The sequence below is a fragment of the Aotus nancymaae genome, unplaced genomic scaffold, assembly GCF_030222135.1.
Source record: "Aotus nancymaae isolate 86718 unplaced genomic scaffold, 86718_ANA_hifiasm-v0.15.2.pri h1tg000006l, whole genome shotgun sequence".
Lineage (NCBI taxonomy): Eukaryota > Metazoa > Chordata > Mammalia > Primates > Aotidae > Aotus > Aotus nancymaae.
Genome location: NW_026988417.1, coordinates 92,187,876 through 92,476,233, shown reverse-complemented (window position 1 = coordinate 92,476,233; position 288,358 = coordinate 92,187,876). Strand labels below are relative to the sequence as shown.

General features: G+C 39.6%; 4 protein-coding genes across 10 annotated transcripts; 3 read left to right on the top strand and 1 right to left on the bottom strand.

The window, feature by feature from the left end:
• The first annotated feature begins 150,306 nt into the window (after positions 1 to 150,306).
• Positions 150,307 to 182,615, top strand: FRG1 (FSHD region gene 1). Of its 2 annotated transcripts, XM_064369525.1 has the most exons (11): positions 150,307 to 150,563; positions 152,698 to 152,765; positions 161,940 to 162,065; positions 162,839 to 162,896; positions 164,750 to 164,864; positions 169,216 to 169,320; positions 174,249 to 174,340; positions 175,296 to 175,406; positions 182,073 to 182,126; positions 182,259 to 182,342; positions 182,531 to 182,615. In XM_064369525.1, the coding sequence occupies exons 1-11, from the start codon at positions 150,502 to 150,504 to the stop codon at positions 182,592 to 182,594; spliced, it is 939 nt and encodes a 312-aa protein (XP_064225595.1). In that variant the 5' UTR covers positions 150,307 to 150,501; the 3' UTR covers positions 182,595 to 182,615. The 2 variants fall into 2 exon arrangements, with proteins under 2 accessions (XP_064225595.1, XP_012308231.1); XM_012452808.3 differs by lacking the exons at positions 182,073 to 182,126; positions 182,259 to 182,342; positions 182,531 to 182,615 and adding an exon at positions 176,577 to 176,686 and having other exon boundaries at positions 150,309 to 150,563.
• Positions 166,342 to 167,768, top strand: LOC105717544 (Bardet-Biedl syndrome 5 protein homolog). Its single transcript, XM_012452805.3, has one exon. It carries the CDS (start codon positions 166,414 to 166,416, stop codon positions 167,437 to 167,439), a length of 1,026 nt encoding a protein of 341 aa, XP_012308228.2. The 5' UTR covers positions 166,342 to 166,413; the 3' UTR covers positions 167,440 to 167,768.
• Positions 182,616 to 187,850: 5,235 nt separating the features above from the next.
• Positions 187,851 to 281,458, top strand: LOC105717539 (all-trans-retinol dehydrogenase [NAD(+)] ADH7). Of its 4 annotated transcripts, XR_010339824.1 has the most exons (10): positions 254,458 to 254,554; positions 260,446 to 260,547; positions 261,427 to 261,565; positions 261,878 to 261,965; positions 262,064 to 262,280; positions 264,395 to 264,655; positions 266,364 to 266,499; positions 269,847 to 269,985; positions 279,776 to 279,950; positions 281,215 to 281,458. XR_010339824.1 is itself a non-coding variant. In XM_064369491.1 (9 exons), the coding sequence occupies exons 1-9, from the start codon at positions 188,958 to 188,960 to the stop codon at positions 279,867 to 279,869; spliced, it is 1,254 nt and encodes a 417-aa protein (XP_064225561.1). In that variant the 5' UTR covers positions 187,851 to 188,957; the 3' UTR covers positions 279,870 to 280,094. The 4 variants fall into 4 exon arrangements, 3 of the variants coding, with proteins under 3 accessions (XP_064225561.1, XP_064225567.1, XP_012308224.1); XM_064369491.1 differs by lacking the exons at positions 254,458 to 254,554; positions 281,215 to 281,458 and adding an exon at positions 187,851 to 189,035 and having other exon boundaries at positions 279,776 to 280,094; XM_064369497.1 differs by lacking the exons at positions 254,458 to 254,554; positions 279,776 to 279,950; positions 281,215 to 281,458 and adding exons at positions 187,851 to 189,035; positions 272,280 to 273,193.
• Positions 226,399 to 242,638, bottom strand: LOC105717542 (high mobility group protein B3-like). Of its 3 annotated transcripts, none has more exons than XM_064364708.1 (2): positions 242,411 to 242,638; positions 226,399 to 227,832 (listed from the first exon to the last, which is right to left on the bottom strand). In XM_064364708.1, exon 2 carries the CDS (start codon positions 227,830 to 227,832, stop codon positions 227,314 to 227,316), a length of 519 nt encoding a protein of 172 aa, XP_064220778.1. In that variant the 5' UTR covers positions 242,411 to 242,638; the 3' UTR covers positions 226,399 to 227,313. The 3 variants fall into 3 exon arrangements, with proteins under 3 accessions (XP_064220778.1, XP_064220787.1, XP_064220774.1); XM_064364717.1 differs by having other exon boundaries at positions 226,399 to 227,780; XM_064364704.1 differs by lacking the exon at positions 242,411 to 242,638 and having other exon boundaries at positions 226,399 to 228,330.
• Positions 281,459 to 288,358: the final 6,900 nt, after the last annotated feature.

The window sequence follows — 288,358 nt, the reverse complement described above, 5'->3', positions numbered from 1 at the left end:
TTCCCACATAACACATTAACATAAATACTTTCACAACCTAAGAATTTTCCATTTATCTAGTCTCCTTAATAAACTTGAAAGAAAAGTTTTTATCAGTGGATTTCTTTTTAATTTCAAGATATATAAATTGATGTGCAGATGGATACAAAATAACAATTTATGCTTGTTATAAACCCATCTCTGCTCAGTCCTGGAAAGACAGGACGTCGCAGTGGAAAGCCAAGTGGGCTGCAGAAAGCGGACACAGTTCCTCAGCCTGGTCAGCTGCTCCTGAGATGGTGGGTGAGTCAGGACATGTGTCATTATTTGTCAAATGGGGCCAGGCATTGTCTAAGATGCCTCACAGAGTTACTATCCTTTGCTTTGAGTTTGCTGCCAAATAGTTCACGGGACTGTGTTTCTGTTCAGCCAAGGAGTAGAAAAGTAGCCTAAAGACCCACAACATGGGGCAGATACCCAGGGCAGGGGCCTGCTCTCCCTTGCTGATGCTCTTCACCATCCTCCCCTCCTTCCTTCCATGTGTCAGGATCAGTGAGGAGCTGGAGACATATTTCAGAAAATGTATTCGGGGTCTACTTCTCCTCTACTTCAAAAAACAAACAGCTCGATGTCTTTTGTCACGTCTGGTATTTGAAAATTTATGTTCTGATGTTGGGGCACTGTGTGCAGGAGCAGAACCCGGGCATCCAATGTTACGCTGCTACGCTGACCTACAGGTCGCTCACCTTGGACATGGGCTGTTAATTTGACATGGTGATTTATTGGCCAACGAGCACAGCTCCCATATCGCAGATCAGGGAGTAGAGTGTGCTGTAAATGGCACAGTGGCCTCGAACCCCTGAGACATCCTAGACATATGATGGACGGGCTGGCCTGGCCTGCCGTGGCTGTGGCAAAGACAAGGGGGGTGGGGGGCTGCATCTGCCCTGCACAACCTACCGTACCACCAGCGCCCAAAGCCTGTGCTGACAGTGCCTTGCTTTGCTCTAAATCTTAGTTGGTAAGCTAACCCCTATAGTATCAGGAGAGTTGCAGCCTGTGGGAAAAGGACAAGATGTGAATTCTGTTTCAGGAATTTGACCTTAAAAACAATTATGCTTAGTTGTGTAGCCCAAGAAAGGAGCGCATTGAAAACAAGTCAGGTGCCAGGGCTCATGTGGCCTCAGATGGTAATTGTTACCTCGCCGCTGTTTCAGGCAGCCAGTTCTCACATGTTCATCCATTAGTGGGAAGACCATCTCATCGTTTAGATGAAAGGTTGGGTGACAGCCCATAGTCAGCCAGGCATTTCCCCAAGGGCCGCGAGAGGGTGGTCTAGGGACACTGAGCCTCTGTGACCTGCCTGGGAGCCTCACATCCTTGATTTTTCAGAGTTGTCAATCCTGAAAAATCACCAGCTCTGCAAATCGCAACCCAAACAGGAAACCCTCTGCCCCAAAGTAGCACAATCATAATTCTTTATACATAGTTGCAAGTTATCTCCACATTGTTATTATTATTTAATTTTTTATAATGAAGCCTTGTTTTGACTTACAACTTCCAGAGATATCCTTTCAGATTAATATAATTCTAGCTTTATTACAGTTCAGAAGAACATGCTTTTTTAAAGCTAAAATAAAACAAGTTGTTTTAGGTGCTGACACCATGCTTAGGGCTGACAAGAATAATCGGGTTTTCATTTTGTCTTTCAACTTCATACATCCCTAGTCCATGCAAACACTTCAACCATTTACTAGAGATAAATGCACCACTATATGATGATGAGATTCTGCATGATTTCTATCTTATTCTTTGTGCTTTCTGTATTTTCCCAGTTTTTAAAAACATTAAGAAAACACGTTGTTAAGTAATAACCTTTTGAAAGAATGTGCATTTAAAAACAAAAATGTAAATGGGACATTTATAATTCCATGGAACCCTGTAAAAAAAAAAAACATGGTAGTGCCAACTGGCACCGTGCCTCTGTGTTGTCCATTAGAAGCACTTGCAAGGCACCCAGCGCCTTGCAAGTGCTCTGAGGCCCCTCGGGCAGCAGCCAGGTAAAAAAGTTTCATTCACTAATTACAGTAGGAAAAGCTGAATTACAGAACAAGTGATGATCTTCCCGAGATGTTCGTGTCATAACCTAGAACATTCCTGGGGAAAGCTGGGCCTGACTCCCATCATTCTGATCTCTCCACATGTTGCTCCAAGACCTTCTGCAGACCCTTGGAGAGCATGGAACTGTGGAAGTCTGAAACCACACTGGAAAAGCTTTAACGTCTCCACCCATTTTGCTTCTTTTTGCTTCTAAAAAAATTGAAGACTGATTTCAACATAATCATACAAGCAACTGAAGAAGGACTTTTAAAAAGCTTTGTTACAAAAAGAATTGTGATTTTTTTCCCCTCTGGACATCAAACATGAGTTTAACTTATATTTTCATTGAATTGACGATTGGCTTGACTTATTCCCAAATTGACTTTATTTGTCCTTTGGCATCACACAGATATAACCTTCATCTAAAAGTCATTAGAAACTAAAATATAAGATTATTGATTTAGCTGCACAGAAAACCAAAAACCTGACATCCTGCTGGAAAAGCTGCATGCAATTTTATAAGAAGAGCTAACATTTAAGGAGATGTAGTATATGCCAGGTGGTATTCTAAGCACCATACCTTTATTAACTTAATTCCTGTAACAACCCTAAGAAGAAGACTATATTATTATTATTCTAATTTTAAAGAGGGATAAACTGTGATGCTGAGCCATTGAATAAGAGCTAGTAAGTAAAGAAGCAAAGGATTGGTCAGAGATAATCTCAGCGTGGCTCCTCTTACCCACTGAGCTAGGACTGCATTCTCAACCTGCAAATGGTGGTGTGGTCAGGGCTATCGAGTGTAGTGCTCCAGACCATGGGCTTGGCTTCACACACTCAATTTTCATCCTCAGTCTGCCACTTACTAGCTGAGTATACATAGGCAAAGTCTTTATTAAGTAAATCTCTTTGCCTCAGTTTTCTTAATCTGGTCCCTAACTTACATGATTGTCATAAATTTTAAATTAGACAATGTTTACAAGTTGGTTAGCCAGTGTAATAAGGCTCCTGTACACGGTACTTCCTAGAATTATATCAACTTTTAACATCAGTTTTATTCACCACAATACTAGGATGCACTTAGAATGTTTGCAGTCAAACAGGAAATTTACAAGGAGGAAAGCAGACTGCCTTATTCAGAAAGGAAGAAGAGACAGAAGTCAAATTTAGCTGTGTTTAGAAAGTTTTGCAGATCTCAAGTGAGAAGCACTTTCATCCAATTATTCTTTTAGTTAAGATCATGGGAAATACCCATATTGGAATGCTTTAAACACTTTTATGCTGCTAAAATGCAGACACACAAACAATGCACTACTTGTAGTCCTTGCCTCGAGATCTGTGGACAAAATGAAGGAACAGAGCTGGCACAGAGCACGGTGTTGGCTCTGTTCATTTCCACACTGTGTTTGCAGCTGGGAGTGGAAAGGAGCAGGTAATTTCTTCCATGGGAACAGCCAGTGCACATTATTCTGGTGAAAGTACTTAAATACACAGAATAGAGACAGAATATGAAAAAGAGCAAATTGCTTTAGGGAAAATAATCCACTCCTAAGGGAAAAGGATACTCTAGCTTTGTTTTACACCCGTAGAACAGAGATTGATGTTGAGACTGGACATCTAGCACATAGCCCAGTACATAACAGGTAAGAAAGTCAATTAACATTTGCCAGATGATTGATAGAGGAACACCTAAAAACTTTCTACCCAACAATCAAAATCATCCTCCAGGAAAAGATCTATTTGCCTTGATTCACTCCTGAGCATATATATGTACCATCCAACTGCAGTCACAAAGAGAAAGTCTGTTTATAGAAAACTCTTGCCAATATTTTCACACCACTTGCTACATTAATACATCTTAAAAGCTTAAAATTTCACAGAGAAAAACAATTTTGCCTTTCAAGATTGCTATATTTTGCAAAATTTTCCCCAAAAATTCTTAAGACAGCTGAGTCTGCAGGGTTGAAAAGCCAGCAGAGATGATGCTTACAAAGTATACCACAACACTCTTGACCCATAATACTCCATCCTAAACTTGGTGGTTGTCATGGGCAATTTTGTGCTGACTGGGCTAGGCCATGAACCCAGATATCAGGCCAAACACCCAGTGTAAATATTTCGGCAAAGGTATTTGTTAGATGAGATTAACATTGAAATCAGTAGATACGTAGAACAGAGGCTTACCCTTTTCTACATATAATTTGAGTGGACTTCACCTAAATGGTTGAAGGCCTTAAGAGAAAGAAAGACCGAGGTCCCTGCGGAAAAGGGAATCCTGCCTCCAGACAGTCTCTGGGCTCCAGATGCAGAATCATCTCTCCTCTGGCTCTCCAGCCTCCCAGCCTCCCAGTCCCACAAGAGTGCAGGCCAACTCATTAAAATACATCTCTCCCTCTCATAGACATATCCTGCTTCTTTCTCTGGAGAACCCATGATCATAACGGCTTACACAACAACCTTTATTTCACTCACAATTTCTGGGTTGGCAATTTGAGCTGTCTCCATCGGGGTAGGTCTCATCTTCTGGGTCAGACTTAACTGATCTGGATTGATCTCATTCGTGCGTCTGCAACTGTCATTTTTTAGTCAGACATTTAAAAGATCTGCAAAAAAGGAAAATAATTTCCCTTTTCTCACTAATTTTTAGGGATTTGGAAAACATAATTATTTTTCATAAAATATGTTATATATGTTAAAATATATTGGTATTATTTTTAAATGAGTTGATAAACATTTTTTAAATTTCACATTTTGATATTTAATAAATTAAATATAGATAGATACGAACCATACAAATAAAAGCTCTTCAGAGTCCTCAATAATTTTAACTCTGAAAAGTTTGTGAATCACTGAACCAATACATGTCCCTGTCGTCTGAAAGCAGCTTGAGTCGGGTACAGCCTACATCTCAAGGGCATGAGGAAACCCGTGGCCATTCAGACCTCCTTTACAGTGATGAATGTCATCCATTACATGAAACATATTGAGGGTTTGCTATGTGCCAGAAAGGTGAGGTTGGCTGTGTACACAGGAGCCAGGTCATAGAAAGCTTTGCAAACTTTACTAGTTTACATAATAGGCAAGACAGTCAATTAACATTTGCTAGATGATTGGTGGAACGCCTAAAAACTTTCTACCCAACAACCAAAACCATCATGTACCATCGAACTGCAGTCACAAAGAGGAAGTCTGTTTATAGAAAACTATTGCAAATATTTTCAAACCACTTGTTACATTAATACATCTTAAAAGCTTAAAATTTTACAGACAAAATCACTATGGTTTCAGATTTACTTAGATGGAATGAAAATAACTGAAGTATTTTAACAAAGAGAATGATGTGGTTCAATTTATCTTTCAGAAAGGTGATTATGAGGCTGTGTCTATGATGGAAGGAAGTCAGTAAGGCTACAGCCAAGGAGGTCAGTTGGAGCTTTTAGCTGAAATCCAGATGAGAAGAGATTAAGGCCTCCTAAATTAAAGCAGGGACAGAAGGAGAAGAAAGAATATCTTTTGGGAGAGATAAATGAGATAGGTCTGCACTACTGGGTGACTAAATAGGTACATAAAACGAATGCATTTCCATTCTTCAAAGGCTATTTTCCCCAAAGTGCTGACATTGTCCAAAAGTCATAAAGAGGTATTTCTCAAAGGAAGATATACAAATCATCAATGAATGTACTAAAATGTGTTCAGAAATCACTAGAATCAGAAAATGAAAGAAGCACTAAACATAGAAAGGAAGAACCAGTACCAGCCACTCCAAAAACATATCAAATGGTAAGAGCATCAACACAATGAAGAAACTGTGTCAACTAATGGGCAAAACAGACAGCTAGCATCAAAATAGCAGGATCAAATTCACACATAACAAGATTAACCTTAAATGTAAATGGGCTAAATGCCCCAGTCAAAAGACAAAGCCTGGCAAATTGGATAAAAAGTCAAAACCCATTGGTGTGCTGTATCCAGGAAACTCAGTTCACATGCAAGGATACACACAGGCTCAAAATAAAGGGATGGAGGAAGGTTTACCAAGCAAATGGAGAGTCAAAAAAAAAAAAAGCAGGAGTTGCAATCCTAATTTCTGATAAAATAGACTTTAAACCAACAAAGATCACAAAAGACAAAGAAGGACATTACATAATGGTAAAAGGATCAATGCAACAAGAAGAGCTAATGATCCTAAATATATACACACCCAATACAGGAGCACCCAGATACATAAGGTAAGTTCTTAATGACCTGCAAAGAGACGTAGACTCCCACACAATAATAATGGGACACTTTAACACTCCACTGTCAATATTAGACAGAAAATTAGCAAGGATATCCAGGACTTGAACTCAGATCTGGATCAAGCAAACCTAATAGACATTTACAGAACTCTCCATCCCAAATCCACAGAATATACATTTTTCTCAGCACCACACCTACTCTAAAATTGACCACATAATTGGAAGTAAATCACTCCTTAGCAAATGCAAAAGAACGGAAATCATAACAAACAGTTTCTCAGACCACAGTGCAATCAAATTAGAACTCAGGATTAAGAAACTAACTCAGAACCACACAACTTCATGGAAACTGAACAGCTGGCTCTTGAATATAGACTGGATAAACAATGAAATGAAGCAGAAATAAAGATGTTCTTTGAAACAAACGACAAAGAAGACACAACTTGCCAGAATCTCTGGGACACATATAAAGCAGTGTCTAGAGAAAAATTTATAGCAATAAATGCCCACATGAGAAGCATGGAAAGATCTAAAATCGACACCCTATCATCAAAATTATAAGAGCTAGAGGAGCAAGATCAAAAACTCAAAAGCTAGCAGAAGACAAGAAATAACTAAGATCAGAGCAGAACTGAAGGAGATAGAGACAAAAAAAAAAACCTTCAAAAATTAATAAATCTAGGATCTGGATTTTTGAAAAGATCAACAAAATAGACCACTAGCCAGGCTAATAAAAAGGAAAAGAGAGAAGAATCAAATAGATGCAATAAAAACAATAAAGGGGATATCACCACTGATTCCACAGAAATACAAACCACCGCCAGAGATTACTACAAACAACTCTATGCATATAAACTAGTAAACCTGGAAGAAATGGATAAATTCCTAGACACCTGCATCCTCCCAAGGCTAAACCAGGAAGAAGTCAAAACCCCGAATAGACCAATAACAAGGGCTGAAGTGGAGGCAGCAATTAATAGCCTACCACCCAAAAAAAGCCCAGGTCCAGATGAGTTTACAGCCGAATTCTACCAGACATACAAAGAAGAGCTGGTACCATTCCTCTGAAACTATTCCAAACAATCCAAAAAGAGGGAATCCTTCCCAAATCATTTCATGAGACCAACATCATCCTAATACCAAAACCCAGCAGAGACTCAACAAGAAAAGAAAACTTCAGGCCAATATCTATGATGAACATAGACGCAAAAATCTTCAATAAAATTCTGGCAAACTGATTGCAACAGCACATCAAAAAGCTTATCCATCATGATCAAGTAGACTTCATCCCGGGGATGCAAGGCTGGTTCAACATATGAAAGTCTGTAAACATAATTCACCACATAAACAGAACCATTTTCAAAAACCATATGATTATCTCAATAGATGCAGAGAAGGCCTTCGTCAAAATTCAACAGCCTTTTAGGCTAAAAATTCTCAATAAACTAGGCATCAATGGAACATATCTCAAAATAATAAAAGCTATTTATGACAAACCCACAGCAAATATCATACTGAATGGACAAAAACTAGAAACATTCCCTTTGAAATCTGGCACTAAACAAGGATGCCCTCTCTCACCACTCCTATTCAATATAGTACTGGAGTTCTAGCCAGAGCAATCAGGCAAGAAAAAGAAATAAAGGGTATTCGACTAGGAAAGGAGGAAGTCAAATTGTCTCTATTTGCCGATGACATGATTTTGTATTTAGAAGACCCCATCGTCTCAGCCCAAAATCTCCTGAAACTGATAAGCAAATTCAGCAGTCTCAGGACACAAAATCAATATGCAAAAATCACAGGCATTCCTATATACCAATAACAGACTTAAAGAGAGACAAATCAAGAACAAACGACCATTCACAATTGCTACAAAGAGAATAAAATACCTAGGAATACAACTAACAAAGGATGTAAAGGACCTCTTCAAGGAGAACTATAAATCACTGCTCAACGAAATAAGAGAGGATACAAACAGATGGAAAAACATCCCATGCTCATGGTTAGGAAGGATCAATATTGTGAAAATGGCCATACTGCCCAAAGTAATTTATAGATTCAACACTATCCCCATCAATCTACCTATGACCCTCTTCACAGAACTGGAAAAAAACACCTTAAATTTCATATGGAATCAAAAGAGAGCCTGCATAGCCAAGTCAATTCTAAGCAAAAAGAACAAAGCTGGAGGCATCACACTACCTGACTTCAAACTATAGTACAAGGCTACAGTAATCAAAACAGCATGGTACTGGTACCAAACCAGAGATATAGACCAATGGAACAGAACAGAGTACTCAGAGGCAACGCCACATGTCTACAACCATCTGATCTTTGACAAACCTGACAAAAACAAGCAATGGGGAAAGGATTCCCTGTTTAATAAATGGTGTTGGGAAAACTGGCTAGCCATGTGCAGAAAGCAGAAATTGGACCCCTTCCTGACATCTTACACTAAAATTAACTCCAGATGGATTAAAGACTTAAACATAAGACCTAACACCATAAAAACCCTAGAAGAAAACCTAGGCAAAACCATTCAGGACATAGGCATAGGCAAAGATTTCATGACTAAAACACCAAAAGCATTGGCAACAAAAGCCAAAATAGACAAATGGGATCTAATTAAACTCCAGAGTTTCTGCACGGCAAAAGAAACAATCATTAGAGTGAATCGGCAACCAACAGAATGGGAAAAAGTTTTTGCAATCTACCCATCTGACAAAGGGCTAATATCCAGAATCTACAAAGAACTAAAACAGATTTACAACAAAAAAACAAATCCATTCAAAAGTGGGTGAAGGATATGAACGGACACTTCTCAAAAGAAGACATGTATGAGGCCAACAAACGTATGGAAAAAATGCTCATCATCACTGGTAATTAGAGAAATACAAATCAAAACCACATTGATACCATCTTACGCCAGTTAGAATGGCGATCATTAAAAAATCTGGAGACAACAGATGCTGGTGAGGATGTGGAGAAATAGGAACACTTCTACACTGTTGGTGGGAGTGTAAATTAGTTTAACCATTGTGGAAGACAGTGTGGCGATTCCTCAAGGACCTAGAAATAGAAATTCCATTTGACCCAGCAATCCCATTACTGGGTATATATCCAAAGGATTATAAATTGTTCTATTATAAAGACACATACACACATATGTTCATTGTGGCACTGTTTACAATAGCAAAGACCTGGAACCAACTCAAATACCCATTGATGATAGACTGGACAAGGAAAATGTGGCACATATACACCATGGAATATTAGGCAGCCATCAAAAACGATGTTTGTGTCCTTTGTAGGGATGTGGATGAACCTGGAAACCATCATTCTCAGCAAACTGACACAAGAACAGAAAATCAAACACTGCATGTTATCACTCATAGGCGGGTGTTGAACAATGAGAACACATGGACACAGGGAGGGGGGCATCACACACTGGGGTCTGTTGGGAGGGACAGTGGCAGGTAGGGAGGTTGGAGAGGGATAACATGGGAGAAATGCCAGATATAGTTTATGGCGGGGGATGGAGGCTGCAAAGCACATTGCCATGTATGTACGTATGCCATAATCCTGCATGTTCTTCACGTGTACCCCAGAACCTAAAGTGCAATAAAATATATTAAATAAATAAATAAATAAATAAATAATGCAAATTTAAGCAATAAAATTAAATATCTTTAACCAAATTGCAGATTTTTTTCTTTAGCAATGTGTTTCCAAGGACAAGAAAAGAGCCGTGAAAACATATATAATAGAAAACTGTATCATTCCAACCTTTCTGAAAAGTACTGTAGAAGATGTTTCCTTAAGGGAATACTGTTCGTATCATTTATCACTTTCTAACGTACTATCTAATTGGCTTCTTTACATTTACTGTAAGTCTTCACCTACTAGAACATAAATACTGCAAGAACAAAGATGGTGTCCGAAGCACCTAGAAGAGAGCATGCCACATTGTAAGTGCTTCCTAACCCTTTCTTAAGTAAGTAAAAGATGTCCACCAGGATTTATGTACCAAAGTGCTCACTATGGCATTGCTTACAATGGCTGAACTGGATAAATCTAAACGTTCCCCAACGGGAAACTGGTTAACAAAATAATGATGCCACCGCTGTGTGATGCAAAGTCACATAACCATTGTGGTTATGTGAACCAAAGTAAGTCATTCAGAATATTTAAGGCTATGAGAAAACATTCACAGTTTATTAATTGGATAGGGACAAATTACAATGTGTATGTAGAGTAACATATTAACTGTATTCAGAACTAGTAATAACACCAAAATGTTAACCATGATCACCCCCGGGCTGCTGTGCTTAGAGTCACTTTTATTTTCTTCTCTATGCTTTCCATATTTTCTACAACCAGGTAAATAAAATTTTGAACCATCCCCGTATGCCACAAACCTCTCTGAGTATATTTTATTACACGGCATAGTGTGATAATGATGTTTACAATAATAACATACCCTTATTTTAAAAATATTACATTGAATTCAATATCCTCAATGTATGAAGAAGGAAAATCTGTGTGGTGGAAACATGGGTTCGATTAGTCTCTATTTTTTTGTGTTCTTATTTTTAAATTCAGGAGGTGGGCAATGAACTTTTTAATGCTTTCCATCCTAGCAAGTTAAAATTTTAAAATGTCAAAGTTCTCTAAAGGTAACCTTCAATTACTTGTAAAAGTCATTTTTATGAAATACCTAGGTCCCCAATATTGCTGGTTAAATAAAACATTATTACACATATTACAGAGGACAAAGTATTTATTTGACCTTTGGCAGTTTCAACACTGCAATTTAATACTGTATTTCACATACCATTCGAGCTGGTCATATAGTAAAAAAATCACAGAATTTTGAAAAACTCTATCCTGCATTAGTACCCATTCATTATGTCAATTAGCATCAATTCATTATATGCAACACCTAAAAGTTTTATAAATATTTTAATAGTCTTACAACAGGGTTCCAAAATAAGGTATAAGAGAAAGAGAGGCTGGGGAGTTTGCATGGCTGGCTCAGGCTTGCATAAGGGAGTATGTCCACACTGACACATCCAGTGGAAAAACCGCAGTGCCAAAACCACAGGGCAGGCTCGACACAGTCTGACTGCACGCTGAACTACGTGTTTCCTCGTCAATATGCTCTGCTGACTTGATTTTTTGTTAACTTCATGAGAAGCGACAACATTTACTCCTACCACCTAGAGGAAGATAAACCATTTCTACCCTTTGATCTTTTACTTGTCAAGAAGGAAAGTGAAACTCAGGGCTTCCGTCTTGCCTTCAGCATGGCTCTCGCCACACACATGCACCTGTGTGAGATGCCTTGAGCTGCAGAGCACAAGACATGCTCAGAATTTATGCTCAGAATTCAGCCAGAAGCTGATATTATAAATGGCACCAAACTCCAGTCGTTTGATATAGTTGTTAAATTCAGATTTTGACCATCTGGTTCTTTTATTTCACCAGTCTGTGTGTGCTTAAGATATTATTCTACTATTAAATTGAAGGAATACCAGGCTCACAATAAATAATCCAAATAAATTTTGCCACAATGTGCATATTTGGCTCTGTCTGCTGAGCACAGTTCTCTGGCTCTCCTGATGTGTCACCCAGCCATGTTGTTTGAATGTACTTTCTCCCGTTTTCCCAGGCAGCATGTTGTTCACTATCTCAATGTGCATACCTTATTCTTTCCATAAGATAGTTACAGAGAACTAGTCCTAACTCCTATTTCTGCATGTATGATGACCTAGATAGGCAGACGGAAAATAAGGGAAAATATTGAATACCATGCACTGGTGATCTGGCAAGAAAGTAAGAAATATTAAGAATTATGAATCTAAATCAAGCCAGAAGCCTGGACAGGTCAGCAGAGCACTAAAAGCTATTTGTCATCATTGGGCATGTGGGAACAAAAGGAATTTCAGCAACAACTTTTGTGGTCTGATGGGTCGGGGGCATGGAGATACAAAGACAAAAGCTCAGGCCAGCCCAGTAGCCCACCCAGCTCTTCAATGAGTGGGAAGCCTGAGGTCAGAGAAAGATTAATCATTGTTTTCTTTCTTTTTTTAAAAAAACGTTTAGAGGCAAGGTCACCCTGTCACCCAGGCTGGAGTGCAGTGGTGCGATCACATCTCACTGCAGCCTCAAACTCCTGGGTTCAAACGATCCTCCTGCCTCAGCTCCTGAGTAGCTGGGACTACAGGCACATACCATGCCTGCCTATTTTTATTATTTTAGATAAGGGGTCTCAAACTCCTGGCCTCAAGCAATTCTTTAGCCTCAGCCCCCTGAATAGCTGGCATTATAGGCATGAGCCACCAGGCCCAGCCATCCAAAAAAGAAAAAAAAAGTACCCACATTTGCTATTTAGAAAATTCCAGAAGCCAGATGAAATGAGATATCTGAGCTCAGCTCCCAGGAAGCTAGGGCAGAGGATTGGCCAGTCAGAGCTCTGGGCAGCTCTAGGCTCTTGAGAAGTGATGCCAAGCTCTGAAGGAAGTAGCGACTGTAAAGTCCATGCAGCAGTGGAGTTTACGCTCAGCAGGGTCAGGGCGGCACTGCCACATGGTCAGCCCTGCTGACGATGCCATCTCAGCTGCCTAGTTTCACTTACTTTCTACACGTTCTTTGAGTATGGCCCTCCAGACATGAGATTTATTCCTCTAAATACACGGGTTTTTTTTTCTTTTTTTTTTTTTTTTGAGATGGAGTTTCACTCTTGTTACCCAGGCTGGAGTGCAATGGTGCGATCTCGGCTCACTGCAACCTCCGCCTCCTGGGTTCAGGCAATTCTCCTGCCTCAGCCTCCTAAGTAGCTGGGATTACAGGCACGCACCACCATGCCCAGCTAATTTTTTGTATTTTTAGTAGAGACGGGGTTTCACCATGTTGACCAGGATGGTCTCGATCTCTTGACCTCGTGATCCACCCACCTCGGTCTCCCAAAGTGCTGGGATTACAGGCGTGAGCCACCGCGCCCGACTTCTAAATACACTTCTAATAAATATTGCTTCTTCTGAATTTCCTACTTAAATTAGCCAGAGTTTATTTCTGCTGTTTGCAACTGAGCACCTCGCTGATACAATCTTTCCCTAAACTCAGAAATCTTCCATAACCAAGCCAAAGAATTCTACTGGGGGAGACATCACCCAAGTAAGCTTAAATCTAAATAAAAGATGAAAATCTAGAAGGAAGTTTTCTCACAGTTACACTTGTTATGCACCAGGGACCCATCCAGGGTCCTGACCTTTCTTATAACTCGTGATCTCGAAAGCCTTGTGCGCCTCCACCTCTTGTCACGTATCTTCTTAAACCCTCATCCACATGACTGCGACTCACGACCACTGCAATAACATGTCTTAAACTTTCATGGTCCAGCATACCCCAAGTAATTCACACCAGGAAGAATTATCATGCTCATATTCCAAATCATATAGCTACACTTAGTATAGCAGATTGACAGTTGACAATTAAGAATGCATCCTAGGAGTTCACAATTAACTTTGTGAAACTAGTAATGATTTTCACTTTTTGTCATAGTAGTGTCCTCATTATTTTTTAAGATAAATACACATTAAGCACCTACAATGACTTCAGCACATGCTAGGTACTCTAACTGGCCTAAAGAAGTGGTCCTTGCATCAGGTGGTCCTGTAGTAGAACGAAGGTCTCAATTTGAGGTCTAATTTATCCAGTCAATATGTGTGAATTCAGACAAATCTCTTAATGCTATAAGCCTCAGCTTCCTCATCTGTAAATTGGGGGTGATACTCATCTTCCCTGTCTGGCTAAGGGTTGTTGTAACGATCAAATGATTGTTGCCAGTAAAATTATAAAATGTTCTTTTAGGTATTCAGAAGCAAGAAACTTAAGATTACTCTTGAATAATTAGATTGTGAAATCAAGACAAACAATCAGAACCAAACTAGGTAATGTCTCCTTAAGAAAACAGAATGAATTGAATTCAGATCAGCAAAAATGAACAATAATCTTATTAATCACATTAAAAGACCGAATAATTGGATGTGCCAATAGTAAAATGGATTGTCAAAAAGTAAAAATAAAAAAGTCAGAAATGCAAACATTGCGAAGAACACCAGAGAACTTTAGCTGAAGGGCTTCAATAGAATGGTTATCTTAGTAATGCCATCTGCGTTACAGAGATAAAAACTAAGTAACATTTTTAGCTCTATCTTTGCAAAGCAATAACCTAGGAATTTTTAGACTTTTAAAGAAGTTCTGTCTACAGTGCGATGATCAACTGAGAATTTTTGCCAGTGTGAGCATTGTGGTTCACATTGGAAAATCTGTAATTTAAAATTAGTCTTGTAAGCTCAGCTTCTTTGAGCACAATACTGAGAATGATTTGTTAACAAAATCAGATTTCTGAGCCTACCAGACTGAGAGGAAGACGTAGGAAAGGGAGCCAATACTCTGAGTCTGAAATTTCAGGGTCAACTAATTCATTATGGGACAATTCTTTTCTTTTGAAATGCACCTAAGCTTTACATGTATATATTTTTTGAGACAGGGTCTCACTCTGTCACCCAGGCTGGAGAGAAGTGGGGTGGGGCCATCCCAGTTCACTGCAGCCTTGACTTCCCAGGCTCAAGTGATCATCCCATCTCAGCCTCCTAAGTAGCTGGGACAATATCTGAGCTTGACATTTAAGAGTAGTTAATATTTGGATAAAAGGAGAACATGATAAGGGCAAAGTTATGTCATTGGTAAGCAAATGGAGATAAGAATCAGCTCAATGTGTACAAGATTCAAAGAACAGACAGGTTTGGCTTTTGTAAAGGAGTCAAAATGATAGAACTAGAAAGGCAGGAATGAGACCAAGTTCTGGAGGACCTTAAATAGCAAAAGAAGGTGCCTGAGGTTAATTCAGTAGGTAACAAGAGTCACTGAAAAGATTTAAGCAAAGAATGTCATAATGTAATGGATCTGAGTTACTAATCTGCCACTGATGCGCAGGAAATGAGAATAACTCAAAGACAAAAGGCTAGTGAAGACGATACTGGAAAAAATCCAGCTGCAAACTCACTGAGGATTTGACTGGGTGTGTTTGTGACTTCTGACCAGTGCCCCATTCTTCCTATGGGAAGAAGGCATTCCTTTATGTGGACACAACTTCTCACTCTCCCACTGCACCTGCAACTCCTCCCTGGCTTCTGCTCATAGGTCAACGATTAGACTCATGATCTTCTCCAATGGCATCAAAGTCCTTCAGTGAGAATTTTCAATCGATTCCTGCCTAAAAGTGAAGCCAGTCACATTCTAGTCACACTTGAATGGTGCAGCTTAATCGTATGGAGAACTTATTCCAATACTATTGCAAATGCAATAAAGTCGCCCACTTCAGGAGCTGTTGCTGCTTCACTGGCTGCTTCGTTCTGCACATCATCCTGCAATTTCCTCCTCCAACCCTCATCCCAATCCAAGGAATCCCAGTTATTTCCAGTTCTCAACTGGAAGGTCACGACTTGCAACTGTTTATCCATGCTCATTTGAGACATTTGTGTTCAAAACATTGTTTTTCTCTTTTTTCCTTTCTCTCTCCTTCCTTCCTTCTTTCCCTCCCTCCCATCTTTCTTTTCTCCCTTTTTTCCTTCCTTCCTTCCTTCTTTCTTCCTTCCTTCCTCTTTCCTTCCTTCCTTGACAGAGTCTCACTTTGCAGCCATCTCAGCTCACTACAACCTACACCCACAGGTTCAAGCAATTCTCCTGCCTCAGCCTCCCAAGCAACTGGGACTACAGGCGCCTGCCACCATGCCCAGCTAATTTTTGTATTTTTAGTAGAAATGGGTTTCACTGTGTTGTCCAGCTTGGCCTCAAATTCCTGACCTCATGATCCGCCCGCCTCAGCCTCTCAAAGTGCTGAGATTACAAGCATGAGCTACTGTGCCCAATCTGTTTTTCTATTTTAATTAAGTCTGACATGAATTAATATTTTATTCTAAAATCTCATCAGTGGCAAAGCAGTCTAATTACTATACCAAAGGAAAGTGTTGAATTCGAATAAGCTTGTTATTAATGCCCTCAAATTCCTTCCTTTTAATTTTCGTTTCTTATTTATTCCCTGCTGCACCTGCAGTCACAGCCATCTTCCTTAACATTTGCTTTATGTAATTTAAGCTACTGTGGAGGCAGAGGCCAGAAGATCGCTTGACCCCAGGAGTTTGAGGCTACAGTGAGCTATCATTGCACCACTGCATTCCTGCCTGGGTGACAGAGCAAGACCCTGTCTCTAAAACAATGATAAATAAATAAATAAGTAGGTATGTAGGTAGGTAGGTAGGTAGGTAGATAAAGGTGAGGAAGTTGTTTCAGCAAAGGTTTTCTCTCCAACCACATTTGGAGAAGTATGTGCATAGAGGTATTCCCAGGACTTCAATATTCTCAATGCCAGCATTTTTCACAAGCAATTCTTGAGTGCATGACAAACTACAATGAGGAAGAAGTCTGTTCACCACCTAATTCTGTGGCTCCCAAATACTTGGATCTCAGGACCCTATTAGGCTCAAAAAGTATTCTGGACTTCAAAAAGTTTTGTTAATTTGATTTATATATAACTTACTAATATTTATCACAGAGGAAATACAAACTAACAATTTAAAAACATTTAGTAATTTATTTTAAATAATAATAATAAAACTATTACATATAAATTACATAACATTTTTATTTAAAATCTGTTTTCTAAAACAGAAAATGTGGAAAGAGAAACCTATTTTCACATTTTTCAAATGTTTTTAGATCTTGCTTGATATAAGACCCCTCATTCCCCTGTCTGCTTCTCTGCTCAGTCTGTAGAGGTGTCAGGCACCGTATAATCAGAAAAGAGTAAAAACAACAAATGAAGTTTAAACACTATTGTGAAAATAATAGTTTTGACTTCTTGAATCCACTGAATAGCCCTTGGAAATTCTCCAGATCACATTTTGAGAACAGTTAACCTACAGTATGTGTAGACAACACAATCCCAAATTCTAAAGTAGATATGATGTTCTCATTTATGTCTGTTCCTTTCTTTGGCTCTTCAAATGCCTGGCACCCAAGGTCTTCATTCTCCCTTCTGGTTGCACAAAACTCTTTCCTCACTGTGACACCATTGTGGGACTGAACTGTGTGGTGTCACTTGTTCTCAGTGTGCTAATTTCTTTAAGTTAAAATATATCCATTTTCTGATGGTCCCCTGAGAATCCAAATAAGTAACATGCCAGTTTAATGAACTTCGCTATTAATTGGTGATAGTCATTTAATGGCTCATCCATTCTTCATACAACATTGTATTTAAACAAATCAATGTCTTCACCCAGACAAATGACTGATATGTAACTGCACCCAGTGAGAAGGCTTTCATGTCACTTCTTCAGATGGCGTCATTTCTTCTCTCTTTGCCTAGCACTGACCCTATGCAGAAGCATGCCATGAATATTGTCATGTATAATACGTATGTAAGACATTTGAATAAACGCTTAGATTATTTTAGATTTCTTAGTAAATCCACTTTTGATCATGAAAAGTAGACAAAACCTAGACAAAAAAACAAAAGATACCAGCAGAAAAACAAAACAACAATACTACAAACTCGGATGCAGGAAGAAACGTCACAGTACTGACATTCAAGGGGTAACAACAATATCGCATCAGTTCCTTAAAACCTTAACATAGGCTTAATTTTTTTTTTTTTTGAGACAAAGTTTCGCTTTGCTGTCCAGGCTGGGGTGCAGTCACCCAATCTTGGCTCACTGCAACCTCCACCTCCCTTGTTCAAGCAATTCTTGTGCCTCAGCCTCCTGAGTAGCTGTGATTACAGGCACCCGCCCGACACCCAGCTGATTTTTTGTGTTTTAGTAGAGACGGGGTTTCACCATCTTCCCTAGGCTGGTCTCAAACTCCCAAGCTCAGTCAATCAGCCTGTCTTGGCTCCCCAAAGTGCTAGGATGATAGACGTGAGCCACTGTGCCTGGCCAACTTTTTTTTAATAATCAAAAATTAATAGTTTTTTTTTGGCTGGGCACAGTGGCTCACTCCTGTAATCCCAGCACTTTGGGAGGCCAAGGCAGGCAGATCGCTTGAGCTCCAGAGTTCAAACCAGCCTGGACAATGTAGTGAGACCCCATCTCAAAAAATAAAAGTAATAGCATTTAAAAATTATTTACACTATAGGAGCCCTTAAAACTGTAAGCAGAGTCTGGGTATTGGTTGTGAGAACATACAGTTTTAGCATCTTGTACATCCAAAAAGAGCAGAGCAGAAAATGGATCTGGGTTGACTTCACTGAGTCGCCTGAAACTCACAAAAAGACAACATGGAGCTACTGAGTCATGGTGTTAATGAGCATCACTTCATGTAGTGTCTCTAGACAAGGAGGCCAGATTCTCATGGTGCAGGATGGGTAATTACTGCCTCCAGCTGTCTTGTGTTTCCAGAGAAAGCAATGGTTAAGAATTGCCACAAACTGCACCTCACAGATTGGAGTAGCTAAGAAAGAAAATCTCAGAAGATTTTACATCACTTTTTGTTTTGAAAGACACAAACCAACCTACTTATAAAATATTTTTATTATATGGGAAGCAAAATATTTTTTTTCTAAAGCACCAAATGTATAGCATCCACTCAAGGGTAACAAAAGTTCTCCCAAGCTCTTCAGCCTCACACTGGGGGCTGCTCTCCGGTAACTCGATCCATCTATAACTCCAGGCTCTTTCCATGGGTTGTCCTCTAATTCCATAAAATCCAATCATACAGCCAGAGGAAAACTCAGAACAGGCACACAAATTTTTGCACTTTGGTTACTGAAAGGGATTTTGCCTTGTTAATCTTGAAGGATTGGCAGAACAATTTTATCACATTTTCTGAAAAAAAACCTATACAGATTTCAGGTCGCATTCTGGATTTAATTGAAGTAACCTTTTGTACAATCTAGCTTTAATGAAGTGCAATGAAGTTAAACTCCATGGGGGCCATTAATCTGAAACACTCCATTTAAAAACTACAAGAGGAGTTTTTAATAAACAGTGTGAACTAATGCCCATGTGGAAATGTAATTGAGAGGGAACTGGCGTCTGGGCCAGATTGTTATTAAACCCTTATCACAGGTAAAGCTGAAACCCCAATGGCGAGCCGTCCTGTGATTTATCGTGCCCTTCTCATCCTAACTTTAAAGGAAAGGCTACGTTTAATAATGAAAAAATCCTGTGACTAAGCTATAAAATAACTGAGCAATTACTTAGAATAATTTATACAGTGCAATACATTGACCTTGCTTGAAGCATAAAATCTACCAAATAACTTTGGCCATAAAACTGTGAACTACTAAAAGTACTAAAGGTTTTAACCATTTTTATTGGGTGGTGCCTGAGGGGACCATAAATACGCATTATACTCTAATCACAGGGCTTAAGAAAATTCATAATTTTTTATCTTAAAATGGCTTTTTGAGAAAAGTTTTCTCAATCTGGCCAATTGCAAATCACGAAGTCTAATGCTGTTACTTTAAAAGGATTACATGTAATGTCTGCAATATTCTTTCCCCATGTGTGAATTCTGCCTCACTCTCTCTTTTGACTCCCAGCCATGGCTGACGAAGGAAAAATGGCAATAACTTTTCTGTATTACCTATTTAAATATTTACTCTTTTGAAAAAAGAAGACACTGAGCTCTGTTGCAACAGAAAGGATTGACGCTATCTCGCAGCCCACTGAGGCAAGGATGCTTCTATTTCTAGATAAGTAAACGGCATTTCTCCCCTCAGCAGTGCACGATCAATGTTTCCACTTTCCATGGTGGCTTTCAACAACAAAGTTCAGCTTTTACTCCAAACTGCCATCAGAGCAGGACATAACCAAGCACAGCATATCTCTCTCATTACCTTCTATTTTTCAATCACTGCAGCTGAGCAAACACTTTTTCTCTGAATGCTTTGAATCATGAAATTATTCCCACAAATTGTCTTTCAATTGACTTCAATTCCATGAAATCTAGTCAATTTCTGCAAGATTGGAATATCAGTATGTGGACACCCTGTGAAAACAAATTTTCAAGGCAGCAACTTTTGACACAAAACTATTTATTCCTAAGGTTTATGTTGCTTTGCCCTTGATAAAGTGAGCCAGTTCAGCTCCCAAAGGAGAACAAAGCCACAAGATGTTGTCCCTGGGTCAGCTAAGCAAAGATACTTGAGGGAAACCTCATACACAGAAAGACTGCCTGGATATTCCACCTTTATGGCTCTTTGAGCTACAGGCATCAGAGAGTTACCGCATGGGAGCAAAAAGGGGTTTATGTTATGATGCAGTAAGCCGTGATTAAACGTGTTAAATATATCATTTGAAGGGGCATTAAAAGACTGGAGCACAGAAAGGGGCATAGGAGATGATCTGGGAGTTCCAGTTCAGAAAATGAGTCCCAGGGAGCTCAGGGAGGCGTGGCCTCCATTCCGGTTATCTGAATAGGGACTGGCTGGAGTTGCATGTGGCCACAGAAACGGAGGCTGCTGTGCTGCAGAAAAGAAAAGACAGCACCATTGCTCAGAACACGGACCTGCTGTTGGGTCTCCAGAAGGTGGAATGAGCTTCAGAGGAACAACACAACCAAGAGTAAACGCCTGAGTTTTCATCAGCCCACAGACCAAGAGATCTCCAGCTGAAGCCCACTTCATCTAGGAGAAAGCAGCTTTCTAAGTGAGGGAGGACGTAGCTGTCTTCTTTTAGGACTGGGGAATTGCCTTGGGAAAGAAACTAAAATTTCAACATTTAACTTCACACACCCTCACAAAACTCCACCAACACATCATAAAAGTGATTTTTTTTAATGTCCTAGACCTGTAACGATATGGAGAAAGATAAAAGAAACCGTATCTGGAAAGCAGAAAGACAGATGGCAACTGACTTGCTGAACCAAAGAAAGATTACTCCTCACTCAACCAGCAGTAAGAAAAGCCAATGACCAACTGGATTTGAGCCACAAGATCCCCAGAGGTTCAGCAGGGAACCACAAGGCTCTGGAAGTAGGGTGAAGGTAAAGGAGTGTTTGGTAGCCACTGTAAAAACAGATAGACTTCCACATCCACACTCTAGTAAGAAAATGGAAGGTCAGTCTTTTGAGAAGATGAAATGCAAATTTTTAATTTGTGATCAGAGATGGCCATATTGCAAAGGAAGATGAAGTGAAACTTTGCATCCTGGATGCTGAGGCCCCTGTTCCGATCCCAGCAATCTTCTTCCCCTTAGTTCCTAGATCATTACTAGACCTTCACCCTCTGAAGATTATAAGGCTTTTCTCTCACTACTCTACTCCACTCAAGAGAGGAGACAAAAGTTACTAACATCAAGGAGTCTCCAGTACAATGGCTCTACAAGATCATCCTACATTAGAGCCAATACCGCAGCCCACAAATGTGCTCAGGGCTTCCAATCAGCTTCTTCATCTTCTACTTTTGAATACGACCAGAGAGATGCAAGGAAATCTAACCATCTGAACAAAATAATCACTGACCTGAAAGAAAGAAAAAATAAACACAAAAGCATGCTAAACACATTTTAGAGGATACTATAGAAAAACTATTCAGAGAGAAGACAGTGTTACCCTCAAAAAAATTATTACTATGCTCAGAAAAGAAAGAGAAAATAGTCAATCATAAAACAAGGACAAGATGTTATTAAAAATGAACATTCAGAAGACTAAAGCAAGCTCTTGTAAATTTAAACTGTGACAGCAAAATGTTGCCTCCCACAAGAAACTATGGAAGGTTAGATAATAAAACAGAATAAACCTCACAGGACAAAGGACAAAGTGTCTAAAAGATACATAATAAAGAAGAAAAGGTCATCAGTGCAGGATGATCATTGTCTAGTAGGAGTTCCAAAAACGGCAAAAAGAGAAAATCCCTGCAAGACCAGTGTGGGTTGATTGCTACCTTCAAACATATTTTCTGTCTGTGGATTGCAGTAACTGCTTCCTTCACATGACCCCAAACCTAGGTATGGAAAAACACTTTTGCTGTTACTGGTGGCAAGGTTCTTCAGCCTCCCACATCTTTGTAAACTGTCCCTTTATTAAATGCCGCCTGAAGTTTCTAACTAGAGCTTGCCCTCTGAGTCCTGACGGCTAGAACCTCCATGCATTCTGTACCAGCAAGCTCCTGGAGGAGGTGCATCCCCCAAACGAGGAAGTATTCAACATCAGAGGAAGACTCAAGCAAGGAAACAGGAAGAAACCAAGCAAGACAGGAATCCCTACAATGATGACAGAGGGAGAGCCTGGGAACAAGCAGCTGAGCATGGGGTAAGAAAGCAAGGACCCTGCATCGAATCAGGCCCAAAGGTTCTGGAAAAGGTTTACTCAAGAAGATAGAAGTCTCAGAACATCTCATGTATGGGAACTTTTAGAAAGGAGATTTGGACAACTAGTAGGCAGTTTGGGGTTAAATTATTAAACAAAACATACAGAAACATAAACAAATGAAAAAACAGCTATTAATCCAGAAAAGACAAAAAGTCATATAGGAAAAGAAAAACAGTCATAATTTGCCACAGGCTCAGCACTGAGTGGCAGTTATAGAAATCACAATAAATGAAAACAATGAATATTGATCTAACCAAATGTGTCAGCAATGGGGAATATGCTTGTGGCAGAGGGAAGGAAAGAAAAGAAAGTCCCAGCTTCCATAAATAATGCCCGAAACTGAAAATTTGAAAAGTAGCAATAAAAGCATGCTATTTTAAAATATAGAGGCAAATACCGAAAAAAGGCAGTAAAGTTTACATCTATTATATTTCCTCTGGAAAAGAGGTAATAGGAGGAGCGGGATAGGAGATTATTATTTTGCACAAGACCACAGACCCTACAGAATTATTTAATTCTTCACATTATACACATGCAACTTTGGTTTTTTTTTAATAGAAGAATTAAACTAAAGGGGGATCAGAAGAAAAGGGGTAAGGAAGAGAAGGAAGGGAGAAAAGGAGGAAGAAGATAGAGAGGGAGACTTAGTTGAAAAAAAAATCAAATTGGTGCAAATAAAAATGGAGGGCGCAGAGAGCAGAAATGTAGAGCCGTCCCCAACCCAGATTCCAGAGCCTGCCTGGTGGCTCCAGGGCCCTCTCTCCTGCGGGCTGGCCACACGCACCAAAACCTGCTGATGAGCTGAGTGTGCCCATAGCCACGGTTTCCAGCAATCTGTCCTGCCCTCAGCCATGTCTGGTCCCAGCAACTCCCCACCCCGCCTCACCCCACTGTGTCTGACTCCAGTCCTTGGGCACTAAATCCTCCCTGTCACCTGAAGACACTCATCTGTTCTCCAACAAGGAGCACACGGTACCTGGAAATCTGTGGAAATTCTCTCTGAATTTCATAGCACAGTTGTCCACCTTCAACCTTTCCTCCTATAGGACCAGTGGTTGATTTTTCAACACTTATGAGTGTGCCTATTTTATGCAAGTTACTTCCACTGAGCTTAGATTTTGTATATTCAGATATAAACGTTTAAAAGTGAAAATAAATAAATAAAAATAAATTCTAAAACAATATATGCTAATTGCTTAGCTTGTACAGTTGAATTACTGAACTTAACCACTGATACACACTGTGGAGAAAGAATCGTCCTCTCAGCGTTGAGGATAAGCTTATCCAAGCCAGCAAAAACCCACACAGCTGTGCCCACCTTGTTCTGTCATATGAGATCCCCAGAGCTGGAGTTACCTTTTACATTTTATCCAGTATTTTCATCCTCAGCTGATGTGCAATCATCGGTATCAGTTAGTTTAACCCTTCTGGCAGAATCTCTTTTCTGCCTCTCAACATCTAAGTTGACATTGAATCAAATGTCTTATTAAAATATGAAGTCAAAAACATAGGTCCAAAGGAAATAATTCCTGATTTGCCACACTGAGTTCATTCATGCGCCTAACACAGATCCTGCATTGGACAGGATGCTAGCTGTGGTATCTGCTGAACGACTGGACCTTACTCTTCACACTGTTAAACCGACTGATTACATTATATCCAGGTCCCATCACATAGTAACAGGGCGTACCAATACTGTTACTGACAGTCAGATCTCCCTCCTGTAGTCGACCTGAGAAAAATACACTAAGTGGTGATGCAGGAAAATCCCTAAACACACCTTACATGGACTAAGAGTCCTCATAGGCTGAACTGACGAATGAGGAAGGCTAGGAAAGTACTAGCAATTGGGGAATCCAATGAGACTATGCAACTAAGAATTGTGCTCTACCTGCCTTGGAAAATCAGAAGAAAATCACCTCTTCCTTTTGCTTTCTGTAGACTTGAAATAATCATCTGCGAAACTGTAATGCCAAGGTTATGCTGTAAAAAGCAGAAATTACCACCTACCCAGCAGAAAGGAGTGTGATACAGAAGACTGGGTGCCGACGACACTGAAAGGAGGACTCTGAGCAACCCTCAGAGTCACCCAGAGGGATGGCCCAGGCAGGAAGGCAGGAAGGCTCTACACCCTACCCAAGCTGGTGGCCGGATGATGGAACAGGGCTACAGAAAGACCCTCCATCCCCACCTCTGAGCCTGCACGCAGGGGAAATACCTCCTTCTCATTTCTGACTTCCAGTCCTTATGTAAGAGAATCTAATTGGTGAGGCCAGTTTGCATCTAGAATCTCAGGCAGAAGAGCATCTTGGAAACGTAGTTTTGGGCTCGCAGCCTCTCTAGTCCAGGAAGATGCAACTGAAGAAGGAAGCAGGTGCTCACCCTTCATCTACCCCAGATTAGGTAATTGATCCAATGCACCTGATTTACCACACGGGCTTAAAAGCATGGCTTTCCCAACGGCCTCTACCTGTAGTCATATTCCAGGAAGACTTCCTCGCCTATGTCAACTGAGATGAGGGACTACGCCCACAGCTGTAGGTGCAATAAATACAATAGCTAAAAGGAATCTGTGTTTACTTTTACACTGTTATGTGTCCACTTTAAAGTTTAAGAAGCTGAGGAACAGAGGTAAAATAGCATGCCCAAGGTTACAGTTCGCAAGTGGTTACAGAAACCTGGTTCCATAATTTCGGATCCAACTCTCTAAACTACATAAATGGAAACCATATAAAACTTTGCAGTCCAGACTCTCTAGCCTGAGAGATGTAGGAGGCAGGCCTACATCTGATTTCGATGATCTGATGGCTCACTAAGCCCAGCATCTTCATGTCCTGCCTGGGGGAACCTCGATGGAAAGGCAGTAGGTTTGCTGCCACGGTCCTCTCTCATTGTTCCCGTAAAGCATCAGACTGCAGAAGACGAATTGCTAAAAGAGTGAAACTGGAAGATCAGCTCCTGAGGAGCCTGTTTCACAAGACACACGGTCATCCCCATGACCATGAGTAATCCACCATAAATAAAGACATGGACACTCCCACAAGGACTTGAGTTGTGCCTTTTTCTATGCCTGGCCCTTGCCAAGGTCCCATCTCAGAAATAGAGGGGTGGAGAAAGATGTGAGCTGCCCATAGTTACAGGGCAGCAGGAGCTCCTGTTCCCACAGAGAAAGGAGCCCCCAGAGCCTGACTCCAAGCTGCACCAGCCTCAATCCCTACCCATTGTTCAGCAACGACTGTGCCCCTTAGACTTCCATCCAGAAATCGTGCCTATCCAGACTCATCCTGACTAGACCTGCCTGTGCCAGACCCCACCCTGACACCCGTGTGTTTATTTCAATCTGTGCTCAAAGTGTTGCCCTCCCAAACCTGCTACCCCGCCCCTCAAGAACAGGATATGAGTACATACTACAGAATTTCTCTCGCCTCTCAATTTTCAGTGTTCAATTCTTGCAGCTTCCATAACTGCAAAGATGGGCGTGCAGACCCTTTAGTGAGCAAAGAAATAAAGTTCCCAAGAAGAATTTGGTCTTAAAGTGTTTGAGTTAGTTTTACTCAAAAAATGTAATGTTAAAATTTCAGGAAAAAACTTTAAGACTTTTCAAAGGCTCATTGGACATCAAACAGTCCTTATATAACTGGCTACAGTATAAATTAATCAAAATCACATATCTTTAATGTCTCTTAAAATACAGTATTTCATATTTTTCGAGGGTCCATTGAACCTTCAGAGTAAAGCTGGAAAAGGAGAACTAAGAAAGGAAAAATGAAGGGGATATAGATTTGGGGAAGAGTGAAGAGGGAATTCTATGGGGAGAGCATAACACAGGGAGAACAGAACTGAAATGGAAGAAGAGAGCGAGTGTGGTGGCAGGAGACAGTGGGAAAGGAACGAGCAACAAAAGACACTGGCTCACCACCAGTCCCCAACACACACACACTCGCATACACACGCACACACTCGCACACTCACACGTGCACACTCACACACACATGCACACACTCGCACAGACACACTCGCTCACCACTAGTCCCCAACACATGCACATGCACACATACTCGCTCACACCAGTCCCCAACACACACACACATACCACCAGTCCCCAACACACACATGCTCGCACACATACTCGCTCACCACCAAACACATACACACGCACACTTGCACACACGTGTGCACTCACACACATACACACTCGCTCACCACCAGTCCCCAACACACACATGCACTCATGCACACACTCATACACACACACGCACACACACTCAAACACTCGCACGCATGCACACACACACTCGCGTGCAATCTCTTTGCCTCTTTCCAAGCTTATGTTTTCCAGCCAGTGAGTACTCACTGGTTAAGTTGATATGGTGGAAAAGACTGTATTCTATAATCTAGAGAAGCCACAGCCTAGCACCTGTTCTGTGAATGACAGTGGCATATGACTTTCAGCAAATGGCTTACAATTTCTTCACCTAATTCCTATGTAATCCAGAGGGTAGGTTTCCAGGCATGAGAGTACTGGGATTTTGTGAACAAAGAGAAGAAAACACCGAGGCAGAACACGAGAACCAAAGTATAAGAAGTGAAGATCAAAGTTCATCGCACTCATTCAAATTCCTGGCCTTGGGAGCCCTCCAGAGGAGTCTAAGGGACTCCACTACCAGCGTAGTGGTTGACATTTCTGTTTCCATTAGGAACAGTGGGCTGGTGCCCAGGCAGATCACTCTGAGGAGAGTACCCAGTGCTCTCCTCCAAAAGAAGCCTCCCAAACATCGGGGGATGCGGGAGGCTGAGGAGATCCTGGGTGTCTTCCTTTCCCCTAAGTCTTCTGAATTGCTTTCACCAATACCCAGCAGCCTCTTCTGCTGGCCTTCTGTCCAGGTCCTAACGATTGCTAGCAATCCCCTGCTATGATAGTGAAATCAGAAAAATAAAAAGTGTCTGAGACAGGTGTCAATCAGTTTAGAGGCTTATTTTGCCAAGGTTGAGGACATGACTGGGAAAAAGAGACAAGAGTCACAATTGGATCTGTGGTCAGCACTTTTTTCCAAGACGATTTTGAGGGCTTCAGTATTTAAAGGGAAAATGTACGCAGGAGGCAAAGGAGGAAAAAAAGAGAGAGGGAAAGTCTAGTCACATTTTTAGAGGCTTTGATTAGCAGTCACTGAGCCCACACACAGCATGTGAAAAGGAGGAGGTAGAGGAACAATCAATTATGTATTCACCTCCTGCTGAGTAAATCTGCACTTTGCCTAAGATAAAATAAACACGGAGTAGAGGAAGAAGCCAAATATGCATTCATCTCAGGGTGGACGGAAGGACTATTTTTAGTCTCCTCTTGTCCCATACCGTGAATATAAACTGTTAATTTACTTTGTCAAGGTGAGGGAGGCCGCCTGGGGAGACATGTGGCCTTCTTTCTGTAGGCATCTGTTTAGGAACAAAAGGAAAGACAGATGTTTTTGCGTGACTCAGGTTCCAAGTTCAACTTTTCCCTTTGGCATAGTGAGTTTAGGGTTCTGAGATTTTATTTTACTTTCACAATAGAGGTCATCACAGGTGATAATCGGTGATGCTGCTTCTGATGAGGGTGACACAATGATGGCGATTACAACCCAAAACTGTAATAACTAGGAGAGATAAGGTGATAGAAAAGAGAAGGGAGAAGAGAAGAAGGAAGAAGGAGGAGCAGGGAAAGAAGACAGTACGCTCCACTTTGTTTCTTCTTTCACAAATGTTTGTGGCGTGCCTGCCTCCCACTCAACTTCTTTACCGTGGGATCAAGGCCAGCATGACTCCCTCTCCCTCGGGGAGTTTACAAAGTGGGAAAGATTCCAACACATCCTGATGTAAGCACAGGTTACACAGATATCCTCGGCCAGGGAGGGTGGTCAGGGACCTCTTCACAATTGCATGCTACAACTACGAACCGATCAGAGGGTAATGAGGTTGTGGAGTCAAGATTACCATGAACATATTATCATAAGAAACAAGGCAAGAAATGTTGGTGGCATGGGATAGGGGAGAAAAGGTGAGGCGACGTCGCCGCAGGGATGGAATTTCACGGCTAAAGAGGTGTGGGGGCACAGTGGAGGAGGAAGTCAACAACAAACTCTATGTCTGTGGCTTGGCCTGCTTGGCGGATGTTGATTCCATTTATTAAGTTTTAGGGCACACAAGAAGTGGTACAGGCTTAGGATTAGTTCAACTTTAGACATGAGTTTTAAAAACATATATGTCAACTAATTGTAAATAACAAATGGAGAAATGAATATATAAAGCTGCTGTCGTGAATGGAAAAGAGATTCTGTGAAGGAAACAGGGTCTCTACGCAGCTCGCTGATCATCATGGTGGCTCCAGTCTTTGCAATGGCCCACATTGTCTCTTCCGATTCTTTTCCAACCTTGGGTGGTACGTATCATTATCCTCATTTTTAAGAGGAGAAAAGACCTCAGCAAGCTTAAGTGATGTGCCTAAATTCTCAAAGCTTGCCCAGACCACAGCTCAAAGGCAGCTCTGTCAGCGCCTAAAGCGTAGGTTCTAGCCACCACACCATGCTGCCTTCGGTAAAGCATTAACTCATCTCTCCCCAGAGTAATTGTCCTGAAGAGGTGAAGACAATGATGATGAAATCTGTAACTCTCCTTCAAGAAAATCAGGTGTAGTGGAAGGAGAGAGACATATAAGCAGCTACTAAATTGTGATGTGCTAAAAATGAAATCGAGTCACTATAAATAAGACACAAAATCTTCAACACTACAGAGGAGTGGAGTCAAGAAGCAGAGAGAATACTGACGAGGATGGAAAGCTGAGCTAGGAGGGACGATTTCAATTGAACTTTAAGAATGAATAGGCCTCACATGTCACTTGGATAATAATTATTTTCTCACATTTACAAATGAGGTGAAAAGGCTACACCAAAAATCCTTGCCGACCAACACACGTCTTTCCTTAAAGTCCCTTATTACTGGTTTCAAGGGCGGCCCCATGGGAAGCTTATTTCGGGACTTAACCTACGGTCACTGCTGCTTTGCTCATTTTGGGCAATACCACGTGTGTGGTCCCAAGTCAGCTGATGCGGGGAAGTCACACTGCCTGAGGCTTCCTGTGCACAATCTTCCCTCAGTGAGGGTGCTCTTACCCAAACCTAGTCAGCCCATTTTTACGTCTAAAGACATTTCCCCCAAACATTCAACATCATCCTGTTGGAATAACCATCTCCTGCTTCAAACGGACGTTCCCCCATATTCCACACAGGTCTATTCATTACTTGGTAATGATTGTCATTTATTACCCCCTTGTTGAAAGAGAACCATCTCTATGAAACTATGTTAACCAACAAATTATGTATATCCATCATTTTAGGTTAAAAAGTAGCTGATTTAGAAGCATTTGTCAAATTCTATTGCCTTACAGTTTTGTTCACAGTTTCCCCCACCCCCTGCACCTCACACTGTGCGTCACAGCCAAGGTCCTTCCCTCAAGCACCGACTTCGTGCTGCACTCCTCCTCATCACAGCCAAGGTCCTTCCCTGAAGCACCTCCTTCGTGCTGCACTCCTCCTCATCACAGCCAGGGTCCTTCCCTGAAACACAGCCTTTGTGCTGCACTCCTCCTCAAGCGGGTCGCTGCTGCCGCCACATCTCGCCCACACTCCTCCTCAAATACCTTGATGGTAACACCCACCAGCTGCCTCAAACTCACTTCTGCTACTCTCCACACAAATTCCCTACTCCAGGCAGCAGGATTTCTTATCAAGCCCTATCTCCTCTCCACTCTGCACCTGTAGGAAAGTGCCAGGCTCATTTCCAGCTCTTGGCCTCTGCTCCTTTACTCAGCCAGTATTATATAACTTGCTGCTGTTTGCCAGGCCAGGTGAAGCATGTTCACATACACAGACAGGCTCCCTACTTCTCAATAGCTTATACCTCTAACAGGCAAGATAGGGTGTCCAGGTAAATATTTTTCAGAGTACGACACGTGCTCTAACAGGTACAGGACCCTCCATCTCAGTGTCCAAGGTGACAGCTGTCACCTGAGTGATAATCATCTTATACCTTCTTAAGACTTTCATGTGGGCCGGCATCATCTCCCCAGTTATACTGCACACTTTAAGAGCAAAGACCCTGTCTCCCAGTTTCTTTGTTTATCTCACTATACCTAGCATGCTGGGAAATTATTAGGCACGTGTATTTTATCTAAACTTGTAGTATAACACACGCATTTTATAAAGATTTGAGTTCCATTTTCTCACTCTCTTCTCTTTTGGAGACAGTATCTCACTCTGTTGCCCAGAATACAGAGCAGTCATGACTTCCAAGGGCTTCTTGATGTCCCAGAGCCACTGCATCGCTAAGTTGGGGCCACAGTGCACAGCAGGTTATTCTAAGCATTTCCAAGCTACAAATGTATATTTTGTCCTTGGTATTTTTTTCTCCCTTTACTTAAAAGAAAAATCTTTGTTGTGCTCTATAATGTGACTGCCCACTGGCAGCTTCAGGCTGGACCACAAACAGCAGGTGCTTGGAGAACGCACAAAAATTGGGTTCACCACACCCTGCTTTGATCAACCAATATTTTCATAACTTTTCCCAAAGAGATACAAGCATTGGTCCGAAACTACTTATGCCCACGGCGTTTTATTACCGTTTGCACATATAAAGAGTTCTGTGGCCCGTGTGAGGCAGCAACTTCTTTCATAAGTAACATACAGCAGTTCCATCCACCCAGATCCAGGAGTGACCTAGAACACAAAGAGAATTCACCAAAGGTTCCCACCAGGATTCTCCATTTTCCTTGCTGCCTTTGAGAACTCATTTCTCTTAAAAGAAAGAAAATTATTCGTGGTTTCACTTAAACCAAACATCCAGACAGCAACCAGGAGAAATCTAGAGAGAGAAGGGGTATTGCAGGGGTGGGGAGGGTACATAAACCTCCTTCCTTCTTATCAAATCCTAATACTCTGCTGCTCAAGAGAATATAGAATCTCAGAGGTACTTGATATGAAAATGACATAATTCATTTATTGACAGCCGGGTAAAATTGTATCCTAACACAATCACAGAGAGTTCTGTTGCTACTTGAACAAAATAAAGCAACACAAAAACATTTGGCCAGCGAGGTTCACAAGAGGCAAGTGACTACAGGCCAGTGAGTGACAGGCATACATTCTAGGCTTGCACCGTCACGGCAAGGGATCAGATCTTCAGAGAAGTTCTGACAAAGGATCTCACTGCCCCACAATACATTTCGTGCCTCTCCTCAGAGATGATTAATGTCTGCAATTACGTGTCAGCCACCCAAGAGCTTCAGAACACTATGCAACCGCAGCCTGCAAGAGCAAATAGGTCAGAAAAGAAAACTGGGGCGTTACTGTCCTCTGCTGGGCACACAGGCAAAGGATGATTCCTGCACTGTCTTTACAGGACCTGTGAAGAGTTCTCTGCATAGCTGCCTGCGGTTGGCGACACTTGACTCAATACCAGAGATCTTGAGTACGCAAGACCTGATCTGGGTCACGTATCCCTGCATGACTCTTGTGACTGCTTAGATAAATTACAACTAACCGAAGGATTAATCAAAGCAAGAAGTGTTATTAAAATATTTTAATTGTTTCTTTTAAGTAGTTGTTACATATTTAAGAAAAAACTTTTGTCAATGTGAAAAATGCCTGTTGACATTTATTCATAACAGTAAACAGTTACCACTGCCATATGTCAAAAGAGACACTTGGACACTGTGACACCTCCATGAACAGAAGAGCTGCTCCTTCTCACAGGTCAGCAGCATTACACAGCCAATGGAGGACTCTTACGCATGTCTGTTGTTTGAAGATTTCTTTTTTTTTGTTTCTGAAACCAATACTTTGTTTAATGGAGTTGGCCTAGTTTGAAAATCCCTTTGTATTCGGCGTCACGCGTATACAATGACAGCAGCCTAGACACACAGAACTCGGCCATGGGAAGGCCATCTAAGTTCAAAAACAAACAAAAATAATTCGTGTCTCCAGTTTCCAGTCACAGTAGCTTTATCATAAACACAAGCTGCTGATTCTCGGGAAGTCTGCTTCCACCCAAATCCAGCTCATTTGGAAGGGAGGAAAACAACATTTACTGAGAGACTCTCTGCCCCACGAGTTGGCCCATGTAGCCTCACAACTACACCATGGGGTGCACAGGATTACCTACAGTTTACAGGTGAGAACACTCTCAGAGCGCACATGCAGAAGCAGCGACTAGCAGTTACGCATGGCCCACTGTGTCCCAGGCTTGGAGACAATCTCACCTGAGCATCAGACTCTGTCTCGACAAGACTCTTCGAAGCTAGGTGGAAAAAGGTAGGTCAAGGCAAGAACGGGGCCTTATCCCTGATGCTGCACTGATATATCCACCATCTGGGACAATTCATAATGTTTCCATGCCTCAGCGGCTACATCTGTACAAGGGCAACACTATTAGTCTCACACTCGCCTCACTTTATCATCTTTCAAATAACTTGTTTTTACCAGTAGGTTCTTGGTACTGAGAAATATTTAGTCTTTTTAAAAGCAGTTGTGTGAGCCAGGTACAGTGGCTTACAGCACAATCACAGCACTTTGGGAGGCTGAGGTGCATGAATCACCTGAGGTCAGGAGTTCAAGACCAGCCTGGCCAACATGGTGAAACCTTGATTCTAGTAAAACTACAAAAGTTAGCCAGGAGTGGTGGCCTACCCCTGTAGTCCCAGCTACTCGGGAGGCTCAGGCAGGAAAACTGCTTGAACCCAGTAGGCGGAGGCTGCAGTGAACCAAGATTATGCCACTGCACTCCAGCCTGGATGACAGAGCAAAACTCTGTCGTCAAAAAAAAAAAAAAAAAACATAAAAAAAGGTGATTGTGTAGACCAGGGTGTCTAGAAGTCTACAAGGCTGGGTGCAAATTTAGACACTGCCACTCGCCAGCTCCACAACCTGTGAAACTTCAAGCCCCAGTTCCCTGAAATCAACCGGAAGACACAGGCCTCTCTAGTGTTGTTCTGTGAAGCAAGGTAGCCTGTCCACGGCCAATGCTCCACAAATGCTCATTCATTTCTGTCTCCCTAGTAACCTTCAAATGTGATGAGTTCTTTATGTAACTGGTGAATTTAAATCCATCTGGGGAAAGAAATTAGATAATTCTCAGGGTTTTTCCAGTCCTGTACTTTTAAAACTATTACTATGAAACTTTTTCTAAGTGCATAGGAAATAGTGGAAAGTAATAAAAGACCACTTCCATGATCCTGGCATGATTACAGAAGCCAGAAGTAGTTTCAGAGTTACGTAGTTCTGTTCTTCTACTTTAGAAATAAATTTTGACCCAGTGGACTCGCCCAAGAAAGAATCAAGACTAGAACATAGCCCAGTGGGCTCCAAAAGACATGAGAACGCTGCTTTAACTCACCCCTAGCCAGAATCTTCTAGAGCACACAGCTGCACCCGCTGAGCTATGTGGGGTTGGTAGGGTGGGCTTCACCTCAAATCCCAAAAGGCAGGATGGAAAGCCGGGAGCGTGCCTGATTAGAGAACTCCTGCAAACCAGCATCACGAGAGGGATTTTCTTTTTTAATCTGGGCAGAAATAAGCCTATAGTCTTAAACATGTTTTTTAAAATAGGCAGGATTTATCTTGTGTTCAGAATGTGAATACATTAGCAAAAGCTGCAGCTGAGCATATTAATACAAAACTAACTAAATAAAACCAGAAGATCTGAAGGAAAGGGAGGTACCTTAGCAGGATGGGGACCCAGAAGATGTTTAACCACAGACATGACCCACCCCTTGGCTTCCGTGCTCTGCGTCCCCACCTTTGGGGGGACATTCGACGCATTGCTCACCCAGTCATAGTGTAGGCCTTCTGCCTCATTTCATTCCTTCCTGAATTTATTATATAGTAAAGAGCCCTGTCTGAGACCTCGAAAGTGACGTGACCACCATTTAGTCCTTGCTGACATCCAGAATCCCCAGTATCCCGTCTCCTGGAATATATTACAAAGATATTTCATTATCAACTTAGTTTGTCTTTCAGAAACGAATACAAATAGCACATTTTTTGATCTAGTTAGACTGGGCTGGAGCTTGGATCTGTCTCCCAGGTTTAACAACAGGTGACCTGTCCTGTGTCATTTCTGTAGTGGCTTCCCAGCAGGTCTAGTTCACAGGTTTCCTAATTGCTTCTTTGTGGTGTGTTTGTTTGTTCTCTTGGGTGATTAGTGTAGCAGAATCCCTGCCTGAAGAATGATTTTAGATTTGCTAGCACTGATTTATTCACTTGCCAATGCCTCCACAGCAGCACCCGGCATTTGCATTCAAAACCAGAAGTTATTACCATTTAGTCTTTGGTGTCATTCATGCACATACACATAATTATGAATGAAGACAAACAGGCTTTAAAAAAGTCTGACAATATTTTGTAGCACTTGTGTTCATGTGCTTTCTGAACAAATATTAATATAATGCATGACTTTTTTGGAGTATTAACTTGTCAATAGAGCACTGTACAAATCCAGAATTGTAAATACTAACCAAACAAATGTTAAGAAGAAATGTTCGACCATAGAGAATTATATATAAATATGAATCTCAGCTTTCCTTCTATCTACCTATTGAATATCTATATTAGGCATATCTTCTCTTAAATTGTAAAACCAGAAGTCACTTCTACTGAAGTTCATAAACACTCAGGCAACCTTCCTGCATGACTTATAGCTTAATGCCATATGCATTAGTATATTTATCTGCATTAGACAAAGATTTGTTTTCAAGTCTCCATTAATCCCTAGAAGCAGAAAAATATAGATGTGCCAATCCAGGACTTTCATGCAAAGAGAATCGCAATGCCTTGTTAGTCTCAAAATCTATTCAAAAGACCACATGAGAGAAGAGGCCCCTTTAATAAAACAGTCAGCCCTTTGGATGCGCTCCCAGGGAAGATCTTTCAAGCATCACATTTCACAGCACAGCAAACTTGCTTAATCGGAATCCATTTACATCTGTATCTTCTCTTGGTAAAATAGAAAGGCTGAGAAATTGACTTTTGACTAGTCTCCAGTAGGAAGAAAGCTAGCTTTTTTCTTCGTTTATTTTTAAACCTACTAAACTTCAATGAGTAGTAGAAATATGGAAATAGTCTGGGAAATAAATTTTAAGAAGCAGAAATGATGAATCATTTTAACATGCTTACCTGAAGAGTATGAATTTTCTTTCGCTTAAAACTAGATTGGATGAGCCAGGCATGGTGGCTCACACCAGTAATCCCAGCACTTTGGGAGGTCAAGGCAGGCAGATCACCTGAGGTTGGGAGTTCGAGACCAGCCTGGCCAACATGGCAAAACCCCATGTCTATTAAAAATATAAAAATTACCTGAGCTTAGTGGCGCATGCCTGTAGCCCCAGCTACGAGGGAGGCTGTCAGGAGAATTGCTTGAGGCTGAGGCAGGAGAATTGCTTGAACCCAGGAGGCAGAGGTTGCAGTGAACTGAGATCGCGCCATTGCACTCTGGCCTGGGTGACAGAGCAAGACTTTGTTTCAAAAAAAAAAAAAAAACAACAACAAAAAACAGAATGGATGAGTCCTCTGCAGTGCCTGCAACTCAGGGGCAGCAAGGATGGGGAGTGATGCCTTGGGTCACATACCAAGGGCCCTGCTCTCTACCTCCCGGGGCGGAGAAAAAGCCCGAGGATGAGCTAATGCAGGAGAACCAGGTATTTCCCTGCAAACACAAGGTTCTTTGTCTGAAACAGCAGAAATTGCCATGTTGATTAACTGATAACTAGTTCAATTTTACATGATCTTATAATAAATTATAATTGGAGAGGGTTTTTTTTAAAGCTAGAATTGGACATCTGTAATTATCAGTCACTACTTTTTCCCAACCCTAGTTTTACTTCTCAGGCCCCTCATAAAATTTCTTGATCTATTACTCATGTAAAGCCATGTTTTCTTGTAAGAGCAAATTAACTCCCCATGATATTTGGGGAAAATATCACAAGAAAACATGGCTTTTCATGGTGTTCATGGCTTAAGACAATAAAGGTGTATTTCTCATGCAATTCAATGTAGGTCAGTGGGGGCTCGGCTCCACCTAGTCATTCAGGAACCCACGTGATGGACGCTGACCTCTCGGCAAGTGGCCCCATTGCCACGGCAGGGGAACAGCAGATGTAGAGAACTTCCAGCTCCTGCTCTATGCTTTACCCAGCACTAGCACAAATCTCTGCCAGTACAAATGGCGTGGCTCCTATCTGACTGGAACACAAGCTGCAACATGTGAGTGAGCACGTAGATATTCAGAAAGAATTAAATGTCTCTGAAAAACCTGGAAGCCTTTTTCTGAAGGTCAGAAGTCCTCACACTGTACTCAGAGTTTGTTTTGGTGCGCTTCAGTTTTAGAGAGAAGATGTGCCCTGAGAACTTCCTCCTCCTAACTACTTCCCGGCTTCAGAATTGAAAGCCATTCATCACATTTTCTTGCTTCTAAGGAAAAACAGAAAGAAATATTTGATTTCTAATTAAAGAGACATTGATGAGAATAGAAAGAGCTCTTGCTTTAGAATAAACAAAACAATCTGACCCTAGCTCTAACCTTTATTGGCCATGATACTAAACCTTTCTGGTTTTTTAGGTATTAGTGAAAAATCAGCTTGTTATGAAAAATTCCCCAACTAAATTATAATCTCCTCAAAAGCAGAATCGTCAGCCTAATGCACCTCAATACCTCCTGAAACACCCAGCATGCCCTACTTCATGAGTTGAGCGTATTTACAGCTGCATTACGAGTCCTTTCTTCTGCTGGGTATATCACCTATTCGTCCTCACTGGGGAGAAGAGACAGCATCTGTCTAGCACTGACTCATATAAAACTGCAAGTTGTAATCATAGTTTTCGACATTTGAGCTTTAGTAGTTCTGATTCTGTCACGTGGCTTCTGGATCAACCAAACTCTCGCCTAGATTAGAGGCTTTGATTAGCATGTTGGTCTGAAAGCTCTCTCACATTAACGCTCTCAAAGGATAACTTTGACTGGTGTATTTAATCTTCTGCTTCTTAAAAAGGAGATAAAAACGTTTCATTGTACTTCACATATTATCTCTAAAAACGTAAAGCAAGCTTTATTTTCTTATCTGATCACACCCAACTTTCTTCACTTGGCTTTGAGACATTATTTAATTTGTCCTTTCCCTATTTCTCTATCCCCATGCAGGCCAAAGCTTGCAAAGACCTGTATGAAGGGGTAACATGGTTTGGATTAAACATGCTTCTCCTCTCAAGGAAACAACTTTGAAAAGTTGTGAAGGTTTTGCAACACTGCCCACATTGCCCTAATATTTACTGTCATTTTTTTCCATCGAGAGGTGGGGTCTGTCCACCGCCCACAATCCTGATTCTGGAAAGGCTTGTGACTGCTTAGAACCATGGAGTAGGGCAGATGTGACCTGAGTGACTCCCAAGCTGGGTCATAAAAGAGGATTTGAGTTTTGCTTGTACCCCGGAACATTGATGCTTGGGGTAATAAGCCACCATAAAAGAAAGACAATTGCTCCAAAGGCACCAAGCTACGAGGAAACCAAATCACATGGAAAGGTCACATGTAGGCCCTCCTGGCAGCAAACCTAGTCTTTGCATGGTTCCAGCCCAGGCCTGGGAACAAGGGAGAAGATTCTATCCAACTACCAGGTCTTTCCAGCTAATGACCCAGATATCACGGAGTAGAGACAACCTGTCATCCCTGTGTCCCTTATTAATGCTAGACTAACAGAATCAATGAAGAAAATAAAATGATTGTTCTATACCTTGAAGTTTTAGGGATATTTATTACAAAGCAAAGTAACTGAGACAGAAATCCATGCCCGTAGGCCCTGTATTGATTTGCTGGGGCTACCGTGACAAAGTGCCACAGCTGGCGGCTTACACAACAGGAGTATTGTCTCACAGGGCTGAGGCCGGAAGTCAAAACTCGAGGTGTCAACAGTGTTGTTTCCTTCCAAGTGCTGTGAAGAAAACACTGGTTTCAGGCCTCTCTCCTCAGGCGCTCACAAGTGGCTGTCTCCTCCCTATGTGTGTACATCACCTTTCCTCTGTATCTGCCTGCATCTACATGTTTCCTTATTTCCCTGTCTCCAAATACAGTCATATTCTGAGCTACTGGGTGTTAGTGTAACTGAGTGACAGGAGCAGGTCTGTGTGGGGCAGGTGTGGGGGGGTCCGAAAGACACTCACCATTCCCCGATCGGATGTGTCTTCCCAGGTCCTTGGGCCTCACTCAAACAAGAATGGGAGGGGACCCTGGTGGCGTGGTGAGTTCATTCAAATAAATATCGGACCCAAAGAGCTTTGCTGAAAAGCAATTTATTAGGCAGGGAGAGAGAAAGAGAAAGAGAGAGAGCGAGCTCCCACACTGTCATGGGAGGGGATCCAGAGATGGAGTCCCTACAGCTAAGGGAGTAGGGGAATTTAACCCCAGAGTTGCTCCCGTCCCATTCAAATTTTTGTCCAGTGAGAGGAGCTTTTCCAAACTTCCTCTGGAGTGACTGATCTTTGACTCTGATGCTGGATTGGCTGTCTGGCTCATGACAGAGCCCTCCTTCCAGGGCTTTTGGCAGTCTTTTTAAACAAAGGAAGCTCACCTGGGCTGTCTACCTAGCCCACACACAGGAAAGTTAGACAAAGAACTCTAGGTTCCCGGATGGGGATGTGGATGGCGCTGGGAAGTTCTTGCCTTTGAAACCACACCCCTTGTGGACCTGGGAAGAGAAGTTAACATAGTCCTCATTAGGATTTTGAGATGTGAATTACCAGAGAGCACAATTTAACTCTAACAGGCCTTAAAGCAACTTGCATATGGTGTTGTGGTGCCTCTGGTACCGTGAAAGAAATTGCCTAAAATGCGTGATTGTGGGGCCAATCCCATCTTTTGAGTGTACACAGATACGTATATATATTTACGATACATGTGTATACATGTACGTGTGTGTATACCTTAAAGATTTTATGACCGTTCTTCACCTAAGAGTAGTGATGCAAAAGAGTCACCCTGGATCTAGGGCAGATGAGTTCCTGTTGGCCACTCTCCACAGATTTGGGAACAGGGAGTCAGAGCCAAGGAACCTGGATTCAAGGTTGATGAATGCCAAGCTAGCCTCTCTTACGTAGCCATTTCAGAGGGGTTTGCCCTGTTCCCTTGCAGTGGAGAGTGAAAGTCTGTAATGCTGAGACCACTTCAGGAGACGCTGTGAAAGTAAGATTTGGAAAACCGTCAGACTCACCGGGCAGAGTCAGTCCCAGAGTACTTAATCATAACGCTAAGTGTTTCCCTCAGGAAGAAAAAAGGGGACGAATGAAGAGATCCGTACAGGAAATCCATCAGTCAGCAGCAGCTGGAACAGCACTCTCCAGGCTGGTGGTCATGACAGAGAAGCCCTCTCCAATGTAGCCAAGTAGAGATCTGTTATCAATGCATTTGCAGGATTTTAGGGGCTATAAATTTCAAGAGGCACCTTCCGTAGGGCATGAGAGCAAAATGGGCCAAGAAACTGCATGGACTGGGGAGTGGGGTGACTGTAACAGGAACAACAAGACTTGTGAGAAAGGAACTTTGACTAGAACCTGAAGTGGATGACAAGGGAACGAAATTCTCCTGAGGACACCTGCCAAAGCTGGTCTAGTTTCCCCTCGTGGTTGTGGCGGCCTGACCTCCCCTCAGTCTTGTCTTGCCTAGACTCAATGCTGACCTTAGATAGAAGTATTGAAGAAGCCTTAGGCCAATATCCTTGGGTTGGGCAACATTGCCTCGTATTAGTCCAGCATGGATGTTATGCCTTAGGTTTCACAGTTGGGCTTACACGTCATTCCCAAGATTTGTTATTAAGTTTTCACATCAGTTGTGCTACCCAGATTCCAAGTCTGTAATTTGGAAACCTGTCTCTTTCCTCTAGCCTGAGGTCCTGTCTCTCAGAGCTTGGGTACCAACCCCTGACCACCCTGGGTGCCAAAACCCTGAGAAGTGCTGCAAGCCCCTGCCTGGACGTGTTTCTCAATGGCGTCCTTGCTGGCCTTCACTCCTCCTCCAAGTCACCCTCATTACTCTGGCCAACCACCTTTCACTCAGCCACCTCTCACGTAACTTGCTGTCTGTGCTCCTTGTCTTCCAGACACTGGGCTTTTCCTGTCAGCCCAGACCCTTCATGTGATTATATAACCTGTATCTGCCCCATCCTTGTAAGGGGATTTGTCTGTTTTAAAATGTTGGCTTTGTTTTTATTCAGATGTGATGAGGCCAGCAGATCAGAAGACAATACTACTGAGAAGATTATTTGTTACTCACAGGTCCCAGGAGAAGTTGGCTCCCCTTGCCAGAGGGCCACGTGAAAAAGCACTGAGGTCACTCAGGAGGCAGAGGGAGTGAGGGAAGACACAGGCAAGAGTCTTCATTACAGTTTCCACAGGAAGATACACGAGGTAGGATACGCAGGTTTAGGATTGGCTGGTTTGAATGATTTTGATGGGCGTTGGGGCTGTCCCTAGTTGTCAGGACCTGGCCCTATGTGAGAAGGCAGCAGAACAGCAGCCCTGAGTCTGACAGCTCCTAAAGGAGGGGGCTGGGGGCATGGCTCCGGATTGGTTGGTTTGCATTTGAAAGACACACTTGAAGGTGAGCCCTTTACTATCTCTAGGAATTGGCTGACTCTGGGACCAACAGCAAGACCCCCAATGTCAAAGTATCAGAAAGGCCTGGTTAATACAGCTCCCAAAAGTCTGAGCCACATCCTGCAATGGTGAACTAGGTATACCCCGTCCCATCCCAAGAAATTGTTCCTTCTGCTTTAATGTGAAATAAAGGCACCAGTGCACCTCCGTAAGGAAGGGCATCAGCCCCAGCAAGTCTATGTATGGATCCTGATGGGGTAGGTCTGATATTGGCCTAGAAGACATGGGTGAGAGTTTAGGCACCAGACTCATCAGAAGTGTCATTTGTTGCCTGTGTTTTGCTGTTCAAGTTATACTAATTCCTGCCACCTTCAGGAGCTGCTCTAGCTTAGGCTGGTCTCAATGTGCCACAAACCTATCATAATCATTGCTAAATCCAGGCACTTCACTTATATTATTTTCCTCCTCTAGAGTTCTTTCCTGTCTTCTCTCCCATCCAAAAGCTACCATTTTTTAAAATTGAGGTTTGAGAAGAAAAAACAAACACAAATTAAATTCTGATGGCTCATAGGCCTTCTATACGCTGAGAACTATACAAAGGTCCTCACATGTTATTTCCTTCAGTTTCCTTGGTAAGCCTGAAGGTCGAGTATCAAGCACGGCTTTACCCACTAGGACGCAGTGAGGCAAAGACATTCCGCTCAGATGCTGCACCAGGCAAGAGGCAAAGCTGGGAGCCAGAGTCTGCCAAGTCTGACAGCAAAATGCCTGCCCTTTGCATTCGGCAATGCAGACTCCAAGCCCCACCTGCTCCATGCAGCTGACCTCAGTAGTCACTCACTTCCTCCTTGGAAATCACTCACCTATTCTTAGCAGGTCGCATATTTCAGATTTTAATTGTAGATTTACTAGAAACTGTTTGCCATTAGGACCACAAGCTCTTGGGAAGTAGGAGTAATGTCCAACATTACTTCTGTTTCCCACAAAGTATCTTAGTGGTTCTTCCTAGATGTCTAAATGATTGGCTTTCACATCTGGGACAGCTCAGTTACAATCATCGCACAATTTTCCTTATATTAAATGGGCAAATTGAAGGCCATGTATTAAGAGATAAAAACAAACTAACAGTTCTGATTTCTGATCTGGGATGTTGAAATCTAGAAAGAGCATTGCTCTGGGATCAAAATTACAGCTGAGGAGGAGCAGAAACACTCACGAAGGTCATCAATCTGTGAGCCAAAGACATAGGTTGCAACTGAGGCTGGATCAGAACACCAGAGGATGTGTCCACGCACTGTTCCCCACCACACTAACAAGCTTGGAGTGCAAGCAGCAAGGTACAGTGGAACACTGTGGGAAGAGCTATAAGAGATGGGAGCTCTCCAGGGCATGGCACGAAGGGAAGGCTAAAGCTGAGAGTGGAGCAGACTTTGAGAAACACTTCTGGGAAATCTGTACCCACATCAAATACAGAGGATTGCCAGAGGAATTTGAAGACTGTGGAGCACGGAGGATACCTACAGCAACTACAAATCTCAAACCGCTCCTAGCTCCTCACTAGATGAACGCAAATGCCCACAGGCCTAGCAGAAGAGCACCCATTTCCACACATAAAAATTATCTAGGTCAGTCTCTACTGTCCTGAACAAGATGTCAACTTTCCAACAAAAAATTACAAGTATGTGAAAAGATAGCAAAATCAATGCACTGCCAAGACACAAGGAAATCTGCGGTCAGGCACGGTGGCTCACGCCTGTAATCCCAGCACTTTGGGAGGCTGAGGTGGGCAAATCACCTGAGGTCAGGAGTCCAAGACCAGCCTGGTCAACATGTTGTTGTATTTTCTACTAAAAATACAACAAAATTAGCCAGGTGTGGTGGTGCACACCTGTAATCCCAGGTACTCAGGAGGCTGAGGCAGGAGAATCACTTGAACCCAGGAGACAGAGGTTGCAATGAGCCGAAATGGCACCACTGCACTTCAGTCTGAGAGACAGGGCAAAACCCCATCACAAAAGGAAGGAAGGAAGGAAGGAAGGAGAGAAGGAAGGAAAGAGAAAATAAAGAGAGAGAGAGAGAGAAAGAAAGAAGGAAGGAAGAAGGAAGAAAGAAAAAGAAAGAAAGAAAGAAAGAAAGAAACTGCATGACCAGACTTAGGTGTGACACAGGTGTTAGAAGTATCTGATGATGAGTTTAAAATAATTATGATTAATAAGTTAAAGCCTTCAATAAAGAAGTGGACAATGTTTAAGATCAGACAGGTTATTTCAGCATAGAGATGGAAACCATAGCTCCAATCCCAGAAATAAAAGACAGTAATAGGGATGAAGAGAATGTTCTACAGCCCCATTGGAAGACTTAACATAACTCAGGAAAGAATTAGTGAACTTAAAGATGCAACAAGAAGAGCTAACTATCCAAAATATATGCAAATCTATAAACTTAATCCATCACATAAACAGAATCAAAGACAAAAGCCACATAATTATTTCAATAGATGCACAGAAGGCATTTGACAAAATTAGACATCCCTTTATGCCAAAAACACTCAATGAACTAGGTATTGATGGAATATATCTTGAAATAATAAAAGCTACTTATGACAAACCCACAGCCAATATCATACTGAATGGGCAAAAACTGGAAGCATTTCCTTTGAAATCTGGCACTAGACAAGGATGCCCTTTCTCACCACTCCTATTCAATATATTATTGGAAGTTCTAGCCAGAGCAAGAAAAAGAAATAAAGGGTATTCAATTAGGAAAAGAGGAAGTCAAATTATCTCTATTTGCAGACAACATGATTGTATATTTAGAAGACCCCAACATCTTAGCCCAAAATTTCCTTAAGATGATAAGCAACTTCAGCAAAGTCTCAGGCTAGAAAATCAATGTGCAAAAATCATAAGCATTCCTATATACCAATAACAGACAAACAGAGATCCAAATCATGAATTTCCATTCACAATTGCTACAAAGAGAATAAAATAACTAGGAATACAACTAACAAGGGATGTGAAGGAACTCTTCAAGGAGAACTACAAACCACTGCTCAACGAAATAAGAGAGGACACAAACAGACAGAAAAGCATTCCATGGTCATGGTTAGGAAGAATCAATATCGTGAAAATGGCCATACTGTCCAAAGTAATTTATAGATTCAATGCTATCCCCATTAAGCTACCATTGACATTCTTCACAGACCTGGAAAAAAAAAAAAACCTTAAACTTCATATGGAACACAAAAAGAGCCTGCATAACCAAGCAAAAACAGCAAAGCTGGAGGCATCACGCTACCTGACTTCAAACTATACTACAAGGCTACAGTAATCAAAACAGCATAGTACTGGTACCAAAACAGAGATATAGACCAATGGAACAGAACAGAGGCCTCGGAGGCAACGCCACACATCTACAACCATCTGATCTTTGACAATCCCAACAAAAAACAAGCAATGGGGAAAGGATTCCCTGTTTAATAAATGGCATTGGGAAAACTGGCTAGCCATATGCAGAAAGCAGAAACTGGAGCCCTTCCTGACATCTTACACTAAAATTAACTCCAGATGAATTAAAGATTTAAACATAAGACCTAACACCATAAAAACCCTAGAAGAAAACATAGGCAATACCATTCAGGACATAGGCATAGGCAAGGACTTCATGACTAAAACACCAAAAGCAATGGCAACAAAAGCCAAAATAGACAAATGGGATCTAATTAAACTTAAGAGTTTCTGCATAGCAAAAGAAACAATCATCAGAGTGAACTGGCAACTAACAGAATGGGAAAAAATTTTGCAAGCTACCCATCTGACAAAGGGTCAAAACCACATTGAGGTACCATCTCATGCCAGCTAAAATGGCGATCATTAAAAAATCTGGAGACAACAGATGCTGGAGAGGATGTGTAGAAACAGGAACACTTTTACACTGTTGGTGGGAGTGTAAACTAGTTCAACCATTTTGGAAGACAGTGTGGCGATTCTTCAAGGACCTAGAAATAGAAATACCATTTGACCCAGCAATCCCATTACTGGGTATATACACAAAGGATTATAAATTGTTCTGTTATAAAGACACATGCACATGTATGTCATTGCAACACTGTTTACAATAGCAAAGACTTGGAACCAACCCAAAGACTAGATAAAGAAAATGTGACACATATACACCATGGAATACTATGCAGCCATAAAAAAATAATGAGTTCATGTCCTTTGCAGGGACATGGATGAAGTTGGAAACCATCATTCTCAGCAAACTGACACAAGAACAGAAAAAAAAACACCGCATGTTCTCACTCATAAGTGGGTGTTGAACAATGAGGACACATGGACACAGGAAGGGGAACATCACACACTGGGGCCCGTTAGAGGGTGGGGGAGCTAGGGGAGGGATAGCAGGGGGTGGGAGGATGGAAGCAGCAAACCACCATGGCATGGGTGCACCTATGCAACAATCCTGCACGATGTGCACATGTACCCCAGAACTTACAGTATAATTTTAAAAATGCAAAACAACAACAACAACATCAACTCAGTGTTTTATTCCCTGTGAAATATCGAGGAGAAATAAAGACTTTCTCAGACAAATAAAAACGGAGAAAAATTACCAGCAACAGACCTACATATAAGAAATGTTAAAGGGAATTATCTGGGAAGAAGAAATATGATACCAGACAGCAACTTGGATTTATACAAAGCAATGAACAGTGTTAGAAACAGAATAAATATTGTAACCCTAGGACATTAATACCTGTCCCAACCTTCCCTACATTTGTCCTTTCCTTTTGGACACTAGATAGCCAGCTCCCCTGAGTGGAACTTAGGGGACAGGATCAGTCCTACAACCAAGCTGAGGAACCAAGAGCATGCATTAATAGTATTGAGGCCAACTGCATCATACGGTTTTAAATGCCTTGACAATAAACAGCACAAAGAATATTCAGAGTTGAAGTAATTCAAATCTGGACATGTTTCTGAGTGCATCAATTCTTGGAGCTACAGCTATTTCAAAAGGTATCCAGACTCGACCTAGAGACTTGGGCAACATTCCTTTGACTGAAACTAATGGAGTAAGAGAAAAATGGGAAAGACAATTCTATGGAAGGGACAATTTATTTGGGGAACCTTCAACACTCCATAAGAAATCACAATGGGAGCTGTTTTGCTTTGTTAGTTTGTACAGGTGGTAGCAAACCTAGGGGTTTTGTCTGTTCACTTGGACCATGGACCATTTGGACTATACCGATGTCTGGGAAACGCGATTGGACCACATGCCGTTACCAGTGTTCAGCAACATCCAGCTCTCCTCTTCTTTCTGGGCCAAGGAGAGACTCTGCTTCCCAGACGCTTGCAGTTAGGCAGAGCCACATAACAACTTCTGGCCAAGGAAATGGGAGCAGAAGCGATATGTGTCACTTTCAGGCCAAAGCCACAAAAAGCCTCTCCACAGCAGCTGAGCTTCTCGTTCTCTCTGTCCAAGGACCGAGGTCTGGTATGGAGTTGGTAGAGCAACAGGCTAAAGCTGTATGAATCACTGGATCATTGCATGGAGGACAACTGCCCTGGAGAGCTGCCTGGACCCACAGAGGATTCCTATGCATTTTTACACATTAAGCCACTGGAAAAAACAATCACAGGAACTAAACAATTTTCAAAAGTGTTCTTTTACCTAAAGCTCTTTTCACATCTTCAGAATATTTTCTTAGACATAACAGAAAAGAAAATTAGTAGGCAAGAATAAAAAGACGAAAAAAAACTTCAAGAGGGAAAATATTTTTTAAATTTTCATTCAGGTTTTTTTTTACTTTTAACATAGCAGCAAGCATAAGGCTATCTTTGGTTCTGATGCAACTGGCATGCTCGTGTTCATGAATATAGCTATGATACCAGAGCCAAACTGTATGCTCACTTGTTTTCCTATCTCAGAACAATGTGATACTGAACAGCGAAGTCCCTCAAGTGATGAAAATGTCTCCAATTCGCAATCAGTTGAAAATGCAGTGGGCCCACAGCCAGAAAGCATTCTTGTGCTGGATCTCTTTTTCAGCACCCTAAATTAACCAGCTGGAATTCCCTTTTAAGTGCCAACCTACTCAGTTTTTCAGAATGCAGAATTTTTCTTTTAATGGGCGATCTGTCCTCTCATCATAAAGATGAAACTGTGCATTCCAGACTTCTCTCAAAAGCAGACTTTTTTATACAGTAAACTCAGAGGAGGGTAAAGACAGATGCCAGAGCAGTTGTTTGAAACAGGGATGTGGCCGCTGTGCATAGGCCAGGGTGGAGCACTGGGTATCACTGAGTGAAACCCTCAGCACAATATCCAGGCCTGCCTCATGCAGAAAAGGTCAAGAGAAAAAAAGGCTATTGTAAAATATTTAAATGAATTAAATCTATTGATGAAGAAGAGCTCCATGATCCAGGAGCAGAAGAATTGATGCAATATTTCAAAACCGAAGCTGGGCATACTCTTGCAGTGTTTCTCAAATTCTTGTTTGGGAAACTATAACGCACTGCTCAAAGATTACCTAAACTCTGAAATATGCAAAATCAAAAAGCAAGACAGTGAGAGTTATAAAACTTTCACCTTATAAGGATTAACTGATGCAAGAGAGAGGTTGTCCATTGATTTATTCAAAAAACATTTCTTGCACATCTGTTAGATGCCAGGTCATGCACTCACCTACCTCATTTATGCAATGCATAATATCTTGAGATACCAATACTTGTCCTCCCTGAATTTTTTCTTCTCCCCAGTGTAGCGGAGTGGGGCATGGGTTATGGAGTCAGGCTGCTGTGGTGTGTTACACCGCTATACCCTCCCAGCTATTTCACCTGAACGTTACTTAATCTCTTCCTGCTTGAATTTCTTCATCTATAAAATGAGAATCATGTCAGTGAGGATTAAACACTTAAGACATATAAAGCATTTAGAAAAGTGTCTGTAAGATCACAGAGGCTCAGTTTTACTCATTATGATTTGCCATTATTATTCTCTTTTTACCCCTGATTCAAACTGATAGCTCTTCCTTGTCTCAGGGGAAGTGTATGACAGAGAAGAAGGTGGACATGTTTAGAAAAGTCACTCTGAGGTACGGGGAGCACACACACCAGTGGAAGGCTCTGAGAACGTAGCTTGCCAGTAGATCTGAATCCTCCCAGAAGCCACTTCCTGCCACAGCCCTGTCCTTGACCGGACAGCAACTCTTGCTAAATACCTCATAGGCCCTGGGTTTCCTCAACCTGCTCTCAGGGGTCTTCCCTCAACGGCACAGCTTGTCATTCATGCTTCCCCAGGCAACCAGAACCACAGCCACGTCCTGCTCTTCCTTGGATCAGGCCCCCTAGGCCACCAGGTGCTTGACTCAGCCCTAGACAGCCTCAGCTAGTTCTGGTGCAGAGCAGGTCTTTGACCTGTTCCATTAAGTCCACAGCTTTGCATAAAGTCATTCTCTGTGATCCTACCCTCATTTCCCTTCCCCTTAGAGGACATATCCTCACCTATCAGGAGTAAGCTAGAGCTGGCTTGCACTGGCTAGGAAAGTTGACCATGCCACCAATGAGTGAGTGGGGACAGAATGAGACGGCCCCTGGCACAGTGCCAGAGCCTGGGTGGGAAAGGAGGGCAACAAAGGGGGCCAGGAAGGAAAGCTGATGCTGGCGTCAGAGCCCAAGCAGGTAAGAAGGGCCCCCCACAGAACCATGTCAAAAGAGACTAAGCCACCTGAAAGAGGCTCCCATTGGAAAAAGCTAGAAAACAAAATCATCATCAAATAAATGATGATAACAGGATATAATTTACTGAATAAAACAGAAAACCACAAATCCTCACGATGTAAATAAATAATGAATCAATTGGAGTTTGCTTAGGAACATATTTTTATGGTCTTAACATACTTCCCACCAAGTATGTGCTAATTACAAAGGAAAACGAGTAACTTTAGTTTAGTAGACCAGTAGATATTACTTTAATCAAGTGATCCAACTACACATTATTAGTAATGGGACAAATCATAGTTGGGCACCTCCTTTTATGAGGCAGTGAGAAAAGAAAGCCAAGTATCACTTTTTCTTGGTATTTCCACCATTTTTAAGTGGTGTTTCTACCAGAGATGCGTATCTTGAATATACTTATGAGGAAACATCAAACAAATCCAAATTAATGGGCATCCCATAGGCATTGGCCTGTCATCTTCAAAGGTGTCAAGATAATGAAGGTAAAGGACAGAATGAGGAACTTTTCCAGAGAAAGGGAAACAAGAAAGCCACGGCACTCCCTTGACACGTGGGGATTACAATTTGAGATGAGATTCAGGTGGGGATGCAGGGCCCGACCACACCAGCATCTAAGCGCAACGGGGGATTCTGAACTTCATACTTTACCACAAAGAATAATATTGTTAGGACAATTAGCAAATTGAATTGCCTCTGCAAATTAAATAGTAGTCATATATCAATATTAATTATCTGACTTTGATGATTATACTGAGCGCATGTAGGAAGATTCTTGTTTATAGGAAATACAGCACAGAATATTCAGAGGTGATAGGGTATTAGATCAGTAATCTGTTCTCGAAAGGATGAGGAAAAATAATTCTTTGCATTGTGCTTATAACTTTTAGAATAAAAACTACAAAACTTGTGTTAATACATAAATGATTCTTAGTCACTGATAATCAGTCTTTTCTGAAGAACCAACTACACTGACTCTCTGTGTAAACTATTTTTACTAAGTATTAGAAATAAGACCTTTTGATTTTCTTTCTTTTTCTTTTGGTATATTTGATGCATGTTTTTAATTGCAAAAAAATTAAATATACTTTTATTTCATAATTTTTTTTAAACTTCTGAGTATGAGTATTGAATTTTTATGCTAGGAAAAATAATTGTGTTTGAGTTTGGCTTCAGTGCTTTTTTTTTTAATACTAGTAGTAGTAGCAAAAATTAATATCCTTAACAATCTGTTTTCCTAGATCCACATTTAGTTTCTGTATGTTTGCTTATGGATATAAGTAGTGTGGTCACTGTTGTCTCCTGGTATTTTGAAACCAAAATGGAATATATCAAAGCAGTCAACCACAAACACATACACCTGTGCCCTCAGAGGGGTCACATGGAGCTAAACGATGACCATACACCATGCAGGTACAAACCTGACTCCCAGCTCCTTTGTCCAGCTCATCATCTTCCTGGGAAGCAACACGACGACTTGGGTTTTCATTGCCCTATTTTCCTTGATTCTGAGATTACCTGTCTTCATATTTTAACATTTCTGAAATAAAGAGTAATATTTAAATATGTCCAAAGAAATGTGCCTATACATGTATGAGCATAGCTAAGTGTGTTGGAATAAACAACAAAATTTTCAGAGCTAGAGGAGGTGAATTCCTGAAGAACCATTACACAGGCTCAAAGCAACTACCTATCAACAGCGTCAAGCAGTTTACCTCTCAGAGGTCCATGAGTCAAACAAGGGAGGTGTGAAACAACAAGTGTAGACACAGGCTTTTTCAACGTGCATCAAAGGCATAGAAGCCAGTCACTGTCCTCGTGCTGAGGAGGCATGAGCAGGAACATGGGTTGTAAGATGCAGATGTCATTGCAACAACGCCATCATGGCAGCTACTGGAAAATGATTCAGAAAAAAAACCTTAGACTTAGGATGTGACAAAGGTTTAGACTCAAAATTCAGAACATAAGTTGGCATAACTAAGCATATGCTATGGTCAGCATTAAAATTTGTCCACATATAATGCATTTTTAATCCATAAAATCTGTATATCTTAAAGATGATGGTGTCATAGAATAAAAAAAAATACACTGATTCCACGGAGTTTTCACTGACAAAATGACTGCTAAAATGGCACATTGTTCTTCCTTTTCAAAAACCAACGATAACATGAACAAGGATTGCGAAACACGGGATTTGAATCTCTAATTTCTTAATGTCCTGAATTAGAGACTTAAATCATCTAAGAATTAGAGTAGCTGAAGAATTTTCTGAAGGCAATGAGCCTAGTATAACATGATACTGTGCAAACAACTTGATGTAATCATCAGATGGATTTATTCTTCAGTTTACAACTACTCTTTCACTTCCTAATTATTCTCTCCCATGTGTTCCAGTAAAAGACCTGCTGATAAGATTTGATAATGTTCTTAACATAGAGTCGGCCCTCAATAAATATTTGCTGAGGGCCAACTAAATAGCTGCTAAATAAATATTTGTTTATTCACACTGACTACATAAATAAACCAATTAATTGAGTTGAATTAGTTCAATCACACAGAAAAGAATGTTACTACCCCCTCTGCCCTACACAGCTTCTAATGTGGAAGATTTTCTGAGCCCCATTTTCATTCTATTTATGTGACCTGTAAGTGTCTTACTGTGGGACTGCTGAAGTTCTGTGAAAAAAAAAAAATACATCTCACAGATCATATTCAACTACAAAAGAAAATTGTCAGTTAGAGAATTTTATTCTTAAAATATCAAAAACACCTGTCTGTTTTGAAAGCTAACCTATAAACCTTTTCCTTTGTAGATTATATTTCATTATGCTGTTTTGATTAGAACTCTGTTTTACTACACTCTGGGGTGTCAGCATGAAGAGTGAGGCTGAAATAAAATTCTGATTCATGGACTAATGAAAATCTTGATACTTCTCTTCCAACATGACATTTATCTGCACTCTGGAGCTCTCAGTCAAAGAGCTAAAAGGTCATGTTGTGCTCAGGCATTCTATATTGTCTCTTTCTTCCACAGTCCACATGCCAACATGTGTAATTGTGCAGCAGATGGATATAAATAAATACAAATTAGATACAAATGGGGTCATCTTTGGTCTCTCCAACTTGAGTCCCATTTCAGCACACACTTCCCATTTGTCAGTCACTGGTTTCTCTGGTTTTAGATGTCCTCCTTGATCGGGGGGACAAGAAATCAAATCCAACACGAAAGGTTTTGGCCCTTATTTTCTCCTCCTGATGAAATACGCACAGATATTAAAAGAAATATTTTGGATGTGTGGACACAGTACAAAAATACAGACTTCTTTTTTTTAAAGGACTGTATCTGTTCAAAGTCCACAGGATTGTTTTAACCTAGTCCTTAGATTAGAGAAACCCTAAAACTCATATAGGGCTCTTAGATGTTTACGTCATAGTATCATGTAAAATCAGTAAGCATTAAGTCAGAAACTATGGGCTAGGTAAGGTATTATATTAAATTAAGTGGTAAAAAGAGCACAGAATGTACAATTCAAAGTTCTGTTCTTGAATTTTAAGCACTGTACATCAGTTAAAATTAATTAGATGTATGACTTTTTCAAGAAATTTGACCTCTTCAACTTAAAACTGAGAATATGTATTTATACATAATAATATCAAGAACAACATAATTACTATATTCACTTCACAGGATTATTTAGAAGTTCAAAGAAGATAATGTTTGTGCAATAATTTATGATCATGAAATACTATTATTATGGCAGCACTAAGTAATAAAGAAGAAGCCATTACATTTGTTGACCCTACGAAAACATTGTACCTTCCAATAATTCTAGGGACCTGGAAACTTGACATGAATCCAGTATCCATGCTGCAGGACCATATTGTAGGGAATGTATATGATCCAAGAAGACATTATCTTTAATAGCAAATTCTTCATGGTCAGAGGTAAAGGCACAGTTAGAAGCTAACATAGTCATTTGTAACACCATAATTAGATTGCTTGAAACTGACTTATGTCTTGTGCCAATATTTCCTAGATTCTTTTAAGATTGTCCCTAGTTGATTGCAAATTTGAGAATGTGGAATGAAGATAATATGTACCATACACAACTTATGGGAAATGTAAACCAACCATATGGTACATTTGCTGTGATGTCGGTCTGGATCATTTTCAAGGTCTCAAAGGTGTGTAAGCATACACAAGCCTATTCTACATAAATGAAAACTAACTTTAAAGAGTACCTGGTGAAGTAAGGAATGCCTAGACCTTGGGAGTGTTTAAACAGAAACTTAACGCTCCGTAAGATATGTTTACAGAAGGGATTTAATCTTTTGGTGGGAGATTGGGCAACCTTTGAGGATTTCAAAGTCAGTCTCTGCGACTCAGTGACTTTGCTTGTTTGATCAGTTTCTGTAACTAGACACTGAAACTAACAAAGTAAATAATGTATGTAAATTTAACTGAAAAAAATTTTCAAGATTCAAATGTCAAATTTTATACTATATAACTTCTCTGAGACCACTCCCATTGACATTTCTATAACCTGAATGCAGTATCTGCCTAAATCTTCTCCAAAAACAATAATTTTAATGCTTGATATCCAATGTTTAAAAAGATATAGCATGCAATTATTCTCATGCATTCTTAATTGAAATACAGTGGAGGGAAATTAAGAGCGTTGAAAAATGGTCATCCCTTTCTGGCTCAGTACCTCTGGTAATTCTCCTTCTAGGAACTAGAAATGATCAAAAACATGCACAAAGGTTTATATACAAAGATACTCAATTGGGAATTATTTATACTAGCTATTTTTTTTTTTTTGAGACAAAGTTTCGCTCTTGTTTCCCAGGCTGGAGTGCAATGGCGCGATCTTGGTTCACTACAACCTCCGCCTCCAGGGTTCAAGTGATTCTCCTGCCTCAGCCTCCCAAGTAGCTGAGATTACAGGCATGCGCCACCACACCTGGTTAACTTTGCATTTTTAGTAGAGAAGTGGTTTCACCATGTTGGTCAGGCTGGTCTCAAACTCCTTACCTCAGGTGATCTGCCCACCTCAGTCTCCCAAAGTGCTGGGATTACAGGCAAGAGCCATGACATTGAGGGGCTCTGTTTAATTTATATTCGCAATTTAAAGATTTATACTATATGACATGTAACAAGATACTTGCATTGTTTCCCATCATATTCTGTTCTTTGTACATAATCAAACATTCAATATTTCTCAAGGAAAGAATAAAGAAAGGGAAAGAGTAACAATTAAATACGTTCCTTATAAAATTGAGAATAGCTCCCTACTATGCTATTTATATGAAAACCTTAAATTTGACATCTATTATTTTAGCATCTGTCATATTTTTCCACAATATAACCCACAGAACAAGACAGAAACAAAAACTGTTGATTTTCCAAAGCCTTGTAAGTGAAGCAGTGACAGAAGTCTGTAGATATCACCCCAAACACACCTTGGCTCCAGGAAGCCACCACAGCAAATCCTGTGTTCGGTTTGGAGATGGAGCCTTTCTTTGCCATCCTGACTTGCTCAGTGTGACCTTGGGGACAGGGAAGAATGTGGCTGAGCTGCTGGCCCTGAGGGCCCTCGTCCACCTGGCGGCTGCGTTCCTCTCACAGCCTCCCTTGTCTCTGCGGACCTGCCGGACTGCTGCCTCTGCTGATTAGTTGCACAAGACCAACCGTGGTTCTGGAGAGACAGACTAGCAAATTACACAGATTTAGCACATGAATGTGGAAAACAAAACACTCAGGGCAGAGTTTGGTTTAGGCGGCCTTTTGGTAAACAAATACAGTTAAATCTGTTTCAGATGATCATCTACAGGGTTGGATGCCATGGGAAAGTCAATCCTTTCATTAAAAAATATGACTCAAAAGCTCATAAACGTTTTTGGAAAAGGAAGACTCAGCAAACTCATAAACTTTATTGAAAAAAATTAACAAATTAGTTTTTTTAATTTAATAATATAATGTACCTAAAGTTCCAAAATAGTTCTGAAGAAGTGCCTTGTATTGAGTCACACTCTTGGGGCTCAAGCTAAAAGCCATCAGCCAACCTCAATGAAAATCGAACGCTGGCTTGAGTGGTGGCTTGGGAGAAATACACACCAATGGTCAACATGTTCTGTCTCAGTATGACGTAACTGAGTGACCTGAATCTTTAAAAGGCAAGAAGCAACTTAGCATGTGGTTCATGTTTTTAGGGAGACGGGACGGTTGCTATCAGGGCTGATAACAGTTAATGGGCTGAAGATAACATGGAAAATAGGGAAAGCTGCCCTTCTCCTAAATGTTCCATTAAAAGTAAAAAGCCTCCGCTGTACGCAATTGGTTTCGAAATCTCCATGACTGGAAGTCAGAAATGTTAGAAGTTAATATACCGTTCAGGAACCAAGTGCACTTCCGATGTTCTGAGAGGATGTTTTCAAGGTGAATCCAGAGCCTATAAACAAAGAAAAAATGCTACATCAGCTGTATCAGAAATCTTATCCATATAAATTCTTCGTTGCTTAAACTGACAGACTGAAAGCGAAGCCACATGTTGCTTGCTTCACTGCCTGTTGTGGCAGCTTTTAAATCCCTGCCTTCCTAGGAAGTGACCTCATAAGAAAATCTTATAAGACTGTCATGTGGGGAAATCCCCATAACATTTGGGTTAATGCGTTTACATGGCAGGAGAGGTCACCAAGAACATCCAATAATCAGAAAGTCCTAAGGGGACATGATGTTAGCTGGTTTACGAAAGGATCTCTCTCGATGCACATCTGGGATGTTTTGTGGCATATTCTATAGCAGGCCATGTGGCTTAACAGTTAAAATACAGGGCTGAAAGTTATAAGGGTTTGGGGATCATATAGCAACCGAGCTATTGCCTGACACACTGACCCTACGCAAGTCATGACTTCGTGGCACTTCAGTCAGCTTAGCTGTAAAATTGGGCACAAAGGCCAGACTTTACTGAAACCAGATGTTGCACTCTAGCTCTGTTCGTCAGCTAATATTTTTTTTAAACTGTGGCTGTCAAGTCTAAGGGTGTGTGTGTGTGTGTGTGTGTGTGTGTGTGTACATATCTATATACAGCAATATACAGATATAGAAAGGCAATGGCAAACTGGAGTCCACTCTCCCAGTAACACTGGGAGGGATGAGCAAGTTCCGAGAATGCTGGCCCTGGACCATTCCACACCCTAGCCTCTCCCACCTGGCCAGGGTCATGTCTGTCACAGAAGCTGCAGCAGCTTGTGCACATTTGGAGCCTACTGTTTGGACTAAGTTAATTACAACTAGAATTGTTTTTATGTATCCCTAAGAAAGGCCCTTAATGGGTATAAGTCACAGAAGAGCCACAAATCCCAGCGTATAGACTCATACTGACCCTCCTTAGGTCACTACTTTTCTAAGTTGTGGTTCCCTACCATAGAAATAGTTGGCAGACCTCAGCTTCCTCCTCTTGAGTACAGTAGAAACTCTTTCAGCTGACTTTCTCTGAAGCCAACTCCCTCAGTTAACCAATCTCCCCACTTCCTCTGCAAAGCGTGCCAAATAACGCTGCTTCTGGATCCCAAGCACCCTAGGATACCTGCTCCCCTCTGCATTCAAGGCGCTGTTTGGGTGCCATGAGTCAGTTTACTGTACCATGTACCAAGCATCAGTTTACAAAGCCCATGTACACCAGTTGCTATTGTAATTGTCTTAAGTAACGAACTATTCCTGAAACTGGAGTAAAAACGCACAAAGAAATTCATTGTTTTCTATTCATCGAAAGAACTAAAGTGATTATTTTGAAATAGCTCAGTGGGGGTGAGTTCCTTTTAAAAATAGTTATAAAATTATGTAAAACTCCGTAAGGTTTCTGCCTTCAGGATGCTCTGCAAGTGTCTTTAAATTCTCGCTCCATTGGAAAGAAATGGATGACGCATTAGAGTTGTACTTTGTGGAAGGAAGACAATTAGGATTACAGTCAGCCAACCAACCATGGAAGAAATGGCCTTGGATCTATGTGAAAAGTTAGCAACAATGTATTGTATATTTGTAAGCGTCTAGAAGAGAGGACTTGAAATGTTCCCAACACATAGAAATGATAAATATTCAAGGAGGTGGACGCCCTAAATACACTGACTTGACCGTTGCACATTCTATGCATGTACCCCATAAATATGTACAAATATTATATATTAATTAAAAGGATTGGTAAACCAATATACGTGTACACTTTAAATTTCAAATAATAGATGTGTATAATAGGTATTTATATGCATGAATATGAATGCCTATATTTCTACATACACACACACACTAGCAAATACATTTTATCTGTCAAGTGACTGTTGATTAATCAACAAATAATCCTAATCTCATCAATTAAGATACCTTCTGCACTGTTTTATTATTTTCCTAATTAGTATTCTCCAGTTACTGGTGGGGAAGTGAGTCTGTGGTTTCTGACTTTCCTTCCATTCAAGTGTCTCCAACTGTCATTGGCCCGTGCATATTTCGCTTGGGCTGTGGACTGAGGTTTTCAGCCCTCACTGGAGCCAGACGGCAGAGAGATTGTTGGTAGGGCTCCGAGCCAGGCAGAAGGCAGCCCTGCTATGGGGCACAGCTTTGTTTAATACGGCAGCTCCCCTGTGCCCAAACTCATACTGCCCCAGGAAGTCGTGCCAAAGCCCAATCCTGCCAACATTCTTGATGCAGAGAAAGAAGCCACAGCCTAATCCAACTGCACCAAACACCCATAATCTCTCCATCCACTCAAAGCAAATCAAGGGCCAACTGTAACATTCAAAACTGGGTGGTCGACTCTCCTATTCCTGACAGCTGGAGCAACGTATTTTAATTGAAAATACAGTTGATTCCAAAATCCAAGAGCTACCTATCTGTACTCTCAACCAGAAATATAAATAAACAAAGGAATCATGCATTTTATTAATCTTTTTGAAAATGACTCTCGGCTGCTGGTGGGTAAGTACTCACATTTTGTCAGTAGTGGCAAAAAATGGCAATAGTTTTGTAGTAAAAAACTCAGCCTAAGATGTTAGGGAAAAATAAAAAAGACTGTCTCCCAGTTCTAGTAATCCTGTAGGAACTTCTAAGTCAGTGAGATAAGAAGAGTTAATAGTCACTCATCATAAAAGGACCCAAAAGGAAGAAATTCTATGAACCACAGCAAAAATAGATGCTTTTGTGGGGTGAAACTGTACTGTGCGTGGACTTTTGCCACTGCTTTGTGGAGAATTGTTGTGAAAATATAGAAGTAACTGCAGGGATTCTCTCACCAGACACTATTATGCCAGCTCCCAAGTGACATTAGTGTACAGCACAAAATTTGGAACTAAGGGGAAAAAACACTTATTTGAAAGAACATTGACATTTACAGGTAGTTACATTATATTTAGCAGCTTGTTGAGCCTTTGATCATCTATGAGCTGCTTAAAGCAGTTTGCTGCTATATGGGAAAATCTAGACCCAGAGAACCAAAGATATTGTAACATAAGCCACAATGACATTATCACTGAGAATGGCAGCAGCATACGGTGAGAGGAGTCTCATGCCTGAGAAACTCAAAGCTCCTTGGAAATGCCTTGCTTGTTTTTCTTTAGATATAGTCACTGACTCTTTCTAGCTTGTCTCAAGGTGAGACTTTGTCCCAGTATTTCTTGTGAAGCAAGATTGTTTTACCAGAACCTGAAACATTTTTCCATCCACATTGCCTCACAGTATGTGACAATAAAATGGATTTTGGTCATATTATTTACATGGAAGAATTGGGCTTGGCAAATTTGCTATGTTCTGTAAGAAACCAAGTATACCTTTTAAACTGCCTAAGTGTTTGATCTATTACAAATACGGTAGGACAAACTCTTTTGACCCATGGATAAACAAACAAAACTCTCCAAGACTGGAATTTAAAAGGACACTAAATTCTATGGTGGTTTCAGACCTCTGGGTATCAAGTCTCAGCAAAGTCAGGTCTCCTTTTCACTCTCTCCCAGGCTGAGATTCAAGAATGAACATATTGGCTGGGCGTGGTGGCTCACACTTGTAATCCCAGCACTTTGGGAGGCTGAGGCCAGTGGATCACCTGAGGTCAGGAGTTCAAGACCAGCACGGTCAACATGGTGAAACCCAGTCTCTACTAAAAACACATAAATTAGCTCAGTGTGGTGGCAGGCGCCTGTGATCCCAGCTACTTGGGAGGCTGAGGCACCAGAATCATTTGAGCCTGGGAGGCAGGAGAATCGCTTGAACCAAAAGGTGGAGGTTGCAGTGAACTGAGACCATGCTGTTACACTCCAGCCTGGGCAACAGGAGTGAAATTCCATCTTGAAAAAATTAAAAAGAATGAATATATTGAGGTGACATGTTCTACCATTATGGCAGGTTATTCAATACACCTTAGCAACTCATTTTATCCTAGGAACCAAGGGACTGAATTCTACATAGGTCAAATTTGTACAACTAGAAACTCCAGTGATCACGGGATAATACTGCATCCTTCTACTCAGCACAGCCTAGCTGTGTATAGTCAGAACACTTGATCACCTTCTCAGCCTTGGTTTTCTTCTCTCTAGCCAACGGACTTTAGACTGTCAGAGAGTCTCAACTTTAGACCGAATACAAATCACCTGCAGAGCTTCTTATACATACAGATGCAGTAGATCTAGGATGGAGACCAGATCTCCTATGTTTAACAAACCTTCCAGGCAGTTTGGACACCAATGGGGGTGTAAACCACACTGTTGAACCAGAGGGAGAGGGATGACGTTTGAAGTTTGAAGGAACATCTCAGTTCTAAAGCATCTAGCATAAGAGTCTGCCCCTAGCAAATTGAGAAACTAGACTTTGGGCTCAGGAAATATCTCCCTGTGTCTGAGTAATCCAAGTTAGGGTGGGAAATTTCCCCCCAAAGTTTTTGTTTTGTCAACAGCATCAATAGGAATAGGGTATTTATTCAGCAGCCCTGCTGCATGCCCAAATGCAGATTGCAAAGGTCACGTGGCTGTGTCATTTAAATTTGGGAAACAAGATATTTGGAGCCATTTACATTAGAGTCAGTTTTGTCGAAACAATTTATGGTACATCCCTCACTCTGCATGTTTTATAAAATCCTTTATATGGAAATGGAGATTATTGTGGACCAATGTACCACAGCACTGCCTACTACCAGTGACTGCATTTTGTGATATATTAAGTTATCCTGGTTGGAATTCTACTGTTGGTTGGTTGTCTAGTGCTATAATCAGTAACAAATCACATGTATATTATAGGATATCCAGACTGATGTGAGCTCAGAAGGCACCTGCATGAAGTTTTTCAAAAGAACAGTAATAAGTTTTACTAGATGTGACAAACCTTATAAAAGTTAAATAATGTCATGCTTTATAAGCATTTCATTTAATACAACTGAACACATGGAGGGCATTGAGGATAATATTTAACTTTTTCCATATGTGGATTTAATACCACATAGAAGTTCCAGTCCCAGATTGCTAATTTTCCACCATGTGGTAGCCATTTAGTTGTATTTTTTAAAACACTTACCAAATTACAGAGTAGAGTTTCAGAGGCAGCAGCCACGAGAAGGTTTAGGGTGCATGGTATCCCTTTGGCTAGCCCTGGGTCTCATGAAGAGGTAGTAAACCTTGACAGTATTTTTTATGACAGCAGTCACTGCTTTTCATAAGAACGAATGTGAGTTTGCAAAACCGCATGCTAATGTACTTCTAAAAATAGATTTGTTTAATGTGACTCCTTCCAAATCTGACCAATTTTAGCCACCTATTGTAATACAGGCCAGCATGAAAGATTCAGCTTTTTCAGACATGTCTATGAATAAGGCTTTAAAAAAGGTTTCACTTTGAAAAAGTGAGCTGGACCAGAATTTTAATTGCTCATTCTTGAAAGTGAGGCCTCAGATAAGTCATTTAGCCTCTTCTGTGTTTGTGTACATTTGTCTTTAATTGGGACAATAATATTTCCCTTCATTTTCATATCAAAGAAAATGATATGCTTAGGCAGTCAATTAGAGGAAGAACACCTCCCAATACCAGCTACAGTTTATCTTCTATGACCATACACAGGGAACTTAACTCTTCTGGACAAGAAAGGCCAAATGTCTCTCGATTTATTCATTTTCTGCCTTATTCTAAAATAGCTTTGAGTAGCTGAATCAGCCTCATGAAAAATTCTTAGAAAGAGACAAAAGCCTATTGGCTGGGTGTTTGGGTCAGCAGGTGAAGGCACAAATCACTCACGCCAGCACGACCATCTAATGTGATAAATGCACAAGAAGGTGCTGTGAAACTTTAAAGCTCCATCCAAATGTTAGTAATTATTATTAACCCAGTGAGACTGACCAGAAATCTGGAACCACTAGTCAGAGCCTACATCTGGATTCGATGGTCAGAAATAAGAACACCACGCTGTATATCTATTTGATGATTCATGTCTATCTGGCCCAAAATAAAAAAATACCCATTCAAAATCATCAACTCCTAGGGGAATATGTTTTATCTCCCTGAACCAATTACAGTTAATTCTCCCAAATTCAAATAGTTTGGGACCAAGTCTATTTCACACAAAACTGAATACTCCAGACAACTTACCTAGGAAAACTTAAAAATACATACATGGGAGGCTCCACGGAGCCTCGTAACACAGTGTGGGCAATGGGCATAACTGTTTGACTTTCAGGTTTGCAAAACTAGCAGGAACAGCCATAAGAGTTCCAGAGCAGGAGATTGTCCAGTGAGAGAGACTGCCTGCCAGGGTTCTGGAATGATCTCTGCCATCTCTTGGCCAGAATATGTAATGGAATCAAAAGTCACATACACTTCTACTCAGACAAAGAAAAAGTGGCATCTCATTTTCTATGACTAATTGACTCTCTCACCCAGCCTCCCCTGGGCGGGCTACTGGGGAGAGTTGGAGTGAAACCCTGTCAACTTTCCATTCAATGTTGTCTCATTCTCTTATACTTCCAAAGTCTCTTAGCACCTGGCTCTGTCTCTTGGGGTAAATATTCAGACTTTCAGGTATCCACAGCAGTGGCCCAGGCAACAGACATATGCAATGTAAGGAAGAGGCTTTGGGTCTGCAAGGGTCCTTTGAGTCTTCACTAATTTCTGCTATAGAGCCACGAGCTGGCCATGTTTCCTGGTGCCTGGTAGATTCTGCTAAGGTGTGCCTGGTGAGGCTGAGGGCCCTTTCGCCACCACCCGACCCAAGTCTCTTCCATGGCCATGTCTGTATCCTAAAGGGCTGTTTGTGTTGTGACCTTTGCAGCAGGGTCATACCCATGTACCACGGTGCCCCCTGCAAGAAGGACTTCAGCTCCTAACAGCTGGTGACCGTGCACCTCTGCTGCAAGCCTTCAGGGCCTCAGCTCCCAGCAGAGCTGGTGATCATGGACCCTTCCTGTGGCCTTCAGGGCCCCAGCATGATAACCAGTCTCCCTCTGCCCTGCCATAGCATGTTTGCTCTGTGATCACAGTACCATCCCACCAAAGTTCAAAACAGTGAACAGGAGAACAGTTCTCCTGCCTTGGGCTTCCCCCTCAGCCTCGACTCCTTTGTGAGATGTCAGCCTGGAATGGGAGCCACGATGCTCGTTCGCCCGTCTACCTGCGTCTCTTTCCCTTACCCTGCTGTGATGCCTGGCTGCGAGGTGCAGGCTCTCTGTCCTCTCTGCAGCAGGGAAGGCCTTCCCTAAGGTCAGACCCTGGTTCCCTCTATCCCATGGCTCACAATACAACTCTGTGATCCATGCCAATCAAAGATATGCTAATAAAGTAAAAGAAATTTAGAAAACTCATTTCTACCTCTCTAGCCCCTAGCTTTTTGACTTAAGCTAGACCCAAAAGCAGGGGCATGTCACACAGACCCAGGGGGCAGCTGAAAGGTGCTCCTATAGGCCTAACATGGGATAAGTTGAACACCAAAATAATTAAGGACAGTAACAAATTACAGACCATTTATAAAATATTATTAACAAGTCCAAGCCAATAATCAATAAATAAACAAATCAGGGTGGGGAAAAGAGGGATCTTGCTTATAGTGGAATGCTGAGTGTCCATTGGGAAATATGGAGAAACAACCTTCATTTTGCAGTCACCATGGTAAACTTCAGTTCAGGCACCAACAGATGCCAAATCTAGGGGGAAATTTTCATGTAATTTGCATGGTCTCCCAGAGACAGGTGACTGGAGTTAACATCAACGTTGAGGGACAGATGGACATCACATGCCCCTAGAGAAAAACACACTTCACTTCTGGCCTCGAATGAAAAACCCGAATCTAACCATGCAGAGCCATCAGACAAACACGAAATAAGACACTGTCTCTCTTTTTAAAAGGGACTGCTTTCTTCAAAAGGTCCTCGTCATAAAAGGCAAAACTAGGCTTCTGAAACGTTCCAGGAGGCTAGAAAAATGCATGACAATCTCTTCCTAGACTAAATCATGTACTTGAGGAAGAAGAAAGGCTAGGAAGGACATTATGGGGTCAATTGACATAAATGGAATGCTGACGGTAGTTGGATAGAATCACTGTAGCAACATTTAATGCTCTAAAGAGGATATCCTTATTCTTCACAAATACACACTGAAGTTTTAGGGCCATGATGAATGCAATTTACTCTAAAATGGTACAGGATAAAAATACCAAGAAAAAAATTAAAAGATGCATAAAACATACATACAAATAGGGCAAAAGTAAAAAGAGAGAGAGAGAGAAGAAAGCAAGTAAGACAGAAAAAGGAACATAATGCTAAAAGCAGATTAATCTGGGTAAAGGCTACTTTTCTGTAAATGTGAAACTATTTCCAAATCAAAGTTGTGGTTTTTTGTTTTTTTTTTAATTTCTCCCTCTCCCTTACATGTATTCTACGATTTGGTGATTTTATCACAACCTGTAATTTCTGAAAATATTAGACTGGTCTATGAAAAAATAAGATAAATTTTATGATGGTTTCAAATAATCTTTAACAAGAAAAAAATAAAGAGGAAATTAAATACTTGAAAAATAAACTACAGATTTACATATGAAAGCATGGGCACTGATTTGATCAGAATAAAAAACTAATTAAAACTATGAAGAATGCAAAATTTTGTCAGTTTAAAAATATAAAGAATTATTTTCTTTAGCTAAAATTATGCAGAGTGAGATTATAAAACATTTTCATATTATTTTTTTCAAAATCATGTGATTTTAATTCACAGATATTTCTATACTGTCAAAATAGGACAAAATTTATTTCTATAAGGAATAAGGTTGCCAGTATAAACACAATACACAATTTTTTTAGGCAGTGAGAATGCTGTTTTTTCTCTGAATTAGTCAGCAAGTTATAATGACCTCCTCTTTTCAATTCTATGAAGTTTTAGAATTTTGTTTTAGGATCTTACAACTTTTTTTCAGATTTCTGGCAAACCTTTTATTTTCTCTCTTCAGATGCCTGATATCTTTATGGATTTACTTATGAGTATGTATTTTCAAAAAAGAAGCTGAAGATGTTATTGAATTTAATATTTAAATAAAGAAAATATCTTACTATTCTACATCTTGTGTTCTAGCAGGGATAAACACTTTAAAGAAATGCAATGAAACTCTTACAACAGAATTTCAGTGTCCAAAAGGTAGGTGGTGATTATTTTGGGAAGAGGTTTCTCGCAACCTGAAATTACACTAGGTAAAGCCTACTCCCAATTTCTTAAGGGCTATCCTGTAGTTATTGCCTGTAAGACAGCTAACAAATAAACTGGCTTAAAACAAGAAAGCTAAGATAAAATATCATGTCAAAAAGCTAAAATATACTATTAAACACATAAAATGTAAAACTAACATGAAGCACACATTTGTAAGTAGCTTTGGACAAAGCTTGCATTTCTTTGCCACATGAACTAGAACATGAAAGCATGATAATTCCTGCTTAAACAAAGACTGAGGTTCCTTTAGATCTCTGTGACAAAAATCTCACAAGATATTTTCAGATAATAGCTAGCTTCACCCACCATCACTTCCACAACCAACATCATTTTCTGAGGAACTGAGGAGATGCCTCTATCTTAGCAACAACTTCTACCTTCCGACATCAGCCACTTGGATCTCCCTGGCACCATATCTCCCTAGGCGATCAACAGCACAGCGTACTCCCCATCATCCACTGGAAATGCAAAAATCTGTTTATTAAAAAAAATAGGAAGGCCCAAGCTCACTGTGAGCTGGTAAACTTTAGATACATAGAGTCCTTATCTGGTAGCACAACTTCTAACATGATTCACTTGAACAGAGAGCCATGCCCAGTCTACAAGAGCCTTCAGGGAATGAGAAACGGTTCTCTTTGGACAGATGCAATCCTGCAGCACGTCCTTCAATTCTGTGGGTTACTGAGTGCTTCTTCTGCTCCATGTGATAGCATCTGGGGCTGCCGTCATCTGGGGTTCAACTGGGCTGAAATAAGCGAAATGGTTCACTCCTGTGGTTGGCACTGGTGCTGGCCTTCAGCTGCGAGCTCATCCAGGGCATCTAAAGGAGCATTTCTGTTCTCTTCTCCGTGGCCTCTCCATGTGTCCTGGTCTTCTTACAATATGGAGACAGGTTCTCTGAGAATCTCGAGTGAGCATTCCAAGGAAATGAAGTGGCTGTCACTTAAGATCTGGGCTCAGGAGTTCCAAAATGCCGTTTCTGCCACATTCTATCCTAAAGCAGTCACAAGGCCAGTCTGGATTCTAGTGACAGGAAATCTGTTCTATCTTTTGACATGGAGGGCAGGAAGCACATGCAGAGAGAGTCGTGGAATGTCGTGGACCACTTCAGACCAGCTACCACACCGCACAGCTGACTTCGGCCAGCCCTGCCCAGGCCCAGCAGCCTTGCTGATACCCACTTCCTTGGACGTTGTTTTTTGTTTTGTTTTTGTCATTTTTGCTATGCTCACAATGAAATCAGGTTAAGTCCAAACTCTCCCAAATATCTGATCCTCAACCTCATTGTTCTGGCAATCTAAAAAGGAATCATGGTCTACTTACTCACTTTTAAATACACATTTGACAAATACTTCTTTCCTTAAAGCCCATCTTTAAATCAATCATCCTTCTGCATTTTAGCTGTCTGCATGCCAGTCTCATCTTTCCCCTATGGTCTTCTCATTTGCCAGTCATTATAAATTAGAATGTCAAAAATCCACATTTAGGTAGCACAGCGTCACACCTGTAATATCATTCGTGCCTTCAATGAAAGGGTTATGCTTCAAAGGCAGCCATCATTAGAAAGTGGTGGCATTTCACATGTGGTTAAAAGTTCTTTTTGCCAGTAAAAATAAAACACTCACTAGTAATACTCTAGAGCTGTTTTAACCTCTTAGAAAATACAAAAGGCAAGGTAGAAGAGGAGGAAAAGATGTTTCTAATCTTTGTTTAATGTATTCCCACGGCGAGTAAATTACTTTTCCTTAGATTTATAGGATTTTTCCTATAAATGCATGACACTGCCTTTGAGTAATTGCTACCTAATAAATAGATCTAACTTCCTCCATGTTTTATTAGTGAGAGACAAAACCTTCACCAAATAGACTCATTTCTAGTTGGTAGTCACCCTCAGGATGTCTCTGAGGACTTTGCTGGGTGCAAGGTCAGAACTGAATTAGCTTTGGCAGAGACGCTGCAGGTGGCCCTAATCTAGTCCACAGGATGCTCCAGGGAAAAATGAAACCCTCTTACAAAGCAACCTTCTCTTCCAGAAAGGGGGACTATCCCTCAGTGCGACCATGCCAGACACCCAGAGTGCTCGGATGCTCAGAGAATAATTGCATGTCAACTACCTTTTTAAGCACCGTCTGCCTATGACCGCCAGATATGACAAGCTGTAATATGTAAAAATTCTAGAGTTGCATAGGTACAATCCTGCATGTTCTTCACATGTACCCCAAAACCTAAAACACAATAAAAAATACATATACATATATATATAGATAGATAGATAGATAGATAGATAGATAGATAAAGGATTTATATTCTTGTAATGCCAAATCAGTTCATACTTAACATTCAGCCTTTAGCTGTGGAAACTTGGGTGAATGACAGTAATGGCTTCATTTCAAGTTATTTAAATGTTTAATGCTGTGTAATTTACTCAAATGTATGTAATACTTTATTTAACTAGATGAAAATAATACACTGTTAACATTGGTTTTAGCATTAATGAATGTGACCAATTAAAGTTAAAAACACTAAAACAAACAAACGAAATTCTATAGTTAAGAGGGTGATAGGTAGAAAAACAACTACAAAAAGAATAGTCTTATAGAGAGACTGAATGCTAAAAAGAGTTACATGGGGGAAAAAAGGCATGGTTGAAGTTAGAAGATATCGGTAAAAGTATAATTAACACAGTCCTATAATAATTTTTAATATCATAACTGAACTTTATATGTTGTCATGTTCCTTGTCTTCTGCAATCCTCATATGCTTCACTCTCTTTAAAATAAGTTTGAATTTTGGTATTAAATTCATTTTTAAAGCATTTTCACTTTTTTTCATGCTGTCCTGGGAAATTATGATTAGGACAGGAATTATGATTCCCATTTTACAATGAAGAAAGCTAAAACCAAAAGTCTTCTTAGATTCTGACTTCTAAAATTAGCTCTCTGAACATTTCCTTAAAGTACCAAGTTTAAGAAATTTTAGCCAGAAAATGAGTTTGCACAGATATTAAATTTGCTTTTTTACTGTTTTATTATATACTCAAAACAGAATGGAAAAAGACATCTTGAAACAAATTAAAATACAGTCAGGCCTCCCTATGCATGGGTTCCTCATCCTCGGATAGAAACTGACAGATACGGAGGGTCCACTGTGCTATTTTCCATCTGGCTCCAACCACCTGCAGATGCGGAGCCTGCGAAACAGAGGGCTGCTTGTATATTTGCCTTATGTGGACACTGGGAATTAGACCTTCTCCCATGTTGAAAGGAAATGATTCCATTTAAGAAGAAAACAGTGTCTTTTAAAGTAAATGTAACTATTGAAAAGTACAAGGTGTCATAGTTACCAGTAACATCGTTTTATGAGATAAAATGTCTTAACAGGCATCAAGAAATAATTCATTGTCTACCTCTCAGTGACTTCAACTATATTCAGTGACAAGATTAATCATTCATTTTATTTTATTTAAAATGCTGGTATTACAATTTGGATAATGTATTTTTAAAGGGGGATAATGTACTTTTAAGTTCTAAATTAATATTTGCAAAGAACTCAGAGCCCCCTCTGACGTGCAAGTTAAATTTATACAAGTGATCTGAAGGACAGTGTTCACTCAGCCAGGTGAGGGTAACCCTTGGGAAGGAAAGGGGTCCAAGATCATCGTATGATACAGGGCACCAAAACTGATTAATTTTGCTTGATTTTCAGGCAATCTGAACATACCAGCAGGCTCCAAACTGCTCTAAAATATGGTCTCACCGAAACAATTTGGTTTTGCTAGCAAGGTGGAAATGCATTCATCAGGTTTGTGTCACAGCAGCCACACAGTGTGAAAACAGAGCCAACACTTCTCCTGTTGACCAACATTATTTCACAGATTTAACTTTTGTGCTTTCAAGCCCAACTTCTATATCCTCTATATAGACATTTTACATTTTACTTGTCACTCCCCATTCTCTAAAAGCTGAGATGCATCTTTGTGAGAAGTTGTAAAATTATGAGAATAAGCTGGAAGAAATGCTTTGGATAAAGAGCTGGTAACATTTAAAGCAAATTGCTCTGGTATAAATTCAGTCCTGTACTAGCACCATCTCATAGATCACAGAGAAGACGGTTGGTGAAGTTGATGGGATATTGATTCCAGCAGGAAAATAAAGAGCTATGAAACAAAAGATGATTAACAAGAAATCGTTGAGTAAAGCAAAGTCTTAATAGACTGGGAGTTGTTAAATAAAAGAGCGGGTGAGAGGATTGGACTCTCAGATTGCTTACAACTGAATTCTTTTCATGGTATATTAAAATTCTCCTGTGTGTTATTACTCTCCTGTATATTATCAATCCATATTCACCCAATGAAAAACATCTGAAATTGCATGTGGGGAAAAGTAACCAAATCCAGGACACATCATCAATCAGAGAGAAGGCAACTCAGAAAGCAATGGCAATTGGGCCTTAAAAACCTATAAATACTGTCAGAAAAATGAAGATTTTTTTTCTATTTCTTTTATTTCATAATGCCCCACTAATGTTTCTCTACTATATCATGTGCACCTCTTTTTAAATAAATGCTGCTGCAATGCAGTTTACAGGTTGATATGTTGCTTAAAATGTGCAGTGCTCAGTGAACAGATATATTTCTAAAATATTCTTGTAGTAAATTTCCAGAGCCAAATTTTTTTTGCCCAAAATCACTCTACAAAGAAAACACACTCCTTATTCCTTCCACCCTACATGCACACATACACACACTACCACCGTCACCACATCACCACTGCCACTAGTACTGCCACCACCTTGATTCCCACTAAATATTATTACTCAAGAAGCTCCTTTGCCCAGGAAATCAGGCATTCTTGAAGACTTAATGGTTTTATTACACAAAGAAAGAGGCAGCTTTTCTGAAACAGAGTCAGAGCTATTAGGGAAGTAACTAGAGCTTACTGTGTCCAGTCAACCACTCAGAACCAGCAGTTAAAGGGACAGCCTTAGGAGTCCATGTGCCAGCTTTCCAGAGCAGAAATGCTGATTGCAACTGAAAATTTCGTGGTCCGCTGATGAAAGGATTTTTTTCCAGAAGACCTCAAAGGCCCTGCAGTACATTCAGATAAAAAGTAAACACATGGAAATATTAAAACAAGGTTTGTATTGACTCTTACCTTGGGAGAGCTTCAACTGAACTATTTACAAGACAAAATAATCATTGTGAGGCTTCTAATCATTACCATGCTACACAAAATATCAATGACTGAAAACAACATTTGACATGAGCAAGATTTTATGGAAAAACTAATTATAAAAGGCAAGTACATCCAAGTATTTATTTTTCCTAATGTTTCTCTTTTACCCATTTCATGGGAGTTTTCCCTTGAACTCTGTGGAAATGTCATGAAACACCAAATCCAAGTTTCGTTCTTTGGACATACACTTATCTAATTTAATTTAGGGTTACCAGACAAAGCAAATAAAAATATAGACTACCTCGTTAAATTTTAATTTCAAAAAACAATGAAAAAATTTCAGTGTAAGTATGTCCCATGAACTATTTGGTAAATACTTATAATTTTAAAATTATGTGTTGTTTACCTGAAATTCAATTTAACTGATGTCTTGGGTTTTACCTGGTAACCTTACTCTAATTATACTCACTGATGATTTACATTGTATTTTAGAACTTGCTCCATCATTAAATGAAACAAAACAGCTGTAAGGGATAGAAAAGTTGGAAAAATCACAATTTGTGAATGAGAAAGCGTACATGAAGGCCCTTTATAGCTTTAAATGTGTAAGACCAGTAATTCCCAATGGGCCATGGCAAGAAAGGGCGTGGGGAGGGAATTAGAATCCTTGAGGAATGTTTACCTGAGATTGAAAACTGTACAAATATTATGCAGTACTTTCCCATTTTTATTTTCATCTTGAGGGCAGTGGTTATAAGCACAAACTTTGGAGTAAGACTGACCTGCTGAACCATGGTTCTGCCACTTCCTAGCTGTTTGATCCTAGACCAGGCATTTAACCTCCCTAAGCCTCCTCTTTTTCAAATTTAAAAGGAAAGCAATGATACCCACATCATGTGGTAAGAGAAAGCATTAATAGAGGTAGTCCTCTTTTTTTTAATTGTACTTTAGGTTCTGGGGTACTTGTGCAGATCATGCAGGGTTGTTGCATAGGTGCATACATGACCAGGTGGTTTGCTGCCTCCATTCCCCCTTCACCTACATCCAGCATTTCTCCCCATGTTATCCCTCCCACCAACCCCCTGCTGTCCCTCCCCTAGTTCCTCCCAACTGCCCCCAGTGTGTGATGCTCCTCTCCCTGAGGCCACGTGTTCTCATTGTTCAACACCCGCCTATGAGTGAGAACATAAGATGTTTGGTTTACTGTTCTTGTGTTAGTTGTTAGTTTGCTAAGAATGATGGTTTCCAGATTCATCCATGTCCCTACAAAGGATATGAACTCATTGCTTTTTACGGCTGTGTAGTATTCCATGGTGTATATGTGCCACATTTTCCCTGTCCAGTCTATCATCGATAGGTATTTGGGTTGGTTCCAGGTCTTTGCTATTGTAAACAGTGTCACAATGAACATATCTGTGCATGTGTTTTTATAATAGAATGATTTATAAACCTTTGGATATATATCCAGTAATGGGATGCTGGGTCAAATGGAATTTCTATTTCTAGATCCTTGAGGAATTGCCACACTGTCTTCCACAATGATTGAACTAATTTACACTCCCACCAACAGTGTAAGAGTGTTCCTATTTCTCCACATCCTCTCTAGTATCTGCTGTCTCCAGATATTTTAATGATAGCCTTTCTAAGTGGCATGAGATGGTACCTCAATGTGGTTTTGATTCACATTTTTCTAATGACCAGTGATGATGAGCACTTTTTCATATGTTTGTTGGCCTCATATATGTCTTCTTTTGAGAAGTGTTTGTTCATATCCTTTGCCCACTTTTGAATGGGTTTGTTTGTTTTTTTCTGGTACATCTGTTTTAGTTCTTTGTAGATTCTGGATATTAGCCCTTTGTCAGATGGGTAGATTGCAAAAATTTTTTCCTATTCTGTTGGTTGCCAGTTCACTCTAATGATTATTTCTTTTGCTGTACAGAAGCTCTAAAGTTTAATTAGATCCTATTTGTCTATTTTGGCTTTTGTTGCCATTGTTTATGGTGTTTTAGTCATTAAGTCCTTGCCTATGCCTATGTCCTGGATGGTTTTGCCTAGGTTTTCTTCTAGGGCTTTTTATGGTGTTAGGTCTTATGTTTAAGTCTTTAATCTATCTGGAGTTAATTTTAGTGTAAGGTGTAAAGAAGGGGTCCAGTTTCTGCTTTCTGCACATGGCTAGCCAGTTTTCCCAACACCATTTATTAAACATGGAGTCCTTTCCCCATTGCTTGTTTTTGTCAGATTTGTCAAAGGTTGTATGGTTGTAGATGTGTGGTATTGCTTCCAAGGTCTCTGTTCTTTTCCATTGGTCTATGTCTCTGTTTTGGTACCAGTACCATGCTGTTTTGATTACTGTAGCCTTGTAGTATAGTTTGAAATATGGCGGCATGATGCCTCCAGCTTCATTCTTTTTGCTTAGGATTGTCTTGGCTATGCAGGCTCTCTTTTGATTCCATATGAAGTTTAAAGTGTTTTTTTTCCAGTTCTGTGAAGAAGGTCATTGGTAACTTGATGGGGATAGCATTGAATCTATGAATTACTTTGGGCAGTATGGCCATTTTCACGATATTGATTCTTCCTAACCATGAGCATGGAATGTTTTTCCATCTAGTTGTGTCCTCTCTTATTTTGTTGAGCAGTGGTTTGTAGTTCTCCTTGAAGAGGTCCTTTACATCCTTTCTTAGTTGTATTCCCAGGTATTTTATTCTTTTTATAGTAGTTGTGAATGGCAGTTCATTCTTGATTTGGCTCTCTTTAAGTCTGTTATTGGTATATAGGAATGCTTGTGATTTTTGCACATTGATTTTGTATCCTGAGACTTTGCTGAAGTTGCTTATCAGTTTCAGGAGATTTTGGGCTGAGACAATGGGGTCTTCTAAATATACAATCATGTTGTCTGCAAATAGAGACAATTTGACTTCCTCCCTCCTTTCCTAATTGAATACCTTTTATTCTTTTGCTTGCCTGACTTCTCTGGCTAGAACTTCCAATACCATATTGAATAGGTGTGGTGAGAGACGGCATCCTTGTCTAGTGTCTGATTTCAAATGGAATGCTTCCAGCTTTTGCCCATTCCGTATGATACTGGCTGTGGGTTTGTCATAAATAGCTTTTATTATTTTGAGATATGTTCCATGGATACCTAGTTTATTGAGAGTTTTTAGCATGAAGAGCTGTTGAATTTTGTTGAAGGCCTTCTCTGTATCTATTGAGATAATCATGTGGTTTTTGTGTTTGGTTCTGTTTATGTGATGGATTACGTTTATGGACTTACGTATGTTAAACCAGCCTTGCATTCCCAGGATGAAGCCTGCTTGACTATGATGAATAAGATTTTGATGTGCTGTTGTAGTCGGTTTGCCAGTATTTTATTGAAGATTTTTACATTGATGTTCATCATGGATATTGGCCTGAAGTTTTCATTTTTAGTTGAGTCTCTGCCAGGTTTTGGTATCAGGATGATGTTGGTCTCATAAAATGAGTTAGGGAGGATTCCCTCTTTTTGTATTGTTTGGAATCGTCTCAGAAGGAATGGAACCAACTCCTCTTTGTACGTCTGGTAGAATTGGCTGTGGACCTGTCTGGACCTGGACTTTTTTTCGTTGGTAGGCTATTGATTGCTGCTTCAACTTCGGCCCTTGTAATTGGTCCATTCGGGATTCCTTTAGACTCCCACACAATAATAGTGGGAGACTTTAACACTCCACTGTCAATATTAGACAGATCAATAAGACAGAAAATTAACAAGGATATCCAGGACTTGAATGCAGAGTTGAACCAAGAGGACCTAATAGACATCTACAGAATGCTCCATCCCAAATCCACAGAATATACATTCTTCTCAGCACTACATCATACTTACTCTAAAATTGACCACATAATTGGAAGCAAATCACTCCTCAGCAAATGCAGAACAACAGAAATCATAACAAACAGTCTATCAGACCACAGTGCAATTAAATTAGAACTGAGTATTAAGAAACTCACTCAAATCCACACAACTACTTGGAAACTGAACAACTTGCTTCTGAGCAATTTTGTTTGCTTCATAAACAATGAAATGAAGGCAGAAATAAAGATGTTCTTCGAAACCAATGAGAAAGAAGATACAACATACCAGAATCTCTGGGGCACATTTAAAGCAGCGTCTAGAGGAAAATTTACAGCAATAAATGCCCACATGAGAAACAAGGAAAGATCTAAAATTGATACCCTATCATCAAAATTGAAGGAGCTAGAGGAGCAAGATCAAAAAAAACTCAAAAGCAAGCAGAAGACAAGACATAACTAAGAGCAGAGCAGAACTGAAGGAGATGGAGACACAAAAAACCCTTCAAAGAATCAATAAATCCAGGAGCTGGTTTTTTGAAAAGATCAACAAAATAGACAGACTGCTAGCTAGACTAATAAAAAAGAAAAGAGAGAAGAATCAAATAGATGCAATAAAAAATGATAAAGGGGATATCACCACCGATTCCACAGAAATACAAACTACTATCAGAGATTACTACAAACAACTCTGCACACAAACCAGTAAATCTGGAAGAAACGGATAAATTCCTGGACACTGCAGCCTCCCAAGACTGAACCAGGAGGTAGTCCTCCTTTTAAAGCACCAGAACACAACTTTAGTGGCCTAAAGTAAGCCCACTCTAAGTGAATGTTGTTATCCTTGTCATATTGTGCAAATTGTTTTCACCATACCCACCTGTTAACAACAGATAAAGTTCCCTGGGAATAATTGTCACAAAAAACTTTCTACCCTACTTTATCTAGGAACTGAGTCAGCTGGGGTTCAAGTGAGAAGGGTAAGCAGCCACTGTAACTTGCAGAATATCTGGATCTACAGGAGCATGTATTCTGAAAAAAGTTAGGACTCCAGGGAAAGTCAAGCTCCATTCACAGCCATTTCTCTCCTCATCTGCCCTGTGTTGACTCTCTTTAGAATCTCTCTGGATGGAATTCCTTCCCAACTCCAATGGACAGAAGCAGTGAATCCATCCAGTTTATAAGTTGAACGCTCCTTCAATGATTCCACTCTGGGGTGTGCTCGGCGAGATCAGAACAAGTGCTTCAGCGTGACACACCTACACGTTCTTGCAGCCTGGTTCTGCTCTTAGAAGTCAACAATCCTCACACCCAATCTACCTGTTTTTTTTTTTCCTCCACATAATAGAACATCAGAATCAGCCAAACCCCCCTCTCCACTGAGGTGAAGGAGCTGCTGCAACTGACGACAGGGTCATCAATTGCTCTGAGGGTCCGTTCAGTCAGTGTGGGCAAGCCTAATCATTTACCCTGCAGGCTCACATTGCATTTTCAGGAGTATTACCTTATTAGAAGAAACAGGACAGCTGCTTCCCTGAAAGAAATGCTGGGAAAGCCCAATTTGTAAAATGTGCTTCATTTCAAAGGCTGTATCTTACAGGCAACATGGATTTTGCAGGACCAACTTATTAATGAAATTTCAAACCCTCCCAAAATCTGGAGTTTCTCTTAAAGATTTTTACCTTTCTAACATACTTGAGGAAGTGAAAAATTACTCGTAATGTTTTTTGCTACCTACAGAGCCAGCAGATGCCAGCACTGTTAAAATTACTGTAGGTGGTGGGCACTTTGCCCCCCTGCCCTAACACCACATGAATATTTTCCACCTGCTCACTTTAAACTTTTAAGAGACACCTAGAATTATATCAGTGAATAACAAGTAGGTAAGTGCACAGCCTCTTGAGGTTTCTTACAGATAGAGAAAATGTTTTTCTAGGACTTAGTAGTGAAAATCCTTTTGCAAAAATTTTGACAATGAGAAAACTCTGACATAGGAACACAATGAGAGCAAAAGAAATCTGACCTGACTGATTCCATCTTGCCTGTAACTTCCAAGCTGCCCTTGTTCATCCCTGAGTCTAAGCCAAGCTAACTATGGGAGGAATTTAGTTAATAGCTTAACTTTGAAACAAAGATGATAACAGCCCTTCCCTGAAACAACTCCCTTATTGCCTGGGGACCAGACAACCTTTGGAAAACTAACAAATTAGCCACAAGATTAGAAATTATGGCTCAGGAATCATGCAGCCAGAGGCACAAAATCACTAACCTCTCCAATTGTTCCTATGGATAACATTACTATTGTAAACCTAAGGTTGGTATTCAAGGTATTTTTCAGATCCTGGAACTTGATGGACCAGCTGGCACCATGTAGAATGGTAAACTGGCTCATCTGGTATTGTGGCTTCCACCCAGGAACCAACTCTCACAAGAGAGCAGCTTCAACTCCCTGTGATTTCATCTCCAACCCAACCAACCAGCATTCCCCATTCCCTAGTCCCCACCCCACCAAACCAGCTTTAAAAAATCCTAGCCTCTGAATTTTCAGGGAAGTTGATTTGAGTCATAATAAAGCTCCAGTCTCCCTTTCAGCTGGCTCTACATGTACTAAACTCTTTCTCAGTTGCAATCCCCCCGTCTTGATAAATGGGCTCTATCTTGGCAGCAGGCAAAAAGAACCCCTTGGGTTATGACAGTAGTCTGTTTATTTCAAAGGCACTCTCATTTCCAAACTCATTAGCAGAGAAAACCCACACAGGGACAGATGCATGCCCTTTGTGTTCATGGTATTTCTAAGATGTTCTTTCAGAAACCATCCTATCCCCTGGTGTTTATGCAGAGGAGATGACTAGATGGTAGAATATTACACCTGCACCTAAGTGGTACCTGTCCTTCCGTCCTCCACATTCTCCTCCAAAGTGCTCCCTTCCTAGTCCTCTCTGAGCCAATATTCAATGGGGAAACAGGGAGAAGTAAGGATGATAGCAATTCCAGTCCTGTGAAATCTGTCCTCCTGCCCTCTGTCAACATATCCAGCAGCACTACTCATAATGTCTAGGGGACTAATCTATCACCCCTTCAAGTGCACACATTAGGAAGTGGATAATAATACATGTAACCCTTAAAAATTATCAATAATTTTGATTAGCTTCAAAATGTAAGGTCAAAAATGCTCAGATCAGATGGATCAGCCAGGCCTACTTCTAGGCAATGGTGCAGGGCTTTAAACAACATGATCAAGATCCTTGCTCACGAGGAGCAGGGACTCCACGCATACAACGTCTGAATTTTAGATTTTCAAGGTGTGGAAATACGTTAAACTACACACAGGTATTTTTTGGTTTGGTGCAACTGAGATTTTAAAATACCTATTATTTGCTTATTACTTCTTTATATTTAGTGTATCATGCCTTTTAGACCAATGCTGAAATTTAAAAGAACATTTTTGACCACAGATGGGCAGTGACCCATCTTAAGTAGGATTGAATATCCCTGAATTTAGCTATTCCTGAAAATAGGCAGAGGCGGCTGAAGCAAGGTCACATTTTAAAAACAGTGATGAGCAACAGTCCTTAACCTTTGTGATCAGAAATGCAGGTCTTGTGTGGAAAAATAAAAAGGAAAATAAAAGGTAAAATCTCCAGGAAGAAGGCAAACACCTAGAACATCTAAGATTTCCTTGTTAAAATACAGTCTTGGGAATGCTGTGATGTACTTTACTTTGTGGATGGCACAGACATCTAATATATCTAACTGCGATCACATAGCTACTGGTTCTCTGAGTTCTACATTGGGTGATATTAAAGAGACAAAAAAATACTCTTCCAAGGAGGTCATTGTCTACAAAGTAGATACCTGATGTCCTCCTCAAAAATCAATTCTCCTTCAGAGTAAATTTGTCCACCCAACCCTCTAATTACATAGTTTGCTCTCCCAGCAACTAGCCCCCATTCTGAAGCTATTTAGGGACCCACCAAGGGTCATTAGCTTAAACTCAGGTACAGTTATAAGTGGCTTATTATGAATAGCAAAAGATGGTCCTCTCACCCTATCTCTCAAGAAATTACAAGGGTTGTGAAAACTCTGTGCAGAGAACCTGGGACAAAGGTCAAATATATATTTCTTAAGATGTTGCAATATCACACCACTTTAGCACTACAGCTAACTGAAAGCAAGAAGTCTTCATCTCAGTCTAGCGGTAATGAACACACCACGTCATGTTACTGAAAATCAGTGAGCGGGGCACCATATTTAGTCTACAGTGGGAAACAAGAAACCTGGGACCTAAAAGATTGGCTTTGTATTTATCACATCTTAACAACATCCAATCACAGATTCAGTATGCTGGGCACCGTGGATGGCGTAACACCAATCAAAACTCGAGTACTCGAGGACCCTGCTCTATTCTCTGTGGATCCACAATTGTGGTAAGGAGAAGTACAACAAATTGTAACTCTTTTTTTCTTTTGAGACAGAGTCTCATTCTTGTCACCTAGGCTGGAGCGCAGTGGTGTGACCTTGGCTCACTGCAATCTCTGCCTCCCGGGTTCAAGTGATTCTCTCACCTCAGCCTCCCAGTGGCTGGGATTATAGGTACCCACCACCATGCCCAGCTAATTTTTGTATTTTTGGTAGAAATGGGGTTTCATCATGTTGGCTGGGCTGGTCTCCAACTCCCAGCCTCAAGTGATCCGCCCACCTTGGCCTTCCAAAGTGCTGGGATTACAGGTGTGAACCACCACACCTGGCACAAATTTTAACTTCTTGATAGATCCAATGAGTCAGAAAAAGAATTGTTGAATACTGAACCCAGCTTAAACCCTAGCAGGGTGGGCAGCAGTGAAATTCTCATTTATTCATATTCATTGCTCACATACTATGACGTGCCTACTCTGTGTCACTCAATAGGGGGTGTGTTCTAAAGGTGGGAAGAAAGTCTCCCTGGGCAGCCTGGAAACGGCTGGCTTATAAAGCCTATGCCCAGCCCCAGCTGCAGGAAGGTGTCTCACCGCGTTTTTCAACATTTGGGCTGCATCAGCCCCCTCCAGCCACACACCCACCAGCACTCATGTGTGCAGTCACCTGCAAATCAGAAAAATGTGGTTCTCACTCAGTCCCTGAAACCAATTTAAAGCTGTATGGCTTGTCTCCAGCATTAACCATAATCCAACTGCTAAATCGGCAGGTGGGATGTACTTTGTCGTGTTTTCCCTTGTCCTCCAGCCTGAGCACCTCCTACCCCACCTCAATCCTCCCAAGCTGACCACAGGGGGCCCTGCCAGATGCAGCTATGCCCCCACCTCTTAATATATATATATGTGTATAAATATATATTTTGAGACAGGATCTCACTCTGTCGCTCATACTGACCTTTAAATTTTTTAAACCTCTTTCCCTCGCTCATTTCCCTTCTCCCCTCCATTGCATCTGAAACCCGTCCAAGGTAATAGCTAGATAATCTTAGATGAGATTAAGGAATTACATTTGAATTCTTCAGGTCATGTATTTGCATTTGTTAAATACATTCTCAGCAAGCAAAGCTTATGCAGTTTGCTTTAGGTGGTGCCTGTTCTAAGCACATACAAGCCATGAGAAGTTCAGAAAACAAATGGGACAGAGGCCGCATGGTCAGCCATTAGGAGCACCAGCTCCAGAAGCAGGTGATTTGGGTTGGAATCTGCCTCACCGCTTACTAGTTTTGCAATTTCACCTTTCTGTGCTGTCTCTCAGCTGTGATTGAGAGCCGTAACACCCAACTCAGAGGATTGTTACAAATATTAAATGAACTGATACAGGTAAGAAGCTTAAAACAGTTCCTGCTAAGAACATAATAAATGTCACTTGTTATGTTACTATCAGCAAGACTGACTACATAATTTGTGAGGCCCCAAATAAAATGAAAATGCAAGGCCCCTTGTTCAAAAATCATTAAGAATTTCAAGATAATGGCCACAAACCATTAAATCAGGTGCAGGGCCTTGCTCGGCACAGAGCTCTTGTGAATGCACTGTCACTCAACACCAATCCTGTCTCTCAGGGTTAGTACAAAAACACATTATCGCCCTAAGATCCAGAGACTCTTCTGTGTAATCACTGAGAAAAAGTCCTGGAAACCCATCTTTTGTTTGCCACTGGGAGAGTGGGGACGGGTAGGAGAAAATAGGTAGTACTTCTAAAAATACCAACAAAATTGGCTGGGTGTGGTGGCTCATGCCTGTAATCCCAGTACTTTGGGAGGCCAAGGTGGGTGGATCACTTGAGGTTAGGAGTTCAAGACCAGTCTGGCAAACATGGCGAAACCTTGTCTCTACTAAAAATACAAAAATTAGCCAGGCATGGTGGCAGGCACCTGTAATCCCAGATATTCAGGAGGCTGAGGCAGGAGAATCGCTTGAACATCAGGGGTGGAGCTTGCAGTGAGCCGAGGTCGCACCACTTCAATCTAGCCTGAGCGACACAGCAAGACTCTGTCTCTAAATAAATAAATGAATAAAATAAAATATAATAACTCCCACCCCCCAAAAAAATCCCAAAGTAGGTTTTGCAAGTGATAATCACTTGCACAGCTTTTTGATGGAAAATCAGGAACAAAAATCACTTTACATATTTCACTAAAGCTGTTCCTCAATGACAAAATCTTACAATAAATCCATGTTGGTCATTCACCATAAACTCCTGCAAACAAAAGCTTTTGCTATATAAAAAGAATCTTGGAACAACAAAGTATATTTTCAATAAGTTTGGATTGGATTCCTTCTGAGATTTAAAAAAAAAAAAAAAGATGGTTCTTTACATTTATTTAGTTTTAAACGCATATCTTTTACTGTTTAATTTTGTGGTTTAAATTGCCTGTCAAACCATAAGAAAATAGAGCCTGAGTCCAGAGCTAAATAAAACAGTTTTACTTTCACATGCAATTATAGTTTTTTAATCCTTTTTACCAGTTCATTTTTAACCTATTTTTATTTTATCACGTGCAATCAATTTACTCTACAAATGTGATCAAATGCCTTCCATTTATTTTAAAGATCTAAATTCCGATGAAATAAGACTATGTGATCAATACCAATAGCACCCTGTATTCAGTCCCAGATCCTTGGTTATAAATCATGATAGGACAGGGTCTACTAGCTGATGAATCACTGGAACCAGTTCACATTGTTTAGTACCAGGTCACAAAATCTTCGTAAGTCATACTAATTTTTTCTTTTTTCTTCACTTTACATCTTAGCAAAAACACATTCGTTCAAACTCATAATTTCCAGCAGCATTCATTTCAATCATAATTTCCTGGCCAATCTATTCATTTGGGTCCTTTTTTGGAGTTGATATTTGAATACACTGCTCTAAAACCAGTAATTTTTTTAGAGCTGTTCTCACCTGCTACATAACCCCTGAGAAAAGGTGAATATATCTTTATACATTCTAAGTTCCAAATCTCTTCCTGTTCCATGAGCTTAAAACCATATCAGGTAATTTCAGATCACCTGAACTATGGCTCTGCGCTGTGTCCCTCAGCTCTCTCCTATTTTGCTTGACAAGAATAGCATTATATTGACTTTCAGGTTTCAAAAATAAAAGAGACAAACTTCAAATTGTTTTAATATACCTCTTATAATTCTCAAAAACTACATTTTTAAAAACCTGCCTCTGGAATCAAATTATTTAAAAGCCTAATTTTTACACTTTTAGTAAAACTAGTACAGAAATTTAGTGTTCTATGGTCTTTAAAAATCCTCTTAGCAAGCTATTTTTATGAATAGGCTATCTTAACTAATGATTCTTGGGCTATTTGGTGACATCCACCCTACCTCCCATTTAATTTTTAGGCACTGTTGTCTCATACAATAAGATAAATAATAACCAGGAGATGATTTTTAAGTCTACCCAAGTGCACTGCAATCCTTTGGTTTCTGTACATAGCTATGAATGATGGTGACCCTGAGACAGAGCCCTGGGGTTCACTAGGATAACTGACACCTGCCCTATATTCATACATACCCTTCCCTACCCCAGTTTCATGCAGTGCTATCACAATGGCATGAGAGGGTTTACATCCTTAATTCCAGAAAACAACTAATAGCAAAGTGAATGGGGGTCCACAGCCATGCAGGGAAAAGCACAGAACTTGGAGAAGTCATGGCAAACGAGTAACTCAAGGACGGTGGCCACAAATCTCGCTTCAAATCCGTGAGAGGCACGCTTAAGGGGAAGAGACAATTTTCTGATGAGAGTTATTGCATGCATGTCCCCCAGCACCCTGTGGACTCTCTAAGAACTGGGGCCTTCTTTTCCTCATTCTTTATGCCTGACGCAGTGCTAGACACATGGCTGCAGCCTGTAACTTAGGGTGATTTGATTTGATGAATGATCATGTCTAGAGTGGGAGACACTGGGAGCAGTGCCTCATGAAATAAGACCCTGAAGAAGAAGGTTTTGTCAGCAGAGAAGGATATGGAAGACAGGCCTTAGTGGGAATAATAACAGGAGACTGCTGATATCTGAGGGATTGATGGGAGTGACCAGAAAAAAGGAGTAAATAGGCAGAGCAATGAGAAAGGCACGAAGGGCAGATTTCTCCTGCTTTGTAATTTTCACAGGGTCTTCCCTTGAGGAAGACCATCCTTGGCAGGCCCTAAGCATGTAAGTTAGAAAGAGCTCTGATTGCTTACATTTAGCAACAAAATGGTGGCGCATTAAAAGTTGAGACAGTTCCACCATGGGGGTGTTTAATCATCACATACGGAAAGTGCTAGAATAGTTTATGGTGGGGAATCCACTTTTTAGTTCATAATTGACCTTGATCTCCGAACATCTAGTTCCAATCAACAATCCATGAAGCTTCAGCAGACACTATGTCAGAGGCTGCTACGAGAAGAGACCCAGCAAGAAGGCTTTGGTTAAGCTGTTGACAAGACAAAATGGCAAACTTGTATTTTTAGGATGCATTGAATGAAATCACCCTCCCGAGAAATATTTGATAAAATATGCCATCTTTTATGCTGCGCAAAAGAAGTCAGACACAAATGAATGTGTGTCATATGATTCCATTTATAGGAAGTTTGAAAGCCAGCAAAACTTATCTATAGTGACAGAAAGCAACTGGTGATTTCCTGGGGCTAAAAAAATTGCTGAGGAAGACTGACAGACAAGGGGCAAGAAACTTCTAGGGTTACACAAATGTTCTACATGTTGGGTACACCGACAAATACATTGTCAAAACATGCTGAACTTGATCTTTAAAATGAAGGCATTTTATTGTATATAAATTATATACCCCTTCAGTTGATTAAAAAGAAGCTGTCTTAAATTTAGATGTTGAAACCCTTCAGAAAGTCCTAAAAATTCTCTACAATTAGTACCGAACACTAGGATACACATGGGCAACCAATCCCACACAGCTCAGTGCAGGACAAACAGAAAGGTCACCCTAAAACATAAGATCTAGAAGACAAAGAAAGAGAACTCAAATAAGATACCTCAGAGTCCTCACTTTTCCAGTTCTGGCTTTGATTTTCATGATTTACAAAGTAAGGAAGACTCAGAGTTAATAACATAGCCATAATGCAAAATATATTTAGTTTCTTGATTATTAATGTTTTACCTTAACTATAATGTACAATACATTTAGTTTGTTGAGTATTAATGTTTAAGTTTCCTGTATAAAGTATGCATATATAGTTCTTGTTCTACATAGGTTCATTCATTCTATCTACTGGTCCTTTCATTGCCTTTTAAAATCTGGTTACGGAATTTATATGATGACTGTCTAGGCCAGATGAACTGAACTGACAAGGGAGGTGATGACTCTGGCAGCTAAGCTAGGTACATCTCACCCTTCACAAACTGGTGTTTCAAAAGGTCTTGCTCCTGTTGCGGGGTGAGTTACTTCATGTCTAGGACAAGCCCAAAGTATCCTAAACAAAATAGCACTAACAGGGCCTGCCTGTCTCTAGGCAGCAAAATGTTTTTGTTTGTTGGTGTTTCCCTTTCTGCTTGTAAATGTGTCAGTTTTGTCTAATCTACAGACCATTCATTACTGAACATGAGGCACAAGGCATCTTTCAGATGTAGCAGAGTTCAGTGCAAAAGCACTGAGCTGACTGATAATTTGGAGCCTTGGGTTTCAATACTGGTTCATCATTAACTAGAGCTGTTGCTTCAGGCAAGTCAAGGAGTCTCTTTAGACCTAATCTATACTAGAAGAAAAAGGATAAATTAAATATAAGAAAAGATCCCTTTAACTATAAAAGTTTGTAATTCTATATGTCAGAACCACCAGAAAATCTTAGACATCACCTGGAACTTTAAAGTTCAGACTTCCCTATGAAGGGATTCAGGACTCTTTAGGACACAAATAACTCTAACAATGGACCTCATATGCCTGGATGCTGAATTGACCCAGGTTGCTGCAAATGACCAAGCTTCTTTCTTTTTTAAGGCTGAATAGTATTTCACTGTGTGTGTACAGACCATGTTTTCTTTATCCAGTCATCTGCTGATGGTCATTTAAGTTGATATCATAACTTGGCTATTGTGAATAATGCTGCAATAAACATGGGAGTGCAGACATATCTTTGACACAGACATGTGTTTTGTGTAAACACACAGAAGTGGGATTGCTAAGTCATATGGTAGTACTATTTTTAGGTTTTTGAGGAACCTCCATACAGTTTTCCATAAAAATTATCTCCTTCTTTTTTAAATAACCATGTTGAGAGGTGTGAGGTGCTGTCTTATAGAGGTTTCAATTTGCATTTCCCTAATGATTAGTGATTTTTTTTCATTTTTCATATATTTGTAGGCTATTTGTATATCTTCTTCTGAAAAATGTTTATTCAGGTCCTATGCTCATTTTTAAAATTTGTCTTATTTGTTTTCTTTCTACAGAGTTGTTTGAGTTCCTTACATATTTTGGATTTTAGCGTCTTATCAGATGCATGGCTTGCAAATATTTTCTCCTAATTTGTAGGCTGTTTCTGTTGTTTCCTTCGTTGTACAGAAGTTTTTGTACTTCATGGAAGCCCCTTTGTCTTTTTGCTTTTGTTGCCTGTCGTTTTGGAGTAAAATTGAAAACATAATTGCCCAAACCAATATCATGTAGCTTTTCCCCCTATATTTTATTTTAGTAGTTTTACAGTTTCACATCTTACAATTAAGTCTTTAACCCATTTTGAGTTAATTTTTTTCACATGATATGAGAAAAGGGTCCAGTTTAATTCTTCTCTATATATCCAACTTTCCCAAAAATATTTATTAAAAATATTAGCTATTTTATATTGTGTATTCTTGGCACATTTATAGGTTACAATCCTTTGTATTTACTTAGTTTTATAATTGATCCTTTGCAGAACCTGGAGAGGTGCTTGTGGTTTAGACTTGGCTGATTGCCTATTTAGAGTACAATCCAGTATGTTCTTCTGAACTCCATTTCTGCTGCAAATTGTTAACTGAATCCAGAGGTTTATTTGACAAGACTATGCCTGGTTGGGTATTCTCCCATCAGGAATCACATACTATCTGGCTGACTCTCTCTCTCTCTTTTATGTTGGCAGTCTATAATGCTCAATGCCTAGATCAGGGGTCAGCAAATTCCAGCCACTGGCCAAATTTTGACAGCCATCTGTTCTATCTTGTCTATGAATGCAGCCAGATTCATTTATTTAATAATTATCTATGGCTTCCTTATTGAAAATCAATTGATCATATGTGTGTTGGTTCATTTCTTGGTTCTATACTGATCCATTCATTGATGTGCCTATTTTACTTTTTTTTTTAAATGTGTCTATTTTTATGGCAGTACTAACCTGCTGTAGTAGTATAGTTTGTAGTATAGTTTGAAATGAGGTAGTGTGATGCCTACAGCTTTGTTCTTTGTGCTCATGATTGCCATGGCTATTCAAGGTTTTTTGCAATTCCATGTGAATTTTATTTTTTTTTTTAATTTCTGTGAAAATGACATTGAAATTTTGACAGGGATTGTATTGAATCTGCATATTGCTTTGGGTAGTATGTACATTTAAGCAATATTAATTCTTCCAATTCACAAACATGGGACATCTCTTTACCTCTCTTCATTCAGCCACTCTGTCTATTTATTGGAGCATTTAATACATTTACATTCAAGGTAATTATGAATGTTAACTATGTATTAAAATAGTTAAGGACTTACTATTTCCATTTTGGAATTGGTTTCTGATTGTTTTATAGGTACTTTGTTTCCATCTTCCTTTCTTGCTGTCTTTTGTGGTTTGATGATTTTCTTTAGTGGTATACTTTGAATTCTTTCTATTTTTGTTTTGTGTGTCTACTGTAGATTTCTGCTTTGTGATTAGTATGAAGCTTACATAGAACATCTTACAACTTACACTTATAACAGTCTATTATTCTATGAACTTATAAGTTCATACAGCTGTTATACTATAACAAAGTCAAAGTCACACAACCCTGCACTTTTATCCCCCAGATATTTTATGTTTTTGATGTAAGAATTTACATTATTTTGTAATAGCTATCTCTTGAAAATTTATTTTATAGTTATTATTAATAGTTTTGTCTTTTAGCCCCCATACTAGGAATAAAATTGCTTTACAAATGATCATTATAGTCCTAGAGAATTCCAAATATGACTCTTTATTATGCCATTGAGTTTTGTGCATTTGTAAGTTTTATGTTAATAATTATTGGCCTTTTATTTCAACTCAAGAAATTCCCTTTAGCAATTCCTGTAAGGCAGGCCCAGTGATGATGATCTCCTTTGGCTTTGGTTTGTCTGGGAAAGTTTTTATTTTTCTCTCATTTCAGAAAGACAGATTTTCTGGTTAAAATATTCTTGGTTGGCTATTTTTATTTCTCCTGCAACATTTGAATCTAACATCACATTTTCTCCTGGCTTTCAAGGTTTCCACTGAGAAATCTGGGGAGAGTCTATTAAGACCATTCTGTGTGCTATGTTGCTTATTATCTCTTGCCGCTCTCAGAATTTTTTCTTTGTCTTTGTTTGTGATAGTTTAATTATTCTGTGTCATGGTAAACTCCTCTATGGGTTGAATCTGACTGGAGACCTCTGTGCTTCCTATACGTGGATACTGGCATACCTCCCCATATGAGGAAAATTCTCAGCCATTATTTCTTTAAATATGCTGACTCTTTTTTGTCTTTCTTTTTTTTTTTTTTTTTTTTAAAGAGAAAGAGAGGAAAATAGGAAGGAGGAAAAAGGAAGAGAAAGAGAGAGACAGAATGGGGAGGAGGGAGAAGGAAAAGAAAGAGGGAGAGAGAATGGGAGTATTGATTTCTTGCCCAGGCTAGAATGCAATTTAGTAATGGGTATTGAAAACCTCTTTTATACTGATAATTATACTTAATGATGTAGTCAGGAAGGAATAAGGGAAGAAGATAACAAACAAACAGCCAACCAATATTGAATTTAAACCTATGAAATGCTATGCGATTACTGAGGAGTGATTTACTTCCAATTATATAGTCACCTTTGGAATAGGTGTGAGGTGGTAATGTATGTTTTGTGTATTTGAAGTGGAGAGTTCTATAAATGTTTATTAAGTTTACTTGTTCCGGGTCTGAGTTCAAGTTCTGAATATCCTTGTTAATTTTCTATCTCGTTGATCTATAGAATCGTTAACTCTTCTTGTTGCATTGATCCTTTTGCCATTATGTAATGTCATTCCTCGCCTCTTTTGATCTTTGTTGCTTTAAAGTCTACTTTATCAGAGGCGAGAATTGCATCTCCTGCTTTTTGTTTATTGGTTTATTTTTACTCTCTGTTTGATTGGTAAATCTTCCTCCTTCTCTCTGAGTCTTTGTGTATTGTTGCATGTAAGATGGGCCCGGATGTAGCATACCGATGGGTTTTGGCTTTTTATCCAATTAAAATATATATAAGTTTAATACCGGCGTTTGATGCTAGCTGGCTGTTTTGCCCATTAGTTGATGTAAATTTTTTATTCTGTTAAAGTTCTTTGCTTTTTGATATATTTTTGGAAAGGCTGATATTGGTTGTTCCTTTATATGTATAGTGCTTCTTTCAGAAGCTCTTGTAAAGCAGGCCTGGTGGTGGTGAACTCTCTAAGTACTTGTTTGTTCGCAAAAGATTTAATTTTTCCTTCACTCATAAAGCTTAGTTTGGCTGGATAGGAAATTCTGGGTTGAAAGTTCTTTTCTTTAAGGATGTTAAATATTGGTCCCCACTCTTTTCTGGCTTGTAGGGTTTCTGCTGAGAGATCTGCTGTAAGTCTGATAGGTTTCCCTTTATGGGTAACCTGACCTTTCTCTCTGGCTGCCCTTAGTATTTTCTCCTTCATTTCAACCCTAATAAATCTGGCAATTATGTGCCTTGGGGTTGGTCTTCTTGAAGAATATCTTTGTGGTGTTCTCTGTATTACCTGGAGTTGAATATTACCCTGCCTTGCCAGGTTGGGAAAATTTTCCTGAATGATATCCTGAAGAGTATTTTCCAACTTGGATTCATTCTCTTCATCACATTCAGGTACACCTATCAAACGTAAATTAGGTCTTTTCACATAGTCCCATATTTCCTGGAGACTTTGCTCATTCCTTTTCATCCTTTTTTCTGCATTCTTGTCTTCTCGTTTCATTTCACTGAGCTGGTCCTCGACTTCTGATAGCCTTCCTTCTGCTTGATCAATTCGACTGTTTAAACTTGTGCATGCTTCGCGAAGTTCTCGTGTTGTGTTTTTCAGCTCCATCAATTCACTTATATTCTTCTCTAAATTGTCCATTCTCGTTAACATTTCGTCAAACCTTTTTTCAAGGTTCTTAGTTTCTTTGCATTGGGTTAGAACAAGTTCTTTTAATTCACAGAAGTTTCTTATCACCCACGTTTTGAAACCTGCTTCTGTTATTGGAACACACTCGTTCTCCATTAAGCCTTGTTCCGTTACTGATGAGGAATTGCAATCCCCTGTAGAGGGAGAGGCATTCTGATTTTGAGTATTCTCTACCTTTTTACGCTGGTTTCTTCCCTTCATTATATATTTGTCTGTCTGTCGTCTTTATAATTACCAACTTTCTAACTGGGTCTCTGACGTCCAACTTGTTGATTCCCTGTGCCGAAATCTGAGCAATCCACTGAGCCGGCCAAAACAGCGGTGTTAAGATTGATGGTGCTTTTCTGCCCGGGAATCTCCGGACTCTGCACCAAGAACTGGTGTGCTAAGGCACCAGCAAAACCGCCACGCCGGCCACAAGAGTCGCCCTGGCGACCCGTGGAGCTCTTCCACTGGGAATCTCCTGGTCCGTGAGCAACTAATATTCGTCTGAAAGTGTGGCGTCCTCTCGTTCTTTGCGCTTTCACTGGGAGGTACGTGCCCGAGCTGCTAATCATCAGCCATCTTGGATCTCTCTCCTTTGACTTTTATTCTGTCTTTCTTTTTTTTCTGGAATTTCTATGTGTATATTCAGTCTCTTGATGGTGGCCCATGTTTCTGCAAGCTTTCTTCATTTTTAAATTTATTTTTTTAAATTTTTTGCTACTCTGATTGGATAATATCACATCTGTCTTCAAGCTCATTGATTCTTCTTTTAGCTTGATCAAGCCTGCTGTGGGAGCTTTCAATTGTATCTTTTCAGTTCTGTCATTGTATTCTTCAACTCTTGAATTTCTATTTTTTTTATTATACTTTAAGTTCTGGGGTACATGTGCAGAACATGCAGGTATACACATGCCATGGTGGTTTGCTGCATCCATCGCCCCGTCATTTACATTAGGTATTTTGCCTAATGCTATGTCTCCCCTAGCCCCCCAACCCCCAGCAGGCCCCAGTGTGTGATGTTCCCCTCCCTGTGTCCATGTGTTTTTATTGTTCAACACCCACTTATGAGTGAGAACATGCAGTGTTTTGTTTTTAAGAATTATTTCTATTTCATCGAAGCTCCCATTTTGTTCATATATTGTTTTCCAAATTTCATTTAATTTTCTATCCCCATATTACTGTAGTTCATGATCTTCCTTAAGAGGATTTTTCTAAACTCTTTGTATGTCATTTTATAAACTGTCCTTTCCTTGGGGTCCCTTGTTAAATCTATTTTAGTTCAGTTTTGGAGGTGTCATGATTTCCTGAGTCTTTGTTATCCTTCTATCCCTACATTAGTGTCTGCATATTTGAGGTGATAGCCACCTTTTCCATTTTTTGCAGGTATTCTTTGGCAGAAATAATCTTCACAGTTTAGTGTAGCCTGTGGTTCTGAATGGGTCAGCTCCTAACAACCCTGAATATGCAGAGTTTATTTTTATTTTTATTTATTTATTTATTTTGAGACAGAGTCCTTGCTCTGTCACCCAGGGTGGAGTGCAGTGGCATGATCACAGCCCACTGCAGCCTGGACCTCCCAGTCTCAAGCAATCCTCCTGCCTTAGCCTCCCAAGTAGCTGGGACCACAGACATGCAGGACCTGGCTACTTTGTTTTTCTCTCTCTCTCTCTTTTTTTTTTCTGTAGAGAGCAGGTCTCACTGTGTTTCTCAGGCTGGTCTCCAACTCCTAGGCTCAAGCGATCCTCCCACTTCCCTTTCCCAAAATGCTGGGATTACAGACATGAGCCACTGTCCCTGGCCCTTTGCAGATGTTTTAATCAGGTTATTTTTTTCTATTGAGTTGTAGGAGTTTGTTACATATTTTGGATATTAACACCAAACTATCATATAGATTGCAAATTTTCTCTCCCATTCTGTAGGTTGTCTCTTCTCTTTGTTGATTTTTTAATTTGCTGTGTAGAAGCTTTTTCATTTGATGTAGCTCAATTTGTTTATTTTTTCTTTCATTGCATGTGATTTTAGTATCATAGCAAATAAACCATTGCCTAGACCAATGTCATAAAGCTATTTCTCTTGTGTTTTCTTTAACAATTTACATTTCCAGGTTGTACATTTAAATCCTTAATTCTCAGAATGCTAGGGAAGCTTCATGTCTGCCTCTGGTTCTCTTTTTCCTCTGCAGAAACTGTGGTTTCTGGGGAATTCTACCTGTGAGGTGCTGTGCTGACTTAGAGGAGGAGAAGGAGGGACACTGTCATCATGGGATTGTTTTTCTTATCCTTTAATGTAGTGTTTATTCCATTCTGGAACACAGAGCTGACTCTGGCTCATTCCCACATGTTGGGGTTTTCACCAAGGTATTCTTGTCTGTGGATGGTTGCTAGCTGAACTTTCTGTGTGTGGCAGGGGGCAGAGAATGGTAGTGAAGCCTGGGCCACTTCACGTTGACTGCCATCTTGCTGATGTCACTCCAAATCACAATTATCAATTTTGCTGAATGCAAGTTACAACTGTAAAAACATTTCCAGAATTTTGAAAGCATGTAACATTATTAGACCATATGTCTCTAACAGATTTAAGGACCATCTACAGTATTCCATAAGGAACAGATCAAAATGTCACTTCAGCAAAGTGGCATTTCCATGTGTGGTCGTCTACGCATTTTCTTACTTTCTTCAACACTGCTGCAAAGTTTACCTACTGAATGAGGTTAGCTACAATGGGTTCTTTCTCAATGGAGTGGCAAATGTAGTAGCTGTTTCTTACGTTGCATTCTCTCACAACTCTTTGGGCCCTAGGGCCATACTTATTTGTGACATGTTTGGATTTACAGAACTGTACTCTTCGTAATTCAACTGTCTCAGGGCACAAGTACAGAGAAAGCAGTCAGGAAATATACATAGTCTAAAAGATGAATTCGCATTCTGCTCTGAGGGTCGGTAAGCTGGCCTTCTGCCAATCCAAGGCAGGTACAGAATTTCGTGATGAGGCCTAAAGAACCACATACTAGAAGAAATTTTGTACATTCTTACCTATAAGATCCCAAATGACCCCTAAATATTGCCTGTAATTAACACAAAATGACAAGTTTATGCTAATTTTTTAAAGAAAGCACACGTTTTAGAATACGTTTAGTGAATATTTCTGCTCTCTTAGTATAAACAGAGTACTGAGTTTAAACACTGAACTAACCCAGTCATTAAGTATCTAAGTAGTACCTGCTATAAGTAACTGGTGAAATAATACTGATTGTGCTAACATATGACATTTCAAATGTATTTCAAGATGTGACTCTGCTTGAATGAAGGGTGACTGCTCTTTTAATACTGTGGCATTTATTATTAACCTGTCAGAACAGCTGCTTAAGTAAGAATGATTGAAGCACATGTCTAACACTCTGGTCTTAATATAAAAACAACTTGAAAATGAGCATTTCTCTTTTTGTATCCATCCTTCTAATTACAAGTCTAAAAATGTGTTTTCCTGTCTTCAAAAATATTTATTACATACCCACCTCTGTGCTGGTAGCTGGGAAACAGAGAAGAGCAAAACAGGCACATCACTACCTAATGGCACTATAGTCTGGCAGAGAAGCCAGACATTTAAAAATCATCTTACAAACCACATGCACATTCTAGTCATACTCTGTGATAAATGCAATGAAGGCAAAGAAAGTGCAGAAACAAAAATTAGTAAGGGCATAATTTAGAGACTGATGGAGGAAACTATTATGAAAGAGATCTTCAGGGAAGTGGTATCTTAACTGCGCGCGAAGGATAAGTAGTAGTTATTCAAGGAAAACTCAGGTGAGTGTCTTAGGCAGAGGGATCAGCATATACAATATCCCTAAATCAGGCAAGAGCTTGCTTGTTCAAGAAATTGAAAAAAAGCCAGTGCAAGCAATGACAGCCACATGAAGCTAAAAGTAAAGAGTGGAAAGATTAAAAAGACATCGCAGGCATGCTAATGATCTTTTACTTTATACTAATTATAAAGGGAAGTGTGTTTGTTCTGCAAGGTCAATCAGCTTGCTTCCAGGCCTCCTTAGCAAAACACTTGTGTTTCAGTTTTCTCTGGTCTTCTGTACTAGTTTTTTTCACTAGTACATTCATTTACCAGTGAGCAACCATAACATAACTATCACAAACTGGGTGGCGTAAAACAATAGGAATTTATTCTGTCTCAGTTCTGAAGGTGAGAAGTCTGGAAGCAAGATGATAGCATGGTCGATTTCTACTTGGGGACTCAGAGAGAGGCGCCATTTCATGCCTTCCTCCCAGCTTCTGGTGGTTGCCATCAATCCCCAGCATCCCTTGGCTTGTGGCATTGTCAACCCAATCTCTGCCTTCATGGTCACATGGCTTTTCCTGATGTGTCTCTGTCTCTGTGTACACATTTCCCTCTTACGGAACACCACCGTGGGCTAGGGCTCACCCTGAGCCAGTATGAGCTCATGTTACCTTGATTATATCTGCAAAGATCCTATTTCCAAACAACGTCATATTCAAGGTTCCAGGGGTCAGGATTTAAACATATCTTTTTGAGAGATTCAACTTAATCAATAACAGAAAGCAGTTGAAGGATTTTTATCAGGAGAGTGATGCTGAGGCATGAAAGTAGGGCCTGGAAGCAAGGAACTTCAGTCTAGTTTGTGCTGAATCAAGGGAAAATACCAGGGTCTCGGGGCAAGGGATCTGAGGCCCATTTGTGCTCATTTCTCAAAGCCAGATCACAAGGAAAACGCCTGGGTCCGGGGCAGGAAACTGAAGGCCAATTACCACAGACTTCCTAAAGCTAAGCCAAAAGGAAAACCCCATCTCCCCACACCCAGTAGCAAAGGACTGAAGGCTACTCTCCCTACAGCACATCTCCTGCGGAAAGGGAGGGTGCCTTGACTGGCCTCGGGCCATGGACCATCCCTTCATCTGCATAGGACACCAATTCACCTCAGCCTTTAATAGCCAGGAACCAAGTCCTTCATCCAGATAATGATAGGAGCCTCAAAAGGAGTTCTTAGGCTGGGCGCGGTGGCTCACGCCTGTAATCCAAGCACTTTGGAGGCCCAGGCGGGCGGATCACCTGAGATCGGGAGTTCAAGACCAGCCTGACCAACGTGGTGAAACCCCGTCTTAAAAAAAAAAAAAAAGTAGTTCTTAAAACCCAGAAAACTTTGTGAGCGGGTGCTCTCGAGCCGCTTGCGTCCACTCCCACCCCGTAGAGTGCTTTCTTGCTTTAGTAAATTCCTGCTTCGTCATTTTGTTCTTGTGTTTCATTCCTTTGTTGCTTTGTGGATTTTGTCCAATTCTTTGTTCAACACACCAAAGAATCTGGACAACTTATACTCAAGGCCCTCCCCCTAGTAGCAGTATGATCCTGTTTTCACTTAACATCACTTTGGCTACTTGGTGGAAAATGGATTGGAAAGAGGCTAAAGAAGAAGCGTGAAATGGTTTGAGATGCTATTTTGGATTCCATTTTGACAGACATGTTCTGAAAAATGTTCATCATATACAGTATATAGAAATACTAAATAAATATTTCTAAATTTTGAAAATATTTAACTAGGCTAGAAATAATGATGTAATTAACTTTAAAGGGCATAAAAATGTTCACAGGCCAAAAAATAAAAAGAAGACTTAAATTCAGAATGATGAGCTATCACTGCGGCTATGATTAGACACCAGCCTCTGGACCTGAAGGCTTGCATTTCATATGCTGCAGAGGACAGGAGGCAAGGCATGATCTCAGCCCAAAGAGGAAGTTAAAACAAGATCTATAAATAAAGCCAGGGCGAACAAAATTGATGTAAATATTTATATATTTTATACATTATATATAGAGATATAAAAATATCTCTCTATATATGTATACCCATCCATCGGTTTAAAAATGACAAAAAGTGACCACGAAAATGTTATTTTTAGTTTGGACTTAGAGTGACAAAAATAGATGTTTTTCATGACAATATCCATACAGTTGACACACTCAGGAGTTGGGTTTTAAATCATACTACCTAGGAATTCCAAAAAAGTTCAAACCAAGAAACTATGTTACATAGCCTTGAGTCAGTTATATTTTGGAATGCTCAAAACACAAAAACACAAATTATCTGCAGAAGGGTGTACCTTCAACAAAAACCTTGACAGATTCTTGCACATAAAGCCCAGACATTCAAATGTGAGCTTAATCCAAAATGTATTTTTCAAAAAGCAAAATACAAGACTTAGTAGAAACAACCAACAGCAGAAATAAACCACCAAAAACTTTCAAGTATAAAAATCTTGGATGCAAACTATAAAATAAGTATTATTAAATTATTCAAAAAAAGAAATTGAAATTATGACCTAGAAACAAAATGCTATACCAAAAAAACAAAACAAAATCAGGCTAATTTGAAAAAAGACCAAAAAAGGCCGGGCGCGGTGGCTCACGCCTGTAATCCCAACACTTTGGGAGGCCGAGGTGGGTGGATCATGAAGTCAAGAGATCGAGACCATCCCGGTCAACATGGTGAAACCCCGTCTCTACTAAAAATACAAAAAATTAGCTGGGCATAGTGGCGTGTGCCTGTAATCCCAGCTACTCAGGAGGCTGAGGGAGGAGAATTGCCTGAACCCAGGAGGCGGAGGTTGCGGTGAGCCGAGATCGCGCCATTGCACTCCAGCCTGGGTAACAAGAGCGAAACTCCGTCTCAAAAAAAAAAAAAAAAAAAAAAAAGAACAAAAAGAACCTCTCGAATGGAAAATGTAATCACTCAAATTAAAAATTCAGTAAGTCAGATAAACCACAGATTAATACAGCTAAGAAAATAATGATTTATAGGTAAATTACTAATATGAAGCTCAGAGACATAATGGAGATAATGAAATGCAAAATATGAAAGAAGGTTAAGATGCATAAAGAGCAGTCCTCGAAGACTCAATAGGTCCTGAAGAGTGGCCCACACGGTGAGGACTGACAGGGCGTAATGGCTCCCACCTGTAATTCCAGCACTTTGGGAGGCCAAGGTGGGTGGATTCCTTGAGCCCAGGAGTTCAAGACCAGCCTGGGCAACATAGCAAAACCCCATCTCTATAAAATTAAAGAGTTTAAAAAAACAGAAAGTGAAGATAGAGAAACAAGAGAAGCCAAGCATTTCTCTGCAGATTCGATGAGAATAAACCCGTATCTAGGCACAAACTTCAACTTCAAGCCACCAAAAATTTTTTTAAAAAGACCTTAAAAACAAAAAGTTTACCTTCAATGAAATAACAGTTATATGAAAAACAACTTTTTGCAACAATAACAATGGATACAGAAAAAAGCATTAGCCTAAAATTCTGACAGAAGATAGTGTCCATCTCAAGTTGTTTGCTCAGCAAACTATTATGTCATAATTAGAGCAAAATAAATGCATTTTAGGCAAACAGAATCTATGTTTAGTCAGGCTCTTGCTAAAGGAATTGCTATAGGAAATACTTCAAATAGGAGTAAAATGATTTCATAAAAAGGTCTGGGATGGAAAAAAAGGAAAACTAAACTAAGAAACTGGTATCAACAAAATAATAAAACACCCCTGAGAAAAAAACAAAATAGAATCTAAATAATGCACAAAAACACAATGTAAGATGGGAGGCAATTGATGAGAATTAGGATATAGCATTGCTAGGGAGGAGAAAGATTTATTTTGGATTTTGTTAAGATTAAGAGCAACCATAGAACGATTAGAAAAAGGGTTTATGGTTTCCAAACCAGTAGAGAGAGTAAAAATAATTTTAAAATCAAAATTCAGTCAAAAAAGGGAAAGAAAGAAGGAAGGAAGGAAAGAGAAGGAAGGAAAGAGGGAGAGAAGGAGGAGAGAAAGAAAGAGGGAAAGAGAAAGAGAAAAGGAAAGGACAACATAGTAAAAGGAGGAAAAAAGTTAAAGCACGAAACTAGATGGTGACAATAAATCCAACTACAAGAGAATTCATACAAAATATGTGGATCAAAGTCATCAATTTTAAGACAAAATTTTAGACCTAGTATTTAATTCAGTAGTAAATTATTTATAAGTGATATATTTGAAACATACAAGCTCTCTCTCTCCTCCAAAGAAACTAGATTAGATGATAAAAGGCATGAAAGAGAATGAACCTTTGTTTATAACCCTACTATAATGTATACTCTCATTATTTAAATTATGTCTCAGAGTTAGATTTTATTATTTCCATATTACAGACAGGGGAATTGGGGTGCAGTGCTTAAAGGCTATACCCAGAGTCACACTTTGCAGTAATTTCCAGAGCAAAGATCAGCAAAGACTTGGCTCTTGCTAACATCAACACACTGCCATGTGACACAAAGCAGCTTTCAGACCTGGAAGGTGGTACTGAGAAAGTCTTCTGAAAATCACGTAACAGCTAAAAATAAAAGAGCACTAATCTCTGTTGTTTGTCCCATTAAGTGGTTCTTGATGAATGTTTTTATTTCTTTTGGGCAGTGAACATACAGACCACTGAATTCAGAAATCTATATATTGTAAACTACTTCGTTCATTCTCTACTAAATTCACCTGGTCTGTACAATTTGAAAGGTGGCACATTTTATTCTTTTTGTCTTTCAATTGTTTTTATTCAAAATGTTTTACGTAACGAGTTCAATGTTTTAGTAAGAATGGGCTAGCCATGCAGGCATCTACCTGCTCACAGTGGGAGAGTGAATATAAATATCGTCCAGGGAATTGAGAAGAAAGCAGCTGACATGTTTCTGCAAAGAACCCATCTCATTTTTTCCATCTCTCTGTCTCCCTAAGACATGCAGATTAGGCCTAAAGTCCTCGCAGGTTAGCTGTGCTTCTCTCAAAGTCAAGCCAGAACTTAAAGTATTTTTTTAAAAAATAAGGTTAAAAAAATAAATAAATAAAGTCAAGCCTACGATGGAGAGGTAGAAACCAAAGGCAAGAGGAGGGAACTGGAACAGAGCTGGAGGCAGTGCGTGTCTAAGTCCACACCATGAAAAGCTTATTTAAATTTTTCAATAGCTGACACCTTGCATTTTAAATAAGGCTTAAGTTTTTAGGTACAAATTGTTAATGTAATACATTTTAATCTGTTTAGGATTGGCATAGTTTGATCTCGTATATATAGAACTTTAGTCTTTGCCTGTCTCTAGCTAGCTAACTAGCTGCTCCTCACCCTCTCTGCAGGTGCATGTGCATGCACGTGTCTGAGTAAACACTCGGAGAGAAAAATAAGATGTTTGACATGTTCACCTAATTTCATAATGAGAATTTCTAAGTAGTAGTTTAAATAGTATTTGTTTTTACTTTCACTTTTCTGTGTTGCTTGAATTTGTTTAAAGGAGAATGCACCTTACTAAATTTTTTAAAAAATAATTCATGCTTACTGTAGAACATTTAGAAAATATTAAAAAGTATAAAAGAGCAAAATAGGTATCACTGTTAATTCTATCACTGTTAACATTTTAGTGTGTTTTCAATCAACTTGAATGTTCAGTTTGGACTCCTACTTTTTTTACATAATGTATTTTTTCTGTGTCATTAATTATTCTGAGGCAAAAAGAATGGGACTACATTCCAGGAGTCCAGAGAGGAAGAAATGATGGTGATCTGGGCTCTGGCTGTGGGAAGAGAAATGAAAGTAAATGACGAACCTGAAAAATATTTAGAAATCAGATTGACAGAACAAAGTGATGGACTTGATGTGTATTTCGAAATAACTCTCAACTTACGTGTTTTATTTTCACAAATGTAAAGGTCTCATAAATTATGAGTAAATCATGCACAAAATTGTCATAAATCATGGACAAAGAACGCAAGTGTAACAATGTCTTCATTGGAGATGAATGCAAATTTCTTACAAAGTCAGAGTTTTAAATTGTGAATTCATGTGCCAGCATATTTATTTAAAGAGCATAAAGAATAATGTTATGGATATTGTATTTTCTGATTATGCTCAGCATTATGAATGTGCATAGTCTATTCTAAAGATCAGATAGAAATGACAGGATCTGAAATGATACAAGAGAAACAGTCTTGGCTCTTAACCAGAGACTTTACGGCATATTTCTGTCTTCACTACATAACAGTGAAGTCTATTAAAAACCTAAAACTGAAGCAAATTCACCTTTTTATATTCCTTCAATAATTGTGTTTTGAAGGTCTTTGCAACATACCTGAAATATGTTATATTTTCAAAGCTCTCTGACTGATTTTGTGAAGCACATGTGTTTTGTGCTTCACAAAAGCACATTTGGATACTATTAAACAGAAAAGATAAAATATTGCATAGGTCTGAAGAATTAATTTTAAAATGTTTCTTTAAGATAAACAGTCTATCAACTACATCTTAAATGTCATTGCTTAGGATGACCAACTAAGCAGATTTACAGACAGCTGCATGGCTAAAAAGGAATTATTTTGATCTCCTTATCATAAACTATTATGTCCAAAGACAGCAGCAGCATCTCCATCGAACCTGCAGTGAGAAATCTGCCCTGTTACCAGTGGAATCTCTACTGGCAACAAGAAAGAGAATATACTTAACATTATGCATAATTCCTCAAAGAATTTTCTCATTTTGAGATTGGCTCAAAAATGATCTGCTAAATAAAATTCTAGCAATCACAAGTAAGAAAGAAGGAACTGTCAGCACTCCATCCTTCAGTCTGTACTTCAGAGCTGCTGTACAAGTCACAAGCTGTTCTTATCAGAAGTCTGCTTTCTTAGACACATTCCAACCTATTGTCACATGCTTTGAGATTTTTGTGAGGAAATGAGCACTCTAAAATATAATCATTGGTTGCTATTTTATGACTTACCAGGTCTATGGCATTCAAAATTAAATCATGTAGGCATGCATGCTGTGTGTCTGAAAAAGGCTTCCATACCTGGCCAAGACTGAACCCAGCCAGCCATGTGGCCCTGGGAATGGCCCCTCTGCCGACTGGCATTTGTCTGCAGGATTGATGCAGCCACCCGAAGACCTTCTGAATTCTCAAGGCTCCTTGAAGAATTGCAGGAGAACTCTGCTTCTTTGATTACTGAAGCTAGAAGATGCAGCAAGCTCTTCCCAGGACAAAGAGCTGGAATAGAAAGGCAACCATGACACTCACTGGCAACATTGCCTCCCCACACAAAGGTCATTGGAGGTCAAGCTCTAGTAAACCCCATCCACTAAACCTATTTCATGGAGGATTCATTCATTCATTCCATAAGTATTTACAGAGAGTCTACTGTATGCCAAGCAGTATTCCCCGCATCAGGACAGAACAGCCAACAAAAGAGGAAAAACACCTTCACTCATGGAGCCTACATTTCATGTTTTGAAAGCCTTCTTGGGCCAAAAGAACCCAGAAAGAAGGGCTGCATCCCTTCTCCTGCAGCACCAAAGAAGATACTGCTGCACTCTATAACAGACAGATCTAGGAAAATTAGAGCTCTTGGTTACTAATAATAACTAGTAACAAAAACTTACAGCAACTGAGATGTCCTGTTCCTTCTACAAAGCTGAATTTCTTTAGTCTTAGTCAACATAAAACTGTATTTTTCTTACAAAAGCAAAGGGGAAATCAGAGAATGAATAATCTGAACCCTTGGAGTGAAGTGTAAGCCATCTGATAAGTGTAAGCTTATGCTTCACTGTTCCGTTTCTTAAAAGGAGTTACCTTGTGCTCATTACCTTAGAGAACAGAAAGACAGAAAAAGAAAACTGTGTCACAGATGCTGGGAAAGCACTCGTATTAGTAACAGAAAACCATAGTAACATGAGGAGTCACTCTCAGAAAGATTTTAAATCCTCTCTCACTCTCCAGCACATGGGAGGCCTAGGGATCTTTAGAACAAATGGGGAGAAGGATGGATAATATCTTAGCACCACAACTCTCCCAGGAACACAAGATAGAAGTCTGATGCAGGGGCCCTATCTTTCAGCAGTTTCTACTCATTTGTAAGAAAACAATGCTTGCTTTCTTATTTAAAGAACAAATCCTGTATCCACAATTATTCTTGACATCTGATGAGGGATGGGGGCTACAGATGCAAATTTGAAAGAATAAACATTTTATTTTACAAACTTGATTTGAATATAAGCCCTAAATTTATGTTGACTATATCCAAGAATAAGATTATGCAACCAAAACATAGCAAAGGGAGGGGGGAGTTTTGAGTTTTTTTCCCTCATTACGAAGCCTACTAGGAGACTAATAATGGGGAAAGCTTTCTCATGGAGCTGGATTCTGCAAAACCTAGTGATAAGGAAACAAGAAAATAAGAACTGCAGTTTATTTCAATTCTCTTCTTTTTTGTTATTTTCTCTTTCTTAACCTGTAATATATATTATTTCGCTTGCTCTGAAAGTGAGCACACTAAAAGTGAGCCTTACTTTTGTGACAACTGTAGCCCAGATATTTCTGTTAGAAAATTTTTTTATATGTATGCAGTTCTGTATCTATATAATATTCATTTTTATAGTCTGTAGATCTGAATGGGTGATTAAATTAATTTTATAGATGGCTCACTTGAAATAGCAAAGAGACCACTCCTTAATATATAAGCACAAAAATTAAAATCACTTTGCAATCTTGATCAACTATATCAAATCACAAACAAAGCTGATTAAGAAGCAACACGAGGCCGGGCGCAGTGGCTCAAGCCTGTAATCCCAGCACTTTGGGAGGCCGAGGCGGGTGGATCACGAGGTCAAGAGATCGAGACCATCCTGGTCAACATGGTGAAACCCCGTCTCTACTAATACAAAAAATTAGCTGGGCATGGTGGCGTGTGCCTGTAATTCCAGCTACTCAGGAGGCTGAGGCAGGAAAATTGCCTGAACCCAGGAGGCGGAGTTTGCGGTGAGCCGAGATCACACCATTGCACTCCAGCCTGGGTAACAAAAGCGAAACTCCGTCTCAAAAAAAAAAAAGAAGAAGCAACACAAACATTCTGTAACTTGATCACAACCCATAATGAGTGTTGCCCAGAGGAAAGCCTTTTAGCAATTCACAAGGCACTGTGTGTCTAAGACTGAATTCCTACTTACCCAGAGTGTACAGATTCATTTTCAGGAACAACATATAAAATGCTGGGAAATGCCCAGATTTTTTACTGTGCTGCAGAACTGCAATTGAGCTATGAGGAAGACAGCCTCAGAGGAGAAACAAAAGAAGGGCTCAAGAAGACCTGAACTCTGCTGTGAAGAAGGAAATTGTCCCAGAAAGTCCAGGGCAAGAGCTCTCCCAAATTCTTTATCAGCTCATCCAAAGAACTCATTGGATGCTTTCTGCTGGTGTCATTAACAGCTGCAAGACACTTCATTCTAGGGCCACAGTTCAGGATGCAGTGTTCACAAATTTTTTAATCAAATGAATCAAGAGTAGAGAGTCTGTCCATGAATAATAAAACATAAAGAGGAAATAAATCACACAGAATGGAATTCTCTCATTGGGTTGAGAATATATATACCTAATACTTCTTTTTTTATTCCTCTGTAGGGAAGAAAGATTTTTTTTTCCTCACCCATCACCAGGATTATGGCTGATGCCCCTGTAACAAAGTACAGATTAACAAGAGAAAAGCATACACATTTATTTAAAGTTTTCTGTGGCAGAGGAGTCTTCATAAGAAAATGGCCCAAAGAAACAGAAAACTTGTATATCGTAGGCTTAGTTAGGTTTGATGAACAGTGGTCGCCATGGAGTGGTAGAACTGGACAGAGTGGGTAGGCTGTCATGGAGATAAACTGGGGGAACTCAGCAAGGCCTGTGTCTTCAGAGATAAGGATGCTTCTTTCTTAAACCTCTCAAATGAGGGCTTATGACCTGCTCCCGGGAACAGGGGGTGGGCAGAGAGTGACCTTCTTGCTCCTGCTTTTTCTCAAATGCTGCATGGGTTATCTCAGCTGATGCCCTTCTCGGGAGACAAAGCCATCTTTGAGTATTTTAGGATTCTAAAATCAACTCCATTCTTTGGATTTACCAAAAGCAGCAGCCTAAAGTTGATGATATCAATGTACAAAATGGAATAATTCCTTTACATGACACCTCTGGTTTCAATAGTAATTGCCTTGCCCTTCTCCCACATTCACTACCTTCTTGGTGACCAAAGATCTGAAAGGTACTTTCTGGCCCAGGCGTAATGTTCCCCTTTCTGGGTGGCTTTGAGGCTAGCGGTCTGAGTAGAGACAGCCCCACATCTGAGTTTAGTCCAGCCTCAAGGCCTGAGCCAACACCCTCTTCAACTTTCATTTTAGCAATTATAGATAACAATAACCAAGGGACTAAATATTTTGCTTTTTTCTTCTTAGTTTGCATTTCTTTATGCCTCCAGCGAAACAATTCCTGGGGAGCTGGATCCATCTCTAAACTCTGCTAAAAACATTTACCTTTAGTAACTGATCTCAACATAGCTGCAGCTTCATACTATGGGCGACCACGTGGCCACCTGGGAACTGAAGATTCTTTATCCCCCCACCCTTTAATCCTTTCTCTTTTCAAACCATTGGCTTCCATGAGTCAGGGCTGTTCAAGCAAATCCCACTTCACTGACAACAATTATTTAGGGAATAGTTTTCTCAAACCTTGTTTATTTGTTTTCCCTCTGCTCTCACACCACAAAAATCGTCGGGACAGAAGAAGACTTCTACGACCAAATGTATGGGGGTACTTTCCCCATGCATCAAGCAGCAAACACAAGTCAGGTGTCCTCTAATTCAGTTCTGACACTGTCCACCCAGAGATAGTGTCAGGTCCCATAGGTTAGGGGCTCAGTCCCAAGATTTTCCTCACCTTTCCAGACGCTAGTTGCAAGTCGGGGCCTCCGGAACTTCTGATCAGCTTCAAATTGAGTTCCCATGATGCCCTCACTGAATCTGATTAATTTGCTGGTGCAGCTCACAGAACTCAGAGAAGCACATTTACCAGCTTATTATAAAATATGCTACAAAAGATACAGATGAAGAGACACGTAAGCCAAGGGATGGAGGAAGTGGTATGGTGCTTCTTTGCCTCTCTAGATGCCACCTCCTCTAGAAACCGCCATGTGTTCAGCTATCCGGAAGCTTTGGTACCATTTTCCAAATGGCACGGGCTCACTTTGTGTCTGTGTTACATTTTGGTAATTCTAGTATTATTTCAAAATCTATTATTATATTTGTTACAGTGCTCTGTGATCAGTGACCCTTGATATTACTGCTGTAACTATTTTGGGGCACCCTGAGCTGCATCCATGTAAGACAGCAAACTTAATTGATACACATTGTTTGGACTCTGACTGCTTCGCCAACTGGCTGTTTCTCCAGCTGTCTTCCTCTCCTTGGGCCTCCCTACTTTCTGAGACTCAACAATATGAAAATTAGGCCAATTAATAATCCTACAATGGCCTGTAACTGTTCATGTAAAAGCAAGAGTCTCATGCATTTCTCACTTAAAATCGAATGCTAGAAACGATTAAACTTCATGAGGAAGTCATGTCAAAAGATGAGGTGGTTTTGGTGTTTTGGTCATGAAGTCATCATTCTCAGCAAACTGACACAAGAACACAAAATCAAATACCGCATGTTCTCACTCATAGGCGGGTGTTGAACAATGAGAACACATGGACACAGGGAGGGGAGCACTATACACTGGGGTCTGTTGGGGGGAAATAGGGGAGGGACGGCGGGGGGTGGGGAGTTGGGGAGAGATAGCATGGGGAGAAATGCCAGATATAGGTGAAGGGGAGGAAGGCAGCAAATCACACTGCCACGTAGGCACCTATGCAACAATCTTGCATGTTCTTCACATGTACCCCAAAACCTAAAATGCAATAAAAATAAATAAATAAATAAATAAAAGATGAGGTGGGCCAAAAGCTAGGCCTCTTGGACAAAACAGATAGCCAAATATTGTGAATGCAAAGGCAAAGTTCTCGAAGGACGTTAATCCAGTGGACACACAGTGGTAAGAAAATGAAATTGCATTATTGCTGGTATGGAGAGTTTAATGATCTGGATAAAGGGCCCAACCAGCATAACATTCCATTAAGCCAAACTCTAATTCAGGGGAAGGCCCTGAACTCTCTTCAATTCTATAAGGGCTGAGAGAAGTGTGGAAGCTGCAGAGGAAAAGTTTGAAGCTAGCAGAGGTTGGTTCATAAGGTTTAAGGAAGGAAGATCTCTTCATAACATAATAGTGCAAGGTGAAGCAGGAAGTGTGACGGCAGCAAGTTATCCAGAAGTTCTAGCTCAGATCATTGACGAAGGTAGCTACCCTAAACAATAGATTTTCAGTGTTGATGAAATAGCCTTCTACTGGAAATGTATGTTTTCTAGGACTTTCATGGTTAGAGAGAAAAAGGCAATTCCTGGCTTCAAAGCTTCAAAGGACAGGCTGAGTCTTGTTAGGGTTAACGTATCTGGTGACTTTAAGTTGAAGCTGATGCGCACCTACCATTCTGAAAATTCTAGGGCCCTTAAAACATATGCTGAATCTACTCTGCCTGTGCTCTATAAATGGAACAACAAACCCTGAATGACAGCATGTCTATTTATACTACGGCTTACTCAATTTTTTTTTTTTGAGATGGAGTCCCACTCTGTCACCCAGGCTGGACTGCAGTGGTACAATCTCGACTCACTGCAACCTCTGCCTCCCAGGTTCAAGCGATTCTCCTGCCTTAGCCTCCTGAGTAGCTGGGATTATGGGCATGTGCCACCACGTCCAGCTGATTTTTGTATTTTTTTTAGTAGAGATGGGGTTTCATCATGTTGGTCAGGCTGGTCTCGAACTCTGGACCTCAGGTGAACCACTCGCCTCTGCCTCCCAAAGTGCTGGGATTACAGGTGGGAGCCACCGCATCCAGCTGGTTTACTCAATATTTTAAGCTCACTGTTGATATCTACTGCTCAGAGAACAAAATTTTTTTCAAAATATTACTAATCCTTGACAATGTACCTGGTCACCTAAGAGCTCTGATGGAGATATACAAGGAAATAACTTTGTTTTCATGCCTGCTAATACAAGATCGCTCTGAAGCTCAGGGATGAAGGAGTAATTTCCATTTTCAAGTATTCTTATTTAAGAAATACATTGCATGGGGTTTTCACTGTCATAGTTAATGATCCCTCTGATGTATTTGAGCAAAGTAAACTGAAAACCTTATGAAAGGGACTCACCATTCTAGATGCCATTGAGAACATTCATGATTCACAGGAGGAGGTCAAAAATATCAACATTAACAGGAGTTTGGAAGAAGTTGATTAAAATTATCATGGATAGCTTTAAGGAGTTCAAGACTTCAGTGGGAGAAATAACTGCAAATATGGTAGAAAGAGCAAGAGAAGGAGAATTTGAAGTGGAGCCTAAAGATGTGACTGAATTGCTGCAATCTAATGATAAAACTTGAAGAAATGAGGACTTGCTTTTTATGGATGAGCAAAAAATGTGTTATTTTTTTTTAGATGAACTCTCCTCCTGGTGAAGATACTATAAACATTGTTGGAATGACAACAAAGGATTTAGAATATTCAATAAACTTAGTTGATATAGAAGCAGCAGGGTTTGAGAGAATTGACCCTAATTTTGAAAGAAGTTCTACTGTGGGTAAATTTCTGTCAGTGTTACATGCCACAGAGAAATTTTTCATGAAAGGAAGGGTCAATAGATGTGGCAAACTTCACTGTTGTCTTATTTTAAGAAATTGCTGGTACGGCACAGTGGCTTACGGCTGTAATCCCAGCACTTTGGGAGGCTGAAGTGGGTGGATCACCTGAGGTCAGGAGTTTGAGACTAACCTGGCCAACATGGTGAAACCCTGACTCTACTGAAAACACAAAATTAGCCAGGTGTGGTGCTGGGTGCCTATAATTCCAGCTATTTGGGAGGCTGAGGCAAAAGAATCACTTGAACCCAGGAGGCGGAGGTTGCAGTGGGCCGATACCCTGTCACTGCACTCCAGCCTGGGCAACAGAGTGAGACTCCATCTCAAGAAAAAAAAAAAGAAAAGAAATTGTCACAGACACTCCAACTATCAGTACCCACCACCCTGATCTGTCAGTAGCAATCAACATAGAGGCAGGACCCCCCACCCAATCAACAAAAAGATTACAACTCACTGAAGGCTCAGATGATCAGTAGCATTTTTATTGATAAATTATTTTAAACTAAGGGATGTACATTGGTATTTTTAGACATAATGCAATTGTACTCTTAATAGACTACAATATAGTGTAAACATGACTTCCATCATGTTTTTTGCAAAACCAAAAAATTTGTGTGACTCACTTTATTGCAATGTTTGCTTTATTTGAGTAGTCTGGAACTGAACTTGCAATATTTCCAAGGTATGCCCGCAAACGGGACAGAGATACAGTGAGTCATTAATGGTCAAGAAACCAAGAAATCTGGTGATAGTAAACTAGCCTTAAGATTGAGGAACTTTCAAGAAGAATTTGGGCCCATTATTGTCATCATTCACGCATGTAATACTAACCTGCATGCTACTTATGCCAAGAACTATTTTAAGAGACAGAGATGCAGCAATGAACAAAACAGTCTCTCTGCTCTCATGGAGCTTGCATAGGGGAGAGTGGGAGCAGCCAGTGAAGAAATTTGAAAGTGTGCATACAAGATAGGTCAGATGGTAAGAAGTGCTTTAAAGAGGAATGAAGTAGAATAAGAGAATACAGAGTAAGAAGGTGCCATTTTAAGTGAAATGGTCAGAAAAGATTCTTATGACAGGGTAATAATTAAGCAAAGGCCTGGATAAGAGAGGAAGTAAGCCACACTGATACCTGATGAAAAAGCATTTCAGGCAAAGGAGAGCACACATGCAAAGGCCCTGAGGCAGAAGCACATCTGGTTGGTGTCTTTGAAGACTGCCAAGAATAGAGGGGAGACTGATTGGACTAGAGATCCGAGAAGGGTCGGGGACAAGATGGTTTAAGACCTTGCTAGCCATGGAAGGCTTTAAGCAGATGAAAAACATTATTTGCCTTATGCTTTAAAAGACTTACTCTGGATCCCCTCAGGTCAGGAGTTCGAGACCAGCCTGGTCAACATGGTGAAACCCTGACTCTACTAAAAATACAAAAATTAGCCGGGCTTGGTGGTGCATGCCTGTAGTATCAGCTACTGAGGAGGCTGAGGTAGGAGAATCATTTGAACTCAGGAGGCAGAGGTTGCAGTGAGCCCAGATGGCACCACTGCACTCCAGTCTGGTGACAGAGTGAGACTCTATCTCAAAAAAAAAGACACTCTGGTTGCTCAGTGAAAGCAAAGAGCAGGGAGCACAAGACAGTAAGTGGGAGAGGAGTCAGGAGGCTGTTTCCATAATCCATGAAGACAATGACATAAAGTGAAGCTGGGTGCACACAGTGGGTGTGGCAAGGGGAGCTCGGGTGCTGAATACAGTTCAACAGTATATGCTGATAGGAGGTGTAAGAAGCAAAGAGGGGTCAGGGCAAGTTTTCTGGCCTAACAGCTGGTATGCTGGAGGTGCTATTTACTAAGATGGAGAGGACTGAGCAGGGTAGGGCCCAGGGCTTGAAGGTGGAGGATCAAGAATTCCCTTATATGATAGTTGAGTTGTCTGTTAATCTTCCAAGTGGTTATAATTAGCAGATAATTAAATATGAGTCTAAATTTTAGAGGAGAGGTAGGAGCTGGATACGCATTCATGAACCGTGCATGTATACGTAGAATTTAATGCCATCCAGCTTCATGAGAAAACATAGTCATGAATGCACCTAAGAAAAGGGCTGAGGACTTTTAACCATGTTAAAAGATAAATGTTCCTTTTACATTTTGAATTTATAGCAATGATGGCACAGTAGACAACTGCTGAACTCTACTCAGTTCATAATAAAATAGTAAAACAAAATTTCTGTTTCATCGAATCACAGAATGGCATTTAAAATTCAGAATACTTGCAGTGATGCCAAATATCTTAATAAAGATGAAAGCCTAAGTTCAGATTGGTGGCCTAGACTCTGCCTTCCTTGATCGTCTATTTAAAAATAACAATAATGATAATAGTAAGAAGAAAATATGTAAGAATCACTAGATATGTTGCAATACACTCAAAGATAGATTCATTTATTTTCTACTATACCATTGTAAATATCAATCTATAAAATAGTTTTATTAGAAAGGCACAGTCACTCTAAAGCCAAAGCAGCTTATAAATATGGGGCAAGGGACCTGATGTGGGTAGGCTGAAAAATAATTGAGAGAACAAGTAGATATGAGGCTAACAAATAACCCTGTCAACCAGTTAGGCAGATAAGCCAGAGGCAGCACAAGTGACAGGTCGAGACAGGTAGACAGACAAATGCCAGGAGTGAGATGTAAGAGGTCCAAAGTGCAATGAAACACTCAAGCACCAGTCAATCCGTGGAAACTCACAGCAGGAAGGGCAGCTGAAAGGAGGAGCATCCAGGCAGAGGGAAAGGAGTAGATGTGTGAGCAGGAGGCAGGAGGGCGCTCTTTGATATGTTTGGAGAGTGAGGTGCTTTTTTGAGGCTGAGAAAATAACTGGAATACAGAACCTGGAGGACCGTGTAGACCGTGTTAAACAGCAAGCACTTGATGCTGCACGTGCTGGAAACCAGGGCAGTGCTTCTAAGCAAGGCAGCAACACAATCATATCACATCTTAGGAAGGGCAGGAAGATCACAAGGGATCTCTCACAGTAAGAGATAAGAATCTAAACGACAAGGTGGCCATGAACATGCAAAGAAAGAAGACTAAAGACACTTTTAGAAGGCAGGCTCCACAGGACCTGAGTGAAGGGGTGTGGGAGACTCACAGCTTTCTACAGTGAAATCAAGGATATCAGAGACTATCAGAATAAAAGAAACAGTCCTAGGGCTGGGGGAAGGAGGATGAATGGGGTTCCATTTTGGACAGGAGAAGGAGAAAATTCAGGTAATTCATTTTGATTGATCAAGCAAAAAAATCTGAAGCTGAATATTACAGAAGTGACAACAATGTTTTATGAGGTCGAGTTAAAGAAACAGGCCCAAGAAAACACAGTATGTCCTGTTTCTTTTCTGATTAAATAAATAATAAGGATATTTTTTGTTAAGGTTTTTGATAACCTGTTGTTTAATCAGAAGGAGACAAGATAAATTTGAACTTAAAAGTACAAGAAAATCAGTTGTCAAAAATATAAGAAAATCAGTATAAGAAAAGGTGAGTCTGTATTTCTTATGATCTTATATCATCCTTCAAATAATGGGCTATGAGAAAAATGAGATCCTACTTATTTATCTAACCTTTTCCTTGATAGATTAAAAACTATATCAAAATCTTACTATATTGCAAAGACACTAATACACTCAACTGAGAATCCACAGTATATAAACATATAAATCAAGGGAATTTAAAAAACAATCGTTGTGTTCAAAAGGGAAAGATTATTCCAAATTTTTCTACATGTTTTAGAATAGTTTCACAGTTTAAAACACTGTAATTTATAAAATCATTATCCAATATTTAATAAAGTATATCTATAACAATGACAACATTGGAATTTAACAGTTTACAAAGGACTTTTGACACATCACATTTAAATGAAGGCTGCAACTAGTTTAGTACATTCCTGCATATTACAAAACAGTAGTTTTTGAATATTGCATTTGTTCATGTAAGTCAGAAAGTTTAAACTATTTCCTATCCCTGCTATAGGTTCAAGGCTAAGAATTGTTATTCATTATGATTTGGTCTTTAAATAAATCATGATGGTAGACCACACCCCATGAGAGCCTTGAGGTGCCATAAAGCTCCAGCGCCAGAAGCAACGGGTTGTAATTTAGTTCAGTCACACATTTGTCATGAGAACTCTGGCAAGCTTCAGTTCTAAAGTAAGCTTGAAAACACAAAGAAATTCTGTGAAAAATACTACACACACACACACACACACACACACACACACACACACAATCACTCCTCTCTTTTTACCCTGGCATAGAAGATGTAAGTGTACCAACAAGTGACCTCCAAAGAGCAAATGAAACAGAAATTTCATACCAGTGCCTCAGTAGGAGTTGTAACTTTAACAAAGTGCCTCTCATATCTGCCTCATAAACCCGTACTCACTTTTCACAACTCACTCAAACAGCACCCACTCAGTGACACCCCTCCTGTTCTGCCCACCACATATGCTTGCTGACTGACGGTATCCTCTCACCCAGAATACACGGCACTTTCTACAGGGGGCTCTATGCTTTGATACTAAATGAGGACCTGTGGGCAGAGGGTTTTCAATTCATGTTTGTGGCTCACATTACAATTGTTCTGCATCAGATACCCAGCAGGTGGTAATAAACACTGGTTTAATACTAAAACCTTGGAATGCTACATAATTATTCTAAAGGATAGTCATTTTTAAAAATATTTTGGAAGCTTTTTTGAAACTGACTTTTTAGATTATTAAACTATCTCAGTGATACGTCTTTGGTCTTCTAGGTTAGAACTTGTTTTATTTTAGAAACTGTCAAAAGTTATACAAAACCAAGCATGTATCTCTGTGCATTTTGTTTTCTCTCCCCTGTTAATGCTAAGGAAGGGTTTCTTCTCTTTCCTAGGCCAAATGTTCCACAAATGAATGTGTTAATGAATGAGCAAATTAGAAAATGACATGAATGGGAGATCGAACTGCATAAAAGTGTATTTAAAAAATAAGAAGCGACGGTTGCTAACATGTCATAACCAGACTCCATCCTGATCTCAGCAACCCACAACTTTGACAATGAAGATGAAAGAGGATCAAATCCCTAAATACCACAGGTGCACTAAGACCTTCCCACATGCCCAAAGAAGACAGCCTTGCAGAGGGGAAATGATAATGAAGAGGCCTGGTCAGAGATTCAGGAGGAAGTTTAATTGCCTGTTAATTTGACTGGGATGGAAGGGATTAAACAAGGTTTGAAAGGAAACAGGAATTGTTAAACTCCTGACTAGGCAATAACTGCCATCCTCTTCTTATATCGGCCCCTACCTTGGGCCCCGAATAACTCAGCACTAACAGTGCCTTGAGCAGAGGCTCCAGCGACTGCCTAAAAGTGACCTTCGAGAGCAGCACTTCCCACTCTGCTGCCCTGCCTCGCTTTCCTCCTAGGCCTTATCAGAGGGATGACAGATGCCATTCCCTGGTTCCATAACACTCAAGTCTACCCCCTCATATTCTAGCAAGAATCCAGGTTCCCTGTGTGTCTAACCTCTCAGGAGTCAGACTTCAGAAGTACACCTTGGTGGAAATTCAGAGGCAGGGAGGAAAGAAGGAAGGAAAGAAGACCCTGACCTGGATTCATACACATTACAATTCATCCACATAACAATCCTGTAAGGGATGTACCATTGTACTCAGAAAACTGACACTCAAGGAGATTGAGTAACTTGTCTAAGACCTCACAGGTACTGAGTGCAGAGCCTGGATTCCAAAACCTGTGAGACTGAAATCCATGTTAGTTCTTCTATACGTGAGCCCAAAACGCAGCTGTAAACCAGTAAGACTAACTTCCTCTTGCAGCTTATCACTAGCTCTGAATAGAAGAATTCTCAAAATGCTTTATAAGCAATAACAGCCTCATGGGAATAAGTTGACAAGTTCCCAGCATTACTGCTTTAGATGCACTTGAACTTTTTTCCAAATATAGAGTCAAGAAGAAGAAAAAAGGATCTAAAGGGGAAGGGGGGAATAAAACAGGACTGAGCCTTTTGCTTGTTGACCAGAACAGATAATGTTGGGATTTTTCTTACTTTCTTCCAGACAAATCCAATAAAGATGTCTGTTTCTGTTACCTAAAATCAACTTGAAAAGTTTGCTCCCTCCCACTTTAAGTGGCTTTGCATAGAGCCCACAATTGAACATTGGTTCCTATGGCAAAGATCCATATCGATGTTTTTATAGTATTATTCCAAGCAAGTTTGATTTCATCCTTGGCAACTGTAGGCAGAATGTCAGCAATGCTCTCCATTTAGCTATTAGAGAGAAAACACTGTGAAGCTCTAAAGGCCTTGATTATTGGGCCAATGAAACATTTATGCCCTGATCGGATGGAGCAAAGCTTTGGCAGGGATAGCGAGCCACTTTCCAAGTATACCAGTGAAGCTCTCGTCTGCTGTTTCAGATAAATGACTTTCATTTTACTGTTGGCTTGTGCTTGATAAGGTTACTAGATTGATTCAAGTTGTTTTCAATGCCTTGAAGGCAAAGAATGTTGTAGCATCCAGCGTCCTCATAACGCACTATTACTTGTCTAAGGAAGGTTCTTGTCATAATACCCTAGACATCAACAGAAAATATTCTATTTCTTATCATATATTAATTTTGCTCTGGAATACGTAAATATAACTACCAGAATGCCAATGAGGATATTAAGTCGATGTTTATTTGTGTGTTCTAATCTGTAGATGAATAGCAAGGTCTCTTTTAATTCATGATTCCAAGTCTCAGGCCGCAGTAGTACAAGTATCAAAACATCTATTCTCAGTTCAGAGTTAAGATTTCTAATAAGAATTCTATTTTCTCCATAATCATAAAATAGCATTAAGAACAGTCAATATCTTAAAATACAGATCATTGAAAAGTAGATATTTCTGCCCTTAACATAAACAAACTGTAAAATCTGGAGTTAAAATTATTCCTTGTATCAGCCTCCTGCTTTTACCCAGAGTTAACGGAAAAGTTTATAGCCGTGCCTGAAGCTTTGAGGCTTCGATGGGTGTAGAAACAGATATCTAAACCTATCATTTCACACCAGTCAGAATACCAGTCATAGAAATCCCACATGGAAAAACCATTCCTGAAGGTATCTGGCCTTAGGGATTATAAAATTAAACATTCTTATCATTGTACCTAAACCAAAGTATGCTTCCTATAAAAGAAGGTTTCTTTCAAGAGTTAAGGCCTCCTCCCACCATGCCCCTTCACACACACACACACACACACACACACACACACAGAGACAGAGAGAGAGAGACATACACAATTGAGACCTTTTCTCCCTTAGACTGATTTTTTTTAACTGCTTGTTTCAGCCACCTTGTTAATGGTGGAGTTAGAGGGAAGGATAGATGTAACACCCATTTCACATATATGTTGCAACATCAAAGATACTGGTTTTTATTAAAAACACCAGGTCTAAATTCCTTCTAAAATATATTTTAAAAAAGCAGTATACTTGGCACCTTGGAAATGCTGAAATGTTATCATGAATGCTGGTATATTTGTTATGACCCAATTGAATATTATCTTCAACATAAACGATAATTTACTGGTATGATCACTCTTCCTATCTTACCTGTATATACTCAAAGTGAGTGATTTCTCATGTTTAGCAAATTGTTCTCTTGGTAATTTGTTCTTTAGGTTTTGTGTACAAATCTTGCATGTTCTTCACATGTACCCCAAAACCTAAAATGCAATAAAAAAAAAGTACAAAATAGTTATCACAGTAAACTTTCTAGTAGTTGTTATTTTGAAGCTATATATTTTGGAATAAACTTGGGATTTTATGCCATTTCAGGCTTGAGCAAGATAGCAAATGTATAAATTGAGCTTTCTAATCATAATCTCAATATATGAATTCTTGCTAATTAAATTACTCGGCATCAGCAAAAACAATTTTCACATATGTGTTTAGGAGGTAACTAAGTGACTGTATATGAAAATAATTACACTTTCCCCTCCTTTCTTCAGTGACTAGAAAACTTCCATACTTTTAAAATAATAATAATAAGATAATAATTTTAGAGAGCAACAGCCCTTAACTCTTTGCTGGTGCCTCTCATACTGCCTTTCTTCACTCCATTCTTAGCTCTGCTAGTTTCTTCTTGTATATAATGATAAAAAGGGAATGTGGATGGTTTAGCACTTTTGGGTAGGTCCCCTTTCCAAATTTCCCTTCCCAAAAAGCTAACCAAATAAACAAATGAAAAACAGTGCAACGAAACACAAATAGGATTCCAACCGTTTGGCAAGTACACCTGAGATTAAGTAGTTTTAGGCAGTCAGTAACAAGATACTGCTTTGCCGTCACAGTAGAAAGGCAACAAACTCTTCAAAGAAATCAAGAAGGTTGCAATCTTGACAAAGTTTCTCATTACCTTCCTCCTCTTATCTCTTTTTCCCCCACATTATCTATTGCAAAACATACAGCAGAAAGGATGGCTTGAAGGCAATTGATGTTTGTAAATAAATCCACAATAGGATCCAAGCTGAAGAGGAGAACATGTCAGGCTAGTAGGGCAATTCTCACTATGTGCATACACTGGTAAAGTCTAGTCAATGTTAAATTAAAAACAAATGTCAATGCGTTTTTTCATGTTGAATTTTTTCAAAGCTAAAGTGTGTTCCTTGCTGTGCTGACCACAAGCTAGTTTTAATAGTTTCACAAGCCTGGCAAAAATAGAAAAGAGGGAAAAAAAAGTCTGTAGTGACACTGAACCACACAATGTAAGCATTGAGCATGTGCAAATTTTTAAAACAAGGAAGAACATCATCCCTCTCTATAAAGTAGTTAAACTTATTTTTAAGAAATAAAACGTAAAAAATCAGAAAAGCAAATATTTGGCACCTACATAGCCAGTACCTGGCACTAGGCAGAGTAGAAGAGTTAGAGAAATAATGAAGACGGTGGCTCACGCCTGTAATCCCAGCACTTTGGGAGGCCGAGGCGGGTGGATCACGAGGTCAAGAGATTGAGACCATCCTGGTCAACATGGTGAAACCCCGTCTCTACTAATACAATAAATTAGCTGGGCATGGTGGCGCGTGCCTGTAATCCTAGCTACTCAGGAGGCTGAGGCAGGAGAATTGCCTGAACCCAGGAGGCGGAAGTTGTGGTGAGCCGAGATCGCGCCATTGCACTCCAGCCTGGGTAACAAGAGCAAAACTCCGTCTCAAAAAAAAAAAAAAAAAAAAAACAGAGAGAAATAATGAAGAGAAGAACAAAGTGGTCACTTTGCTTCAGGAGTTTATAATCTATAGTTAGAAACCAATATAAAAATTTTGAGTATTCTTTCAAAGAAACAGCAAAAGCAGGCCCGGTGTGGTGGCTTGCACCTGTTATAATAACATTTTCGGAGGCCAAGGTGGGACTACTGCTTTAGCTCATGAGTTTGATACCAGCCTGAGAAATTTAGTAAAACCTCATCTCTATAAAAAAATTAATTTAAAAAAAGGCAGAGCAAAAGCAAATGTGAAAGAAAACATTAGAAATCAGAGCTTGGGAAAAGAGTTCAATGTGAGCAAAGCAGCTCTGCCCTGGGGGCCCTCTGGAGCATCCCGGCTTCCTGGAGAGGCCCGGCCACATGGCCCTTTCCCATCCCTGAGAACCGTCTACCTCATGCCAGGATTTTACCCCAAACTTCTCAACCTAATTTATTCAGCCAAAACATACTTATTTTCTGAATCCTTACCAAGACTGTGGCACTGTTCTACATAATGAAAATATGACGGTGATACAAAACAAAAATATTTACCCTCATGCAAATTACATTCCAGTGAGAAAAGACAGATCATTTACAAAATAAATATGTAAAATATATAATATGCCAGAAGGCAATAAGTGACACAGAGAAAAAGTAAGTGTGGGAGAGGATAGCTGTGAAGATGAATAGAGTGCTCAAGGAGTGGGTAGGAGGCAGAAGAATGGCCTTTCTGCATGTCCATATCTCTATATGGCAAAAGGGACTTGCCAATGTGATGAAGTTAAGGATCGTGAGATGAGGAGATTATTCTGGATTAGCCAGGTGAGCCCAATGTCATCACAGGAGTACTTAAAAGCAAAAGAGGGAGGCAGGAGATTCAGAGGCAAGAGGTGTTGACAGCTGGGGTCAGAATGATGCAGTTGCTGACTGGAAGGGGCCACAAGTCAAGTGATGTAGGCATCCTCTCAAAGCTGGAGAAGGTAAGAAAGTGGTCTCTCTGCCCTAGAGAGAGTATGTGTCTTTTAGGCTATAAATGTGTCCTAATTTATTCCAGCAGTCCTAAGAAGCTAATATAGAAGGTCTCACTGAGAAGATGACATTTGAACAAAGATTCCAAGGCTGCAAGGGCACCAGCTATGATGGGGGACAGCACTCTAGGAAGAAAAGGCAGGCAAATAGCAGGGTGCATGCCTAGCCCAGGAGCATGAAGTAGAGAACACTGGGAGTCAGAAGGCTACAAGAAGACAGGTCAGAGAGAGGGACTGGGGTGGGTCAACTCACACTCAGCCTCATTGGCTATTGTAAGGACTTTGGCTTATTCTGAGTGAAACACAGAGTACAGGAGAGTCTATGAATATTTGTAGAAATTCTGAATGTTTACAAGAAGAATAAAAGTGGTATGCTAGTAAACCTATTGGTTGGGTTGGCGGGAGAAGCCCAGATTTGTAGCATTTGCTTATTTCCATTGTGTAAATATTTCTACCGATGGTTTGACAAACACTTCACAAAATTCCTGGGTACTTAACTATCAGCTCCAGCAGAGCACTGCGTGTATGACACCCCATTTGCCAATTCCACACTAGATTCTATTGGGGACAAATGGTTTCAGAGTCAACTAGTGGCAAAAGTAAGAAAGTCCTCAGTAAAAATCAGTGTTTACATCTGACAGATGTGAGATTCTGGAACTTACTTCTCTTTACCTGCTCTGCCTGGTGATTAAACTGTGATTTTAAAAGAAACATTTTTAACTCCTGACCAGAATGCTGCCACCAAATAAAACACATACTTTTTTTTAAATTGTACGTTAGGTTCTGGGGTACATGTGCAGATCAGGCAGGATTGTTGCATAGGTACATACATGGCAAGGTGGTTTGCTGCCTCCATCCCCCCATCTCCTATATCTGGCATTTCTCCCCATGTTATCCCTCCCCAACCTCCCCAACCCCTGCCGTCTCTCCCTTAGCCACCCCCAACTGACTCCATTTTGTGACGCTCCCCTCCCTGTGCTCATGTGTTCTCATTGTTCAACATGCACCTATGAGTGAGAACATGTTGTATTTGGTTTTCTGTTCTTGTGTCAGTTTGCTGAGAATGATGGTTTCCAGATTCATCCCTGTCCCTACAAAGAACATGAACTCATCATTTTTTATGGCTGCATAGTATTCCACAGTGTATATGTGCCACATTTTCTTTATTCAGTCTATCATTGATGGGCATTTGGGTTGGTTCCAGGTCTTTGCTATTGTGAACAATGCCGCAATGAACATATGTGTGCATGTGTCTTTATAACAGAACGATTTATAATCCTTTTGGTATATACTCAGTAACAGGATTGCTGGGTCAAATGGAATTTCTATTTCTAGATCCTTGAGCAATGGCCACACTGTCTTCCACAATGGTTGAACGAATTTACACTCCCACCAACAGTGTAAAAGTGTTCCTTTTTCTCCACATCCTCTCCAGCATCTGTTGTCTCCTGACCTTTTAATGATCACCATTCTAACTGGTGTGGGATGGTACTCAATGTGGTTTTTACTGTTCTCAACAGAAACATCATCAGAGAAGACCAGCTTCATGAAAGGAGATATGTGATAGAAGTTGGAGTTGTTGGAATAAAAAAAAAGTCAAATTTTACTTTGGATTAATCAGAGGGAAGAAAGCAGACAGATATGAAAGGAGAAGGCAGGATTAGCCAAATTAAAGAAAGAGGCTGAACTCAGGAGGCAGTGGGAGAATAGGATAATAGTTTAAAGAGAGCTGAGAGGCTATTTAGTCCCAGTGAGGATCATAATCCCAAAACACCCAATCCCAAACACCATAACCCTGAATGTTGAAATCCTGAAAGATCAAAATTCCTAAAGTCTAAATTTTTTTTTAATAGAGACAGGGTGAATTAGTTCATTCTCATGATCCTAATGAAGACATACATGGCTCTGAGTAATTTATAAAAGAAAGAGCTTTAATTGACTCACAGTTCAGCATGGCTAAGGAGGATTCAGAAAACTTACAATTGTGGTGAATGTGAAGAAGCAAGGTACCTTCTTCACAAGGCAGCAGGAAGTGCTGAGCAAAGGGGGAAAAGCCCCTTACAAAACTATCATATCTTGCTCACTACCATGAGAACAGCATGGGAGTAACCACCTGCATGATTCAATTACCTCCCACTGGGTTCCTCCCAGCACATGTGGGGATTATATCAACTACAATTCAAGGTGATATTTGGGTGGGGACACAGTCAAACCATATCATTCTGCTTCTGGCCCCTCCTATATTTCATGTCCTTACATTTTTAAACATGATCATGCCTTTTTAACAGTCATCCAAAATCTGAGCTAATTCCAGCATTAACCCAAATGTCCAAGTCCAAAGTCTTATCTTAGACATGGCAAGGCCCTTCCATCTATGAGCCTGTAAAATCAAAAGCAAGTTAGTTGCTTCCTAGATACAGTGGGGGTACAGACATTGGATAAATCCAACTGTTCCAAATGGGAGAAACTGGCCAAAATGAAGGGACTGTAGGCCCCATGCAAGTCCAAAATTCAATGAGTCAGTCAAATCTTGAAGGTTTGAAATGGTCTCCTTTGACTTCTTGTCTCACATCCAGGTCATGCTGATGCAAAAGGTGTGGCCTTGGGCTGCTCCACCCCTGTGGCTTTGCAGGGTACATCCCCCCTCCTGGCTGCTTTCACAGGCTGGTGCTTGAGTGTCTGTGGCTTCCAGGTATATGGTGCAAGCTATCAGTGGATCTACCATTCTGGACTCTGGAGGATGGTGGCCCTCTAGTCTCAGCTCCACTAGGCAGTGCCCCAGTAAGGACTCTGTGTGGGGGCTCTGACCCCACATTTCCCTCTGCACTGCCCTAGCAGAGGTTCCCCATGAGGCCTCTGTCCCTGCCTCAAATTTCTGCCTGAAACCCAGGCATTTCCATATATCCTCTGAAATCCAGGCGTAGAGTCCCAAACTTCAATTCTTGACTTCTGTTCACTCACAGGCCCAACACCTGGTGTAACCTGCCAAGGCTTGGGGCTTGCACCCTTTGAAGCCATGGCCTGAGCTGTACATTGGCCCTTTTAGCCACAACTGGGACACAGGGCACCAAGTCCTGAGACTGCACAGAGCAGCAAGGTCCTGCACCCAGATCATGAAACCATTTTTTCTTCCTAGGCCTCCTGGCCTGTGACAGGCTGCTGTGAAGGTCTCTGACATGCCCTGAAGATATTTTCCCATTGTCTTGGTGATTAACATTCAGTTCCTCATTACTTATGCAAATTTCCACAGCTGGCTTGAATTTCTCTCCAGAAAACGGATTTTTCTTTTCTATCTCATCATCAAACTGAAATTTTTTTTTAACTTTTATGCTCTGCTTCCTCTTGAACACTCACTTTACTACTTAGGAATTTCTTCCACCAAACACCCTAAACCATCTCTCTCAAGTTCAAAGTTCCACCAAATTCTAGGGCAGGGGCAAAATACCATCAGTCTCTTTGCATAGCAAGAGTCACCTTTACCCCAGTTCCCAAAAAGTTCCTCATCTCCATCTGAGACCACCTCAGCCTGGACTTCACTGTTCATGTCACTATCAGCATTTTCATCAAAACCAATTCAGCAAGTCTCTAGGAAGTTCCAAACTTTCCCACATTTTTTGGTCTTCTTCTGAATCCTCCAAACTGTTCAACCTCTGCTTGTTACCTAGTTCCAAAGTCACTTCCACATTTTTGGGTATCCTTATAGCAACGCCCCACTACCTCAGTACCAACGTACTGTATTAGTCCATTCTCACACTGCTAATAAAGACATAGCTGAGCTTGGGTGATTTGTAAAGGAAAGAGGTTTAATTGGCTCACAGTTCATCATGGCTGGGAAGGCCTCAGAAAACTTACAATCATGGCATAATGCAAAGGGGAAGCAAGTCACCTTCTTCACAAGGTAGCAGGAAGGAGAAGTGCCAAGCAAAGAAGGAAAAGCTCCTCATAAAACCCTCAGTTCTTGTGAGAACTCAGTCACTATCATGAGAACAGCATGGGGTAACCAGCCCTATGATTCAATTACCTCCCACTGGGTGCCCATCATGACATGTGAGGATTATGGGAACTACAATTCAAGATGAGATTTGGGTGGGGACACAGTCAAACCACATCACGGGGTCTCACTCTTGCCCAGGCTGGTTTCAAACTCCTGGGCTTAAGTGATCCTTCTGCCTTGGCCTCTCAAAGTGATGGGATTACAGGCATGAGCCATGGTGCCCAGCCCTAAAATCTAAATTCTTAACATCTAAAATCCAGAAAATCACAATCACAGGATAGTTGTACCACATTAGTTGCATCGTGTTAGATGTAACAGTTACTTTGTTTATTCTTTATTTATAAATTAAGTACAAGGAGGTTCATAAGGGTGCCAAATCTAAAAGAGTAGATTTGTGGACCTACTTTCAGGTGTCAACTTGACTGGATTAAGGAATCCGTGGAAATCTGGGAAAGCATTGTTTTGGGTATGTCTGTGAGGGTTTTCTCAGAAGAGATCAGTGTGTGGGTCTGAGCAGACTAGGTGGGGAAGATCTGCCATCAATGTTTTGAATGTCTTGAATATCACAGAAGTGAAAAATGAAAGAAAAATGCACAAAATCTTGTCTGCCAAATTATGTAATTGTGTACAACTTCTGCCCCTCTATACGTATCATCATGCTTGCTTTCACAAAATGCCTTTGGTCAGAAAATAAAAGGAGTTCAACAAGTTCAGTGGCCTTCTGAACCACTGGCACAGAGTTTCCTCCAGTGCTACAAGACATACTAAATCATGAACAATTCTTGATTAGAGATTTGACTGTCAAAAAAGATAAACATATTTATTTACCCCTAAGTCTAACATAACAAAACTGATGCATGCTTCACTTTGGCTGATGAACGGCACTTTCAAAACTGTCCCCAGTGAGTTTTTTTTTAATCAACTTTATACAATTTATGCCCCTATTGAATTACAAAATTCTACAATTTAATCTTCCTATTTATGATTTAATAACTGGAAAAAGTGAAGTACTTTATAAATGCTTATTTGAAGATGTGGTGGGCTTTGCAGAAGAAAATAGATTTTCATTGGATCTCCAAATTATAATGGCAAGTTTTTAATTAGGTGTGATCAAGGCTTCTAAAAGTGAATTGCAAGGTGTTACCAGCATGGTTTGTATTTTCCATTCGGTCCAATTCATTTGCCGGAAAATTTAGGCGAGTGGATTGGCCAAGCCATATAGCAATAATGAAACTTTTAGTTTAAAAATGTGTCATTTGTCTGTATAGGCATTCATTCCACCTGATAAAATTCTAGGACTTTTAATAAATTAAAACCAAAACTGCCTGAAGAAGCCAGCAAAATTATGGACTGGTTTGAAAATAATAAAGTTCGAGATAGAATAAGAAGTCATTTAGGCAACGGTGTTGCTGTTCAATCAACAGTATTCTTTCTGCCAAATGTGTGGCCTGTATATGAAGGTCTGCAAAATGGATTTCTACATACTCAAAACAATAGAGAACCATGGCATAGAGGATTGAAAAATATAAGAGAAAATGCTCATGTCAGTGTATAGGAAATTATAGAAGAATTTCAAAAATAGCAGTGCTACATAGGAAATGAATGTGAATATATTTTTATGACAGTGAAGTCCTAGAAACAAAAAGGCAAGTCTTGCATTCATTGTGATGCAAGACTTCAAAATACAGTTAATGATCATGAAAGTCAGCCAGCTATTATGAACAATTCAAATGCCTATAATCTATCCCTGTAATATACTTTTTATATGTCAATTTTCTTTTTAATTGTTTTTTCCATTTTTTCCCACTATTTTAAATTGTCAGCATTATTTTTTACAACTCACTATGCTATATGTTTCATCTTAGTATCATTTCCAGTACTGGAGGTATAAATTGTATATAGACTTTTAGAGAGTTCTAATTTGTTTTATGCATTTTTTTTTTTTGCAACTCTGACTCCACGAGAGTGCATTAGCGCAACAATGAGTTTGTGTGTAAGCACTGTATGTGTACATAAAAACATTAAAGCTTCCTTAATAAATGAGGAAATATCCTTTTGCATATTTGCATTTGGGAAAGAAAAAATTTCTCAAGATCTCAGCTCTTTGACTGCATATTAGGTGTTAACCCATCCCAGCTTTTGATGAATCTGGTCAAAAGACTTAGTCTGTCTGTCACAGTATTTCAGCTGACCTGTTATAAAGCTGAGTGCACCCAGATACCAACCACACATTCATATATTTTTTGACCCATTTCTTTACGAATACAACTCATCTGCTCATTACTGTTATACCCATAAGACCCTCATTAGTATACGTGAGTGTTTATGCTTGCAAATATATGTACGTTATTATTGCCTATTGATTGTGTAAAGTGGCCTAGGAACTGTTCTGTTGTGTTTTATAGGTTTCTCAAATATGTCCCATCTTAAAAATATAAATAAATGCTTTTTAAAGAATGTTTTAATATTTTATTCCAGAATTTTATTTTCAGAACTATTTTTTTGAGAATTGTAATTTTCAGAATTTTAGACTGTAGCGATTTACATCTTTGGGGACAACATTTGGGATTATGATGTTCAGGATTGTGTCTTTCTGGACTGTGGCCCCAACCCGCGTGGTCCAACACTCTATTTTACATGAGGGGAAAGCAAAGCACATACACAGATGCAATGGTCTTAAACAGATTTCATGTACAGATTATATCCCAGGAAAACATGATTAAGATGATACACAGCTACTTCTTCTCCCCCTCAGTGAAAAAGATCCACATTCCTTTTCTTGTGTGGAACTAAACACAATTTCTGAATCAATGTAAGTGAATACAAATCAGCTTGTTCACTTAACTCATGCTCCTTTATTAAAGGGGATAGAAGGGAGGTGTTTCAAAGAGATGATGGCCCGGGACCCAGGACCTGGGGAAGCTGCAGTGGTGAAGGGGAGAAACAGGGGAGCGGGGGCTGGAAAGAGTTGGGAGTCATCAACTCCCCTCCCTGCTCCTGTCCTCTGTTGTTTGGAGCCCAGAGGTCTTCTCTAGGGCCTCAGAGAAGCTTCCAAGTCTGTTCATTTCTCTCTCCCCATCCCTGCTTGTAGCACAAATAAAGAAATTACTGACACCTGAGTTCCTGACTAGGTGGCAGGATTCTAGGGACCCTTCACCTCATCAGAATTTCATGTAGGTAGTGGGAGTCCCATGAGTTAGTTAGCAAAATAGTCCTAGAGACTATTTGGTTATATAAATAATCAGAACAGTTTTACATCTTGCTTTTCTCATAATGCCCAGCTGAGGGAGGTGGGAGCAGAGGAATGGAGTGAGAAGAGACAGAACCAGAACTGGCTTTCATGTGTGGGGCTTTCCAGAGCAATCAGGCCTAAGTAAGTACAACCAAGAGGGATCTTGAAGCAGCTCTCGCAAGAACCAATCGCGTCACCTGTCTGACTGAGAAGCCTAAGCGATGTGTTTGTGTTTGTTTGTTTTGTTGTTTTTGGTAGAGCATTCAGTATCATTAACTACAGTCATACTGCTGTGAAATCATCACCTCTATCCATTTCCAGAGCTTCCTATCACCCCAGACAGGAACTCTGTGCCCATTAAACACTAACCCTCCATTTCTACCTCTGCCAGCCCTGAAAACCTCTATTCTACTTTCTCTATTAATTTGCCTGTTCCAGGTTCTTCATATAGATGGAATCATGTAGTCTGTGTCTTGACATTTCACTTAATGTTTTTAAGCTTTATCTATGTGGTAGCAATTATGAGAATTCCCTCCCTTTTCAAAGCTCACTAATATCCAATTTATGTCTATAGCACATTTTGTTTATCAATCTATTCATCAATAGACTTTTAGGTGTTAGGGTCACAGCAAGGCAAGCCCATAGACCACCTCCTTCTTCTCTCTGATAAGCTGAGCTCACAGCTAAAACACCCTCATGCCTTGCAAACAGGGCACCTAGTTTCCAGGATGTGGTCACACCTGGCTCTTGAACCCAGGATGGTGACCCAATTAAGCAGGATGTTAGCACTTAAGAACCAAGAGGCAGTTTTTCTTAGAATAGCACCCACCTACCTACGAATCCCCTATATAATCCCTACAGTCTGTAAGCCAGGCTGCTGCCTTCACTGCCTATGGTGAGGCAGCCAGCCTGGAAGGTTGAAATAAACTTGCTAAACCTGACCCTGGGTCTGCCTTGCCCAAGCTTTCAATCAACCTTACATTAGGTTGTTTACACCTTGTCATTGCTGTAAATGATGCTGCTGTGATACTGCAATGAACACAGGTGTAGTAGCCAGGCATGGTGGTGTGTGCCTGTAGTTCCTGCTACCCAGGTGTCTGAGGCAGGAAGATTGCTTGAGCCCAGGAGTTCTGAGCTGCAGTGTGCTATGCTGATCAGATGTCTGCATAAAATTCGACATTAGTACGGTGACCTCCCAAATAGGAGACCAGCAGACTGCCTAAGGAGGGGCCTGGCTTGGAAACAAAGCAGGGCACAACACCCAGTTTGACCAGCATGGGGATCATCTCTGTGAACACGCCTGCACTTGGCCTGGGAAACAGTGAGACCCCATCTCTTTAAAAAAAAAAAAAAAAAAAAGGGAGAGAACACAGGTGCACAAGTGTCTACTTGAGTAACTGCTTTCCATTCTTTTAACGATAGATGGGGTAGAGATAAGTACATATACAGAGATAGAGATTTACAGATATGAGTGGGATTACTGAATCATATGGTAATTCTATGTCTAAATTTTTGAGGAACCATATATTTTCCACAGCTGATGTACTATTTTTCATTCCCACCCTCAATGCACAAGAATCACAATTTTTCCACATCCTTGTCAGCACTTGTTATTTTCTGGGTGTTTTTATTTTGTTTTGAGACCGCGTCTCCCTCTGTCTCCCAGGCTTGAGTGCAGCCGTGATCTCTGGTCTCTGCCTCCCAATCAGCTGGGATTACACACATGTGCCACCACGCCTGACTAATTCTTTTTTGTATTTTTAATAGAGACGAGGTTTCAACATGTTGGCCAGGCTGGTCTCAAACTCCCAACCTCAGGTGAGCCACCTGCCTCGGCCTCCCAAAGTGCTGCGATCACAGGGGTGAGCCATGGCACCCAGCCCCTGTTTTTGTTTTTTCTTTTTTGATAGTAGCCACCCTAATGGGTGTGCAGTGTGTGTGTTTTCTTAATGTCATGTTGGTGATTCTAATGTGTAACTAGCAAAGAAAAGCATGGATTCCGGGTCTCAATTTTTCATCTAGGTAAACCAGAGCAAATAAAACCTACTGAAGAGTTGTCCTGATGATTGAATGAGTGCCCCATAGAAGGCAATTCACAAATGTTGGTCCCTCTCTCATTCCCTTGGAATTCTACTAAATTTCCGGCCTAAACATACAGAGAAACTCTCTGAAATCTGAAACTATGCAGATTTGACACAAAGGTTGATTTTAACTTCTGTTTTGCTTTTACCATATAGCTTGCAGCAGATGTCACATGTGTCCTCCGTAACATCTAAATAGCATGACACCTGCACCCAGATTTTCTCTCAAATTAACTACTCATCAGTTCTATTATTACACAAACAAGGAGTAGCTGTAATACTCAAGGCATGAGTGGGATTGTACTTTAAAATTACATCTTTGCCAACACTTTCAGTTTGCTTGCTGAATAAATACAAGTTTTCCAGTTAAATTAATAGAATATTTTATACTCACAAAATCCTGAAATACTTGGCAGTACAGACAACAAAATATCTTACAAGTAAAGAATACAATAAATGAATAACACTTTAGAAAATGCATTGAGATAAGTTTAAGCAGTGTTTACTTTTAATTACTCTGCTTTCTTTCATCTCACAGTAATAAGCTGTGCTGTGGTTTAGTTTATCAGCTGAATACTCACTATGCAGTCCTTTTTAAAGTGCTGGAGTTCCACAGTAATGTGATTATTTAGCTTCAACAGAATACACAGAAGACAGAAGATCCCAGTAACCACAAAGCAATCCATCCACTATGCAGTATCTAAAGTGTTTGCAAAAAAAAAAAACCACACACACACAGAGAGAGAGAGAGAGAGAGAGAGAACAACTGACTCGTAGCAAAGCTATTAGGTTAGTGCAAAAGTAAATGTGGTTTCACCACTGAAAGTAATTGAAAGAATAGGTGTTCTAGCTGGACGTTCCACAATGCATGCCACAACTATGTATCAAACCCAAACCAACTGATGATCACTGCTGTGCATTATTCCCATGGTGTCATAATGTGGCAAATTAAAACTAAGCACCTATAACAAGGGAGTTTTCAGAGAGAATGCAGAAATGTTAGTTAAAGTCAACAAAACTGGCAATTTTCAGTTTGCTCAAATCAAACTATTCACATACTTTGTATGCTTCTCTACAAAATTCAGAATTTGTGATAGGATCAGGCTTAGGTAAAACTAAAGTGAGCAGCTTCTGATCAATAGACACTCACTGCTTGGGTTTCCCTGCTTTTCCCTTCTGTACCACAGATGCTGTGAGTGAATCCATCACATGACCTAATACGATTTGGCCAGTTGGAAAGGTCTCTTTAAAGAACCAACACTCAGGCTGGGATCTAGAGCAAAACACTTTAAACTTGAATGTGCATATGAATCACCTGAGGACCTTGTCAACATGCAGATTCTGATTCACTGGATCTGGGGTCATGCCTGAGTTCTGGCAAGCCCCCAGGGATGCTTATGTGACTGCCTTGGACACTACTTACATTAGCAAGAATATAAGCAGATGCTAGCCAACAAGGCAGGAGTGAATGCATCATGGCCCAGGCAGCCCTGAGATGAGGGCTGATCCCAGGCCAGCTCAGGGATCTGATGGAAGAGTAACTAGGCTGAGGCCTATGAGTGCTGCCATCAGAGGTCAGGCTGAGGAGGTGGACAAGACCTAGGTCAATGTGTTAAGTTCCTACCAAATGCAAGGCTAGGCTCTGCATAAACAGAAATAAATAAGGCAAACCTAGGCCTTACATCTTTAGAGCTTGCAGTCTAGTGGAATTAGCTCTTGGGCAGAAAATCATTAAAGATTTTTAAACAAAGGAGAGACATGACCTAATTGAAATTTTTGGAGAACATCTCTGTGTGAACCACAGAGAAGGTATTGGAGAAGCACAAAGTTGGAAAGAGGAGTATATGTTTGCAGAGGACTGGATTATTTTAGCACATATTTTGAAGGTGAAATAACAGGACTTGGTTGCAAGTTCTGATGCTAGGGGGGTGGCAGGAAGAAGAAAGCATCAAGGATGATGATGCTTTCTGGCAGAAGCAAGTGAGTAAATGGAGATAAGTTTTATGAAGAATGGTAAGGCTGGAAAAGAAATTCAAAAAAAGGAAATGATTGAGGAAGAGGTATAGATTCGGGGGCAGAACTCAAGAGTTCTGAGTTCTGATTTTAGGAATGCCTGTGAAAATCCCAGTGGAAATTTCACGATGGCAGGTACACATAACATTTTGGAGCTTGGAAGGAGAGGTCTATAGGAGCCATATGCATATAAATGGAATCTAAAGCCGTAGGAATTAATAAAACCTTGTCTAGAGTCTGTGTAGGTGGGGTGTCCAATCTTTCGGCTTCCCTGGACTTCATTGGAAGAAGAATTGTCTTGGACCACACATAAAATATACTAACACTTACAATAGCTGATGAGCTAAAAAAAAAAATTGCAAAAAAAGTCTTATAATGCATGAAGAAAGTTTACTGATTTGTGTTGGACTGCATTCAAAGCTGTCCTGGGCCACATGTGACCCATGGGCCATGGGTTGGACAAGCTTAGTACAGAGTAAGAACAGAAGAGGACCCAGGATTGAGGAATTTCAAAATTTAAAGTTTGGGTAAAGAGGGAGGAGCTGATAAGAAACCAGTTCAAGCTGGAGGAAGAGGTCTGAGGTCAACTCTACTGAATGTTCCTGAGACCCCACTGGACTTATATATCACTTAATAAGTACAATATATGATACTTGGGTGATGGATACCCTAAAAGCTTTGAACTGACCACTATGCATGGAACAAAACTGCACTTGTTTCCCATAAACTTTATATAAACAAAGGTAAATAAATGGAAGGAAGAGAGAAAAAACAGAGAAGGAAGGAAGGGAAGGAGGGAGGGAGGGCAAAAGAAAGAAAGAAAGAAAAAGAAAGACAGGAAGGAAGGAAGGGAGGAAGGAAGGAAGGGAGGGAAAGGAAGAGTATTGGTGACTTTCATGAATCACCAATTCTGGGGTGCTGAATTGTGTCCCCTCCAGATTCATATGTTGATGTGCAGACCCCCTATGACCTCAGAAGGGTGGGGCCTATATTTAGAGATAAGGCCTTCGAAGAGGTAGGGTAAAATGAAGTCATACAGGTAGAACCTGATCCAATATGACAGACGTCCATATAAAAAGAGATTGAGACACGGGCAACACAGCCTGAGGACACAGCAGGAAGGAAGCCATCTGCAAGCCAGCAGTTCTCAGAAGAAAGCAAACCTGCTGATATTCCACCTTGGACTTCCAGCCTTCAATGCTGTAAGAAGATAACCCACTCAATCTGTGACACCTTGTGATGGAAGCCCTAGCACTCTTACATGGTGACCTTAGCACAAGCAGTTTAATAGGCTTCATGAAAGTGAAAGCCAAACTGACCTGAATAAAGACTGAAAGGAAAATGAGCAAGAGGATCCAGTAAGTGAGGAAAATCCTTGAGGAAAATTTGTCCAAGAAAGGAGGAAACTGTTTGGTAGCTGGAAAGACATATAGAATCAAAGGTAAGGTTTCTCCAAGATAGAAAATTTTTTAAATAAAAAATTTATATTTAAATGCTGACAGAAAGAATCAAGAAGGAGAGAGACTGAAGATGCTGATGACAAATGGAAAAGCAATAAACAGAATCCCTGAAAAGTCAGCAAAAGAAGGGACATTACTAGAGGAATGTCCTTTTACCATAAGAGGAATACTTCCTGCACTGCCCCAGGATTTAAAAAGCTTATAAATGACAGGTAACATTCTACCTAATTATAGAGCTTTATACTCTACACTAAATTTTGTTGTACATGATACAGTCACTCTGTGAATTAAGTGAGACACACAAGGTTATCCACATTTTACATAAAAAGAAAGGAAACGCAGAAAAGAAGTGATTTGCTTGAAGTCACACAGAAATGGCTGGTAGAACTGTGCACTGTGTAGATGGTAGGGCTCCTGACTTATTATTTCACACCAGAAATGTAGACAGAATTAGTTGTAATGACAGTTATTATATTTTTTAAATTTTCAAATAAGAATATTCTTAGATTTTCATTCATTAACAAAGCACAAAGCACAGGATTAGTGTCTCAAGATGTTTTATTACATGATCACTAGACACCAAAAGAGGTTTCCATTTTTCTGTTTATTTGAAAGAGTTAAACAACCCTAAGTCACACAGTTCGAGGAAACCCAAAGAAGGGAAGATTCATTTGAAGGGATGAAATTAGCATGATGAAGTTTACAGTACAAGAAATTTCATTTCAAGACTCTGAGGCTTGGCAGGGAAGAAGGGAGAAAGGCAGATGACACCAAATCAGAAGCCTGGTTGGAGAGCAGATGAGAAGCATCAGTCAGAAAGCTCTTCAAATTCAAACAGACCGTTGAAACCATCCTAGGACTGGACTCCAATTGGGAAAGACTCCGAAGGAAATGATCTCCTACTCCCACAAGATGGCTAACATGATTTAGGTAAAAAGCTTTTAGTTTTATGGCTGGGGAGATAGCAATAAAGAAAATGAACTTCCTGCCAGTGATTCTTTTTCAAGCCTTGCCAATTCCCATGTCTGGGGAAACTATAAAGAATGTCCAGCCTCATGTCAAAAGAATTGCCGCAAATCTCCAGCTCGCCTGCGTTCAAGCATCCAAACATCCCTGAGCCTGTTCCCAGGCCAGCCTGGACCTGAAAATGCCAGGAGAGTCTTTTCTGTTCTGCTGCTGCAGCTACACTATTTGTTAGCATAACCAGGGCCACCAGCAATAGGTGCTAGAGAAATATACAGAGAGAAAATAAACAGCTGATGAAAAGCAGAATCTTTTCCTTTTGGCAGCAATACCAATAACGTGAAGCATGTCCCTTTTGGAGCGTTCCAACCCACTTCAAAAGCGAGCTTTCTGGTGTGGATCAAGAAAGCTAGGCAAATTGCCCCTGAGTGCATAGCCACTGGCCAAAATATTGATGAGTGTAGGCAGCTCAGGACCCATCCTCCGTCCCCATGCTGTCTTTCTCAGAGCTCTGTTTAATTCCATCAGGCACAGGCAGCATTTGGAGAAAGCTGCGTTGATTTTTGTGAAAGCTGCGTTGATTTTTGTGATTTTCAGCCAGCACAGAGGTGGCCAGTTCCCAAGCCCCCCAGCACCGTCCTGCTCCTGCCCTGCCCCTTCATGGCCTGCCTATGCTCACTGGACCCAGACTTGTCTTTTACCCCTGTCAAAACCTCACAGTCCTGTGTGTCTGTTTCCCTTTGAACTATACAAACTAACTAATTTGATGAAACTATTAAGTGAACTTCTTTCTACTTATGGTCTAGAGGGCATTGAACTCTAAAGGTTTTGCTAGAGATTGTCAAAATTAATTCTGTCTTCTTCCAATTGGACCAAGGCTTCTTTGGGTTAACAAAACTCTGAGAAATTTGAGTTGATTTTTCATAGTATCTCTTTCTATTCTTTTGGGGTTTTTTCTTTGTTTTTTACTTATCATGGAGATTTTCCTTAATTTAACCCAAAAGACATACTCATATGACATTTGAACTAATATGAAAGAGGCAGTAGGACAAATAATTTGAAGACAGCCTTTCAGAGCCCTACAAAGTTCTTGAAGTTTATCAATAAAACCTTCCCTTGTGCTTCCCACCACGTTCCACATCTCCATTTTAAGCCATGAAGCATCAAGTGGCATCTCCTCCTGTGAAACCTACACTTTGGAGATAAATTATTGATGACTAATGACTTGGAAGAATCAAAGAAAGAATTGGAGTCCTTTAGAGTCCTTTCTTTGATTCTTCTAAGTCATTAGTCATCCATGTTTCACAGCATAGAAATGGTGGTCCAGGGTGAGACAGAACTCCTTCCAATCCCAGTGCCGCCTCTTCCCAGTTGTGTGGATCTCTTCCTCTCTAATCTTGTTTATCCATCTGTAATATGGAACTAATAACATATATATCAGGGTATTGTGAGGGTTGAATGCAACAATATTCCAAATTGTTGAAGGTGTCCAGTACTTAACATAGTGCTAAGAACAAAGCATGTATCAATAAGTATGAATAGCTTTCCCAGTTCACACCTCCAAACAGGGGGTTTCTGGCCGGTGACAGGAGATGGGTCCCAGCAGTCCTACAGGCTGTGGTTTAACTTACCACTAGCCAATCAGTAAGTCTGTGTGAGAATACATAATGACTATTTTGCAAGCCTGGAGCTTGATGGAAAAACAAGGGGGAAAATAATCAATGTCCCTAAGGCAGATGCTGAAACATTCATATAACATAATTCTCTCACCAGACTTGTTTCCTGAATGTCCATTTAAATTTTAATTCTGCAAAGAAAATAAAGTTGGTAATAATGAAGATGATTAAGATGATATTTGGCCAGGGAATGAATCTCCACACAACATACCTAAAAAAGAGATATATGTACAGAAAATAAAGCAGAGTAAAATACCACTTTATTATTATCTAGAGATTTTCCCCAAACACAGAGAAAGCTCTACTAAGCTGAGCTTAAAGCCAGAAAACTCTGTTCCTTACTTGGTCTAAATACCAAAACAGGCCAGAGACCCCTTTCAACTACTTCTCTCCAATCCCAAACCCATGTCTTGGTTTGATCTAAGAAAGAGCCAAATGTCCAGAAGAGTCCAGGGTAGAGGAAAGCAGCCAGCCACAAAATGGCTTCCATGCCAGGGGAGCGTGTCTGAGCTTTGTTTTATTTTTCTTATTTGTTTGTGGTTGTGTGACTGGTAGAAGAGAGTGGATATGAAGTCTACTGACACAGGATTGGTCTTCACGCATGTCTTAACAAGCATTTGGGGGAACAGAGGAGTTCCACAAATAAGAAAGCAATGAACAGACTTTCTTCTAAAAGGTGCAGCCGCAAGCTACCCTAACTCTCCAACTTGCCCATAAATCTTCACTTAGAGTTTGGAAAACTTTACCATTAGCTATGGCCTATAATGGATTCTTAAGCTTGACCAACCACAGAGATCTGTCTCCTTGAAGAGAAAGTGAAAGGGAGATAAAGACAGAAGCTGTGAGCTTTCTGTCCTCTGCAGGCCCCCAGCTGTGTCTTCCACTTCTTAAATAAGATAGCCTCCAAATGATGTTTTCCAAATGACAAAGCTACAGAACTGATCCTTATCTCACTATGGAAATAAAAGATTTCAAAGAACGTGTTGCCTGAAATATAGTGCTCTAATCACATATTAATAAAGCCGCTATCCAGAAAGAAGGGAGATTTCAAAAGAAGTGCTGTTAGCATTCTCAGGGCCCTAAAAAGTACATACTGTAGAACAACGGTAAATAGATCTTGGAATCAGGTAGACTTTAATTCATACCCCAGCTATGCCACTTGTTAACTTAGGTGACACTGGGAAAGCCTCTCAAATTTAGTTTTACACAATCAGAATAATATGAGTAGCCAACAAATAGGGTTTAATGGAGGTAATAATGAAGGTGATTACAATGATAAAATTAAATAATAAATATAAAGTACGTAGCATTAGCATTTAATAAATTTTATTGTATAATTTCAAAGCACATGTTTTACCTACAGTGCTATAAAGCTGCTTGCAATAGTCAAAGCTAATGGAAGCTTTAGTCAACGCCAATAGAAGCTTTGTATATGTAATTATTTAAGAATTCTGTAAATATATCTAATAGGGTAGGAATGAGAAAATCTTTAGAGGAAATGTTCAAGTATGCTTGGTTTCTAACAAATCCAGATAGACAGTTTTGGCAAGAACCAAGTCATAATTTTAAGTCTTGTTACAGTAGCTAGAATTTTATTCAAGGGGCAACTGATTTTGATTAGATAAGATGCTATGGACTGCATGTTTGCATCAACAAATTCACTTGTTGAAACTCTAACAACAGAATGGCATTAGAAGGAGGACTTTTGAAAAGTAATTTGGTTTAGCTGAGGATGGAGCTCCCACGATGGGATTAGCATCCTAATAAGAAGAGAAAGAGACTAGAGCCCTCTTCTTTCAGCCATGTGAAGATATGAGAACACAGTCATCTGCAAACCAGTAAGAGGGCCTTTACCAGATGCCGGCTCTGCTGACACAGATTCTAATCTTTGACTTCCCAGAACTCTGAGAAACGAATATATGCTGTTTAAACTACACAGTCTACAGTTGTTGTAACAGTAGCCTGAGCAGACAAAGACATAGGGTTCCTTTTATTTTCAGAATTCAGTTTAGATGTAATCACATCCCATCCTGAGATGCTCTTTCCTCCCTCCTCCATTGAAGCATAAGCTCTCGGACTATAGCTTCATGGACAAATTCTTCAGAATTTGTCTCTGCTCTTGTGGGATGCTAACCTAAACAATCAAGGAATGTTTGCTCAATGGAATGAAACACCTTAACCGTAGCTCATCAGCCAGTATCTGCAGAACATGGGTTCTGGCTGGCTTGGATTTCTGAGACTACTTCATCCCACCCATCACTGTGGACCCAGATTCAGTCACAAGGCCTAGATTCTAGCGTCAGTTTTACCCTTGGGATACACATTCACACCCTGCTTCACTGAACACGAAACCCTGCATATTTGGCCAATACTCTGGCGAGGGTCCTCTCTTTCTGTGCCAATTGCCAGTCAACTCAACTCCCATGCAGCCTCGGCAGCTATGTCTGCTTGGCCTGCTGTAGCTGCCAATGACTTAGTAAAACTCAGAACACAGCTCCCAGTCCAGGATCTCCCCTTAACTCATCCATGTATATATTAAACAATTAGGCTTGCTTTTTAAATTCTTTTTCATTTAGACTCTCCATAGAACGCTTCATTTTGAGAATCCTGACCTTCCAATATTCCACAATCTTTTCAGTGTAAATGTTAAACAGCTAGGCTTTTTAAATTCTTTTTCATTTAGCCTATTTTGAGAACTTATCATTTTGAGAATCCTGACCTACCAATACTCCATAATTTTTCTGAAAATGACACAGCAAATACGATGCATACACAGTGCTAACTGCAGCTGATTTCATTTTTCCATCATCTAAAAAGCATATAAGGTAATTTCTAAACCAGCAGTAAAATCTATTTATAAAGAATGCTGATTTGTTTTCTGCACTTTCCAGCACAGAGCTTCAATTTATTTCCTTACCATTAAAAAATCATTACTTTTTTAAACAATCATAGTTAACATATTTTATAAATATTTTAATTTTTTAAAAGTACAACTTGCAAACTGGAGTGTAAATAGCTTTTTCAAAATGGAAGGAACTGTGTTAGATCCAGTTTGCTGATTGATTATTTCACTGTGCTTCAAAGTAGGCAATTTCACAGTCATTGGGTATATAATGCAATGAGTTTTTATAAGCAATTTACATCACTAAAAATATAATTATTATAAATAAAATTATAGGGAAAAAAGGAAATCTTCATTCTGACAATGCCAAATTTTTTTTGGCAAACATTGCTAAAAAAATTATGTTTCTACATGAAAAATTTTACATATTCTTTCTATGAGATAAACCTGATAACACCTTGAAAACTTAGTAGTTATGGAAAATGAACTGTGATTTTTTTGTTCTCACCCTCCATCTCCATCCTCTTTTTTTTTTTTATTACATTTTAGGTTTTGAGTACATGTGAAGAACACGTAAGACTGTTGCATATTTTTTAGAGTACAGAGTACATCGTGATCTTGTGGCAGCTGTCTTATGTTATCAGAAGAGAAACAGCAGCACCTTGTGGACAAACAAAGAAAGCGAATGATTTTTTTTTAGGGTGCGGTGCAGTGGTTCATGCCTGCAATTCCAACACTTTGGGAGACCTGGGCTGGAGAACAACTTGAGCCCAAGAGGTCAGGACCAGCCGGGGCAACACAGTGACACAGCCGTCTTTACCAAACATTTGAAAAATTTGCTGGGCACGGTGGCTCAGACCTCAGGTCCCAGCTACTTGGAAGGCTGAGATGAAAGGATCACTTAAGCCCAGGAGGTCGAGGCTGCAGTGAATGTGATCATACCACTGCATTCCAGCCTGGATGACACAGCAAGACCCTATCTCAAAAAACATTATGTTTATGTAACAGTTTCTACAAGGAATATGGTTATCAGTATCATGTTCGTATTTAAATGGCATCAGAACCAGCATGGTGGCTCACACCTGTAATCTAACTCTTCAGAAGGTGGAAGGCAGGAGGATCACTTGAGGCCAGGAGTTGGAAGACCGGCCAGGGCAGCATAATGAAACCCCCATCTCTATAAAAATAATAACAACAATAATAATAAAAAGCTAGGCTTGCTGACACACACCTGTAGGCCTAGCTACTCTGAGGCTGAGGTAGAAGATTGCTTAAGTCCAGGAGTTTGATGTTATTGTGAGCTATGATACAGCCACTTCACTACAGACAACTTGGCAAGACCCAGTTTCCAAACAAAATAAAGGAACATCATAGCATTGCTTATAGAGATTTATAAATGATCCCAAAATGTCTTCAGGGAAGTACATCATCTAAATATAGCTATATGGACTCTTTCTAAATTCCAAATTTGGGTGGGAAAAATAAATGAGATAGAGAATTTCTTGAAATGTACCAAGGCTCAGAAAGACAAAACAAAAACTTTCATTAGGCAATATCAAGAATGTTCATTAATGCTATTTCTAATTTATGATACAATAATCTAAAAAGGAAACCCCAGCAGCAAGAACCCAAAGGAAAGGGAAAATAAATGACAACAATGACCATACTTTCTATACTCCCAACTTCTTTTCTACCACCACTCAACAAGACCTCCCAAAGCCAATCACTGCTTTCTCTTGAGGACATACCCTCTATTCTGTGAACGTATGAGCCAGAGAACCCTGGAAGTCCCTGGGTCCCTTTCAGGGGCTCTGCAAGGTCAAAACTCTTTTCATAAAAATACACAGGTTTTGTTTACTTTTTCCACTTTCATTCTTTCACAAGTATAACTGGAGTTTCCCAGAGGCCACCTGACATGGGATACCACAAGAAATTAGACAGAGAAGAAGAAAGGAAAGCCAAGTTTTCTTATATTAAACCAGACATTAAAGACACACATAAAATTATAAAACAATGTCACTCTTTGTACCATCTTTATTGCTTAAAAATTGTAACTTTAAATAAAAATATGATTTATGTTAACATAATTTCTCAGTTTTCATTTTTAATATGACAAACAGAGACAGATATAATCCAAATAAATGAAAGCTTTTTGGGGTCCTCAATAACTTTTAAAAATGTTAAGTGGTCCTGAAACCAAAAAGTTGGAGGACTGACGCTCTAAAATACATACTCTTTGATGTAGCTTCCACCCAGTTCATTTCTTAAATACTTGATCGATCATCTCCAATTTCCCTCACTCTATCCTTGTTGCAAAATTTCATTTTCCTACACCAGCCCTCCCTGTTATGAGAAAGTTCTCAGATTATAGACATTATTTAACAAAATCTTTCTTAATGGCTTTATAATGATACTGTGACATATAAACATTGTATAAATTTAAGGTAACTTGATGTTTCGATATTTGTATACTTTTTGAAATGATCACCACAATTATGCAAATTAGCATATTTATTATCTCTACATATTTACCATTGTGTGTGTATTGACAGTAATTAATTTATGATATAGTCCTTCAGCAAAACACAAGAATATGACACAGTGTTGTTCCATGTTGTACATTATATCTCCAGAAATTATTGTCTTTGTACCAGTTAATCAACCTCACCCTATTTCTGCTTCCCCAAGCCCCTGGCAATCACTGTCCTGATCTGTTTTTTTATTAATTTGACTGTTGTAGATTCCATATGTAAGTGAGACCATGAAGTATTTGTCTCTGTGTGTTGGTTTTTTTGCTTGGCACAATATCCTCCAGTTCCATCCATGTTGTCACAAACAGCAAGATTTCCTTCTTTTTTTAAGGATGAATAATATTTCATTATATATATATATATATATATATACCATATTTTCTTTACCCATTCATTTATTCCTCTGCCAGAGGACATTTAGGTTATTTTCATATCTTGGTCATTGCAGGTAATGCTGCAATCAACAGGGGAGTACAGATATCTCTCTAAGATTCTTATGTCAGTTTCATTGGACATATACCCAGAAGTGAAATTGTTGGATTATGTGGTAGTTCTTTTATTTTTGAAACAGAGTCTCACTCTGTCATCCAGGGTAAAGTGCAGTGGCAAGATCATAGCTCACTGTAGCCTTGAACTCCTAGGCTCGGGCGATACTCTTATCTCAGACTCACGAGTAGCTAGGACTACAGGTGTACAACACCATGTCTGGCTACTGTTAAATTTTTTTCAGAGATCGGATCTTGCTATGATTGCCCAGGCTGGTCTGCAACTCTTGGCCTCCTGCTTTGGCTTCCCAAAATGATGAGATTACAGGTGTGAGCCACCACACCAGGCCAGTACTATTTTCCATTTTCTTTGGAGGAACCTCAATACTGTTTTCCATAATGTTTTACTAATTTGCATTCCCATCAATAGTGTACAAGGGTTTCCTTTTCTTCACATTCTCTCCAACACTTATCTTTTGTCTTTTTGATGTGTGACATAATATCTCATCGTGGTTTTGATTTGAATTTCTCTGAAGTTTAGAGAAGTTTAGTACATTTTCATATACCTGTTAGCCATTTGAATTTCTTTCTTTGAGATGTATCTATTTAGGTTCTTTGCCTTAAAAAAAATCAGTTATTTGTATTCTTGGTATTAATATGTATGTGTTCTTCTTATTTTTTGAATATTAACTCCTTATAAGAGATATGGTTTACAAATATTTTCCCCATTTCATAGGTTGCCTTATCATTTCATTAGTTGTTTTCTTTGCTGTGGAGAAGCTTTTTAGTTTGATGTAATTTATTTATCTATTTTGCCATTGTTGCCTGTACTTTTGGCATCATATCTAAACAAATTATTACCAAGACCAATGTCAAGATTGCTTTTCCCTGTTTTCCTCTAGGAGTTTTATGGTTTCAGGTATTACATTTAAATGTTTTATCCATTTTGAGTTAATTTTTATGTAGGTGTGAGCTAGGAATCTGATTTTATTCTTTTGCATGTGGATATCCAGCTTTCTGAACACCATCTGTTCGAGAGCATATCCTCTCCCTATCATGTCTTCCTGTCCCCATCCTGGGTGATCATTGCTGTAAATGCGTGGATTATGCCTAGGTTCTGGTTCTGTATTTTGTTCCACTGGTTGATGTGTCTGTTTTTATGCCAGTACCACTGTGTTTCTTTTTCTACAGCTTTGCAATATAATTTGCAGTCAGAAATGTGATACCTGTAACTTTGTTCTTGCTCAAAATTGCTTTGACTATTCAGGATTTTTTGTGATTCTATATGAATTTTAGGATTATTTATTCTATTTCTGTGACAGACACCATTGGGATTTTGATATGGATTACATTAACTCTGTAGATTGCCTTAAGTAATATAGACATTTTAATAATACAGTACTAATTATTTCAATCCATGGGTTGTCTTTCCATTTACTTAGGTTTAAATTTCCTTCATCAATCTTCTGTAATTTGTAGTGTACAAGTCTTTCACTTCTTTGGCTAAGTTAATTCCAAAGTAGTTTATTTGATATTGTTTTTTAAATTTCCCTTTCAGACAATTCAGTTAGTTTTTAGAAATAGCCATGATTTTTCTATGTCCATTGTGCATCCTACAACTTTAGTAAATTTGTTATATAGTCAGCCCATCATATCCACGGATTCTGCAACCATGAACTCAACCAACCATGGAACAAATCTACCAACTGTACGTATTTTCCACCTGCGGTGGTTTGAATCCACAGATGTGGGCCTATGGAAACAGAGGGCCAACTATGCACAATTTCATGTAAGGGAGTTGGATCATCAAAGAGTTTGTTATCTGAGGGGTTCCTGAAACAAATCCCCAGAAGATATAAAAGACTGAGTGTATAATTTCTAATCATTTTATGTGGAGTGTTTAGCAATTTCAATGCATAATATGTCATCTGTTAACAGAGATACTACATCTTTCTTTTCCATTTTGATGTCTTTTCTTTTTTATTATTATTATACTTTACGTTCCAAGGTACAAGGGCAGAATGTGCAGGCTTGTTAAACATAGATATATACATGTCACAGTGGTTTGCTGCATCCATCACACCGTCATCTACATTAGGTATTTCTCCTAAACACCCTACCAGCTGCTATCCCTCCCCTAGGTCCCCCAACCCCTGACAAGCCCTGGTGTGTGATGTACCCCTCCCTGTGTCCCTGTGTTCTCATTGCTCAACACCCACTTATGAGTGAGAACAAGCAGTGTTTGGTTTTCCGTTCTTGTGTCAGTTTGCTGAGAATGATGGCTTCCAGCTTCATCCATGTCCCCGCAAAAGACATGAACTCATCCTTTTTATGGCTGCATAGTATTCCATGGTATATATGTGCCACATTTTCTTTATCCAGTCTATCATTGATGGACATTTGGGTTGGTTCCAAGTCTTTGCTATTGTGAACAGTGCCACAATAAACATATGTGTGCATGTGTCTTGGTAACTGAATATATTATAATCCTTTCGGTATATACCCAGTAATGGGATTGCTGGGTCAAATGATATTTATAGTTCCAGAACCCTGAGGAATTAATTACTTACGCTTAGTGAACTAATTTACACTCCTACCAACAAGGTGAAAGCATTCCTATTTCTTCGCCCACTTTTGAATGGGCTTGTTTGTTTTTTTCTTGTAAATCTGTTTTAGTTCTTTGTAAATTCTGGATATCAGCCCTTTGTCAGATGGGTAAACTGCAAAAATTTTTTCCCATTCTGTTGGTTGCTGATTCACTCTAACGACTGTTTCTTTTGCCGTGCAGAAGCTGTGGAGTTTGATTAGGTCCCATTTGTCTATTTTGGCTTTTGTTGCCAATGCTTTTGGTGTTTTAGTCATGAAGTCCTTGCCTATACCTATGTCCTGAATGGTTTTGCCTGGATTTTCTTCTAGGGTTTTTATGGTGTTTGGTCTTATGTTTAAGTCTTTAATCCATCTGGAGTTAATTTTAGTGTAAGGTGTCAGGAAGGGGTCCAGTTTCTGCTTCGCCATCCCCCTCTTTTGGGGACACATGCGTTGCCCAAGAGAAACCAACCCTCCGGAGCCCGACAGCATGACCCGCCCGGGGAGCACTGGGGACAGTCTGCCCCGCCCCCTCCTGCGTGGACCCCTCGTCGCCGGTGGGGTGGGGGTGGGCGGGGAGGGGGTGGGAGAACAGTCGCACCATGGAAGGGGCGGCCCGGCCTCCCTGAGGGATGCTGGCATGCCCCCTCGGGGGGGACCCCCTCACAGAGGGCCCCCGTGGGGGTGGGCACCGGGATGAGGGAGAACAGACACTTTAAAAAAGAAGACATACATGAGGCCAACAAACACATGAAAAAATGCTCACCATCACTGGTCATTAGAGAAATGCAAATCAAAACCACATTGAGATACCATCTCATGCCAGTTAGAATGGCGATCATTAAAAAATCTGGAGACAACAGATGCTGGAGAGGATGTGGAGAAATAGGAACACTTTTACACAGTTGGTGGGAGTGTAAATTACTTCAACCATTGTGGAAGACAGTGTGGCGATTCCTCAAGGATCTAGAAATAGAAATTCCATTTGACCCAGCAATCCCATTACTAGGTATATATCCAAAGGATTATAAATCGTTCTACTATAAGGACACATGCACATGAATGTTTATTGCAGCACAGTTTACAATAGCAGACTGGAACCAACTCAAATGCCCATCGATGATAGACTGGATAGGGAAAATGTGGCACATATACACCATGGAATATTATGCAGCCACCAAAAATGATGAGTTCATGTCCTTTGTAGGGACATGGATGAACCTGGAAACAATCATTCTCAGCAAACGGACACAAGAACAGAAAATCAAACACCACATGTTCTCACTTATAGGCAGGTGTTGAACAATGAGAACACACAGACACAGGGAGGGGAGCACTACACACTGGGGTCTGTTGGGGGGAAATAGGGGAGGGACAGTTGGGGGTGGGGAGGTGGGGAGAGATAGCATGGGGAGAAATGCCAGATATAGGTGAAGGGGAGGAAGGCAGTAAAACACACTGCCACGTGTGTACCTATGCAACAATTGTGCATGTTCTTCACATGTACCCCAAAACCTAAAATACAATAAAAAAAAAAAGCATTCCTATTTCTTACATCCTCTCTAGCATCTGTTGTCTCCTGATTTTTTCATGCTTGCCATTCTAACTGGCATGAGATGGTATCTCAGTGTGGTTTTGATTTGCATTTCTCTAATGACCAGTGATGATGATCTTTTCTTCATATGTTTTTTGGCTGCGTAAATGTCTTCTTTTGAGAAGTGTCCGTTCATATCCTTTGCCGGCTTTTGGATGGGGTTGGTTTTTTCTTGTAAATTTGTTTAAGTTATTTGTAGATTCTGGTTAGTTGCCCTTTGTCAGATGAGTAGATCACAAAAATTTTTTCCCATTCTGTTGGTTGCTCACTCTAATGATAGTTTATTTTGCTGTGCAGAAGCTCTTAAGTTTAGTTCAATCCCATTTGTCTATTTTGGCTTTTGTTGCCATTGCTTTTGGAGGTGTAGTCACGAAGTCCTTGCCTACGCCTATGTCCTCAATGGTTTTGCCTAGCTTTTCTTCTGGGTTTTTATGGTGTTAGGTCTTACGTTTAAGTCTTTAACCCAACTGGAGTTAATTTTTGTATAAGGTGTAAAGAAGAGAGCCAGTTTCAGCTTTGGGTTGGTTCCAAGTCTTTGCTATTGTAAGCAGTGCCACAATAAACATATGTGTGCAGGAGTCTTTAAAATGGAATGTTTTATAATACTTTGGGTATATGGCTAGCTAGTTCTCCCAACACCATTTATTAAATACAGAATCCTTTCCCCATTGCACTTTGGGAAAGATCAGATGGTTTGTCAAAGATCAGATGGTTGTAGATGTGCGGCATTACTTCTGAGGCCTCTGTTCTGTTCCATTGGTCTATATCTCTGTTTTGATACCAGTACCATGCTGTTTTGATTACTGTAGTCTTGTAGTATAGTTTGAAGTCAGGTAGCATGATGCCTCCAGCTTTGTTCTTTTTGCTTAGGATTGTCTTGGCTATGCAGGCTCTCTTTTGGTTCCATATGAAGTTTAAGATGTTCTTTTCCAATTCTGTGAAGGTCAATGGTAGCTTGATGGAAATAGCATTGAATCTATAAATTACTTTGGGCAGTATGGCCATTTTCACAATATTGATTCTTCCTAACCATGAGCATGGAATGTTTTTCCCTTTGTGTGCTCTCTTATTTTTTTTATTATTATTTTTTATTGCACTTTAGGTTCTGGGGTACATATGCAGATCATGCAGGACTGTTGCATAGGTAAATACATGGCAAGGTGGTTTGCTGCCTCCATCCCCCCATCACCTATATCTGGTATTTGTCACCACATTATCCCTCCCCACCCTTCCTACCCTCTGCTGTTCCTCCCCTAGGACCCCCCAACTGACCACAGTGTGATGGTCCCCTCCCTGTGTCCACATGTTCTCATTGTTCAACACCTTCCTATGAGTGAGAACATGCAGTGTTTGGTTTTCTGTTCTTGTGTCAGTTTGCTGAGAATGATGGTTTCCAGATTCTTCCATGTCCCTACAAAGGACACAAACTCATCATTTTTTATGGCAGCGTAATATTCCATGGTGTATATGTGTTACATTTTCTTTATCCAGTCTATCCTTGATGTACATTTGGGTTGGTTCCAAGTCTTTGCTATTGTAAACAGTGCCACAGTGAACATATGTGTGTATGTGTCTTTTTAATAGAACGATTGATAATCTTTTGCTGAAGTTGCTTATCAGTTTTAGGAGATTTTGGGCTGAAATGATGGGGTCTTCTAAATATACAATCATGTTGTCTGCAAACAGAGACAATTTGACTTCCTTCTTTCCTAATTAAATATCCCTTATTTTTTTCTTACCTGATTGCTCTGGCTAGAACTTCCAATACTATAATGAATAGGAGTGGTGAGAGAGGGCATCCTTATCTAGTGCGAGATTTCAAAGGGAATGCTTCCAGTTTTTGCCCATTCAGTACGATATTGGCTGTAGATCTGTCATAATTAGCTTTTGTTATTTTGAGGTACGTTCCTTTGATACCTAGTTTATTGAGAGTTTTTAGCAAAAAAGGCTGTTGAATTTTGTCAAGGACTTCTCTGCATATATTGAGATAATCGTGGTTTTTGTCTTCGATTCTGTTTATGTGGTGGATTATGTTTATATACTTGCATATGTTGAACCAGCTTGAATCCCCGGGATGAAGCCTACTTGATTGTGATGGATAAGCTTTTTGATGTGCTGTTGCAATCAGTTTGCCAGTAATTTATTGAAGACTTATGCATCTATATTCATCATGGATATTGGCCTGTAGTTTTCTTTTCTCGTTGCGTCTCTGCCAGGTTTTCATATCAGGATGATGTTAGTCTCATAAAATGATTTGGGAAGGATTCCCTCTTTTTGAATGGTTTGGAACAGTTTCAGAAGGAGTGGTACCAGTTCCTCTTTGTATGTCTTGTAGAATTCAGCTGTGAACCCACCTGGACCTGGGCTTTTTTTGGTTGGTAGGCTATTAATTGCTGCCTCAATTTAAGCCCTTCTTATTGATCTGTTCCAGGTTTCAATATCTTCCTCGTTTAGGCTTGGGAGGGTGCCAATCTCCAGGATTTTATCTATTTCTTCCAGGTTTACTGGTTTATGTGCATAGAGTTGTTTGCAGTAATCTCTGATGGTAGTTTGTATTGTAGGTATCGATGGAATGTATCTGAAAACAATAAAAGCTATTTATGACAAGCCCACAGCCAATATCATACTGAATGGGTAAAAACTGGAAGCATTCCCTTTGAAATCTGGCACTGGACAAGGATGCCCTCTCTCACCACTCCTATTCAATATAGTATTGGAAGTTCTAGCCAGAGCAATCAGGCAAGAAAAATAAATAAAGGGTGTTCAAATAGGAAAGGAGGAAGTCAAATTGTCTCTACTTGCAGATGACATCATTGTATATTTAGAAGACCCCATTGTCTCAGCCCAAAATCTCCTGAACCTGATAAGCAACTTCAGCAAAGTCAGGATACAAAATCAATGTGAAAAAAATCACAAACATTCCTATACACAAATAACAGACTTAAAGAGAGCCAAGTCAAGAATGAACTGCCATTCACAATTGCTACAAAGAGAATAAAATACCTAGGAATACAACTGACAAGGAACGTAAAGGACATCTTCAAGGAGAACCACAAACACTGCTCAATGAAATAAGAGAGGACACAAACAGATGGAGAAACATTCTATGCTTATGGTTAGGAAGAATCAATATAGTGAAAATGGCCATACTGCCCAAATTTACAGATTCAAGGCTATCCCAATCAAGTTACCAATGACCTTCTTCACAGAACTGGAAAAATACACCTTAAACTTCATATGGAACCAAAAGAGAACCCGCATAGCCAAGTCAATTCTAAGCAAAAACAACAAAGCTGAAGGCATCACACTACCAGACTTCAAACCATACTACAAGGCTACAGTAATCAAAACAGCATGGTACTGGTACCAAAACAGAGATATAGAACAATGGAACAGAACAGAGGCCTCAGAGGCAACACAACACATCTACAACCATCTGATCTTTGACAAACCTGACAAAAACAAGCAATGGGGAAAGGATTCCCTGTTTAATAAATGGTGCTGGGAAAACTGACTAGCCATGTGCAGAAAGCAGAAACTGGACCCCTTCCTGACACCTTACACTAAAATTAACTCCAGATGGATTAAAGACTTAAACATAAGACCAAACACCATAAAAACCCTAGAAGAAAATCCAGGCAAAACCATTCAGGACATAGGCATAGGCAAAGACTTCATGACCAAAATACCAAAAGCATTGGCAACAAAAGCCAAAATAGACAAATGGGACCTAATCAAACTCCACAGCTTCTGCACAGCAAAAGAAACAGTCATTAGAGTGAATCGGCAACCAACAGAATGGGAAAAAATTCTTGCAATCTACCCATCTGACAAAGGGCTAATATCCAGAATCTACAAAGAACTAAAACAGATTTACAAGAAAAAAACAAACAAGCCCCTTCAAAAGTGGGAGAAGGATATGAACAGGCACTTTACAAAAGAAGACATATATGAGGCCAACAAACACATGAAAAAATGCTCATCGTCACTGGTCATTAGAGAAATGCAAATCAAAACTACATTGAGATACCATCTCACGCCAGTTAGAATGGTGATCATTAAAAAATCTGGAGACAACAGATGCTGGAGAGGATGTGGAGAAATAGCAACACTTTTACACAGTTAGTGGGAATATAAATTACTTCAACCATTGTGGAAGACAGTGTGGCAATTCCTCAAGGACCTAGAAATAGAAATTCCATTTGACCCAGCAATCCCATTACTGGGTATGTATCCAAAGGATTATAAATCATTCTATTATAAGGACACATGCACACGAATGTTTACTGCGGTACTGTTTGCAATAGCAAAGACTTGGAACCAACCCAAATGCCCATCGATGATAGACTGGACAGGGAAAATGTGGCACATATACACCATGGAGTACTATGCAGCCATAAAAAATGAAGAGCTCGTGTCCTTTGTAGGGACATGGATGAACCTGGAAACCATCATTGTCAGCAAACTGACACAAGAACAGAAAATCAAACACTGCATGTTCTCACTTATAGGCGGATGTTGAATAATGAGAACACATGGACACAGGGAGGAGAGCATGACACACTGGGGTCTGTAAGGGGGGAAATAGGGGAGGGACAGCAGGGGGTGGGGAGTTGGGGAGGGATAACATAGGGAGAAATGTCAGATATAGGTGATGGGGAGGAAGGCAGCAAACCACACTGCCATGTCTGTACCTATGCAACAATCTTACATGTTCTTCACATGTACCCCCAAACCTAAAATGCAATAAAAAAAAAGAATCTAAGAAGACTAGATAGAACGCTGGGGATTGCTAACATTTTCAATGTGGTCAACATTGCAGATTATATTGCCATTCAACAGTTATCTGGTGTCCCTACTGCAGTGGGCCTATATACTAGAAGATTATACATTTCTGTCCTATTGAAGGAAGGGTCAGATTTAGACATGTGACCTGTTTAGCCATTGAAATGTAGGTTGAAGTGGCATGTGTCACTTCCAAGCAGAAGCTTTGAGATTCCCTCTCCCATCAGCATGATGACTGCCAATGTTCTAGATCGAAGCTGCTCAGTCAGACTGGTCTACAGATGACCCATAAGGGACATATAACATGATCAAGAAACAAGGCTTCTTAAGACTGCAAAAACTGCCATAAGCAATAAACTAAAATAAAGATTCCGTTGCTTAATTCAAAGAAACCACAGGAGAGAAGTGCTCAGGAATGTGTATCACCAAACTGCCATGAAAAAAAAAGCTTTATTCATCAGTCATGCCAAGACAGCATAAAGCCACTGAGGGAGGGAGAGAGGGAGGGAGGGAAGGAAAGGAAGGAAAGGAAGGAAAGGAAGGAAAGGAAGGAAAGGAAGGAAAGGAAGGAAGGAAGGAAGGAAGGGAGGGAAGGAAAAAATGTTCTTTATTTTTTCACTGTCAGGAAAAATTCTGAAAGACTCTGAAATGGACCAAATAAAATTATATATAAATATATATCTTGTCTAGTGCATTATTCTGGTCTATCTGGCACTGTAGGAGCTCTTAACAATTTTTGAGCTATTTCATCTCTGTACATTGCAAAAAAAAACAAAAACAAAAACAAAAAAACTTTATAGCAATGCAAATGATTATTATCCATAGGAATGCAAATAAATTTTTTCGGGTAGAATCAATTGATTATTGACCCAGGATATCAACCAGTTTTGCATCTATTTGTAAATTTACTTTAGCTTGCCTATTTTCTTATATGCGTGTCCTTTGAATTCCCCTTCAAACTGGTTGTAATGTCTTACTACCCCCTAATTAGTGAACAAGTTATAAAAATGTTTTGACATTTTATCTTATATTTACAAGACAGTAAATATTTTATCTTTCTGGAAAGATTATTCTTTAATACCAAGTACCCACCTCCCACAGCAGTTAACATGATGAGGATGTGGGGGCAGTGGAGGGATGAGTAGACACCATTCCCACAGACAACCACCATCCCTAGACTTATCAAAATAAGAAGAGAATATTCTATATTAAATGGATGATAGAAAGTTGGACAATAAGACTGAAAATTCTGAGACTATACTTTCAATAAGACATGAAGGTAAGACTCTCAAGAGTGAGCAAAAGTGTTATGAAGTTGAACAGATTGTCATTCAGAGGCAGGAGAAAATGTTCTCCAGCTGAATAACATTTAAAAGAAACAAATGAGCAATTGCAATTTGATTATTTTGCAAGGCATTTTTGTTCAGTGTATACATTATGCAAGATAAGAGCTTGGCAATTAGGAAGTCACGGGTGTCAGGAGACAGATTGATTTCAGTAGTGTCGGGGGTATCTGAATCAGTGGAGATAAATATAGATAACTTTCCAAAGCATCCACCCTGGCTCGCTTGCTCTTCTACCACCATGGTAGGACATGCCTTGCTTCTCCCTTGACCTTCTGCCATGATTGTAAGTTTCCTGAGGCCTCCCAGCCATGCTTCCTGTACAGCCTGTGAGTCAATTAAATCTCTTTTCTTTATAAATTACCCAGTCTCAGGTAGTTCTGTATAGTAGTATGAGAACAGACTAATACATGAGCATAATACCCAATAGTTAGTTTGTCAAATCTTGTCTTCCTCCTTCTCTCCTCTAGTAGTCCCTGGTGTGTATTCTTTCCATCTTTATATTCACGAGTACCTAGTGTTTAGCTCCCACTTATAAGTGAGATCAGGTGGTATTTAGTTTTATGTTCTTCCATTAATTCACTTAAGATAATGGCCTCCGGCTGCAACCATGTTGTTTCAAGGAGATGATTTTGTTATTTTTATGGCTGCATAGTATAGTATGGTGTATGAAATGGTTTGGAACGTGGCCCCTCTAAATCTCATGGTGAAATGTAATCCTCAGTGTTGGAGGTGGGGCCTAGTAGGAGGTATCTGGGTCATGGGGATGGATTGCTCATGGCCTGATACCATCCTTATGAGAGTGAATTCTTTCAAGATTTGGTTGTATAAGGGTGTGTGGCACCTACCTCCTCCCCCAATCTCTTTGCTCCTGCTCTGGCCATGTGATGTGCCTGCTCCTTCTTTGCCTTCCATCATGAGTAAAAGCTCCCTGAGGCCTCCCCAGAAGCCAAGCAGATGTCATCACCATACTTCCCAGCCTGCAGAGCTGTGAGCCAATTAAATCTCTTTTCTCTATAAATTACCTAGCCTCAGGTATTTCTTCACAGCAATGCAAGAATGGCCTAACAATACAGTGTATATGTACCCAATTTTACATATCCAATCAACCGTTTATGGGCACCTAGGGTGATTCCATGTCTTTGCTATTGTAAACAGTTATGTGATGAACATTTAAGTGCAGGTGTCTTTTTGGTAGAATAATTTTTATTTTGGTTATATACCAGTAATGGAATTGTTGGCTTGAATGGTAGTTCTATTTTAAATTCTTTGAGAAATTTCCAAACTGCTTTCAACAGCAGCTGAACGAATTTACATTCACACAAATTATGTGTAAATGTTGTCTTTTTTCCACAGCCTCCCAACATCTGTTGTTTTTTGACTTTTTAACAGTAGCTATTCTCACTGGTGTGAGATGGTATCCTGTTTTGGTTTTGATTTGCATTTCTCTGATGATTAGAAATGTTAACCCTAATCTTTGCCACCACAAAGCTGGGAAAATACATTGTTACTTGTCAAAATAAATTGTTTTACTTTGCTTTAGTAAGTGGGGTGGAGGGGCTGGTGTCACATACGCAATTAATAACACCCACCGCTGCAGAGGAGTCACCGTGGACTACCACTAGCTTCGTCCCATTCTCTCGCGACTGGTCCTCTCACCTGTTTACTGATTTCGTTGAAATTCTTCAGCTACCACAGGACACCGACTGGCCTTCTCTATCCTGGTTCCCATCACTCTGCTGGCCTGGCCTGCTCGCGGCTGCTCACACCAGCGCTGCACGCGGCTGCTCACACCAGCGCTGCACGGCCCCTCCACGCCTCTGCCTTACTGTTCCTCCATCTCCGTCGGGCAGAAACTTGCGGTGCGTTCAAGACCCTCCTCAGACGCCGCCTCCACGATTAGGCTTCTCCTGACCCGGGCTCTGTAACTCTTCACCTCCGCCCAAATTCCCACAGCAGTCGCGACGTCGGCTGTCCCCGACGTGGCGCTTAATTCTATTTCAGGGAATAAGAACTGTCGCCAGCCCGCAGCCCTAGCGTGAGGCGTCTGCAGAGCGCGCGCGGCAGCCCAGTCACCGGTGCCTCGGGCGAGCTTTCCTCTCCTCCAGGAGGCGCGAATCCTCAGGGAGCAGCTGCGCGCGGACACCTTTCGGCCCTCTGCGGCCGCCGTAGCTCACCCCCTCCCTCGCCGGCAAAAACCCGGAAGTAGAACTCTCAGCCGTTGTGCGTTCGGGTGAAGGCCATGGCGGATTCTGAAGAGACGTATCTGGTCGTACTCTTTCGTACGTAGTCAGGGAGCGTTTACTTCGCCACCACTTCTGCTCCTCCCCGGCCGGCTGCTCCGTGTCAGATACTCGTCTTCAGCCGGCTTCAGCCTCTCAGTGCAGAAGTCTCCCGGAGTCATGGCCGAGTACTCTTACGTGAAGTCCACCAAGCTCGTGCTCAAGGGAACCAAGGCGAAGAGGTGAGTCCTGCAGCTCGGGCTGGAACCTCCTAAGTTCTTTTCGAACGCACTGCACCCCAGCGAGTCCGGTGAAAGCCGTGGCGTGGAGGGCCGGCTTTGTGGCCTCCCAGGCTTCGCCCTGGACCCTGTCCCGGCTGGACGGAGGCTGGGCCGCGGTTCCTGGCGTCTGTGCAGAGAGGGGCCGCCTCCCGCCCGGACGACCCTGGAAACAGGGTAGACCGGCGGGTGACCCATAGCCTCGAGTGTGGGTCCCCTGAGGCATCGCTCCAGGCCTCTGCCTGGTGGGTCTGCATTAGTCGATCTCGTAGTTCATGATAACAACTTCCTTTATTAGGGATTATACTTTTCACCGTCGTGTCTTTTCTCCCTAGAAGAATTCTTGGTTAATATTTTCTAACCTAATATGTACAGTGAACCCAGGATGATTCACACAGTGGTTGAGGTGTATATGGGCTTTGATAGGGATATGGGCTCGAACCTGTACTCTATCATTTACTAATTTTGTAATTTATGGCACATTGGTTACTATGTCTGAATTCCATTTACTCATTTATTAAGTTATCAAATATCTTTGAGCCTCCGTTTACACATTTATGCTTTTAGAAGACAGTGAGGATTACATGAGAGAACATATGTGCAGTAAATAAATTGAGCCCAATTCGAGGAGGAGGTTGTTGTGGTAATTTATTAGCTTTTTAGGGAAAAATACCTGTGCACTCATATCTCTGCTTCTTTTTTAACTGGCAAATTTGCCAGACGTTGACTGTACATACAAATGTTGAGCATTTCCTCCTGGTCTCTTGATAAACAGAAGTTTTGATACTTTTAGGCGTCATGGAAAAAAAGTATCAAGGAGTGAGCTGAAGCCACTGGTCTTGAGAATTCTGCCTAGGAATCTGGCCTCATGAAGATGCTAGAATAAATGGCAGATTTATCCTGAATGAATATCAGATTTTTACTCTATGAATTTCGTGGGAGGACAGGAGAGTTATCTTCCGAAAACTGTGATGAAAATGCAGACAAGGGTGGATTTTTCGTAATGATCATATCGTAGTAATCATAGTTAATGCTTATTTAGCACTTTCAGTGTGCCAAGAAATCGTTATAGGCACTTTGCACCTTGACTTTTTTCAAATCGCCCTTGGTTTTTTCTTTTTTCTTGAGATGTAACTCATAATTATAAAATTTACCCTTTTGTACAGTCAGTGGTTTTTAGTATATATTTCAAGAGGTTTCATTAGACAATTGCTCAACATTTTCATCATCCCAGAAGGAAACCTCCTCCTACCCATTAAAGCAGTCACATCTCATCCTCCCCTTCTCCCAGTTCTTGGCAACCACTAATCTGCTGTCTATATAAGATTGCTATTCTGAATATTTCATAAGAAAGACATAGAATATGTGGCTTCTTGTATCTGGTTTCTTTGGCTTAAAACATTCTTGAGGTTCATCCGTGTTGTAGCACTTGTTCCTTTTTATGGCTGTGTAATATTCCATTGTACAGATGTGACACGTTTTGTTTATCCATTCATCAGTTGATGAACATTTGAGTTGTTTTGACTTTTTGGCTATTGTGAATAATGCTAGTATGAATATTATTATGTAAGTATTTTGGGGGCATATGTTTTCATTTCCCTTGGGTATAAATACTTAGGAGTAGAATTTCTGGGTCATATGGTAACTCTTTAACTTTTTGAGGAACCCCAAACCGTTTTCTGTAGATGCTGCACCATTTTATATTTCTACCAGCAATGTGAAGGCACATATTAGCTCTTACTCCTCACAATAACCTTAAGAGTTAGGTTAAGTTATGATCCTAATTTTATAAGTGGGGAAACTGACTCATGGAGAGATTCAGTACCTTTTCCAAAAATCACAGAGCTAAGAAGTGACAAAAACAGGATTTAAAGTCTGGCAGTCTAGCTCCACAGTCTGCTTTGAACTCTAACATATTATGTATAGAGTCTGAAGCAACTTCTCAGTACTGTATTTAAGAGGGCATAGCAATGTAAGTCATTCTAAATCAATAATTTGTAAGTGAAACAGTTTAAAAGACTTCTAAGCTTCAATCTTGTGATGTTTATTTATCATACAAATCAATATACCTAAACTCATCTATATGTTATGTCCATAGTAAGAAGAAAAAGAGCAAAGAGAAGAGAAAAAGAGAAGAAGATGAAGAAACCCAGCTTGATATTGTTGGTGAGTCAGTTTTGAGTGCTCTATTCTGAAAAAAGTCAATGTCCTAAAGCACTTAAATGTTACCTACAGTTGTAAATTTAATTTATTCTTTAGCACGGTAGACGCTACTGATGCCTTTACTTCATTATCAGAACAAAGCACAGGAGAGAAGGATTATAACTCTCGGACTTAGTAGGTACCGTTACACTGCTTAATAGCCAAAGATTCTGATGCGTAATTTTAAAGGCCTAATGTAAATGTTATTCAACTAAGTATATTTTAAAAATTATTTTCTTTGAACATGTATATATTTTAATTGTAGAAGTCAGTTGTCTCTTAAAGGAAGTATCTTCACAGGAAAAATCATCACTTCGTGAACTCTGAAATGAATGAAAATTTTAAATACAACATCAAGGTAGCCTCTAATTGATACTAGAAATAAACTGTATAATAAATAAACCCAAACACACTTAACTAGCTTATTCTCCGTTTAGTACTTTCCATAATTTACAGCACTTTTTTTTTCTCTTTTAAAACTTGGCAAGTTGCATTTTGAATTTTCATAAATTATGGCAACTTTAAAAATATATAAAATATGGAATGTCATAAAGCTAATGTTCTGGAAGAATTATTTTTTTTCAAATGGCAAATCAACAATTCTAAAATTAGGGTAAATAGGGTAGATACGTAGATGTGGACTTGCTGTGTCAAAGGATAGGTGAATGTTTAACTCTATAAGAAACTGCCAGGAATTTTGTAAAGTGGTTGTATCATTTTACCCTCCCACCAAAAATGAATTACTGCTCCAGTTACATCCTTGCCAAGAGTTGCTGGTGTTTTCAGTCTTTTCTCCCAGTCTGAGTTTTACCTTTTCAGTTTCTTAATGGTGGTTTTTGGATGTGCAGAAGTGTTTATTTTTATAAAACTCTGTTAGTTAGTTTGTTTGTTTGTTTATTTTTTGAGACAGAGTCTCGCTCTGTCGCCAGGCTGGAGTGCAGTAGTGCTAACTGGGCTCACTGTAACTTCTGCCTCCTGGGTTCAAGCAGTTCTCCTGCCTCAGCCTCCCGAGTAGCTGGGACTACAGGCACACGCCACCACACCCCGCTAATTTTTGTATTTTGAATAGAGATGAGGTTTCCCCATGTTGGCCAGGATGGTCTTGATCCCCTGACCTCGTGATCTGGCCACCTCAGCCTCCCAAAGTACTGGGATTACAGGCATGTCACTGCTTTATCTTTCTGATCTAAGAGATCTTTGCTTAACCCAAAGTCAGAAAAATATTCTACATTTTCTTTTAGAGGCATCATAGTTTTAGTTTTTACATTAAATCTGTCATTCATCTCAAATTATTTTGGTATGGTGTGGGTTAGGTTTCAAGGTTTACTTTTTTTTTTTAACATATTGATAGCCAGTTGTTCTAGCACCACTGTTGTTTCCATTTTCCATTAATCCACTTTGGTATCTTCATAAAAAATCAATTAACTATCTATGTATTGGTCTATTTCTGGACTCTGTTCTGTTGATATATTTGTCTGTTTTTCCGTTGATGTATTTCTTTTGATTGTTATAATTTCATGAAGTCTCGAGATCAGGTAGTATAAGTCCTCTAAGTTTGTACTTATTAACTATTAACTTATTAATTTCTACAGTGAAGCCTGTTGCATTTTCTCAGAGAATTGTATTCAGTCCAGATCATTTGGGGGAGAAGCAACATCTTAACAATATTGGGCCTCAATATTTCATAGTTTTTAATGTAGTGGTCTTGCATGTTTGTTTAAAAATTTATTGTTAAGTACTTTATAATTTTACACTACTGTCGGTGGAACTTTTGAATTTGATCTTCCAGTTGTTTGCTGTCAGTGTGTAGACATACACAATTCATTTTTGTATCGTGACCTTGTAGTCTGAGACGTTAAATTCACTAATTACTTCTAGCTGTTTGTTTATATAGAAAACTAAGAAATTTGCAATTATGTTTTCTGTGACTATTGTTGCACTTCTTTCTTTCTAATCCTTATGTCTTGTCTTTTTATTGCTTTATTATACTGTCCAGGACCTCCATAGTGTTGAAAAGAAGTCATGAGAATGGGCATAATTGCCTTTTTTACAAGCTTAGGCAAAAAGCTTTCAGTAATCCACCAATATAGGATCTGCAGAGATACCCGTTATCAAAATGAGGATATTCCTTTTAAACTTTGTTTCTTGGGAGTTTCTATCATAATGGCGTTTAATGCTATCAAATGCCTCTTTCTGTATCTGTTGAGATGATTATACAGCTTTCGTTATTCTGCCAGTGAATTACATTGTTTTCATTTTCAACTTAACTTTATATCCCTAAGATAAACCCCACTTTTGTTGTGGTGCATTGTACTTTGGGATAATGCTAGACTTGATTTCTAGGTGTTTTTTGTTGTTGTTGTTTTTGTTTGTTTTTTAAGATATCTATATTGGTGTTGATGGGAGATACTCGATTTTTTGTTTCCTTTTCTTGTAGTGTCTTTATTTGATTTTGGTGTCAAGATGATACTGGGTGTCATAAAATGAGATGGGAAGTACTCTCTCCTTCCCCGTTTTTGGAAATAGCTGTTGTATAAGATGGGTATGATTTCTTCTTTATATGTGTGATAGAATTCACCAGTGAAGTCATCTGGACCTAGAGGTTTCTTTGATTTGGTTTTAGTTTTTTGTGGTAAAATTAATTATTTATTTTTCTTTTTACTTTCATGTCTGTAAATTATCTTCAAGTTATTCGTTTTTTTTGAGACAGAGTCTCACTCTGTTGCCCAGGCTAGAGTGCAGTGGCGCAATCTTGGCTCACTGCAACCTCAGCCCCCTGAGTAGCTGGGATTACAGGTGCATGCCACCACACCTGGCTAATTTTTGTATTTTTACTAGAGACAGGGTTTCGCCACATTGACCAGGCTGGTTTCGATCTCTTGACCTCGTGATCCGCTTGCCTTGGCCTCCCAAAGTGCTGGGATTACAGGCATGAGCCACCGTGCCCAACTGGGAAAATTAAAAATATTTTAATAGATATTTTCAGATTTTTCTGTTGTGTCAGTTTTGGTAATTTGTGTCTTTTAAGAAACTTTTATTTCATCTGAGTTGTTGAATTTATTGGCATAAAATTGTTCAGAATATTCCTTTCATATCCTTTTAAAGTCTGTAAAATCTGTGTTGCAGTCTCTTTGTATTGGTAATTTGTGTTTTTGATATCTTTTCCTGGATCAGTCAGTCTAGCTGGAGGTTTACCAGTTTGTTTATCTTTAAAAGAGCATTTATTTTAGGTTATTAATGATCTTTTAGTACAGGGATATTCAATCTTTTGGCTTCCCTGGGCCACAATGGAAGAATTGTCTTGGGCCACACATAAAATACATTAATGATAAGCTGATGAGCCAAAAAAAAAAAAAAAAAGAACCAAAAAAAAATCTCATAATTTTTAAGAAAATGTATGGATTTGTGTTGGGTTGCATTCAAAGCTGTCCTGGGCCAAATGCAGCCCTCCTGTTGGGCAAGCCTGTTTCAGCATTTTTTATTTTCGTTTTTTTTTTCATTTTCTATTCCGTTTATTTTCAGTCTTTATTTTTTCCTTCCTTTAACTTATTTTCAGTTTACTTTGCTCTTATTTTATAGCTTCTTAAGAAGGGAGATAGAACTTTTTGTTCCACTTTAGTTTTAGCTGTAGTCAACACATTGTGTTTTCGTTTTCATTCCATTCAAAATATTATCTAGTTTCTCTTGTGGTTTTTCTTTTCTTGGACCCATGAGTTATTTAAAAGTGTACTGTTTAATTTCTACTGCATAGGGACATATATTGTAGATATGTTATTGTTGCTGATTTCTAATTCATTTCTAGTATGGTTGGAGAACATACTTTCTTGGTGAATTTCCATGTACACACTTGAAGAGAATGTGTCTTCTGCAGATGTTGGTTCAGTGTTCTTTTTTTTTCTGGAGATGGATTCTCGCTCTGTTACCCAGCAGACTGGAGTGCAGTGGCACAATCTCAGCACACTGCAACCTCTGCCTCCCAGGTTCAAGTGATTCTCCTGCCTCAGCCTCCCAAGTAGCAGGGATTACAAGCACCCATCTCCACGCCCAGCTAATTTTTTTTTTTTTTCATTTTTAGTAGAGATAGGGATTCATCATGTTGACCAGGCTAGTCTCAAGCTCCTGACCTCAGGTGACCCATCCACCTCAACCTCCAAAGTGCTAGGATTACAGTCATGAGCCACCTTGCCCAGCCCGTTCAGTCTTTGGATATCAGTTAGATCAACTGGTGGAGCTCCTGACTATGCAAATCTTCTGTGTCCTTACTGATTTTTGACTAATCCTACAATGTATTGAGAGTTATGTTAAAATCTGCAGCTGTAATTCTAGATCTGTCTACTTGAGCAGTTTTTATCTTTATTTCTGGTAAATGTCTAGTTAAATTATTTGACCATCCATATGCTCCTGTCAAGCGTGGGGCTTTGTTTGTTTGTGCTTATTTATTAGGGTTTTGCCTGTAGTCTTAGACTGTGACTCTTACTCTAGAAAAGGTTCATCCTCGTGGGCCTCAACCACATGTGCTAGGTATACTTGGTGAGTTTTCTCCACTCTGCTGTGTCCCAAAATTGTGTGATCTCTGGGCATCTCCAGTCAGCCCTCAGCAGCGCCAGCCACTCTGCAGAGGCCGTGTGGAGTCTGACTCCTGGGTGCACTCTTCCAGGCCTTGGACACAGATCTGCAGAGAACTGTTGCATACTCTTTTGAGTCCTTACCTCTATGTAGTTCCCTCTATAAACTCTGAACATTTTAGTACTGCAAGACTCTCAGCTCAGTGAGATTGCCTCGTTCTTGGAGGTCTCTACCTCTCTCCAAGTGGTCAAGAAACTCCCATTGGGCAGAAAACCGAAGTGCAGCTGAGATTTGCCTCCTGTGTTTTCCTGGTCTCAAAGATCTCAGTCCTCTTCTGCCTGTGTTCCAATCCCTGAAAACAGTTTTTTCAGATATTCTATCCAGTTTTCTCATTGGTCATGGTGGGAGGGCAAGTCTAGGACCTCCCATTTCATCTTGGGTGGAAGAGGAAGTCCTTCTATGTCTTTTTGTCCTTCCACCTTCTTTTGCATTGTGGATTTTCCAAACTTGCCATATAAGTAAGCGTATGCCTATTTTTAGAAGGAAAGAAAAAAAAAACCTTTTGGGCTGGGTGCAGTGCGCCTGTAATCCCAGTACTTTGGAAGGCCGAGGAGGACGGATCACCTGAGGTCAGGAGTTCGAGAACAGCCTAATCAACATGGCAAAACCCCGTCTCTACTAAAAATACATAAATAATGAGCATAAATAAAAATAAATAATGAGCATACATAAATAAATAAGCAAGGCGCGGTGGTAGGCACCTGTAATTTCAACCTCTCGGGAGGCTGAGACAGGAGAATCTGTTGAACTTGGGAGGTGGAGGTTGCAATGAGCCAAGATTGCGCCATTGCACTGTAGCCTGGGCGACAGAGCGAGACTCCATCTCAAGAAAAAAAACCTTTTAATTTTTTAAAGCTGTTCTGTTGGTTCCTAACAAGGATCTGAAGGGATTGGTAAGTAGGATGAAAGAAATTCTCTCTTTCACATGGAAAATACCAAATGTGACATTAATTTTAAAAAAAAGCATCTCTGTAAGGAAAGAGTTTCCCTGAGCTCTACTAGATTCAGAAGCAATTGAAGTTACAATATCGAAGTTTGCAAAACACATATTTTATTTACCCAGTGACTAAAGCTAAGTAAGCTCTGGGTTAATAGAAGGTCTGTGAAGGGTACTTACACTACAGTAAGACTGGGGAGGAAAATTCCACTTCCAAATCTAAGATACGTCATCCCTTTGTGCCAAGCACATAACAAACATAGAAGATTAAAGGGGGCCCTTAGCGCAGAAGTACTAGGTCAGTCAGAAGGTGAGGTGAGCTGTCACAGAGCCTTCATGCTAGAAATAAGGTGCCATGGTACTATCTTACCAGCTGTGACACTGGTACATCCAGCCATTTGGCTTTTTTGTCGGGGAAGAGGGGAGGGAGAGGGTCTCGCTTTGTTGCTCGGGCTGGAGTGCAGTGGTGTGATCATGGCTCAGTGCAGCCTTGACCTCCCAGGCTCAAGCAGTCCTCTCACCTCAGACTCCCCAAGTAGCTGGGACCACAGGCTTGTACCACCATACCCAGCTAATTTCTTTATTTTTTATAGAGATGGGGGTCTCTCTTTTTTGCCTAGGCTGGTCTTAAACTGCCTGGCTTGAGTGGTCCTCCTGCCTCAGCCTCTCAAAGTGCTGGGATTACAGGCATGCCAGACATATGTAAACATAAATCTGGTTCCTACCCCCACAGAGTTTATATTCTAAACGATTGAGTAAAAAAGTATAATATGTGAAAAGCTTTGTTATGCATTGTGAGACAACACAGTAGGAATATTCGACCATCTGCCTAAGGTTTAAAAGGAAGTAACTTTAAGCATGTGTCTAAATAGCAAGTAATGTTTTAGAACACATTCTCAGATTCAGCTTAGGCATCTGCAGCATGTAGACAGCTTGAACAATAACCTGACTTAGAGACAGACAACTTCAGTCCCCACTGCTCTTAGTATCCACTGCTTTTTCACAGCTAAAACCCCCCACAGTGGCACTGGTAAATGTTATGTTACTTTAGTCATTAAAGATGCAAGTGTACATCCAAGGGTTGAATGTAGGCCACTTGCAGAAGATAGGCAGAATAGCTCACATGTAATTCTTGATGATACCATGTTTAGCTTTCTTATTCTTTGAAATCTCATTGAGAAGAAATACTGGCATCTGCTCAAAGTAATTTCTTTTTCAGTTCACAATTTTATAAGTAATGTATCATTTCCCTACTTTGACAGAGTATAAAAATTTTGAGCAGCTTGTCTGCCAGAAATTTCTTCTTCATTTGCAAAACATTAATGAGATATTATATTTAAATGTTTTAATTTAATATTAAGTGTACTTGGTCAACCTGGCATGGAACATACAAAATAGAAATAATTTAAAATCATTAACTATTACATTTGTAAGAAAGACTTGCTAATCATAACTGCTCATAATGATTCTGAATAAAGCATTACTTTTTTTAATGAAAACAATTGTAGCTATAAGGCAACTCAAATAATCGTCTAACTTGCTCATTAGTTTGATTGCTAATAGTCTTTAGCTGAAATTGTAATTTTGATTAATTTTCTTTCCATTGGTTTTGTGTGTGGGGGGGTAAAATATACAGAATATAAAATTTGCTGGTTTTTCTATTTTTAAGTGTACACCTCAGTGGCATTTAAATACATGCACCATTTTACCTTCCCACCAGCATTGCATAGGGTTTCAGTTTCTCCACATCCTGCCCAACATTTTTTTTGCAGCTATTCTAATGGGTGTGAAGTGGTATTGTATTATGATTTTGATTTACATTTCCCTAGTTTCTAGTGATGTTGAGCATCTTTTCAAGTGCTTATTGGCCAGTAGTGTATCATCTTTGGAGCAATATCTGTGTACTTCCTTTGCCCAGTTTTGAATTGTGGTATTTGTCTTTTTGAAGTTCTCTATATATTCTGGATATTAATTCCTTATAATGGATGTAGTTTACAAATATTTTCTCCATTCTCTGGATTGCCTTTTACTCTGTTGACAGTGGTTCTTGATGTACAAAAGTTTTTAATTCTGATGAAGTCCAGTTTGTTTATGTTTTCTTTTGTTGCCTGTGCCTTTGATATTCTATGCAAGAAATCATTGTCAAATTCATTGTCATGAAGCTTGTTTTCTTCTAAGAGTTCTCTAACTTTAGCGCTTACCTTTAGGTCTTTGGTTTATTTCAAGTTACTTTTTGTATTTGGTGTTAGGTAAGGGTCCAACTTCATTTTAGCTAAAACTTTATGTATTTTAAAATTTATTATGAAAAGCACAAATTGTTTAGTTGAATGGAAAATTTTGTGCAGTGGAATTAACTCAGTTTTTAAAACCTTTTTATTATGGAAATATCCAAACTAATACATACATAGAAGAATATAATGAGTCTCCCATTTACCCATGCCCCCAGCATTCATTATCAATATTTTGCCAATCTCATTTCATTTACATATACCCACACACACCCATTTTTTTCCTAGAAAGTTTTAAGTTAAATCATAGGTATTATCTAATTTTACCCATAAGTACATAAATGTAAAGTTGTTAACATGTACATTTACATTAACATTCTCTCATCATCTGTTTTGTTCTTTATTTTTATATGTTATACCATGCCATTATCAGACCTTGCAAAGTTAAGAATTCTGTAATATCCAGTTAATAATTGACTTATTTTTACCTACCTAAGTAAAATTTAGGAGAGAGATTTGAGGATCTTTTTTAACATTAAGATATAAACTTTTGTAACAACTGCTTAAATAGTTGTTCCCTAGAGTCCAACATTTTTATTGGTGAATTAGAAATTAAGTTTACGTAGACATAGATTCTGCTCATTTTGCTTTCAATCTAAAATCATAGTTAAGATTACTATGCTGGGAAGTCTTCCTGTAGGGAATTTCTAAGAAACAGATTGTAATAGGCATTGCCTCTGGAAGTAGGCATGAATAGATGGCTGGGGTCTATAATGAGAGAGACCATTCTCCATGTATCACTTTGTACCTTCACACATTGCCTTTTTGTTTGGTTTTGTTTTGTTTTGTTTTGTTTTTTTTTTTTGAGACAGGACCTTGCTCTGTCACTCAGGCTAGAGTGCAGTGGCATGATCATAGCCCACTATAACGACCTCCTGAACTCAAGTGACCCTCTTACCCCAGCTCCCCAAGTAGAGTAACTGGGGTTAGAGCATGCACCACATGCCCAGCTGTGTGTTGCTATTTTGTATTTTAAAAAGAACCGAATCCTGACTGTGCTGGTAGTCATGTGAATCTGTGCACATACATGCAAACAAGTGCATGTAAAACCGGTGAAATCTGAGTAAGGTTCATGGATTTTATCAATGTCAGTTTCCTAATTCTAACAGTGTATGATAGTTATGCAAGATGTCATCATTGAGACAAAGTGAATAAAGGATATGTGAGATTTTTGTATTATTTCTTATAACTGCAGAATAAAAAGTTTTTAAAACTAAGTTATGAAAACAACAAAAAGACTCTTTCAAAACTAAAATGTAAAGTTTAAATATTGATTTTATTTTTTAGGAATCTGGTGGACAGTAACAAACTTTGGTGAAATTTCAGGAACCATAGCCATTGAAATGGATAAGGGAACCTATATACATGCACTCGACAATGGTCTTTTTACACTGGGAGCTCCACACAAAGAAGGTTTGTGTCTGGAAGGGTAGAGGCTGCCACAAGTGTAGATTTTATGACATTCACTTAGGCCAAACTCTAACTAGTCTCAAACATTTTCCGAAGGAATGGAGCCATTGCATTTGACTCATCCATTTTTTTGTCCTTCCTTGATATTTACAGCCACTGGCAAGTCCTTCTTTCTAATATAAGCATTTGAAAACATTCTGTATAGTTCCAGAAGAGTCTCTTTGGAAGTCAAAACAACATGAATAATTAAAATAGTAAGTGGAAGGAAAAAGAAAATCTACTTGAGTCAAAATGTTTGAATTTCTTTTTTATTCAGACCTGTTGCCACAACTAACCTGTGTGTGTTCAACAATTTGAAGTTGTCTCATTTTAGCCCATTAGAGAAAGCGCTAATGAGATATGAAGTAATTAGAAGATAAAAAGCGGTATCAATTGGTCAGCATGGCTACCCCTTGAATAAATGAAAACATTTAGCTTTTTAAGTAAGTGCTTATTTATGACTGTATTTTAAAACATAGAGAAGATATCTTGGAAGTTACTAAATAAGCATTAGGTCAGCCTGTCTGCTTATATATTCAGTATATAAAAGTTAGCACTATAGTTGAAATAAGTTAAATAGATCTTGATTCCAAGGATACAGTATTACAGTGAAATCAGAATATCTGAATATTCTTACATTAATTGCAGAAGAAAACTACATTTTTTAAAAACAAAATAATGTCTTTATATTTATAGCAAATGTCAAATTTATTCTCAAATGTTTTTTTCTCCAATAGTCGATGAGGGCCCTAGTCCTCCAGAGCAGTTTACGGCTGTCAAGTTGTCTGATTCCAGGTGAGCTTATGTTGTACTATAATTAGTAACCAGTTATTTTTAAAATTTAATTTTATTTATTAAAAATGTTATATCTGTCTTACTTAAACCCACAGAGTAATTTTGATATAAAAAACAAAATAACTTTTTCGAAAAGTAGATTTTGTGATATACTTTTTGTAGATTTCCTATCAATATGTAATGGTAGGCTGGGAAAAAAGTATGTAAGTTAAAAAATAAAGATTAATAATTTCACAGACCAAATAGATTAAAGAAGAAATCAAACAGTACAAAACCTGGTTCACTGTTGCTATGATATTTAAACTCACTGCTCAGAAGTCTAGAGACAAACAGGGATAGTGTTGAAACCAGCAGAAAGTGTTACAGAATCATAACTACCAAAAGAATATTTTTACGCACTATTTTTACAGTCATTTTATAAGGTAACCTTTTTTATTCTCACATTGTGCAAAAGTATGGAATGATTCTCTGGGTAGAAGATACTGAAAGTTAGTTTATGGTATTTTAGTAATTGGTTACATCAATATGATAATGATTTCTGTTATATTATCATTAACATATAAAGGAGTAAAAGTCAATTCTGGCATCTCAGGAGATTCTCGGTAAGGTAAAAGATTAGAAATTATAATTTTAAAAAATCACGTTAAGATGAGTATTTCTGTACTTCCTTTGAAAGTCTGATGTATGGTAAAAGACAAAGAATAAAAGCAGAGGAAGAAAAAATTAAATAGAACTGACAAATGGGGAAATTTTTGCAACAACCTTAATAGGCAGTGAGTTCTTACTCTTCATAAGTATGTACAGAATTCATAGCGCCCCATCAGACCCCAATAGAAAACTTGCAAACAATAAGACCTCAATAGAAAAATGCACAAGGGGCATAACCAGATAATCTAAAAACTAAAAAGGAAAGAAAAATAAAAACAATTGTTAGTCTAGTTTATTACTAAAATGCAAATTAATAGGATACTGGTTTTTCCATATCAAGTTTTTAAGTTTTTTTAAAAAGTCATATTTTTTAAACAAATCTATGATACAAAACATACTCTCTTAATTTGAGGTAAGAGTGTAAATAGAAACAGCATTTTCTGGTAAACAGTTTGATGATATAACTTTATACCCTTCGATCCAGTTATTTCCTTTTTAGGAACTTTTTCTAAGGATAAATCAGCAGTTTTATGTACAGAATAGATGTAAATAGAACTATTTAAAAACAGAAAAAGTAAATTTTAATAATTTATTGAACATTTCTAACCATTTAAAGAGGTGTAATTGAAGAATGATGAATTGGGAAAATGTTTGCTATGCAATATGTAAGGTATAATGTTTGTATTAAATAAGCAAAACATAAAACTGTAAATATGTAACTGCACTGTCCAATATGGCAGCAACTAGTCACATGTAGCTTTTTTATTTTTATTTTTTTTTAAGAGATAATCTCACTCTGTCACCCACGTGGGAGTGTAGTGGTGTGATAGTAGCTCACCATAACCTCAAACCTCTGGGCTCAAGGGATCCTCCTGCGTCAGCCTCCCAAGTAGCTGGTATTATGTGCACGCCACCATGCCCAGCTAATTTTTTTAATTTTTGTAGAGGGGGGGTCTCACTATGTTGTCCAGGCTGATCTTGAACCTCTTGCCTCAAGCAGTTTTCCCTTTGGCCTCACAAAGCACTGAGCTTATAGGAGTGAGTCAACACTCAGCCACATGCAGCTTTTGAATACTTAGAATATGTCCAGTCTGAAACTTTAGATATGTGCACACCCCCACACATACACATGTCCTGTTTTGATGTTCTCTAATTAATTTTCTTTCTCTCAGTTTTTAACTTTTACCTATCTTATTAATATACAGAATTGCCCTGAAATCTGGCTATGGGAAATATCTTGGTATAAATTCAGATGGGCTTGTAGTTGGGCGTTCAGACGCAATTGGACCAAGAGAACAATGGGAACCAGTCTTTCAAAATGTAAGTGCTGTTATTGTTTATAAAAAATTCCTGTCAGTTTAACAAAAAGTCTGTAACCGTCAATGGTAATATATTTAAAAAGAAAAAGTAGGATGCAATAGTGTAATGCATTAAATTGGAAAAAAATCAGTAAGAACGTATAGCCTTAAAGAGAAATCAAAAAATAGTGCAACAAACATAGCATTAGTACTTTTGCCCACGATTATTTCTGTATACCTTTAGTTCCTAGATGTGGATCTCATTTCCATTAAAGAACCAGTCAATTTTAGGTCTTAGGGTAGGAAACCAGAATAGTTCCTAAGTATCTTCTTCGTAGCAGAAATCGTGGATGCTTTCAGAAACATTAGAAACTGTATGCGAGCAATGGAGCAAGCTAAGACCAAGTTGTGACAATTTGTGTGTAAAATGAATAATAATAGCTCATTGAAGTAAATTATCTCTAAAAGACTTCTAGTTCATAGGCTTAAAATAGTGTACGAAAAAATAGTTTTACTATAAAAGAAGAAAAAAGATAATATATTAATTCTTAATTGTAGTAAGTAGGCAGCTGTAGGATATGGATGTTTTGTCAAATCTTTGTTGATGGCCAGGTGCAGTGGCTCACACCTGTAATCCCCACACTTCGGGAGGCCAAGGTGGGTGGATCACGTGAGGTCACGAGTTCGAGACCAGCCTGACCAACATGGAGAAACCATGTCTCTACTAAAAATACAAAATTAGCCGGGTGTGGTGGCACATGCCTGTAATCCCAGCTACTTGGGAGGCTGAGGCAGGCGAATCACTTGAATCCGGGAGCCAGGAGATTGCAGTGAGCCGAAATCGCGCCATTGCACTCCAGCCTGGGAAACGAGCGAAACTCCATCTCAAAAAAAATAAAAATCTTTGTTGATACGGAATGTATAATTTGCTTTTTTTCTGTTGTGTAAGAAGTAAAGATTGAACAAAAATATGTGAGTGCTAAATAGTCTTTAAAAAGTAGATAACTATATCAAAAACAGTAAGGACCTGTGGGCACCACAAAACAGCCAAATGGAAGATAAGCTCAGCCTTGAGTAGCAGCTTTGGTTGTCTACAATAATGAATTGAAAATAGGGATTCGAGTGGTCTCGGGCACAGACCCTCGCCCCGCCCTCCGCGAGTCTCGCGAGAGCTGCCCCTTCCTTGGGCCCTGGAGCAGAGCGTTTGTCGCCGATGTCGCCGTGCGAGGATGCTGCAGTGGGTGTAGGGTCCCTGCAGGCCGAGCGGTGAGTCGCCCGCGGCCCGGCTTCTGCCGTTCTCTCTTCCCGGGAGGCTACCCAGTCCCCTGCCTCGGCGACGTGCCTGTTTACCTGTAGGGGCGGTGACGGAGGCGCAGGTGCACCCGACTGCCAGCTGCAGAGAAGCTTAACAACGCGAACCAGCTGGGCGACGCGCGCGCACTCTCGCGGAAGCTTGAGTCTCGGCGCCCACCGTAGACGTCGCGGCAGAGGCAGCCCGTTGCTTTGGAGCCAGCGAGACGCGGCTGGGCCTCCACCTCTGTGGAGAGGGCCCGCCGCGGGCTTTGTTCAACATGTCGGTGCTGGATGCGCTTTGGGAGGACCGAGATGTCCGCTTCAACCTGTCCGCGCAGCAAATGAAAACAAGACCTGGAGAAGTCCTTATTGATTGTTTAGATTCGATTGAAGACACCAAAGGAAATAATGGAGATAGAGGTAGACTCTTGGTAACAAATTTAAGAATTCTCTGGCACTCTTTGGCATTACCAAGAGTCAGTGTTTCTGTCGGTTACAATTGCATACTGAATATTACAGCAAGGACTGCTAACTCTAAATTACGAGGCCAAACTGAATCTCTTCATATACTAACAAAATGTAACAGTACTCGTTTTGAATTTATATTTACAAACTTGGTTCCTGGAAGCCCTAGACTTTTTACTTCTGTGATGGCAGTACACAGAACATATGAAACTTCTAAAATGTATCGTGACTTTAAATTGAGAAGTGCACTAATTGAGAACAAGCAACTAAGACTGTTACCACAAGAACATGTATATGATAAACTCAATGGAGTATGGAATTTATCCAGTGATCAGGGCAATTTAGGAACATTTTTTATTAACAATGTGAGAATTGTGTGGCATGCAAATATGAATGATAGTTTTAATGTCAGTATGCCATATCTGCAAATTCGTTCAATAAAGATTAGAGATTCAAAATTTGGTTTAGCTCTTGTCATAGAAAGCTCTCAGCAGAGTGGTGGATATGTTCTTGGATTTAAAATAGATCCTGTGGAAAAACTACAAGAATCAGTTAAGGAAATCAATTCACTTCACAAAATCTATTCTGCCAGTCCCATATTTGGAGCTGATTATGAGATGGAAGAAAAGCCACAGCCGCTTGAAGCTCTGACAGTCGAACAGATTCAAGATGATGTAGAAATAGACTCTGATGACCACACGGATGCTTTTGTGGCTTATTTTGCTGATGGCAATAAGCAACAAGATCATGAACCTGTATTTTCAGAAGAGCTGGGGCTTGCAATAGAGAAACTGAAGGATGGATTCACCCTGCAGGGACTTTGGGAAGTAATGAGTTGATCTTGAGTTGAGATGGATTTCTATTTAAAGATATCTCAAGTTTAAAGATACTAGTCACCTGCCGTAAGTCATGGAATAGTTTTTATATTTACAACTTTTATATTTAAAGCTTTTAAGAGTTTTTTAATGATTGAGGAAAAGCTCATTTAGAAAACTTACAGTTTTCTAAAAATTATATTTAAAATTGTAATCAAAATGTATCTTGTTTATAAATGTTTATTTTGTACTTAATGCCTGTAAAGTCTTAGTTTTCAGATATTAAGTGACTGTATCATGTTGGGTTTAATAAAGAATTTATGCAGCACCAAAAAAAAAAAAAAAAAAGAAAATAGGAACTCATGAGTGTTTTCCACAATGACAAATTGAACAAACATCCCCCCCAAAAGAGGTACTCATTTAGACTCATTTCCTTATCCCCTAGTGTAAAATCTTGTCAGTCACTGAAACTATTTTGACCCCAACCCATTGAGAAATGCATTTTTACATTGCAGCCCAGCACACAATTAATAATTCTTACTTATCCATGTGTTATGCACCTTGATATTTCTTATTCTCTTTTATCCCTTCCTCCTTGTATATTTCTTTTCTTTTTTTTTGCCAACACCATTCAGGAACCACTGAATTGATTTCATGACCCACTAATGTGTTGCAACTCCTTTGAGATGATCCTACTCGTTATGATGAGATACTTCTAATAAAAATATGCCAGTAGAAAAGACCAATATATCATAAGGCCAGGATGATGAGTTAGATAGTACTAGTAATACAACATTTTAGGAAAGTTCATTTCATTTTATTTTTAGGAAGGACACTAAGTTTCCAAAATTTAAATTTAAATGAAAGAGGCACTTAAAACTCTATTGCAAAAAGGGACTCAGCTGAATAATCTGCAGCACAGGTTTAAATCACCTTGGGCCATATAGCCATGTTCCAAGGCTCACCAGGAGCCATCCAGATGAGAGACGAACAGCCCTTGCCACTTTGACTAAGAAATTAAATTCACATTATCAGCACTTTTTTAACTGGATGTGATGTAAGGTTAACATATTCTGTAATTGTATTTGTAAATGTTTTCTCTGAATGTTATGGTATTTTAAGTTTTCCAAAAGAACTAAATACAAGTTATAATTAAACATTATATTTGTTAAGGGAATAAAGTTAACCACATTTATAACCCAGCTTTAGATACACAAGAAAATTAGTTTTTAAAGCTTTAATAGAAAGCAGTGTAATACATCAAACATTAAACAACTAAAAAAAGTATACGAATATTTATTTTCACACGCAAAAGTCCCTCAGACATTGATTCTTAAATTTAAAGACACCAAAGGCATCCTGTATATCTTTTCATGTTTTCTAATTATGAGGAACATAAATTTCCCTTAAAATGCTAATATTAGTATTAAAATGCTAATATTTTAATAAAGTATCATGCAGTAGTAATTATGTTCTTGTCTTTAAAGTTAATTTTTCAAACTGAACTAAATCAGTTATAGTTTCAGTAGATTTTTTAAAAAGGAAGCGATCCTACTTCACCTAATTAGAATTTAATCCTACTAAAAAGATACACTAAAAATGTTTATTGTGGTAATCTTCGAATTTTAAAATGATAGGTGATTTTGGTTTCCTTTTCTATATGTTCTTATGTTTTGTTCAGGTTTTCTCTGAGTTCTTTTCCTTGATTTTTAAATCAGAAAGGAAAAATGAATTCAGTATAAACAGCGTTTCTTCCACAAGTATTCTCATGGCTCTATTTTGTTATTTCGTTTCACTTAGGGGAAAATGGCTTTATTGGCCTCAAATAGCTGCTTTATTAGATGTAATGAAGCAGGGGACATAGAAGCAAAAAGTAAAACAGCTGGAGAAGAAGAAATGATAAAGGTAATCATGACATTTTTATACAGATGACTGCATTTCACACATGCGATGTGACTGTATCTCTAAAATGTTAAATCGTCAATTACTGTCACTTTAAAGATTTAAATAATAGTTTTTCATAATATGGTGTTTCAAATAGACTCATTTTTAATTATAAATCCAGCAATTGATGCATCTGTGACCTATCTTGCCATTATCTCCATGTATTAGTATCTTTTTCTGAGTACATGCTCTTTTTAGTCTTGCATTTTCTTGTTTTCTTGCTTGTATTCTAAAATCTAATTTTTAAAATAGATACTATGTACACATGGTTCAGTATTTTAAAATAAAAGCATATAAAGATATATGCCTGCCATGCATCTTACTCAAACTGTGCCCCATCTTCTGTTCTTATCTCTTTCCCTTTGTTTTTTTACAGCCTCCTAAAATTTTTTATAAACATGAATATGTTTATAATTTTCAACTGTTTTACACCAAAGATAGCCTCCTCTATAGTCTTCTAGACTTTGATTTTTTTTTTTTTCCTTAAAATTGTATCTTGGAGGGTTTTCTATTACTTTGAATGTAGGAAGTTTTCTCTTTTTCTCTCTTTCCCTGTCTCTTTTATTAACAGCCACATAATATTCCATTTTAGGAATGTACCTTAATTTATTTAATTAGTCTCTTATAGATGGAAATTTAGGCTGTTTCCAGTCTTTTGCTCTTATAAACAATGCTACAGTGCATACATAACATTGAATATGCATTAATTTGTAGAGTGCGGGTGGGCCTGAAGATAAATTTCCAGAAGCAGAATTACCAGGTCAAGGGTATATGCATTTGTGTTTATGTTATGCTTGAGCTTCCATGATGATAATCACTCTCTGAAAGATAAAAAAAAAAAAATCATAGCAGAACTTTTGGGGCTTTAGCCCTCAAATGTTTTTATATTTTTATTAATAGTACGAGTTTTCTTTCCATTAGGAGGAACACGGATCACATAAAATATGATTTTTATTTATTTATTTTTTTGGTCATTTCATTTTTATTGTCTTCCCTTTTTTTTTAATTGCATTTTAGGTTTTGGGGTACATGTGAAGAACATGTGAGATTGTTGCATAGGTACACACATGGCAGTGTGATTTGCTGCCTTCCTCCCCATCACCTATATCTGGCATTTCTCCCCATGCTCTCTCTCCCCCACTCCCCACTCCTGCTTTCCCTCCTCTATTTCCCCCCACAGACCCCAGTGTGTGATGCTCCCCTCCCTGTGTCCATGTGTTCTCATTGTTCAACACCTGCCTATGAACATGCGGTGTTTGATTTTCTGTTCTTTTGTCAGTTTGCTGAGAATGATGGTTTACAGGTTCATCCATGTCCCTACAAAGGACACGAACTCTTCGTTTTTTATGACTGCATAGTACTCCATGGTGTATATGTGCCACATTTTCCCTGTCCAGTCTATCATCGATGGGCATTTGGGTTGGTTCCAAGTCTTCGCTATTGTAAACAGTGCCGGAGTGAACATTCGTGTGCATGTGTCCTTATAATATGACAATTTATAATCCTTTGGATATATACCCAGTAATGGGATTGCTGGGTCAAATGGCATTTCTATTTCTAGGTCCTTGAGGAATCACCACACTGTCTTGAACAATGGTTGAACTAATTTATACTCCCACCAACAGTGTAAAAGTGTTGCTATTTCTCCACATCCTCTCCAGCATCTGTTGTCTCCAGATTTTTTAATGATCGCCATTCTAACTGGCGTGAGATGGTATCTCAATGTAGTTTTGATTTGCATTTCTCTAATGACCAGTGATGATGAGCATTTTTTCATATGTTTGTTGGCCTCTTATATGTCTTCTTTTGTAAAGTGTCTGTTTATATCCTTCGCCCACTTTTGAATGGGCTTGTTTTTTTCTTGTAAATCTGTTTTAGTTCCTTGTGGATTCTGGATATTAGCCCTTTGTCAGATGGGTAAATTGCAAAAATTTTTTCCCATTCTGTTGGTTGCCGATTCACTCTAATGACTGTTTCTTTTGCCATGCAGAAGCTATGGACTTTGATTAGGTCCCATTTGTCTATTTTGGCTTTTGTTGCCAATGCTTTTGGTGTTTTGGTCATGAAGTCTTTGCCTATGCCTGTGTCCTGAATGGTTTTGCCTGGATTTTCTTCTAGGGTTTTTATGGTGTTTGGTCTTATGTTTAAGTCTTTAATCCATCTGGAGTTAATTTTAGTGTAATGTGTCAGGAAGGGGTCCAGTTTCTGCTTTCTGCACATGGCCGGCCAGTTTTCCCAGCACCATTTATTAAACAGGGAATCCTTTCCCCATTGCTTGTTTTTGTCAGGATTGTCAAAGATCAGATGGTTGTAGATGTGTGGTGTTGCCTCTGAGGCCTCTGTTCTGTTCCATTGGTCTATGTCTCTGTTTTGGTACCAGTACCATGCTGTTTTGATTACTGTAGCATTGTAGTATAGTTTGAAGTCTGGTAGTGTGATACCTTCAGCTTTGTTCTTTTTGCTTCGAATTGACTTGGCTATGCGGGCTCTCTTTTGGTTCCATATGAAGTTTAAGGTGTTTTTTTCTAGTTCTGTGAAGAAGGTCATTGGTAGCTTGATGGGGATAGCCTTGAATCTCAATTACTTTGGGCAGTATGGCCATTTTCGTGATACTGATTCTTCCTAACCATAAGCATGGAATGTTTCTCCATCTGTTTGTGTCCCCTCTTATTTCATTGAGCAGTGGTTTGTAGTTCTCCTTGAAGTGGTCCGTAAAGTTCTTTGTTAGTTGTATTCCTAGGTATTTTATTCTCTTTGTTGCAACTGTGAATGGCAGTTCGTTTTTGATTTGGCTGTCTCACCACTCTTATTCGGATTTTGATTTTGATTTTATTTTTAAAATTTTTGTGTGGCACCAAGCTGGAAACAAAAGCTCCTTATTCCAGGCTAAATTCCCTAATCTTACACTTTGTTTTACATCATTGTAAAAGTTACTCAGACATCTGCATATTAAGATGAAATTTTAAATAATAGTGTTAATATAACTAGATAAATCAGGTAGTTAACTAGAATTTGATGAAGACATTTAAGGCTTAATATTTTAGACTCACAAAAGCCACTGATCATTAATGATAAACATAAACCAAGGTGTATCTAAAGAATAACTCCCACCTTCTTGACACATGGCTTTTCTGTTTCTTAGCATTTTATCCCAGTAGTGAGCATCCTGAACCGTGCTTTGTTTGGCTCCATTGGGAAACAGAGATTGTATCCAGTCTGACCCAGATTTGCTGTGTAAGGCATTGTGGGGGCCAGGGTTGAAGGCTCTAAGAGATGGGGGAAATGCCTTTTCTAAAATGCCCTTCATTCCTATAATTAGAGCATAAACATTTGTATTACATTTTTCTCTATTACCAGTGTAATTTAAAAGCATCTATCAAATGTCCGTACGTGCTTCCTGTGTTTGATTTTCTTTTTAAAATATTCTTGATTTCAAATAATTTCAAATCTAAAGGTCAAACAATTTTATTCTGTAATTTAGATATTTTCTTACAGCTAGAGAAGTGAAATGTTAATTTTTTCATTGCATGCATCTGGCACATGTGTTGTTGTCTTGAACCTCCGTAATGCTCCTGTGAGGTGGATATGAGCTCAGCATTACAGACAAGAAGACAGCCTCTGACTCTGACCCGCCTTCCATCCTCATGGTTTTTGTTAGTTAGTTCCTGGAAATCACATAGCTAGGTGTGGTAAAGACAGGATGTGTACCCAGGCCCGGCTGACTCCAGAAACAACTCTCAACATTTCATAGCATATTGCTTCTCAGGAAACAGGTCATTGGGAAAATGCAGATGGGTTTGTGAGTTACATTTAATTTTATTTATTTATATTTTATTTTATGTTTAAATTATTTTTCATCTGGATATTCTCACAAAAGTGTTATTGAAGGCAACAGTTGGAAATACATGTGCACTGCTTTGCATTTACACAAAGATGCTCTATTGTGTTTTTCACTATTTAAGCAGTTTTTAGATGAAATACAAAGTTTACTCGATCTCTTTAATTAGTCAAGTACCTGGAAGCTCTGAACAGTGATTATTTAGAACTCTTTTCCTTACTTGCAGGCTCTCTTAATCTCTGTCAGCCGTTCACCTTTGTGACCTTGCCTTATCTACCAGAACACAGATCCCTATTACTAAAAGTAGCATTGTGTTACATGCCCTAGCAGGGAATGTTTTCAGGTCTTCTAGGACCCTTCTAATCAAAACTGTCACAAAGATGTCATTGGCACAAACACGTTATTTGTCATCACTTTCTAAGCAGTCCTGGAATTAGACTGTGGCCACAGAGATCCCTTAGGAGACATGAGTCCTTACCATTGCCAATCGCCTGTTCTATGGGTGATCCTAATTGTGGAATGCAGATCAACTAACTTATGACATATAATTGGATAGATAGTAAATATCCAAACTTAGGAGGATATAAGAGGTTTGTAAAAGAGGTGGGTTCTAATTAAGTAAAAATATGTTGCGTAATGTTAAAAGTTTAAATATATTTGGTAATAGTGTGTGCAAAGTAAAATAGCTGTCTTAAGTTTTCAATCTGATAAAATGAACACTTGTCTGCTAGGGATAATTTCATAAGGACAAAATTAGTTAAATACTTGTTTTATTGCTCAGCAGGATCTGATCTGCAAAATGTTTTTTAAATAATTTTATTTTTAGTGTTTCTGACACAAGGGCTGCAGAGGAAGCATATGATAGTAGTTACTTAAGATTATATATATGAAGTAAAAACACATAGCTAGAACCTGTCCTTGTCTGAATATTATTGCTCAGTTAATTTTTTCTCTTGCATAAGAAATCACCTTGAATGTTCTTATGTAATACATAAAGTGGGGAAGGTGGTAGATAAACATAACCCATTGGATTCTCTTTTCCAATATCTAGATTAGATCCTGTGCTGAAAGAGAAACCAAGAAAAAAGATGACATTCCAGAAGAAGACAAAGGAAATGTAAAACAATGTGAAATCAATTATGTGTATGTATTCTTTTTCTTTTAGACCCGCAAATTTGACAGTGAAGTGCTTTCAAAATAAATAACCTAATTAGGTGGGGATGGTGGTGCATGCCTGTAGGCCCCGCTACTCGGGATGCTGAGACAGGAGGATTGTTTAAGCCCAGGAGTTCAAGGCTGAAGTGAGCTCTGATCACCATTGCATTCCAGCTTGGGTGACAAAGCAAGACTTGTCTGAAAAAATTAAAACTGTGGGACAAGAAGAGGCAGCACACTGTAGCCTCTAGGACAGAGCACTGAGCTAAACACTTTTCTCAGGGCTTCAGTTTTCCTAATCATCCTACCAGCTCTCAAAGCTAAAGTCACTTGGGTTAGTCAATCATTGAATGGCTGTGATGCCAGTCAAAGATTGTGCTATGGCCAGGACACAGGGGACTCCAGCCAGCATGCCCTAATAGCAGTGGGGCCTTGTGGTGCTACCCAGTCAATGAGTGGTCCTCCTCTTGAAGGGTTATGAAGGTCATCTTTGTCGTTGAAAAGCTACAGCTTATTAAAAACCTACAATTAGGCTTTTTTTTTTTTTTTTGAGACGGAGTTTCGCTCTTGTTACCCAGGCTGGAGTGCAATGGCACGATCTCCGCTCACCGCTACCTCCGCCTCCTGGGTTCAGGCAATTCTCCTGCCTCAGCCTCCTGAGTAGCTGGGATTACAGGCACGTGCCACCATGCCCAGCTAATTTTTTGTATTTTTAGTAGAGACGGGGTTTCACCATGTTGACCAGGATGGTCTCGATCTCTTGACCTCGTGATCCACCCGCCTCGGTCTCCCAAAGTGCTGGGATTACAGGCGTGAGCCACCACACCCGGCCAATTAGACTTTTTTAATAAGTGAAAAAGAAATTGACTGTTTATAAATTATTATAGTAAATATATATAATCAGAGTTTAAAGTATTTTCCAATGAAGACATCTTCTTTACAGAAAGAAATTTCAGAGCTTCCAAGACCACAAACTTAAAATAAGTAAAGAAGACAGTAAAATTCTTAAAAAGGCTCGGAAAGATGGATTTTTGCATGAGACGCTTCTGGACAGGTAGATATTTATTTACTTATTTCCAACTATTTTCAGTAGCCAATAGAAATGGCATGTAGAAAACCTGTGTTCTCTTAAATTACTGTAGTTTTCACATTTTTGTCTTTATTTCTAATTTATGAATGTGGCAGTATTACCTAGAGAGGACATCATAAGTCTGGAGAAAGACTTATCAAGAAAGAACATGTAAAAATTATAACTAATTCTAAGTATATACATTAAGAAATTCAGATTTGATTGTATCTGCTTCATAAATTTGTTACTGTCTTTTTATAACTATTAGAACCAGAGTTAGAAACAAACAGTTTGACTAATATAAAAATTCTGTAAATTCTGTTAGAGTAATTCAGTTTCCTTAAAATAAGAATAGATCAGCTGAAAAACTTAAGTTATAAAAGCTAAACCAGTGAAATTGAAGCAGTTTTATTGTAAGATTTGGAAGTGTGCAGGATGTTTGTCCTAGCACATTATTAATATTTATTACTCTTCCTATGTAGATAAGTAATGTCCTGGGTTTACAACATAGAGGTAGAAATTAGCTGTGAGAGTATAAGTATAAATCAGTTAAGTGCCAGATTTTGATAATCACCAGCCACTCATTCAAGTCCTATGTTGCAAAGTTACTTTCACCCTTTTTTCACATTACTTGATAAAGGAAATGTTTAATTATATATTTTCTATCAACTAGTTGGTAGAGAGTTCATACCTAAAGTCAGTAAATAATGTTAAGAATTTTTTCCAGCTGAGCAAATGAATATGTATGTAGTTTTAAGAAATCAAGAAGAAGTTATAAAATATAATCAGGAAGTAGACTCTCAAACAGAATAAGCTCTATGTCCTTATAACTTTTATCACTTACAATAATACAATATTGTCACTGTTAAATGGAAATTTAGAGGACACTTAAATTCAGAAATAATTAAAATTGCTATTGTGGATTGAAAAAACCCTTAGGCAACATTTATTGAATATTAGGAAATAACTTTTATAAGATTAGAATCCATTTTTTATAGAAACCAGATTTAAAAGTATGCATATTTTAATGTAAGTGTTGTGGTAATAAACCAAAATTGAGCATACAGTTTTAAAGCTTTTTACATTTAGTAGCAGTTCAATATATATGGCATGTTTTACATAGATTAATTTTATTATTTTTCTTTGTTTAAATAGGAGAGCCAAATTGAAAGCTGACAGATACTGCAAATGACTGAGATTTTTGTTTCTGCCTTATCTTTTTTTTTTTTCCTGAATAAAATATTCAGAGGAAATGCTTTTACAGAGTTCTTGAGTTGTTGTGAAATTATTGTTTAACTAGTAGCTAGTTGAACCAGGATTAAACAAGTTTAATCAAGATTCTTCGTGGATGTACTTTTTAGCTGACTACAGGTTTTCACATGGAAATGAAATTTACAGTACACACTTAATGTACAACAGAATTTTTTTCTGGATTTCCTGTCCTGAAACATGAAGTGTGTTAGTCTAAGAAATCAGTTCTTCCTGTGTTCCTTGTGGAACCTGTCGTATTTCATCGTAATCTTATTTAACTTGGTACAATAGATGCTTCATCACCGCCTTTAAGGAAGTTAGAAATTCCCAATCTGATCAGCAAGGCCTTGATTCTACCTCCTAAGGACTACCCAGATCATAGACAATCCAGACAAATATCACAACGAGGGGGCTGGGCAGAGAGAACAAATCATCTGCTAGGGAGTGGGATGGAAAGTGGAAACATTACAGAAGAGCAAATAGGCTCAGAACAGTGGGAGAGTAGTACTGGGGAACTCCCTAATGAGGACAGGTTAGCCACAGATCCTGGATATGTGTGTGATGCTTCTGTCCTCACTAGTGGGCTGGAATGGAGGCTGATAAAGAAGTTCAGACACTTAAGTGTTGCTCAGAACTGTTTTGTTGAAGCCTGTTTCTTTGTGAGTTCCTAAACACAGTATTCCGGGGAGTCTGATCCCAATGAGTGGTCCAAATCCAGGTTGTATATCAAGTGCCACGGGAAATTCTACTTCAGGACTGAGGTTGTTTCAGGCTTCTGGATGTTGTCAAAAGTCCACGTTCTGAGCTGGCCTAATTTGAAAGACCCTATCTAGTTCTAGCCTTTAAATTCCATTTGTCCCCAAATCTAGAGTTCCATGGCATCTGTACAAGCTAGGTAGCTGAGCTATGGGATCAGCCCTATGAAGGAGCTTTTCTTGTAGGTCTAGCTCCAACTTGGCACTCCAGTTCCAATAGCTGGACATTCTCTCATCTGCGTTCTTCTAATCCTTGGATTGGGAACAAGGTCACTACTCTGATCCCAGAAAGCAGTGGTTCTGGTTCCCAACTGTTTACTATTTTGCCTCCCAGGGGACATCTTTGGTTTTCACAACTGGGATATGGTGTTAGAGGGTAGAGGCTAGTGATACTGCGAAGCATATAGCAAAATCCTGTTCCGCCCAGAATGCTACCAGTGCCAAGGTTGTGGAGCCTTCCCACCAACGGCTTGGTCCATTCCTTGCTTTGCCAGCTCGCTAATCCTTAAACATAACAGTTCAAATTTATGCATAAGCACCTCCTAAGGGACCTGCACATTTCCAGTATCGACTGCTGAGACTCATCCGTAGAGATGCAGGCTTAGCAAGTCTAGGATTGGGCTCAAAACTTGCATTTTAACAAGTGCTCCAGGTCATTCTGAAGCAAGTGATGTGAACCACACATTGAGGAACACTGCCTTCAAGAGATTGAATCTTGCTTCTAAACACTAGCTGGTAGCTGAGACCATTTGCCTGCTGACTGATTTTCCTGGCCCAAACATTCTCCCTTCTCGATCTCCCCTGCTTGTCGCAAAGCTTCCCAAGAGCACCCTGACTCTAGCTCTTCCTTTGTGACTTCCCCACCGCGTCGTGGGGTGTATCCGATGGGCCATCCGAGCAGCCCTTGGTGGTGCTTGGATGGGGGACTGCTTGGGGGGACTGTGGGCTAGAGGCTTTTGGCTTCCTGCTACCTCCTTTTTTTTTTTTTTTTTTTTTTTTTTTTGCTTCTCGCAGCACTTACCCACCACCCGCTAACTCTCTGGCCCTTTCTTTCAAGCCAGCCTGCTCCCCCACGCAGCCAGAGACTGACCCGAGGGGCTTTGGGCAGCCTCCGAAAACCATAGCAGTCTGAGGGGCAGGGGCGGTGGAGAAATGTTCCGACAATGGGGGAAAGCGGGAAAAGAGTAAGGAAGCCAAAAGCCTCCAGGCCCTTAGGTCGCTCATCTGAGTCTCAGGCCCGACCCTGCTCAGCTTCTGGGCTGGGATGCCCTCCGGCTGCTGTGGTGACGGGGCAGCCTGAACGGATCCCCCACGGGGAAGCCCCAGGCAGAGGCAAGGGTGCAGGGGGCAGGAAAGGAGGTCAGAGAGTCAGAGGGCGGGTGAGAAGAGTTGCCAAAAGCGGGAGAAAGTGGGAAGTGAGCGGGATGCCCAAAGCCTACAGCCAGCAGACTCCCCAAGTGGTCCGGTATCCAAGGCCCGGCCACGCCCTGCCCTGCTACACTTCAGTGCTGGGGCGCCCTAGCCAGGACGGACCCGCATGGGGAGGTGCCAGTCCGTGCTGGAGGCGCAGGTGGGAGGGAAATGGTGTCCAGAGAGTCTGGGGGCGGTTAAGAGGTGTTGTGACAAAGGGAGGAAAGCCTCCAGCCCTGGGCTCCACAGGCGGTCCCCCATCCAGGCCTTAGTCCTGCCCGGGCCTGCTTAGCTTCCGGGCTGAGGCACCCTCAGGCTGCTCTGGCTCACAGGCCTGTCGGGTCAAACCCCTCAAAGAGGTCCCGGGCTGTGGCGAGAACGCCGCGGGCGGTGCCGGGGAGCTGAGCAGGACCTGGGCTTGGCTGGGTTTGGATTGGGGGCTGCCTGGGGAGCCAGGGGCGGGAGGCTTTGTCCTCTTTGCTTTCTTCAAGCTTCCCCCGCTAGGCCCAGCGCTTCCCAGCTGCCCCGATTACCCCCCAGTCCTGCTTGCCTGCGCCCGCGGAGGCCCGGACATCGCCATAGCAGCCCTGCAGCGCCACAGTCCGGAAGCTAAGCCGGGTGTGTCCCGGTTGGGCTCGGATGGGAGACCGCCTGGGGAGACAGGAGGGAGGCTTTGGCTTTCCGATTCCTTCTGATCTCCCCTGCTTGTTGCAGCGTTTCCCAAGCGCCTCCTGACGCTCTGGCTTTGTATTTCCCGTTCTGCTTGCCTGCGTCCCCACCAAGAACAGGGACTTTTCATGGGTGTCCGTGTCAGAAGCCCCCTGGTGAGATGTCGAGCACCGCCTTCGGACATCTGGCCTGCACACCCTGAATGAACGACGGATGAATGCACTCGCACGCCATTACAGTGATTTCTGTAAGCTACAGATGGCCATTGGCTACTTTCAGAAGGTGAAACGCATCCAATTGACCAAGACCCTCTGTTCATCCACACTTAGATTCCCGTAGATTTTACAACAGAGGTTCTAAGTCAACATACTTGTGGATACTTAACATGGTTAAAAGAATGGTTTTACGACTGATAAATCTTTCGGTTCCAGGGCCTAAACACTATTAACAGGTAATTTCCCTTTGATCTCCTGACAGGGCCACTCAGCACAAAATTTACATGAGTTAACAGAGCGGAGACAAAGAAATGTGGGGTAAATGGAATTAAATTCGAAGGTCTTTGATCGTCTCTTTCCTATGCTGATGTAAACGAGGCAGCTGCATTCAGCATGTCTCACTAAAACCTTTTGGCCTTCCAAAAGGTTTGAGATTACAATCTATAATTTTTCCCAAGATTTAATATTTTGTCAGCCACCCCAAGTAAATATCAACACTCTGGCACCATAGCAGTTTGAGGGCACCCCAGCTCAGAAGCTCAGTAGGGTCAGACTTGTCTGGAGCTTGGATGGGGGACCACCTGGGGACAACAGGGCTGGAGGCTTTTGACTTTCTCCTTCTGGTTTTCCCTGCTTGTCCCAATGCTTCCCAACTGCCCCTGACTCACTGCCTCCCCCTACTTTTTTCTGCCTGTCTGTGCCCCCATGGAAGCCCTGTACATTCTTTTGGGGGTCTGCCCAGCAGCCCTCAGGCATTATAGCACCCTGAGGGGGCCAAAGCATGGAAGCTAAGAAGGGTCAAGCCTGGCTGGGACTTGGATGGGGCTGCCTAGAGAGACTGGGGACTGCAGGCTTTTAACTTCCCACTGCCTTTTCGCTTTTCTTTGCTTGTTGCAACGCTTCCCAACTGCTCCCTGACTCTGGCCCCCTGTTTTCCATCAGCTTGCAAGCCCATTGCAGCCTAGGACCTCCTGGTAAAAATTTGTCCCTGTAGACCCCGGGTGTCATAGCAACCTGAGGGTGCTCGAGCAGGGAGCTAAGCAGGGTCACACCTGGCTGGGGATTGGATGTGGGACTGACTGGGGGTACAGGGGGCTGAAGGCTTTTGACTTATTGCTCCCTTCCCGATTTCCCCCAATTGTAAGGCTTTCCAACCACCCCCAACTCTCTGACCAGGCCTTTTCCCTGCCTGAGACCCTGCCATGGCCCAGGACCTCCCTGAGGGATCTGTCTCTGAAGTCACTGAACGCCATCGCAACCTGAGGGCGCCTCAGCTGGGAAGCTAAGCAGCGTCAGGTCTTGCTTGGGCTTGGATGGGGGACCACCTGAGCACCTGGAAAGACCGGGGGCTGGAGGCTTTACCTTTTTGCCTTCTTCAAGCTTGTCCCTGCTTGTCACAACACTTCCCAACTAACACCCGACTCTCTGTCCCCCCTTTCCTGGTTGTCTACCTCCCCGCCGAGACCCGGGTCATTCCTGTGAGGGTTTGTCTTGGCAGCTCCCAGGTGCCATACCAGTCCTAGGGCGATGCAGCCTGGAAGTTAAGCAGGATTGGGCCTGGCTGGGTCTTGGATGAAGGACCACCTGGGGAGACAGGAGCTGGTGGCTTTGGCTTCCCAATTCCTTCCACCCTCCTCTAGTTGTCACAATGCTTTTCAAGCACCTCCCAACACTCTGGCTTTCTGTGTCACATTCCCGCCTGCCTGCGCCCCCACCAAGGACAAGGACCTTTCCATGGGTGTCTGTCTTGAGAGTCCCCTTGTGAGATGTCAACCACCACTGGTGGAAGTCCAGCCTGCTGACCCTGACTTAACAACGGGTGAACGAATACACTCTCACACCATTACAGTGATTTAGGTGGGCATGGGATGGCCTTGGCTGCTTTCAGAGGGCAAAATGCAACCAATCGACCAAGACCCTCTGTTCTTCCACACTTTGATTCCCGTAGATTTTACAACAGAGGCTCTAAGTTAACACACTTGTAGATAATTAACACGGTTAAGAGAATGGTTTTACTACTGATGAAACTTTTAGGTTCTGAGGCTCAGAGTAAACACTGTTAACAGTAATTTGCCTTTAATCTTCCTCTGAGAGGGCCACCCAGCACAGAGTTTACATGAGTAAACAGTGGAGACAAAGGCGTGGGGTAAACAGACTTAAACTGGGAAGGCCTTTGATCATCTCTGTCTCTTTGCTATGCTGATGTTAACGAGGTGGCTGCCTTCAGCATGCCTCAATACAATTTTTGGCCTTCCAAAAGTTTTGAGATTACAATCTATAACTTTTCCTAATGTTTAATGTTTTGCCACCCCAAGTGAATATCACTATCTCCCCCTTTTTCTTTTCAACAGTATCAGGCTTTGCTGTCTTCCAGCCACTGATTCCTTCAGCCATGGGTCAGTCAGGTGAGGGGGTCCTTGCTTTCATTCCAGCCTTGCCTTTTAGGATTAACAAATAGCACAAGACAATTATGAGTATAATTAGCAACAGTCTTTTCCAATCAAAGACTGACTCCCAATGCTTGTCCCTTGTCCCAGTGCTTCCCAACTGACCCGAGACTCACTGGATGCTACTTTTCACCTGAAAGTGCCACCACAGCAGCCGGGAACATACTTGTTCAGGTCTGCCTGACAGCCCTTGGGCGCCATAGCACCCTGAGAGGGCCCCAGCATGGATGCTAAGTAGGGTTAAGCCTGGTGGGGGCTTGAATGGGGGGTTGCCTCAAAAGATGGGGGGCTGGAGTATTCCCCCTTTTCACTTTCCCCTGGTTGTCACAACACTTCTCAATGAACCCCAACTCTCTGGCCAGCTATTTTCCACCTGCCTGGGCCCCTGCCTTGGCCAGGGACCTCCCTGAAGGGGTTTGTCTTTGAAGTCATGGAACTCATTCACAGCCTGAAGGCACCTCAGCTGGGAAGGTAAGCAGGGTCAGGTCTGGCTTGGGCTTGGATGGGGGACAGCCTGGAAACATGGGGGCTGGAGGATTTTGGCATCCGGTTCCCTTTTCAATTTCTCCTGTTTCTTGCAAAGCTTCTGAACCACCCCCTGACATTCTGGCTATCTCTTTCCCACCTGTGCATGCCTGCGGCCCTGCTGTGTTTTAAGTCTTCCCCGAGGGGTCTGTCCTAGCAGCCCTTGAGTGCCACAGCAGCCTGAAGGCGCCGCAACCGAAAGGTGAAGCAGGGTCGGACCTCAGTGGGGTTTGAACGGCGGGCTGCTTGGGGAGACTAGGGGCTAGAGGCTTTTGGCTTCTCTCTCCCTCCCGGATTTTTTTGCTTGTCAAAACGCTTCCAAAAGACTGACTAACTCTGACCCTACCTTTCCAGCCCGCCTACTCCCCCAGTGGCCAAGGACCTCCCAGTGGGGATTCATCATGGAATCTCCCACGCACAATAGCAGCTTGAGGTCACCCAGAACAGAGCTCAGCAGGGTGGGGCCTGGCAGGGTCGTGAGTGGGGGCCACCTCCAAAGCCCAGGGGCTGGAGGCTTTTGCCTTTTCACCTTCTTCCCGACACTTCCCACCCATTCTCTGGCTCACTGTCCTCTCTGTCTCACTTGCCTGCGCCACTGCCAGGGCCCTGAGACGATTCCATGTGTGTTTTTCTCGGCAGCGTTCAGGCACCAGAGCAGCCTTCGGACAACCTAGCGCAGAAGCTAAGCAGGGTCTGGCCCGGCTGGGGCTTGGATGGGGGACTGCGTCGGGGAGACGGAGCTTGCAGGCTTTGGCTTCCTGATTCCTTCCCACTCTCCCACGTGTCACAACACTTCCCAGGGGTGCCTCCTGACACTCTGGCTTTCTATTTCATGTTCCCACTGGCCTGCGCTCCTGCCAAGGACAGGGGCGTTTCCGTGGGTGTCCGTCCTGGCAGCCCCTGGCACCATAGCAGCCTGAGGGCGGGTCAGTCTGGAAGCTAAGCAGGGTCAGGCCTGGCTTGGGCTTGGATGGGGAACTCTCTAGTGAGACGGGTGCTGGAGGTTTTTGGCTTCTTTTCCCTTCCCAATTTCTCCTGCTTGTTGCAAAGCTTCCTAACCGCCCCCTGACACTCTGGCTTTCCCGTTCCCACATCCGCACACCTGCACCCCACTCAGCGATCTGGGAAGTCCCCAAAGGGGTCCATCTTAGCAGCCCTTGGGAGCCATAGCAGACTGAAGGGGCCCCAGTGTAGAAGCTAAGCAGGGTCATGCTTTGGGGGGGATTGTATGACGGACTGCTTGGGGAGATTGGGGGCTAGAGACTTTTGGCTCTCTGCTCCCTCCCGGTTTTTTGGTTGTCCCAACGCTTTCCAACCATCCCCTCGTAACTGGAATCATGACTGACAGCATCACATCAGGACCACCAGACAGTTTTTTGTTTGTTTTTGAGATGGAGTCTCACTCTATTGCTCAGGCTGGAGTGCAGTGGAGTGACCTCAGTTCACCAGAACCTCCTCTTCCTGAGTTCAAACAATTCTGCTTCAGCCTCCTAAGTAGCTGAGATTACAGGCATGCACCACCTTGCCTGGCTAATTTTTGTATTTTCAGTAGATACTGGGTTTCACCATGTTGGCCAGGCTGGTCTCGAACTCCTGGCCTCGTGATCCACCCGCCTCGGCTTCCCAAAGTGCTGGGATTACAGGCATGAGCCACCTCACCTGGCTGGAACACCAGACTTTTATAAATTTCATAAAATCTTCAGAATGCATTAATAACTTTTTTTTTTTTTTTTTGAGATAGAGTCTCGCTCTGTCACCCAGGCTGGAGTGCAGAGGCTCCATCTCCACTCACTGCAACCTCTGCCTCCCTGATTCAAGCAATTCTCCTGCCTCAGCCTTCTAAGTAGCTGGGACTACAGGCATGTGTCAGCATGCCTGGCTAATTTTTGTATTTTTAGTACAGAAGTGGTTTCACCATATTGGTCAGGTGGGTCTTGAACTCCTTGACCTCAGTTAATCCACCTGCCTCAGTCTCCCAAAGTGCTGGGATTATAGGCATGAGCGACCATGCCCAACCATTAATAACATGTGTACACACATATGGCTTTAGCAAATATTTAGCATAACAATCAAAATTACAAATCATAACATATTAAAATTATATAAATGTATATAATTTTTGGAACATGTATATCAACAATATACCCATAAATATAACTGAGATGAGAGCTACTGTCACCTCGTCTGACAATGCCCTCCCATGCAGTATCACCACATTTGACAATGCCCGCCCATACAACCTGCCAAATAAATCTAGTCTTTTAATATCTCTACAAGATCAGAGATACATTCTTTAGACTCCCCAAGGGACCCAGCTGAAAAATCCCAAAGTTAATTTTAAACCAAAAATACTTGATTTAGGATTTTGATGCTGGCAAAACCCATCAAAGATACCAAGTTTGAAAACAGTTGATCAGAAGAGAATCACAGGTTACTTTTAAAAGAATATTCAGACCAGGCACGGTGGCTGACACCTGTAATCCCAGCACTTTAGGAGAACACGTTGGGCAGATCATGAGGTCAGGAGACCGAGACCATTTTGGCTAACATGGTGAAACCCCATTTCTATAATTTATTGTAAAAATACAAAAAATTAGGTGGGCATGGTGACATGTGCCTGTAGTCCCAGCTACTCAGGAGTCTGAGACAGGAAAATCGCTTGAACCCAGGAGGTGGAGGTTTAAGTGAGCCAAGATTGTGCCACTGCACTCCAGCCTGGGCAAGAAAGCGAGACTCAGTCTCAAAAATAAATAAATATAAAGAATATTCATTTAACCAGAGACTTCAAAAGCAATACATAAAGTTACAACCCTTTAGGCCAGGCGCAGTGGCTCACACCTGTAGCCCCAGCACTTTGGGAGACCGAGGTGGATGGATCACCTGAGGTCAGGAGTTCAAGACCAGCCTGGCCAATGTGGCAAAACCTAATCTCTACTAAAGATACAAAAATTAGCCGGGCATGGTGGTGCATACCTTTAATCCCAGCTACTAGGAAGGCTGAGGCACGAGGATCACTTGAATCTGGGAGACGGAGGTTGCAGCGAGCTGAGATGGTGCCACTGCACTCCAACCTAGGCAACAGAGAGAGATTCAGTCTCAAAACCAAACAAAAAAACTTTAACCCTTTTAAAGCTCAGTTTTGTTCAGTAATCAAAAAGAATACTTGAATTTGATCAAACACAGGACGAGTGTGTAGAGGGTTATGTGTGTACACACATGAGGACTTCAGTCATATCTCCATTTGCCACCTGACTACGCATTAGAATGGCATCTTTACAGACTGGAAAGCCAGTATTATAGGAGGAATAGGAGGCACTCTTGGACTTGAGACAAGAACATTGTTGTGTAGAAATGTCATCGATTGTGTAAAAATTATTCTCCATGGGCTAGAGAGCACACAGCATGGCGTTTAGAATGAGATAGATTTGATTGGCTGTGAGGTCTCAACACTTACTAGCTGTGTCACATTGGACAAAGTGCTTCATCATTCTGAGACTTTTGTCTGTTTGTTTGTTTTGAGATGGAGTTTTGCTCTTGTCACACAGGCTAGAGTGCAATGGCGCAATCTTGGCTCACTGCAACCTCCTCCTCCTGGGTTCAAGTGATTCTCCTGCCTCAACCACTGGAGTCCTGGGATTACAGATGCCCATTACTACACCCAGCTAATTTTTGTATTTTTAGTAGAGATGGAGTTTCACCATGTTGGCCAGGCTGGTCTCAAACTCCTGACCTCAGGTGATCCACTTGCCTCGACCTCCCAAAGTGCTGGGATTACCCGCGTGAGCCACCATGCCTGTCCAAGACTCAGTTTTTCAGGGAAAAATAACTATGTCCTTTGTAAGCTTGCTAGCAGGTTTAAGTGTAATAACGTGTGGGAATGACTTTGCACCGTAACTAACATGTAGCAACAGCTTAATTAACGTTAACCCTTATCATTATCGTATAAGAATGTAAGCTACAGGAGAGAGGAACCATGTCAGTTTGTTCTCTGCTATAGTCCAAGACAATGAATCATGGCTGGCATATAGTAGGCATTTATTTATTCATTTGATTTAATTGATTAATTAATTAATTTAGAGATGGAGACTCACTCTGTTGCTCAGGCTGGAGTGCAGTGGCTCCTGCCTCAACCTCCCTGGTAGCTGGGATTACAGGCATGCACTACCATGCCCGGCTAATATTTGTACTTTTAGTAGTGATGGGGTTTCACCATGTTGGCCAGGCTGGTCTCAAACTCTTGCCTCAAGTGATTCACCTGTCTTGGCCTCCCAAAGTGTTGAGTTTACAAATGTGAGCCACTGCACCTGGCCCATAGTAGGCATTTAACAATATTTGTTGAACAAGTATTTGGCATTCTTGGAGTTCAGAAAGGGGGTGGGGAAGATTTTTAAATAACTATATATCTATATCTATATCTATATCTATCTATCTATATATTTTTTGAGACAGAGTTTTGCTCTTGTTTCCCAGGTTGGAGTGCAATGGTGCAATCTTGGCTCACCACAACCTCTGCCTTCCAGGTTTAAGCAATTCTCCTGCCTCAGCTTCCCAAGTAGCTGGGATTACAGGGATCCTCCACCACATCTGGCTAATTTTGTATTTTTAGTAGACATGGGGTTTCTCCTTGTTGGTCAGGCTGGTCTTGAACTCCTGACCTCAGGTGATCCACCCACCTCACCAACCCAAATTGCTGGGATCACAGACATGAGCCACCATTCCTGGCCTAAATAACATGTTTTAAAAAGCCACATTGTCCTACAATACCCATTTCTCTTGCATATTTAGGAAATTGAGGGTTTTTTTCTAAAACATACTGACATATGGGAAATAGGATGCAAAATGTGCATGAGTGTTTTAGACACAGTTTGAGGTTTCCAAGAGATTTCGTGCTGGAGACGCTGCTTGCTACAAGCTCCCAAAACTCTGGGAGGACATGGTATTCATCCTCCCTCAGCAGAGCTGTGAGGCGAGAAGTCCTGGGGGGCACATGAGCCTTGGGCTTTTAGCATAGGGTCTTTATTGTTTGGGCCCCTGACACAGAGATGTCCTGGGTCTCTGGCTTCCTGTGACCTTTGCCTTCCTCACCAACAGAAAATGTGACCCTGCAAAGCAAGAAACTTGAGGGCATGAGTCACCCCCAGACCTGGCATCTCCCCAGAGCTTGAGAAGGAAGGAATATTCTCCATCTACCTCACAGGGCTGGCATAGGCGGTCACTGCTCTGTGGATCACCCAGCGGTGTCAGGCAACCTGAACCCCATCTGCAGGAATGCGAGGAGGAAAATACGAAAGTCTTTATGTGAGCCCTGAGAAGGCAGATGCAGCAGAAACCTCCAGGTGGTAACTACCGGTCTGGGACTTGTGGTGGAGAGAGAGCATATCGACGATCATGTGTACTTACACTCTAGTGTCACCAGGTGGCACTGTGGCCTCATCTGTGGCTCTGAAAAGGAAGATTTGGAAGGAGATTATCACAGCTAATGTTTAAAAAGCCCCTACTATGTGCCAAATTATTCACCCCTGGCAACAACCTGAGGAGCTAGGGATTCCTATTATCTGTATTTTATAGTGAAGGAAACAGAGACATAAAGAGGTGAGTTATCTTGCCCAGATCACTCAGCTTATAAGTGGTGGAGGCCAAAGAGGACCTAAGCAGTGTGGCTGCGGAGCCCACATGCATTGATTCCACAAGTGTTTATCGAGCACCTGCCATGTACAAGGCCTTGTGTGATCAAATACGGTTATGATTAATAATATAAAAATGACAAATCACTGACACTTTTTAGAGATAAGATTTTCTTTCTTTCTTTCTTTCTTTTTTTTTTTTTTGGTAGGTTTCAGGCACAGAACTGTGTATGCAATAATAGTGAAATTGATCCCACTAGTTATGACAGAAATGACAATACATTTAAATGAGTTGGATGTTTTAGAGGTATTATCTCATGAATCCTTGACGGAAACTGAATAAGGAATGAAATTTATTGTTCCCATTTCACACAGAAGGAAACTGAGGTGAAGAGGGGTAAAGTAATTTTGCATGGCATGAAGTAGAAATCCAAAGTACAGGAATTTGGACTTGGTTCTGACCTTTTCTGAGGCCCCCATGCTCTTGACCACTGTAGACTCAAGCATCAACTTCTTTTTCCACTCATTCAACAAACTTTTTTAAAAAATTGTCTAATAGGTTAGCACTCATCATGAGCTTCTGTTCTCATTCCACAGGTGGTGAAGCCCTCTATTGTCCTGACCCCACAGTTCCCGTCCCATGACCAGGGCCAGCTCACTAAGGAGCTGCAGCAGCAGCACAGAAAGTCAGTGCCATCCCCCATGCGACCTGAGGAAGGTGAGTGAGTGCAGACAGATGGGGCCTGGTGCCCTTGAACAGTTCCTGGCCTCGACTGTCCCACATCTCACAGGGGGCCACACTGGGGGAAGCATAGGCAGTCACAGTACTGGCTTTTTCCTCCTTTTTCCTTCCATACCAGTGTCTTAGGGATGGGGTAGAGTAGTTGACTTATTTGGATAAAAAACTGCTATCTTGTGTCAGAAACTCAAAAAGAATCACTGCTGCATGTTAACCTAAAGAAAAACAACCAGACAAGTGCCCGATACTTAAAAAGGTTATTTATTTATTTATTTGAGACAGAGTCTTGCTCTCTTGCCCAGGCTGGAGTGCAATGGTGCGATCTTGGCTCACTGCAACTTCTGCCTCCTGAGTCCAAGCAATTCTCCTGTCTCAGCCTCCTGAGTAGCTGGAACTATAAGCATGTAACACTGTGCTATAGCTGGCCTAGAGCCAGAACCTGAGCAATGCCATTTTATAAGACAAAGCTGTGTCTCCAAAAATGAGTTGTAACAACTGCCCCATTCTCCTTGCAATAACTGCTGACTTCGGCTTCTGTAAATAAAACTACTAGTTTACTCTGAAAAATGCCCACTAGGTGAAGCTGTTTACCTTTTCTTATCAGTAACTACCAGAATTGCTGGCCTTTGCTTATCAAAATAAGTGGCCCAAGCTAATTTCATCCTGGCCCCTGTGACTTGTAATAAGTAACTAAGATCTGTAATTTCCACTGCTACCCAGAAAATGTGTAAACTAATGTTTATCTTGACTTCTGTAAACCACTTAGGTAGCAATCGGAATGACAATAAGTCCCCTAGCCCTTGGAATGTCCGGAGGCCCCCACCCCGTCCCTGCCCAGGAGGTGATTTATGGAATCCCCTGGCCCTCAGAATATCTGAATCCCTTCAGCCCCACCCCCTGCCCCACACCTTCCCCTGGAGCTGGTTTACGGGCATAAAAGGTCCTGTCACCCTCCCTATGGGGCCGAGTCCACGGGTTAGAGAGACATGAGTCCTCCGTGGTCGCTGGCAATAAAGGCCCTGCAATTTCGCATACTTTTGTTTTGGTGAATTATTTTAATCTCGCATTTCAATACAGCAACACCACACCTGGCTAGTTTTTGTATTTTTAGTAGAGATGGGGTTTCACCATGTTAGCCAAGCCAGTATTGAACTCCTGACCTCAGGCAATCCTCCTGCATTGTCCTCCAAAGGTCTGGGATTACAGGGGTGAGCCACTGCACTTAGCCTAAAGGTTACTTATTATCCTGCAAAATTTAGGTTGGGTGTGGTTGCTCCTGCCTGTAATCCCTGCACGTTGGGAGGCAGAGGTGGGTGGATCACCTGAGGTTAGGAGTTCAAGACCACCCTGGCCAGTATGGCAAAACCTCGTCTCTACTAAAAATACAAAAATTAGCCAGGCCTGATGGTGCATGACTGTAGTCCTAGTTGGTCAGGATGCAGAGACAGGAGAATTGCTTGGACCCAGGAGGTGGAGGTTGCAATGAGCTGAGTTTGTGCCACTGCACTCCAACCTGGGTACAGAGCGAGCCTCTAAAAAAATTTATCCTGAAAAATTTGAAAAGGAAACAAACCAGCAGCTTCTAAACTATTTTTTAACATGACTTATAATAAATAAATTCTATATTACGTATATATGTTATATATTTCTGAATAAAAGACTTAACAAAGCCATATTTACAACACATAATACACATTTTTTATTCTACTTCATTTGTTTTGAATGCTCTTTGCAATCTACAAAAAGTCCAATAGTAATAATTAAATTACTCATTAAACTGAGCATTATCTTGTCATTTAAAATGATAATCTCAAAAATTATCTGTTGTTTTTGAGCTAGAAATATTTTAATGATATACTATTTAAGAGAAAAACACTGGCTATGAAAGAATACATATGGTTTATTCTTTTTTGAGAGTCTCACTTCTTCGCTCAGGCTGAAGTGCAGTGTTGTGATCTCAGCTCACTGCCACCTTTGCCTCCCTGGGTTCAAGTGATTCCCCTGCCTCAGCCTCCTGAGTGCCTGGCATTACAGGTGCGCAGAACCGCGCCTGGCTTACTTTCGTATTTTTTAGTAGAGACAGGATTTCACCATATTGGCCAGACTGATCTCTCTTCCTTGCCCTTCCCCCACCCTCGCCTCCATTTCTACACCCTCTCCTCCCGTCCCCTGGGTAGCGGCGGTCGCAATGAGCAGGTCACACTCCCTGCCGCTTCTCGCCATGCTCCCCAAGCTTCTCGGGGACAACAGAGGCAGTGCCGCCTTCCAGGCCGCGCACGCCCCGCCCAGGCCATGCACGCCCCCCACCGCGTCTTCCTCAGTTCTCCACGGTCCTTCCTGAGATTGGCAGGTTCTGCACCAATCACGGCCCTCACTGGAACTCCGCCCCGCATCTCCATGGCAACGCCCTGCGGGAAGGGGCCTCCTCCTCTGCTACTTGGAGAAAGGCCTGGCCCCATGGTTTCCGGAGATGCAGTCTGCAGGGTCCTTCGTGTGTAGGTGCGCGCGTGGCGCGGTGATGTTCCTGTGTGACCCTGGGTGAAGGGTGGGCCCTGAACATCTCCATGGTAACCTGGGGACCCGAAATCGCCTGAGCAACCCAGAGATGCGGTGGGCATGCAAGGGGGCATGTGGGATGAGGAGGTGGGGAGGGATACTGGGGCAGAGATGCCGATCCATAGAAACAGCGAGGAAAGACGGAAACAGAGACACCAGAGAGTCAAGGGCAAGGAGAGAAGAAGGACAGAGAGGAGAGGGAGGAAAAGAGACAGACAGACCTACAGACTGGGAGGGCCAGAGACTCGACACGAGCAGAGGCAGTGAAAATAAGGGAACAAATGTAGAGATACGGGCCCAAGTTATAAGAGGGCTGAGTGGATCAGAGGGTCCTGGGGAGACAGGTGTCAGAACATTTACCAAGAGAGGCAGATCAGAAAGGGATGTAGATGAGACACAAACAGGGAAATGCAGAATGGGTTGAGAGTGAGTATATTGTAAATAAAAGAGTACTTTGAGAGTGAGTATACTGTAAATAAAAGAGTACTTTGAGAGTGAGTATATTCTAAATAAAAGAGTAATTTGAGAGTGAGTATATTCTAAATAAAAGGGTACTTTGAGAGTGAGTATATTTTTTATAAAAGAGTATTTTGAGAGTAAGTATATTCTAAATATAAGAGTACTTTGATAGTGAGTACATTTTATATAAAAGAGTAGTTTGAGAGTGAGTATATTTTGTATAAAAGAGTACTTTGAGAGTGAGTATATTTTTTATAAAAGAGTATTTTGAGAGTGAGTATATTCTAAATAAAAGAGTACTTTGAGAGTGAGTATTTTTTTTATAAATGAGTAGTATGAGAGTGAGCATATTTTAAATAAAAGATTAATTTGAGAGAGTATATTTTTCATAAAAGAGTACTTTGAAATTGAGTACATACTAAATAAAAGAGTACTTTGAGTGTGAGTATATTTTTTATAAAAGAGTACTTTGACGGAGTATATTATAAAGAGTATTTTTAGAGTGAGTATATTGTAAATAAAAGAGTACTTTGAGAGTGAGTATATTTTTTATAAAAGAGTACTTTGAGAGTGAGTATATTCTAAATAAAAGAGTTCTTTGAAAGTGAGTATACTCTAAATAAAAGAGTACTTTGAGAGTGAGTATATTCTAAATAAAAGAGTACTTTGAGAATGAGTGTATTCTAAATAAATGAGTACATTGAGAGTGAGTATATATTTAAAAAAGTATTTTTAGAGTGAGTATATTCTAAATAAAAGAGTACTTTTAGAGTGAGTATATTTTTTATAAAAGAATACTTTGAGAGTGAGTATATTTTAAATAAAAGAGTACTTTGAGAGTGAGTATATTCTAAATAAAAGAGTTCTTTGAGAATGAGTATATTCTAAATAAAAGAGTACTTTGAGAGTGAGTATATTTTTTATAAAACAGTACTTTGAGAGAGTATATTTTTTATAAGAGTATTTTGAGAGTGAGTATATTCTAAAAGAAAGAGTACTTTGAGAGTGAGTATATTCTAAATAAAATAGTACTTTGAGAGGGAGTATAGTCTAAATAAAAGAGTACTTTGAGAGTGAGTATATTCTAAATAAAAGAGTACTTTCAGAGTGAGTATATTCTAAATAAAAGAGTACTTTCAGAGTGAGTATATTTTTTATAAAATATGACTTTGAAAGTGAGTATATTTTTTATAAAAGAGTACTTTGAGAGTGAGTATACTTTATATAAAAGAGTACTTGAAGGATGAGTATATTCTAAATAAAAGAGTGCTTTGAGAGTGAGTGTATTCTAAATAAAAGAGAACTTTGAGAGTGAGTATATTTTTTATAAAAGAATATTTTGAGAGAGTATATTTTTTATAAAAGTGTACTTTGAGCATGAGTATATTTTTTATAAAAGAGTACTTTAAGAATAAGTATATTGCAAATAAAAGACTACTTTGAGTGTGAATATATTCTAAATAAAAGAGTAATATGAGAATGAGTATATTTTTTATGAATGAGTACATTGAGAGTGAGTATATTCTAAATAAAAGAGTACTTTGAGAGTGAGTATATTCTAAATAAAAGAGTATTTTGAGATTGAGTATATTCTAAATATAAGAGTACATTGAGAGTGAATATATTCTAAATAAAAGAGTACATTGAGAGTTAGAATATTTTAAATAAAAGAGTACTTTGAGATTTAGTATATTTTTTATAAAAGAGTATCTTGAGGGTGAGTATATTTTTTATAAAAGAGTACTTTGAGAGTGAGTATATTCTAAATAAAAGAGTAGTTTGAGAGTGAGCATATTGTAAATAAAAGAGTACTTTCAGAGTGAGTATATTCTAAATAAAAGAGTAATTTGAGAGTGAGTATATTCTAAATAAAAGGGTATTTTGAGAATGAGTATATTTTTTATAAAAGAGTATTTTGAGAGTAAGTATATTCTAAATAAAAGAGTACTTTGATAGTGAGTACATTTTATATAAAAGTAGTTTGAGAGGGAGTATATTTTTTATAAAAGAGTATTTTGATAATGAGTATATTCTAAATAAAAAAGTTTTTTGAGAGTGAGCATATTCTACATAAAAGAGTACTTTGAGAGTCAGTATATTTTTTATAAAAGTGTATTTTGAGAGTGAGTATATTTTTTATAAAAGAGTACTTTGAGAGTGAGTATATTTTTTATAAAAGAGTACGTTGAGAGTGACTATATTCTAAATAAAAGTACTTTGAGAGTGAGTATATTATAAATGAAAGAATACTTTGAGAGTGACTATATTCTAAATAAAAGAGTACTTTGAGAGTGAGTATATTCTAAATAAAAGAGTACTTTGAAAGTGAGTATATTCTAAATAAAAGAGTACTGTGAGAGTGAGTATATTCTAAATAAAAGAGTACTTTGAGAGTGAGTATATTCTAAATAAAAGGGTACTTTGAGAGTGAGTATATTCTAAATATAGGAGTACTTTGAGAGTGAGTATATTCTAAATAAAACAGTACTTTGAGAGTGCGTATATTCTAAATAAAAGAGTAATTTGAGAGTGAGTATATTGTAAATAAAGGAGTACTTTGAGAGTGAGTATATTCTAAATAAATGAGTAATTTGAGAGTGAGTATATTCTAAATAAAAGAATACTTTGAGAGTGAGTATATTTTTTATAAAAGAGTAGTTTGAGAGTGAGTATATTCTAAATAAAAGAGTACTTTGATAGTGAGTACATTTTATATAAAAGAGTAGTTTGAGAGTGAGTATATTTTTTATAAAAGAGTAATTTGAGAATGAGTATATTCTAAATAAAAAAGTATTTTGAGAGTGAGTATATTCTACATAAAAGAGTACTTTTAGAGTCAGTATATTTTTTATAAAAGCATATTTTGACAGTGAGTATATTTTTTATAAAGGAGTTCTTTGAGAGTGAGTATATTCTAAATAAAAGAGTACTTTGAGAGTGAGTGTATTCTAAATAAAAGAGTAATTTGAGAGTGAGTATATTCTGAATAAAAGAGTACTCTGAGAGTGAGTATATTCTAAATAAAAGAGTACTTTTAGAGTGAGTATATTTTTATAAAAGATTGCTTTGAGAGTGAGTATATTTTTTATAAAAGAGTACTTTGAGAGTGAGTATATTTTATATAAAAGAGTACTTGAATGGTGAGTATATTCTAAATAAAAGAGTACTTTGAGAGTGAGTATATTTTTTATAAAAGATTACATTGAGTGTGAGTATATTCTAAATAAAAGAGTACTTTGAGAGTGAGTATATTCTAAATAAAAGAGTACTTTGAGAGTGAGTATATTTTTTATGAAAATGTACTTTGAGAGTGATTGTACTCTAAATAAAAGAGTACTATGAGTGTGAGTATATTTTTTATAAAAGTACTTTGAGAGTCAATATATTTATTATAAAAGTACTTTGAGAGTGAATATATTCTAAGTAAAAGAGTACTTTGAGAATGAATATATTTTTTATAAAAGAGTACTTTGAGAGTGAGTATATTCTAAATAAAAGAGTACTTTGAGAATGAATATATTCTAAATAAAAGAATATGTTGATAGTGAGTACGTTTTATATAAAAGAGTAGTTTGAGAGTGAGTATATTTTTTATAAAAGAGTACTTTGAGAGTGAGTATATTTTTTATAAAAGAGTATTTTGAGAGTGAGTATATTCTAAATAAAAGAGTACTTTTAGAGTGAGTATATTCTAAATAAAAGAGTACTTTGAGAGTGAGTATATTCTAAATACAAGGGTACTTTTAGACTGAGTATATTTTTTATAAAAGAGTACTTTGATACTGAGTATATTCTAAATAAAAGAGTACTTTGAGAGTGAGTATATTCTAAATAAAAGAGTACTTTGAAAGTGAGTATATTCTAAATAAAAGAGTCTAATTATAGACTAAATGCTCATATCAAAAAGCTAGAAAGATTTCAAATTAACAACCTAATATCACGCCTAAAGTAACTTGAGAAATAAGAGCAAATGAACCCCCAAACTTACAGAAGACAACATATAACCAGCATTAGAGTTGAATGGAAAGAAATGGAAATGCAAAAAACCGTACAAAAGACCAATGTATCTAGGAGTTTGTTTTTTGAAGGAATAAATAAGACCGAGAGACTTCTAGCTAGATTAATGAAGAAAAAAGAGAGAAGATTTAAATGAACACAATCCAAACTGGCAAAGAGTATATTATCCCCAATCCCACAGAAATACACAAAAAACTCTCAGAGACTACTATAAATACCTACATGCACAAAAACTAGAAAACTCAGAAAATATAGATAAATTTTTAGAAGCATAAAACATCCCAAGATTGAACCAGAAAAAACTCAATCCCTGAACAGACCAATAATGAGTTCCAAAATTGAATCAGTATGGAAAAACCTACCAACCAGAAAAAGCCCAGGATCAAATAAATTCACAGCTGAATACTACCAGATGCACAAAAAATATCTGATACCATTCCTGCTGAAGCTATTCCAAAAATAGAGGGAGAAGAGCTTTTCACTAATTCCTTCTATGAGGCCAGCATCACTCTGATACCAAAATCTGCTGTCAGACACAACAACAAAAAAAGGAAATTTTAGGCCAATATCCTTGGTGAACATAGATTAAAAAAATCCTCAACAAAATACTGGCAAACCAAATTAATCAGCACATCAAAAAGCTCATCCATCACAATCAAGTAGGCTTTATCCCTGAGATACAGGAGTGGTTCAACATACACAAATCAATAAATGTGATTTATCACATAAACAGAACAAAAACCAAAACCCACATGAATATCTCAGTAGATATAGAAGTCTTTCAATAGAAGTCAGGATCCCTTCATGTTAAAAACCCTCAATAAACTAGACATTAAAGAAACATACCTCAAAATAATAAGAGTCATCTGTGACAACCCCACAGCTAACATCATACTGAATGGGTAAAACCTGGAAATATTTCCCTTGAGAACTGACACAAGACAAAGATGTCTTGTCTCACCACTTCTATTCAACGTAGTACCGGAAGTCCTAGCCAGAGCAATCAGGCAAGAGAAAAATCAAAATCATCTGTTTATAGATGATATGATTCTATAATTAGAGAACCCCATAGTTTCTGCCCAAAAGCTTCTAGAGCTGATAAACAACTTAAGCAAATTTTCAGGATTCTAAAACAATGTACGAAATTAAGTAGTTTTTCTTTTTTTTCTTTCTTTTTTTTTTTTTTTGAGATGGAGTTTCACTCTTGTTACCCAGGCTGGAGTGCAATGGCGCGATCTCAGCTCACCGCAACCTCCGCCTCCTGGGTTCGAGCGATTCTCCTGCCTCAGCCTCCTGAGTAGCTGGGATTACAGGCACGCGCCACCATGCCCAGCTAATTTTTGTATTTTTAGTAGAGACGGGGTTTCACCATGTTGACCAGGATGGTCTCGATCTCTTGACCTTGTGATCCACCCGCCTCAGCCTCCCAAAGTGCTGGGATTACAGGCTTGAGCCACCGCGCCCGGCGAAATTAAGTAGTTTTTCTATACACAAACAACATCCAAGCTGAGAGTCAAATCAAGAACAATTCCATTCATGATAGCCATAAAAAGAGTAAAAGACCTAGGAATACAGCTAACCAGGGGGTTGAAAGATCTCTACCATGAGAATTGCAAAGCACTCCTGAAAGAAATTGGAGACGACACAAGCAATTGGAAAATCATTTCATGATCTTGGATGGGAAGAATCAATATTGCGAAAATGGCTATACTGCCCAAAGCAATTTATAGATTCAATGCTATTCTTATCAAACCACCAATGACATTATTCACAGAATTAGAAAAAGCTATTTTAAAATTCATATGGAACCAAAAATGAGCCTGAATAACCAAGGCAATCCTAAGCAAAAAAAAATTTTTTTTAAAGCTGGAATTTGTTCCCATTTTCAAATGATACTATATTACAAGGCTACAGTAACCAAAACAGCATGGTACTGGTACCAAAATAGAAACATAGACCAGTTGAACAAAATAGAGATCCCAGTGATAATACCACACACCTGCAACCATCTGATCTTTGACAAAGTTGGCAAAATTATAAATTGGGGAAAAGACTCTATTCAATAAATAGTGCTGAGATAACTGGCTAGCCATATGTAGAAGACTAAGACTGGACCCCTTCCTTGCTCTATATACAAAAATCAACTGAAGGTGGATTAAAGACTTAAATATAAAACTTAAAACTGAAAAAATCTCTAGAAAATAACTTAGGAAATACCATTCTTCACATAGATCCTGGAAAAGATTTCATGATGATACCAAAAGTAATTGCAACAAAAACAAAAATTGACAAATGGGATCTAATTAAACTTAAGAGTTTCTGCACAGCGAAAGGAACTATCAGCAGAATAAACAGACAACCTACAGAATGGGAATAATATTACCAAACTATACATCCAAAGGTCTAATATCCAGAATTTATAAGAAATTTAAACAAGTTTACAAGCAAAAAAACTCATTAAATCTCTAAAAAGTGATCAAATGACATGAACAGACCTGTATTAGTCAGGGTTCTCTAGAGGGACAGAACTAATGGGATAGATGTATAAATAAAGGGGAGCTTATTAAGGAGTATTAACTCACATGATTACAAGGTCCCAACATAGGCCATCTGCAATCTGAGGAGCAAGGAAGCTAGTCTGAATCCCAAAGCTGAAGAACTTGGAGTCTGATGTTCAAGGGCAGGAAGCATCCAGCATGGGAGAAAGATGTAAGCTGGGAGGCTAAGCCAGTTTAGTCTTTTCATGTTCTTCTGCCTACTTTTATTCTGGCCTCACTGACAGCTGATTAGCTTGTGTCCACCCAGATTAAGGGTGGGTCTGCTTTTCCCAGACCACTGAATCAAATGTTAATTTCTTTTGGCAACACCCTCACAGACACACCCAGGAACAATACTTTGCATCCTTCAATCAATGAGAAGAGTGAACATCACCCAAGGACTTTGAATGCTTTTTGGGAAGAGTGTTAGCACACTTTTTTATTATATACAGAATAGTTACATCTGTTAAGTGAAAGTATGATTTTATTACTGTCCTTATTTTTTTTAACTTTTATTTTAGGTTTTATTATGGGTACATGTGCAGATTTGTTATAAAGGCAAATTGTGTGTCACAGGGGTTTGGTATACATACTATTTCATCACCCAGGTAATAAGCACAGTACTTCATATGTAGTTTTATGATCTTCTCCCTCCTTCCATCCTCCAGCCTCAAGTAGCCCCCAGTGTCTATTGTTGCCTTCTTTGTGTCCATGTGTTCTCAATGCTTAGCTCCCAGTTATAAGTGATATTTGGCTTTAAGTTCCTGTGTTAGTTTGCTTAGGATAATGGCCTCTAACTTCATCCATGTTGCTACAAGGGACATGATGCCATTCTTTTTTATGGCTGCATAGTATTTCATGGTGTATAGGTACCACATTCTCTTTATCTTGTCTACCATTGGTGGGCATTTAAGTTGATTCTGTGTCTTTACTAGTGTGAATAGTGCTACTATGAACATACATGTGCATGTGTCTTTATAGTAGCATAATTTTTCTTTCTTTAGGTATATACCCAATAATGAAATTGTTGGGTTGAGTAGTAATTATAAGTTCTTTGAGAAATTGCTACTCTGCTTTCTATAAAAATTGAACTAATTCACATTTTCACCAGCAGTGTATAAATGTTCCATTTTCTCTACAACCTCAAAAGCATTTTTTTTGTTTGTTTTTGTTTTTAACTTTTTAATAATAGCCATTCTGACTGGTGTGAGATGGTAATCTCATTGGGGTCTTGATTTGCATTTCTCCAGTGATTAGTTATATTGAGCATTTTTTAGTATGCTTCTTGGCCACATGTATGTCTTATTTTGAGAAGGATCTTATGATGGTTAACTCACTTAGTTCCATTTTTAATGGATTCCTTAGTATTTTCTATATGCAGCGTTATGTCATCTGTAAATACAGTTTTACTTTTCCAATCTGATGCTTCTTATTTCTTTTTCTTGCCTGATTGCCTTTGCTAGACCCTCCAGTGCCATGTTGAAAGAATTGGTGAGAATGAATATCTTTACTGTGTTCCTGATCTTAGGGAAAGCATCAAGCATCTAATCTTTCACCATTAAGTGGGATGTTAGCTATAGGTTTTTCATCCATGCCCTTCCCTTGATTAAGAAAGTTCCTTTTTAATTCCTAGTTTGTTGGGTGTTTTTACCGTGAGAGAGTATTGAATTTTATCAAATGTCCCTTTTCTACCTCTATTGAGATGACCATGTTTTGTGTATTTATTTTGTGTATAATGTTAATTGATTTTTGGATGTTAAAACAACTTGGCTATCCTAAAATAAATCTCACTTGGTCATGGTGTATCATTCACTCTATGTTGCTAGATTTGGTTTGCTAGTATTGAAGATTTTTGTATCCATAGTCATAAGAGATATTGGTTTGTCTTTTTGTTTGCTTGTTTCATTCTTATAATGTCTTCATATGGTTTTGGAATTAGAGTAATATTGACCTTATAGAATGAACTGGGAATTTTTGGAAGGGTTTGTGAAGAATTGGTAGTAAGAATTGGTATTTTTCTTTAAATTTTCAGAAGATTCAATAGTGAAGTTATACAGGCATGGGCATTTCTTTGCAGTTAGTTTTTTAAAATATTAATTCTCTTTGCATTTTACAAATGTACAGATCATATTTTCTATATCTTCTCGAATCTGTTTGGTTGTGTTTTCTAGGAATTTATCAATTTCATCTAAGTTATTTAACTTTTAACATACAGTTTTCTATACTATTCCTTTATAGTCTTTTATGCATTTATTTTATTGCTGTAAAGTTGGTAGTAATGTTCCCTCATGCATTTCTGATTCTAGTTATTTGAGTCCTCTCTTATTTTTCTTGGTTAATCTAGCTAAAGTTTTGCCAGTTTTGTTGTTTTTTTCCTAATAACCAGTCTTTGTTCCCATTGATTTTTCTCTCTTATTTTCCTACATCCTATTCCAACAATTTGTACTCAATGTTTAGGTTTTGCTTGATGTAGGTTTCATGTTTTTTTCTGCATTATTCTAGGTAAAAGGGTAACTTACTGGTTTGAGATCTTTGTTTCTTTTTAATATACTAAATTAGAACTATAAATTTCCCTCCAAGTGTTTCTTTAGCTGTATCTCATATGCTTTAATATGTTGTGCCTTCACTTTCATTTATCTCAAAGTATTTTCTAGTTTTCCTTTTGATTTCCTATTTGATTAATTGGTTGTTCAGGAGTATATTATTTAATTTCCATATATTTTTGAGTTTCCCAAGTTACCACTATTTCTAATTTCTAATTTTATTTCACTTACTGTGGTCAGAAAACATACTTTGTATTATTTTAATTCCTTTACATTTATTGAGGTTTACATTATGGCTTAGAATATAGTCTATCCTAAAGACTGTGCACTTGAGAAGACTATATATTCTTCTATTCTAGACATCCCAGTGTGTCTAGAAGGTAGGACATGGAGTAAAAGAAGATTATTCTCAAGCCTTAAGACCTAATGTTGTTTGCTTTGTTGGTTTTTTTAACCTACTTGGGACCTGTTACTCTTTCTTTTTTTCACTGTTTCTCACCTTTGGGAATGGGAATGTCCTTCCTATAGCCATCCCACCAAAGTGCATAGCTGGTTTGCTTTCACAGGGTCATAGCAGATGAAAACTTAATACTGGAGCTAGTTAAGACTTTGGAGGCTTTTAGGGTGAAATGCATGTATTTTGTACCTAAGAAGAACATGAATTTTAGGGGACCAGAGGTGGAATGCTATGGTTTGAACATGTCCCTTCCAAAATTCATGTGTTGGAAACCTAATTCCCAATGTTACAGTGTTGGGAGGTGAGATCTTTTGGGAGGTGATTAGGTCATGGGGATGGAATCCTCATGAATAAATTAATGTTGCTTTAAAAAGGGCTTGCAAAAGTGGGTTTATTCTTGCTTATCCTTCTGCCCTCTGTTATGTGAGAATGCAATAAAAATGCCCTCATTAGATGCCCACATCTTGATCTTGGACTTTCCAGCCTCCAGAACTGTGAGAAATAAATTTCTGTTCTTTATAGATTACTCAGTCTCAAGTATTCTATTATAGCAGCACAAGCAGAGTAAGCCACCTTCCTTTATTTAATTATGGTTTTCTTTAGTTCTTTGATCATATTTATAATGTCTACTTTGAAGGCTTTGTGTGTTAAATTCAGTGTCTAGTTGTTTTCACAAGCAATTTCTTTTGCCTGCTTTTTTCCCCAGTGTATGGGCCATAAGCTCTGGTTTTATTTTTTTGCATGTCTTGTAATTTTGGGGAAACTGAATATTTTAGATGATATTGACTGATAGCAATCAAGTGACCTAGCACAGTCCACAAGTTAGGAAATAGTAACTGCATGGCTCAAACCCAGTCTTTGATGAATTTAATCTGGAGGATAAAAGATTCTTCCCCTTATTAAAAGTGAGTTTGGGCGTGTATTGTGAGAGGCTTTAATTGAAATACACCATAGTCTTTTGTATATATTTCTCCTTTCAGCATTCCAGAGAGAATTTTTGATGAATGATTTCATTTTTCTCTCCAGGAGACAAAGTCATCCCTCAGTATGGAAAATCTGACCCTTGTTTGTTCCCTAAAGGAAAGATATGCAATAAATTCAAGTAGGTCTCTTTAATTACTGACTAAATTTTCATCTTATACCTCCTTTTGTCTCTCATATATGCTTTTATGATTTGCTTTACTAAGCTTTGATGGTATTTATGAAACATGGCTACTGCCACCACCAGATCCACCTGTAAAAGAAAACCAATTAACCAACTCTCTAACACAAGCAATTTCACTGAATACACAGTGTTAACAGAAAGTGCATTTGTCAAAAATTGATCCTGACGCTTCACTAGAAAAAGTATGTTTGATAGGCTACCAATTACTTGCCGGAAGAGGGCAGGATAAATAATCCAAAGGTAAGGATTTAGAATTTTTTTTTCCATCGCAGTCTTCTAAAACCTCATCATAGGCCCTTGCATTTAATGGATATAAGAAGTAAGCCAAGCTCATCTCTGTGATGCCTCCTTCAGGCCATCCTATTTAAAATGCTCAAAGCACAAAAGAAAATGGGGGAGGCAGAAGAGATGTATGCTCAAAATTGCCATTTCTCAGCTTATATGGCTGCCTTCCTTTCCCCCATTCTAGGTTTAATGGTTTTAGAAGGAACAAACACATAATGTTACAAGTCAGGCTTCCTTGCTGCTTAGCACATTTGAGAATACACAACTTAGTTTATACTACTTGGTATTTTACATTTACTTAACTGCATTTTTCTTTGTTTTCTTGCATATAATAGAGAATGCATGGAAAACAGGAGTAAAGGGAAGTGTTGAGAGTGTGATAGCAACTCATTAGGATTCTTGGAGTTATCTCATAAAGTACTAACAAAATAGTAGCATCTGTTCTTAACTGGTATTTTTAGGAGATTGTCATTTAGAAAGCTTGCTTTTTGAAGAAAATGAATATGAAAAGCAAAGAGTTTGTTGGTCTTCTCTTTTGTTTAGTAAATTTAAGTACTCTCAAATACTAGTCTGGGATATTTTAAAGTGGAGAATAGAAAAGGAAAGAAGACAGCTCTTTCATTTGCCTTTTGTCTACAAGAATTTCTGCTTAAACTATTTGGGGCCAAATTTTAAAGATCCTAATCAATCTACCAAGAAATAAAAACCCCTAATACTATTGATTTTTGCAACTGTCAAGTCTTCCACAAATTCATAACTTTATAAACTGCCTGTGCTTCATTGGTAACTGGGCATTGTACGCGCTCAGTTAACTACCATGAATAGACAATCCCCCAAAAGAAGTGACACTGAACTAATGACTGAAGGTACTGACTATCTCTGTCTCAGAAATTGCTTCAAGGGGCAAGGGCTTCTCAGTCAAGAAGTTAGTTTTTATTTTTTTATTTTTTTATTTTTTTTATTGCATTTTAGGTTTTGAGGTACATGTGAAGAGCATGCAAGATTGTTGCATAGGTGCATACGTAGCAGTGTGATTTGCTGCCTTCCTCCCCTTCACCTATATGTGGCATTTTTCCCCATGCTATCTGTCCCCAACTCCCCACGCCCCACTGTCCCTCCCCTATTTCCCCCCAACAGACCCCAGTGTATAGTGCTCCCCTCCCTGTGTCCATGTGTTCTCATTGTTCAACACTCGCCTATGAGTGAGAACATGCAGTGTTTGATTTTGTGTTCTTGTGTCAGTTTGCTGAAAATGATGATTTCCAGGTTCATCCATGTCCCTACAAAGGACGTTAACTCATCATTTTTGATGGCTGCATAATATTCCATGGTGTATATGTGCCACATTTTCCCTGTCCAGTCTATCATTGATGGGCATTTGGGTTGATTCCAGGTCTTTGCTATTGTAAACTGTGCTGCAATGAACATTCGTGTGCATGTGTCCTTATAGTAGAATGATTTATAATCCTTTGGATATATACCCAGTAACGGGATTGCTGGGTCAAATGGAATTTCTATTTCTAGGTCCTTGAGGAATCACCATACTGTCTTCCACAATGGTTGAACTAATTTACACTCCCACCAACAGTGTAAAAGTGTTCCTATTTCTCCACATCCTCTCCAGCATATGTTGTCTCCAGATGATCACCATTCTAACTGGCATGAGATGGCATCTCAATGTAGTTTTGATTTGCATTTGTCTAATGACCAGTGATGATGAGCATTTTTTCATGTTTGTTGGCCTCATATATGTCTTCTTTTGTAAAGTGTCTGTTCATATCCTTTGCCCACTTTTTAATGGGCTTGTTTGTTTTTTTTCTTGTAAATCTGTTTTAGTTTGTTGTAAATTCGGGATATCAGCCCTTTGTCAGATGGGTTGCTTCCTGGAAGACTGTATAAGTTAACTGGCTTTTTTTAGTGCAATAATTGAACCTAAGTGTCGTCCTCTTCTAAACGAGGCTGAGTAGATTCGGGTTAAAAATAACAACTCAGCTGTCTTTTGTTGCCCTTTCTCATTTTTCTTTTATGAGCCTAGTCACATTTCCTACCCCCTTCCAGTTACTTAAAAGGAGAATAAAGGCTTTATACAGAATGACAGTTACTAAATGGATTTTATGGATATGTACGTTTTTAGAATTGTTTAACCTAATCATTAGAATGGAATCATTAGGAATCATTACATGTGTATCCTTGATTAAAGGAGATATAGTCAGTACAGATTTTTATATGTTTTCTAGAAAATTCTTAGCCACATATTTCTATTTTTTGTTCATAGTGACTGTAAGGTCTGTTTTCACCGAAGACGAAACGGAGAAACTGAGGCCAGCACGCAAATAATCCAATGCAAGGGAATTTATTCAGGCTCCCGGACGAGGTTCTGCGGTCCGGACAGGAAGGGCCGGAGAAGTCGCGCGGACTCCTCTCAGGCACGGGGTTTTATAGGGAGTGGAGGCATCCGATTGGCTGTGGCCAAGGTGGGTGGGACAAAATGGAGGGGAGTGGGACCCGGATGGAAGGAGGCGTGTCTGAGCTCCCGGCGAGGGGAGGGGGCGTGTCCGAGCTCCCGGCGAGGGGAGGAAGGCATGTCCGAGCTCCCGGCGAGGGGAGGAGGCGTGTCCGAACTCTCCACGACTTGGCCAACCTTACATTCCGACCTTTTGATGATAGATAGAGGGCGCTGCTCTTTCTGACTACTTCCTGCTGAATAGGGGCGAAGTAAGGCGGACAGGTCAGTCGGCTGGCACCTCGACTGAAGAGTCGGACATGTCCAACTTCTCACATACGAGCTGGTAGTGCTGTATTGGGTTCTAGTGGTGGGGCCTTGTTTCCAGGATTCCTGCAAGTAGAACTGCCAGGCATAGTAGGGGCTGGCCAATGACTGAGGGTGGTAGGGGATGTGTAGTTTCCAGGAGATGTTGAGAGACTTGACGACCAGCTGGACTACCTGGGCTATGAATGCTGGACCGTTGTCTGACTGGATGGTGGCAGGTAGGCCAAAGCGGGGGATGATCTCTTGAATAAGAATGGATGCTACCGTATCTGCTGTTCCACGAGAGGTAGGGAAGGCTTCAATCCAACCTGAAAAGGTATCTACAAAGGTTAGGAGGTAGCGAAGTTTTTTGTGAGTGGGCATATGGGTGAAATCAATTTGCCAATCCTGAGCCAGCAGATTGCCATGCATTTGGTGGGTGGGAAACTGCAGTCTCAAGCTTCCCTGAGATGAGACCTTAGAGCAAGTAATGCATGTTTAGTGTACCTGCTCAATTGTCTGTTGCAAACCTGATGAATAAAAGAGGGGTTGCACAAAGCGGTATAATGCTTTGGGCCCTATATGTAAGGATTGGTGGATTTCGGCAATAATTTTAGGAGCCTATTCCCGTGGAAGGGCGATCTTATTATTTAGGAAGATCCAGCCCTGGTCAGACTTGGTTCCACCCCTTAACATAAGGTCCTGTCTTTCCGACGGCGAGTACACCGGCAACGTGGCTGTGGTAAGGAACAGGACCGGAGCAGGAGCTGGCCTGGTACTGGTTAGAGCCTTTGCTACTGCATCTGCCCTTGCATTGCCCCGAGAAATGGGATCCTGCTGGGTCCGGTGCCCCCGACAGTGGATGACAGCAACCTCTTTGGGGAGTAACAGAGCCTGCAAGAGGTTTGAGATATGGGTGGCATTGACTATGGGGATCCCCTTTATGGTAAGGAATCCTGGCTCTTTCCAAAGGGCAGAGTGACAATGAGTAATAAGGAAAGCATACTTGGAGTCTGTATAGATATTTGCCCGTTTCCCTTTTGCTAGTGTGAGAGCTCGGGTTAAGGCAATGAGCTCTGCCTTTTGGGATGTTGTCCCATCAGGGAGTTGGCGTGCCTCGAGGGTGGCTGAATCTGTAACTACAGCATAGGCTGCCTTTCGCCGTCCCTCGGCCGTTATTACTGAACTCCCATCTACATATAAGGTAAAGTCGGGGCTGGGGAGTGGAAGGCTAGATAGACCCTCTCGTGGTTTAGCAAATGCCTCTATTAGTTCAGGACAGGAATGAATTGGGGAAGGGGAGTGGGATGGAAGGGGAAGTAAAGTAGCAGGGTTGAGTGGAGAAGAAGGATGAAGACTAACTGAAGGATTTTCAATGAAAAGTAAATGAAACTCTTGTAACCGGGAAGGTCCTAGGTGTGCGAGAGACTTATGGGAGAGAAGGTCAGTGAGCCGATGGGGAGAAAATACCAAGATGGGTTGGCCTAAAGTAAGTTTTAGGGATTCCTTAGTGAGTTCTGTTGCTGCTCCCAAAGCCCGCAGGCAAGGCTGCCACCCCCTGACTGTGGGGTCAAGTTGCTTTGATAAATAGGCTACTGGACGATATACAGGGCCTAGGGGCTGGGTTAAGACTCCAACTGCGATTCCCTGTCTTTCATCAGTGAACAAATGGAAGGGGCGGTTCAGATCGGGTAATTGGAGTGGAGGTGACGTGGACAAGGCAGTTTGTAGGGTTTTAAAAGCCTGTTTTACTACCCCAGGGTGGGAGAGGGGTCCTGTGGGTGTGTCTTTAGCCGCTACATACAGAGGTTTAGCCAGGGAGGCAAAATTAGGTATCCAATGGTGGAAAAATCCTACAAACCCTAAAAAGGAGAGAATTTGGTCTGCTGTCTCTGGAGGCTGTAGTGAAAAGAGTGCCTTTTTCCTGTCTGTCGTTAGGCTGTTGGTTGTAGGGGTGAGGCGTATGCCTAAGTAAACTATTGAGGTGACTGACAACTGTGCCTTGGAAGGGGATACTCGGTATCCTTTAGATCCCAGAAAGTTAAGAAGAGTGGCTGTATGCTGTTGAGACAGGGAGAGGGAAGGACTACAGAGTAAAAGGTCGTCCACATATTGTAGGAGGAAACTGGGTTGGAGAGGGCAGGAGCTGAGGTCAGTTGCTAAGGCCTGCCCAAAAATATGGGGACTGTCTCTGAATCCTTGGGGCAAAACTGTCCAGGTAAGCTGTTGTGACAGATTAGTGTCTGGATCAGTCCAGGTGAAAGCAAAGAGAAAATACGACTCAGGGTGTAGAGGGATGGTAAAGAAGGCATCCTTGAGGTCCAGAACTGTGAAGTGGGAGGTATTGGAGGGAATGTTAGATAACAAAGTATATGGGTTGGGGACTACCGGGTGCAGGGGTACTACTGCCTCGTTGATAAGGCGTAGGTCCTGAACTAAGCGATAGTCACCGGACAGTTTTTGGACTGGTAATATAGTAGTGTTACAAGGGGAACTGGTAGGAATAAGGAGTCCCTGGGCTAGGAGTCGAGTGATGATAGGCTTCAGGCCCTGACGGTGGGTCTTTGAAATAGGAAACTGAGGACGTGAGGGAAAACGAGTAGCATTTTTGAGAAGTATTTTAACTGGTGTGTGATGTCTCGCCACTACGGGCTTGGAAGTATCCCACACCAAGGGATTGACTACATCCGGAGGGATAGGGAGTTGGGTCGTAGGGTTTGGACAGGGTGTAGCCTCCGTTAGAAGAGACAGTAGGAGGTGTGTATGTGATGGGTTTGACTTCATGTATGTGAGATTAGTGAGTTGGAGAGTGGCCCCTACAATCTGGAGAATATCTCATCCTAGTAAGGGAACTGGGCATGAGGGTATGATTAAAAAGGAGTGAGAGAAGGGGTGTCCCTCGAGGAGACAGGTTAGGGGAGGGGTTTGGTTGGGATAGGAAAGCCTTCCATCAACTCCCATGACCGAGACCTGGGAAGGTATGCTAGGACCTGAGTAGGAAGGTAATACAGAGTAGGTAGCCCCCGTGTCCACTAAGAAGGAAATGGACTTACCCGCTACCTGCAGCGTTACCCTGGGCTCGGCAAGGGTGATGGGGGTCCTCGAGTCCGGGCTGCATCGGTCATCCAGAAGGCCAAGAAATTCAGGTGAAGGGATTGCTTCCTGTGGACTGGCCTGCTCCTCACATAGAGGTGCGGGGAGTGGGCCTTTGGTCCGGGATGGGCAATCAACCTTCCAGTGTCCAGTCTGTTTGCAATCTGGGCAAGGTCCAGGGGGTGGTCGAGGACAGGGGCACTCGCGGGCCCAATGTCCTTCTCAACCACATTTATAACAAGACCCGGGTGGGACCTTTAAAACATTTCGGAAGCGTTTCGCTGGACCTCCCTCACCAGATGTTCGGTGTGCTGCCAGCCTCAGTGCTGCTACAAGAGCTTGGGTTTGGAGGCCAACCTTTCGCCTTAAGTGGGCCTGTCGGGTGGCCTCAGCTTTATCCTCTCGGCCATTAAAAACTTTAAATGCCACGTTTACCAGGTCTCTCATGGGAGTCTGGGGGCCCTCCTCAGCCTTTTTAAGTTTCCTCCTTATATCAGTCACCGACTGGGAGATGAAGTGGGTGGCTAGGACCGTAGCTCCTATTGAGGAGGCCGGATCCAGCCGTGTATGGAGGATCATAGCATTAGTTAAGCGGTCAAGAAAGATGGCTGGGTTTTCATCAGGTCCCTGAGTTATTTCCCTTAACTTATCGTAATTGACTACCTTTTGAGCTGCGTTTTGCATGCCCACCAGGAGGCACCGTAACATCTGGTCTCGGCGGCGGCGGCCATCTCGACCGTCCTGATAGTCCCAATTAGGGTCGGCCTCTGGGACTGCTGCCGCACCTACTGGCATCTGGTTATCAGTAAGATGTTCCTGATTAGCGTGTTCCCGGGCTGCTGTAAAAATCCGGTCACGCTCGTCTGGGGTGAGGGTGGAGGATAGGATGACAAACATGTCATGCCAGGTTAAATCATATGCCTGAGTAAGGTAACGGAATTCCTTGGTGTAAGCAGCAGGGTTGGTGGAAAAGGAACCTAGGCGTTTCTCAATGACTGATAGGTCAGAGAGGGAGAAGGGAACATGCACTCGGACCATGCCCTCTGCTCCGGCCACCTCACGGAGGGGGCAAAGGAGGGAGGCCTTGTCGTTGGGAGCACCGCGTGAGCGGGTGTGAGCACTAACAGGTGAGGCCAGGTTGTAATCAGGAGGTGGAGGAGCTGAAGGGGTTTGAGGTTTATCATAAGGTGGAGGATCATTGGGTCGGGCCAGTGGAAAGGAGAGCTCCTCAGGCGCATTAGGGTCAGAAAAAGAAGAGGAAGGTGGAGGGGCTAAGGGCAGAGAGGAGGTTTCTTTGGCTAGAAGTACCTTGGTGGTGGTGCAAGAGGAACAGAGGTTGGGTTGGGAACGAAGATACCAGAAAGCCTGGACGTTTATAATAATCATAATTAGGCAAAACCCAAGAAAAGACATGGCCAGGGCTATGTGCCACATGGCTACAATAAACACAGTACTACATGCAAGACTGACAAACAAAGGGTGGGTGCCCCCCAGATGGGAGGCCAGGCTGATGCTTTCCTGGTCACGTCCCTGTGGAACCGCGGGTTGAGGCCCACACAAGCCCCGCAGCTGTTACGCTGTGGGACTACACATAAACTCACTCACTCACTTGCATTGGAATTAGGCAGAAAGAAAGAAGGGTAGGATTAAAAGTGTCTTAAGGGCAAGGCACAGGATAGGACTAAAAGTGTAAGGCGGCCACCACCTTAAGGGCGAGGCACAGGATAGAATTAAAAGTGTAAAGCGGCCACCATCTTAAGGGCGTGGCACAGGATAAGACTAAAAGTATAAGGCGGCCACCACCTTAAGGGCGAGGCACAGGATAGGACTAAAAGTGTTAGGTGGCCACCACCTAAGGGCGTGGCACAGGATAAGACTAAAAGTATAAGGCGGCCACCACCTTAAGGGCGAGGCACAGGATAGAATTAAAAGTGTTAGGCGGCCACCACCTAAGAGCGTGGCACAGGATAAGACTAAAAGTATAAGGCGGCTACCACCTTAAGGGCGAGGCACAGGATAAAATTAAAAGTGTAAAGCGGCCACTATCTTAGGGGTGTGGTACAGCCACCATTTTGAAAGGGAGAAAGAGAGAAAGCTAAGAGAGACAGAAAAAGAAAAAAAAGACCGAAAATACAGTTTTTTTAGAAAACGGGAGCCTTTTATGCCAAATGGGCTAATTTACAACAACAAATTTGGTATGAGCTGGGGGTTTGGCTCTGCCGTGAGGCAGGGCTGCTTAAACAGGGCTTCTGAGTACCCACACCTTGGTTGCTGGTGAGGGTTCAGGAAAGTGGGGACGTCTCCCTCAAATTCCTGACCCTAAATATACCCCTCACGGGGAGAGAACAAGAGTGTAGGGACGTCTCCTCTTACACTCAGGTCCTAAACTGGAGTCACGGACTCGTGGGGAAGGAAGCCGGAGTCCTCACGGACTCGCGGCGGGAGGCCTCCTGGGGTCACGGACCCGTGGGGAAGGAAGGGAGGGAAGCCGGAGCCACGGACTCGCGGTGGGAGGCCTGCCAGGGTCACGGACCCGTGGGGAGGGAAGCTGGGGGTCACGGACCCTGCAGCAGGGAAGCCGGGGGTCACGGACCCCGCGGCGGTGCGAATCCCTGACGCTGCGCAGCGGTTTCCTGACAGGGACTCCCTGAAAGCAGCAGGTGAGGTAGTGGGTACCAGAAGTCTTACCTTGTGGTGTAACAAACAGCAGCCTCCCGGTCCGGCTCTGCGTGGAGGAGTCAGTTTCCCTGGGGAGGGGTCTTACAACTCCCTCCTGGCTGGCTCGCCATCTGTAAGGTCTGTTTTCACCGAAGATGAAACGGAGAAACTGAGGCCAGCACGCAAATAATCCAATGCAAGGGAATTTATTCAGGCTCCCGGACGAGGTTCTGCGGTCCGGACAGGAAGGGCCGGAGAAGTCGCGCGGACTCCTCTCAGGCACGGGGTTTTATAGGGAGTGGAGGCATCCGATTGGCTGTGGCCAAGGTGGGTGGGACAAAATGGAGGGGAGTGGGACCCGGATGGAAGGAGGCGTGTCTGAGCTCCCGGCGAGGGGAGGGGGCGTGTCCGAGCTCCCGGCGAGGGGAGGAAGGCGTGTCCGAGCTCCCGGCGAGGGGAGAAGGCGTGTCCGAACTCTCCACGACGCGGCCAACCTTACAGTGACCTCATAAGTAGACACCAAAAACTGAATCACAGTGGCTAGGTAAAATAAAACTTTTGCAGCTTCCTTCATGTATATATAATGCCCAAAGGGAGAAAGTTACATCTACAGCTACTGCTATACTATTCATCTGGTCTTCAACCTAAAAGAGAAAAATTGGAAATTGCTCTCCAGGGTCTTAGGGGAATCATAATTTTGACAATTCTAATATTAGTTTCTGACATTCCTATAAGAAATCCTTTCTTCTGTTGTCTAGAGATTGGTAGTACATCATATAAAGCTCTCAAGTTCCTTTCAAAGGAAACTGTTATTTGAAAGATTTAATAATTTAAAAAGACAAATTGACCAGAAACATCACCTCTCTTTCCCAGCAAAATAGGGTCCACTCATTTTTTCAGCGTGCTTTGCCTTTGGATATCTGTGTCTTCTGATAATTTAGGTCAAATCCCTTCTAACTTGTGTTGTGTTTGGCCTGAATGAAGTTGGTCTTTTTATTATCATGGGTTGCAAAGCTACTGGTGCTTCCAGGATCATTGGTGTTGACATCAACAGAGACAAATTTAAGAAGGCCTTATCTCCAGGATCTGCTAAATGCTATCAGTTCCAGGGATCTTGAGAAGCCTATCTGGCAGGCAGGTGTTCATTGAAATGAGTCACAACATGGTATTTGAAGTTACAGGCTTTGTTAAAACCAAGGTGTACTCCCCACTGAAACTTTTAAGATTGCAGATTCTATGGTCATGCAACTGATATGATTTGGATGTGTCCACCCAGTTCTTATCTTGAATTGTAGTTCCCACAATTCCCACATATCATGGGAAAGACCCAGTGGGAGGTAATTGAATCATGGTGGCGAGTCTTTCTCTGGATTTTCTGGTGATAGTGAATAAGCCTCATGAGATCTGCTGCTTTTATAAAGGGGAGTTCCTCTGCATGAGCTCTCTCTTTGCCTGTCACCATGTAAGACGTTTCTTTGCTCTTCCTTTGTCTTCTACCATGATTGTGAGGCCTCCCCAGCCATGCGGAACTGTGAGTCCATTAAACCTCTTTTCTTTATAAATTACCCAGTCTCAGGTATGTCTTTATTAGCAGAATGAGAACAGACTAATACAGCAACCCAGTATTGGTGGGAATAAATAGTTGGTGGGAATCTGGCTTTTAATAGCCTCTCAGAGTTGGGACGAGGCCTTTAAGATGATCTAATCTAGCCACTATGTAAGAGCAGGGAATTCCCTTCTTGCTGTTGCTACATTAACACTTCCAGTGAGGGGAAACGTCACACAAGAAAAGACAGCATTGCCCTTTCCGAAAAGTGGCAGTTTCTCATCTTCACCCTTTAGATAGCGCTCTCCTTTTTCAGTGTATCCACAATCACAAAGATAAGTTCTTTTAGTATCCCAGAATATAATTTGCCAGCATTCAAACCTGCCACTTGCTCTTACCATCATTTGACCTGTATTAGAATTTGTTTTTTAATGTTTAGTCTACCCCGATCAACCTACCAGAGTTTTCCTTATTGAAAAGATGTGAGAAAATTGAGCTAATTGTGCTTTATCTACTTTTTTCTCTTCCTTTATTATTGTTTGAGACATAGCATTGTAGCATTAACCACATTAAAAGTATCTTTATTTGACCTTAACTTTTTTTTTTTTCATTAAAAAAAAAGAAAGTTTCAAGTCATTCTTTTGGTCTTTACCTTTGAGCCACTGTTCTTATTGGTCTCGAGACCCTATTTTATCATCCAGGATAGCAGGGTTCTCCTTTCATTTGTTGTTTTCTTCTTTGAGAAGTCTGTTCTAAGCACTCTGGTGCAGCCACTTTGGAATCATTATATGTGTATCCCTATTCTTCCTCATAGAGATGATTTGTAGAATCCATTGTCAGAGTTTCATACTTCAAATATTCCTTCCCTCCTAAACAACTTATTGTCTTGAGTACATAACCATGGGCTCTAACCTATTTTTCCTAAACTTAAAAATTTGGTCTTTCCAACATCTAAATATAAGGCTGATTCTTCTTACTGTTGCTTCCTTGATGATTAAGAAGAAAATCATCTAAGATGACATGGTTATTTTCATCCTTCTTACCACCAAATAACGTTCCCTACATGCCCAGAGTTCAATTAAGAAAAAGAGTTCTCTTCATTGCTCTTTGAGTTGGTTGGAAAATGCAACTGTCAGCAAAGCAAAAGCAAAATGAGACTTCCAGCACATATTCAGTTAGTTTCCAGCTATTCATTATTTCCTGTTATTCATCATTGAGCCTTATCTCTGTGGTTTATTTTGCCTTTTGATTCTTTGTTGAAGTGCTTTCCTCTGCACTTAAACCCAGCTATTGAAACTTCATGGGGATCTTTTAGACGCACAGAACATTTATTTTTATTTGTAAGTAATTTCTAACAAAAGGGGGTCATTTTAATGGACAGATGGTGATGAAAAGAGATCATTTTAACTAGTTGGAAAAGAGTGGTTTTGCCAGGGATTGCTAAGCAGGAGCAAATCTAACCCCATATTTAAATGCTGTCTTCATATGAAAGAGTCTCTCTCATTTTCTACTTTTAAACAAGTTGACTGCCATAAATCCTACAATAAGAATTATGGAAAACTTACGATTAATGGAATAGTTCCTTTTGGAACACATTTCATTTGCTCTAATGCTGCTCTTTTTTGAAAAAATAAATAGAAACGCTCTCTGTTTGGAAGTAAGGACATAGAAGACAATAATTCCTAGTATAAATGTGAATGTAGCCATACATAATTGATGTCTTTCCAAAAACCAGATTGTTATGCTACCTCATGAAACGTGTTTTAAAAATTTTTAAGAAACAAAACTAATAAAACACAAAACAGTGAAATATGAAGGAAGGATTTTAGCTATTATGAGTTCCATTCATCTTCACCCCTGGCTGTACTCAATGTCAAAAGAATTCCTCACCAACTCCCATCTCCAGGATGTATCAACACAGTGGTTTAAGCAACCCTCCACTACCACACCTCCAACAATTAAAATAAAGGGAAATAACCCATCAGTAGTCCAAGGATGAACATAAAATAATCAAGGCTTAAAACATTTTGGTTGGATGAACTGGTTGAAGGGTAACACACACACACACACACACACAAAATAAATGAGAAAAGCAAAAGTGGGTACATGTTCACACATAGTTTCCAAATCTCTTATAGTCAGAGGAGTCTCTTCTAGACTTCATCATCATTTTCTTTCAGCCTCTAAATGTTTTGTAATCACTTTTCGATAGTCAGGACACCCAACGGCATTTAGTCATCAACAGATACAGCATGTTTCTATAAATGGAAGACAGAAAGCTCCTAAAAATAAAGGGTACTATATACATTATATACCTTATGGAAAAGGCCTGAAAGAAAATTATCCAAAATGTTAAATGTGTTTTTTTCTGATTTCTTTTTGTTATTGGTTTTTATGGGTTTTTTTTTGGTAGAGACAGGGTCTTGAGACCAGGCTGGTTTCAAGCTCCTGGGCTCAAGTGATCCTCCCGCCTTGGCCTCCCAAAGTGCTAAGATTAGAGATGTGAACCACAGTGTTGAGCCTAAATATGGTTTTTCTGGACATAAGGTTGATAGCTGATTTGATCAATTTGTTTTATTCTTTATTTTCAAACTTTCCTCCATGACTACATTACTGTTTTTTTAAAATTTATTTTTATATTGGACAGCATAGACTTTTGTTTCTTCAATTTCTATTCCTTTCTTATTCATTCTTCAGTTGTAAAAGTAATATTATAAGAATAAATTTTCATTATATAAATTTAAATTTAAAAAATTTAAATCATGTAAATATAGAAAATATAGAACTATAGAGACATACTGTCCAATGAGGTAGCCACTAGCCACATGTGGCTATTAAACACTTGAAATATGACTAGTCCCAATTAAGATGTGCTATACATGTAATGGAAAATATTTGATTCATACCTTTTCATCTTAATTGCTGGTTGAAATAATATTTTTGGATATATCTGGTTAGGTTAAATATGTTACTGAGATTAATTTCACCTGTTCCTTTTTGTTTTTTATAATGCAGCAATTAGAAAATTAAAGATAAAATATAAAATTCACTGGTAAAGTTAAATATATAGTCAAATTCAGAATATGCCAATACCATCATGGTGCTTTGTACATCTCTAGTATAAAAGTTAAAAGTCAAAACAGCCAAAAATAACTGCACAAGGGGATTTATTCCTGGTGAGCAAGACTGATTTAACATATGGAAATCAATCAATATGATACATCACATTAACAGACTGAAAGACAAAAATCAAATGATCTTATTAATTGATGCAGATACAGCATTTGACAAAGTTCAAGGTTTTTCTTCATTAAAAACTCTTAAATTTAGATACAGAAGGAAAGTTTCTCAACTTAATAAAGGTCATCTATAAAAACTCCCAGCTAACATCCTAATCAATGGGGGAAACTATTTACCTCTAACATCTGGTACAAGGCAAAGATGACCACTCTTATCATTTCTATTCAACATAGTACTATAAATACTATCAAGAACAATTAAACAAGAAGAAGAAATAAAGGGTATCCAATTTGGAAATGAAGAAGTAAAATTATCTCTATTTTTAGATGACATGATCTTATATGTAGAAAACCCCAAAGGCTCCACCGGAAAACTGTTGAATATAATAAATGAATTTAGTGAAGGTGCAAGATATAAAATCAACATACAAAATTTGTGACATTTTAGACACAAATAATGACCTAACTGAAAATTTTTTAAAAATCTCATTTACAGTAGCATCAAACAATAAAATGAAATAAAATATTTAAAAATAAATTTAACCAAGGAGGTAAAAGACCTCTACAAGGCAAACTACAAAACAGTTTAAGGAATTGAATAGAATACAAACAACTGTTTGTATTCACAAATCAACAGAATTTACATTGTTCAAATGACGATACTACTCAAAGAAGTCTACAGATTCAATGCAATCCCTCCAAAATACCAATGACATTCTTCACAGAAATAGAAAAAAATTCTAAAATTTGTATAGAACCACAAAAACCTCAATAGCTAAAGCAATCCTGAGCAAAAGGAAGAAAGCTACAGGTGTCACATGATCTGACCTCAAAATATACTACAAAGCTATAGCAATCCAAACAGCATGATACAGGCATAAAAACAGACACATAGACCAATGAAACAGAATATATATCCCAGAAATAAATAAATCCAAACAGGTATGGTCTACCAATTTTCAACAAGGGCACCAAGAAAACACAATGAGGAAAGGATAGTTTCTTCAACAAATGGTGGTGAAAAACTAGATTCAGTCCCAAAAATAAATAAATGGGACTATATCAAACTGAAAAGCTTCCACATAGCAAAGAACCAACAAAATGAAAATACAACTTACAGATTGAGAAATAAAAATATTTGTAAACCATATATCAGGTATGTTGTTAATATTCAAAGTTTATAAATAGCTCATACAAACATATATAACCTGATTTTAAAATGGGCAAAGGACATGACATAGATATTTCTACAAAATGCACATAAAAAATAGCCAACAGGTATGTTAAAAGATACTCAACATCCCTAATCATTAGAAAAATACAAATCAAGCCTGGGCGTGGTGGCTCACCCTTATAATCCCAGTACTTTGGGAGGCCGAGGCGGGGGATCATTTGAGATCAGGGGTTTGAGACTAGCCTGGCCAACATGGTAAAACACTGTCTCTACTAAAAACACACAAAAAATAGCTGGGCATGGTGACATCTACCTGTAATCCCAGCTACTTGGGAGGCTGAGTCAGAAGAATCACTTGAACCCAGGAGATGGAGGTAGCAGTGAGCCGAGATCTGGCCACTGCACTCCAGCCTGGGTAACAGAGTGAGGCTCTGTCTCAAAAACAACAGCAAAAAAAATCAAAATTACTGTGAAATACATCTTTACACATCTTAGGATAGCTATTATCAAAAAGAGAAGCAACAAAATATGTTGGTGATGGTGTGGAGAAAAGGGGACCCTTGTACACAGTTGATGGGAATGTAGATTGGTGCAGCCATTATGGAAAACAATATGGAAGTTCCTAAAAAAATTAAAGCTATCATATAACCCAGCCATCTTCTCTTGGCTTGCTGGCTCACTGTATATTTCTCAAGTCCACCTCTATTTTCACATGGTCTTCTCTATCTCTCTGTGTTACCTCCTTTCTGTGTCCAAAAAGGATACAGGTTGTTGGATTTAGGACTTACCCAGATAATACAGAATGATCAAGAGATCTTTAACCTAATTAACATCTGTAAAAACCGTTTTCCCAAATAAAGTCACATTCATAGGTCCCAGAGAATTAGGATAGTAACATCTTTTGGGGGGCCACCGTTCAACCTAGTACAAGGTGACTGTAGGATCATGGGTCTTTTAAACAAAGTAATGTGGCAGGGGAATTGACACCCAAAAAAACTTGAGCAAGTTCCCCAGGGTTGCACAGAAGCCAGTGGTAGAACTGGTCCCATGCTTAGAAGAAATGGGAGAAATGCTGCATTATCAGCCTGAAAATGCTGACAGATTGTCAGAATTCACACTAATATGAATGAGCTCTTTGTTTCTCATTCTTCTGCTCCATCACCTGAATAAAAAGGACAGACAGAGGAAATGTTTCCTGAGCTCCTTTAGGGAATCTTAGGATGAATGACATTACTTTGGATTACCAAAGTAATGCAAAGTACTATGCATTTACTTTTTTCAGCCAGTGGGTCTAATTACTATCAATTGTTATCAAGCAATATCTTAGGTTTATTTCTGTTAGAACTCAAAATGGAGCACTTCTGGTTACATAGTTCTTCTGGTTCTGAGAAGAGACATTTCATTCAGAGACAAATGCTGTAATTTGAGTGTTGATTAAAGAAGTTTAAAGAGCATTCTCTTCCATTTGCATATCCATAACAGATATTTCACAGATATTGAGTAGTTCAAATGATAGTTTGTTCATGGTTTTTTTTAAAAAAGCTTTTAAGGAAAAATTACTACAGGTTGTGACAAGAGAAGAGAAATAAAGGATACCTACTTTTACAAATAGCTGATTATGTACTATCTAAACTTGTCAAAAGAATATATCTATATTGGGGGGCTTTCTGGAGTGGGAAGAGAAGTTCAAGATTCTTTTCAAACCGCTGTTGCTCATTAACAACTGATATTGTTAACCTAACTCTACCTATATATCCTCCTCTAAAATCTTTATTCCAGTCACGGTTTTAAGTGCTATATTTACCACTAGGTGGTGGTAACACACCAGGCACAGACATCACGGTGCTCAGTCAGGTAGGGAGGCGAGGAGCTGGAACACGAGATTGGAGGCAGGAAAGGCTGTGGCCATTTACCTTCCTAAATTAAAAACCCTTAGAAGGCAAAAATAAAGGCTTCTGCATAGCCCTTTCAATAAGGCATTATTGATAAGTTAGAACATTCTGCAATATGTTACTTCCATTGACAGAATTAATATTTTCTGCATCCTACCTTGATAATCTTCCATTTTCTCTTTACTACAGTTGAGTTATAAATACTTATAATACTACATTCCAAGATAAGCAGAGTGAACAATTACAATAATTCCTACAAAAATGCCTTACAAACTCACAAGTGCTAGAGAAATATGGATTATGCTTGATCCTTAATTTATTTTATTTTATTTTTAGGCAGAGTCTGGCTGTGTTGCCAGGCTGCAGTGTAGTGGCACAATCTCAGCTCACTGCAACCTCTGCCTCCTGCCTCCACTTCCTGAGTATCTGGGACAACAGACGCGTACCACCACATCTGGCTAATTTTTGTATTTTCAGTAGAGACAGGATTTCACCAGGCTGGTCTCAAACTCCTGACATTGTGATTCACCTGCCTTGGCCTCCCAAAGTGCTGAGATGACAGGTGTGAGCCACCACGCCCGGCCAACCCTTAAATTTTTATTCCAGGGTAAGAATATTTAGAAGAGCGCTTCTCAATCTTGGGAATACCAAAGGATCACTTAGGGACTTTTTGCAGAAGGTTTTCCAGATATTTATGTGGAATTTACCCTCTGTGATAGTTCAATAAATATTTACTGAGTGAATGAGTGAATAAATGAACAAATACATAATTGTGGAGTTGATGAAATGAGAGGCACTGACTTAGACACTTCTGGTTGGACAGTAGGCTGTGGGAAAGGAGGACAAGGAAAGAAGGGGAGGAACAGGAATCTCCAGTCAGTGACAGGCACTGTCCTTCCAGAAAAGTTGCAGTTTAGGCAGTTGCAGTAACCCTGAAGGACCTGGACACTAACAGATCATGTGAAGAAGTCAGCAGTTTGAGAGTTTCCCTCCGAGAATACTGAGTTTATTAATATCTGGTACCAGGCCTTCATCCCAAGTTGAAGAGGCTTCTCCTACTTCTAATCTGTGGCTAATAACCCTGCCTCAAGGATAAATATTATCCTCCTAACCCTAGGATTTTCTAAGTATTTGCTTTCTTTGAAGATATGTTGGTCCCTCTCTGGCTATGGACTAAAGGAAACCTGCAGGGAATAGCCAAGGACCACCTCTGCCCAGGACGGTACCAATGCCTCTTGTGATTAAGAGTTTCATAATGGCAAAAGGATCAATGTAACAAGAAGAGCTAACGATTTTATAGATCAACGAGACAGAAAATTAACAAGGACATTCAGGACTTGAACTCAGACCGGAACAAGTAAACTTTAATAAATATTTACAGAACTCTCCACTTCAAATACACAAAACATACATTACCACCTCACACCTATTCCAAAAGTGACTACATAATTGGAAGTAAATCACTCCTCAGTAATCGCATAGCATTTCATAGGTTTAAATGAAATATTGGTTGGCTGCTTGTTCGTTATTTTCTTCCCTTATTCCTTCCTGTCTACATCAAGTATAATTATTGGTATAAAAGAGGTTTTCAATACCCATTACTAAACTGCATTCTAGCCTGGGCAAGAAAGCAATACTCCCATTCTCTCTCTCTCTTTCTCTTCCTTTTTCTTCCTCTTCTTCATTTTCTTTCTTTCTTTCTTTCAAAAACAAAAAAAAAGAGTTTTGGCTCAACCCACACATCAGAAGCACCGTAGGAGCTTTGCAATATTGTGTAGGCTCTGAAGTCGAACCAACAGTTTGTATCTTAAAAGCATTCCATGGTGATTGATAAAGAGCCAGGGTTGAGAAATAGAACTAGAACCAGGTCTCAAAGACTTGCTCCAGGGCCAGAGGGCACTGACCACGCCACCATGCCTCATCCTGTTCCCTGTCCTGTTGGTTTTACACAATACTAGTTTTCAGTAGCTTGACCATTACCTGAAATGTTACAGTATTAAAGGCAAATTTGACAGCCCAGCTGCTCACTTATGGTCAACTGGGGGGATATCCTTTGCTTTTTCCTAGCATAATAATATTAATAGCTAACATTGATTGAATTATCACAATGTTCTACACTCCATAAAGCAATTTATATGCATTTAATCCATTTAACCCCTACAACCATCCTACGAAGCAGGAACTTTTATTACCCATATTTTACAGACGAGAAAATTAAGGCTTATAAAGAAGCTGTGGGTGGACCACTTAGTTTGGAAATGGCAGAGTCATGACCAGAACCAACTTGTGTTTGAAACCAAAGCTTCTGTTCCTCCAGAGCACATATTTCTGTTATCTATGAAGGCAAGCTTCATGAAAGAATCTGACTGATAATATCTATAGGTTATTGAAACAAAAGCTAATGTAGTTTGGAAACAATAATAGTAGAAAGTATAACAATCATTGTGTCATTTCTGGCTTTAGTAGGAGATACATGGTATCTTCAAGCCGAGTTATTGCAAAGGGTTTAATAGACTATTTATAAACCTATGGACAGTATTTTTTAAAAGCAACCGGAAAGGGTCTAGTGCCGTGGAGCTGGTATGTGTGGGAGAAGGGGAGAAAGCACTTGCTGGAAGCTGGAGAGAGGCAGAGCTCTATGAAGAGGGCCTCAGGACAGGGATTCATTGGGTAGAGGGAGCCAGCCAAGAGGCATCTGAGGAATAAATACTCCAACCTGACTCTACGTCATTCTTTTCCTGCACTCTGTTCCCCAGCCTCTGAGTGACTCCTCACTTGGCCAAAATGCAGCCAAGGGGCAAGAGAGCCCCTGACTAGTCCACCTGAGTCAGTTAGCCCACCTGGTTACAGAGCAGGGTGGATGGGGAGCCTGGGAAAGAAAGTTGGTGATATCCAGAAGACTTATGTTGACTTAAAATATATCTTTAGAGCCAGGCACAGTGGCTCACACCTATAATCCCAGCACTTTGCAAGGCTGAGGCAGGTGGATCTCTAGCCTGGCCAACCTAGTGAAACCCTGTCTCTACTAAAAAATAGAAAAATTAGGCAGGCGTGGTGGCATGTGCCTGTAATCCCAGCTACTTGGGAGGCTGAGGCAGGAGAATCACTTGAACCCAGGAGGTGGAGGTTGCAGTGAGTCAAGATCGTGCCACTGCACTCCAGCCTAGTCAACAGAATGTGACTCTGTCTCAAAACAAAAGTATATATATAATATGTATATGCAGATATATATATCAGAATATACATATCAGTATATACCAGAATATATATTATATTGTATTATATTATATACATAGTCTTTAGGCACTTTGGTTGAAAATGAAAGGTATTACCCTCCAAAATAATGATTAGCAATCACAAATAAAACTATCCTAGTAAGTACCTATTAACATTGTGCACTTTAACTACATTATGTTATCCTGCATTTATAATACCGCTTCAAGACAGGCCTTATTTACTGGGTCTCTGAAAAATGTAACTTTTTCAAGGTATATAGTTAGTACCTGACCAAGCTTAGATTCTGACTCCAAAACCTGCTTTTTTTTTTCACATAAAAACACTGAAAATGAGCCAAACTAAAAATGACTAAGCAAATAATTTTATCTAGAAAGACCTAAAAGAGTAAGAAGAAAAAATATAGTTAATATTTTTAGATAACTCATTTTTATAACATGATAATTCAGAGCATAAAAAATATTGATATTGCTCAGTCTTCTCTCATTTTTCTCTTTAAAAGGAACTGCTCCAATGTAATGGTGCACTCAAAAGAAGTTAATAATTTGCCTGTCTTGCTGAATCAGTTTAGACTTACCTAATTTGTTTTGTTGACTTTCACTTCTCCACTGGGGTGGGTAGAAAGAGCTACATTTACACAGGGCTGTCTTTTAGCATAAACTGAGGTGGGGTTCCTGAAGCTGGACTCCCCAAAGGAACAGAATAGGCAGGATATAGTGCAACCACGGCATCACTGCCCCAGACTAACTTGATACCTTTCTCAAAGTCCCAATAATAGAAGCAACCTTTAGCTGGCACATTTCCTAGCATAGTGTCATTTTAATCCATAAGCCCAACTTAGTTTGTTAGATGGGTTGGTGAAATCTCTCCTCACATGGAGCAAAATAAGAACAGAAGGGAGGATATAAGTTGGAGGAGAGGATGTAGGAAAGACCTGGATTTCAAAACATTTCAAAGAGGGAACTCTACTCTTGGGACTCTGCATTGTATGAGGCAATCTAGAGGCGAAACAAGGCAGAAATGACACAGGAGATTCATGACTAAATATGCATAATTATATCCGACTGCTTATTGTCTTTCTAAACTTTTCATAGGATGATGCCTTATGTTCTCTACTATTCTATAAACATGTCTTTTATGTTGCACATAGTACAATGTTGATCCACTGTTAGCATATTTGATAACTAACTGAATGAGTGGAATGAAGGATACTTAAGAATCTTTTCAGACTAGGGCAGAGATAGGGAGGTGTTAGGGGAGTCTGAGACAGGGATCAGGTTTCACCTCACAGCATCCAGATTACTCATTCAGGCAACTCCAATTTCCTGATTTTCTTCTTTTGGTTAAAATGTGTATACCTCTTCTCTCAGAGCCTGTTTGCTGGAAAGAGCTCATCTTCCTTGGCTGCTGTCCTTTACACCAAGGCTGTCCTCTCCTCCTGTGCTCCTTGGCCATGCCAAGAGTCACCAGGCTTCTGCTCCTTTGTTTTTCCAGCTCTAGGGGGAAACTACCTTTTGTGAGAAGTAGTACATAGAAACAAATAAGAAGAGGTAAAATTGTTTAGTTTATTCATTATTTCTTCTTCTGATTACTTACTGGATTAGAAAAAGAAGTAGAATGCACATTTTATTTCCAAGAAAAGGTTTCTGCACTTAAATATCCTAAGAATTTGAGTCTGTACAGGATTTGGAGCCCAGATTTGTAACTACTATAGAGGAGAAGGTTACATACATAGTTTTCAAAATTGCTTTAGCCCTAAAACTCTTGCCATTCTTCCCTTATGCTGTCCCTAAGGAGAATCAATAAAAACATTTGAAATTTGTTTGAATGTTTGGGAAAAGCAGAATTCCAGGCAGTGCCAGTTAGTGGGATGCTAAGTTAGTTGGCTATCAGGCTGAGGAGATATGGAATCACCAGCTGTTAGAATTAAATCAGTATTATGGTACACATTGGTGGGGATAATCCATTAATGGTTAGAAACGTCAGTCTGGATGAAGTTTGTATTCAGATTCCACTGCTGCTCAGCTGTGTGAAATTGGATTAGTTACTTAACCTAGCAACACTTCCGTTTACTCATCTGTGATATGGGGATACTAATATCAACCACTTTGTAAAGCTATTTTATACAAATGAAATGATATAATGCATGTAAAACTCTTAATCCTGCATCTGGCACATGATAAGCATTCAATAAATATTAGCTAACATTTGTGTAATCATATCTGTTAACAGCTTGAATTGACTTTCATTCGTGCATAGTGCAGAAAGCTTATTGTCCAATACAATTCTAAACTACTTTTGATGCCTGTAGTTGAAGTCTATCAGGGAGACACCTGAAATCGAACAAAGATTTTGGTTTATTTGTTTGTTGCAACAGGAGACAAAATGCCTTTGGGAACTGTGAGCATCTCCTAAGAGGATGTCAGAAAGAAGTTATTATAAGAGTTGTGCTTGTGTTAGGTGAGTCTGTGAAGGGTTTAAGGAAATGGAGCTTTGCCTGGGATTGGATGTTGTCAGGAAGCAGGGGCAATTCTATAATGGGCATTTTAATAGCATTTATCAAGAAGGCAAGAGGAATAAAGTGGAAATGAACCTGTAATTGGTAAAGAAGCAGCAGTTACTCATTTAACCAGGTATTGTAGTTATCTTTTTTGTGCAGCAAATTATCCCAAAACTTAGCAGCTTGAAACAACCACCAGTTGTCTTTTACTCTAAGGATCAGATATTCAGGAAAGGATTAGCTGGGTAGCTCTGGCTTAAGGTGTTTCTTGAAGTCTCATTTAAGCTGTCAGCTGGAGACGCAGTCTTAGAAGACTGGGGCCAAACTTTAGCTTCCAACTTCTTTCAAGTGGCTGTCAACAGGAGGCTACAGTTCCTCTCTACAAGACTGCTCGTGACATGGCTATCTCCAGTGTGACGGAGAAGAGAGCACAGGAGGAATCAGGTCCAATGAGTTTTATGATGTAGTTTAGAACTACACATTGTCATTTCCACCTAATTATATTCATTAGAATCAAGTCACTAAGTCCAGCCATTTAACAGGAGCTCTACCTCCTGAGGGGAGGAGGATTCAAAAACTGCAGACATTTTTTTCGCACTTCTACATTAGGAAAGTGTGATGTTTGGTTGTTTGGTCACTGTTGTGATTTGAGCAATGATCATGTATGTGTACATATGAGTGTGCATGTTCTGACATGATTACAGAGTGGCCATGTTTTTCTTAATCCATATGGTCACACAATAGATTTGTGTAATGTTGGTAGTTTGGGAAGTTATTTATGTTTAATAAAGAACACCTGAACTTGCTGTGAGTGTCAGATCAACTCCTGGATAGCAGGGACTGATTTATTTCTCCTTATTGTCTATAATAATTTCAACACTAAGGACTGTGGTCCTAGACATAGTGGTATGGCTCCCAGACCATTTTCTATGTATTTTCTTTCTACTCGAGTAAAAGAATCTAAGCTTTATTTGGCATACATCTCAAGGCAAGCATCCCCTTTCCTGCTGCTAGTCTAGGTTTCACAGGTGACCTAGTTCTGGTGAAAAGTTGTAAAGGGACATCACCAGGATGTTTTTTAGGAAAGATTGCTTTCCATGAAAAGAAGGAGGCATGTGAATGGGAATGTCCTATTTAGTACTTTTCTGGATTTTTGTTTTTGTGTGAGGATGAGATGTTTGTAACTGCAGCAGCCATCTTGCTAGCATAAGAGGAAAAACAAAAGCCAGTCCAAAGTCCTGACATCACTAGGGCTCTCAGCCAAGGCCAGCAATCACAACTTCTTGCTATTTTAGATTTTTTTTTTAATGTAATACTGTTTATTTAACTTCAAAAACATTTCAGCATTCTCAACATACAAAAAAAATAACAGAACATTGCAAATCGTGTTTAAGTACAGAAGGTTCTTGAACTTTCATTGATGCGGCGGCTCTTCAGTTTGCTGACAATGGAGAGTTCTACAGTTTGTTTAAAAACAAACAGTTTAAAAACTACCGCACTTAAACAAAAAACAAAACTATCTCATGCCAGCTGACCCCCTTTGTCCACAGCTAAGATGGTAGCAGAATGCTATGTCACTATATACAGAAACAAGACAACTTGAAGCTAAATGGATGCCCACTGCAGAGTCAACAGGTCCAGCCTCACAGTGCACGCTCTGAGCTACAGCCCCTCCAAAAGGCATCTTTCCCGCAGCCTCAACGCCAGGCAAGGAGCATCGAGTTTGTCTTGGTTGTTTTGTTATTTTTACAAACTATAGATATATACAGTTGATAACTCAGGATTTCTAGCCAATAACCATATAGTTAACACCACCTTACAAATAAAAAAAATGCCAGAAACATCTTTAAATGCTTTGTCACACCAACAGCAAAGTGCACAGAATGAGGAGAACACGAGAGTGCCTTTTCATTTTAAAAATGTTTGGAAATATGTACAACTTTGATACAGTTTCAGGGTGCTCCAGACACCCATGGCCACTTCATGTAAACCACTGACAATCTCTAGAGCACTTTGAGAGACTACAATATGATCGTGATCAAATTTTGTAATTAAACCTAATGAGGGCAACAGACACTTCTCAAGTAAGAGATGTGTCAATTACGGCACTCCCCTACTCTAAGTATTCACAAAGAGACAGCTAAACAGTTTTTTTATTCCTCCTCCTCCTCTTCCTCCTCATCTTCTTCATCTTCTTCTTCCACTTTTTTCCGGGCAACTTTAGCAGGACCCTTTGCACCATCAAACTTTCCTTTCGACTTATAGTCAGCAACATCCTTCTCATACTTCTCCTTCAGCTTTGCCGCCTTAGTGATGTAAGGCTGCTTTTTGCTGTCATTTAAGTTATTCCGCATCTCACCCAGCTTTTTTGCCACATCTCCAATAGAGATGCCAGGGTTTGTGGATTTGATCTTGGGGCGGAATTCTGAGCAGAACAGAAAGAAGCCAGATGGTGGCCTTTTGGGGACGTTAGGATCCTTCTTCTTGCCTCCCTTAGCTGGTCCATAATCCTTTATTTCCCGATCATAGCGCACTTTATCCGCCTTTGCCATTTCATCAAATTTCGATTTCTCTTTCCTGGACATTGTCTTCCACCTCTCAGAGCATTTCTTGGAAAATTCTGCAAAATTGATAGGGACCTCTGGGTTTTTCTTATGTTCTTCTCTGCACATCTGCACAAAGAAGGCATAAGCAGACATCTTGCCCTTTGGTTTCTTGGGGTCACCTTTAGCCATCCTGACTGTATTATTCGCTAGTCTTATTTTAGATTTTTTAAACACACACATACACACACACACACAGACACACACTTTTTTATTTTAGAGTATTTCTGTTCCTTGTTTGCTTTAGGAATTTTGTATAAAACAATAAGAGTAAGAACTATTTTTATGAAGACACAGGAAAGCTGCCATTTTGTGCAAGGCCCAAAGTGCACAAAACTACCTGTGTACTTTGGGTATTTGCATCACATTCCTACATAATCCCTGTATGGTATTAAAACATTCCCTTTTCACAAAAGTTTAAACTGAGATCTAGATGGTGTTAGTAACTTGTTATGGTCAGCTGCTAAGTATTAGAGCCAGAATTCCAACTAATGTCTATTAGACTCCAGACCCCAAATTTGCTTGCTAGCGCTGGCCTGATTTAAAGCAGCACAAGATTAAAGTAATATTCTAGTTGTCTCTCTGATAAATGACATTGGTTAGCATTCTTTCATAACATCTCTCATCTCTAGGGTAGAAATTGATAAGAAAACATGAGAAGACCAAAACTAGGGGAGCAGTTGAGCTTACAGAAATGCTAACAGAATTCAAAGGGACTTGAAAAAGAGATGCGCTTTAAAATATGAAAAATGCTATTTTTAAATCAAAAATGACATTACAATTTTAGAGACTAAAATATGATGTTCAAGAAAATGTTTTTGACTGAAAGAATACAAAAATGTGAACTGGTAATTCTTCATAAAGTATGTTTTTGCTGAGAACAAATTAGCCTACATTTTACCTTTACTCTTCTTTTTGGAAAGTAGAGTTCTTTGGGACAAAAGATTATTGTTATAAAAGTTTATTAAGCATTTATTATATTTTTAAAAACTTATTGGAAAAGAAACTACCTCATAACCATTTTAGTACTGTCAACCTAAATAACAAACAGAAAAAAAAAAGCTGTCTAAATGAAAATGACGTTTTTTCAGGAATAGGATATTGCAATGGGAAAATATGTGTGCCACAGTAAACCATGTGCACATTCAGGGAGATGAAGGAAGACAAAGGTTTTGAAAGGAAAAATGAGGGTGGGATGTGGCCAGAAAGGCCAACTAGAAGCAGCTAGTGTGCATGGCTTTCACGGAGAAAAAGAGAAGGGGCAAGTAAATACAGCACCTTCAACTGAAACATCTAGGTGCCCGCATTGGGACTAATCAAGGAAACAACTTGACCCATGAAGAGTGGATAAAAGCAAGGCAGGACAATGGCCCACCTGGGAGTAACACAGAGCCAAGGAAACCTCCCCCACCCAGGGAAGCAGTGAGTGAATGTGCAACCTCGAGAACCCATGCTTCTCCCACAGATCTTTGCAATCCTTGGGTCAGGAGATCCCTTCATGAACCCACACCACTGGGGCCTTCTGATACACAAAGCTGCATGGAGTCTCAGCAGAGCAGCTGCTCAGGCACACACAGACGCAGGAGCCTAAGACACTCAAGCTCTCTAAGTTTTCCAGTAAATGTAGCTGCAACTCCAGCAAAGCAAAAATCTAGGGACTGTGATATGTATCCCTAGAAAAGAGGCTGAATCCAGAGAGCTGATCAGTGACAGTCCGCTGGCCCCATTTCCATGGCACCTCACAGGATAAGACCCACCACCTTGGAATTCCAGTCAGCCACCAGTAGCAGCGTTGCACTTCCCTGGAATGGAGCTCCTGGGTGGAGGGGCGGACCACCATCTTTGCTCTTTGGGAAACTTAGCCATTCCAGCTGCCAGGCTTTGGAGAGTCTGAGGCAATTGGGGACAAAGGTGGTCACCAAGCACAGCACAGTTGCTCTGTGAAAATGTGAATAAACTGCTTTTTTAAGTGAGTCCCAAATCCCATTCCTCCTCACTGAGTGGGATCTCCCAACAGATGTCTCCAGCCACCTCCTACAGGTGCAGTCAGGCCAGCAACAGATCAGTACCTCCACGGTACAGAGCGTTCAGAGAAGGGGCAAGCTGCCATCTTTACTGTTTTACAGCTTTCACTGGTGATACCTCCAGGCACTGGAAAATCCGAGGGGACTAGAAACTGGAGCAGGCCCCCAGCATACCATAGCAGCCCTATGGAAAAGTGGTCATACTGTCACTTGGGTGCCTATTCCCATATCTCCTCACTGGGCAGGTCCTCCAGGTCAGGACTCCCAGTCACTCCCTGCCAGAGCTACTGAGCCAGTAGCAGTTCAACAACTCCCTGAACAGAGTCTCCAGGGGCAATTAAAATCCTCTCTACCACTGCTTCTGCAGTGGAACTGCACTTGCTACCCTTGAACTAATGAAGGAGCAAAGACCCTAAGTGCTTTAACTATACCTCCAACAAGCTGCAGTTGACCCAAGGAAAGGAAGCCAGTCTGTCTCCCATGGGTCTCACAACCCCAGCACTGCATATCACCAGACAGGGATCCCTAGCTTGGACTGACACCACAGACCTGCTCATCCTGAGTTGATTGTACTGAGTGGTTGCTGACCTGCATCTCTCTGGGTTGGAGCCCCCAGGAGACAAGCAAAAGACCCTTCACCACAACCACTACTAAGGTCCTTTCCTCCACTGCCTGCAAGTTGGGGAAGGAACATAAACACTGAGATTGTCCCAGAGCTGCAATGCACAGCCCAGGAGTGCCAAGCCATGATCTACAGCCAGCACTCAAGGGGGAGAGGCACCAACATTTTCAGTGCATGGAGAAAGAACATACCTGCAACTATGAAGAAACATAGGGGAGCCACATAGCCAAGCAAGAGTCTACCAACTAAAAAGCCTAAGTGACCTATTGGATCACACCCCAAAGCTTCAACACCAAAAGTACCTCACTAACACATCCCATTCTGAAGCCAGAGACAAGAAGTCAGCTTCAAATAAAGATCCTGCACAAAGTCTTGGTCTGGTGAAAACATCAAAAAGAAGTCTATTGACTGAATTCAATCTACACTGCTGTAAAGGAATGTTGACATGCAGAGATGAGAAAATAAACCAACTCAAGAACTCCAGTAACTCAAATGGTCAGAGTGTTGTATGTCCTCCAAATGACTGCACTATTTCTCCAACAAGAGTTCTTAACCAGGCTGACCTAGCTCTAATGACTAAAGTAAAATTCAGAATAAAGATAGGAAAGAAGATCATCAATATTCAGGAGGACAGCAAAACCTAATCCAAGGAAAATAAGAATCACCATAAAGTGATATGGGAACTGAAGGATAAAACAGCTAATATATAAAAGAGCCTGGGAAAAAGGCAGCAGCCCATCAGGGACTTTTATAAATAAAGCCCCACCTTCCCAGGACAGAGCACCTGGGAAAAGGGGTGGTTGTGAGTTCCGCTTCAGCAGACTTAAACATCCCTGCCCAGCAGCTCTGAAGAGAGCAATGGAGCTCCCAGCACACCACTTGAGCTCTGATAATGGACAGGCTGCCTCCTCAGGTGGCTTCCTGACCCTTGTATATCCAAAAAGACACCTCATTCAGGAGAGCTCTGAGTGATATCTGGCAAGTACCCTTCTGGGATGAAGCTACCAGAGGAAGGATCAGGCAGTAATCCTTGCTGTTCTGCAGCCCCAGCGGGTGATCCCCAGGCAAGCAGGGTCTGGAGTGGACCTCCAGCAGTCCTGCATCAGTGAGGTCTGACTGTTAGAAGGAAAACTAAAAAACAGAAAGAAATAGCTTCAACATTAACAGAAAGGATGTCCAGTGAGAGATCCCATCCGAAAGTCACCAACTTCAAAGACCAAAGGTAGATAAATCCATGAAGATGGAAAGAAACCAGCACAAAAAGGCTAAAATCACCAAAACCAGAATGCCTCCCCTCCTCCAAGGGATGACAACTCCTCACCAGCAAAGGAACAAAACTGGATGAAGAATGAGTGTGACAAATTGAGAGAAGCAAACTTCAGAAGGTGGGTAATGACAAATTTCTCTGAGCTAAAGAAGCAGGTTCTAACTCAGTGCAAGAAAGCTAAGAACCTTGAAAAAAGGTTAGACAAAATACTAACTAGAATAACCAGCATAAAAAAGAACATAAACGACTTGATGGAGCTGAAAAACACAGCACAAGAACTTCATGAAGCATACACAAGTTTCAATAGCCATATGGGTCAACCAGAATGATCAATGATATCAGAGATTGAAGATCAACTCAATGAAATAAAACAAGAAAGCAAGATTAGAGAAAAGAGAGTGAAAACAAATGAACAAAGCCTCCAAAAAATATGGAATTATTTAAAAAGACCTAATCTACATTTGATCAGTGTACCTGAATGTGACTGGGAGAATGAAATCAAGTTGGAAAACACTCTTCAGGGTATCATCCAGGAGAACTTTCCCAACCTAGCAGAGCAGAACAACATTCAAATTGAGGAAATACAGAGAACACCACAAAGATATTCCTCAAGAAGAGCAAACCCAAGGCACATAATCGTTAGATTCACCAGGGTTGAAATGAAGGAAAAAATGCTAAGGGAAGCCAGAGAGAAAGGTCGGGTTACCCACAAATGGAAGCCCACCAGTCTCACAGAAGAACTCTTGGCAGAAACCCTACAAGCCAGAAGGCAGTGGGGCCAATATTCAACATCCTTAAAGAAAATAACTTTCAGCCTAGAATGTCATATCCAGCTAAACTAAGATTCATAAGGGAAAAAGAAATAAAATCCTTTATGGAAAAGCAATTGCTGAGAGATTTTGTTACCACCAGGCCTGCCTTACAAGAGCTCCTGAAAGAAGCGCTAAACATGGAAAGGAACAACTAGTACCAGCCACTCCAAAAATGTACCAAATGGTAAAGAGCATTGACACAATGAAGAAACTGCATCAACTAATGGGCAAAACAACCATGTAGCATCAAAATGGCAGGATCAAATTCACACATAAAAATATTAACCTTAAATGTAAAGGGACTAAATGCCCCAATCAAAAGACACAGACTGACAAACTGGATAAAGAGTCAAGACCTATCAGTGTGCTGTATTTGGGAGACCCATCTCACATGCAAAGACACATATAAATTCAAAATAAAGGGATGGAGGAAGATTTACCAAACAAATGGAGAGCAAAAAAAGAAAGAAAAAAAAAAGCAGGGGTTGCAATCTTAGTCTCTGATGTAACAGACTTTAAACCAACAAACATCAAAAGAGACAAAGAAGGGCATTACATAATGGTAAAGGGATAAATGCAACAAGAAGAGCCAACTATCCTAAATATATAGACAAGAGCACCTAGATACATAAAGCAAGTTTTTAATGACCTACAAAGAGACTTAAACTCTCACATAATAATAGTGGGAGACTTTAACACTCCACTGTCAATATTAGACAGATCAATGAGACAAAAAATTAACAAGGATATCCAAGACTTGTTATCCAAGGATATCCAAGGATATCCAAGACTCATAACTGGACAAAGTGGACCTAATAGACATCTACAGAACTCTCCACCCTAAATCCACAGAATATACATTCTTCTTAGCACAACATTGCAGTTACTCTAAAATTGACCACATAATTGGAAGTAAATCATTCCTCAGCAAATGCAAAAGAACAGAAATCATAACAACCAGTCTCTCAGGCCACAGTGCAATAAAATTAGAACTCAGAATTAAGAAACTCACTCAAAACTTCACAACTACATGGAAACTGAACAACCTGTTCCTGAATGACTACTGGATAAATAATGAAATGAAGGCAGAAATAAAGGTGTTCTTTGAAACCAATGAGAACAAAGACACAATGTACAAGAATCTCTGAGACAAATTTAAAGCAGTGTCTAGAGGGAAATTTATAACACTAAATGCCCACATGATAAACAAGGAAAGATATAAAATCGACACCCTATTGTTACACTTAAAAGAACTAGAGGAGCTAGGTCAAACAAATTTGAAAGCTAGCAGAAGATAAGAAATAACTAATATCAGAGCAGAACTGAAGGAGATAGAAACACAAAAAACCCTTCAAAAAATCAATGAATCCAGGAGCTGGATTTTTGAAAAGATCAACAAAATAGATAGACCACTAGCCAGACTAATAGAAAAGAGAGAAGAATTGAATAGATGCCACAAAAAATGATAAAGGAGATATCACCACCAAATCCACAGAATCACAAACTACCATCAAAGATTATACAAACACCTCTATGCACATCAACCAGAAAATCTAGAAGAAATGGATAAATTCCTGGACACTTACACCCTCCTAAGACTAAACCAGCAAGAAGTTGAATCCCTGACCAATAAAAAGATCTGAAGTTGAGGCAGCAATTAATAGCCTACCAACCAAAAAAAGTCCAGGACCAGACAGGTTCACAGCCACATTTCACTAGATGAACAAAAAAGGAGCTGGTACCATTCCTTCTGAAACTATTCCAAACAATACAAAAAGAGGGAATTCTTCCTAATTCATTTTATGAGACTAACATCATCCTGATACCAAAACCTGGCAGAGACACAACTAAAAAAGAAAATTTTGAGCCAATATCCATGATGAATATTGTGAAAATCTTCAATACAATACTGGCAAACCAAATCCAACAGCACATCAAAAAGCTTATGCATCACGATCAAGTCAGCTTCATCCCGGGGATGCAAGTCTGATTCAACATATGCAAGTCTATAAATGTAATCCACCACATAAACAGAACCAAAGACAAAAGCCACATGATTATCTCAGTTGATGAAGAGAAGGCCTTCAACAAAATTCAATAGCCTTTATGCTAAAAACTCTCAAGAAACTAGATTTCAAAATAATGAAAGCTATTTATGACAGACCCACAGCCAATATCATACTGAATGGGCAAAAACTGGAAGCATTACCTTTGAAATCTGGCACTAGACAAGGGTGCCCTCTCTCACCACTCCTATTCAACAAAGTATTGGAAGTTCTAGCCAGAGCAATCAGGCAAAAAAAGAAATAAATGGTATTCAAATAGGAAAAGAGGAAGTCAAATTGTCTCAATTTGCAGATGACATCATTGTATATTTAGAAGGTCCCATCATCACAGCCCAAAATCTCCATAAGATGATAAGCAACTTCAGCAAAGTCTCAGGATACAAAATCAATGTGCAAAAATCACAAGCGTTCATATACACCAATAACAGACAGAGAACCAAATCATGAGGAACTCCCATTCACAATTGCTATGAAGAGAATAAAATATCTAGGAATACAACAAGCAAGAAACATGAAGACATCTTCAAGGAGAACTACAAACCACTGCTCAAGGCATAAAGGGGACACAAACAGATGGAAAAACATTCCATGCTCATGGTTAGGAAGAATCAATATTGTGAAAATGGCCATACTACCCAAAGTAATTTATAGATTCAATGCTATACCCATCAAGGTACCAACAACCTTCTTCACACAACTAGAAAAAACCATCTTGAACTTCATATGGAACCAAAAAAGAGCCCACATAGCCAAGACAATCCTAAGCAAAAAGAACAATGCTGAAGGCATCACAATACGTGACTTCAAACTACACTACAAGGCTACAGTAATCAAAACAGCATGGTACTGGTAGCAAAACAGAGATAATAGACCAATGGAACAGAACAGAGGCCTCGGAAGTAATGCCACACATCTACAACCATCTGATTTTTGACAAACCTCACAAAAACAAGTCATGGGGAAAGGATTCCCTGTTTAATAAAATGTGCTGGGAAAACTGGCTACACATGTGCAGAAAGCAGAAACTGGACCCCTCCCTTATACCTTATGCAAAAATTAACTCCAGATGGATTAAAGATTTAAACATAAGACCTAGCACCATAAAAACCCTAGAAGAAAACCTAGGCAATACCATTCAGGATATAGGCATAGGTAAAGACTTCATGACTAAAACACCAAAGGCAATGGCAACAAAAGCCAAAATAGACAAATTAAACTTAAGAGCTTCTGCACAGCAAAATAAACATTCATTAGAGTGAACCAGCAACCAACAGAATGGGAAAACATTTTTGCAATCTACCCATCTGACAAGGGCTAATATCCAGAAGGTACAAAGAAATTAAACAAATTTACAAGAAAAAACAAACCCCATGAAAAAGTGGGCAAAGGATATGAACAGACACTTCTTAAAAGAAGACATTTATGCATCCAATAAACATATGAAAAAATGCTCATCATCACTGGTCATTAGAGAAATGCAAATCAAAACCATATTGAGATACCATCTCATGCCAGTTAGAATGGCAATTATTAAAAAATCTGGAGACAACAGATGCTGAAGAGGATGTGGAGAAATAGGAGCACTTTTACACTGTTGGTGAGAGTGTAAATTAGTTCAACCATTGTGGAAGACAGTGTGGCGATTCCTCAAGGATCTAGAAATAGAAATTCCATTTGACCTAGCAATCTCATTACTGGGTATATACCCGAAGGATTCTAAATCATTCTATTTTAAAGACGCATGCACATGTATGTTCATTGCAGCACTGTTTACAATAGCAAAGACTTAGAACCAACCCAAATGCCCATCAGTGATAGAGTGGATAAAGAAAATGTGGCACATATACACCATGGAATACTACACAGCCATAAAAAAGGAAGAGTTCTTGTCCTTTGCAGGGACATGGATGAAGCCGGAAACCATCATTCTCAGCAAACTGACACAAAAGAGAAAACCAAACACCACATGTTCTCACTCATAAGTGGGAGTTTAAGAATGAGAACACATGGACACAGGGAGGGGAACATCACACACTGGGGCCTGTTGGGGGGTAGCGGGGCTAGAGGAGGGATAGCAGGGGGTAGGGGGATTGGGAAGGGATAACATTAGGAGAAATACCTAGTGTAGGTGACAGGGAGATGGATGCAGCAAACCACCCTGGCATGTGTATACCTATGTAACAGTCCTGAACAATCTGCACATGTACCCCAGAACATAAAGTATAATAATAATTTTTAAAAAGAGCCTGATGAGACTAAAAGAGCTGAATAACACAATATAAGAATTTCACAATGAAATCACAAATATTAACAGCAGAATATATCAAGCTTAGGAAAGAATCTCAGAATCTCACATGAAAATAAAGAAAAAAGAATAAAAAGGAATGAATAAAATCTCTCAGAAATCTGGGATTATGTAAAGAGGCTGAATTCACTAATCACTAATATCACTGAAAGGGAGGGGGAGAAAGCAAACAACTTGGAAAACATATTTCAGGGCATCATCCCTGAAAGCTTCCCCAACCTTGCTAGAGAGGCCAAGAGTCAAATTCAAGAAATAAAGAGAAGTACAACATTCTACACAGGAAGATTATCCCCAAGACACATAATCATCAGATTTCCCAAGGTCAAAATAAAAGAAAGAATGTTGCACATGTTGAGAGAAAGGGCAGCTCACCTGCAAAGGAGACACCATCAGGCTGACGGCAGACCTCTCAACTGAAGCCCTACAAGCCAGAAGAGATTGGAGGCTTAGATTTAACATTCTTAAGGAAAAAAAAATCTTCAATTAAGAATTTTATATCCAACCAAACAAAGCTTCCTAAGTGAAGGAGGAATAAGATCTTTGCAAATAAGCAAATGTTGAAGGCGCTTGTTACTACTAGACCTGCCTTACAAGAGATCTTGAAAGGAGCACTAAATATGGAAAGGAAAAAGTCTGCTATCAGCTAATACAAAAACATACTTAAACACACAGACCAGCGTCACTATAAAGCAACCACACAAACAAGCCAACATAACAACCTGTTAATGACACAATGACATGATCTAGTCCACACATATCAATACTAACCTTGAATGTGAATGGGCTAAATGCCCTACTTAAAAGGCACAGAGTGGCAAGTTGGATAAAAAAGCAAGACCTAATGATATGCTGTCTTCAAGAGACCCATCTCACACAAAATGACACCCATAGACTCAAAATAAAGGAATGGAGAAAAATCTACCAAGCAAATGGAAAACAGAAAAAAAGCAGTACTTGATTTCAGACAAAAGAGACTTCAAACCAGTGAAGATCAAAAAAGACAAAGAAGGGCATTGTGTAATGGTAAAGGTTTCAATTCAACAAGAAGAGTTTACTATTCTAAGTAGATATACACCCAACACAGGAGCACTCAGATTCAGGAAGCAAGTTCTTAGAGACCTATAACAAGACACAGACTCTCACTCAATAGTAGTGGGAGATTTCAACACTCCTCTGACAATATTAGACAGATCTTTGAGGCAGAAAATTAACAAGGATATTCAGGACCTGAACTAAACATTGGACCAAATGGATCTGATAGACCTCTACAGAACTCTCCACCCCAAAACAACAGAATATACATTCTTCTCTTTACTACATGGCACATACCCTAAAATCTGCCACATAGTTGGACATAAAACAATCCTCAGCAAATGCAAATAAAAATCTAAATCATATGAAACACACTGTCAGACCACAGTGCAATGAAAACAGAAGTCAAGACTAAGAAAATCATTCAAAACCATTTAATTACATGGATATTAAGCAAATGCTCCTGAATTACTTTTTGGTAAATAATAAAATTTAGGCAGAAATCAGTAAGTTTTTGAAACTATTGAGAACAAAGATACCATGTTCCAGAATCCCTAGGACATAGCTAAGGCAATGTAAAAGGGAAATTCATTACACTAAATGCCCACATTTTAAAAAGTCATAAAGATCGCAAGTTAACAAGCTGACATCACAACTGAAAAAAAATTAGAGAAACAAAAACAAATCAACCTCAAAACTAGCAGAAGACAAGAAATAACCAAAATAAAACTTAAACCGAAGGATATTGAGGCATGAAAAACCACTCAAAAGATTGATGAATCTAAGAGTTTGTTTTTTGAAAAAAGTAATAAAATAGGCCACTAGATAGACTAATAAAGTAGAGGAGAGAAAAGATCCAAATAAACACAATTTGAAATGATGAATGGAATGTTACCACTGACCCCATAGGAATAAAAATAACCATCAGAATCTACTAAGAACACCTCCATACACACAAACTAGAAAACCCAGAAGAGATGGATAAATTCCTGGACACATACACCCTCCCAAGACTGAACCCAGAAGGAATTGATTTCCTGAACAGAACAACAAAAGTTATACAATTGAATCAATAATAAATATCTGACCAACCAAAATAAACCCCAGGACCTGATGGATTCACAGCCAAATTCTACCAGATGTACAAAGAAGAGCTGTTACCATTCCTACAAAAGCTATTCCAAAAAATTGAGGAGAAGGGACTCCTCCCCAACTCATTCTATGAGGCCAGCATTATCCTGATATCAAGAAACTGTCATAGACACATGCAAACACACACAAAAAAAACTTCAGGCCAGTATCTTTCATTGATATCAATGTGAAAATCCTCAACAAAATACTTGCAAATGAATCCAGCAGCACATCAAAAAGCTAATCCCCCATGATCAAGTAGGCTTAATCCCTGGGATACAAGGTTCTTTCAACATGTGCAAATCAATAAATGTGATTCATCACATAAACAGAACTAAAGAAAAAAATCACATGATTGCCTCAGTAGATGCAGAAAAGGCTTTTGATAAAGTTCAACACCACTTCATGTTAAAACTCTCAATAAACTAGGAATTGAAGAAGATACTTCAAAATAATAAGAGCCATATATGACAAATCCACACCCAACATTATACAGAATAGGCAAAAGCTGGAACCATTCCGCTTGAAAACCAGCACAAGACAAGGATGCCCTCCTTCACCACTCCTATTTAACATAGTATTGGAAGTCCTAGCCACAGTAATCAGTCAAGAAAAGAAATAAAAGGCATCCATATAGGAAGAGAGGAAGTCAAACTATCTCTGTTTGCAGATGACAAAATTCTGTATCTAGAAAATCCCATAGTCTTAGCCCAAAAGCTCCTTCAGCTGATAAACAACTTCAGCAGTCACAGTATACAAAATTAATGTGCAAAAATCACTAGCATTCCTATATACCAACACTAGCTAAGCCAAGAGTGAAATCAGAAAGGCAATCTCATCCACAGTTGCCACAAAAAAAATAAAATACGTAGGAATACAGCTAACCAGGGAGGTGAAAGATGTCCACAATGAGAATTACAAAACTGCTCAAAGAAATCAGAGATGACACAAATGGAAAAACATTCCATGTTCATGGATAGGAAAAATTAATATCATTAAAACGGCCATATTGCCCAAAGCAATTTACAGATTCAATGCTATTCTTATCAAACTACCAATGGCATTCTTCAACTAGAAAAAAAAATTAATTAAAATGGAACCAAAAAACAGCCTAAATAGCTAAGGCAATCCTAAGGAAAAACAATAAAAAATAAAAAATAAAAAAACAAAGGTAGAGCAATCATGTTACCCAACTTCAAACTATACTACATGGCTTCAGTAACCAAAATAGAATGGTACTGGTACAAAAATAGGGACATAAACCAATAGAACAGAATAAAGAACCCAGAAATAAGGCTGTACATCTATGACCATGTGATCTTCAACAAAGCTGACAAAAACAAGCAATGGAGAAAAGGCTCCCTATTCAATAAATGGTACTGGGATAACTGGCTAGCCATATGCAGAAAAGTAAAACTGGACTCTTCCTTACACCATATACAAAAATTAAATCAAGATGGATTAAAGATTTGAATGTAAAACTCAAAACTATAAAAACTGGAAGACAACCTAGGCAATACCATCCTGGACATAGAAATGGGCAAATATTTTATGACAAAGACACCAAAAGCAATTACAACAAAAGCAAAAACTGACAAATGGAACTAATTAAACTCAAGCGCTTTGGCACAGCAAAAGAAACTATCATCAACAGACAACATATGGATTAAGAAAATAGTTGAAAACTATGCATCTGACAAAGATCTAATATCCAGTATTTATAAGAAACTTAAGCAAATTTATAGGAAAATAACAAACAAACAAACAATCCCATTACAAAGGGGGCGAAAGACATGAATGGACACTTCTCAAAAGAAGACATATATGTGGCCAACAATCATATAAAAAAAGCTCAACATCACTGATCATTAGAGAAACGCCAATCCAAACTACCATGAGATAACATCTCACACTAGTCAGAATGGCTGCTATTAGAAAGTAAAAAAAAAAAAAAAAACAACAGATGCTGGCGAGGTTGTGGAGAAAAGGAAATGCTTATACAGTGTTGGTGGGAGTATAAAACACTTCAACCATTGTGGAAGATAGTGCGGCAATTCCTCAAAAACCGAAAGACAGAATTACCATTTTACCCAGCAATTTCATTACTGGATATATACCCAAAGGAATATAAATTGTTCTATTATAAAGATACATGCACACACATGTTCATTGCAGCATTTTTCACAATAGTAAAGACATGGAATCAACCTAAATGCCCATCAATGGTAACTGGATAAAGAAAATGTGGTATGTATACATTATGGGATACTATGCAGCCATAAAAAAGGAATGAGATTATGTCTTTTGCAGGAACATGGATGGAGGTAGGGCTATTTTCTTCAGCAAACTAATACAGGAACAGAAAACCAACTATTGCATTTCTCATTTATAAGTGGGAGGTAAATGATGAGTATGAACACAAGGAAAAACAGAGACTGGGGTTTTCTCAAGGGTGAAGGTTGGAAGGAGGAAGAAAAGCAGAAAAGATTATTGAGTACTAGCTTAATTCCCAGGTGATGAAATAATCTGGATAACTAACCTCTGTGAAATAAGTTTGCCTATGTAACAAACCTTCACATGTACTCGTGAACCTAAAATAAAAGTTGAAAAAAATGAGCAGAATTACATAATTGTTTTGAGATAATTATCTTTGGCTACCAAGATTAATAACAAAGATGATGCCAGTCTGAGTTTGGACAGGCTGTTAGTTGCTGGGCAGATATCCTCACTGAAGTATTTTTTGTGTAAGGTTGTGATAACTTTTGTGCATTGTTGTGGTTTCTGTAGAGTCTTTTGTGGGAGTTTTTGTTACCTGGCATATAAGTGTGAGAAGCCTCTAATCATAGTCCTCCCCAGATCTATTTGTCAGGAGTTTTTGTATTTCTTTGTTTTAAACATACATGACTCCATTTTGATTCCAACCACTTTCACATTTCTTTTTGATTAAGATTGTTCTCTGAAGTATCACAGATTAATCATCCTGTAGTTAGGTTTTGATTGTCCTTCAGTACACAAATGGACCTGCGCTGAGTTGCTGGTCTGTCCCACATTGGAGAGAGTGATTGGCATCTGAGAGTCAATGTCAAACTCCATTTAGAAACATTTTAGCAGCAAGGCAAGTTTGAATGGACAGCTCTCCATTCACTCCTCAGGTGGCTCTTCTCTTTTAAAGATAGGGTTATTTGGGAATGAAAGACTATTGAAACAAAAGATTGTTGAGAATCTATTATATTCTAAGCTTATTGAACAGAAACTATCTCAGAATCATTTTAGTATCTGATCTCACCACCAATATCTCAGCACCTAGGCCCACAGTAGAAACTAATAAAAAATCTCATTGAATGAATAAAAGATTTATTGACTGATAAGTAAATGAATGGTCACTCACACTTGTGACATGTATAACTTCTGGGAGATCCTGTGACCTGAGTTTCCCAGGCTCCAATTTGATGTAGTTCTTTTCATTCTCATAGCCCAGACAAACCTTCTTGATGCCATTGTGATCCTTCACACTGGAGAACTAGTTAAGCAGTTAATCACAGCCGGTGATTTCTTCCAGCTGCAGAGGGAAATTTCACTCTCACTGTGACTCAGCTCTTTTCCACTGCTTGTTTGATTTGCTGTTTGTTGAATAGATCCGGTTGAGTTTGACAAAAAATGTCTCCCAGGAAGTGTTAAAATAAACAGGTCTTGGTAAGGTGTCTCCTAGACATTTAAAACAAAAACAAAACAACAAAAAACTTCACAAAAAGAATTGTTTGGTTAATGGGCTATCCTTTGATTAAAATTGAAAGCATTTGATTTAAAACTGGCTGGTAGAACTTTAATTTACTAAGTAGTTTGCATTTAGGTATCAGTATTGTCTTTGCAGTATAAGAAGGTGGTCATCTTTTTGCTATATGTTTAAAAGGATTTGTGAGTTAGTGTTGCCTGGTGTGCTCAGACTCTGAATGTATATGATGGGTTACTCTTGCAGTACTTGGGCAGCCCCATCTCTAAATATTTTGTTCCTTTCAATGTGAGTATGTTTCCCTGCCTCTTCATGCCTGGCTGCCCACTTGGGATGTTACAGAACTACCCTCAGTTGCCCAATGAGCCACTGATGATACAGAATGTGTACCTGCCCTTACAGTGTCTTCCAGGACCCACTTTCTGATGTCCTTTGTTTGTCTGGATACATTTGGTGCTCCTGTACACACACTTTCTTCACTCCTCCTTGCAGACTCTGCCTGGAGAGGAGAGATACTATAATATTCCTTTTGGCTAAAGACCCCTTTAGTGTTCATTTCATAGGGCTGACATTACAAGGTACACAAACATGGTAGCTTAAAACAACAGAAATTTGTTATTTCATAGTTTCTGAAGGCCAGAAATCCAAAATCAAAGTGTCATCAGGATTGGATACTCCTGGAGTCTCTGAGGCAGAATCTGTTCCATGCCTTTCCCCTAACTTCCGGTAGTTACCAGCAATCTTTGGCATCCTTTGGCTTGTAGATTTATCACTCCAATCTCTGCCTCTGTGGTCACATGCTGTTCTCCTCTGTGTGTCTTTTTGCATCTTCACCTAGCCTTCCTATAAGGACACTAATCGTTCAATTTAGAGCTCACCTGAATTCAATATGACCTCATCTTAACTACTGACATTACATCTACAAGAATCCTATTCTCAAATAAGGCCACATTCTGAGATTCTGGTGTATACGAATTTTGGAGGAACACAATTCAATCCAATACACCTCCTTTCTTCCCAGCTGGGTCTTACAAGAGCACAAGGCATCATTCAACCTTTTTTGAGATTTTGCCCACACCTTAAGCCTGTATATATATGCGCAAGCTCATTTATCTGAAGAGAAAAGAACTAGAAAACTAGGTTTTTGTCATTTAAATACAAATTTAAGAGTGGCAGCTCAGAGAAAATAATATGCATGTAAATTATTCAAAGCTTACCTGGTGGTATCCTAATAAGGGTAGTTACCTCGCAGTGGGCAGGCTTATTACTGATCTTCAGTAATGATAATAAAAGCTAACACTTGTCGATCATAAACAGTTTTTCAGGGAATATTTCAAACATTTCATAAATGGCATCTCATCGAATCTTTGTAACAATTTTCTGAAAGAAGTACTAAATTGGTATTATCCTTCTTTTAAAGGTGAAGAAATTAAGGCTTACAGAAATTAGGAAATTTATCAAAGGTAACAATATTCTTAAATGGACGTCAGAGTCCAGAGATTAAACTTTTAAACACTTCAGTGTGATCACCTTATAAAAAATACATTATCTTCTCCATTGGGCAGATGAGAAAAAATGTGGGTACAAGAAATTAAGTCATTTGTCTGAAGTGTTATAGCCAGTATATCTGAAATGAAAATCCCGATCTGTTCTCCCTTAAATCTAAATTCTTTTTATAGCACCTGATTGTAGGTTTGTTTCTACAGGGACCCAGGTGATGACAGCATTGGAAGAAAGTGGATAGCTGGCTCTTTGAGGATTCAGCAGATTAAAAAAAAAAAGGAGGTTGAACCATTGATAACAACCTCTATGGTTTCCTCAACAGTTTGTTAAACCCACACTAGCCTGACTGTGCCTGAGTTTGAATTTGGGAGCCCTTTCTTTCCTTTTGACACTGAGATTCTCTGCCCTCTCTTCCATGGACGGGACACAGAAACTCCCATTTAGGGAGCTTCATGCTGATAATACCGACTATACTGATACCTAAATGTAAGCTACTTAGTAAATGAAAGCTCTACCAGCCAGAACTTTTAAATACTTAAAGTTGTAAGTATTTAAAAGTAATACTTACAATTTTAATCAAGGGATAGCCCATTTTTTAATTAAATGATGATGGCTCAACTTAGAACTTGGTTTTAGGAGTCAGACCGCTTACTGGCTTCTAGCTCATTTCCTTTCCTCTGTTTTTCCTTTTTTCTTCTTCTTATTTATCCCCTTTCTTCAACTATTTTATAAATATTTCCAAAATTCACCAGTAGGCTTCATGTCACCCATGTAGCATATCATTTCCCCTTTCAGATTACCTTGAGGTTTATTTTAAATTGTGCCTCAGTCTCTTTCTCTAAAATGAACAATATCATCTGCTTTGTAAGAGTTTTATAATCAAATGAGATAAGTATTAGTGATGTGATAAACATTAGCTACAATTAACTGAAGGAACATTCAGTTAAAAAGAGAAAGATATAGAGCATAATTTAACCAAGGTAATTTCTAGCAAATTACAGAACATAATTTCAGATAAAAGGAGGCTACCTACTCTCCTTCTTACAAAATGGCAAAAATTTGGCCAGATCTCTGACTTTCAGGCATCTTTTGGTATAAAATATCGTGTTCTACTTTTTCCATAAAGCAATAAAATATTTCAGAAATTCTTCCATTTTAGTGTCCAAGTTACATTTCCAACACTAGGTCTCAAATATGGAAGTGACATCAACAGCATCAATGCCAAAACCCTTTACCAGACTATGCACTGATTTTTAATTAATTTAATTCACCATAGTTTAGGTGAAAATTAGAAGTTCTTCATTTTGAAGAAATCAGGACAAACCACAGCTTCTTGTCAGTTTAGACCTCTCTTACACAATTACAGCTCTGACCTCAATTTAGCCACCAGCTTCCTCATAGTTATGTAATACCTGGTCTTGTCCTTAGTCAGCACTGTCATAAGATTCAATCTTGTCACAAAACTTCATTCCTAGGACTATGGGGAAAAAAAAAAAAACCACAAAACAAACCAACAAAAAAACAAGGCCATGGCCACAGTGTTATCTGACCACGGTTCTTCAGCCATGTCCAGGGCTGTTTCCTCCAGAGGTGTGTTTAGCTGAGGAACTTCAAATTTAATATCAGGCACCTACTACTTAAGGTTCAGTTGAGCTCTTCCTTTTGCTTTTATCACTTAAAATAAATACACATTTTATACTCATACATCATTTCCATCTTTCCCAGGCAAGTTACAGAAGAAATGAAAGAGCACACCTATGTCATCTGAGAGGAAACTGGCAAAGACAAGCCAACACTTTGGAGATGCTATGCTTGACCTCGATAATAACACAAAAAATGATAAAGGCTGCAGTGTGTGTCTTGAAAGACAGAAAGTACAGGGCATATCTCACAAAGCACAATCTTTGGAATGAACCAGGGTTATCTAATACATAGTTTTGAGCTGTGAGCTGTGTTTCTTAAACCATCTTTAGTGAAGACCCATTCTGTTCCTCCTCCAGTTCATCACAGACTGATCTTCTTATAAAATATAATAAAAATGGATTACTAGAAAAATAAATAAAAAACAAATTATTAGCCCATATTTTTATTATTACATTTAACAGACATAAACTTAATTTGTCAAGTTACTATAGAAATTTCTAAACATTCTTAGTTTTGAGGTCTTTCTCCTCATGGACCACTAATAATCAGATGATTGATGTTGGGCTAGGATCATGCTTTGGGCAGCACTGCTAGTATGGAAGAATAATGGTCTCAGATAGGCTTCAAGCTGGATCACTTGGGTGATATACCCAAATGTGTGTTTATTGAAGGGAGAGTCATGTGGATGTTGGTCTAGTACTGTGCTTTTTAAAAGCTTTACAATTCCTTCCAATGTGCAGTGAAGTTGAAAAGCATTGCTCCAGAATAACAGGCCTTGTTTTTACTTAAGCTTCATTTCTATCAATTACTGACAACCAGCCACATCTACATAAAAAGTAATAACCCTGAAGTTACAGACAGCTTAGACATTCTAGCCCAGTCTAGCTAAGTTACATAAATAAAATCTAGCTTTTATTTTGTAGAGATAATCCTGGCATTAATTAAAAAAAAAAAAACTCTTAAAGAATTTATTTAAGACACAACAACATTCTTTGCTCTGATATCAGCATTAGTTGACCTTCTGATCTAAATTTGTTTCCTGTGTGAATTTACCAGAAGGGAGTACATTTTACAGTATGGTACACGTGGACCTATGTGTAAAACTAGACTTCATTTTGCTACCTGTGGGACCATGGGCCAGTTATCCAAAATTTCTGAGGTCCAATTTCTTTTTTAAAACACGTTTAAGTTCAGGGGTACACGTGCAGGTGTTATATAAGTAAACGTGTGTCATAGGGGTTTATTGTACAGATTATTTCATTACTTGGTTATTAAGCCTAGTACCCATCAGTTATTTTTCCTGATACTCTCCCTCCTCCACGCCTCCATGCTCTTATAGGCCCCAGTGTGTGTTCTTTCCCTCTATGTGTCCATGTGTTCTCATCACTTAGCTCCCACTTATAAGTAAGAACGTGTGGCATTTGGTTTTCTGTTCTTGCACTAGTTTGCAAAGGATAATGGCCTCCAACTCTATCCATGTCACAGCAAAGACATAATCTTATTCTTTACACTGGCTGCATATTATTCCACAGTGTATATGTATTTCTTTATCCAGTCTACCATTGATGGGCATTTCGGCTGATTCCAGGTCTTTGCTATAGTGAATGTGTATGTGTCTTCATAATAGAACTATCTATATTCTTTTGGGTATATAACCAGTAATGGGATTGCTGGGTTGAATGGTAGCTCTGTCTTTAGGTCTTTGAGGAATCACCACACTGTCTTCCACAATGATTGAACTTATTTACACCCCAATCAACAGTGTATAAGTATTCCTTTTTCTCCAGAACCTTGTCAGCATCTGTTATTTTTTGACCTTTTAATAATTGCTATTATGACTAGTGTAAGATGGTATCTCATTGTGGTTTGGATTTGAATTTCTCTAATGATCAGTGATGTTAAGCTTTTTTTCATATGATTGTTGGCTGCATGTATGTCTTCTTTTGACAAATGTCTGTTTGTATTCTTTGCCCATCTTTTAATGGAGTTGTTTTTATTCTTGTAATTTTGTTTAAGTTTCTTATAGATGCTGGATATTAGATCTTTGTCAGATGCATAGTTTGTAAAAATTTTCTCCCATTCTTTAGGTTGTCTGAGTACTCTGTTGATAGTTTCTTTTGCTGTGTAGGAGCTCTTGAGTTTAATTAAACCCCATTTGTCAATTTTTGCTTTTGTTGCAATTTCTTTTTGCATCTTCCTCATGAAATCTTTGCCTGTGCCTATGTCCTGAATGATATTGCCTAGATTGTCTTCCAGAGTTTTTATAGTTTTGGGTTTTACATTTAAGTCTTTAATCCATCTTGAGTTAATTTTTGTATATGGTATAAGAAAGGGGTCTAGTTTTAATTTTCTGCATATGGCTAGCCTGTTATTCTAGCACCATTTATTAAATAGGGAATTCTTTCCCCATTGCTCATTTTTGTCAGATTTATTGAAGATCAGATAATTGTAGGTATGTGGTCTTATTTCTGGGTTCTCTGTTTTGTTCCAGTGGTCCATGTGTCTGGTTTTGTACTAGTACCCTGCTTTTTTGGTTACTGTGGCCCTATAGTGTTGTTTGAAATCAAGTAGCTTGATGCCTCCAGCTTTGTTCTTTTTACTTAGAGTTGCCTTGGCTATTTGAACTCTTTTTTGGTTCAATATGAATTTTAAAATAGTTTCTCTAGTTCTGTGAAGAATGTCATTAGTAGTTTAATGTGAATAGCACTGAATCTATGAATTGCTTTGGGCACTATGGCCATTTTAATGATACTGATTTTTCCTATCCATGAACATGGAATGTTTTTCCATTTGTTTGTGTCATCTCTGATTTCTTTGAGCAGTGGTTTTTAGTTCTCATTGTAGAGATCTTTCACCTCCTTTCTTAGCAGTATTCCTAGTATTTTATTCTTTTTGTGGCAATTGTGATGGAAGCTCATTTGTGATTTCATTCTCATCTTGACTGTTGTTAGTGTATAGGAATGCTAGTGATTTTTTGTGCATTAATTTTGTATCTCCAGACTTTACTGAAGTTGCTTATCAGCTTAAAAAGCTTTTGGGCTAAAATTATGGAGTTTTCTAGATATAGGATCATTTCATCTACAAACGGAGAGAGTCCAGTTTCTTAAATGCCTTCCTCAAGCTACATTTTACTATCTGTGGGACCAAGAGGAAGTTATTTAAAATCTCTGAGTTCTTGTCTCTTAAAATGCCTTCCTCAAAGGATCATTTTGAGTTTTCAATGAAATAACCCACAAAAATTGATTATATATTAGTGTCTGGCAGGTAGTAGGATTACTCAAGTATTAACTCTCATCCTCATTTCCAGGACTGACATCTATCCAATATGCCCTGAAATGGCAAGCCAACTGGCATCTATTAAACTAGGCTGCAGATCCACTAACTGATCAGTGCCCATGTCTTTTGGATTGATAAATATTTTGAAGATTTTGAATATTACATCTATTAATTGTGTCTCTTATGCAGAATCTGTTCAAAGTTATAGTGCCAGCATTATATATTAACAAATTGGTACCTTGTTTATCAATTTTTCATGTACATAATTAATGTGAATCGGATTTCAGAATCTAATCAAACTCAGAATCTAATCAAAATCAGGCTCTCAAACTTATATAGCTGAGAATTTTTTAGACCCAAGATAACCTCATCATACTATAGGAATTCCAGGGAGATGAGACTCAATATTATCCCAGATCTGCCCTTAGCCACCTTAAAACAATCTAAAACACAAGGAGCACCTGGGTGGAGAGCAAAACAGAAATAGCTGATTCACTCTGAGAGCAGCATTCCCATTGTTCTTGGAAGGTCCAGACAGCAATGGAGTTTCACCAGCTCAATAAGGTGAAAAAAAACAGTTAAGAAGTTAATGAGTGTTGTGGTTTTCATCACATTTATTAAATTGTATTAGGTTGTTGCAAAAGTAATTGTAGTTTTTACATTAAAAGTAATGGATTACTTTTGCACCAATTTATTAGTAAATTGTTGTTTGTGCCTCCTCTTCCTCTCTTTCACCTTCCTCACCCATCCTTGCAAATATTCCTACATTTCAAGGTTCATGTGATATGATTATTTTGGAAGACTTAGACTTCCAAGGACTTTCCAGTTTACCTCCTGAGATATGTTGATCCAAGTTTAGATCCATTATGGCTTCTGATCTCTAGCAGACAGAAATAGCAGCTTATTGGGGTGAATGAAGGAAGTCATAATGACCTCTGCTGGCTACAGCCTAGATGTGTGCTCTTCACTATCCCTTGCATTTCCAATGATCAGTTCTTATGTTTCATGTCTTAGGTCATACTGAAGTTAGTCTAACATCTCCCACAGTGCAGGAGTTTGGTCTGTATTCTTTCTTACAGATAGTTGTGTCCTTTTCATGATAAGCAGCTCAAAACCTTCATAAGTTAATCTATTTAAGATTGGAAATCTCTTCTCCATATAGATACCAAGTTAGTCTTAAGAGTTTCACTCATGTTTCTACTTCCAGGCTTTAGAAAATATAAGGGGGTACTTCCTCCTTCCTACAAAAACCCTGAGGGACCTCTTTTTCTCAAATAAAGGCTTGCCAATATGAAACAGTTTAAAGCAAAACTTCAAGAGTTGAGGTGTGGTGGGGAGTCAAGGAGCTTTCTTCCAGACCTGCCCCTGATCACACTGCTGCAGCATGAGGTACTAAGTATGTGCAAAGCTCTGCAATGAAGAATTGGTCCAAGGCCACTTCTGGTGCTAATATTCTCCAAAGTTTAGTGACATGAGTCCTAAGGGAAACAAACGCAAAGAGAGAACATTTAACTTGACGTAATGAGATACTGAACATCTCCCAGAGACACGTCTGTCTTCTTCCCAAGGTTGTGCCTCCCGTCTTCCAGGTTTTAGGCACACTCCCTTTCTAGCTGCTGTGTTTTGATGCCAGTCCTTCACTACCAGAAACAGCCTTTAGGCTCAGTCTCTGTAAAGAACTGCTAGGTCTTAGCACCTTGGGGTTATTTTCAACATATCCTTAGTCACATACATAACAAAATAGATTCTTCTGTGCTTTTTAAGAGAGATAACGAGTAGGAAAACTAAACAACTTGGGTGTTTTTTTTTTGTTTTTTATTTTTTTCACAATCCTTGACCTCCTTGAAATGAAATTCCTGTCAGCCAGCATGCTGATTTCATGTGCTGAGTGAAATGGAGAGTTTATGTGAAGTAGATGTGAAGCCCTAACCTTGTGAAAAATCTGCTTTGGATTCCCTTCTTGAGTAGGGTGTGCATGCAGAAACAAATTTTCTGAAACTACCAAGCACAATCTCACTTGGCAGTTCTGAAAGCTGGCATGGTGTGCCTGAAAAGGATTAGCAAAAGCATGACAAATCAGGGCAGAGCTGCAAAAGCCTGATCTCTGCCCTACTCCTGGCACAGCCTCATTCTTAGTTGACTTGGCAGAGCTGATGGTAGGAAAGGATGAGTTTCAGCTTGCCTCTAGTCATAGGATTTGCCACTTGAATTTACAGTGTTGGAGAAAGAAAATTTTAGAGACAAGGGCAAGAATAAAACCCCACCCTCAAGGTTTGGAGTTTACTAAAGCAGAATGTAAGTAAGCAGCATTCACCCTAATACTGGGTGACTAGTTGTATGCCACTCAGTAAGTACAATTGTATAACTATTTATGTTATTAAGAATGAGTTAGCAATAAACAGAGATACTTTCTTCTCTTCTTAACCTTAGAGAAATACCGATTTAATTTTCAGTTACTGAGTGTTTGACAGTTTAATAAGTTTAAAAAACACTTTCACACTGGTGCTTTACAGCAAGCTCTGAAGTGGATATTATTTCCTCCCTTTGTGAAGGTTGGAGCATTTAGTGTCTCACTGTAAGTGCCTTTCCAGTCCCTACTAGAGCAGATAGCTAGTTCTTCTGATGGCATTGACTCTTTTCACTTCTCTGCTGTCATTATGAGACTGGAGTGAGAACACTTCTGGATGAGGTCCATAACAGAAGGCGGTTACTGAAGGGCGAAGGAGCAGGGCTGTGAGAGAATGGTGCTGATAATTCAAAGCTAACATGACCCTGTAAGCCTCCCATACTCACAGACTTCCACACTCACAGGTGATGCAGAGTATGGACAGAGTGACTGACTAGTCTCCATTTGACTGGGACTTTCCTGGACTGGGCACTGAAAATCTTGCATCCTGGGAGCAAGTCTGTTCAAACCAATGGCTGGTCAACCCATGTGTGGATCATATTTCGCCTCTTTGGTTCCATCTAAATTTCTGGTAGCACTTCTGGGTTCAAAAGACTTAGTCCTCAAACTCCTAGGAAATTCTGGCAGCTTCCAGGACCTCACTGTCAATTGCTGCAAGACAGTTTTACTGAGCCAGGACTTCAGGACATTTGGTCTCAAGTGGTTACGTGTTTAAATACTTAAGCAACCAATCCATAATAATCGTCATCATCCAAGCAGCCAACTGGAGTCAAGTTAATAGTAATGACATCTACTACTGATTATAAACCAGACAGTATACTTCAGTGCTTTCTGACCCTCACCACCAATCCTCAGGACTCCCATACAATGTGGCTATGATTAGTCTCTTTTAATGAATATGGAAGCTTAAGTCATACATATTTAAAGCAAGACTCCAGGCCCGGAACCAAGTGAATCTAATTCCAAAGCCATATTCCTGTAGTATACTTTTAAAAGTTCCTCTGAGTTCCCGTGTATCCAGACCTGAGGAAATGACAGTTGCATGGGTACTTTGAGGTAATCATTAAAGGCTTTTGTAAACTTTGGGAGTGGGACCAGGCTCACAGTAATTAGGAGATTGAGTACCCTGAGAGTTCTGGCCCAGAATTTCATAGAAACATGGTGTTTAGAAGAAAGAGTCATCTGGTAAATTCTCTAAACCTAAAATTAAGACTTAGTGGCTATATATCCAACCTGACCAATTTTTATTTTGTTACCTTCCAAGATTCAGCTTTCAGCATTATATCATCCAATCAAGTTTCATGGAGACTGGATTAGGACCATTAAAGCTTACTCAGATATTAAGCCTCACTTGATACTTTTTTATATAAAAATTTTTTAAATTAATATGCTACAGATTTTTGTTAAGCCCTTAAGTGGTAGTTTATCAATTCAGTGCTTTTGCATTTGTGCTGGCACCACCCATGTTGGAACTCGTTTGCCTTTGTCTATAAGTAAACAATTTCCTGTTTGAAAGTATGAATACCTGTCCTTGCCCACACCTGTTTAACTTTGTCTGCTATTGCCTGCAAACATACTGGAGTTCTTCAGCATTTACTGATAAAACAATGCTGCTTGCTCACAAGCCAAATCAACCAGCAGTGCTTTTTCCTGGTGGATTTAATTTGGCTAATGAGTTACAGTAGCAAATTCTAATTACAAATTCTGAATTTGACATATCCAATTTTAAATTGGATGTACATTTACTATATTATATTGAGAGAGTGATTTGTGAAAAAATTTATATTCAGTTTTGAAAAGAAACCTTTGCTTGAATCTAAAAAATAAACTCTTAACAAGTTTCATCTCTGGGTTGGTAAGAGTTCGGGTTCGGGATTTCATAGCCTTAACAGCTTTGTCTGAAGACTTAGAAAACCTGCTTCACTGGGTCACTTCTCAAAAGTAAAATCTCTTTTGTGTAAAGTTTTCTTGGAGGTGATGGTGTACCAGTATGCTGACCAACTACAGTCAAAAATAACATGTATACTTGGACATTCTCCTGTCGAAATGGTAGATCCAGAAGCTTCTGGTGCCATTGCAACTTATATGAAGAAATAGTGATCTGTAATGGTTAAACAGCTACTCACGTAGACCTAGGTACTTGCCCAAGTAAATCAAAACCCTCTGGCATTTGAGAGCCAGTATGCAGGCTGGATTTCAATTTCTCTTGAGTCCCTGAACTATGTTATGTTGGTGCCATAAACAAACTGTACAACCATATAAGACAACTCTGTGGTTAATATTAATTGAGGTCAGATGATAATTTCTCTATGTGCAGACACAGGAAGTTATATTTAACTTTCTATACCTAAAATGCTGCGAAACCATAGTCATCCATATTCATATTTTATATCATCTCACTTCTCTTGCCTGAACTTGACCTGCTGTTGCAATTATTTTACCTTTCTTTGGCCCTATTTTCATTTATATTTAATTCCAGAAACCATATCAAGTCTTTGTAGAATGAAGTAGAGTACAAACAAGTAGAGGTGTACACATTCATCTTTAAAATAGCCATGCCTAGGTAAAGCAGCTTGCATTTAAACACACAATAGATTTTTCATGATTGTGTTGAACAGAAGTAACCTAACCTGTTTTTATATCCTTCAAAATAAGGTGGATAGAAATGCTTTCAGCCCTTTTCAATAGCTTTGATTATCCTGTTTTTTGTTAGATCCCTCCTCTTGGTTTGATCTTAGTAGTTACTGTATTTATTTTTGTAAGTTGGTCTGCAAAGGGTAGGGCTTGCAGACCATTGGAAAATTTGATGCCTATGAGTCATATTGTTAAAGGCGGAACTTTTGAGCCAGATTATTTATGTGAAGGCACAAGATGCTGTTATTTACAACAGAGTGAACTGAGCTTCAGTCAGAAAAAGTCTGTTTGCAGAAATACAGATCCAAGACAAAGACAGGATGGGCACTGCTGGAAAAGTAAGTGGAACATTTCTGTCCTTTCCTCATCATGACCTAATGATGTGAGGCTAATTCTTAGAACTTTGAATCCATTCAAGTAATTAAACACTTGAAGATATTTCTTGAGGAATGAAATGCCTCGTTACCAGGCATACACTGAGGGAAACACTGGGTACAGTGTTTCAGAGAATGCCAGGGGAAGCAGGAGTAAATAGGAAATAACATATCCAATGTCAGTAAGATATTGGAGGAAAATAGAGAAATGGGATTTATATTGGCATTATTAATAATTTGATTTCAGGATAGCTGGGCATTTGCTCTAGGAAGCAAAATGTTTCCACAAGGACACTTCAATTGTCTCAGTAGCATGCGCTGCACTCACTGCAGTAGTTAAATGGGAGACCAGGGTCTCATGCCCAGATGTTGGAAGAAAAGTTCCTGCCATTAAGAATGGAAAATGTGGCCAGATGCGGTGGCTCACACCTGTAATCCTAGAACTTTGGGAGGCCAAGGTGGGCAGATGATGAGGTCAAGAGATTGAGACCACCCTGGCCAACATGGTGAAACCCTGTCTTTACTAAAAATACAAAAATTTTAGCTGGGTGTGGTGACGCACGCCTGTAGTCCCAACTACTCAGGAGGCTGAGACAGGAGAATCACTTGAACCTGGGAGGCAGAGGTTGCAGTGAGCCAAGATCGCACCATTGCACTCCAACATGGAGACTAAGCGAGACTCCATCTCAAAAAAAAACAGGAAAATGCTAATTCTGGAATGCAAAATAGACAAAAAAAGTGTCATGATTTTTAGGTTTCTTATGAATACAGTTTTTAATCAAAATATATATTTTAAAACTCATTAAAATCAAGACTACATTGTTGGTGAAGTGTGTTTATTGTTTTAGAAACAACAGAGTCAGCAAGTTGGTATTAACTTTAGAAATAGTTTTACTTTTTTTGTTTAATTTGAAAGTAGGTCAGTATAGTCCTTGCTTTAAATGGGTACATAGTTGCTTAAAGGATTAAGTGCTTTTGTTTTGTTTTGTTTTAACTTGAACAATTTTGCATTTAGTCTGCTTAAGGTTTTGAAAAAATAAAGATGACATGTGAAGTCTGGGTAATGTGACAAGTCAGGAGAGTATATGATGTTAGAATTTGAAATAGATTTTTCTAGAATTGAATAGACCTCGAACAAAACCATCCTAATATGGGTCAGAAACCCAACAAAAGTAAATTACTTGGGGAGTTAATTTTGCACTACAGAAGCTAGCAACTCTATCCATGGAAATAATGAACTTTAGAACTGGAAGGAATCTTAAAAATTTGCAACTTTAACCACCCAACAGATGCTTCAGGTCTGGTTACACCATTTCTAGAAAGTCGATATTCATCCACTGTAAGAATATTTCTAATGATGGAGAAAGTAGCCTTAAGGCAGCACTTTCCAATTATAATTAATAATACCGTGTATAATATATAGAGTATAGAAGCTATATGATTTCCATATATGGCCATGCAATAGTGTGGTTTGCATAAGGATTATATATTTTCCAAGTTGCTGTAGTGTTCTAGTGTAGCTCATGAAAGGAGTTTCCCTTTACATTAAGATGGATTTTGTCTCTTTATGATAAATGTTTTCTTTTTCATTAAAAAAGTAAAAGATAGGCCGGGTGTGGTGGCTCAAGCCTGTAATCCCAGCACTTTGGGAGGCCGAGGCGGGTGGATCACGAGGTCAAGAGATCGAGACCATCCTGGTCAACATAGTGAAACCCCCGTCTCTACTAAAAATACAAAAAATTAGCTGGGCATGGTGGCGCGTGCCTATAATCCCAGCTACTCAGGAGGCTGAGGCAGGAGAATTGCCTGAACCCAGGAGGCGGAGGTTGCGGTGAGCCAAGATCGCGCCATTGCACTCCAGCCTGGGTAACAAGAGCGAAACTCCGTCTCAAAAAAAAAAAAAAAAGTAAAAGATAATTGTATTCATTTCCTAGGGCTGCCATAACAAAGTATCACAGACTGGGTGGCTTCAACAGAAGAAATTTGTTTTCTGGTACATCTGAAGGCTAGTGTTCTGAGATAAAGATGCCATTAGGGTTTCTTCTGAGGCCTGTGTCCTTGACTTGTGGATGACCCTCTTCTCCCTGTTTTCACATAATCTTCCCCTTTTGTTTGTATCCTGATCTCCCCTTCTAATAAAGGTACCAGCCATATTGGATTAAGTCCTACCCTGATGACCTCATTTTAAATTAATTACCTCTTGAAAGACTCCATCTCCAAATACAGTCACCTTCTGAGGTACTGAGGGTTAGGATTTCAACATATGAATTTGGAGGGAGACACAACTCATCCCATACCAATGATTATTCTAGAAAATTTGGAAGGTCAGAAAATACAAGGGGAAAAAAAATCGACCATAACATCAGATACCCAAACTACTATTTTTTGTGTGTTTCATTCTATTTTTCCATCCTTAGTTTATGTAGCTGTATTCATGCAATATACAAATATTTTATTTCATTTTTTCAATTTATTTTAATTTATAAACATTTTTAAATGTCTAATTTCTACACTTAACCACAATTTATTTAATCATTCCTTTATTATTGTTTACATATTTGCCTTTATAAATAGTGCTGTGGTGACATCTTTTATATAGAGAGATTTTTCTAAAGTTAACATTTCCTCGAGATAGACTTTAAAAATGGAATTACAGAGTAAATGTGTCATAACATCCTTTGGTACCTTGAAGTACCCTGCCAATTACTTTCTAAAGGGTTGACACAGGTGAGATAGGACATTTTATCACTTCTCTGACAATACTGTGTATTCTTGTTAAGTAAACAGTCATTATCAGAGCATGGTGGCTTGTGCCTGTAGTCCCAGCTACTGGGAAGGCTGAGATGGGAAGATCACTTGAGCCCAGGAGCTAGAGTCTAATCTAGGCAACAGAGTGAGATACTGTCTTTAAAAAAGCAATTTTAAAAAATTCATTATAGACTTGATAGGCAAAGAATTGTATCTCATTTTTATTTTTTAAAAAGACCTTTTTATGAGTGAGAACAAACATGTCACAATCTATTCATTAATATGTTGCAGTTTTTCCATAGGTCCTTTGCATGTCATGTATCTCCCAGGATGTTACTGTGGTATGTGGAAGTGGGAAGGATTGTTAGGAGTGAAGTTCTTAATACTTCCTCTGTAAATTTCAGTAACCATTGTATTTATCAAATGTGGTAACTTTTATTGCTTTTGCTTTAATATTTTCCCTCAGGACTGCTTACTGTCAATGTGGAAAATTTACTGTTTCTCAACACGCAAATTTTAATTTTTAGAAGCTGTTTCCTTTATGACTTTTTTAAACTTTTATTTTAGGTTCAGAGGTACATGTGCAAGTTTGCTACATAGGTAAATTGTGTGTCATGGGGTTTGGTGTACAAATTATTTTATCACCCAGATAATAAGCATGGTACCTAATAGGTGGCTTTTCAATCCTTATCCTCCCTTCACCCTCCACCCTCAAATGGGCCCTGGTGTCCATTGTTCCTTTCTTTGTGTCCATAGGCACTCAATATTCAGCTTCCACTTATAAGTGAGAATATGTAGTATTTATTTTTCTGTTTCTGCATTAGTTTGCTTAGGATAATGGCCTCCAGCTCCATCCATGACCCTGCAAAGGACATGACCTCATTCTTATTTATGGCTGCATAGTATTCCATGGTATATATGTACCACATTTTCTTTATCCAGTCTAGCATTGATGGGCACTTAGGTTGATTTCATGTCTTTGCTATTGTGAATAGTGCTTCAGTGAACTTACTCCTGCATGTCTTTATGGTAGGATGATTTATATTCCTTTGGGTATATACCAAATAATAGGATTGTTGGGTCAAATGTTAACTCTGTTTTAAGTTCTTTGAGAAATGGCCAGACTGCTTTCCACAGTGGCTGAACTAATTAACCTTCCCACCAGCAGTGTATAAGTATTCCCTTTTCACCCCGATCTCGTTTACTTTTTGACTTTTTAACAATAGTCATTCTGACTGGTATGAGATAGTATCTCATTGTGGTTTTGGTTTGCATTTCTTTAATGATTAGTGATGTCGAGCATTTTTTCATATGTTTGTTGGCCATATATGTGCTTTGTTTTGAAAAATATCTGTTCATATCTTTTGCCCACTTTTTCTATGGGGTTGTTTTTTGCTTGTTAATTTGTTTAAGTTACTTATAGATGCTGGATAGTAGACCTTCATTAGATGCATAGTTTTCAAATATTTTCTCTCATTCTGTAGGTTGTCTGTGTACTTTGTTGATAGTTTCTTTTGCTGTGCAGAAACTCTTTAGTTATATTAGGTCTCATTTGTCAATTTTTGTTTTTGTTGCAATTACTTTTGGTGTCTTTATCATGAAGCCTTTACCTGGTCCTGTGTTCAGAATGGTATTCCCTAGGTTATCTTCCAGGGTTTTTATAGTTTTGGGTTTTACATTTAAGTCACATCTTAAGTTAATTTTTATATATGATATAAGGAAGGGGTCTAGCTTCATTCTTCTGCATATGGCTAGCCAGTTATCCCAGCACTGTTTATTTAATAGGATATCCTTTCCCCATTTTTTGTCCTTTGTTATTTTTTCTATCACTCTTAAGCATAAAAGTGACTCCATGCTTAGTATTATTGATATTTACATCTTCACTGATTGATAAAATAGTTTGACTTTAAAAATACATCTTAACAATGAATCCACCTTGAATTTGTTTGGGAATGTGGTGCGAGATTTCTAATTTCAACATTGAGCCATATTACACTGTTACCCATAACACCTTCCTTAGTAAGGCAGAGAGTGAATATTAAATTGAGCTACTGATAGCTTTCAGCCACCGTTTGATAAATGGCCAAATGGTAAATGGCTTTTTTGTAAAAATTAATCTTTTTACAAAAGAGCCATTTAAGAATCTATAGGAGCTCTCTAGGACTGTTGTGTTTGTTGACAAGATGAGGGTAACTTATTTGGCATCTGAACAAATTAATTAAAATATTTTATAGTAGTCCTAGACAGATTTGGAGATAGGAAAGTGGAAACAGTTTCTTTCTGTGTCTCTGTCTCTGTCTGTCTCTGTCTCTGTTTCTGTCTTTCTCTGTGAGAATTCAATAATCTTAGCAAAACCATTTAATTGAATAACTATAGCAAAACCAGTTGAACAACTGGACATCAGTCACTAGTATCACCACACCAAGTTTCTACTACTATAAGATCACAAGCTTTAACTTGCCTAACTGTCAAGCCCTCCCAGGTGCAAAAAAACTGGACTAGGTGCAAAAGGGATGCAGAGATGCAGACACAAATTCAGTTATCCAGGAACTCACAGTCATGATCTATATGCTTCATGATGTTCATGGTTTCCTTCATCCTTACCGTGCCAATAGTCTAATTTCTTCACTCTTGCTACATGATTATATACAGCTATTAAACACTGGTTTAAATTCTTGCAGAAGAGTCAGCAGCATTTTCTGTTTTATAAATTTGTCTCCTGTGAATAAGTGATAAACATAGGACAATTGTATTAATCTATTACATTTGAAATTGTAAGAAAATAACCTAGTTTTTTGGAATATTACGTGAACAACAAACAAAAATCAATAGGTTAGGAAAAGTACCTTAGATCTAGCTCAGCTCTGCATCTCATCTTCTAGGTGACCATGTATCCATCATTTAGTCGTTCTGGGATGCATTTCTCATACCTTAAACAAAGGCACACACAAGATGATTTCTAAGGCCTACAATTCTAGTGTTTGATGAAAATCATTCTGAAAAACTTAGAATATTGTATATGCTCTTCTGTTCATATTTATACTATTCATGGAGTCTGTATTTAAAGACATAATTCAGACCCATTATAACGCTCACCAATTTCTTAGGTTATTAAATGCAAGGCAGCTGTGCTTTGGGATCAGAAGAAACCCTTCTCCATTGAGGAAATAGAAGTTGCCCCACCGAAGACTAAAGAAGTTCGCATTAAGGTAAGCATGAGCCCTGGAGAACTTACACCAAAAATGTTATCAAACTTATATTGAATATAGCACTGGTTGGGTTGGATTCTTACATAAGGAGATGCTTCCCAAGTTTGGAGTATTAATTTCCTTACTGGCTCTTATATATTGTTAAGGATCTGGTCATACTGGATGTAAAATTAATGAGTTCATTATCCTTTAAAAAACAACAGCACTAACATGCTTTATTAAACTTTTGATTTGTTGAATTCTTATCCATGTAGAGTCTAATTAAAAAATGGTTAATAATCATAACTAAAGACTTCTTTTAAAAATCTTCTGTGCTTTTCACAAAGAATGAGGAACTGACCTGTGCCTAGAGAAATGACAACTTCCTGAAGTGTTTTTCTCCCTTTCTTTGGACAGAGTTTAACCTTGGCTTTGGACACCAGTTGTTGAGTAGGCATTGCTGCCAATCTTGCTTTGACTCTCTTACTGTTACCTGAGCACTACAGGAGCAGTAAGATTTTGCTCCTCACTTACCTTCTTGCATACTATTTCCTCTATTCTTCTTTAAGAGAGTCCAAGAAGGGCCTAGCTATAAAAATCTACTTTGGGGCCATCACATGGCAACATCTGCATTCTGGTTCCCTCACAAGAGCACCAATTTACTATAGAAAGGCACCAAGATTCAACCCAGTGTTTAAGGGAGCAGTATCATAAGTTCTTTCAGAGAGAGATCTTGCCTTATGGTTGATTTTTGACTCAGAATCTTCTAAGAGTGAACGTTGTTATTTTAGGCAATGATATTAAATAAACAATTATAATTTCTTCAAGAAGTTAAATATTCTCCCAATAGTGAAATGATCAATTTGTTGATTGGTGCAATGTTTTTGTCTTTGAACACAGATTTTGGCCACAGGAATCTGTCGCACAGATGACCATGTGATAAAAGGAACAATGGTGTCTAAGTTTCCAGTGATTGTGGGACATGAGGCAACTGGGATTGTAGAGAGCATTGGAGAAGGAGTGACTACAGTGAAACCAGGTGTATGCAGTTGTCAAGCCACAAGTTTGAAATAATTAGGCTTTGATTAGCCTATCAAAGAAAATAGCACACACTAGGAATTATTAGAGGGATCTTTAGCACAATTCAGGGAAATAAGCATACAATAATGGATTTTACAGAGTAATGTTTAATTTGGCAACATCACAACCTTTAGAAGGCAAACCTTATGCTGTTTATAAACCTCAGACTACCTTTTTAAAAGTCTTACTTGTAGTATGGGCTTAATTTGTATTTATTTCATATTTTAATATTAATGAACAGCATCTTATATCATGATGTTTTTTCCTGTAGGTGACAAAGTCATCCCTCTCTTTCTGCCACAGTGTAGAGAATGCAATGCTTGCCGCAACCCAGATGGCAACCTGTGCATTAGGAGCGAGTAGGTTCCAGTCACTTTTACTTTGATGTTATTTAAATTGTTCCTGTGCTAATTTTTGAATTGAATTAATTAATACATGTATTTAATTTCTCAAATAGCATTACTGGTCTCGGAGTACTGGCTGATGGCACCACCAGATTTACATGTAAGGGCAAACCAGTCTATCACTTCATGAACACCAGTACATTTACTGAGTACACAGTGGTAGATGAATCTTCAGTTGCTAAGATTGATGACACAGCTCCACCTGAGAAAGTCTGTTTAATTGGCTGTGGGTTTTCCACTGGATATGGGGCTGCTGTTAAAACTGGCAAGGTAAGAAACAGAGTAGGCTACTTTCTTTCTTTCTTCTTTCCTTTTCTTAAATGATTTCCTTGGAATCTTGAAGCGTTTTGGGAAAAAAGAAGTTTTAAAAATATATTGCATATTCAGGCTGCCAAGCAACTCAATGCCAAATCAACTGAAAGAAAAATAAAAAATTCAGATAAGAAATATTGTTTCTTAAAAAGTGGAAATAAAATTTCTAGATTTAATTTTTGTTTCTTTCACATCTCCTTTAGGTTCAAATTTCTAAATTTATATTTGCATCAAATTTATTTACAAATGACTCAAGTTATGTTTTTAAAATTTCTTCTATTTAAAAATGGAATTCAAGTGCAAATGTGTAGGTTTGTTACACAGGTATATGTGTGACATGGTGGTTTGCTGCACCTATTGACCCATTCTCTAAGTTCCCTCCCATCACCCCACTACACCCCAACAGGTCCTCGTGTGTGTTGTTCCCCTCTCTGTGTCCATGTGTTCTCATTGTTCAACTCCCATTTATAAGTGAGAGCATGTGGTGTTTAGTTTTCTGTTCCTTTGTTAGATTGCTGAGGATGATGGCTTCCAGCTTCATTAATGTCCCTGCAGAGGACATGATCTCATTCCTTTTTATGGCTGCATAGTATTCCATGGTGTATATGTACTACATTTTCTTCATCTAGTGTATCATTGATGGGCATTTGGGTAGGTTCCATATCTTTGCTATTGTAAATAGTGCTGCAGTAAATATACATGTGCTACATGTGCATGTGTCTTTACAGTAGAATGATTTATATTCCTTTGAGTATATACCCAGTAATGGGATTGCTGAGTCAAATAATATTTCTGGTTCTAGACCCTTGAGAAATTGCCATACTGTCTCTATGACGGTTGAACTAATTTACATTCCCACCAATACTGTAAAAGTGCTCCTATTTCTCCACATCCTCTCCAGCATCTGTTGTTTCCTGGCTTTTTAATAATTGCCATTCTGATTGGTGTGAGATGGCATCTCATGGTGGTTTTGATTTGCATTTCTCTAACGATCAATGGTGTTGAGCTTTTTTCATATTTTTATTGGCCATGTGAATGTCTTCTTTTGAGAAGTGTCTGTTCATATCTTTTGCCTACTTTTAGATAGGGTTATTCATTTTTTCTTGTAAATTTGTTTAAATTCCTTGTAAATTCTGGGTATTAGACCTTTGTCAGATGGGTAGATTGAAACAATTTTCTCCCATTCTGTAGGTTGTCTGTTCACTCTGATGATAGCTTCTTTTGCTGTGCAGATGCTCTTTAGTTTAGTTAGATTACATTTTTCAATTTTGGCTTTTGTTGCAATTGCTTTTGGCATTTTTGTCATGAAGTCTTTGCCCATGCCTATGTCCTGAATGATATTGCCTAGGTTTTCTTCTAGGGTTTTTATGGTTTTGATTTTTACATTTAAGTGTTTAATCCATCTTGAATTAATTGTTGTATAAAGTATAAGGAAGGGATCCAGTTTCAGTTTTCTGCATACAGCTAGCCAGTTTTCCCAGCACCATTTATTAAATAGAGAATCCTTTCCCCATTACTTTTTTTATCAGGTTTGTTGAAGATCAAATGGTTGTAGATGTATGGTGTTATTTCTGAGGCCTCTGTTCTGTTCCATTGGTCTATATATCTGTTTTGGTACCATTAACATGCTGTTGTGGTTACTATAGGTTTGTAGTATAGTTTGAAGTCAGGTAGCATGATTGCTCTAGATTTTCTTTTTGCTTAGGATTGCTATACAGGTTCCTTTTTGCTTCCATTTGAAATTTTTGGTTCCATATGAAATTTAAAGTAGTTTTTTCTAATTCTGTGAAGAAAGTCAATGGTAGCTTGATGGGGATAGCATTGAATCTATAAATTACTTTGGGCAGTATGGCCATTCTTCTTATCCATGAGCATGGAATGTTTTTATTTCCTTGAACAGTGGTTTGTAGTTCTCCTTGAAGAGGTCTTTCACATCCCCCATAAGTTGTATTTTTAGGTATTTTATTCTCTTTGTAGCAATTGTGAATGGGAGTTCACTCATGATTTGTGTTTTTAACTGGAGGCCCTTTTCAAGTTTCACTTTTTGAGCCTAACACCTAACATGTTCACAGGTCAAACCTGGTTCCACTTGTGTCGTCTTTGGCCTGGGAGGAGTTGGCCTGTCAGTCATCATGGGCTGTAAGTCAGCTGGTGCATCTAGGATCATTGGGATTGACCTCAACAAAGACAAATTTGAGAAGGCCATGGCTGTGGGAGCCACTGAGTGTATCAGCCCCAAGGATTCTACCAAGCCCATCAGTGAGGTGCTATCAGAAATGACAGGCAACAATGTGGGGTACACCTTTGAAGTTATTGGGCGTCTTGACACCATGGTAAGAGCCAAAATTTAAGAAGCCACAAAATACCCAAGTTGTTAGACATGCACAAAGTAAATTTAATTTTCTATAGCTTTATTAATAATCAATGATGGAAATAACTTTGTGATTGTCAGTTTTATCAGGCAAAACTAATAATCTCATAGCAATTTTGCCTAAAAAGTCAAACACTTAAGAGCAGGTTCACCTGACTAAAGTTGAATACCACATCATACCACTCTTAGCTGACTAGAGGGCAAGGTAGTCAACCCTTCTAGATAATTGTTTTAAGTATGATCTTTCTTGTATATGTAGATTTCTTGGCAAAAGTGATTCTATCTCTCTCTTGGATGTTAACAAAGTAATCATCAGAAGGTGACTGAGGAGAAGTGAGGAAGAGACACAAGGGAAAAGGGGTTATTCCAAATCTTCCCCAAATCTGTAATCCATCCACCTTCTCACTCTGTACGCTTGAGCTTTGTTTTCCCTCATCTGAATTCCTTTAGAATATGATCCTTCAACTTTCTTTTTTCTTCTTCTTCTTTTTTGATACGAAGTTTCACTTTTGTTACCCAGGCCGGAGTACAATGGTGATCTCAGCTCACTTCAACCTCTGCCTCCTGGGTTCAAGTGATTCTCCTGCCTCAACTTCCCAAGTAGCTGGGATTGCAGGCACCCACCACTACACGGAGGCTCATGCCTGTAATCCCAGCACTTTAATGGGCCAACGCAGGTGGATCGCCTGAGGTCAGGAGTTCAAGACCAGCCTGGCCAACATCGTGAAACCCCGTCTCTACTAAAAAAATACAGAACCTTCAACTTTCTAACCATGCCTCCTGTATGGCAGTCTGCAGCACCAGACTTTCAGTTAGATCTGTAAAATGGATCCAGGGCTCCTGGAACTAGAAAGCTCCATCCTGGTGTAGTGTAAGGAGATTTGGAAAAATGGAATAAAGCCATTTTTTGCTCAAGATTGAGTAGCAAATTAAATTTTGGTAATTTAGGAATAAATGTTCTTAATTTATCATTGTAGTCACACTTCTTTCCTAGTGAATCACTTAGATTTATTTCCTATCAACCAATAGCATTCTAGGTCATAAGTATGAAGCCATACATGGTATTGGATATATTATTAGAGCCTAGTGATTTCCGGGTGCTACTTAATGAAGACTGGTCTCTAAAAATGATGCTATCATCTGTTACTACAATCTAGCATGTATTAAATTATCAATTAATAACTGGATGGGCCAATGACCAGAAAATGTGAGTCAGTCTCAGAAATGCTCCCAAGAAAAGAAACTCATTTGTCCCACATTTTAGTATTTTATTTACTTTTCAGACTAAATGTAAAAAGAAAACTATGCTAAATTATTTGGTATAGTTAATTCAACTTAGTTTAGTTCAAATGGCTTTCTAAGGCTTATCTGAAATGGTGATATTGGTATGAAAATATCACAAGAATTTCCCCTGTGTTTTAGTCCATGGTACACCGAAATTGCCACAAACACTGACCACATTGATTGCTGTTTGCTGCCTTAAAGGGCAAATGTGTATGGAGATTTAATTAAGGACTAATGTTGCACTGAAAATTTTTTAAAGCAAGTAAAAAACAGAAGGTGGCCTAATTTAATTTCAAGACTTTGCCAAAGTGCATAGGTCATTTCAGAGCTAACATTACACTGTAAGAGACATAGGAAGCAAACAATCTCCTCCATTTTAAACTCAGATTGACGCCCTGGCATCCTGCCATATGAATTATGGAACCAGCGTGGTAGTAGGAGCTCCTCCATCAGCCAAGATGCTCACCTATGACCCGATGCTGCTCTTCACTGGACGTACATGGAAGGGATGTGTCTTTGGAGGTGAGGAAAGCAAAGCCCCTGAATTGGGAGTGATGGCTTTCACTCTGTTGCTTGGCAAGTGGGAGAAGCCTAACTTCTCAGGCTTTTCTTTCAAGAATAAGTATGAAGTGATCTAAAATGGAACTGTGACCATAATAACACAAAAGAAAATTCTCCACTCCTCACCTTGATGTAGGACTAATATTCATGGACACATTTTTAATATTAGCCTCTGCAATGCAAGTTCCCCAAAAACCTGAATGAGAGACACCAGTAGTGTTTCTATAGGGATGATTTATGTGACAGGAAGTTCTGATTTAATCCATTATTATTTATATATATATATAAGAATGTGTATTAAAATAGAATTTATTCTATTCATACTAGCACCAAAAAAATCCTGGACCCAAGCCAAAAGCAACGACAACAAAAAAGGGATTGTCACATTTTATGGGAACAGTTCAGATTCACGCTAGAAAGACTTAGATTATCGCTCAACAATTAATATTGTTTTAGTAAAGATGGAGGCAGGGTCACTCTGCTCAAGGCAGGTGACACAGTGAGTCCTTTTATTTCCCTCCTCCACAAAGTCTCATTTTCTAGTGCTTCCATATAGTGTTGTACTGGGTGCTTTGAAAGCACTTCCAATATTAGAGTTTGCCTTATACAATATGAGAATAATAACTGTTCAAGTACTTGCTAAGAGTACAAAAAGGAGAAAATGATTTTTCTTGACTTAGGTACACAATGTAGCGAAAGATACAAAAACAAAATAAAAGAAACAATATACAATTAAGTGTAGGTCTAGAAATTATAAAACAAATTATAAGAGGAGTTTTTTTTAGCATTTATTCTATGTTAAAAATTTTACACTAATGTGTTAGTTTATTTTATTTCTCAGTAACTCTCTGAGGAAGCTACTTAATGAATAATAAAATTGAGACTTGGAACTATTAAGTTTTTTGCCCCTGTAGGTCTAAATGGGAACTGAGATTTAAAGCTGGTCCATGGGAGAACAAACTTTGTCCTCTTTCTACAACATTACTTGGGGCATAAAAAAGCAAGAGGCTGGTTGTTATGGATGAGGTTTCTAGAGAAGGTTTCTTACGGAAAGTAAAACTTGAATTGAGGAATAAAACAGTAAGAGATATAAGTGGAACCTCTTTGCTTTGACTATTTTTGTGAAGTGGGAAGATGATAGATTATTCAGGAATATTAGAAGTAAAAATCAATTATTCAGCAAATATTTGTTGAGTGTATACTGAGTACAGGTACCATTGTGTTTACAGTGTACCATTCCAGGAGCTAGGAATGGAGAAGAGACAAAATATACCAAGTCCCTGATCTCGGGAGGTGTGAGAATCCTCTCATTTTGGTCTAGAAAGATTGACAATAAATAAATGAATACAGAGTACACCATATGGTTACAAGTGCCAAGGATACCAATAGAGGATGGGCAATAGGCAGTGCCAGAGGACCAGGGTGGAGGTGGAAGCGAATGCTATTTTATAAAGTTCAGGGGAGGCCTCCTTGATAAGGTAACATTTGAGCAAAAACATCAATGAAATAAGATATTCAAAATCCTTGGGAAAGAATATTCCAGGAAGGGGACATAATAAACACAAAAGGTTGTTGGCAAGAACTGTAAGAACAGGGAGAAGGTCACTATGGATACAACGGAGTGAGGACAGAGGACAGTCACAGTTGGGGCCAGAGGGCCAGATCATATGGGGCCAGAGGGCCTCTGCAAGGTTTGAGGAGTTTATTCTGAGAGAGAAATAAAACCACAGAGGCTTCTGAGGGAGGTGTCACCTGTTCTGAGTTCCATTCTAACACTCTCTTTCTGGCTGCTCTATGGGGAATATTCTATATGGGGGCAAAGGGCACAAGCAGGGAGACCGTGGACGAAGTTATTATAATGCAGGAAGGAAAGGATGCTGGCTTAGAGTGATGGGGCTGGTGAGAAGCAGTCAGATCTTGAATGTATTTTGAAGATAGAGCCAACAGGATTTGCTGAAATAGTTATTGTATGACAAAAAGTGTAGAATCCAAGATTTGGGGGCCTAGGCAACAGGAATGATGTCGTTATCATCATTTATTGAGAAAGAAGAGTATGGAAGGAATAGATTGGGGGCTAGGGTGGAAGCTGTAGAAACTAGGAGTGGTTTAGGGCAGGTTACACTTGTACACCTGTGAGATATCCGAATAAAGATATCTGCAAAATATAAGCAATTGGATATGAGTCTGTAGTACAGGTAGAGGTTTAGGATGGATATAGAAACCTAAGTGTTTTAAGCAGAGTATACTGAAAGCCAGGAGACCAGAGATCACTCTAGAAGTAAATGCAAATAAAGAAAAGAAACGGACCAAGGACCAAGCCCCAGGAATCCTCAGAGTTAGAGGTCTGGGAATTATTGAGAACCCAGCAAAGATGTATGGAAGAAGTAACTAGTGAGGAAGGTAATTAACAATGATAACAATGATGATGTAGTATCTAAAAGCTAAAGGAACAGAGTGTTTGAGAAAAGGGGAGCCACCAACGGTATCACTTCCACCTACAGTTCATGTAACAGCGGGAGTAAGAATTGACCCTTGTCTGGGTCAAAATGGAGCTCAAAGATGACCTTAATGAGAACTGTTAATAGGACAGTGCTGGGGGCAAGAGCGTAATCAGAACGGGCTCAGAGAGGATGAGAGGAAAGGAACAGGATCCAGAAACGGTGAACTGGAGACAATTCTTTCTATACAGTAAAGAAGTTTTTCTGTAACAGGAGCAAGGTGACTAGAATGCGATGTGGGTATCAAGAGTTCTTTTAACCTTTGTTTTTTTTAAATTTGATTTTAATTTTTATTTTACTTAAATTCTGGAATACATGTGCAGAACATGCAGGTTGGTTACATTGGTATACATGTGCCATGGTGGTTTGCTGCACCTATAACCTGTCATCTAGGTTTTAAGCCCCACGTGCATTAGATATTTGTCCTAATGCTCTCCCTTCCCTTGCCACCCCACCTGACAGGCCCTGGTGTGTGATGTTCCCCTCCTGTGTCCGTGTGTTCTCATTGTTCAACTCCCACTTATGAGTAAGAAACATGTGGTGTTTGGTTTTCTGTTCTTGTGTTAGTTTGCTGAGAATGATGGTTTCCAGCTCATCCATGTCCTTGCAAAGAACATGAACTCATTTTTTTTCATGGCTGTAAAACCTTTATTTCTTATGATGGGACAAATACAACTTATTTGTATGCTGCTGGGAATGATCTAACACAGGGAAGGTGATAGTGCAGGAAAGAGAAGGAATAAATATAAGGTAATAAAAGGTAAAGATGATTTAGTAATGTCTAAGGAGAAAACGTGTGCTTATTTACAGGTTTGAAAAGCAGAGATGATGTCCCCAAATTAGTGACTGAGTTCCTGGCAAAGAAATTTGACCTGGACCAGTTGATAACTCATGTTTTACCATTTAAACAAATCAATGAAGGATTTGAGCTGCTCAATTCAGGGCAAAGGTAACTGTTTCTTATGATGATCTTGTCTCTTCTCCACAGGCTACTTTTAAAATTTAGTACTTATAAATGTGCCTATTTTCCTCATATTTTATTTCTAATTATTTAACCTAGCCAGATTGATACAGGTGATTACTTCTCTTTACTCACTGTATTAGTGCATTTTCATACTGCTTTAAAAAACTGCCCAAGACCGGGTAATTTATAAGAAAGGGATTCAATTGACTCACAGTTCAGCATGGCTGGGGAGGCTTCAGAAAACTTACAATCATGGCAGAAGGCAAAGGGGAAGCAAGACACCTTCTTCACAGCCTGCAGGAAGGAGAAGTGTCAAGCGAAGGAGGAACAGCTCCATACAAAACCATCAGATATTGTGAGAACTCACTCAACTATCATGAGGCTACCATGGGAAACTGCCTCCATGATTCAATTACCTCCACCTGGTCTCTTCCTTGACATGTAGGGATTATAGGAATTACAATTCAAGATGAGATTTGGGTGGGGGCACAAAGCCTAAGCATATCACCAACTCAGTATGTCATCGTCCTATGTTAACCAATTTTTAAAAAGCTTTTGGATTTTGTTTACCTAGTTGACTTCATTGCGGCTATTTTTTGTTTCATCATAATGCTGCTAGTTATTGCAAGTAGGCCACAAAATTTCCTTATTTTACAGTTTTCAAAGTGCTTCCTCAAGTGTGCATTTTTCAGATCCCCATAGGCCAGGTATTCTTTTTACCATTTTTAGATGAAGACTAAGGTTATGAGATGCAAATAAATAACTCGTCAACCCTGCTGGGGTACTGCCAGGATACAAACTAATTGCAAAACTTGTGCTCTTTTGACCACATAACAAACTTCTCTGATAGAGCTTGGCAAGCTCTGGGTAAACACAGGTGTTGTGATTACTACTCTTGTTGCTTTTAAGGATTGGGCAAGGGTTGACATCAAGTATGGATTCATACAAATTATATCTACAACATCTAACTCATGGAGGTCTCAAACAGCAATCAAAAAGCCTGTCTACAAGATGAAATGAAGTTCAGTCATTGGGTCTATAAATAATTATTGAGCTTCCACTATGTGCCAAGGATATGGATTTCATTAGTAAAAGGAACTATACATTGAGATCCAAACTTTTACTTTTTTTTTTTTTACCTGAGAGCTTTTTCAATGTTGTGTCTTGTCTCCACATCTGGTCTAGCCTAAAGGGTCACTGTATTATGAACATACATTTTTTTAAGGAAGTAAACAATGGGATTGTGTAAGAAAAACTGTCAGAACCACTCAATACTCCTTTACTTAGTTAAGCAAAACTAACAGCTTAGTATGGACTGTTTGGAAAATAATTACTATATTATATGTTTTCCAAAGAAACAAATTCTGCTTCAAGAATTTTGCTTCAAATATCATCTTAATGCAGGGATATCCAAAGTGATATTTGTAAACCTAAATGCTTCAATTTCCATTTACCTCCTGCACAGCTCCATTTGAAAGTCCCACTTACATCACCTTCACTCAAAATAATTTTTTCACCAGTGATTTTTATCTCAGCAATTGTATCATGCATTCCTCCTTTATAGATGAGAATCCACAGCATCATGTCTGACTTCTTTTTCACTCTTGCCTACCACATACAAGCCGACGCTAAGCCTTGGTGATGCAACCCTTGGTTTCTCCTTTAGCATGCCTCATCTCATCATGCATGTTCATTGCTTTAGTTCAGTCTCATCATTTCTGACCCAGACACAGTAGTGAGATAATAGGTTTTCCACCTTCATATTAAAATACATTCCAGTTAGTCTTTCACTAAGCTTCCAAACTCAAGTTTCCCAAAAATGTCAATGTCTTAGTATGGTTTTGGAAGCCTTTACTATTGAACTAAAACCTATTTTGTTTCAACAGTTAAGAATTTGGCATCCATTCTATCAGCCACTGCAGCAGGTTCTTGGGATAAAGTGAGGGAAGTAGGTCTCGTTTACTTGTAGGATCTCTTGGGCATCCAGAAATCTAAGCACACTGGATTACCCTTCCTGTTCACATGTTCCTAGGCTTGTTCATGTTTTCTCTTTAACCTAAAAACCCCTTTCCTCTTGTTGGCATTCTGAAATCATACTGATGCTTCCAAAATCAGAGTTGCACAAGAAAGAAAACTAATTGGTAAGGACTTTGATCCCAAAGGATTTCCAATAACAGAATTTACCTGAAGTTTCTATGACAGAAAGGACAATTGTTTAAACTATGCTTTTTTGAAAGATATGAAAAGAAATCATTAAAACCTCTCATTTTACATTTCAGCATTAGAACTGTCCTGACGTTTTGAGATCCAACGTGGCAGGAGGCGTTGTGAGGGTGACCTGGAGTTTCTCTTTTAACAGTTCCCTCATCTGAGATCATGGCTCTGTCTCAAAAATACAAGCAGAAGTAGAAGGCTTGGTGAAGACACAGAACCCTTATAAAGGATTATTAACATTTATAAACATTTAGAGTCTTGTGAGCACCCGGGAATTAGTATAATAACAATGTTAAAAATTTTAATTTATATTTTGTAAGGCCATAATTGTATCTTTTAAAAATATATCCTTGGATTTTTACATTGTAATGGAGATTTTTAAGAGTTTCAACCAACTGCTGCAGATATGTATCTCAAAACAGATATAGCGTGTAAAGTTATAGTAAATGCATCTCCTAGAGTAATACTCACTTAACACATTGAAATTATTGTATTTTAGATTTGAATATAAATGTATTTTTAAATACCTCTTATGAGTTAACTTGGATTAGGTTTTTGAAATCAGTTCATTCCATGATACATATTACTTGATTAGATTAAGAAAGACAGAAAAGATTAAGGGCAGGGCACATTTTTCAACAATTAAGAATCATCATTACATAACTTGTTGAAGCTGAAAAAGTATGTCATATAGGTATATGAGGCTATTTGCCAGCATATATTAATATTTCAAAAAATTCCTTTTTGTAATACTGAATATAAATGTAGAGCTAGAATCGCACTATAGTATTTATCATAATGTTCAGTTTGATACGGTACAATTACAAGTCCCTATTCACTGTGCTTAGTAGTGACTCTGTTTAATAAAAAGTGTTTTTATTTTTTAACAACTACACTGATGTATCTATATATATCTATAGCATGTTAAAAATACTTAAAAATTGTATAAAATATTTGTGGTGATATATTTTTAAACAGTCAGTTTTACTTTGTTATGAGTTTTTACTGGTTATAAAGAAAGTGTTGAAGCACCTGAAAACATAAAAATACTTTATAAGACACTTAAGAAGTTGGGTGGTCATAGCCGAAATTGAGGCTTACAATATTAGGACATAATATAGATTGGACAGTCCTACCATCATAAATTGCAAAATGTCTAGGTATTTATCAACCACTTTTACATGATGAGTATTTCCCAATGAAAAGTGGCTTGAACTCAAGGGGTAAAATTTCCTTTTTCTTTTACCAGCTTGTCAATCTAGGCCTAATATAGGTCTAAAAAAACAGCTGAAATAGCTGAAAAGTATAAATAATTATTTTGAAATATCTCCATCATCAGCTAGATTTAGCTATGGCAATTCTCAAAACACTATGAATAGTTACAGCTTTTAAGAATTATATTTTACATATACATATATATCTATGTTTATGTCTATAGATAGATACATAGATAAATGATTGATAGATGATAGAAGATAGATAGGTAATAGCTATAGATAAGTATAGAAAATCTCTACCCAAGAATCATTTGGAGACATTTCCTTCATTCATTAGCAATGTCTGTAGCTGGCATCTCAGAATCCATTAAGAAAGGAAAAACTGCCCCCAAGAAAGCATTTTTAATAAGAAAAATAAGTAGAATGGATATCTCTTGCCTCAAAGTTTGAAAACATGTAAATAGGATACTGAAAGTAATATGCAAATATATCAAAAGAAACAAATCCAAGGAATAAACACATTTATGTTCTCAGATCACAGTTTTTTTAAAATGAAATCCACTTTATGCCTACAAATTATATTTTGACAAATATGCTGCATATGTGACAATATATTTAATATTTATTATAATATTTTGTGGAATCATTCCTCATGTCTGAGCCTGTCATGGCCAAATAATGAGCAGAAAGACCTTCTACTATCTTTCTCAGGGTAACTTGCCCATGAATAGCATTTTGAGTCATCAGAAAACACTGAAGAGATCAGGAAATCTGCTTATTTTGCATATTTCTTATTTCTGGTCAATGAAACCACAAAGTATTGTCAAACTGAGTTCTTGAATATAAATCAAAATATAAGTAAGCAGTAAGTAGCTAGAAGAATGCTAAAAGAAATATCCAACTTCTTCTTTAAAGAATAGTCTAGACTTTTATCACTTTAACTGATATGTAGAGAATATTCATTCATTGGGCATTTTTTTTTCTTAATTTCAACCATGTATCAAGCACTGAGCTAGGTGTTTGGTATAAAGTAGTGAATAAAACAGTTAAGGTTTCTTCCCTTGCAGAGCATATGGTCTAGTAATGAAGGCGGCTCCTCTCTGCTAGAAAGTGAACACTCTTCAGGACACCCTGGCTGCAGAAAGGAGTGACCCACTGCAGGTCTCCTGTGGGCTGTTTTATCACTCAATAAAGTTCCTCTTCGCCTTGCTCACCTTCAGTTGCCTGCATACCTCATTCTTCCTGTTCACAAGACAAAAACTCAGGACCCACCAAATAGGCGGGCTAAACTAGCTGTAACACAAACAGGACAGAAACACACCTCTTGCTCACCATTGTTGTAGGCAAAAAGAAGACAGAGATGGAGAGAAGAGCTGTGACCCTTTGGGGAGCCCAGACCTAGGAGATCCCCACTCCAGGGCTATAACACCCTCTTTGGAACCCTATGGTTCCTGACGTCTCCAAGCTTCCGGGCACCACTGCATTCTTGGTGTCAGCTGTGGAAGTTGCTTATGGTGTGCCTGGTCCAGCTGCAGACTTGCAGGAAGCTGGTGCTCATGCCAGCGCCTGGAGCCAGCATGCCTGGCTATGCACAGTGGCCAGACCCCACAGTTCTTCACACACCCTTCATCACTTCATGGCTGGCTCACCCTTGGTGAGTGTGGGATCCAGACTAGTATCATGAGCTGAGGATAGCCTGCCAGGCCGAGTGAGCAGAACAAGCTCAGTGGGCCAGAGCAAAACACAAGCAAAGGTACCACTAGCCACAGAGGCTTCTGGCTGGCAAAGCGACACCCCAAGGCTCCAGTAACAGTAGGAGACATTTAATAAGTAAATAAACATATAAATTTATTACTTAAATTTTTGATAAATGATAAATAAGGCAATGATGAAGGTGCTGTGTTAGAAAAATGAAGAAAAACAGGAAGGCATTTCCAGCTTTCTGTAAGGCACTTGAAGGCCTCTCTGAGGAGGTAAATTTAAGCTTACATGGAAGGATAAGCTAGAGCCAGCCCTATAAAGAGAGGAGTAAAATTCTCTCAGGTGAAGGAACAACATGGCCAAATGCTAGTAATTTGGGAAAAGCTGACCTAATTATTTTTGGGAACTATAAAAGGGCCAGCGTAGATGGTATTTGCTGCAAAACATTAATGATATTGTTTAGGTTCATGAAGCTAAAATAAATGCTAAATCCTTGTAAATTTTTATACATTTATTTTAATAATCAGCTTCCTTATATATACCTCCAGAAGATAATGTGATTTGATTACTACCAAGATTGATATAAAATTATTTTAATTTAGAGGAAGCAAAGGACTATACAGAAATAACATTCCCAAGAGTACCCTCTCACCCATGACTTCAACCAGAGTCTGCAAAGATTTCTTCCACCAGCAACTTCCTTTTCTCATTTCTCTTTACATCTAAAATTATTTATATTTTTATGTAATAAGTAACTAACTAAGGCCTCATAAACTAGTTTGTAGTGTTCATCTTCTTCATTCCTAGGTATTTGTCAATTTTTTTTATTCCTTACTCCCTCACGGAGTTGGAGTCCCTTCATTAAGGAAAATCTCAATTACCTAGGCCACCAGCTTTAGGTTCCAGTAGCTCTTTACACCACATATCTGACTTTGTCTGTTACCCTGTAGGGTACAGAAAAGTGACAGATGCCTTCCCTGAAAGTCCATTCCATTTTACATGTAAAGTGTCAAAAATAAGAGCTACATTCTAAGTTCTTTCTCAAAACAGCACCTAGTATTAATAGAACATTCTGTGTCCAATGGACATATGCAAACATTCTTAGCTGATTCAACAATTTAATTGAGAGAATTGCATATTTCTGGCTGTGTCAAGTGTCCGGCTCATTAAATGCATCTTCATGTTAGCCAAAGAATTGAATGAAATACCAAAGCAAGTTTTTGGCAACAGCTCTTCCAGGTAGGCAAATTTTAAATTTTAAATTTGGATTTACTTTTCTGTTTTGTAAATGAATGAGACTCAAACTTCAGATTCAAGTCAGTATTTTAATTAAAAATAATGTTTGCTAGCATTAGGACAAATACGTAATGCATACAGGGCTTAAAACCTAGATGACGGGTTGATAGGTGCAGCAAACCATCATGGCACATGTATACCTATGTAACAAATCTATATGTTCTGCACATGTACCCCAGAACCAAAAGTAAAATTTAGAAAAAAATGTTGACTCTAATTTGCAATGGCACATTTGAAAAAAAAATAGATATATTGTTTTAATTTTACTAGCATTTTATAAATTTCAGTGCAAGTTTTGGCAAAGATCCACATAGTTACAAAACTACCAGGCATGCATGGTTTTGGTACTATTTATTCAGAAAGACCTCTTACAAAACAAATGTTCCTGCCAAAATAGGAGGTACAAATATTGTACTCTGATTGTGTATTACAACTTGTCAAAACTGTGATGTGGTGCCCTAGTTCAGGAGGCCTGGGTTTGATTACAACTCCACCTCCAATTAAAATTCACAGTAGCTATTTTCTGAAGTCTCATATAGCATTCTCAAAGGTTCTAAGTAGAATGAGGGTTCTTTTTTATTATTAATAACTTTACCTACCATGGTTTTGAAAGGGTTTCTGAAATTGTCATAAAGTTGGCTGTTGGTTTCTCTTTACCTTCCAAAAGAAGACTGAGGAGTGTCTCCCTTAGGAATAAAAGGTGCTAAAGCACTTGCAATTTTCTGCTTCAAAATAAGGGACTTATCTGATGAATTTGTTCTAGAAAACTAGAATCATAGAAATAGTCTTTCCTGGAAGCCACTGAAAGTTCTAGGAAGCACTTGGTTACATTTGAAAGAAACACTCAAAAGAGATAGCTTGATCCAGGTCTAAATCCCTCAGAAGAAACAAGAGTAGACTGGGTTCTAAGACCTCAGTCCGAGCACCATCAGGAGGCCTTATTTTATCCCTACCTGCTTATAGGATGCTTGGTGTGGCAGAATTCTAATCCTACTTTGGGCTGTTGTCTCTTTGAAACTTAAAAATATTGAAACAATGAATTCTCTCTTCCTCTTCCCTGCTAGCTTGTTGCCCCAGTTCATTCCTTTACCTCTTGTCCAGATTCCTGCAATAACCACTGAATGCATGTCCCTGCCTACTATAGAATGGCTTTGGAATTAATTTGAATAGCTTATTCAAATCCCCCAATTCTACCCATGGGAATGCTAAATTGAGCACTCTCTTCCTCTGTCCTTTAAATGCAAAAGGTTTTTTGAGAGCAAAGGAGAAAGCAACATCACACTCATTCTCCACTGATATGGTTAGGCTTTGTTTCCCCACCCAAATCTCATCTTGAATTGTAATTCCCATAATCCCCATAATACCTACATGTTAAAGGAGTGACCAGGTGGAGGTACTTGAATCATGGGGGCATTTCCTCTTGCTGTTCTCATGAAAGCGAGTTCTCATTCTATCTGAGGGTTTTATAAAAGGATCTTCCTTCTTTGCTCAACACTTCTCCTTCCTGCTGCCTTGTGAAGAACGTGCCTTGCTTCCCCTTTGCCTTCCTCCATAATTTTAAGTTTCCCAAGCCATGCTGAACTGTGAGTCAATTGAACCTCTTCCCTTTATAAATTACCCATCCTTGGGCAGTTTTTAATAGCAGTGTGAGAATGTACTAATACATCCACATTCTCTCACTTCAAGTCTTACAGGAGGATACCTCATAGTCCTAGCATGGACAGGATGTGTAGGATAGAGAGGAGATGCCCTGTTCATTGTGACCAGCTCTGCTTGGGACCCAGCTGATTCTTGTTTATGTAGGAGTGGGGCGGGGCTAGATTACCACCTGAAAAGGGTGGATGGAGGTAATGCCAAACACAGGTGCCTCCTAGGCTTAGGTCTTATCTCTGCCCTCCTTCTTTCCATCAGAGTAGGAACTCTTTCTTATTCCTCCCTTTCCTTTGAGAAGAAGGAAACTTATATGTCATTGGCTTGTTTCCCTCTTAAAATCAAGGCAGAGGATTCAGGATCTAATTACCATGGATTTACCTGCATTATCATTCATTGGAGACAAGCTTGGTTCTACTTTGGGAATTATGACATTCTTCTAGTGAGATTTACTCAGGTTCAAAATGTTTACTCAGTTCTCACCAAAAACATGGTCTATGTGACTTAATTTTTCATTGTTCTTTAGAAAATCACCAGTACTTAAAGAGAAATTTTGGTATCCTCTTGTCTTTCTTGAAGATAATTACAAAGAGACCTTCAAGAAATTTCACATACCTTGCCTCTTGTCTTATTCCCTTCAGCTATAGCTTTCCCACTGTCCCCAGAGTCTAACACTCAAAAGTTAAATCTGATCATGCCACTCCTTTGCTTAGTAAATATTCAGGAGCTCTACTTTGCCTCCAAGATTATTAATAGGCATCAAGGACCCCTTGAGATGGGTTCCCATTGCTCCCTGCACTACTCAACATTCACAGGCAACATTAAAATGCTGCACCCACCATGCAGGGTTTTATTTTCTTTCTTGCTTTCTCTCTTGCTACTCGTCCTCCTTGAATATTTTCTCATGCTTCCCCTCTGTCTTGGCAAATTCCTGCTCATTTTTTAGGATTTAGTTTTGTCTTCACTCCTCCAGAACATCTCCTCTGATCTCAATGTGTCTCTAGTCTCTCAGTAACCTAATATAAGTCTGTTTTTTCACGTACCATGTTAGCATTTAATTTTCTGTTTATGTGTTTGTTCTTTTATAGATCTAATCATCTACCTCAAACTGCTGGCAGAGACGCTAGCAAGAATAGATATTCACTAGATTTTTCTTTTCTTTCTTTCTTTCTTTCTTTCTGAGGTTCTCAATGCTCAATTTAAAAAACAATTTTTCTCTATCTTTTTAATTTCAATAGGTTTTTGGGAAATAGGTGGTGTTTGGTTACATGAATAAATTCTTTAGTGGCGAGTTCTAAGATTTTGGAGCACCCACCACCTGAGCAGTGTACACTGTACCCAATGTGTAATCTTTTATGCCTCACCCTTCTCCCACCTTTTCCCCGAGTCCCGAGAGTTCATTGTATCACTCTTATGCTTTTGCATCCTCATTTGCAATCCCACTTATGAGTGAGAACATACTGTGTTTGGTTTTCCATTCCTGAATTACTTCATTTAGAATAATGGTCTCTAATTCCATCCAGTTTGGTCCTTTCAGGACTGGTTTTCTCTGCAAGACTTATGAAGGCAAGAAGGTGGCAGCATCTAGCTATGAGTGAGTTCATGCTGATGCTAGGAAGAGGAACAGAAATAATCACCCCTTTTTGAGTGTATCTTGGGACATTTTTCCAATTGCCTTGTTTGCTTTTCTTTTCCAGAAGAATTGAGAAAAATGAGGACACAGTTGAGAATTTTGTGCTTGATGGAGACACCAAACCCAGAGGTGCTGGTCCAGCTGAACAACTTGAGTAAAGCTCATCCTCCCACTTTTGTCATGCAGACCCTGGGAACTGCTTTGGGGATGAGAAAAATGAACATGAAATGGTCTGATCAGTATGTAAACCATCATCTTGCTTATAGATTCATAGACTGAGGGAGTTATTGGGAGAGATTGCTTACATCTTCAGTGTGACTTCAAGTCTGTCTTTTTATACTTTATTTACAATTATTAGTATTTATTAGTATTTAATCCCACAGAATGATCTCATTCTCCTATTTTAAGTGTTCTAATTCCAGCACACAATTCCTCTACCTATAGGTTCTAAATATATAATTGTAGGTTGAAAGAATGGTTTGTTCATTCAACCCTAAGCATTCAGTGGTTGCTACATTCTTTGCGTTATATTTTCTCAGTTCCTTATGTTGGTTAACTTCTAACTGATTAGGCTGAGAACTAGAATTTCTATCACAGTAGTACTCATGCTGAGTAGTCACTGCTTATTGATTTGTCTGGTGGAAAACCTGAAGGCAGGACCTGTATCAGTTAGGGTCTTGGCAGGGAACCACTGTTTAATCAAATTAAGGCTTAATGGGAGATAATTAATAATTTTTTTTTCAGAGGTATAGGCAGAGTTAATCACTCCAACAAGGACTGTTGAAGTATCCAGGGTCTCTCTACGGTGGGAAGCTATTATCGTCCCTAGGCCTGAATGTCGATGAGACAAGGGAGTTATCAGAATCTGGAATGGAGCTATAGCCAAGGGGCTTCCTGAGAGGAGCAGTGGCCAAATGTGATTGAGACTCACTGGTAAAATGATTCATTAACCACAGGCAGAGGCTGACCATCATAGGCCTCCTATCAATGACTTATTTTTCATTAATAAGTCACCATCAATGTCTCTTTCATTTCGATAGCCTCCTCTCAGGCTTCAGGTTTTGAGAAAACTGGTCTACCAGACAACATTTTAAAGTAGTAACTATTTTTCTCGTTGCTATCAACCAAAGTCACACATTAATGCTGAGCATTTTACAGAATACTGAACAGAAGGTTGGTATAAAATAACTAGGGATACCAGACTGAGTTTTTACAGCCCAGTCAGAAGAAAAGCAATTTGACATACTTGTTACCCTTTGCAGTCTTAGCAAGAGAAAGACATGTGCTTGTTTATTATCTAAACTAGCAGTTTGCCCCTAATACTTCTCAAAGCTGAAGGACTCTCTAAGATTGAGAATCGATGAAATAAGTCTTCAGATTTGATAAATTGGTGTCCCATAGGGAAACTAAGGCCAACATGAAATTTGCAGTTGACTTTTGTGGTGACTACCTTCCCCTTTTATAATCTGAGTGTATTATGCATTTATATATGATTTTTTTCAGCTCTATAGACTAATGTGCTGCTCAAAAGGAGATTTGCAGTTGAAGAGGCAAATTACTATGACAAATGAATCTGTTTTCTCTACCAAGGTAACCTACTAATTTATGCAACACACTTGGGACTCTAAGCAGGTTATTTGGCACCACACCTTCTAATCACACCCACTCTTTGTTGTGTAGCTGGATTCCGTTTTCTCATTTAACACATTGTTTCTTTCCCTAAAAATGAGAATAAATAATCTTGTTCTTTGAGAAACAAAGTTGGAAATTTGTGTATTTTTATAGCATTATTTTGTGTATCATTTTTGAGATAACTATTTTCAGATACTGGGAAGCTATGAGGCCATATCTGGTTTCAGAGTTGCATAGCTATTACAGGCTGAACATTAGGTAACATATTGAGTTTTTAGTCTGTGTGAGCTCCAGTATTGGCTGGTTTCCCTCTTGAACTTTGCATCCACAATTCAGTGTTAGGGAGAGTCAAGAATACAAGTGTTTTCATCATTAACCATTAACTTTTAAAGCATCACTAATACTGTGTATGATTAGCTCAACTTTCAGCTTCCAGGATTCAGAAATCACCAGGACAAACTTTTAACATTTTTCACAAGTATTCCCAAAGTGATGATCAAAGCCTACAGTAACAGATCCTTTAAAAGAAAGGGCTTCCCTATGGGCTGGGTCCTTCAACCAGGGAGAGCTGATTAAGAAAATCTTATTACCTTCCTTACAATTTTATAGAACAGAAGTCATGTTAAAGCACAGTAGTAGTGAAAGGAGCATTTAAGAAGTGGTCTCAACTGAGGTTTGTAACCTCAACTTAGGTTACAGTGGTCTCAATTGAGGTTTCAGATGAAGGGCCAGTGGAGCCCCTTTGCCTTGGTTCCAGCAGAAGAGTGACACATGCCAAGCATGTAGGTATGAGTTCCCCAGATCCTTCTGGACTTTAGCTGCTTACCACATGGTGAGAAGGGACTGTAATAGAAAACCAAAGTGGACTTTAAATATATATATATATATATATATGGCTTTATATATAGTCAAAAGAGCTCACCTTCTTCTCCCAGCTCAGACATGAGTTTGGCTTAGGAAGCAGAAATGGGGTTGGGGAGGGTGGGATCAGGGCATACAATACTCTTCTGAAAAAATAGGGACATGAGGGAGATATGCCAGCAACTCTCTATCAGGATGAAGGATCCTTTCTATTAGCCTTTGAGCATTGGGATCCTTACGATTTTGGTGCTTCTCTGTAGCATTGGAGAGATAGATAAAAGAAGACTGCCTCCTCCTGCTGGAGTCAGTATTTTCTGCATCCCGTGAGTGGAAGTGAGAACAGCCTTGGGAGCTGATGCAGAAGGTGGGAGAATCTGATGCTCTCAGTCTCCAGTGAACTAAAGAGTCTTACTACTTTCAGTGCTTGGGAACTGCTGCAATACATGGGCTGCTCCAGCTTATTTCCTTAAACCTCCACTCACCAGATTTTCAGTTGCTGCACAGGTGGAATGGTGGGTCAAGTTCTAAATGTCACATGACTGTCTTGTTTGTTTATATGTTGGGTGCAGCTGGTGGAGTACTCAGGCCCTAACGAACCCCTTTTGGATGAATAAACATACCAGAGTCCTTGCTAGTTCTACCTGTGAAATGTTTGCTACAGTCTGAAAGTTTAGGTAACCCCAGTATTCACATCTTAAAATTCTGAAACTCCCAATCTCCATGACAGTATTTGGAAGTGGATCCTTTGGGTGGTGATTAGGTCATGGGGGAAAAGGCCTCATGAATGGGATTACTGCTCTTATGAAAGAGACCTGAGGCCAGGTATGATGGCATATGCCTGTAATCCCAGCACTTTCACAGGTTGAAAGGTAGGATTGCTTGAGCCCGGGAGTTCAAGACCAGCCTGGGCAACATAGTGAGATCTTGTCTCTAGAAATAATTTTAAAATTAGCTCAACATAGTGGTGTGTGCCTGTAGTCCTTGCTACTCAGGAGGCTGAGGTGGGAGGATCACATGAGCCCAAGAGATCAAGGCCGTAGTGAGTAGGAAGGTATCTGTCTACAAACCAGGAAGAGGACCCACACCCAAAGTGCCAGCACCTTGATCTTGGACTTACCAGCCTCCAGGGCTGTGAGAGATAAATTCCTGTGGTTTGTAAGACATACAATCTATGGTATTTTGTTACAGCAGCTCAAATGGACTGAGGGAGTATTCCTGGTCCATCTCATATCTTAGGCTACATGTCCTAGAGAATACATGGTGAAAGGAAAAAGCTTTCAGGTGTTTCAGGGCATCTCCCATTACCCCCAAACCTCTTCTTCCTAAAGTCATGAAGTGAGGGGATTCAGAACTACCTGAAGCACAGAAATTTATACTAGGAGACCACATAACACCCTTTCATTGGCTGTCAGGCCCATGGGGTGACCCAGTGCTCAGAGCCCCCTCACTTGAAGGCTACCACTGCAGCTCAATGCAATTTCCATTTCACCTTTCAGCAAGAGCTTTCAACACTTCCCTGTTCTTCCTAAAATCCCTTCATTGGTGATGGCCCAGAGTGTAGTCTCTGCCTAAAGTCTCACCAGCTCAGAGTTGAGGTTCCATTATGAGAAATGCTGATGCTTCCAAGCACATGGGTGGGCAGATGGGTATGGCAGGGCAATGGACATGTTTGGATATACCATCAAGGAAAGAGGAAAAGTCAGGGTCATCTTCTTCCTTATGGGCAATGCTCAGTTTCCTGTCTATAAAATGGGCAAAATTCCCTGCTCCACCTCCTTGCTTGAGTAATAGTGGAAGGCAGATGAATTAGGAAGGATAATCAAGCCCTCAGCGGGATCAGTGGATTTTTACCCTCTCTGAACCATTAAGGTTAGAGACAAGCAATATTTTTCCCAAGAAGCTGCAGAGGAATCATGAGGAGTTAAAGTTTCAGTTATTCTACTAACTGTTAACCTTTGGAACAGTCACTTCATATTACTCAACTTCAGTTTTTGCCTGTATGAAAGAGAACTGTAATATCAAATATCTTGTAGCATTTCCGTGATAAACTATGGAGATGAGGTCTGTCCAGTTACAAATGAGAGACATTCACCCTCAAGTTTTGTTGAGCAGCTCTCCCTGTGTGGTGGCCATCCCCTCCCACTGCATATCTGCTTTCCCTGTGCAGTGGATAAATAGAATACAGATGGCTCAAGACTCAGGTCATTGCAGCACAGCAGTGCCAGAAGAAAGAAAACTTCCCCCTCCTAGAATCCTTGCATAAAAATCTCAAAGGAGAGCTCAAACGAGCCTGGCTGGGGCCATGTGTTCATCCCAGGGTCAGTATCTTTGAATGGAACAATGCGATGCTGTGATTGAACAGAATTGGGTCTTGCAGTCATCTCCATGGCTGGGCTGTTGCAGTGGCGAATCCATTCAAACAACATGGAGCCAGGGGAGGATAATTCCCAAATGAAGAGGATTTAATATAAAAAGAAGGAATAGAATGCTCTGAATTCAGTAACAACAGACATCCATGACAAATTGAGAATGTATTAAGTCATGGAATACAAGGTGGTGTGAACAACCGAACAAAGAACAGCATTGGAAGGCACTTGGACCTCAGCAACGCCAGAACAGAGCTTGGCTTCAGCACAGATTTCCTCTTTACCGTTGTATCTACTTCTTTGTATAAGTTTGCTTCTTTTTACTTCGCTATACACTGGCTTTCTCCACATCATGAAACATAGTGGGTATTAGTACCACTCCCAGTGGTTCATGTTCTCTACTCCCACCAGTCGTATGTGCCCTTTTCATAGAAGGGTTGATATGGAAGCAAGGGGTTTAGGCAACTCTGAGACACAGAAAGCCTTCACTTTGTGAGCCACATGTTCATCTTCTGCCCCTTTTCTGGAGTCATCCATCTCCTATGTATTAGCCAACCTTGGTAGATGGCTATTTAGCTAATCATCTGACCAATACGATTTTTTCAACTTTTATTTTTTGTAGGTACATAGTAGATGTACATATTTATGGGTTATGTGAAGATTTTTGATATAGGTAGGCAATGTGTAATAATCACATTAGGATAAAGGGAATATCCATCATCTCAGTCATTTATCCTTTGTGTTACAAATAATCTAATTATACCCTTTTAGTTATTTTTAAATGAGCAATTAAATTATTGTTAACTATAGTCACCCTGTTTTGCTGTCATGCTGTTACTCATTCTAACAATATTTTGGTACCTATTAACCATCCCACTTCCCCCAACCAACCCCCCATTACCCTTCTTAGCATCTGATAGCCTTCTTTCTACTCTCTATCTCCATGAATTCAATTGTTTTGATTTTTAGCTCCCACAAATAAGTGAAAACATGTGAAATTTGTCTTTCTGTGTCTGGCTTATTTCATTTTACATAATGATGTCTAGTTCCATCAGCATTGTTGCAAATAACAGGATCTCATTTTTTTATGACTGAACAGTACTCTGTTGTGTATATGTACCACAAGTTTTTTTTTCTTTTCTTTTCTTTTTTTCTTTCCTTAAGAGATGAGGTTTTGCTTTGTCACCCAGGCTGGAGTACAGTGGTGTGACCATAGCTCACTGCCACCTTGAACTCACAAGCTCAAGGGATTTTACTGTCTTAGCATCTTGAGTAGCTGGGTCTAGAGACATGAGCCACCATGCCTGGCTAATTTAAAAACAAAATGTAGAAATGGGGCCTTGACATCTTGTCCACATTGGTCTCAAACTCCTAGACTCAAACAACCCTTCTACCTTTGCCTCCCAAAGTGCTAAGATAAAAGGAATGAACCACTATGCCTGACCTCACATTTTTTTAATCCATTCATCTGTTGATGGACACTTACGTTGCTTCCAAATTTTGGCTATTGTGAAGAGTGCCTCAGCAAACATGAGAAAGCGCATATCTCTTCGATATTCTCATTTCCTTTCTTTTGGGTATATACCTAGTAGTGAGACTGCTGGATCATATGGTAGCTCTATTTTTAGTTTGTTAAGGAACCTCCAAACTGTTCTGCATAACTAATTTACATTGCCACTAACAGTTTACAAGGGTTCCCTTTTCTCCACATCTGTGGGGGAGAAACCCCACAAGAGCCAAGACAAGGGTCTGAAGCCTCATCATATAAACATAAAATTAGAAAAGAATTAGAGATATAGTTACATAGTTACTCCTATATATAATCATAATCACATAGCTATTCATATGTAATCATAAATATATACATCTATATAATATAATCTTTAATCTTACTAATAAATCTCAGGTCAAGAAGTATGAGACTTAAGTGGCATTGGAAAAGAGGTGGCCCTAAGGCAAGATGCTCTAAGTCCTCTGTCACGCCCATGTAAGGGCTGCTGGAGGACGCCTTGGCTGTGCGACAGTGTCAGTGCTGTGAAAGCACCTGCTGTTGAGCCAGCTAGGGAAGGAGACTTTCAAGGTGGCTGAGACATCTTCTTCCTTGGGGGAATGAGGAGAAAACTTTGCTTTCCCAAGCTCTTGTGGTAAGCCTCATGGCTGTCAGGGAGGCCCACAGACATCCAGGGACTTAATTGTTTCTATATGGTGCTGTTCTTCAGTGGTCACGTTCCATGTCTACTTTCAAGTTCTCCTTCTGCACCTGGTTCCTCTTTTTCTTAGAAGATAAGAATTAGTAATAGTAACATAAATCTTAGTGACCTTGTTATTTCTTGACAAGTATGAAAAAAGTGCTGATGCCTTAGGTTTTCTCCTCACCTCAGCTTCTTCAAAGTCTTGGCTCCCTGTCTCCAAGACACATGATTTACCTGACCCTATCACTGACCACCATTACCTCATCCTACCTGCCCTTCGTCCTGCTTTGTACTCAATAAAAGTCAGAGCGTCCAGGCACTTGGGGCCGCTGCTGGTCTCCACAATTTGGTAGCAGTGGACCCCTGGGCCCAAACTCTGTTTTCTCTTCCTTTGTGTCTTGTGTCTTTTATTTCCACAGTTTCTCGTCTCCACACCAGCAGAGAGGGACTCACGGGCCTTTGTGGGGCTGGACCCTATAAATATCCTTGCCAGAATTTATTTCTTGCCTTTGAATAAAGCCATTTTAACTAGAGTGGGATGACATTTCCTTGGGGTCTTGATTTGCATTTATCTCATGATCCATGATGTTGAGTACCTTTTCATATAGCTGATTGCCATCTGTATGTCTTCTTTTGAGAGATGTTTACTCAAATTTTTGCCCATGTTTTAATTGGATTATTAGACTTTTTCCTATAGAATTGTTTGAGCTTCTCATGTATTCTAGTTATTAATCTCTTGTCAGATGGGTAGTTTGCAAATATTTTATCTCATTCTGTGGATTGACTCTTCACTTTGTTGATTGTTTCTTTTGCTGTGCAGAAACTTTTTAATTTGATGTGATCCCATTTGTCCATTTTTGCTTTGGTTGCCTGTGCTTGTGGGGTACTACTCAAGAAATCTTTGCCCACTCCAATGTCTTGGAGATTTTTCTGAAAGTTTTCTTTCAGTAGTTTCATAGTTTGAGGTCTTAGATTTAAATGTTTAATACATTTTTATTTGATTTTGTATATAATCAGAGATAGGGGTTGAGTTTCATTCTTCTGCATATTGGTATCCAGTTTTCCCAGAACCATTTATTGAAGAGACTGTCCTTTACCCAATGTATGATATTGGTAGCTTTGTAAAAAATGAGTTCACTCTAGATGTATGAATTTGTTTCTGGGTTTTCTTTGCTGTTCCATTGGTCTATGTGTCTGTTTTTATGGAAGTACCATGCTGTTTTGCTTACTATAGTTCTGTGCTATCATTTAAAGTCAGGTAATGTGCTTCCTTCAGTTCTTTGGCTTAGGATATCTTTGACTATTCTGGGACTTTTGTGGTCCCATATAAATTTCAGGATTGTTTTTCTGTTTCTGTGAAGAATGCCTGGTATTTTGATAGGAATTGTACAGAATCTGTGAATTGCTTTGGGTAGTATGAACATTTTAACAATATCGATTCTTCCAATCCATGAACATGAAATATCTTTTCATTTTTTTGTAGCCTCTTCAATTTCTTGCATCAGTGTTTTATAGTTTTCATTGTAGAGATCTTTCACTACTTTGGTTAAGTTAATTCCTAGGTATTTTATTTTATTTGTTGATTTGTAAATAAGA

Bases quoted from the DNA above. Each gene is read 5' to 3' on its own strand.
- LOC105717539 (XM_064369491.1), top strand. From the start codon at position 188,958: ATGACCAGGGCCAGCTCACTAAGGAGCTGCAGCAGCAGCACAGAAAGT. The intron at 189,036-260,445 runs GTGAGTGAGTGC...CCAATTTCTTAG, and splicing joins CCCCATGCGACCTGAGGAAG to GTTATTAAATGCAAGGCAGC. The intron at 260,548-261,426 runs GTAAGCATGAGC...CTTTGAACACAG, and splicing joins CTAAAGAAGTTCGCATTAAG to ATTTTGGCCACAGGAATCTG.
- FRG1 (XM_064369525.1), top strand. From the start codon at position 150,502: ATGGCCGAGTACTCTTACGTGAAGTCCACCAAGCTCGTGCTCAAGGGA. The intron at 150,564-152,697 runs GTGAGTCCTGCA...TTATGTCCATAG, and splicing joins AAGGGAACCAAGGCGAAGAG to TAAGAAGAAAAAGAGCAAAG. The intron at 175,407-182,072 runs GTAGATATTTAT...TCTTTTCAACAG, and splicing joins CATGAGACGCTTCTGGACAG to TATCAGGCTTTGCTGTCTTC.
- LOC105717544 (XM_012452805.3), top strand. From the start codon at position 166,414: ATGTCGGTGCTGGATGCGCTTTGGGAGGACCGAGATGTCCGCTTCAAC.
- LOC105717542 (XM_064364704.1), bottom strand. From the start codon at position 227,946: ATGTGTGTGTTTAAAAAATCTAAAATAAGACTAGCGAATAATACAGTC.